Below are 259,086 nucleotides of genomic sequence, written 5' to 3'. Positions count from 1 at the left end.
GGGTTAGATGGATGAAACTGAAAGGTCATGTTCTGAAAGAGATTCTAATCTGATTATAGGTTTCTTCTGAACAAAACTGTTGGGAGTGTTCAGGTCTTTTCCAAGATCAGTCACTTGATTCTGAAAACAGAAGGTAATGCAATTGAGATACCAGAACTCAAACATCTCTGGTATACACTGCTCTCTCAGTCCTAGATATTTGGTTAGCCATGGCTAGTTGGTAGTAAGGAAGATAAACTGACCACACGATAACAGACACTCTGTTGTTCCACTTATTGCTAAACTGAGTGCTGTCATTGAAAGAATGTTGTAGTGGGAAGATCAACTTACGGACAGCTTCTAGGTTTGCTAGATCCAGGCTGAAAGAAGGCTACTGAACTTTTAAAGCCTCACATACAAGGAAATCCTGCAACCACTGAAGCAGTCTGAGGATAAAAGCAAACTCTTTGTTCCTTCTGTGAAATGCACATCGCATGAAATGCATCTAGTCCCATGGAGTTCAATGGGAATTTTATGCTGTCTATGAAGAGTGTTTTGGTTTGTGGCTTTAAAGATTTATGAGTTTTCTCAGGGTCTAACCAGACCCTATTTCATCCTTGCTGCATTTAGATTGTGCACACAGAAAGGTACTGACTTATCCTGCATGAAATCACGAGGTTGTTTCACTTTTCAGAATATTTGATTAAGGCATATCACAGTCTTGTGCAATATAGCATTAAATGTGTTAGTGAAAAGACAAAATTCTACCTTCAGTTAACTGAAGTCACACATTTCCATAAAAAAGAGGATCTCTGTAGTCACCAGATATCCTATGCATGTTTAAAAGATTTTCCCCCATGATTCCATGAAGAAAGGAAAATACTTTAGTTCTGTTTAACAGGTTTACAGGATCAATGGGTGTACTCATAGAGTTGCTTTCAATCTGATTTGCACAGATCTTTCTCTTAGACATGTATTGCAGTAGGCCTGTGTCTTGTAATAGCATTGTGCTATCTTTTGCCACAAAGAAAGGACAGTTCAAGGGGTCAGGCTTAGCACAGTATGCCCCTGGAGTTCAGAAAATGCATTGGGAAAAGCCATTTCTGGAATTCTCTTCACTAAGCTAACAAAATGGACAGAAGTTAGCTTGGTGAAAAACACCTAAATTAGATATAACTACACATACATTTTCTGCTTTGCTCCATTCTTACTGGTCCACAGTCCCAGAACATGTGAAAAGTCTTCTGCATGGACTTTACTGTGAGGAAACTAGAGAAAAAGTAATACAGATGACCCCCCACCCTTTATAGCTGAATCTGCTTTTCTGACTATCAGCAGGCTGACATGCAAGACAGCTGAGGCTTTTCCCACCATTTTTCTCCAAGCCAAGAAAAGCCTAATCTGCCACAGTGCTGTGAAAGACACAGGAGAAGAACTGGAAAATAAATGACAGTCCTGTTGTGTGAGGAGGAGGAGCATTATTCTGTAAATCTGTGTGCTGATATATTTTAAGGTAGACTAAAGGCTGGCAAGTTGTCCTATCTGTTGCAAGGCATTGCCTGAAATCTAGATGTGAAAAGCTACTGTCTAAATAGCGGTGTGAAAGAAATGACTCTGGAGCACTCCTTGTCTGCCAAAGTTGTGGGATCTGAGGCCCACCAGTCAGCCATCAAATGGGCAGTACAATCCAGAGTAACAAGTATATATAACACACTTCCAAAAGTCACCAATCCACTTACGTGATTGTAAAGTCCATAAACTTGGAGGCAAGATACACGGAATCATGCTTTAAGGCAGGCTTTCTCAACTAGGGTTTTATGAACCCCCTGGGGTTTCCTGGCAGCCTTGGAAGGGTTTGCTGAATGAGTGGGAATTAATTTTTTATATTTACAAAAAATGTTAAATATTTGCTGGGTGAGTTTACCAGATATAGATATAGATATAGATATAGATATAGATATAGATATAGATATAGATATAGATATAGATATAGATATAGATATAGATATAGATATAGGTATAACCACCCACCCCTCCCCAAATGGCCAGTGATAAGCCTAAAGGGGTAGGAAGGGTAGGGGCCCTAGTTAGGCATGTACACAGCTATGCTTCCCAGCTATATTCAGCATGATCACACCACTTCTGGGGGTTCTCAAATCCTGAAGAGTGTTCCAGGGGTTTCTCAATGGGTAAAAAGTTGAGAAAGGCTGCCTTAAAGGATAGTGTCTGAAACCAAGGTATTTACAGCTATCAGATACTGGAACTCAGGTACACTGCTAACAACTTCAGTTCTATTACCACCACTACTCATCCTTTAAAACCTTCCAGGATCCTATGAAAATAATTTTGGAGGTCTATTGATTACAAGTTTTGCCTAATGTCAACATGCTGGAGTATCTGACAAAGGGAGCTTTGATTCTAAAAAGGTTGTATCCCAGAAATCTATCAGGCTTTCAGGTCCGCCTGGGCTCAAATTATAATAATGGAGTTCATGTTGTCGGTAAATCCAGTAAGTCAGTGCTTGGGTGACTGAAAATTGTTCATGAATTTTGATCAGTGGACAGTGAAAATAATCTAAACATTGTACATTTTATTAACTTAGAAACCATTTGCTAAACTTATTAGCTGGTTGATTCTTGGTTTTCAATGTCAGGTCCTTGAGGTAAAAACTAAGAAAGATTGTAATTCCCATACTCTAAGTTAATGGCTTGACAGGTTCTTGTTTTCTTTAGCTAAGGGTATAATCCCGCATCTGCTTGAGAGAGAAGTGAACTATAGCCTAACATGAAATAATGATTTCTGATGTTTTCAGTCCCAGGCTGGACAGTATCCAGATTTTAGTGTCTTGTCTGATTTTCATTGTTTAAAATAAATGCTAGTTCTCTTTGGGGAGTATATGTATGTAGAGTCTGGAAATCTAACTGGACATTCAGCAAGGTTTCCAGTTGCCATAACATTTCAATGAGTTGCATAGTTCCTCTGAGCTATGAAACAGTCTCCAGTCTGCCAGTCATCCCTCCCCCCTTCTCCAGTCTGAAATTCTCATGACTGGAAACTCAGCAAATGGTGTTGGGCATATGTCAATTGACTTCATGTAATTAAGTTCTAGTGATTAGATTTTATCACTCTGGTTGAGGAATTAAAGTTTTGTAGGAGTCATTGCACATACATGCATGTTTACTTATAGAAGACTGGACTAAGACTGGGGATTCCCAAGTCCAGACTCCTCCTTGGAGCCAAACAAGCCTGGACATGGAAACTCCATCATTAGGATCCCCCCCGATTCCTTTTTGATCCAAAGTAGCTGTTTATGTGGATTCAGCCAATGGTGCTATTTCATTTTCCTCTCTTCTCCTTCCAGCATTAGCTACTGAGGGGATAACATTCTCCATCCAGAATGTTACAGCCCTCTTCCTCATAGCAGCTTTTCACTAAATTTAGAATAAATTGAGAAGAAATCCAAAAGATTACCCAGAGTCAGGCCTACTTTGGCAGTCAACCAAGGAGCTCACTGGATGGTCTTGGCTCAGTCTCTTGCTCAGCTGTGAAGATACGGGAGAAAAGTATAATCAACCATCCTGGGCTTCTTGGAGGAAGGATGGGATACACACACAGTTCCTATACTTCACTTGTTGGTCCTCAGAAATCATAGAAAAGATTTTAATTTGGGCATGTTTATTCTGATATTTATATGTGGGTGATCTCTTATTTGCTTTGCATTATTGTCAGTGTGTACAGGATATGCATTGTGAGTGGTAGCTTTCTTGTCCATGTGCACCTTTAAGAGCTGCTGGCAGATGGAATGAGCATATGACATCCAGACACCTCAGCATTGACAGGTTAGAATATTCATATAGTCAAATTGGGAATGGATTTCCAGTACATCATGCCTTTTTTCATGCTTTGCTGTTTCTTCACATAGTCTTCCAAGGTGGCACTCTAAGGATTACTTGTATTACTTTTATGAAGTGCTATGGGATTTAAATGGTCAGCTGTCACCATGAATAGTGTTCACTTCCTCTAACTTCTATGAACAAAAAAGAGGAATCTATACATTAAACAGTGTTCATTCCCATGCTTTCTGCTGAGAGAACTACTGTTGCTCTTCTTATGGTTTTCTTCGGAAAATAGTACCTCATCTCCTGTGTAATAATAGAAACTAGTTCAGGAAAAAATGTTGTGGGTTGCTCATCTCATTCCTTGTCGATCACATTCTGGAGCCAGTTTAGTGTCAAATTTCCAAGCTGGGAAAGAATTAAGATGTGAGATCTGGTTAAATGGAGAGATTTAATTCTGGTCAGTATTTTGTAGAATGCTAACATTTAACACTTGGATTTCATAAGCTTTTTGGTTTCTAAGTCAAATGACGCTAACAGCAAATTCAGCTGTTTTGGATGGCTTACTCCAATGTTTTTAATGTGAATACCATTTTTTTTTTCAGTTCATGAGAAACTGGAGACAGCGCATTATGTATACCAGGGGTAGTCAAACTGCGGCCCTCCAGATGTCCATGGACTACAATTCCCAGAAGCCCTTGCCAGCATTCGCTGGCAGGGGCTTCTGGGAATTGTAGTCCATGGACATCTGGAGGGCCGCAGTTTGACTACCCCTGATGTATACTATACATTTTAACCCTGCTGAAACAAGTTTAAATGTACATTCACTTCTGTTAAAGAGAGACAAATGTTAATGAATTCTCACCTCTTGCTGCAGATTTATTTTAAACATGCATATGTTTTTTTTTAAAAAAACATTAAAAACCCAAAGCAAAAAACATCCAGCATTCTGACAGATCTTCATAAAAGTCCTCAGGCTAGAGGCAGATTGGAAAATCAGCCTTTGTTAGAACATCATCATTATTATTATTTCAATTTATTAGTCACCACTTTCAGCCAAGGCCAGCTTTTGGTGACTCACAAGTAAACACAGTATAATCAAATAAAATACAGTATCTGTAAACAGCATTTGCTGTTTGCATAAAAGGCTAAGCCCTTAATGGGCGGAGAGTGGGCAAGGCCGGCCTGGGTGATGGACCAATCGGAAGGAGCGAAGCACCTTATGATTGGCCCCTTACCAAGACAGACAGCAGTTCTAGCCAGTCGAGTGATTTGGGCCCTCACCAGCACAAGCCAGAGCTATACCCATAAGCCGCACCAACCGTCGTGAGTAGGCAGTCGGTCCGGCCGCTGGGCTTGCTGCTGGGAAAGGGGCCTGGGGATGGCTTCCCCGGGGCCCGCCAAGATCACCCGCAGCCTTTCAGAAGTGGTGGGTGTGCCCAGAGGGCCCAGGGGAGGCCACGGCATCGGCGGGGAGGGGAGGTTGGGGATGGCTTCCCCTGGGCCTACTCAGAAGGCCCCACCGAAGCTGTGGCATTGGCAGGGGGGCGGGAATGGCGTCCCCGGGGCCCACCAAGCATGCCCACTACCTCGCTGAGGGCCCCGGGTAAGCTGCGGCGCCAGGTGTGCTGGCTGGCCGTGGAGGGGCGCCTTCAAAGCCCATTCTTAGGAACAGGCTTTGAATCTAGTAATCATATAAAACAGTATCTAATAAAACCCCCAGTTTACAAAACAGTAATACAATATAGTATGTCAGTGAGGAAAATGCACCTGCAAGTCAGCGTCGGAGCCGATTGCCACTGCAGGGGGGAAAGCCCAGAAGTGGATGCTGGTGGGAACACAGGACTCACAGTCCTGGCAGCACCCTGGGCACTACGTGGCAGTCTGCGGTTTGTGGAACATGGAGTGGATCAATTAGGGGTGGCCAAGCTTGCGTGCTGGCCTCCCCTGGGAGTGGGGGCCCCCATATGGGGATGCTGAGTTTGGAGGAGCTTGCATTTCCGGGTGGTGGCCGGCAACCAACAGAGGCCTCCCATGAGTCAGCTGGCCTCTTGGAAGAGGGGCCATTCTGATGTAGAGCTGCCTTGTGGTCTGCTGACCAGAAGAGGGCTTGATTCTTCTCCCATATTTCCTACCACGCTTATCTGTGGAAATAAAAGGCTGTGGCCAATCTTTTGCCAAAATAAAATCATGTCCTTATTGAGGTGCAAAAATATCCCCTTGCAAGGCAAACAGTCTGCTAGTCCCACTATTAACTATGGCTGAGCTACCTTTCCAAAACCCGCCCCCATGTTAGAATGTGAGGGGATGGAAGAGGTACAAGAAAGGGACAGGGCAGCTCATTCCACCAGGTAGGCGCCAGGATCGAAAAGGCCCTGGCCCTGGTTGAGGATCACCAGCTTATTGGTTGCCACCAAGCAAAGGGTCCTATGGGGGGCATATAGAGGAAAGCGATCCCTCAAGTATATTAAGCCCAGACCATGAAGGGCCTCAAAGGTCAAAACCAAAACCTTGAACTTGATCCAGAACACCTCCGGTTTGTAGCATTAAAATGTATTGCTATGATTTATTTCTTGAATCTATCAATTATTCCCCCCCAAGTCTGAAAAAGTCCTCCGGTGGTTCAAGGGAAATAGTGAATAATTATGAAGGAAATTACCTACAAACTTTCTCTATAGACTTGAAGAACATTTATAGTAAAATCCTTTGCATAATTTCCTAGAGATTCCCCTGAATTTAGTGCAGTTTAGGATTACAGCCCTTGTTCTGGATCCTGGATCCTTAAACAATAGAGAAAATAGAAATTATTGGGAGGTGTTAAAATGGCTGGAAGGCAAAGGATTTTATGCAGAAACTGCCCTTGCTAGTCCTCTGGTGAAATGTTCAGGATCTTTTTAGTAATAAAAAGAAAATGAGGGAGAAAAGATGTACACAGCTGCATGCAATGTGAAGTACAGCTTGAAGATAACCTTCCCCCTGACCCTCTTCAATAGATAATTCCATTAGGGGTGGATAAGAATGGGCAATGATAGTAACTGATAGTAGCAAACTGAGTGTTTTACAAGTGATTGTATAGAGGAAAGCTGCTCTGGGGAACAGCAAGCAAAGAACAGAAACTTAAAATCTCATAACAACAGCTGTTCTTGCACCATTCCAGAAAACTTCCTTTGTTAAAATGAACCATAATAATTCCCCCTTGATTCTTATAGGCCTGTTTGAAACGGCAAATTAAAACCCTAAAAATTATTGTCAACACAGCTGTCTTGGGATGGCAATTCTAGATACCAAAGTTTCTGATGTCTTCAATACAAATCCACTAGAAGACCATGAATTGTAGGCCAAACTAGACGTGACGGCATCTGTATGTCTGCTACAGGGACACTGTTACCATTTTAAATTGAATGCTGAGAAGGCCTGATCCTGATTGGGCCAGCAGTATAGTGAACTAAAGTATTTTGTTCCTTCCCATTTTAAGTGCCAAACCAGCCACAGGAGGTATGTATGTGTGTGGCTTTGGCACTTGAAAAGGTTTGACCCTAAGTAAATTTATACCCTAAGCCTTTGAAGGCACAAAACAGCTTGCAAACTAATGTTCATGATGAATTCTGACCAGTTCATGGTTCATGAGCCAAAGTTCATGGCAGGTCAACTGGCATGAACTTTCCACAAAATTTTAAGTCGCTTGTGGCCGTTCATGGCAGTTCATGAATGATTACATTTTCAGACAGTCTCGACTCAATCAAAATGTTTATCGAACTTCAAAGCAATAGGTGGAGTAGATTTCTTCAGCCTTGGATACACAGATGGGGGCCTTCCAAAGCTTCAATGGCATTGCAGGCTGCTAATAAAAGTATTTCCATTCTACTCTATGGGATCAGAATGCTCAGTTCAGCTCCACACAATCTCCTTTGTTGGGTGGCTGTCCAATCTGCACATAAATTGGAAGGGAAGTAGAGGAGCATCAAAAAGAGTTCTCCTGCAAGTTTGATGTCTCTAGGTTGTGCAGCATCTGTACTATACACCAGTGGTCCCCAACCTTTTTATCACCGGGGACTGGTCAATGCTTGACAATTTTACTGAGGCCCAGAGGGGGGATAGTCTTTTGCTGAGGGACGTTGCCGTTGCCGCCGCCTGAGCCCCTGCTCCACTTGTTTTCCCGCCGGCCCCCCTGACTTCCCACCACCCACTGGGGGGCGCTGCCAGCAGTAGCTGCGCAGTGCCATGCCAAGGGGGAGCCCCAGCCATGGCAGCTGCTAGAGAGCAGCTGGGAGGGGAGGGGAGGAACAGAGGAAGAAGCAAAAACTGGCTTGTTCAAGCTCTTGAGATCATATAATATCCCAGAGAAGGTGGTTGAGGTAGGAGGGATAGGTTTCTAAATAATTTACCCCCTTAAGGTTAATATTTTTAATTTAAATTTGTAATTCAGATGTTGTTAACCCCCCCCCCGAGCCTTTGGGTAAGGTAGGCTAGAAATATAATATAAATAACAAGAGCAGCAATTTGTATGTCCTACTGCTAAGTCCTAGACCCAGCCCATAAAACCCCATAGTCCATAGCTCATGCCTCACACCTCCTAATGACCAACATCCTGCATCCTCTCCTCTTATCTTCAGTTACAACGCATTTGAGTCATTTCAGAGAAGCATTCAGTCACCCAAGGCAAAGAGAAAGGAGGGGAGTCTAGGCATCTTTCGTTCTATTTCCCTATGTCAGCTAATCCAGTCCCCAACCTTTCTGAGGCTGGGGACCGGCAGGGCATCAGGCCGCACCTGCGGGCCGCACCCGCGCTTCGGGCCGCGTCCCGCATTGCGCATGCGTGAATGCTCAATGCGCATGTGCAATGCGCGGGCGCGGCCCGGCCCTGATTCCCTCTCCCCGCCCTCCCGCAGTAAGAAGCTTCCCAGGCCGCAAGCTTGCGGCCTGGGAAGTTTTTTACTGCGGGGGGGCAGGGAGAGGGAGCCGTGGCCCGGCGCCATGGCCTTCGCGGCCCGGCACCGGGCTGCGGCCCGCAGGTTGGGGACCACTGCTATACACTGCTGCATCCCCTGAACCTGCTTCTATTACTTTCCTAGAAAACACTTTCCTGGGGGTACCTTCTTTGGAGGGCTGTAACTCAGACTTTGTAAATCCAATCCTCACCAAACATGCAGGGCAGACACAGGAGAGTGAGACAGAGAGTTCTTGCAACTTTGGTGTCTCTATCATTTTGGGAGGCCATTCTACCATATCACAAACTGAATCAATTCATTTGGCACCTAAAAGTTTGTGACAGATTGTGGCTCATGAACTGGGCAGGCCAAAAGCCATGAACTGAAACAAACTGCATTGTCCTGGTTTGTGCCCATCCCTAGGTAGAACTGATTAGGATGTCATTGTAATTTGAAAGTAGTGTAATATTCCCTCATTTTAGCATGTTGTTTTCTAGACTGTCAAAGCAATCTAATTAGTCTTGATTTCCTTGAAGGCTCTTCCTTTTTTGCCAGTACCCTCCATCTTGTGAACTTTTATTAAGAAGTACCTACTGTACTGAGCCTTGAGTCAATTGCCAAACAACAAGGCCCCAGACATTGACATCATACCCGTGGAACTGCTGACATGTATACCAATCAAAACCATTACAGCTTTCTGCCAGAAAATCTGGGAAACTAATAACTGACCAGAGGAATGGAAACGATCTTTGTTCTTCCCACTATAAAAAGGTGACTTAAAAAACTGTTCCAATTACCGTACAATAGCCCTCATTTCTCATGCTAGTAAGATCCTACTCAAAATCATACAACAACACATAGCAACAACCATTGAAAGAGAAATCACAGGCAGGTGGACGACCCCAGCTGTTCTTTGGATTAATGGTGTAACTTGGCCACAGCTTATTTATTAAACTTGGGAATGTTGGTTTGGCATAATAAGGAGCCTGCAGCCATGGCCAGCCGACCATGCCACCCCCTTTGGACTCTAAAGGCATCCCTTCTCACCTCCCACCTGGGAGCCAGAGTTCCTTTGCCACCAGGATCCTTTCCTAGGGAAGTGACAACCCAAGGTACCTCTGGGGGTGCATACCACCATTGGTCCACCTTAAGCTACCCAGCTGTGTGAACTCCTTGCTTGCCCCTTGGGGCAGGCCCCCACACCCAGCCATCTCTTAGGAGACCCCTCAATGTGAGAGTCCAAGATACAGGCTGGACTACCCCCAAAATGTAGGCTCCCCTATGCCAACCCACAAGCCGTGACAATAACATTTCAAACACAATCTTAACTATATAACCATGTCCAATACCATATCCTGCCCCCTCTACTTAAGTCTCCTCAACCTCAGGGCAGGAGAGTGGAGCTGTCGTTAGCAGCAGAAGCGAAAGAGGCTGGGACAGTGCACATGGCACTATTTATGGCCCAGTCTCCACCCTGCCCCAATGCACCTCCTCTTCATGCCTTTCCCACACCAGCACCATCACCCATCAATGAAGCAGCTCTGGGGTAAGTCGGGCTATTTATTACCAGATGTTCAAGCTGGCTTCCAATGGGGGCGTGACACTGGTGATCACATAGGAAACCTGCACTGGATTTTGGAACAGTCAGTAGGATGTCTATATCTGCTTTATTGACTACAAGAAAGCTTTTGTGTGGATCACAACAAATTGTAGGAAGCAAAATTTGGGGGTGCCAATACATTTGATCAAACTAATGCAGTCGCAAACCAAGAAGTCATTGTATGTACACCATTTGGTGATACTGACTGGTTCAAAATAGAGAAAGGAATACTCCAAGGTTGTATTCTTTCCCCCTCCCTGTTTAATTTGTATGATGAGATCATTATGAGAGAGATTGAACTCAACACTGGAATTAAGATTAGAGGAAGGAATATAAATAATCTTCGGCACGCTGATGACACTACCCTCCTGTCAGAAACTAAGGAAGGCCTAGAACAGCTGATTACAAAGGTCAATGAAGTAAGAAAGAAATATTGTCTCTTCTTAACACTAATAAGATAAAAATAATGACCACTGCAAAAAACATAGAGGTCACAATAACAATTGATGGTGAAGAGATTGAATGCAATTCATTTTTCTTGGATCTCAAATTGATATGAGTGGTGATTGCAGTATGGAAATAAAATGTCGAATTGCTCTGGGTCAGTCAGCAATGATGAGCTTGAATCAAACAAGGAAAAACAAGGACATAAGCCAATTACCAAATATAGATTAGTTAGATCAATCATCTTTCAAATAGCCACTTATGGCTGTAAAAGTTGGATGATGAAAAAATCAGATGAGAAGAACCTATTCATTAGAACTCTGTTGCTGGAGAAGGGTTCCATGGACAGCAAAAGTCACAAACAAGGAAATACTGCAGCACATAAAGTCTGGCATATCACTGGCAGGCAAAATCATGAAACTCTGGCTCCTTACTTTGACCATATTTTGCAACCCAGCTCAATGGAGAAAGCAATTATGCTAGGATTGGTTAGTGGGAAAAGGAAACCAGATTAACAAAGAGCATGGTGGTGGACGCGATCAAATTGGACACTGGCCAGAACATTGCATGGCTGAGGGGACTGTCAGGGACTGTGGCATAGCTGTGCCATGGGATTACCAAGAGTTGGACATGACTGAATGACTGACAACAACAACAATAACAACAATCCCACCATGAACTGTAGTCTCTCTTATTAGGGTCATTTACATGTCTCATACTTGAGTAAACTGTGGAAACCAAATAGAAATGAATATTTTACAGTATTCCATTTACCAACAATTAATCTTCCACGTTAGGATTGTCATGAGTTACTTTCCAGTAACCCATTATTTATTATGTTGTAAACTTTATCTAAGTGAGGTCATTCTGACCTGGCCAGGACTTCCATTTTCCCCTGGACTTTTTAAAGAATATATCTTTGACGGCAGGTAGTTTGAGTAGACTACTAAAGCCACCTCCTTATAAACTCTAAAAAAGAAAAGTAAATTAGGATGCAACGTACAGACATACATTGCCAGATTAAACAGCTTTTTTCAGGATTGGAAAGGTGAGCCAAGTTCCAAATTAAATACAATGTAAAACATGCAGCACTAACACACAATTGCCAGCACAGCAACTTCTACTGAGCTGAATGGACATGATTATCACTAGATTCTGCGCAAACAAATGCATGTCTGAGCAGTTGAAGAAAAATAGTGTAATCTTACTTCAGAGTTAGATTAGTAATCAATATTTCTGAAGTGGGATAGGGAGAGAAAAGAAAAAATAGTGAAAGATATCGTTAAAAATACTAAATCGGAGGTGTTGTAGGAAAATTACCTTGAAACAATGTTACAGGGCTCTTCATTTAAAATATACTGATAGATTTATTCTATAGAAACAAACACTGATTTTTTAAATTAAAGAATGGGTGTTTAAAAATGTCAATTTCTGTGATGTTGAAACTTGTAGCCTTGTATATCCAAGGGCCTTGGTGTTACCCAAATTGGAGATCTCCTGAATTATTAGCATTTTAATTTGAGACTCAGAAAAAGGCAGGAAACTATGGGTTCTTTACTCATTGTATATATTACAAACATATTGCCTTAGAAAGGTTCCCTTTCTTTTCTGTAGTCTGTGGATTCAGCAAAATTACCAACACTTCATGGAAGAGAGCCTACATGCAAGTAGGTGGTGTATGTAAGGTGCCCAAAAGAATACACATACACTGAAGTGTGCTGGGTGATGTATTTTTATAGGGGAAATGCAACCTTGGACATTCTAGCTCTAAAACAAAGTGTTGATGAAATTGTCGGTACTTAACAAAGAATCTAGAAGGGTTTGTGCAGGTGTGGACAATGTTCTAGGAAAATCCATGCGTTCCCAGGGAGTTAGACAATAGTTGTGATTGCTCTACTGGGGTAGAACTAAAGATGTTAATGTTTCTTGATGACCCCTTGATTGCTGAACAGGAAACTTTCTCAGTAGGCCACTGTTAGGAATTGCTAATTGAGTTCCATGGGTGTAAGAGGAAGGAGAGATTAAGGAATTGACAAGGTTAGTTACCAGTCTTGGAGAGCCCACTGTCCCAAAGGTATGCATCTCTTTGGGTGGAGAGAGTCAGTCTCTACAATTGCACAGAATCTAACCTACATGTCCAGGCTTGTCCTGGAGATGGGCAGCCAGTTGGTGCCCATGTTTTCTGTACCTGCTTGGGAGTAGCCAGTGTATTTTGACTCTTTGAGACGCAACTTACATCTATTCCAAATGTCCATTTCAGTCAGGCAGTGTGCTGCAAATTAATATCTGAGGCAGGGTTAGAGTGAAGTGTTTATGTGTATGCTGCCTATAAACTACCCCTCAATGTGAGGAGGAGTCTGGCTGCAAACACTGAGGAACAGGCAAAGCTTAAAGACAATCATGTTCAGGTAATGGGGAATCTAAGCAGAATGTCACATATCAGGGGCACATGGCTGCTTTAGATAACTAGAATTTGTGGATTACCAGATTTTAAATATTGCAATAGCACATCTGTTGCAAAATCCTTCCTTTAGTCTTCCACAAAAGATTTTTCCTATAGCAACATATTGTTGCTCCATTCTTCACAAAAGATCCCCATACCCCTTAGATATGATTTCTTTCCTCCAACAATGATGATTGACTGAATGTATGCCTTGACTATTGAAAGTAGTGATATGATAAGCAATGATTCTATATAACAAGTTTCATTTTAGCGGTGCTTTAATGCACGTATTAGTGATACTATATGTTTCTCACGTATATGGCCCTGGAATAAACACATGCACAGTATATACTTGAGAGGTCCTGAGCCTGGGAATGTTCCTGAGGACATGGATCACATTGGTAAAGCTTTACCTTTGAAACAGGGAGTGTAGAACTAGTGGGCAGTGCACCAATGACAATAATTACTTGGATGTGTACCCCCTTCCCCACAGAGGCATGTTTCATGTTAGTTACAGGTTCTACTATTTTTGAACTCACTGTCCGTCCCAGAAAGGGATTCAGAAACACTGAGAGTTTGCTGCCATTCCAAACCAAGGCAGCCATGTACATTGGCTTCCCTGTCCTCCTACCTCTGCTTCTTATCTGTTCATCTTTCATTTGTTGCCCTACAGGCAACTACAGGTCTACCATTGATAACTATGCCCCTGTGTTCTTACTGATGAAGGTTAAGACTAAATTTGCCCTCTCTGTTATAGACTGATATGTGGACTGTGGTTATGAGAAAGGGAAATGAGGGTGGAGTTATGGCTTGGTGAAAGAGCCTCTACTTTGCATGCAGAAGGTTGATGCAATCTCTGCTAAGAGGAACCAGGCAGTAGATGATATTACAGGCCTCTTCCCAATACCCTGGAGAACCACTGCCAGTTTGAGTAGACCATACTGAGTTCAATGGACAAAGGGTCCGATTAACTATATGGCAGCTTCCTGTATTCATATGAAATGGTATCACACATCTCCACTGAGTCCTCTGGAACATTCATACCTCCTGCCTCCTTCTTTATCCTCTACAGACACAGGTTTCAGCAAAATACAGTGTAAGTTGTCGTGATGACCCAATCTGACGAAGCAGGAGTGCACCCAAAAGCTTATACCTTGAAGAAAACATTGTTGGTCTTAAAGGTGTCACTGGACTCAAACTTTGTTATAATGCTATCAGGTAACACATTTGGGTCCTATGATTTCCTCCCACCAAGCTGGATTTGATGAAGGGAGTTCTACCAAATTTTCCTTCAACAAGGAAGAACTTTTCTCCATCCAAGGGAGCCTTTCTCTGTCAAAAAACAAACAAACAAACAAACGTACACTGAAAGAAGATTTCGTGGGAGACTTGAGATCCAACCCGATATATACATTTTCATAAGTTAATGCTAACTCTGTCTAAGGGTCAGAAACGGTAAAAGAGGTGGTGGTGAAAAAGGAGTACAGGACATGATACATGTTCACACTATCACCTAAACTATATTTCTGTACCTAGCCATACTTTAATGGGCAGCAAGTATGTAGGAACGTGTCTAAATCTATACTGCCATTAAAAAGCTATTGAAATTAAATCCTCACTGGGCAATCATGGGGAGAGTGTACAATATTAATGTATTCATAATCATCTTTTGTGTGCACCAAGTATGGGAACATATTGTTTTTGTATAATGTGATCATTTTATGGATATTTCATTATGACTATGGACTCAAAGTGGCTTACAAAAATGTCATTGGTATCTTAGAGTCCCCAATCTGATTGTAAATTAATTCACTGGCAATTTAACAAGCTATTTGATTGAAACAATCACCTTTTTTTAACCTGCTCTGCCACTGTAGCTTAATTCAGAACTTAATAGCTATCCTTACAGCTGTTTGCAATACTTTGGATTTCCCATGTCTCTGACTGGTATGACTTCTGATGTGGTGTTACTGACACAATACTGGTAAAACTGTTAAGTCTGCACTTTCACAGCTTCTTGGGTTTTACTCTGGTACTAAGCATACAGTTAAAGAGCATGTAAAGCAAACTAGTTTTGAGAAAGCCTCCAGGGTTTTTCAAATCGATGAGGTTACCCAGAGCCTTTCCAGACCACAGTCTGGTAGAAAAAGAAAATAAAGAAAAACAAAGCTTGCCCTGTAGCATTAATTGGCACTGTTTAAGATCTTATGATACCCAAGGGATAATAGCTCCATCATGGTCTTGCCACTTACCATTATAGAAAATACTGTCCTGTTGCTTGTTTATCTGGATTTAGAAGATTAGGGAGTTGTGTGCTAGAGAATACTCAGCATCTGTGAAAGCAGTTCAAGTTTAATAAGCTGAAACAGACACCCTATAATCACTTCTGGGAAGACCTTGAAGCAAATGAATTAGGAGCAATTTGTTTCCCCTATATACAGGTTCTTCACTAAATGGGTACAAAATATGCCTCCCTTAATTAATATTTTATGAAATATCCTTTCACCATCAGTGAGTCTAAAATACCTTCCAGTAACCTGCATTGAATTTAAAGGGGGGGAGGGGGAGGTAAGCACACTAAGTCAGTATTTCTAGGCTTGGAGATCATTTTATTTTAGGGAAGAATGTGCCTAGCACTTTAAGCAAATCATCACATTTACAAGCCTTTCTTCACACTGGATCTATGCACTAACTTTTAAAGACAATTCTCCTTTTGGAATTCATTTCCGAGTTCAAAGAAATTCAACATCTGTCATCATGCAAAATGTAGATTTAACAGAAGTGTCAAGTGAGACACTTTGAAATGAATTTTTAGAAATCCACAGTCCTTTTAAAAAACAATTTTCGTTCTTCTTTCCACACTTGCTTATTTCACAGAACAAGCAAAGGGTTTTATGTTTCTTTATTGGCTTTAGCATCTAGCCATATTACCACTGATAATTCATTCTTCCTATTAATAGCTCTGCTTTACAAATAGGACACTGAGATACAAATCCAGGGTAGAAAACAGGTTGTATTTTACATTCCCATCCAGCTTCTGAGCATTAGCATACTTTTGTATGGACTCTCTTTATACTGTGACTTCTTCCAAACTGCCTAGGTAAGCGTAATTCAAAGACCTATTGTGTGTCTTGATCAATAATGAGAAAACTCTGAAACTTTGGACTGCTGTAATGTTTAAAGTAAACTAACTAATTACACAAGTTTACTTTATCCTGTGCTTGTTTACTTGGAAATAAATCCCAGTGCGTTTTGGCTTACTCCCAAACAACTGTATAAGCCCGACACTTTAAACACCTTTGCCAACAAGGGGTGAATACATATATTGAGATGAAATTTGCTTTGGACCCCTGGCCCGGTGTGTAGAAATCTAAATGGCCACTTATTTTACACGCTGCCTTTGATTGGAAGCATGTGCAGGTGAAAAAGATCCCCGAATTCAGCCGATCCCAGAAGAGACTTTCATTAACATGAGAAAGCCCCTGGTGGTGCCAGCCCACATGGCCGCCCTCGCTGCGTCTACCTCTCCCGGAGAGCTCAAGGAGACCGCATGGCCATCCCGGGAAGGTGGGCGGTGAGTCCGGCAAGATGCAAATGCCCCTCTTCGGCGCCAACGAGCCCCATTAACGCTGGCCCCAGTTCTCTCCTTTTGATCTGCGCTGGGAACCGGCTCGCGGAGAAAGCTCTTCCCCTCCCCTCGTTCTCTTTCTTTTTAAGGACACTAAAAAGACAGACTCCGCGCCTCTCCCCTGGCCCATCTCCGCCCGGGTCCTCCGGGAATGCGAGGAGTCGGGCGAGGCCCCGGAGCCCCGACCACCCCCGCGAGAGGCATCCTCCCCCCCCCTCTACCTTCCCCGCTCGCCCCGCCCACTCCCAGCCGCTCGCTCGCTCTTTTTTAATAGCCGCCCTTTCTGCCGGCGACTCTCAGGTTACTTGGCGGAGAAGTGCGGGCTCCGGCCGCCGCCAGCCCGGCTTGGCTCCTCTCGCTCCCTCTCTCGCCTGGCCTCCAGCTCCGCCGGCGCTTGGATTGGGCAGCCCGGCTTGACACAGCTCCGCGCCGGGGGCGTCTTGAGGACGAGTCTCAACAGATGGTTGGGGTTAGTGCGTGTCATCACGTTCGAGTGGGGATTAGGGAAGCCCAGCGCCGCCTCGCCGGAGTGGGCTGGTGGGGTCTTCTGAGCAAAGACACCCCCCCCGCCCGCCCCCCAAAAGTGCCTATCATTGTGGGGACGGGAGAACGGGGTCAATGAGGGTGCCATTGCTTTTCCTCCCGCCAGGAAGCAGCTGTTGGTTCAGGTAAAGGGGTTTCCTCGCGAAGGCTTTCTCCCCCCCCCCCCTTCCCCGCCCTCTCCCTCTCTCTCTCCCCTCGCCCGGCTCTGAATGGAATGCTGCTCCCGCACACTTGTCAAAGCCAGTTGCCGCCGCCGCCGCTGCTGCCTTATCAATGCGGCTATTGTATAGCTGACAGATAGCGGTGGGCATAGCTTGATGCCTGCCTGTCCTCGGAGCGCTAAGGCTCTTGCACGCATTGTGGAGGTCAGGCTTTGCCCAAGGTGCCGATGAGAGAAAGCGCCGGGAGGCGGCGGAGTTTTGCACCGCTCTCCCCCTCCCCAGCTTGCTGGGGCTGCAAACTTTTGGGACTTGACAGGGCTCTGCAGCCGGGTGGCGAGGGGGGGGGGGTTGGGTGGAGTGGAGCTTCCACAAGTTGGCGTGTAGAAGGAGAGATGGGGCTTTTGCTCGCCCAGTTTTACATGGAGTAGACATTGTGGTAAAGTCTGGCTTCTTGGGGGGGGGGGGGGAATGCGGGCTGCTCTGTGCTTCGTTGCAAAACAAGCCAGATGCTTTGGGCAAAAGCGCCTTTGGAGCGGGCTTCGCATTTCGCAGGGCTCCTTCTGCAGCTGCAGCAGCAGCAGCGCGGGGCTTGGCGAAGCTTCCTCGTGTGGCGAGCGAGGCAGGAGCCCAGCGATCTGGGGAGCGGGCTGCCTTTTGCAGCTGCGGCCGAGCAGATGGATGTAATTCATTTGCAGGTCTGTTTGCGAAAGTTTTACGAGTCGCTGAAAACTAAGTAGCATCGCCATAACGGATCATTAAAGTCTGGCTGTATTTATAGCTTCTGAGGAGGCTATCTGAAGTGTTAATTAAGTCGAAACGGATATCTATCTGTATCTAGGTAGCTATTTAATGTCTGGGGAAGGCACAGAAACAGGAGCTTGAGATTGGAAATTGGTCCTTCGGCATTTGGTATGACTAATGATGCTTCTCCTCTGGCAGAAAATCCCTCAGTGGGATGGTGCCCTGAAAAATGGTTTTTGGCTTGTAAAAGGGTCATTGGAGAGCAAGGCCACTCGACTCCATGGGCTAGACTTTGGAGTGCAAGTGAATAGGATGGGGCTAGGTGTTGCTCTCCTCCAAGGATCCAGGAGCACTAATCCCCAATTAAAGAGAGAGGGCTTAATGTTGCCATAGGCATTTTAGAAATGAGTCGTTTCTCTAGTGTTTGGAGATGTACTGAAGTTAACCATCTGCTTTAGCTTTTTGGCTTTGTAATAACTAAATGTACCCAAATAACTGTAATAATAAAAACTGCACCTAAATAATAAAAGAGGAGCTTTAAAAGTGCTCCTCTGTTGTCTCCTGTCAAAGATGAGCACACACAATCATTCTTGCATGCCGTATGGGACACACATGAGAGGTTTTGCCTCTCTTGTGGCTGGGTGGAGGGGGAAACTGGTGGTCCTGTCCTCAGTCTTTGCAGGTGAGGACTTATCTAAGTCAGGGGTAGTCAACCTGTGGTCTCCAGATGTTCATGGACTATAATTCCCATGAGCCCCTGCCAGCAAACACTGGCAGGGCTCATGGGAATTGTAGTCCACGGACATCTGGAAGACCACAGGTTGACCACCCCTGCTCTAAGTGATAGAGTGCATCATCCTCTCTGAAATGAGATGAGAATAGTTAGGGCTCAAAGATTTATGATGGATGTGCTGTGATGCTGACACTGGACCATCCCAAAAATCAGTGCTCATATAACTATGTAGCAGCTTTTGGAATACTTTCTCCACCCTCTCCCTTCACCCAAGCATTCCATTTGGCAGCTTTACAGATTTTGCTCTGCACTAATTCTCAAGCACAACTCTCTGCAAGGAAGGGATCCTTATAAATGATCCTTCCAAGCAATATCAAATAAGAGTATTAGCAGACTCCCTAATTAGTTTGGGAGTTGGGTGAATAAATAGAAGTGTTTTGAGTTTTCAACACTTGCTAAAGAAATGTGGGAAATTTCCCAGATACACTAAGCCCAAAAAGTAGCACTTGCAATTTAGAGCTGATGTTTGGACTAAACGCATTAAGTTGCACTCCTTTGCCTCAGCAGAAACAAAGCAAGGTCCCCACAGCCAGCTTGTCTCTGTGAAGTGATAGGAGTCAGTAACCTTATAACACAGCCAAGGTGCAGCTGTGGTGTCAGGAATGTAAACACCCCGATAGGGCTTCTGCTGCAGCAAGGTGGCAGCTGCATTTCAGCTGACTAACCTAATGATCTGAATGGTCCTGAAAAGTTCAAGCAAAACTAAGCACTCTTTTTTTTTTCTGTTTGTTAAGCTGAGGTAGGACAAGTCAAGCAAAGGTACTTGACCTGATCGGGCTGCCTGGAAAAGCAAAACAGTGCCCTTAAGCTAGTCTAGGGAATTTTTTTGTTACGTTTTTGTCAAAACATAATCTACTGTTCCAGATGGTAAATGTTCAAAGGAAAAATTTATGGCTACTGCTACATACCTCGGGTTGACATTTGGTTTCTTCTTGACAGTGTTTGTCCTGGGTACACACATGCGCCTGCACACACACAAATTTCCCATTAGCTGCACAACAGCTGTAAAACTGTTTAGAGCTCAAAGGATGTTGGGCAGTCAGATTACCTGAAGAACAAAGAAGAAAAGGAAAACACTCTGAGAGCTTGGAGAACCACTGTGGCTTCAGTGGGTTTGCCAGACCGCATAAGTGCCTTACGTTTGTTTTCAAGACGCATTACCTTCTCCTTTGGTTTGCTTTTTTTCTGGCCTTGATGACTTCTTTATGGAAGGCCAGATAAACCAGAGATGGAAACAAGACAGTTCCATGGCTAGCACACTGGAATTCAGCATATACATTCCTGCTGAATAGAGAAGAAGAGTTGGAAGGAGTCCCAAAGTGATTTGCAAGCACCTTTCCCTTCCTCTCCCCACAACAGACACCCTTGAGGCAGGTGAGGCTGAGAGTTCTGAGAGCATTGTGTCTTACCCAAGGTCACCCAGCTGGCTGCATGTGGAAGAGCAGGGAATCAAACCCAGTTCTTCAGATTAGAGGCTATTGCTCTTAACCACACACACAAAGCTGGCTCTTATAGGAATTGCCAGCTTCTAGGTAGTGGCTGGAGATCTCCTGGGATTACAAATTAGGTAGCAGATCGATTCCCTTGGTCACTTTTGGAAGGTGGATTGTGGCATTATACACCACTGATGAAGTCCTTCCTCTCCCCAAATCCTACCTTCTGCAGGCTCCACCTCCAAACTATTCTGGTATTTCTCAACCCAGAGTTGTCAACCCTACTACTGAACTATGACATTTCCTAGGTATTTATTTAAAACATCCTGTCCTTTTATCCAGTTAGGACCCTCAAGGCAGCAAACAGGCAGCTTTGGGGAAATTTTCTCGTAGGGCTGTTGTGATGATGAGCTGATAGTGGTTGCGTCTAGAAAGTGTTGAACTGAAAATTGTGTCTTTGTGTGTTTGCCTCGGTTTGTATGTTGAGGATTACAATTTTATTGAACTGATATTTTTATTGTTATTTTTAGTCCATTTTTTGTCAAACAAATGGCAAGGAGTGCAATAACTTGTTGGGGACGGAATCTGCTTTGATGTAGATTGGCTTTATTGTGTGTTAGTTTATTACTTGGCAGGGCTTCCTCCTTTTGGCCCTTCTAGTCAAGGTGCGTGAGTTCGCTGAAACAGTGACATGTGATGGTTGCTGCTTAGCATTTTGAACTCGCAGTGCTTTGTATAGCTCTTGCAGAACAATGCAATGTATCTTTCGAAACAAAATTGCATTTTTAAAAAGTTGGAATGAATTAATGTCTTAGAAGAAATATAGCAGGTTTTCAAGAGATAACAACTGAAATACTGTGAAACTCATTCTGGAACACCTGAAAGTTACTGGGTTCATCAGTACATTGTCTCATTTGTGGGTATCAGTGTAGTAGACAGATATGCCTCATCACCCTAAGCAGGAACCACTGACAAAAGATTGGAAATGCTGCCTCTACTCAGGCTGTTTCACAAATATGTTAAGTATTATAAACCAAGACTCACAGGAAGTTAGGCATCTGTGGAAAGAATGATTTTTTTAAAAAAATGATTATCAAATACTGTTCTGACTAGGTCATTTATTGCAAAAGCTTATTCTGGAGAGTTTATTATCAAGCTATTGAATCACACACCAGACAGTCGTATGGCTGTCCAGGCATATCAAGCTTTTGTTAAAAACCCTCCGTTTCTGTAAATTGACAGGGCTTATTACAACCATATGATGCTGGATTCCTGGGTTGTGATTATTCATAGCTTTGAGTATGTAAGGATGACTTCTTGACATCCAGGGATTTGCATGTGTAGAGATGGATGGATTTACTGTTAACAGTTTCACAAACCTGAGTGCCATGGGAGCTGTACAATCCAAAAACAAAAAGTCTGGTCTTGTGTTACTGCAGGTTTCCAGCCAAGACCTAAATATTAGTGTGGGGGGAGGGGGGATGGCTCAGAACTATTTCATCACCTCTGAGTTTCCCAGCCATTCTATCATTGGGAGGGGGGGACGGGACAATACACAATATATCTGATTTTTTTTTTAACTAGAATGTTTAAATTCCTTCAAACTTAGCGTAGGTGGATATGGTATTTGATCGTGGTAATTGTAAAATGCCCGCGGTAACCACCATTACTATCCAATTTGCTGTGTCATGCTATTGAGAGCCAGTTTGGTTAAGAGCAGCAACCTCTAATCTAGAGCAGGGGTAGTCAAACCTGTGGTCCTCCAGATGTCCATGGACTATAATTCCCATGAGCCCCTGCCAGCAATTGCTGGCAGGGGCTCATGGGAACTGAAGTCCATGGACATCTGGAGGACCATAGGTTGACTACCCCTGATCTAGAGAACCAAGTTTGATTCCCTACTCTTCCCTATGCAGCCAGCTGGATGAACTTGGGCCAGTCACTTCTCAGGGCTCTCAGCATCACCTGCCTCACAAGTTATTTGTTGTGGGGAGAGGAAAGATTGTAAGCCACTTTGAGACTCCTTAGGGTAGCAAAAAGCAGGATACAAAAACCCAGCTGTTCTTCTATTGGTATAATGGGAGAAACTTCAAGTTTGAATGGGGAGGAAAGAATTATTATGTTTTTGCACTGATAATTCAATAAATGTTCATGTGACACAAGTGACCTTGAGGTCCAGAAGCTTAATGCTGGCAAAGGGTACAACTGTTTCTTCATGTGCATAACATGAGAAACTTTCTGGGGGAGCTACAATGAACCAGTATCATCTTCCTTTACTGATGGTTTCCCAATTAGATCAGTATCTAATATTGCAACTCTGAAAATGATTTTCCTGGGAGTAAGCATCATGGAAAAATTGGATTTCTGAGTAAACATGATTAGGATTGTCCCCTACACTAGCTACCCTCATATCTAGGCACTGACTTTGATTTACAATAACCTTGTCCAGACAGGAAATAACTTCTTTCCCAGCACCATACTTACTGATAAATAGGCAGGTTTCTTCAAATCCCCTCTCCTTATAGGGCTTGGTGATTCTTTTAGTTTATCAGCACATTTCTTTTCTTATCTTATTATGTGAGATGGGGGGATTACTGAGGTTGTTCAAGAGGTGACTGGTTCAGAGTTATAAATCAGATTTGTTACTCAATAGCAAAGTGTATTATGTTTGGTCTTGTTTGGGTCACTGTGTGAAAATACAGTAAGTGCTATGACTTGTCTATTAGCTATCTTGAAATGTGATCTCATTCCCTTTATTTAAAAAAAATTAATGAAAAATGGAATAACCATGTTGTAAATCTGTTCTGTGAATTTCTCAATTAGAACCTCCATTTTACCCATAAGCATTCATTGCTAGTACGAAAGATATATCATATTACTATTCATTTTGCCACTTGGATTGTATGAATAAAAATGGCAAGATGATTTCAGGGTGAATGTCAAGTGATACTGATTGTATCTGAAGTGATTCAGATAAATGGTTACCCATTTAGATTTCCCCAAGATTAAGAACTGTCAGACTGTGGACATGGGGCCATATATCTAGCTAGCATTGATATATTTCCCTCCTCCTTTGTCCTTGCTGTTTCTGAGGGTCTTCTGTACCCTCAGGAACAAGATTTGTGGCAGGAGAGGGAAGTGTAACAGTCCAACCGTTTAAAGATGATTGGACGAACACCAGTATTTCACAAGGAACAAATGGCTGATTATCATGAAACTCTTATGTCAATCTCTGTAAAGGGTTCCAGACAGGAAGTATTGCATTAGTCACAGTATTGTGCCATCCTCTTGTTGGGTTTGTAAAAGGGGATCTCCATGAGTTGACTGTGACATGTTCTTCTTGTGTTGTGTCATGGATTCATCTTGTGGCATTACAAGGAGATCCTTTCTTGGACCTATTATGGGAGCTGCTGATTGGCCTGGTACAGCAGTCAAGCACAATAAGACTGAAGCTGTTTGATTGGCCTAGAAATGAAATGGGACGGGTAAATGCACAGGTTCAGTTCTACTAGTTGCATGGCAAACTTTTATACCTTGCAGAAAGAGTATGTTAACTTTATGTTATCTTAAGTGAAATGTCTCAAAAGTTTAGATCTGATCTGTACTGGCATGCTTTCTTGCTGTACAGTTATCACTTGTTTTGCTTCTATAAAAGGTACAGCCTGAAAAATAGATTTTGTTTACGGTAACTACAGAAATGTTGGAAAGGCCAGATCCGGTCTTTGATGGGACTTTAGGATTCCCTTTCATAAGATGTTGAATGTATTTATTGGAGGTTTCTTAGCCACAACTCCATAAAATATGTCTAGTGTGGCTTATATAGTAATAAAAACAAATTTCAGTAAAACATTAGAATTGCAAAATTTTAGTATGGTATAAACATAAGTGTTTTATGCCTTTTAACTAAACTAACTTCATAGCACTGCAGGATATCATTACTGTTATGTTTCAAGACACTGAATGAAGTCTAAACATATTGAGCTTTTAATTCAGTGAGTTTCTTTTTTAAATAACATCTGCAGACTATAAGGAAACTTCGGCGGTTAGATTTCAATCATTATCACATACCATCATATTAATCTCACAACAATCTACTACTTATGAGCAAGGAACTGCCAAAACCTCATTTCAATGAATGAACTGTCCATGGTATGATTGACTTCAGTGCTTTTGTTATAGTGAATAATTGAACCTATGGCTATAATACCCTGGCGTTTTTATCATTGAATTCTGATGGCCAAGTCTGCCAGCTATCCTAAGAAAGTAGACGTTCCATTTTTTGACAAAGAAGATTTTCACTTTTTTAAAGTACTGCCCTTCCTTCTTTTTTTGAAATGCCATCTTTGCTTGTCCTCACTTAAGGATGTTTCGTACAAATAGTGAAATGTTGTCCTTTATTTTTGGTGCAAATAGGAAGAAAATACAGGGGATCTGTGGGTTGGGTTAGGTAATGCTTGACAGGGCTACAGCAGAAAGACAAACATTGTTGTTGTTAGGTGCGAAGTCGTGTCTGACCCATCACGACCCCATGGACAATGATCCTCCAGGCCTTCCTGTCCTCTACCATTCCCCGGAGTCCATTTAAGTTTGCACCTACTGCTTCAGTGACTCCATCCAGCCACCTCATTCTCTGTCATCCCCTTCTTCTTTTGCCCTCAATCGCTCCCGGCATTAGGCTCTTCTCCAGGGAGTCCTCCCCACCGCCCCGGTCCGTAGCCTTTAAAAGGTTGAGGACCACTGCCATAGGGAACAGGATTCAGAAGAGTCATAGGTGAGTCACTGAGTAAGTAGCAGTATGCTAGGAAGTAGACAAGGAGGCTGTTGACTTCATTTCCTGGTAAGAGTCTCAGAATCTGGTCCACTACTGATAGAAACAGAATGCTAAACTTAAATGAGTTCTTGATCTGATCCACCAGGGCTCCAGTATTGTTTTGAATAACTAGCCCTGCCAGGATTATACAAGTTGTCATAGGCTTGTCTTTCTTCAGAGGCTAACAGTCCTTTTTGTGAGGTTCATCTCTAGACATTTACATGGTAATGAACTTACCATTAGTAGAATTATTAAAAGGGTGTTTGTTTAGCGTAGCATTTCTATGCAGCTTTTCTACTGAAAGGCCTCAAAGCAGCTTATGGAAAATTTCAGATAACAAAACTATATAAACGAATAAAACACAAACATAACTGGATCATCTTGACCTGCTGATCTGCCAAACCTAGGCTGCAAGGAATGGACTAAGAGCAATGGTCCCTTTGGCTTACGTTCAAGGGCTAGTGTCTCTCCCCCTGCCAGAACTAAGTATCTGAAAGGAAAAGGAGATCAAAGTCAACACAGATGGAATTCTGCTGCTGCTAACTTGGCTGCCAGCAGGATCATCCTTGCTTCCTCTTTTGCTTCAGTATAAAATTGATGCTGTCCTTTTAGACAAGAATCAACATGTGACAGGTGTTAATTACTCAAGGATTAGCTAAATGAAAGCTACTTCTTTTGGCATACCTGCTCCTGAGTCCCTGGAAGGATGACATGGACCCATCAAGTTTGGGATTAGACCAATTTACGACAAACTACAACACTGCTGAAAATTTCTGAAAATTTTGAAATTTTTTATTTCAAATGCTGAAAATACTGAAACTTGGAGAAAAGAGGTTGCCTCATTCATGGTAGTGTGACAGCATTCATCTGTAGTTTTCCATGCATTAGGTTCTTCCCCCCTGAGGTTTGCCACATTGTGATTCCCATTGGCCTTGCCACTTTGCATAGAGAAAAGATGGCACTTCAGATGTTTATCACCTACTCCCTGATAAGAGCCTGCATTCAGTGTTCCTTGCATCCCAGGTTTTGAGCAGTTTTATGCCATACTGTCTAGAGCAAATGTGATATTTCAGAGATTTATTTAGCCTACCTTTCTCAATTAGATTCTAGGCCAGAGATTCCCAACCAGGGTTCTTGGGAACCCTGGGGCCAAGAAAAAGATTAACCTTTCCTAGAAGTTTGGATGACAGCGGTCATCACTGGACGTCACAGGTACTCATTTCCCGTGTTGCGCTCCACAATAGGATCGATTGGTTGACTCCCAGATCTTATTCCTTCTCCCAGTTCTCTGAAGAGACATGTCACCATTTCCAGGATTGAAGCCTGAAAAAAAATATTTCAGGAGTTACTCCATGGTCAAAAGGTTGAAAGAGGATGCTCTAGGCAGATTACACAAGGTAATACAGTGCAGTCAAATAGTGCAAGACATCCAATACACCAGCAAGTTGCATCACAAAAATTAGGAAGTGCAATGCAAACAAAAGTAGCATTGCAAAAGCAAAAATGTAGTAAGAGGAAGATAACTCAATAAACACTGGAATAGACTACAATCATGTTCCCATTACAAAACTACCATTTTGGGAGAGTAATTTAACCCGAGGTGGTAGTTTTGGTCTGGTTCATAGAGGCTGGCCTTGAGGAAAACCTTGTGCCATACAATTTTTAAAAGGTCCCTGGGTCAGTGCAGGTGTCATACTTAAAATTCTGTGAGTTATATACTGTAGCAGCTGGCATATGAACTGTTATCCAGGTGTCAGTTCAATTCCTATTATGGCTGCCATCTCTGCTTTGAGAAGTACCTAAGGATTAAAGAGGTGGACCCTGAAGGGGGTGGGACAGGACTTCAGTGGAGCTTAATGCCACAGGCCCATTATGCACGGCCGCCGAAACGGCGATTTCGGGTCACATGGAAAACGCGGAGGGGGAGGACGCGACGCATACCAGTTATGTACGGGGCGGGGCGCGACGGCGGCAAAACCCAGAGTAACCGATTATGCACGCGGCGATCCGGGCGCCGCTTCTGGTTGCGCCCCGGTCACCCGGAAGCTGCGCTTTCTTCCGCGTTTCACGGACGCGGCTTTTTCGGCGGCATGCACCGAAGCTGCGGCCGGTTGCAGCCGGCTCCGTGCGTTATCAGTGATTTTAGTCACCGCCATTCCACCCCGAATGTGCACTAAAACCCCCGTGCATAATGGGTCACATAGAGGCTACCTACCAAGTGGGAATTTTCTTCAAGTGTACTGATTCCTGTTGCCTTGATCATTTGTAGTCCCAGAAGATCTCCATCCACTAAGATGAAGAAAGGGATTGGCAGTAGGCTGTAGTATAATGAAATCTATTTACTGAAAATTCTTTCATAATAAACTTGCCAATATCTTTCATATTCAATAAAGCAAAAAAAAAAAAAAAACCCGTTATCTGCTAGAATGAGGTCCTGGGCTTTACTTTTCTTTTCAACAGCGGCACCTTTCTCCGCTCATGGGGGGTTAACCACTGAGGTACGTGCCACTGTTAAAAAAGAGAGTAAGACTTCAGACTTCATTCTGGTAGTTTATTATGAAGGAAGAAACAGATTTTTGTTTTTTAAATAGACTTTATTATATATCCTACAGGATATCCTTTTCTTCATCTTCTACTTTGTGGGCTCAACAATTTTCTTCTTTGGGTTTTTCTAGTATCTGGAGGCTAGCAACCCAAGTTCTGTGCCAAAGGGTGCAGTAGTATAAAATTTGTGGTAGATGTGACTAATGGGTGTAAGTGGCTGATAAACAGAATTTAGAAGTCCATGAGCCTTAGTGAAAGGATATATAATGTACCTGGAAGTAAAAGCTGGGAAGGAACAGATAAGATTGTAGTATCAACAATGTAAATAATTTCTTTCTACTCGTTGAAGGGAAGGGAAGCTTCAGGAATGTCCAAATAATTCTGGGCCAATCTGCCCCATCAATTTCAATAAAATGAAGTTCAGAGGCTAACCATTTGGGGAGCTTTTTAGTTCTTTCCTGGAAAGTATTAAAGATCAAGAAAAATAGGGCAAAGAATTTTTAGAGTATGGTCATCTTATTGAAAAAATAACTTTCAGTAAGCTTTTAGTCAAATCATTTAATAGACTGCAGTTATTTTACAGTTTATTTCTTAAAGGTGTTATGAAGTTCTTGTCTCGATACAGTCTCAATATGCTCTCTTTTTAAAAGTTATTATCCAAGTTAAGTTATACTTGGCTCATTTCCTGGAAATGTTCTCTGAATGATTTTTGAACATACCATAAGCCAATATATAATGAAGCTTTTGCAGAATATTGAGACATTTATCGTTTAGTTAACTTGCCTATGTAGGTCATTATTCTAAAGAGGAATCTCTTGATTCTTACAAATTTCTGCAATCTGAACTAATATTTTGCTGACTCAAACCTCTTGTCAATCTGTAAATCTTTAGTGATCCTTCAGACTCAAAACTGCAGGACAGTAACATATTTTATTACCTTTTGTGTTGTTAGCTTTGACACATAACATCTCATAAAGAATAAAACATGGTAGTCTAGCTTTGTAGCAAATGGAAAGCTGCTAATAATACTGTAGAAAAAATGTAGATTTAATCCCAGATGAGTAGCCATTTTAATCTGTAATTGAACGGTTATGTTGTTGTCTCTGCTATGTCCTTTCTTACTTGGAGGGCCTAATGAGTGGAAAGTGGCAGTTCACCCACCGTAAGTGCTGCTTTTGATTCTATGGGTATTCTGGGCATTGTGAGTGAAATAATAGTGGGATTGGGGGCCTTACTATACCCCAGCTATGTTTGGGTTGGGGAGACATGCCAAGTTTCAAGCTGAGGAGGAAAAATAAATTATATTGTTGAAGGTTGGATACATTTTGAACATTCCCAGTTGGCCAGCCTGGGTCTAGGTGTGTCATCTTTATTTCATCACTCATAATTCTGAATAGCCACTCAACCTAGGTCAGGAGTAGTCAAACTGCAGACCTCCAGATGTCCATGGACTACAATTCCCATAAGTCCCATGGACATCTGGAGGGCCGCAGTTTGACTACCCCTGACCTAGATCATAGGATAGCTATAGATGGGCAACAAGGTTCTGGTGTAAAGCAGTTAGTTGCTGGTAGCCATCTCATGAGTTTTTGTATGAGATAATAATTAATCCTGATTTGCCTTGTTCACATCCACTATCCTGTTGAACTGCAAAAGTCGGAGCATTCTCTTATTTTTCCAAACTACCTCCCTGCTCTTTCACATTAAAAATAGTTCTAATTGGTGCCAAATGTCATTTAAAAAACAGAATAAAAAAAAAACACAACCATAGTCATTTATTTATAAGCATCTTGCTTTTCCCAACAGCTGTTGATATATTTCAAAGTGTATGTTTAACCTTTTCTTCCTTTCAAATTGCTGGCAAGGAAGGCAAAATAGGTTTTTAAGACACAGCCTTTTCTATGACAGTTTCTTTATTCTCATGTAAGATAAACTATGGACATGTTGTTGGACACCATAAAATTGGTTTTACTTATTTGGAGATAAGGTTTCCATTGATTGAAATTGGAAAATATGTACTGGTATGCATATACATCTTCTCACTTAGTAGAATTTTTTCATCTAGGAAAAACTGGTTGTGAAAAGTAACCAACTTCCCATAATGCTAAGAGGTTGTAATATCTACAGGTCTGTAATAGGCTACAGCCTACATTGAGGGAAACAAACACTTTTCTAAAAAGACTTTGCTACAAACAGATTTCACTAATACTTAATTCTATGCATACAGGAAGGCATATTTGTCTGATCTGTTGCTGTTTGACTTCCTGGTGCACCTGCATTGCCTTGCAGGGGTACACTGGTTGCTCCTCAGTAAGGACACCCAACACCAGTGTAATCTTTTGGCATGCAAATTGGCCACAGCCTTTTATTAACTGAATGAGCGTGTCTTAGCATGGGAATGGATCTTGCCCTCCTGAGGTCAACTGAAGCCCTTGTCAGCAGGCATCCATCAATGAGTTCCACTGGCTAGCCAGTCTGTATTCTCCAGAACAAATGGCCTGCTGACCCCTGGGAGGTGCCAACTGGATGAGAACCCACTGAGCATCTGCCACTGTTAAGTCTTGACTGCCACCCTGAAATGTGAACCAACCTCTGGCTCTGCATTCACACAGCCCCTTATGGGGCCCCCAAATATGCAAGGCCAGCGTGCAAACTTGACCACCCTAAACAGATCCAACCAATGCTTACCACCCACCACATAGCACAGAGGAATATCTTCCTCATGGTCCTGCCACTGCTCTTAAATGTAGCCATTCAAGAATAGCATGCCACACTCCGTGTAGCCATGTGTTTATTCCCCATTCAGATAAATGCACTCCATCCTCCCTAAACAGGGCTCACTGTCGATGACCAATGTCAGGGTGCCTGATGATTCTCCCTCTGCCACCTGCCAAGAACCTGGACACTGCCTTGTCCACTCACCATCTGGCCAGGTCTACTCATTCAGGAGAAATCGCCCCACGCCAAGCTCTCTGTTCCAAGAGGGCCAACTACATAACCGAAACCATTGGTAGCCACCACGGAATGGTTTGCAAATCTCATTATTGTCTTAGATAAGCTCCAACAAGTCATCACGGGCAAATCATCTCCCCCCAGCTGTAGTTCTTGCCAACATGTTCATCAAAGATGCCCAGTGCATCCCTCTTTGTCCTTGTCAGATCAGCTTCACTTGTCTATCCAGGCCCAGGCACTCTCCCCAACTGGAATCAGAAGCATATTGTCTGTCCCAAAACCCATATTGCCAGTACTGCTGGTGCCAAGTCTGCAAAATCAAAAAATTGGAGAAGGAGATCTGGCCACACATATCATCGGAACACAGTTGATCGCCAGCAACCCAAGGACCTGATCCCTTCCACAGACAACCCACTAGCTGCTGCCTATGCTAAATGAGTGTGAACCGTATGGCTCCTTTGGAAGACCCAGACTTGACGATCCAGATCTCAATACGGCCATAGACTGATAGCGGGAAAGGCATTTACCATCTGCATGAATTAAAAGTAGCCCCGCACCAAGGTATGCCCCCATGCATTGAACTGGGCAGGGCAATCCTTCCCCAGTCTCAGCAAGTATTATGTTAGCCCCTTGCCTCATCTGATCCATTTTAAATTGTCTTAAATGGATGTGTAACTCTTGCCCATCACCCTAATTAAATGGTGGACTCTATGGCATTATATCCTCCTCCCTCCACAAACTCTGCCCTTCCCAGGCTCCACTTCCAAAATCTCCAGGTATTTCCCAATCCAAAGCTGACACCCTAATTTTAACCATTGTGTTATCAGATCAGTGTGGCTGTGGATGTTTAGTAGTGAAGAAAACAATGCAGCACATGCAAAGTTATCAGTTGGTAACTATACACATTCTACAATTAATGGCTCTGAGAATGGGTTTGGGGGCTAAATGGCTTTGGTCACTCTGCATTTCCCATGTTGTCATACAGGACCTGAGATTCATCAACATAGCACCCCGCTGTTGTTAGGTCTAAAGTTGTTAGGCTTGCAAAATATTCACCGTATGCTGAAACTGCTATTATAGAATGCCATTGTTGGCTTGCATAATGAATACAGTGGTTGAGTGTCTTCAATCTGAATACTGTTTCTCTTGGTGGCAGTGTGTTATGATAGTTAGATTATTGGAATTAGATATGGGACAACCAGGTTTGAATCCCCACTCTATTTTGGAAGATTACATTGATGTGAGCATGAAAGGTAGGAGAGTGTTGTAATCCACGTTAGGTTCCCACTGAGGAGAATATTATTATTATTATTATTATTATTATTATTATTATTATTATTATTATTATTATTATTATTATTATTAAATTTATTGCCCACCATTCCCAGTGGCTCATGGTGGGTTACATTAGTCTGAATAAAACTCCATTGAAACCGCAGGCATAAAAATATCACCATCCAAATGAACAATGTAAAAGAGTAGAATGACAGAAAAAATATTTTAAAAACTATCCCTTCTCCCAGTAACTCAAATGGGAGGTGGGAAGAGAGGGCAGATAAAAAGCTGCCTTACACACACTGTCCTGGAAGGGGGCCAACAGATCTTTCTTGTCGCACCGGCCTCAACCATAGGCCTGGTGGAAGAGCTCCATTGTGCAGGCCCTGCAGAATGCCAAAGCTCCCGCAGGGACAAGTAAATAAACAAAATCCTAAGCAGTTACGCCCTTCTAAGTCCTTTGAATTAAGCAGGCATAGAGTGATGTGATTATGTTTAGGATGGTATTAGTTATTCAGTAGAATATTACTCTCTTTTTTTCCCTTCCTGCCACAAATGCTTCTGCCAAGATGACCAGTTGTTTAGGCAAAAGTATTGATGACCATATAAAATTTGGTTGCAGGAGGGTTGTGTTTGGTGCCATGGAGGACTAAAGCTTTGTGTGCAGTGTTACCTCAGTTCTGGTGAATATACCAGAAGTAACAAAAGATAACTCTAGGAATTGCAGGAAACCATAGCAAACCATAGAAATTATCTTTGTCACTTTCAGTAATAACTTCCATTATGAATGTAATACGGCTTTAAAAAAATTCTCTTCTGCTCGGAGAGATGACTGGCAACATAACCTGGAGGCAGGGGATCCCCTGTCCCAATGAGGGACGTAGCAGCTTATTTGGTTCTGTCATTAGCTGAACATCAAAAAGTCAAAAGTAATCACTACTGAGGAATTACATAACTTTAAGGTTGAAGGTTCAGTAAAGACACTGAAATTGTTTTTAAAAATTCTATTCCTTGGCTCCATAAACCTAAAAGGGAGAATGCAACTGGGAAATGAGAAGACAAAGTGAAAGATGTAGAAAAGATTATTAAGGTAAGAATGTATCATTGGCAACCCAGATCAAGATAATTCATACCCTTTTTATTATGCATGGTTGTGAAAATAGGACAATGATGGCTGATTAATTTGAAATGTGGTATTGGAGAAAGGTTTCATGGTTACCATGGACTGTCAAAAAGACAAAAAAGTGGGTTCTAGATCAAATCATACTTCAGTCACATTGTAAGAAGACAACACAGGAAAAAACAACCACTCTATGAAAAGTTGTAGGCAGCAGGAAAAAAGGAAGGCACAGCATGAGGGGGATTAACTCAATAAAGGAAGCCGTGGTCATTTGCAAGTCCTGGTCAAGACTATGACAGGAATGTTTGGAGGTCATTAATTCATAAGAATACCAGAAAGTGGAAGCAACAGTAAACACATACATTGTTTCAGACATTGACTGTTAGAACCTAAATGGGGTGATGGCATGTTCTCATCTGAAACTTGGCTTCATGAGAACCAACAATGGTTTGAAGGCTTTTGAGCTGTTAAAACGTTTGAGTCTGACAAAGTATTTCTTGGTCATGATACTCAAGCAAAACACATAGGTTTTTCAAAGCTTGGAATAACACTTCCTAGAGGCTGGTGTAATGCTTGTAATTGAGAGTGAATACAGATGAACAGGGTGTAGAGGAAGAGGACTCTGTTGGTGTGAGGGCTGGTTTGACCATCATTAATGAGGAAAAGAACAAAATGTCTCTAAATAACCTCACTCTTGGGTGGCCTAAGAAACATCTAATTTTTTAAAAAATGAGGATTTATTTCTCCAAGTTAGACAAAATTGTCCCTTGCAAAATAGTGGCTCAGAGGTTTTGTGACATGATGATGAAATGTTATCATGCTGGAACAAATTGTATACCATAGCTATATGTCTGAGTACTTGTGTATTCAATTTGTCATCATTTAGCTTTCAATATCTGTAATAATTAAACTGCTGGGAAAATATTTGTGGGGCAGTTAATTAAATTAAGATTCCTGAGTTCTAAACATGTATCTAATTATCCTCCTAAGCTGCTGCTTCTGTGTCAAATAAGAACTGAGTATTAAGACATTTGCTTATGGCTCCCACCATCGTTGCATGGATTTGTTTCTAACTGTTTAGACCTCAAGAAATATGTTACAAATGTTCCACTATTATTGTGTTAACATAAAAGCAGCACTCTTAATTAATCTAAATGAATGCATGTTAAAGGCAGTTACTTGGAAGTATGTTTTCTATTTCAGATTTTTAAAAACTCATTAAAAATTTTTAAAAAATCAGTTGTTTTGTTCAAATCTGCAGCTTCAAACGAATCATCAGTTTCCAAAGCACCATGGGTTGAATCTGAAAGGTCATTTTTCCACTGGAATAGCCACTTCTGCCAGTGGAAGGAAAGAGATTATTTTTGCAAATTTCTTGCTGCTACCCACAAATGTCCCTGAAACACTGCTTCTGTTGGGCTGCATAAGGTCCAGATGGGGTAATCTACAGGGGCAGAAGAACACTGCTGAAAATCTCTCCCTCCTCATTCTTTTGTTGGTGGAGGACTTTTGGATTCAGGCTTCTGTATCATGAAAGAAATTCATAATCTGTAAAAAACAATCTGGCACATACTTTGTACAACATTTTGCTTGGAATCTTACTAAAATCAAAAGATGCAACAATTTCTTGTCACATGCAATAGATGGTTGTCAGGTCTCCTTGCCTTACAGTCATTGTTCTGCCATGATGCTCACTGAGTGACCACAAGACAGTCTTTTCAAACCCTGTCCTTAGGGGTCTCTACCCTCAAATCTCAAAGAATATCTCAAAGGGTTGGCAAACCTAGAATAGATAAAGTAGTGACTATGCAGCTCTTGCTGTCTTTGTTTTGAGGGTTATATTAAAATCCTAAATTCTTCCTCGGTCATCTCTGTCTTCATTTAGTGCCATTTTATAACATGGATCCTGTTCTTGGGAAGGGGAATTATTTGCCAAAATAAAGGCAATGTCTGGGAGGAAATGCTGATGTGTTAGAACTGAGAAAGTGCATAGGCAAACATCATTTGCTTAACATATAACTAAAGGTGACAACACACCTTTAGTTAGTGTATCATTCTCCATTTTCATACTTCTTGCTTCAATCCTAGTGATGCAAGTCTGCATTATTAAGAGAGGTTCTCTTAAATGCTAATTGTGGCATTTTCTTCCTTGCCTAAAATGACAAAGCACAAACATATGATTTCAGTTTAGCAAAGGGTGCTAACATCTCTCTTTAAGAGAAGGACCCAAATAATATTACTACTTAAAACTGGTAGTAGGATGCAAGCAGTGTGGCATGCTCAGGCTGGGTGGTTGTGTCATGGGTAGATTGTTCTAGAATTTTAAGACACCCTTGGTTCATATTGAAGCTGTTCATCTGGTAAGAGACTATTTCGCAGAAGCCAGCCATATATAAAGCTGTCTTCTGCTGAATCTGGCTATCAGTACATCAGAGTCATTCATGTTTGACCGGCAGCAGTTCTCCAGAGTCTCAGACAGAGGTCTTTCAAGGCATCTCTACTTGGTTATTTTTAACTGAGGATGATTGTGATGGGTTTTGCTGTCATGAGTTGACCCTGACGCTATGCCACCTCCTCTGAAGCTGCTTCTGGCATTTTTGCCACCAACCCACCCAGTGTATAGTGCATGAAAAAACAAGCTAGTTTTTTAATGGGAGAGGGGGAACAAACTCACAATTTTTAAACAGCTATTTTAAAGCAACACCCATGTAACAGGTGGTAAAGATGCCTCAAAATCAGCTGGCTTAGTTGTGGTTGTAAAACTTAAGTCATGGGATGTGATATGCTCTGTAGGGAAGCTTATGTTCAAAATCTGAAGTACAGTCTGGACTTCAGTTCAAAGGAGCCTTTTTTTGAACTCACTGAAACAACTGGAATGACTTCTGTCTGCTCAACCCCTTTAACTTTTCCAGCTGTGGAGTGCTTAATTGTACCTTACAGCTAAATGTTTTTTGGTCACTTCCTCTACAACTTTCTAATTATATGGTGTCATTTTGTATTTGCAGAAATAACAATCTTCATCCTAGAAAAATACTCCAAAACTTCACCTAAGTACATTAAGTACATAAAGTAATATCACTTACCAGAGAAGCTGAAGTATTTTCTGGTAAAGTATTGTGAAGCAGTTGATGCAGCAGAATTCTAAACAGTAGCAAAGTAGTGCAGGTAAAACCTGAAAACATTCATGTTGGTTTTGGGGAACCTCTAATCCTGTTCATGCAACCTTTAAGGAGACAGTCACTGATTCCAGCTATCACAGTATTCTGTAGTTTAGCATATGTAAGCATAAAGTTATTTTTAAAAATTGGCTGTTATGTTGATGTCTTGATGGTTGTCATTTTTGCATATTTACTTTGTAAGGACAGTTTCCAACTGGGGAAAATAATGTTGCTCATCACTATTGTGTCTTTTCATAGTTGTCTGATACACAAAAATTAGTCAGTGAATCTGTTCATAGCATGGGAAAAATACATGTATATACCCCCCCCTCCAGTATTTCTCAGAGAAAAACAGGCATACTTTTTAAAATTTACTTGACATGTTAGCTAGTTTTCAAGAATTTCAAAGCAGTGTACAACAGATGGATTCCATAATCATGACATTTAATTGTTGTTAAAATTACAATCATTAAAAGTTTCCATGGGTCACCTAAAAATTACAGTATAAATCCAAAATATATAGGAACTCTATCAGCAGGTTTTTACTTTTTAGCAGAAGATATGTAAGGAGGGGTAACCACAGAGAAAGTACTGCTACATGTAGAGCTAGCCAACCTCCTTGAAAAATCGAACTTTAAATGGACTTTCCTCAGGTGATCTCTGTGCATGGGGCAAGGGGGGTGTCTGTATGAGAGGATCTGCTGTCTGAGATGTTGGCTAAATGCTGTCTAGGACTTGGAACAAAAACCTAGCCTGGAAACAGGTAGGAATTGGTACAGTTGTTTCAATATTGACTTACTGTGTTCGTGCCTGCTCATTCTAGTAATCTAACCATGGTGTTCTGCACTAGCTGAAGTCTCCAAGTCTTGATTAATGGCAGTCCCACTACAGTACTCTGATCTAAAGGTTAAAAGGTATAGTGTGAGGGTGGCAAGGCCTTGGTCTGCCAGAAGAGAGTATAGTAGGTGAATCAATAGGTGAATCAGTGAAGGTGAAAGAAAACTGACTAGTCTGCCGCTGTTTCCTGAAAGTCCTATTGCTGTTTTCTGGAAGATCCTAGCAGAGGATCCAGAATTGTCCCAGCTGTGAACATGATACTTCAAGAAGGCAGAAATCACTTCCAACTGGTTCCAATGCTATTCATTAGCATTGCTTCAGGTTTTACTTGGATTGATATGGATTAATGTTCATGCACATGGTGATGGTGGAAAGTGCCATCAAGTTGCGGACAATTTATTGTGACTCCATCGGGTTTTCAAAGTGAGAGATGAACAGGGGTAGTTTGTCTTTGACTTGTGCTGTACAGCAACGCTGGATATCCTGGGTGGTCTCTCATCTAAGTACTAACCAGGGTCAACCTTGTTTAGCTTCCAAGATCTGGCTAGACCAGGCCAGCCAGGTTAGGACATTTATATACATGCCAGTTGGATTCAAGTCTAGTAGCACCTTAGAGACCAAAAAGATTTTCTGGGCATAAGCTTTGGAGCTTGTATCTTATACTCTGAAGATCTTTTTGGATTTTAAGTTGCTACTAAACTCAATTCTAACTATCCTACTGCAGTACAATATATACATACCACTATATACATCCCATGTGCTTATATACTCTGTTTAGAAGAATAAATTTATTTTTAAAAATGCCGTGCCTGCATATAGCTGCTTAGAATCAGAGTTGGGAAAGACCTCTAGGGTCATCTAATCCAACTCCCTGCAGAATTCAGGAATGTTTGACTTATTATTCAAATATGTAACTTCCCCTCTGACTCCAGATAAACCTATTGTGAAGGAGGTCCAATATGTCTAAAAATATCAGAACTTAGCACAAAATTCTATATTTACTGAAATGTTAGGGATTGTTTCATGAACCTATTACCACACTACTCAAGGAACTATCCTAATACTTCAATGAATGGAAGGTGTGTATTGGATCTTATTATGGGGGTTGGATAGTTGATTTATACCAACCGGGATCAGGAGCCCAACATTCTTCTGCGGCCCCATCCATGCCCCGGCCTGCCTCTCACAGCCGCTCCAAGCTGTCCCCACCCACTCTGAAGACTTTCCCTCTCGGCAGGGGGGGGGGGGACACGTCTAGCACCCATTTTATTGCTGGATAAAATGGGCTTTTAATCTAGTAATAATAACAATAATATGCATAGGAAAACAGTTTACAGAGCTTTGGCTCGAAAGTATTTGTTATAGATTATTTTCTTTTAAATAAGTGTATTTTCAATAAAATTAATTAAAAAGGCAGTTTACAAAATAAAGTATGAAATAAAAAGAAAATAGGATAAAAGCATAATTAAAATGTCTAATGTCTTATTTAAAATGGAAAGTTCTCACTTGTTTTTTTCTTTTTAAAGCATAGAGTTTGATCCAAAACTCTTAGGCATTGTTCCAATGCACACGTGGCTTTTCCTATTAACTGCAGTATTGGGGACAGTTTCTTGAGTGTCAGGGTGATGTGCACATGGAGCTGTCACCAACATCATCCATGCTCTCTGTCTGGTTGTTTCATATGGTTTTGTGGTCTGGTGAAAATTCTACAGTTGAATTGCAATTTCAAGTTCTAACGCATTTTCCAATATTAAAAGATGAGGAGTCATGGGGCTTTTTTGTCGCATGCTTGCTTTTGTAACAACGTACACTAGACAGCTTGACAATGTCTAGAATTTAAAAAAATATTTTAAAGTTCTTTTAAAATATAAGACTTCTCTCTCATTAACATTGTTTATGAAAACATATTATGTCTTTATGTAGACATAAAAATGGGTTCTAAATTATTATTGCGGTCTTGGCTTTTTGTCTTGTAAGCACATACAACTGATTTACTTGTCTGTTTCTATTACCACTCCTATGTTGCCTTTAATCAATTGTTGGCTTTGTTTTTCATTTTCCATTTTCAGCAATTACTAATCTGGATGGCATGCTCAGATTCCCCACTTAGTCATGATATCCTGGTTTCAGGGCATGTTTAGTTAGGTATGCTGGTGGTATCAAAACTGAAACTGATCTGTGGGATCTTGAGTTGAACTGACTGTGCCATACAACTAAAGTACAGCTCTATAGCAAGACTACCCAATGTGGGGAAAAACATCCTCTGCAGTTCACTGTATTTCTAATGAAATCTTTTGTGTTCTGAATGATTATAAAAAAGGGAGAGAGACTGTTATTACCAAGTAACTTGGAGGCATCTGAGCCAGATCTTTAATTCCAGTATTTCTGATGCTAGTCTCACACTAATGGTGTGGAAGTTAACATAGCTACTTCCTGTGTCTCCGGAATAATGTCATAAGCATCACGAGGGAAGCTCTTAGTGCAGCTCTTAGGAACTGCAATGTGGACTTATTTAATGTACCTGAATTTCATCTTGAAGAGCCAGGCTGCTGTGATAAGGTATGGAACTGAATACCAAGAAATAGCACATGGAATATAGATCTCACTTTGCTCTTGTTAAAGGAAAAGCAGAATGCTAAGAGTAATGATGGGAGGTTATACTTAATGTATAACTGGAACAAACTAGTCAGTAACTTGATCTGGAGATTGCTCATATATTTAATGTTAATGCATTTGTTAGTATTCTTATAAGACTTTGTTATATAGATCATTCTGGAAATGGTCTGTGTTAGAAATGGTGAGCGGTTCTTCAGTGAAACAGGCTTCCTCAAGAGGTGGTGAATTCTTCTTTGGAAGTTTTTAAGTTTTTGGAAGTTTTTTATACTTGTTAATGATGGGTTCTTTCTTTTTTTTTAAAAAATGGTATCCTTCTGTGAAGATACCATATTTAGAATGAAAGCATCAGAAAGCATTTAAGAAAAAGAAACAAAGGGGGGGGGACACTTGCATTATTATTAAGGTGTAGTTTAGCAAAGAAGAAAGGTTTTGGTCAATATTGTTGGCTGAATTAGGAGCCACAGGTGCTTGCTGGATTAGCATCTGAAAGAATGCAGAGGCTGGCTACTAGTACAGCCTTGCTTGCCGTGGAATACATTGTCCAATAGAACTCATTACGTAAATACCTTACTGTTTCTGTTAAGGGGCTACTGGTAGACCGGGGCAGAAAGTATGTAGCAAATAGCTGCTATGCAATAGTAACACTATTTATCTCTCTTTTTGTAGGTCTGTATTTTAGAAATCTCACTGGATACACTGGTTTTTCTCTTTATTGGACAGTTGGCACAGAGATTCTGGGTGTATAAAAACATCAAGGCACAGAATTCTGACTTCGTGTTGGTTGATGAATTGGACCAAGTAAGCCACAGGCATGATTTGCATCACCTGGATAAGAAACTGGGTCAATAATTAAATCATCCAGCAATAAATCTTCTTGAGATGATTCACATCCTGTCAAACATTAAGTTCTCCATGTTCGGCAGACCATCTGTACTCTGGTGAGTCAGTAATAACGGAACTAGTTAAATCTTGACTGCATGAGGTTCAGCACAGTGTTGGGCTGGAAAGGGACAGAAATTTTCACTGCTGTGGCTTTTGTAAGAGGAGTCGATGATTTCTGCTTCTTTCCCCTTTTTACTGCAGCTCTTCCCCTTCCACCAAGTCCACTGTCCCAGGAAACCTCAGGAGCAGCTTTTGGAAGGGGTGGAGCGGGAGGCAGGAGAAATCACTTCCATAAGCCTGTTTCATTTATGGTAGCATAGGTGCTTATCTGTGTGCAGTGCTGGACTGTCTTAGGTGCTCCTATGCAAGGTATAGTTACTCAATGCAGTATTTCAAAAGAAGTTACTGAAAAACAAAAGTTTAACTTGCTATGGCAGTGTTTATTTTTATGTAATAACATTTAATTAATTTAATAAAAAGCTAGTTTTTAGATCACAGAAATTTAAAAAAGAATGTATAGAAAGAGATAATGAAAGGAGTAAAGAAGTACACACTACATCTCAGGTATGGTTCTCCCACTTGGGAACGTTGTTCTGGACATCTAATTTATTCTCTGCAAATTTATCATTTAACATATTATATAAGTAAGCAGGTTTTAAAAACAGAGTGTACATGTGCTGATACTTCTGGTTCTAGCTAATCAGGCTGATGTGATTGAAAATATTTTTTTAATGGGAGTGTCTGTGTTCACTTGGCAGAGCATCTACTTGCTATGCAGAAGGTCCTAGTCTCAATCCTAAGCATTTCTAATTGTTGTTTTTATACCCTGCTTTTCACTTCCCAGAGGAGTCTCAAAGTGGCTTGCAACTGCCTTCTCTTCCTCTCCCCACAATCGAAAAGGTGAGGTAGAATCATAGAATCATAGAGTTGGAAAGGGCCATACAGGCCATCTAGTCCAACCCCCTGCTCAACGCAGGATTAGCCCTAAGCATCCTAAAGCATCCAAGAAAAGTGTGTATCCAATCTTTGCTTGAAGGTAGGTGGGGCTGAGAACTCAGACAGAACTGCTCTGTGAGAACAGCTCTGGCAGGACTGATGAGCCCAAGGTTAGCCAGCTGCCTGCCTGGGAAGGAGTGGAAAATCACACCTGGCTCTCCAGATTAAAGGCTGCTGCTCTTAAGCCCAACACTGGGAGGAACATGTAGTAGGCGATAAGAAAGATCTCTAGTCAAGATTCTGGAAGTTGCTGCCAGTCTGAATAGACATTGTTGGACCAAAGGTCTGATTCAGAATAAGGCCCGTTCATGTGTCTGTGTCGATCATGTTTACTCTAAAATTCTTTCTGTAGGATAAGTTGTAAAGGTAAAGGTATCCCCTGTGTAAGCACCAAGTCATGTCTGACCCTTGGGGTGATGCCCTCTAGCGTTTTCTTGGCAGACTCAATATGGGGTGGTTTGCCATTCCCTTCCCCAGTCATTACCATTTACCCTCCAGCAAGCTGGGTACTCATTTTACCGACCTCGGAAGGATGGAAGGCTGAGTCAACCTTGAGCTGGCTGCTGGGATCGAACTCCCAGCCTCATGGGCAAAGCTTTCAGACGCCTTACCACTCTGCTCCACAAGAGGATAAATTGACTGTCTATCAAATGCTTTCAGGCTCTCTTTGAAATATTTCTCAGAGTTTCCCAGGTGCTTGTCAGTCAAGTGTTGCCTCTCTTCATTCTATCCTCATTGCAGTAGCTCAAGTGGTAGCTACCAGGTGACCTGGAAATATAGGTTAGTTATACAATGGACAATTAACTACCTGCAATGAAAAAACTTTTGCATCGCCTCCAGGCAAGAAGGTCTAATCTTAGATGCATTTAAAAGCATTTTAGAGTGGAGAGCCCTGTGGAGGGCACAAGGAGACAGGCAGTCCCTCAGATATGTGGGGCCCAGACCATGAATGGCCTTGAAAGTTAACACCGGCACCATAAATTTGATCCCAAATCGGCAACCAGTGTGGCTGTCTCAGCACTGGCTGGATATGAGTCCTCCAAGATGACCTAGTGAGGACTCTAGCAGCTGCATTTTGCACTAACTGTAGCTTCCAGGTCAAGGACAAGGGAAGACTGGCAGAGTGAGTTACAGAAGTCTAGCTGGGAAGTGACCGTCACATGGACCACTATGACTAGTGCTCTGGGGACAGGTAGGGAACTAGCAGCCTGGCTTGGAGTAAGTGGGAAAATGCTACTGTAATGATCTGTGCCTCCATTGATAAGGAGGCATCTAAGATCACCCCCAAATTCCTGGCTGTGGGTACAGCCTCAAGCTACATCTCATCCAGGGAAGGGAGGCATGCTTCCTGGGCCAGCCCCCTTCTACCCAGCCACAGAACCACCTTCTTGGAGGGGCGAGTTTCAGGTGACTTTGCTTTAGCCATCCAGATACTGCTTCCAAACTTTCCAAACTGGCAAATATTTCAGGGTGCACATGTGCCTGGCTGGCCATCCATCAGGAGATAGAGCTGGGTGTCATCCACATATTGGTGACAGTCCAGTCCAAAGCTCTGGGCCCACTGTGCCTGAGGACAAATGTGGATATTGAAAAGTGTGGAGGAGAGTATCACCCCCTGTGGCACTCCACATGGGAATTTGTAGAGACATGACAATTCCTTCCGCACAGCCAGTCTCTGTGTCTGGTTGTGAAGAAAGGAGATCAGCACAGTAAGGTTGTCCCCGGAATCCGAGGCCTGGTAAGGTGGTGGGTTAACAGCTCATGGTCAACCACATTAAACACAGCTGACAGATCTAATAACATGAGGATAGCCAAACTGTCCCTGTCCAACTGGCGCCATCTATCCATCATCCATAAAGGCAACCAGCACAATCTCCACTCTGTGGCCAGGACAGAGGCCTGATATAGGTCAAGTGCCAGAGTCTACTCTTAGAATGCCAGGAGCTGATACACAACAGCCCTTTCAACCACTTTCCCCAGAAATGCAAGAAGTGAGTCAGGGTGGTAGTTGGCAGGGTCCCGTGGATCAAGCAAGGGTTTTTTCAGTAGAAAATGAACCATCACCTCCTTCAACTCCCCTGGGAACTTTCCAGATGTCAGAAGATATTTAGGCTGTCAATTCCTTATAAAAGGTAAAGGTATCCCCTGTGCAAGCACCACGTCATGTCTGACCCTTGGGGTGACGCCCTCTAGCGTTTCCATGGCAGACTCAATACGGGGTGGTTTGCCAGTGCCTTCCCGAATCATTACCGTTTACTCCCCAGCAACCGACCTCGGAAGGATGGAAGGCTGAGTCAACCTTGAGCCGTCTGCTGGGATTGAACTCCCAGCCTCATGGGCAGACAGCTTCAGACAGCATTTCTGCTGCCTTACCACCCTGCGCTACAAAAGGCTGATAGCAGAGACTATTGCATCAAGTTTGAACTGGCTGATGGTGAATTGCTTTGGTTAATGAAATGCCAAGGACAACCTTTTCAAAACAGTTGTTTAAGTCAGTTATTCTGAAAAGGTGATCACATTCATTTCTCTGCTTCCTTTTCTCCATTGTATTTGAATTTGTGATCATAAAAAATGTTTTGGTCAACCACATCTTCTCCTACCAGTAATCTGATCTCAGTGGGCACTGTTGTATTTCAAGCTGTCAAATATGAAAGCAACCCTATAGCATCATTAGGATTACAGCTATGTATTCATGGCATGGAAAAAATCCGGAGAATGAAATCTCTTTCCTGGCATAAACCCAGAATGGAAATAATCAGCCACATCAATATCCAGCAAAACAATACAGACCCTACATTAATTCACTGGTGATACTTGGGACTTAAGAATTCAGAATTCAAATAATGCTCATTATTGTAAAGTGGAAGGAAAAGATTATATGTTTATGTTAAACATTTTTGCTTGGAGTTAGAATATACTCCCATTTTCAGGGTATTGCAGAGGCTTATTGTTCACATCCTATGGATACTGATTATGAAAGCACATCCCAGAAGATGTTTGCCTGTGTTTTTAGTTCTTTGGAACTTTAACCTGCTTTTTAAAAGCATTTCACTAAAATTACGTAACAAAAAATGTCGTTCTTCAATAAGAAGCATGGCAGGAAATGATCAGTGGTGAATTGAATTTTCCTAATTGATTCCCTCTGCACCATTAAACAGTAAGCGTTTAATGGAGAGGAAAGATCCCTGATGGTAAGGTAATAGATGGGAGACTAAAAAGAGATTTGTGGACAGGAGATGAAATGAAGGGCAGTGCAGAACACCTGCTAGACCACAAATATCCTGTGTTATCTCATATGTTTTAATTTTTAGAAGGCATTGCATACACTTCAGTACTTATGACTCTTGATGGATGATGGATAAACATGATCAGATCACAGTTTCTGACATTCTGAATTGACGAATGTGCTTTAGGACTGGCTTTGAAGACTGTTCAGAAATTTTGACTAGGAAAGCAAAAGTAACACCGAATCCTGTGGCCATCTATATTTTAGGAGTACAACGAAGAAAGAGTGAAAATAAAGTATCTTTACTGTGTTTTGTTTGAACAGTTATGAGAGTTGATGATGCTGAAAGCTGATCTGAACAAGGTTCCAGCATATCCTTGTTTCAATTGTATTTCAGCAGCAAAAGTTAAAAATGAGATATAAGATAATAAATCATACAAAATATGTCCCGTTTTCAAGAAGGTACAATGAGTAAATGAGACTAATCCCATGCAGCATAGAAAGCAAGTGTAAGAAGGAATCAAGCTCACAGTGGCTGTTTTAGCTTGCCATTCAAAATGGAGGAAAATAATATGACTGGAGATTAACCAAAATAACATAAACTTGTATGTGGCCAATACTTACTGATTACATAGATTGAGGTACTGCAGCCTGTAGTGCACCTGTCCTCTAGATGGTTAATTCATCAAAGAAACAAAACTAAATAGCCATTGAGTTTAGCCTATAATTACCATGATACCCCATTTATTGGGGTGTGCCACCAATAGGGAGGAAGCACTGTTCTAGTGAGGGCCAATTAGTTCAATTTGCATGCAGATTGGGAGAGAGCTAATCAGTTCACTCTCAACTCACTCCCTACTTGATTGGCCCTCCCTGGGGGTATGCTGCAAATAAGGAGAGCACTCTCCCAATTAGGGCTGATTGTGGGGCTTATCTGTTTTCCTCTTCCTGCTGGGTGGAAGAGGTGCTGGCCTCCCTGAATGGCCCTGCTGCTGGTGAGTTGTCACTTCCCACCCTCCACCTCCCCCAGGCAAGGGAGGGAAGCCAGTTGTTTCCTTTGCCTCCTGTGTTGGACTCAAATTTCAGCTCTCTGCTAGAAAGAAGCACAGATGAGCTGACACAGGAAGGCAGAAAGAATCAGTATTAAAAAAACAGAATGCCAAGGGACAGACAGAATGCAATTAATGTCTTAACTCAGTGCAGGGTGTCAAGGGTTCATTCAGGCAGTCCAAGGGCACCAGCAGAAAGTAGCAGGTCCACAACCCAGGCCTCCCAGCCTCAAGTTAGTATAGACTGGCAGCAGCCGCTCAGTCCTTATTCTGTGATTACTCACAGTATTCTGCAGCCAGCAACTGTTTTGCTAAGGTGTGGTACCTTTTAGGCTGGAGAACTCTTCCGGCACATAGCTGGAATTGCTTAATTGGCTGAGGTGAGCCAGGTGGGCTGACAAGATAGAGAGCTGCAGCTGGAGGCTGGGCAGAGGAATGAAGAGCTCATGTAACAATTTTGGAATCTAAGCCTTGGTTTGTCTGCAGCTCCATTCCCTCATACTGGTCAGAGCTCTCTGTCTGTTGAACATCTGGCTGGGCTAAGCTGTCATCCAGCTGAGGCTTGGGTGAAGCTGGGAGCTTCCAGCAAGGTTTTTCCTCTGTGGAGTTCCCTAACAGGAGGACCCACCTACTCCACCCTCCCTTTTCTTTGAGGAGCTGGGGGGATCCAGCAGCCTTACCCACCCAGCCTGGCTCTGGAGGGTGGGGTGGGAAGAAGGCAACCTCCAACAACCCTCCCTGCCCACTTCTCCATGTCCTGCCTGGGCTGGCCTTTGGAAGATATGGGGTTATATGGGAAGTTGGGGGACTGTGGAGAACCTAAGACACTTTGTTTGGGGTGGGGGGTAGGAAGGCCAGTGCCCCTCCAAAGCAACTGTTTTTTCCCCAGGAGAATTGATGCTTTCCTTCCTTTCCTCCTCCCTTCCTTTTCTCCTCTTTCTCTTTCATCCTGTCTTTCTCCCGAAGGTCTCCAGGACCTCACCTGGAAGCTGGCAGCCCAGCTGGCTGCATATGGAAGAAGAGTCAGGAATCAAACACAGCTCTTGAGATTAGAGTCTGCTACTCTTTAACCACTTCCCTACATTGGATCTCAAGACTGAGTAGGGGGAGCAGAGGGGAGGAGGGCAAGAACCCAGGAAGGTCACAATGCAGGTGTATGTGTGTTGTATTTCTGGGTGCAATGGGCTTTGCAAAAAGTAACTATGACCTGTGGGGGTTCCTGACAGTTGTGGTTTTATAAGACATTTGGTTTTGGCGATCTCATAGGGCCCCAGTAAGCCCTACAGTGGCTTGGTGCCCACTAAATACGAATTCACATGTATGGAACTGTGAAACTTTCTATTGCAAAATTTTAAAATTGTCCAGTGTCCTGATCAAGTCTTCCAGTTTAATCATGTCAAAATTTCTTGTTCTTGGATGCAAGCTTTACGACAAGTTAAGATGGTGTGATCTATTATTTTATCTAAAAAGTCAGGACAATACTTCTTCCATTTTAAAGGTTGCTTTTCTGGGAAATGCTGCAGGATTCAAGGAGTTATATGATTCTAGTAAATTAATAAATGGCAGATTAACAGTAGTGTCAAAAGGGATCTAAAGGAAGCTCATTAAATATGCCTCTGGGGCTAGATAGGACTACTCCGCAGCAGGAAAGGTCATGCTGTCCAGGGTAGGCAGTGCAAGTAAGGACAGGCTGCTTCTGAGTCCAAGTCTGTCTCAGGGTCTTTTTAAACATGGATCCAGAGAAGCTGGCATGCGGCTGCGGCTGCTTGAGAGGAGAGCCTGTGTGCCTGTTCAGTGTGCAGCGAAGGGAATTACGAAACCTACAAGCCAGCAGTCTATGGTTTCATTTAGTTTGGATTCCCCCTGCCCCAAAGGAATTCATGAACTTTCAGCTAGACAGTGAGGAATTTTGAGCTTATTTTAACTACCTAAGTAGTTATCTCATTTCATTTTATGATCAATAAGAAAGAAGCACTCTCATTAACACACTCCATAGAAAAGTGTGCTGGGCTTTAAGTGTTTTAATCAGAATAAGTCGCATTAGATGCTTGGTATTCCTGATCATTCTTTCTCTGGTCAAACTGTATGGTTCCTGAAAATGTAGGATTCCTCATAGTCACCTAATTTCCCCCCAATAGGAAGGTAGCTGGGATCCCTAGAGCAGGGGTAGTCAACCTGTGGTCCTCCAGATATCATGGACTACAATTCCCATGGGCCCCCATGGGAATTGTAGTCCACGAACATCTGTCGGACCGCAGGTTGACTAACCTTGCACTAGACTCCCCCTCCCCCTCTTGCATAAGCAAAAATACTAATTCTCGGAAAGTGTTATCCCCTCTGGCAAGTGCCTGGATTCACCAAGTGATGAGTGTGCAGGCCAACTAGAATCTACAGTGCTGGATGCTTGCTGCCAGGCAATAAGAGGCTCCAAATTCTTTTGAGACGTAAGAATATCTTCCTGCCTGTAAGGGCAGCAAATCAGCTATTCATCTACCTTGCTGTGTGATGTGGCTTGACTACAACAGTTTGCCCCAGGGCTTAGGTACAGAAGTTGCTGCTAATCTCCAGATGGTGGCTAGAAATCTCCTGGGATTACAAGTGATCCCTAGATGATAAAGATCAGTTCACCTGGAGAAAATGGCGGCTCAGGCGGACTCAATGACATTAAGTCCCATTGAAGCCCAGCCCACCTAAGGCTTCAACTCCCCCTCCCCCTAAATATCCAAGTATTTTCTGACCCAGAGCTGGAGATCTCCTGGTGTTTTGGCTGAGCGGGTTTCCTGGGGGAAATGGCAGCTTTGGCAGATAGACTCTATGGCATTATTCACCATCAAGGTCTGTCTCCAAACTCTATCCTCCTCACCTCATCCCCTCCAGGTATTTCCCAACCCAGAGTTGGTATTCCTATTTGATTAACAGCTCTGGGGCAAATTGAGAGGAATACTTATTACTTTTCAATAGTGTATGGATCAGAAATAATAGCAAATGGCAAGCATCACAATATAAAGTTGGAAAAGTGGACTGAACAGTTCGTCTATTTTACATATTAATTCATTTCCTTTAGATGGTCATGTTATAATCTAAGGTCTTCAAATGAATATCATATCCTTAAGGTTTGTGACTTCTGTTTCTCACTCAGAAGTGTAGGGGAATCCATTCTGAGAACTTTAAACCTATTGAGGAGAGATTCCAAAAACATACCAATAGAAAAAGGATACTTCTAATTGAGTAACCATGCTGGTCTGCAGCAATGCAATAAAGTGGAAGTCGGTGTCATCTTTGACAATAACAAAAAATTATTGCATAAGTTTCATAGAATTGATCTGAGATAACTTCTGTTATGTTTTCTTGGAACCTGTTGGTCATGTTTTACAGGTAACTACGACTGTGGTCTATGCTAGGTAGACCTAATTTTTAAGCCTATTTTATAAACGTATCCAAAGTAAGTGACTGAAATGGGTAACTGTCAAGAATCTGCCTCTCATTAATGTTATATTGTGGCAGTGTTCATTGCAGCCTCCTAAACATGCTTCCTCCCAAAGCTTTGTAATTTTAGAATCGTAAATATCCGAGACTTTTATTTGTTGAAAACAATTGGTGTTCCCACTGACTTCAGTAGGGGCAGAATGGGACTCATGTGTTTATAATTTAACACTTTCTTCTAAGAGGGTGGACGGTGAAGGGATTATGGCTCTTAAGACTCTCAGACTGGAGCTATTGCACAGCGTGATTAAACGGCTATTCTTTTATTTCCCCTCCGTAAACCAAACAGTGGTTGAGAAACCTTTTTGATGTGAGTATAGTGCATTTCATCATAGGAAAACTAGAGGAGGTCTCTTAAGCTGATTAAATAAAACCAACAAGAGTCACAGGAAGGAAAGAAAATTGTTGGCCCGGCTTTGCAAAGTTTGTAGAAGCTAATATTGGACTGAGGATTGGTGTTTCAGTAGCCAGGTGACCTTTGAGAGGATAATTGCTGGTTTCTCTTTCCCAGGACTCCGAAAGAGGAGTTTGCACATCATGGGCAAAATATTAGCTAAGTAGAAGATAAATATTCATTTTCTTTCATTCAACTGCCTGGGAGGACGAGCAGCTAGATGTCTCTTTTCATTTCCTATACTGTTGAAACACATCACAGAATTTCTTTATGACCAAGAAAATACTCAAGTTGTCCTGCATTAATTGTAACAATTATAATTGAGAGTCAGTGTGATACAGTGGTGGACTCTAATTTGGAGAATCCTGTTTGAGTCCAACTTACAGTGGTTTTGCGAAGATAAAATGGAGGAGGAGATGTAAGCTGCGTTGGGTATCCAGAGTGGAGAAAGGCAAAGTGTAAATGAAGTAAATAAATAATAAATACAGCTAAAGCTGGAGTGGATAGATAAAAAGTAGGATGGTTGTAGTCATCAGGTGGGACCTGGAAATCTCCCGGTTTTATAGCTCATCTCCAGGTGACCGATCGCTTCTCCCTTGGAGAAAATGGCAGTTTTGGAGGTTTGACTCCATTGCATTATACTCAATGGAGGTCCTGCCCTAAGTCCTATTCACTCTTGGATCCAAGACATTTATGTCCCATCCTAATTTATTTCATTTTAATTAAGTTATAACTAATTTTTAAAATGTTTTAATCAGTTAAACATTTGTCAGGTGATATTACCAGAGATACGGGGATATGGAGCACAGCTCTTAGCTCCTCTCTCCATAACTGGACCCAGAGGATTGCCATGGGGGGATGAGTTGTTGCACTCTTACTGACTCCCTTGTGGGATCTCTCAGGGTGTGATTCTCTCCCCCACGGTCTTCTACATCTTTATGCACCCTCTGGCCCAGCTGGTGCAAAGCTTAGCGCTGGGTTGTCATCAATATGCAGATGACACCCAGCTCTATCTCCTCATGGACAGGAGCCTAGACTCCCTCTCCCCCCAGAACCATTTGCCAGATGTTTGTAATCCATGGCTGGATGGCTTGAACAGAGTCATCTGAAACTCAACCCCTCCAAGACGGAGGTCCTGTGGGTGGGAAGTGGGGGGGGGGAAGGTCAGGAAATGCATTTACCCATCCTGGCAGGGATGCAACTTATGACAGTGCCCCAGGCCAGGAATTTGGGAGTGACCATTGATGCCTCACTAACTTTGAAGGCACAGGTCAAAAGGGTAGCTTGCCAGGCATTTTTCTATCTTCACCAGGCATGGCTACTAGTGCTCTATTTGTCCTCAGAACACCTGGCCTGCAAATACCAGCATTCCGCAGGGCCTGCAAAGTGGACCTCTTCCGCCAGGTTTATGGTTGAGGCTGGGGCAGTGATCTGATTTGCCCCCCCCCCGCCCCCCAGTGCTAGGCAGCGGTTAGGCCATGTGTCATCTATGGTTCCCATTTCCTCTCTTGGATGTTTTACTGGGGGGATGGGAGGCTGAGTTACACTGCCATTTTCTGGTATAACTTATATTCATGTAATGTTTTAATGGAGTTTTGATATGGACAATTGAACCCTGCCATGAGCAAGTTCTGGGAGTGGTGGGTAATAAATCTAAATGATAATGATAATGATGATAATATCATGTGGATCTGCCCTCCCTCCCAATATGGCCAATGATGGGCCTGGAAGGGGTGGAAAGGGAAGGGACCCCAGGTGGGCATGTACACAGCCATGCTTCCCAACCATAGTCTGCATGATTGTGCCACTCCCGGGGTTTCTCAAGGCCTGAAGAATGTTTCAGGGGATTTCTCAATAATAAAAAAGTTGAGAAAGGCTGCTCTAACTGCTCCCCCACACTGGAATTAATGACTAAAGCATTTTAATCTTCCTTATTACAATGCTAGATCTCTGTCTACCTCTGCTCAGTCATGTTTGGTGTTTCCTTTTTTCCAGTATAGTTGGCAGTTATGCCTGCAAAATAAATATTCTGTTAAGTGGCATTTTAAAAATTCAGCCTGAAGTTATAGCAATTGAATATTTTGTGGGCCCTAAATAAGGAGGCCCTGATTCTACAGTGCAATTTCCTATTCCTAGTTTTTTTTTTTTAATAGCATGTTTCATTTCCTTGCAGCAATAGTGGCTATATGCAGAAATCTCTGAGATGAGAATCAGGAGCACATGGTTAATGCAGCTTAATAAATCTTAGTGGGAGTACTAAGTAGTGATGAAATGATGTCTAGGGATTTTGTGGCTGCCTCTAGCTAAGTGAGAATGAGACTAATTGTCTGTCTGAAAGACACCTTCATATGGCTGGAGGTTAAACATCAAAGACCTTACATGAAGACGGAAAACCAGTGGACATTTAGATTGCTTTCTTTTGTCCCTTGCTACTGATGTAGTAAAAAAAGAACTCCGGGATTAGGAAGGAAGCAATCTCAAATCTAGGAAACTGTCTTCCTTATTGCCTCAGCACTAGAGTGCATAAGGCAGAAGGCTACCATGGACAGCCTTTCTGTATCATAGTGCATTTCTTATTTCTTAAGGCAGGAAGGTTTCGACCAATCGTGCGATATCCTTTTATCGAGAGAAGGAACATAGGTGACAAATGCCTAATTGCTGTGTTACATAAAAATTGGCCAACTCTTGTTAACCATTTAATTTTTTTAATTGTATGATAGCTGGCAAAGTCCTCAATAAAAGATCGCTTACAAAGAACAGTAGCCAATGAATAGTTCTTAGATAAGACATCAGTGTTCTTATCTTGGAATGAAACAGTAATAAGATTCCGTGGTTCATTCAGAGTGTTTGTTATACTTGGTACAAGGGTAACTGGAAACAAAGGGGGGAAGCAAAGATCTGGGGGAAGTTAACTTTTAAGTTGTAAACCTGTGGATAGCTTGTTTAGCAGTTGTTATGGAATTAATTCACGGGATATTCCTGTGTGCATTTTGCTTTAGCATAAAAATAAAATGTTGGTCAGTGATGCACATTTCATTGTTCAGGTGCAAGTAGCTGTTTGTCCTTTGTGTTCATTCCTGTAGTGATCCTGTGAAGCAGTTCATTATTTCCCTGTTTGTAGTCAAATAATGGAGTGAGAGAGAGAGATCACTTGCCTTGAGATAAGGAATAAAGAGAGCTGATGGCTGCTTTCATACGTTGGGATAATTGCATTCTAGCAATCACTTTCCTGTCCTGACAGCAGAAACCGTGTGAGATAGGTGGGGCTGAGAGAGCTCTGACAGAAATGTTTTGTGAGAACAGGACTTATCGGGACTGTGACTAGCCCAAGGTTACCTCGCTGGTTGCATGTGGAAGAGTGGGAAATCAAACCCTGCTCTCCAGATTAGAGTCCGCCGCTCTTGACCACTACACCAAGCTTCAATTTTGAATTTGCTTTTGACTCATGTTGAACTAACAGAGCCTAGGTAAAGGCAGAGGGAAGGTGATGTAGATATGTCAGGTAACCAAATGATCAGTAGTTTTTAATCTAAAGATGACTTGCTTAAAATTAGATGCTCGATTATATCAAACTCCTCCTGGTTCATTGTGTTAATTACCAACTTCTGAAGACCTAACTACATGGTGCACGTTCTCTGGGCAGGTCTCTGGCCAGCTTGTTTTAGAGTTCTGCATTTTGCAGGAATTCATAGACCTGTTTCAGACTGGGACAGTGGGTCCCCTGAGACCTGTACCAGCACCACCCTGCTGTACTGTTTTCTCAAGATGAAATAGTCCCCAGGTAGCCACTATTTGCCCCATTGGGAAACTCTAAAGTGTAACACAACAGTAAATGTGGAGACCCCAGTGGGGCAAACAGCCTGCTCTAGCTCCCTGTGCACTGTGCTGCTGATCCAAATCACAGAATTCTTCAGCCATTCTGATGGTACTTTAACTCAGGCCAGTGAATCGCTTTTCTGGCAAGATGCCAAGCGAATGCAGAAAATATAGTATCTGAGTCTAGTTTAAAGAATTCTTGATTTGTGAAAACACAACTAAAAATACACACATAGCAACTGTTGAAACCAAACAGGTACATTCTGATGGCAGTTTGATTCTGGTGCCCTTTTGAAGAGTCCAGGAGGGGTCTTAGGTCCATGCACTCCCAAACATAGCCAACCCAGGCTCGATGGGACACGCTGGCTGCCAACTGAAATCTTGAGGGGTTGAACACTCTCGTTTGTTTGTGCCTTCATTCATTCATTCATTCATTCATTCAACTATATTGGCATTCCTGGGTTAAACATGAACATCACCACCAAGCTTATCAGCTACTTTCCACTTGCTCAAGTTTCGGAGGGGACAGAAGTGAGCATGCATAGTGACCAGTGAACTGTCTGGCTGCCATCCACCTGCTAAAGCCCCAGATGGGGAAGAGGTGAGCGTGCAGATCAACCATTGAGCTCTCAGGCTACAATTTGCCTGCTTAAGCTCCAGAGGGGGAAAGCATGCACGTTGACTGCCAAGCTTGGTGAGTTGCCACCTACCTACTCAAGCCTTGAAGGCTCATTTCCCTCTCTGTTAAGGAGGGGTAGGTCCAAAGGTGGTTGGGGGCCTGCTCAGTCCATTTTGAAGGCTGCAGTTGTTCACAACCACACAGCACATTAACTTGCTGTAGCATTCTGATAGTGTAAATACAATCTGGGTATACCGTTTGCATTAAATAGACACTTTGTATTATCTGTGTAGCATATTCAAGTTTTATTTTCAAGTGTGTTTGACAAAAAGCATTTCAGTATTGGCTATCAAAGCGTCCTTAGCCATTCTTCTTATTTGACACAGTCTTTGGCTCTTGTTTGTGTCTGTTTTATATCAGTGACTGACAGGTGGAAAATGCTGGTAGAGCCAACCAAGTTCTGTTCTGGAATGATGAAGAGTGCTTTGCATGAGAACTCCCCCTCCCTCTCTTTCAGACAGACTGGGAACAAAGAGCCAGAATAGTAATAAAAACAAAACACTACTCCAGCAATCTGATATGTTTAGCTTGATTGGTACTGATTTTACAGTTCTTTTGGAGGTCAGTGTTTGTACTTCCTACAGCTGATGTCATGCATAGAAAGCAGTGCCATGGTCCACGTTGCTGCAGCAGTCACTCACATTAAAATACTTTGTAGCGTATAAAAAATAAATGCCCTGGTTTGCAAATTGATGTTCAAACATTCTTAGATCTTAAACTCTTGGCCATCGTGTAATACGTGTAGGCTTCAAATGCCTGGAATAGTGGCAAATGCTGCCAGATGAACAACTGTTGAAAAAAAATGGCATTAGCCAGTGTCCTTCATGAATTTGATAGGAACAGGGCTAATAAGTTCAAATTAAGCGTCTTTCTTTCTTTCTTTCTTTCTTTCTTTCTTTCTTTCTTTCTTTCTTTCTTTCTTTCTTTCTTTCTTTCTTTCTTTCTTTCTTTCTTTCTTTCTTTCTTTCTTTCTTTCTTTCTTTCTTTCTTTCTTTCTTTCTTTCTTTCTTTCTTTCTTTCAGTGAACATAGATAACAGTGACCTGGGAGACATATATTCATTGTGAAGAAAGGTGAGGTGAAGAAATGAATGATTGGTTTACAGTGGGGAGCAATAAAAGGTAGATTAGTTGGTGGGCGGGAATGAGAGAAGGAGAAGGGGGAAGAAGAGTATATGGGGGCTGCCCGGAGAATAGAAAGAGGAAGTTGTATGGGGAAGGTGCTGCAGAGAAAAGTAAGATACCCTTCAGTCCTGGCAGGTATACTATAGGAGGGGTAGTCAACCTGTGGTCATCCAGATGTCCATGGACTACAATTCCCATGCAAATTCTGGTAGGGGCTCATGGGAATTGTAGTCCATGGACATCTGGATGATTGACTACCCTTGAACTATAGCACAACTGGGCCCAAACCTGGTGTCTGGTGTCTGGTGTCTGGCACTGCAGAACTGGGCCAACCACTGTGTAACTTGGCCGGAGTCTTCCTGGCTTCTATAAGGAGGAAAGTAGGGAAAGTCCTTGTAGGTCTGCCACTTTTGCCTAAAACTTAAATTAGCACTCAAGTCAATCTAATTCTGCCTGAGATAGTGGTTCTTGCTATTTCCAGTGCTTGAGATCATTTTAACCAGATGTTCTAGAGGTTGAACCAGACATGATGCAAATGTTGTTATCTTTGGGGGTCAAGTATGCATTATGTTTCTTTTTTACTCATATTCCCCACAGCCACAGAGCAGCTGCAGAGTTCTGCTTCTAAAAGGAGAAAGATAGAGCCCAAATGGGCTGGGAATGTTCCTGTTCCCCCACAGACAGTTTGCTTGTGTGGAAACCGCTGGGGGGGGGGCTTTTTTCACAGATTTTTCTGCTTCACTTGGAGTACCCACATATGTTCCAAGGCCACCTGGGCTCTCTCTCTGTTAGTTAAGTGATTCCCCTATTTTGTTTGTCTGTTTGTCTGTTGCTTGAAATACTGGAAAATACTCTTCTGATTGAAATAGATTTTCAAAATCAGTTTCATTGGTTCTGGGAGTCAACACTGTAGTAACCCTTTATAGAGTGAACTTCAGTTCTGAGATATGTAAAGATAAAGGTATTCACTGTGCAAGCACCGAGTCATGTCTGACCCTTGGGGTGATGCTCTCTAGCATTTACTTGGCAGACTCAGTACAGGGTGGTTTGCCATTCCCTTCCCCAGTCATTACTGTTTTACCCCCCAGCAAGCTAGGTACTCATTTTACCGACCTTGGAAAGATGGAAGGCTGAGTCAACCTTGAGCCAGGTGCTGGAATTGAACTCCCAGCCTCATGGTCAGAGCTTCAGACAGTGTGTCGGCTGCCTTACCAGTCTTCGCCACAAGAAGCACTTCTGACATATGTAGTAAAGATCAAATATATGGGTACCACTGTAGCTCAGTGGTAGAGCTCACACTTTCCCTCCACAAAATTCCCAACTGGATCTGCTTCAGCAACTGAAGGAAGGATCGCAGCCTGAGATTTTTCAAGACTAGTTTAGGTGAGCCAGAAGTCGGACTTGGGCAGCTTCTTGTGTTTTTAAAAAGCCCCCAAGACTTATCTAAGGGGGCCATTGCTGCTGCGGGGGAGGAACGCCGACAGGGACCTGGCTGGTTGGAGAGATTGCCCAGCCCTGGCATTCTCTGAGCAGTATGTGTGTTGGCATAGCAACAGGGTGTGTGGCTGAACTGGGCGTCAGTTAAACGGATGGCCTGATATTCTTTGGCCTCTTTCCCCCCTTCAGGGCGCCCAAAGACGCAGAGCCTGATTGAAGGCTAGCATTTCCGGGGGGCAGGAGAACCCAACAGAGGCTGGTGCCCAGAGGGGTCACTCCATGGTGCCTCCCCCCCTGTTTCAGCCTGCCATTATGTCCGGGTTTTGGAGCTGGATAGCCAAGGCAACCCGTTGAGGGGCAGGCTGTAGTGGGCTTCCTTGTGGTAGGGTAACCACAAGATGGCATGATTCTCTTCCCATGCTTGCCGCGCTCAATGTTGAATAAAGGCTGTGGCCAAATATTTTATGCCAAAATTATGGTTGTCAGTGTCCTCATTAGGCGGTCAATATCCCCCTGCAAGGCAATGGAGTTTTCATTTGAAATACATAACATTTATATAGCTCCTAATGCACAGCATAACTTTGTAGCCTGCATCTGAATACTTGTTTTGCATCACTAACAGTGATAACTTCATTTACCAGCTGTATTTATTTGAGCATTTTAAATGGGGAAATATGCTGTTTTTTCACCTGGCATGATTATTCTGGTATGCAGATTCTGGAATGCTGCTATTTCTCCTGGCATCAGACCATGAATATTTTGGAAACAGCATTCTTCATTTTCTTGTAGCAGGTCAATTATAGGTCACGGAGAGACAGTTTCAGTCATTGGATGGACAATTATGTCAATCATAGGATGGACTAAGAATGTAGCTTGGTATTGGGAACATTTTTGGGACTGGAATATAGGTACACTTTTACAGGTGGAAAAAGAATGTTTGTAAAATAATGGAATATTGTAGGGATGCGGCAGTAAAGATGGCAAATACAATATTGGGCTGTATGAACAGAGGCATTACATCAAAATTGCAAGATGTCCTAGTCCCACAGTATACTGCATTGTCTCTAAGAAATAATCTTGGAAAATGTATTCTGCCAGATTCAATTCTGGTCTCAGAGAATGTTCTGTCCACACCAGAATCTCTTTGAATTGCTGGGATTGTCTTGTCAAAATGAATGGGAATTTTCATTTGTTTAATTTCTTTCCTACTTATTTATACAAATAAATGAAACTAATGTTGTTTGTTTGTTGATTCACTTCCAAAACAAATATGCAGGCTGCTAATGAACACCACCAGCAGTGCACACACTAATACACTTGAAATACAGCTTGCTATATATTGCAACAGCTACTGGTATGACTTCATGGGGTACTTCCCTCTAGAGAGAAGCAGCATATTATGTTCATTTTGTAAGAATATGTTTTGAACATTGGTGGTCCTTATATGTCCTAACCATGCATTCCTGGTTTTAGTCCTCCTTGCACCCTAAGTTCCAGGGATGATACTTGTTTTTAATGGTGTTATACCTTTATTTGTGTCACTCCATAGGGTTTTCAAGGCAAGAGACTAGCAGGTGGTTTATTATTGCCTTTCCCAACCTAGCAACCTTGGAATTGCTTGGTGGTCTCCATTGCAGATATTAACCAGGACCTTCTTTGAAAGCTTCCACTCCCACTCCTATATGTACTAGAATAGTGCAGTGATCAAGCATTCTGCCCCAAGTAAAGATTGCATCAAGTATCACTACAAATCCCTCCACACACACATCTAACATCTTTACCTCTACTGTAGTGGTGGAACTTTTTCCATTTGTGTAAAATGGGCCCCCACCCCACATGTTTACCCCAGATGAAAAGCCATGCAGCAGGGCCATTGTGCTCTCACCCTTCACTTGCACCAAGAGGATCACACTTTCTGCAGAGGCCTCTCTTCTAGCTGGACTGCAGCATATAATACTTAAAGCAGGCTTTCTCAACCAGAGTTTCATAAAACTCTGGGGTTTCTTGACAGTCCTGGAAGGGTTTATCTGAATGGGTAGGAGTTAATTAATTTTTAATATTTTTTAATTTGTTAAACATTTATTAGGTGATATGAACATATATGGCCATGTTGATCGCCCTTCCCCCAAAATGCTCCATGATGGGCCTGGAGGGGAGGGGAGGGCCCCAAAGAAGGCATGTACACAGCTATGCTTACCAACTCTTCTGCACAATTGTGCTACTTCTGGGGTTTCTCAAAGCCTGAGGAATGTTTCAGGGGGTTCTCAATGGTAAAAAGGTTGAGAAGGGCTGCCTTAAACCCTGAGATTGGTGGAAAGTGGAAGAAATTAATCCATACTCTATCTTATGTTGTTAGTGCAGATTGATGTTTCCTTTTCAACCTTGAGTCCATTTGCTTTAAGAGCTATACATCTATTTTCCAGGGTTGCCTTTGCATGAGTTCAGTCAGATTTGGTCTGTCCCACTCTAATTCTATAATACCAAATTCTACTCTACCATCTGAGCTATTGAATGGGAGAATGGGAGAAACTGCATGAGGGAACAGATGGGTTGAAGCTGACAGTCTTGTGAACTGATGGAATTAATCTCTCTCTGTACTCTTCATGATTGTTCAAAGACAGTAGATGCTGGACATTTCTGAAAAGTCAGCATTTAAAGCATTTAGGTACCTCTTGGCCTTTAAAGGTTCCTTGACATTTAGCATTAACTTTCTGAAACTCCAAGAGGTGAAAGATAATCTGCATTATGGCAAACCAGCTGCCCTCCGGCTTTAAAGACTAAGAAGATTAATACTGACCTTCTCCAGAAAACAAGGCAATGTCTATGCTGCTTTCTAGAGTCAATATATTTGAGCTCCTCAACTGTGTTAATGTGGGCATGCTCTTCTTGTGTCCCCACTCTATTTTCTTTTATGAAAAAGGAATTGCCATGGAACTGCTTTAAAAAATTCCTTTCTGCACAGACCTTGAGGTGGTTGAACTGTAAGTCAGCACAGTCAAAAAGGTGGTAGACACACAAATTTTGGAACATGCACAAGATAATCATGTGGCAAAAATGCTGAAAAGTTTTAGAAAATCACAACAGCGATTCAAACTTTCTTTGAATTGAAATAGGGCTTTTGGAAAAGTTAAACCTCTCTTGGTTGCTCCAGCCTGTTCATAAGCAGTATTACAAGAAGTCAGGGCCAGAATGTATAAGGGTGACCCAGGATGTGTTTGATTACTATGCTTTGGATCACCATGGGATGCCACTTTGAAAAGCGGTTGTATTAGGTTGTATGCACAGTTTTTGTGTCTTTGCATTTAGCAACTTTCCTCCCGTTCCTCCTGCTCTTCTTAGCCAGGTCTCTTTCCTTTTTGAGCAGTGGCTAAGACAGATCTCCCTAAGGCATATATACCGATGTGCAGACTTATTCCATCTTAATTCCATTGGTTTAGGATGTTTAAAGGGAAGTACCTTCGTACTAAGGTTTTGAAAACCATAAACCACCTAGGAACCTGACATGAAATTGACCAAGGCTTTCTCAGCCATGAAAGCACTCACCTTTAGGAAATATAAGACATCCACCAGCATCTAAAAGAATAGTTCTTGGCTGTGGAGAGTATCCCTTATAATAAAGTAATAACCTGCATATGTTTTATCCCTTCAGGCAGGAAGTGGCTTCAGAGAAGGACAGCTGTGTCCAAACATTATAAGAATGCACATACCCAAATTATTCATGATCTGGCCAGCTCACCTGCCTTTCATTTTAACAAACACTTGGTTGAACAGCTGTAAGAGCTTGAAAAGAGAGATCTTGTATCTGTTAAGTAATTCACTGCAAAATGTAATTGTTTTATGGCAGGGGTAGTCAACTTGTGGTCCTCCAGATGTCCATGGACTACAATTCCCATGAGCCCCTGCCAGCATTTGCATTTGTATTTGCTGGCAGTAGCTAATGGGAATTGTAGTCCATGGACATCTGGAGGATCACAGGTTGACTACCCTTGTTTTATGGGACAAAGAGCAGACAGGGGAGCGGGTGGTAGCAGTGGGTGGGGGGAAACGTGCACAGTCAGCTTTTATTCACAATCTGTGAAGGCTTACCTGGCACCTGCACTGCGTTCTTTTTGCTGGCAGGACAAAATGTGTACCCAGACTTTTAAATCAAGGGTTGTCTTTGAACCTGAGAACTGTAAAATTCATTTTAAACTTTTCAGTTTTGCTCTGGTTGGGGTTTTAATGCTGAACTTTCAAAGCAACTTTTACTGTTTTTCTTGCTTTTGTAATGTTCTGTTTCATAAATTGCTTCATGAAGATAACCTAAATGTTGTATAAAAGTGCACACGTGCACCCAGATGCATCTCCAGATTGCTTATTTTAAGTTTTGTTTGCAGACTTAAGATTTCTTTAGTGAAACTCAGGCAGGTAATCTTACAGTTCCTTTCCTAATAGGTTTACACTGCTGAGCAGTACGTGGACACAACAGAGGTTTGCAGTTTATAAATGGGGTGTTAAAAAAAGCCTAAATTCCTCTAAACACAAAGGTCATTGTTTATATCTAAGAAGGACCAGGAGAATTTTGCTACTGAAATAACTTATGTTCATCAACTTTTTGGAAATTTTGAAGCTGAAATGGTTCCTATTTTTAAATGAATTAACTGGTGCTCCTGTGGGGTATATCCCCATCCAGCCTCTTCATTTAATATCTAGAAGTGAAATTTTGCTTTGAAGAATCATAGATCCTGAGTTCAATAGTGAGTCCCCTGCTTTATAATCTCCAATATAACATCAGGTTTTAATAAGCCCCCCTGTTTGCTGCACACATGTGCTTAAGACTGCCTGGAAACCAAATCAGCAGAGAGAAGGGATTACTTTAGATTACCCTGAAATATGCATTGTTTGAAATGGCCTCTGGTGACCAGCTTTCATGAATGGTTGGTTTTACTTGTGGGGCACGTCATCTGGCTTAATTATATCAACATCCTTTGTGTGACAAGTGCAATTCTTTGTGAGCTGAAATATGAAGCTTTAAAACAAAGCAAATTAGATGGTGAGAAAACAAAGTTAGGAAAGAGTGCCTGAGTCAGAGTTGTTTGGAAAAGCTCCCCCCCCCCCTTTTTTTTTCTTGCTGAAAGATACAGTATAGCTTTCTCTTCGATTGTTTGCATGTCACATATGGTTAATATAAACCTTTAAACGCTTGCCACATTTTAACTTTTTGATCAGGCCTGTAGCTAACTGGCACATGGGAGCATTCTTCTTCCCCCACCCACCTCCTTTCAACCTTTCTTTGCTTCCACAACTAAATAAGACTCATTTTAGATTTGGCATTTCAATGAGGGTTTAAGTACCATAGCCAGAGACTGTGTTTCTGGATACCTCAGATTTTCCAAAAAGTTAATTGGCACCTTTCATTCAAAACAACTCTTTAAAAACTTCAAATACTACCAGTTTACTGAAGAACCAGAAAAACAGAACTGGTTCTGATTCAAATTCCTACTTTGCTATGAAGCTCATTGGATACCCATGTATCTAGATCTGCCAACTGCCAGGTGAGGGGCTGGAGTTTTCCTGGAACCCCATCTCAGGAGATCAGTTGCCCTGGCAGCTTTGGGGGCAGACTCTGGTACACCATAGGACCTAGGAGAAAGGGACGTCCATCTTGAGGTACTGTTCCCAATGCAGGATGGTTTGGGCGGATCCTGTGTTGAGCAGGGGGTTGGACTAGATGGCCTGTATGGCCCCTTCCAACTCTATGATTCTATGATTCTATCAAACCTCCAGGAATTTTCCAAGCCAGAACTTGGCAATTGTACTTAGGACAACCAGTTCTGGGTTGGGAAATACTTGGAGATTTTGGTGATGGAGCCTGAGGATAGTGGGGTTTGGGTGGGGAGAGACTTCAGTGGAATATAATGTCATAGAGTCCATCTTAGTGGCTCTTTAGTACAGGTCACCCCCTGGCAACCCTATTAATACTTGTACCAGTTGTTTTTTCAAAGAAGGGTCTTAGGATAAAATGGAAGAAGAAGAAGAATCATGTAGCTGTTGGCCTGCTTAAAATTAGTATCAGCTATATTTCTGCTGCAATAATGGAACCACCTGAACAAGGCGCAGATTATCAGGATGAAATCAAAGATCTCTTGAAAGGTGGATTCCTTTTTATAATCATATAAACTGCATTATTGCTAAGTGCACACTCACATGATATAAAGTAACCACATGGTCATGGGCACTGGATACAGCCATTTCCAAGATTATGACAACGAGAATTTCTATTTGCTGTAACCAGAACCGCCACTTCAATATATTGGACTTTTGTATAAAAATAGTATATTTCACTGTGTTACTTTACAGTCCAGATTTCAAAAGAAAAGTGCACCTATGTAACCTATAACCTAAATCCAAATGTTCAGCATCTTGTTGTGGTAGTATGTGAACTCCTGAGGAGCTTGCCAGTTATTATTCTGTAATAATAAGTCTTAGCAAACTTATCTAACTTATAGTTTTTTGATATAGTCATGCTTCCATTTCCTAAGTGCAACTTCTTCATGTAGATTTTAAAAACCCTACAAAATGGGCATCCAGAGTTAGAGTTGGGGTTTTGCACAAAAAATGTGGGGGGCGGGGAACTAGGGCTCCCAGCTCTGGATTGTGAAATTACTTGAAATCCTGGGTGTGGAGCTTGTTGAGGGTAGGTTTTGGGGAAGGGAAAGACCTTGTTTTGGAGCTGCATGTACAATTAATCATTTTTGTATGTGACTGTCCAGAAGAAAGCTTATACATTGAATATTTCTGCAATGCATTGTGTACTAAGTTATACGAAAAGTAGATGAAAACTTCCATCCCCCTGATATAAAGCAATAGTCTTGATTTTATATCGTTGTTGTTATAGTGGATTAAAACATACATGTTATGTTTTCATGTCTATGCAGGAATTCTTATTTTCAAAAGAGTTTGTGTGGCAATTCTCTGTTTGTAGTTGTTTATGAAATCACAATGTAATTGTTAAAGGGTTACAAATCCCTCTGCCTCCAGTTAAATAAAATTATAGTTGGTGGGTATATTTAACCTTAGGTAAAGGTAAAGGTATCCCCTGTGCAAGCACCGAGTCATGTCTGACCCTTGGGGTGACGCCCTCTAGCGTTTTCATGGCAGACTCAATACGGGGTGGTTTGCCAGTGCCTTCCCCAGTCATGACCGTTTACCCCCCAGCAGCAAGCTGGGTACTCATTTTACCGACCTCGGAAGGATGGAAGGCTGAGTCAACCTTGAGCCGGCTGCTGGGATCGAACTCCCAACCTCATGAGCAAAGCTTTCAGGCGGCTGCCTTACCACTCTGCGCCACAAGAGGCTCTTATTTAACCTTAGGCATAGGTTAAACATCATAATTATGGGCAGATTATATTTTGGAGGTGAGAAATAATTATGATTGACTGGTAAATAAGTTGTAGATCAGACAGATAAATGTTAGACCTACTTTTTAAAAACTATGTTCTTTGCATTCAGTATAAATCCAGTGATTTACAACTAAGATTAATGGATTAACCTTTAAGAAGAGGCAGTAGATCCTGCTGATTCTTGATTCGTTGTACTATAAATGCATTTTCCATGGCAAGATATCCCACAGGAAATTGATCTGCGGTTTTATTTGGTTATTCATGATTGCCTGTGTGATTATTATGCTTGCTTTTCAAAGATGCCATGGAAGATTATTGCTTTTCTGTTTAATGCTTACAGCTTTTAATACAACTGAATTTTTTTTGTTCTTGAACAGAACCCTTGGTTACAACAACTCAGTATTCCAAAAAGAAATTAAAATCATCTGTATGTCAGATTTGATTTGACCAAACTTCGGCAGAAAACCTAACTTGACCTTTTATTATGTAATCTTATACATTCTAAATTAGCTAGTTTGTGAAATGGCCAAGCTCCCTGACTGTGCACCTGTTCAAACACTGAGAGGTTCCTTCTTTCCATGATACATTCATTGAAGCCAAGCATGTGAGCAGAGCTGATAAATTAAACTGGTCCCTGCTCACACAAATTCTGAAGATCCAAGGCATTTAAACCATCTGAAGCAGCAGAACAAAGATTGAGTCCAGTGGTACCTTTAAGACCAGCAACATTTTATTCTGGGTATAAGCTTTTGTGTGTGTGCAGACTTTGTCAGATACAGTGAAACAGAAGTTGCCACACATTGGAATGGTCCCCATACATTAAAATCTCCTGCTCAACGCTGTCTTCAATGGCCACCAGCCACATCATCAATAGCGGCTGCGGTGAGTCCCGGACGCTAATGGTTAGAACAGTGAAAGAATAATGAAGATAGCCGTCAGTCACCCTTTAGGAAGCTTAACTGGCAGAAATTGCTCACAGAATGAAGAGCCATGCCTTGTACAATTATTTCTGCAGTAAAAATCAACCAGACTGGTGTTTATTTTAAAAGGTACACCTAAGCACAAGTCAGCATGCTGAACTCAATAGGTCTTGCTTCATAGTCGAATCCCGAGGGACCAGGATGTAAACGGGAAAGGGCAAACTGCCGATTAACAGGCCTTCCGTGACTTCATCTGCTGTGATCGCATCTCTGAGATCTGCTGATATGTATACATGCGTGCACAAAAAACTCTTTATGTTTTCCACACAGCATATTTTTCAGTTGCAGTCAATGTGTTTTCATTTACCTCAGGGAAGAAAGGCAACTTGTAGTCTTGTCTCGGTCCTTGGGCACTGCACAGTGCCATAGGTTCTCTAGCTGGGTGAGAAGAACAAGGCGCTCTTTAATTTTTCCTGCTTTTGACTGTTTCTCAAGACAAATTGCAGTGTCTCTGAGGACATTTGGACGCTAGTGAGAGGTAGCCAAGACAAGCACGATGTTCTTGTCTCCCCTGTGAAGCCCCACATTTTGCAGGGGTGTTTCTTTGGCTTCATTTCCTTTGGGCTATAAAAGCTAGGCAGTGAGGGGACTGCCGGTTTTTAAAATAAGGTCACTTTGGAAAAAAGAAGGACCATGTAAAGAAGAAGATACTGTAATACATGCACACTCGTGTGTGTGTTTTTGAAGGACATGTGTGAGGCTGGGGCTTGTTGCTATAAATTCTCTTGAAACTGAGTTTATTGATAGAGGCTGGAGACAGATGATACATTCCTTGGACTCCCCACAAACAGACACACACACACAGGAGTGATTTAAAAGAAGAATAGCTGTTCATGATGTTCACAGCATCTCACTTCATCTCGAGTAAGCAGTTTGTGCAGATTTTAGCAATTGTTCAAAAACCTGTCAAATGTGACTAAGTGACTGGGGGCAAATGGATTGATGTGTTCTCTATCATGACTGCAGAATCTCTCTGACCACTATCAGCTCTCTTTCACGCTGCCTTTAAGGCTGTCTCCAAACCTTCCTTTGAGATCCTGGTCTTTTAGAGCACCATCCGTCCTTGAAAAGGAAACTGATGCTTTGGAAATCAATTTGTGTTTTTCTTCCAGGAGATGGTGATTTAATGCAGTCATTAAAACGACACGAGTCATTAAAAAAAACAACAGAGTTCCTGCAGAATGGATTCAGCTTGGATGCTCAAAACATGACAAAGGGAAGGGGTCACTAGAAGAGATCTCTTTAATCCGTTTTAGCTCCAGCTTTTGTGTTGCCTGTGCCAGAAACTGGGGTTCTTGATTCCTCTTCATAATCCTTTGCCAGGATTATAATCAGCAGCATGCCTTCTAATTATGGTTACATAGTGGTCCCAAGTGCATCAATCACAACTTTATTTTACTTTGTTGCATGTTGTTGGTTTTATGTTTTTTCTTGGAAGTCTGAAGCATATCATACTGCATTCCTTGTTGAAGATGTCATTGTTTTGCCTTGTGTTTCATTTTGATACTTTGAGGTAGAAAACCTGTCCCAAGACAAATTGGCCTTCTCTGAGTATAATTTGAAAACAAAAATCCATGAGAAGATGGAGATCAGTATTGCAGGTACTGACTCTATCAATTTATCTAGTTCTCTACATGGCCAAATCAGAAGATACTCAAGTCCAGAGATTGAAACCATAAAAGACAAAACAGATCTTTTTAAAACCTGAAAATGCCATGGCTTTGCAGAAAATCATTAGGACCGTTTATGCATTAGTGTTTTCATGCTGGGCTGCAGGCTGGAGTTTTAGTTGTGGCAGGTTGCCCAACCTCTTCCTGCACCCACATGGGGGAACATTTGGCCCAGTGCACCTCATCCGCCCCCGATTTGTCCTCCTGCATGAGACCTGGGGCAGTGAAGTTCCCAGTGTATAAACGGTCTAGGTGGTTATACCCACCCATCCCCAATAACAGAAGCAGTGCCTGTAGTTTTAAGAAATGGATGCATTGGCCTGGGCAGGGGTTGGGGCTGCAAGGCAGCAATCAGGCCTTCATTTCTGTCATGGAACCTCACTGGGAGACCTTGAGTTAGTCACTCAGCCCAATTTACCTCACAGGAATATTGTGAGGATAAAACAGACCCACTTTGGGGTTCCCATTGTAGAAAAAGGTGGGGTATAAATGAAATTAATATAGCTGAAGGGTAGTGGTGATGACGGGTTGGTTATTGGGAAGGAGAGAAAGATGCATAGAAAGGGGAGAGGTGATTGTCAGGAGGAGGTAAAACGGAAATAATGTAGGCAGGAGGTTGGGTTGCTAGACACACGCCCCTTCTCTGGTGATGTCGGGGATCCCCTACCACATGACCCTGTCCTTTGTCTGTCAATCAGCAGGAAAGCCCAGGCCATGTTACGCAAAAAAAGTCTGTGGTAGAAGCCATTTTTACCATAAAGTTGCTTTCTAAGTACCAGATAGTTGTCTGAATGTCACTGGTGTGATGACATCACGTCCTATGCAGCACCAGCAATGTGGCCTGGGCCTTCCTCTTTCTCCTGGTAAGTTCCCCTGCTGTTGTAGTTGGGAAACATATTTCTGTCTTTATAGTGAATACATATGTACTTCATCATAGACAAAAAAGAGCTCCCATTCTTCTCGAATTCACCAGCTAGTTAAAAATAAAAGGCCTGGAAATGTAGCTGAATGATGCTGCAGTAGTGGAAGTAAACAGGCATGGGGAAAGTGTTGGTGGATGAGAACAATATTGCACTTTACTATTGACATTACCAGCTATGCTGCCCCCCCCCCCCATCCACTTCCTTTCCTCAAAGGCAAGATATTCCCTCCATTTTTCTTTTGTTTTTCCAACTGAACTGCCCTAGTAATGTAAAGATTCCTTTTTCATAAGTTTGGGAGTCCCTTTTGGGCATTTGTGACTTGCCATGATGTATTTAACAATGCCTCTAGAACAGGGTTCCCAACCTCCATCTGGAGTGTGGAGATCTCAGAATTATCCCCAGACAACAGAGATCAGTTCCCCTGGGGAAAAATGGCTGCTCTGGAAAGTGGACTCTATTGCATCATACCCTACAGGAGGCCCCTCTCCTTCCTAGACTCCATTCCCAAGTCTACAGGATTTCCTAAGCTAGAGTTGGCAACCCTACTCTGGAATGAAGTGGGAAAGTCACATTAGCTGCTGAATGTGATGAGAGGAAGGGTGGCAGCAGCCTCGATGCTATACCCCTGATCAGCCACCACTGTGTAGTGGCTAAAATGCCGTGTGATGGATAAAATGCTGTGTGGTGGATAAAATGCCGTGTGGTGGATAAAATGCCGTTCAGTTAATTTTGTTATCAAATCAGCTTTAAAACCTTGCCTCGTACAACACTGAGATCAGCAAATAGATTTGAAGGTGTAAGTATAATCTAGCCTTGTTTGGGGACCAACCATCTGGTAGCATAAACTCTATGCCCTCATCCAAAATGTTCAATGTTGTGAGTTATTTCTGAAGAAAGATCCGGGAAAAGCAGAAAGGTAAAGAACTGCTCTGATCTCCCTGAGGAGATTGCTACTGCTGGTGTGATACATTGTGAATGAATGTCATTAGAGTTGGAGCAGTGCAATAGGACATACTCTACAGTCTCAACGTTTCCTATTTGGCAGGGACCACCCATTGTGAATGAGGAATACCCAGGTATCTGTCTTCCAGAAAGGTGCAGGGTAGGGCTGTTGAAGCATGCCAAAGTAAATAATCTTCCGTGTTTAGGAATGTCTAGTGCTGTTAAATAATCTGCCAGCAAGAAGGGTTTTTTTGGAGAGGTATGTTACAATGAAATGCTGTAGCCATGCCCTATTAGACTGAAAGGCCAGGTCCCAAATCTGTTGCTTAAAAGGGCTGTCATATAGAAGATGGAGCAGAGTTGTTTTCTGTTGCCCCAGAGGGTCAGACCAGAACAAATGGGTTGAAATTAAGTCAAAAGAATTGTTGGCGAAACGTCTGGAAGAAGTTCCTGACAGAGCGGTTCCTCAGTGGAACAGGATTCCTCAGGAGGTGGTGATTTCTACTTCTTTGGAAGTTTTTAGGCAGTGGCTAGATAGTCCTTTGATAGAAATGTTGATTTTATGAACTTAGGCAGATTGTGAGTGGGTGGGCAGGAAGGGATGTGCCATTGTTTGTCTCTTGTGGGCCTTTTTTGCATACCTAGGGAATTGCTGATCACCACTGTGGGATTGTAGGTGAATTTCCTCCAGGCCAGGCTGGATTCTGGAGATTTGGGGAGGGGGAATCACTTGGGCATGAAATTGGAGTCACTGTGGGTAGGCAGGTAGTTGTGAGTTCCTGCATTTGGAAGGAGTAAGACTAGGTGACCCTGGAGGTCCCTTCCAACTCTATGATATTATAATTCTTCTTTGGCTTTCTGAAAGCCTAGCCTTAATGAGGCTGAAATGGAGAAACCATACTCTTGCAATTTTCCCTCAACAGTTCTCAGCCAATTTGAGCAATGGCCATCATGGAGAATAAGAGTGGTAAGTCCCTTGGGGTTACAGTGTAACTTTAACCAGTAAGTGGTTATTTGAACCTATATGTATGTCCCAAGTGAGACCATACCTGCCTCCAGCCTGAGGGAATTGTTTGGTTATGCAGTGGTCCCCAACCTTTTTATCATCGGGGACCGGTCAACACTCGACAGTTTTACTGAGGCCCGGGGGGTAGTCTTTTGCTGAGGGACATCGCCACCTCCTGAGCCCCTGCTCCACTTGCTTTTGCGCCGGCACCCCTGACTTTCTGCCACCCGCTGGGGGCCACTGCCAGCAGCAGCTGCACAGTACCACGCCGAGGGGGAGCCCCAGCCACGGCGGCCGCTGCAGAGATATAGGAAGCCCCTTTTCTAAAGAAAAATCTCAGAATGATAATTCTGTGGGCATTGCTCCATGACCCTGTTGACTGGAGGATTACACTTAGATATTTTAAAGATTTAACCTAATATCATGTCCCTCAATCTGCCACCTTTGCCTCTCTTGCCATTTAGTAAAGATGAAGATTTTAATTATTTGCTCACTTATTACCAAAGCAGTATATAGTAAAGCCTACTTGCTAACGGGACAGAATTACTGAATCATCCGCATATAATAAGGTGGGAATTGCTCAACGAATGTCCCAGTCTGCTATTTCATAGCAGGATTGTTCAGCTATGTCTGCCAGTGTTTTGCATAGTGAATTTAGGGCGATTGGCCTTTACTAGAATGACATTGTGTGAAATATTTTTTATGCAGTACCGACTGACCCAGAAAATGTTATTTCTCGCTTCCTCCCCTTCATGTTCCTTCTCTAGGCTTTTGTGTGAGGAATCCAAGGCTGTCTGTTTAGCAAACAATCCTCAGAAAAATTTGTTTCACTTTTTCACTAAGTGCAGGTGGTGGTGGCTGCAGCAGACAGGAAAATATTTACTTGGCCCATAATCTGCTTCTCCAGTGTCTTCTGTCTTTAGCTAGAGCAGAGAGATAAAAACCAAAGTATTCTTTTTAAAAAAGCCTATGGTCTAATTATGGACTTCCAGTCTACTTATCTGAATGTCATGTAGTCAGGGCAATGGTATTTAACGTAAAAGGCTGATTCCTCCGGCATCCTTCCTTTAGGTTTCAGGCATGTCAATCAGGGATTGGAATGTTTGTACACAGACAATGGAGACAGGGTTTCTCAGCTTGCAGACGCTTAGATTTTTGTTCTTGAAATGCCTCTGCACTCTCCCAGTGAAATTATCACCCGAAGAGTGAGGTGAATGGAGCTATTCTATATCATGTTAGGCTTCAAGGAATGGGTGGGTGTGAAAAGAAAATAGAATCCTGTAATTAAAAAAAAATCATATGTAATATAGATTGCTGGTGGGCTGCGTCAAACACGCCCCCCCCCCCTTCTTTGTTGCATTTTTTCGATGAGTGATAGGACCTCTTTTCTTCATTCTCTGCTATGCTTCCACTTAATTATTTCTGCTGATTTATCTCCTACTAGTTAATGTTGCATGTCTAAATGCGAAGTCTCAGGTGTGGGAGTGCTGATCTTCTGATGAGTTGCATTCTATTCTCATTAAGGCTGATGTCACGTCTTTCCCAAGCAGACTTTCCCATGGAAGGAGTCTCCTGTGATTTTGCCTGCCACTCCAACTATTTTTTACAAAATAAAAAGACAGTAAGCTAAACTCTAACTTAAATTAACATCCTCACAAGTTTCTTCCTCAAGAAGGTGTCCTGTCAACATAGAAAAGGAATGCTAAAGCAGAAGAGGCTAACCTTTTAACTGCAAGGCCAATCAATCATTTTGCACAGCCACAGCCCAGAGAGATTCTCTCCAGAGGAGGCATTGGGGTTTAGGATTGTGCAGTTGGTTGACTGACAGACCCCAAAGAAGGGGTCTCATTGGCTCAGAGAACCAAATCTGAAAATAGAGTCTGGGAAACAAGAGCTTGCTTGGGGCTGCTGTACATTATACATGATGCACACCATCTCATTGCTGGCTGACGAGAGTTAGGCAGTTGAGTTTTCACACTGCTGGGTAAAATCATCTGGACTGTCACTTAGGACAAGCTTTCTGTCCAGCTGCAAATAATGCTGTCATGCCAATTGCAACTGACAGCCGTACTTCTGAAGTGCAGGTGAGATTACCTTAAATAGATCAGTGGGGTTTAGGTGTCCTGGAGCTCAAATGAGCACTCATTTGACTTAAATCTCTAGAAATGTAATAAATGTATGGAGGAGAAGGATGGCAAGCACAGGATTGTATTACTATGTGGACTTGTTAATCCTCTTGTCACACAGCAAAGGGAGGTGTGCAAGTTAGATTCTGTATGTAAGCAGAGGGGATGGATGCTTCACAAAAGTGGAGTTTTTACAAAATGTAAATAGAACTGATGGGGTGCTTTTGACCTGGTTTATTTATTTATTGATTTATTTTACTACAAGTTGAGTTTTAAGCTGTGTCTCTTTCTTTCCACAGAGCTTGAAAATATAAAGGCTGGAGACATTTGCACAAAGTGGTTGATTAACTGCAGTATTGGGAAGATTATCATGAATCAGTATTTCATTGCACTTATATGGACTGTGCTTGGCACTGAACTGCTACAGAGTCTCAGTACGACTGTCAAATCCCCAAGGTTCAGAGGACGTGTGCTGCAAGAGCGAAAGAATATCAGACCCAACATCATCCTTGTACTCACAGATGACCAGGATGTGGAACTGGGTGAGTCTTTATGGTGTATTGTGCCATAATTTCATTCAGTTGTTTACAGAAAGATCACATTGAGGCTGGCGAGGAAACGGGGATGCTGAGGCTGCCGTTTGTGCTGATGCTAGAAGATCATGAGCTGGATTGCCCCACTCCCCTTCTGCTCCATAACTGATCATTGGCATATTTGCCATTCCACTGCTGCATCACACTTGACAGATTTAGGAATCCTGTTCGGGTGGGGGAGGTCTGGCATCCACTCTCTCCTTTCACTGGATACATCTTAATTGATTGATATTTGGTTGAAAGATACATAGCTGAATCAATACATGTTAATGTTTAGCTACTTCTAATTCAGTGGAAACGCAGGAAGCTGCTTGTCAGCAGTATTTAATTTTGCAGCTAATGGTCCATTTTCCTGTAAAGTTTAAACATTTTAACAGTTTTTCCTCGCTCTGGACAGGAGAGGAGGAAGGGGGGCAGTAGCTTTCCAGGCTCACATGAGCACACCTTTATACAGACAGTGGAATGGCCATTCCCTCCCTCCCTCCCTCCCTCCCTCCCTCTCACTCCAGGCAGGGATCAGAGATTTGGAGATTTTAGATGCTAGACAGGAAAGAGATTACTGGAGGCTGGCTCTTCAGGACATGTTTCCCTGACCTGGGTGTAAACTGCACGGAGCTTTTATTCCAACCCCAGATCAATTCAGTCCCTGCCCTCTACACAGAATGCAATTTCAGTTTGGATTTGGGGCAATTTAAATTTTCCTTCTGCAGCAAGAAGGATTGATCCGGAGTGACCCTACCTTTATTGTACGATATCTCCGAGTGCTGTTAATCCTCAATATCCAGATTGGGAAAGAAAGCTCCTAGAGAACCTCTGATAGGCTACACCTGGTCATGTGACATGCTTGCCTTAAAGGAGAAGCCCCTAATTTCTCTCAATTTCTGTCAGTCCTGGATTTTTCCTCCCTCCTCTGCCTTTTTCGATCCTCTCCCACTCCCCTCCCACTCCCCTATTGGTACTAACCACTGTAATTTTTATTGTTTATTCATATGGATTTTAGGGGATGGGGTTTATGTGAGCCGCTTTGAGCCTTCGGGGGGAGGCAGGATATTATTATTATTAATAATAATAATAATAATAATAATAATAATAATAATAATAATAATAATAATAATAATAATATGGGATCCATCAGAGGACTGCCTTCCAGAATAGAAGATATTCCCTTATATTAGTCTAGTGCATTAATTTGAAGACCTTTCGTAAGGTCACATGTTCACGAGCCAGCATGATACAGTGGTTAAGAGCAGCAGACTCTACTCCTCCACATTCATTGAGCTGGGTGACCTTGGGTCAGTCACAGTTATCTTAGAGCTGTTCTCACAGAGCTCTCTCAGTCCCACCTTATTCTCAAGGTGTCTGTTGTGGGGTGAGGAAGGGAAAGGTGTTGTTTCTTAGCCACTTCGGGAAAAGCCTAGCTCTTCTCTTCCTATTCTTATGAAAAGCCTAGCATTTCTCTTCTTATTCTAATTGAAACTGTTTAGCATAAACCAGTTTGAATTGCTCCTTAGATTAAAACTGTTTGAAGTACTCCTTGTTCTTCTGTTCTCTATATTGGAACCAATAAATTTTAGAGTTTCCTGGGTCAGACCTTCCCCCCCAACAATAGCACCTCAGGTTTTCAGGATTAATTAACACCTTATTAGCCCTCATCCATTCTGAAACTACCTCTAAAGTACTTGTTCTCATTTCCCACAACTTCCCTTGAATCTGCTGGTAGCGCAAGATAAAGGTGATATATTGGTGACAACTCAGCCCAAATCTCTGGATGGCCTCTCCCAGCAGCTTTAAATAGACATTTAAAAGCATGAGGGACAAGATGGCTGAACCCTGTAGGCCAAAAGTTAAGTATCAGAGCAGCAGTCACCATATGTCTTTTGTGAGGGACCACTTCTTAGACTTGATCTAGATTTGGTGCTATGCTCAATGCAGCTGTTAACTGTGGCTTACTACGTGGATAGCTGATGTTTTATATAACTACCAGTGACTGGCAGAGGCATGGGAGGAGACTCAGCCTTATGAATATGAAATCTCATAAGAAGCTGCTTTGTTTGATTCAGTCACCTTCTCCCCATGGGCTGCAGCTGAAATCCCAGCTGGGCATTGTGCACATGAGAACTGACAAGAACTCGCAAGTCACATGTGACCCTTTCACAGGCCTGATGGACACCTCAATACATTTTACTGAGCCAAGCACTTTCCCCTTATTCCACCCCACTGGGTGCAAGGTGAAATGCAGAAGCAACCATCCTTCACTGAACCAGGTGGAAACGGCATGGGGGCAGGGCATGCACTCCTCCTGCGTCAACTCTGCTGATTAGAATTTCCAAGCACCTACTTGCTTTGTGCGGGCAAAGAAATGACACTTCAAAGACAGTTTTAAGCAGTCTCCCTGTCATCAGCATTGCCTTCATTCACTTTGTTTAGCATTAGTGGACGGGGGGGGGGGGGGTTGTCATCAAGTTGCAACTGACTTACGGTTACCCCCTGTAAGGTTTTCAATGGAAGAGATGTTCAAGGGGGGGGGGGGGGTTGTCATTGCCTGCCTCTGCATAGCGACCCTAGTATTCTGCTGTGGCCTCACTTTCAAATACTAACCAGGGCTGAACCTGCTTAGTTTCTGAGTTTGGATAAAATTGGGCTAGCCTGTGCTATCCATAAAGAATTATACAACTATTTCGCTATATATCTTGGCTCAGAGGGAGGAAAGAGAGAGGCTTCTGGAGTGCTACCTACATTGTATTACGTGGCCCTTTCAGGTGGCACAAGCTGCTCATTCACTAGTGAAGCCGTATAACTCTTCTGAAAGAGTTAATGTTAATATCAGGGATTTATTATGACATCTCTAATCTCTGCTGAAATCATTCAATCAGTCGATTTGCCATCCTAAAAAAATCTCTCTTATGGACAAAAGAATTTTCATATTTTTTGATGCTGGTTCTATTGTAATCCCATAATTCTAGAACTAGATGTATCCAGCATTGTAGAAAGAGTGATCAAAAGCATTCCCACCTCCATCTACAGCATTCACCCCCATTCAAATCTGTTGACTAAATTATTTATTTAATCTTGTTCAAATGAGAACTGAGGAAGTAACAGAGGAGAGATCTGTACTGCTATCTGATTACTAAAGGTACGGTCAATTTAAAGTTCTTGTTCAGTGAGTTCTGACTGAGTTTGCTCAACATTAGCAACTATGTGAGTTTTGATATGGTCCTTGTGTTTCCTCCAGGCTCTTTGCAAGTGATGAATAAAACCAGGAAGATAATGGAGAATGGAGGTGCTACCTTTGTGAATGCATTTGTAACTACCCCAATGTGTTGTCCATCTCGATCTTCAATGTTGACGGGAAAATATGTTCATAACCACAATGTCTACACTAACAATGAGAATTGCTCTTCTCCTTCCTGGCAAGCTTCTCATGAACCACGAACCTTTGCAGTATATCTCAACAGCACTGGGTATAGGACTGGTAAGACATTTTTTTGCATTTTTTTAAAAGTTTATTGAGCCATATAGTTTCTCCAACAAATTATATTTGTTTTCAGAAGAGTGACTCTCCCCATATGCTAGAGGTGGCCAAACTGTGTTTCTCCATGCTGGCCAGGGACACATGGTAATTGAAATCCATGGACATCTGGATAGTTTGGTCATCCCTGCCAATATGCATTGTTACCTCTACTATTTCTAGGAGTTGGCTGAGTCCCAGGGTGTCATTGGGATACAGCAGATAGAAGAAGTATAAAAGTCCTATTCTGTGAAGTCCACAGATTGTTCTTTCATGTCCATATCTATAAGTACCCAACTAAAAAGATGTAACTAGAACTGGATTGTTTGTACCAAATACTAAAGGAAGTACAAGTAAATACCTTATGTTTTAAAATGTATTCGTATTGGGTAGGAATTTCAGTGGCTATTAGCCACCATAACTTACTGGAACTTTCATACTTAAAGGTGATATATCTTAGTATCACATCCTAGGAAGGGTTGCTGCCTTCAGGCCCCATCTAGGAGGCTGCTGTTGGGAGCAGATGGCTGCCTTTTACAGCACAGTTCTTAGAAGGGTGTAACTTTGCACTGAAAATCTGTACTATTAAGGTTTCTTAAATAAGGTGAACAAAAACTGTGATTATGAAGAAGCATTTCTATAGTAAAAAGACATGAAAAAAACATATTTTCATAATACTTTTCTAGCAGTGAATAAGACTCAAGGCTCTGACGCTAATCCCTATATTTGCTTAATTATGATTAGTTTCAAAGAACATCTAGGCTTTTTCACTCCTTTGTCAGGGCTCAGAATTTCTGTCATTGGCCTCATTTTTCCTACCTGTCATATGTGAGTAAATGCTAAAGCTCCCGGATGGATTTGTGTGCATTTGGATTAACACGGTGATTTATGGGTATGCATGAAAGCTTCTTTTTTGTGGTATAGTTATAATGGTGGTGAAAGTATCAATAAGCATGTTCTTCACTTGGACACCAATGTCTGATTTGCTCATTGTACTATCTATCTGGTTGCTGGAAGTCACAAGTTTTCACATAGAAAACCATTTGCAAATTAGCTCTTACATGGCTCAGGCCAGTTTGAAGTATGAGAAAATTCTTCTTTCGGCAGGAGATAATTGCTCTTGTGATTAAAATTGGCTAGGGTTCTAGGCTGGCCTCTCAGGCAAGCCTCATTCTTTGTGAAAAGGCACGCACTCATTGTGGTAGCTGGTGCTACACATGGAACAATCCTGAGTGTAAACAATAGAGAAAACTATTATTGTGCTACTTCAGACCAACATGGCTATCCACTTGAATCAGTCAAGAATACTATTTACCAGTCCAGTACTGAGTTTTGGTTTTGGTTTTAGTTCTGCTGCCAGTAATTTTACTTTTTCGGTTATGAAAACATACATACAGTTATCTGATTTTTCTAAAACTTTTGTCGCAAGAAATAGCCCTGCAAATTTCAGTAGAAAGTTGGGCTACCTTGTTCTGATGTATCAGCGGACCTCTTTATCCTGTAATAATGGTGGTCTTTCCTCCTAATTCATTGCTGTTGAATGTTCTTGGCCTGTTTCAGGTTTGTATACAGTTTCATATTATTAACTTCATCTGATCAATTTGTGGCAGAGTACTATACTTGTCATTGAGCATGAATGTTTCTTTTGAAAATTACATCGCCTGGAATACAACTACAGTTGATTGTCATGTGATTCACTAATTGTGCAAAACAAGAAGTTTTTATTTTGACAGTAGTTTTCAGTTTCTTTTTTCTCTGTCTGCGTTGAATCAAAGAAGTTTATTTTCCCATGACTAAATCTGCAAATTTTTCTCTTGCTTAAAGGCGTCTATTTTGAGTGCATCAGGGGTTCCCAGTGTAGATGCTTTGACCAAATCGTAATAATAGTTTCAGCACATGTGGGCTTCTCAATCTCTTCTTCATCAGTAATGACCACTCACTGATTTGTTGATGGAAAAGTTCTATAGAAATCCACTTCCAGTCATGAAGTTCGGTCTAGTATAACATTGCTGTGAGTGCAAAGATTTCCATTTCTGGAGTGCAACTTTTCCTTCCCTCAAAACAGCTTGAAATACCATACAAAATCCTGTTCCTGGGATTGCCAGGGTCTTGCCTAGAATGAGTTGAAATTCAGAGGGAAAACTTTATCCCACTTTGGACTCCTTCTGCACAGAACCAGGGTACCAGCCACCACCAGAGATATTCCATTACTTGGTATTTTCCCAGTATAAGGCTGGAAAAGAAGGTCTCTGAGCCACCACAGCTACATGTGCATGTATGTGTGAGAGAGGTCAGGCCTCCTTTCCTGTCTGGCATGCATCACCTTAAAACTTCCACCTCTGGCCTTTTAATGCAGCTGGGGATCTGGTTACACATTCCAGCAAAGGAACTTGTATTATTTTCAGCATTAGAGCGACCCTCATTCATAATAGGCTGATTTCTATTATGCCAGCATGAGTAGAGAATGTAACAAAGAATTGTTACATTCAGTAACAGAGCGGTTTCTCGGTGGTCCTGACAGTTTGAGCGGTTTCTCAGTAGAACAGGCTTCCCCGGGAGGTGGTGGGTTCTCTTAAACAGAGACTGGATAGCCATCTGGCGGAGAGGCTGATTCTGTGAAGGCAAAGGAGTGTCAGGTTATAGTAGATGAGCGAGTGTCCTGCATAGTGCAGGGGGTTGGACTAGATGACCCATGATGTGCCTTCCAACTCTATTATTCTATGATTCTATGAATCAAGGTCCATTTGATGGAACCAGTATTAATGTGTAGGTATTGAACATTCATGGATACTGAGGTCCTATCTCATATGTACTCTTCAACATTATAGAGATGAAAATAGGGATATTACAGTTCATGAGTACCTGGGTGAACTTGGTGTATGACATAGTGGACAATAGGAGGTCAAGAATGCATGCACACATAGGGCAAAGAAATTGAGAAGCAATACCCTAGTAGTCCCTTTCACAAAAAATTTGGTATGGCAAACTAACTGGATAGAAATGTTAAGCAAATGACCTCAGGTCTGCTGCTGCCCAAGACCCAACATGGATAGATTGGGCAGAAAGTCTAAGCTGGCTAGTGGGCTGCTCTCCAAGCCTGCTCTCCAAGCCTCCAAGGATGGCTGCTGTATGAGTCCCACAGTGGGGGGAGACCAAGCCAGTCAGCTATTCTACAAGCCCTAGAGGACACAGGCAGTCAAGTATGGTTGCTGCAGAAGACCTAGTGGGCAGAAGCTGACCTGGTTGCCCATTCCTTGAGTCCTGGAGGTGGCTTTATAGGCACACAGTTTCAGGCTACTTGCCCAGCTACCGAGCCAGCCTGTGTAAGTAGGGCTGCATCATATTTGGTTGAACCCCTGCCAAGCCTAGTGCCTGGTAGTAGCTGTCCTGGATGCCCTTGTACCTACTGCATCATTCATGTAAGCTGATAATGATCAGATGTCTTACCTATATTTTATATATGCAAAATATAGAAGAGTGAGTCCTAATTTATTTAAAAAATAAAGAACCCATTGCATTAAGGTGAAACTTAATCCCAACAAACTGGAGGTGCTGCACTCCCTCAAATAACAGGTTGTAGCTTGGAGGGGCTATTAGACCTGGACCTTCTGTGGGATAAACAGGTGGCCAGAGGAGCATTTCATGAGCTTTGGCTGGTGAGCCAGCTGCAGCCCTTCCTAGCCGGGAAAGATCTTGCTACTGTGCTACATGGTCTAGTAACATCCAGATTAGATTACTGCAGTGTTCTCTGGGTGGAGCTGCACTTGATAACTACTTGAAAACCTACAGCTGATACAGAGTCCTGCAGCCAAAGTGTTGACTCAAGTAGTTGCCAGCTCTGGGTTGGGAAACATCTGGAGATTTTGGGGGTGGAGCCTGAGGAGGGCAGGTTTTGGAGTGGGGAGGTACTTTAATGGTATAATGCCATGGAATCAACTATCCAAGTGTCCATTTCTCCAGGTGAAATGATTTGATCAGTTGTAACCCCAAGAGCTCTCCAGACACCCCCCCCCCCCAGAGGCTGGCACCCCTAGTTGTAGGGATCATATCGCTCCGGTCTTGTTGCAGCTGTACTGGCTTACAATTTGCTTCCAGGTTCAATTCAGGGAGCTATTATACACCTTTAAAACTCTGTATGACCTGGGACTAGCATACCTTAAGTACTGCCTTCTTCCATATGAACCTACTGGCTTACTCCAAGCATCTCCAGAGACCCTGTTTCAGTTGCCCCAATTGTCTGAAGCTAGATGCCCAAGAAAGGGCTTTCCCAGTTGTGGTATCAAAACTTTCCAACTGAAGACTTTTTAATTTCTTCTTTCCTACTTCCAATAACTGTTATTAGCCTCTTCTGTGGGTTAGGTGCTGTGTGTTTGTGTTCTTATTGAACTAGTTTATAATTTTAAATATTGTTTTTAATTGTCCAGAGGTCTTAATGTTTCCCACGTTGGAGCCATGACTGAGTGGAAAGGAAGCATAAAATGTTTCAAATAGATAAATTCTTGTCTGTCATGTCCTACAAATATATCTATAGCTACCTATCAGCTTTGAACATTTAAAATGTAGGCATAAAAGGAGGTAGATTGGGAGATTAAATAGATTAGTTGATTTTTTCATTTATTTTTTACTCTGGAGATCAGTAAAGAATATTTGGGGAAGTCAGATGTGTGCCTCCTGTTCATATACAGGAATTCTGCAGTTTATCAGCTGTCGCCAACTCCTGGTTCGGGGACCAGGACCAGTCCGTGGATCAGTTGGTACCGGGCCGCAGCTCCTCCTCGTCCTCCTCCCCGGGTGCTGCCTCGGGAGCTGCCCTGCTACTCTGCCACCGGCTCACCTTTGGTGCTCTCTGGCAGCCGCCATAGCTGGGGCTCTCCCTCGGCGTGGCACTGCGCAGCTGCTGCTGGCAGCGGCCACCAGTGGGTGGCAGGAAGTCAGGGGCGCCGGTAGGAAAGCAAGCGGAGCAGGGGCTCAGACAGTGGCGGCGATGTCCCTCGGCAAAAGACTACCCCCAGGCCTCAGTAAAATTTGTCAAGCATTGACCGGTCTCCAGTGATAAAAAGGTTGGGGACCACTGAGCTGCTTATGGGCAGAACACCTAAGGCAGTCCCTTAGGCTTGGATCTTGTGACTGCATCCCATGTGGACTGGATAGTCTCCACTCTGGAATGTGCTTCCTGTGTTCCCAGGATGTCTACTTGTGCAAGATCAATGCTTTTCTGTCAGCCTGTGCATGGCTTGAAGTGCTAGAGGCAGACAAAGCACATGCCACAGCAGATGCTGTCTGGTGCATGTAGACACAGCAGTTACAGGATCTGAACCTTTGGTTTCAAATGATCAACCAATATTTCCTCAAGTCAAAAATTATAAGAGAGTTTGACTATCATTAGGATTCCAGTAGAAGTACCTGAAGGCATGTTTATTAAAATGTGAGTGTGGAACGGCTTACAATGCAGAAAGACAAATGGCTATGATGTTTGTTCTCATTACTAACCTCCACCCTAGTGAGGTTATTATGATTGCAGCCTTTGAAGGATCCCAACATCTTCAGGCATGCCTAGTTTTGCATGTTAGAAACAGTTTCTTAAAAATATACAAATTGGGTGCCCCTTAAGCTAATTAGCTGGATTTATCTTCCTATCCCTGTGAGCTTAGGAAAAGGGGGAAAGATTTGATACTGAAGCTAATTCTGTTGCAGGTCTTGGTGGCAGTCTGGCATCCCTGTTGAAGGTAGTTTCTAGGGCAGGTACCCTGGCAGAACTGACCAAAGCGATCCCAGTGATTAAAGTGTGACTTGGAGGATGAAGGAAGCGTGCTTTACCTCTGTTTTGGCTTATGGCCAAATGACATTTCTTCCCCTGCTGCTCCCTCCTGTATTCAGCAGTACAGCATATCACCTGTTCCCATCATTGTTAGAGGGAACAATTCCCTTGGCAAGATGCTTATCAGTATCTATTTGGCAGCAGCCTGCCACTATTTCAAGTATGTAGGCATTGTATGGATGTTCTATGGAATATTTTTTGTTCCTCGGTGTCATATTTTATTTGGAGATGAGAACACATTTAAAATAAAGATTCAGGCTTGAATTTAGCCTCAGGTTAGGGAAACGTGATTACCACAAAGTAAAGAGAAATGCCAAACAAAACAAGGAAATGGATATCATAGATCCCCAACAGATATGAAATGATCAGTAGTATTGTTCTGATGGCTGTTTAAGAACATGTAACTGGCAGAAGTCCTTGTTCTATTCTTAAGGAAATCCAGATCTGTTCTTTAATGCTGCAGAGTTTGAGAAAAAGTAGGAAATTATAGGGAAATACAGGGGAATTCCTGGTTATATTAAAGAAATCATAGTGTAACTAGAAAGGGACAGTACCAGGGGACAATCCAGAAGTAAGCTATCTGCAGTCATAATGTTTCATCTGTTACATATAATATATTTCTGGTAAGGCCTTGGAGGAGGAACATGTCTCCTGGCTTAAGTGCCACTCAGCACTCAACACCCACCTAGAGCCCCCACCCCTGACCACCCCTCCTCCTTCCACTTCCCTCTGAGGCTTGGAGGCTGCAGATCCCTGTTGTGTGAGAGCTGTCCCTGCCGGTGAGTTCTATAACAGCTGCCTGCAGCCTTTCCAGCTCCTGGAGAGGGGGAGGCCATCCACAGAGTTTTTCCACCCACCCATCCCCAATCTAACATCATCTTGTGTTGGTCTATAACCATAATAAAACTTTAAAAAGTGTCCGTTGTATGCCTGAATGCAACAGGCTTGGCCCCTAGTGTGAACACATAAGACTAATTAGAGATTAGATTAAAGATTAATTAATCAATTGAAACAGTTGTTTTAGATCCTTGTTTACCATGCTGTAGTGGAGGGGCCTGCAGTGAGATGATTGCACTAACTATAGTTAATTTAATAAATCATGGTTTCTCATGGTATCTGAATAGAACCATTGTTAAAATTGAACTGTGCAGTTCTGGAGGGCTCACTTCAAAAAGAATGTGGACAAAATTGAGAGGCTGCAGAGGAGAAAGACAAGGATGATCCGGGGCCTGGGGACCAAGCCCTACGAGGAAAGGTTGAAGGACTTGGAATTGTTCAGTCTGGAGAAGAGACGATTGAAAGGGGACATGGTTTGCTCTCTTTAAGTATTTGAAATATTGTCATTTGGAGGAGAGTACCTCCTGTTGGCAGTGGATAGAACCCACAGTTATGAGTTTAAACTACATGTAGAATGGTACCAGCTACATAGCAGGAAGAAAATTTCAGAGTAGTCAAGCAGTGGGATTAGCTGCCCAAGGAGGTGCTCTTTAAGCAGTGGGTGGACAGATATTTATCATGGATGCTTTATGCTGATCTTGCAGGGGATTGGGCTAATGGTATGTGTGGCCCTTCCAATTCTGTGATTCTAAAAATTTTATGATGCTATGTTTGAACTGAGCCTATATATTAGACCATTGTTATCCCTCTTCTCCTATTGCCATAGACTACTGCAGATGAGAATAGGCATGAATCTATGTGGCTGTGTGACTGGATTCTCTTTGTCATCATTGTGTGCTTTTGAATCTCCCAATTGGTTGGAGTTTTTTTGGGGGGGGGGATCTACAGTGTTGTTGGTGTATTGATCTGTTCACTGGAAATGCTGTTTGAACCAAAATGAACTGTTGGAAAATCAGCCCTCTGATTAAGAATGAGCATCAACTGGCTCACAAACTAGAGGCTGTGATGAACTTTGGGTGGTTTATTAACTGATGTTCGTGGCAGGTCATCTGACATAAAGATTCCATGAACTTTCAAGCAGGTCATGGAGGTTCGTACCAGTTCATTAATGGATACATTTCCACACAGAGTGTCTCTGCTCAACAAAATGTTTACTAGACTTCAAAGTAATGGGAGTGGATGGGGAGATGGAATTCTCTGGTTCTGGAAACACTGTTGTCAGTTTCAAACACTGTTCTGCTGGGTACAAGTATGTTGCACTGGTTCTGCTGGGCTTACTAGAATGGCCCTCCACCTTCATTACCTACTGCAGAGATTCTCTGGTATGACCTTCATCTTGTTGAGTTTGCACTGCCACAATGGTACTGGTTTTGCTGGGCTTGCAAAAATGCCATCTTCAGTTTCTCCTGCAGAGATTCACTGGGACTTTGATTATGTTCTGCTGAGTTTCTATTGCCCTTGTTTTTTTGCTCTTATTTTCTCAAAGGGTATGTTCAGGCTACCTAAAACTTTACATATAATATATGGAAGTCACTGATATGCAGTATGGACTACGAGTTTTAAATATATATAGTGGATTTGTTAAGACCCCAGGGCTAGGGATCTCATTCTCACCATGGGGATGCCTACAGTTGTCAGCTTCCAGTTGGGGTTCCCAGAATTTCAACTTACCTCCAGATTATAGAGAAAGTTACCCTGAAGAAAATGTCTGATGGGGAGGGTGGACTGGACAGCATTGTAGCCCTCTTATAGTAAGGGAGTCCAGGATAGATGGGACACGGCAACAGTGCAAGGTTGTCTTCCTCCAAGCAGAGGCTGGAGAGCTACCAGAATTACTGCTGAGCTCTAGTAAGCCTTCAGGTGGCACCGGGAAAACTCTTGGTATTACCATTGGTCTTCAGATGTTCAAAATCACCTCCCTTGGAGAAAACAGCTACTTTGGAGAATGGACTCTATAACATTATACCCTGCTGACATCACTCCTCTCCACAAACCTCACTTTCTCCAGGCTTTACCCCAAAATCCCCAGTTATTTCCCAACCCAAAACTGGCAACCCAGAACTGGCAAACGTATTTGGGAGACCGCCTCCCTGCCTATACCCCCCAAAAAGCCTCACACTCCGCCACCTCCAACTGGCTTTAGATCCCTGGCCCCAAAGAATCACGTCAGACCTCAACAAGGGCCAGAGCCTTCTCGGTTCTGGACCCCACTTGGTGGAATGAGCTCCCTGAGGAGGTCAGAGCCCTGCCTGATCTTCCACAATTCCGCAGGGCCTGCAAAAGGGAACTCCTCCACCAGGCATTCGCTTGAGGCCAACCGACTCAGAACATCTACTGGTCCCCCCCCCAGACACCCTCCCATGAACAAAATAACTGACCTCCCAATGTTATTATATATTATTATTATATATATGAACAGTTATAATGTTTTATTGAAGTTTGCTCAATGTTGCAGACTATGTAATGTTCCATGTAAGAGTTATACAATGTTCAGTGTAAACTGCCCAGAGCCGAAAAGAATGAACGGTATAGAAATCCAAATAAATTAATTAATTAAACTATATGCCTGGAGTACCAAGATCATTTGCCCTGGAGAGAATGGCTGCTTTGAGGTGTGGACTATATCTCTCTAACATCTCTCCCCTCCCCAAATTCCACCCTCCCCAGGCTCCACTCACCCCTCAAATCTCCAGGAATTTCCCAAATTGAAGTTGGCAATCCTATGACAGTGTGATGTCACTAGAAGAAATGTTACACCTATGTAGGTATCACCAGATATCCTATGGCAAAACTAGAGGGAAAGTGGCAGCACTGAATCTAGTCCTGGTTGTTTCCTCCTGGCTGCTCCTCCCTTGCTGTTTTTACTGGCTCTTTCCACTACTGTGCAACTGAGTTGCTGCTTCTCCCCCCAAAAACTATGCCTGCTTCTCCCCCAGGGGCAGGTTACTACAGATTGTGCCAGGGCATTAAAAACAGTGAATATTGAGCCACCCTATTCTCTGTTTTGAGACTGAAGAGTCAGTTATCAGAAAAATGAAAATAAACCAGTTAAAGTTTTAGGAAGCATAGTGTTCATATTTGCGTTTTTTAATTGTTCTAGTATCAAGTGTAAGAACTGTTCACCTTGCTAAGGGTTGCTGTTTATGCAAGCTTAATTGAGCGTGTTCAGAGAGACTGCCGCTGTTGTGATCTGACAAAGTATGCTACATGTGTTTAAACAATGGCACTGTGTCTTGGGAACACTTAGCAAAACTGCCAGAATGCAGATAAAATCTGTCTCATTAAAATGCAAAAATCTGCATTTATCTCTGCTCTGTTATCCCCGTGGGCTCCATTAGAGACAATAATAAAAGGATGTTCCCTGAAATGGTATTACTTTTTAATGACATTTTTAATCCACTCAGCTGTGCTTGGTATTTTATTAATTATACAAACAGAAATGACTTCCTAATTCTCCTTGCTTCTGTTTCTAAATATATAAAGTTGCCTGCAGGCCATCATGAATAGTACTCAGACATGAGCATGTCGAAAACTTTAGAGCTGCAGCCAGTTGGAACATGTAGGTAGATTTTATGAGCCAAGTATCAAACAAGTGGAGAGAACTGTTAAAATAGCAGAACTGGAGAAAACTCTTGAAAGCCGATCCAGAATGGTGGTTTGCACCCTAGAAATTGGATGCAGTTCAATATAATATTTCCCATTACGATCATTTTTTGGCATAACTCCTCTTGGCAAAAGGCAACCTCCCCTGCCTTCCAGCTTTGAGGTGGTTTATAAGATAGAAAATGGCTAGCTTTCTCTTATTAGGAGACTGGCCATCTTTGCAACAAGCAGATTAAGATGTAGAGTTCCATATTCTTTCAGGAGCAGCAGGAGTTAACCGGAACGAGGTAATGGTACTAAACAATGCCGTAATGTGGCTAAAAGTGGCTAAAAAGGCGAATGGGATTTTGGGCTGTATCAAACAGAGTATCGTGTCCAGATCACGGGAGTTGATGGTACCACTTTACTCTGCTCTGGTTCGGCCTCACTTGGAATACTGTGTTCAGTTTTGGGCACCCCAACTGAAGAGTAATGTAGACAAACTGGAGCATGTCCAGAGGAGGGCAACAAAGATGGTGAGGGGTTTGGAGACCAAGACATATGAAGAAAGGTTGGGGGAGCTTAGTCTGTTTAGCCTGGAGAGGAGATGACTGAGAGGGAATCTGATAACCATATTCAAGTATTTAAAAGGCTGCCATGTAGACTAGAGGATGAAGCAGAGTTGTTCTCTCTTGCCCCGGAGGGATGGACCAGAACCAATGGGATGAAATTACTTCAAAAGAAATTCCATCGAAACATCCGGAAGAAGTTCCTGACAGTTAGAGCGGTTTCTCAGTGGAACAGGCTTCCTCGGGAGGTGGTCGTTCTCCATCTTTGGACATTTTTAAACAGAGGCTGGATAGCCATCTGACGGAGAGGCTGATTCTGTGAAGGCTTAAGGGGGTGGCAGGTTACAGTAAATGAGCGATAGGGTTGTGAGTGTCCTGCATAGTGCAGGGGGTTGGACTAGAGGACCCATGAAGCCCCTTCCAACTCTATTATTCTATGACTAGTAATCAAGCCTGCTGTAAAAAAACATACAGCAGGCGCTAGGCACGCAGCTGCCAGGGGCTCCCTTGGCCGGCAGCCTGACGCGGCGAGAGGTGCTTCGCGCCTTTTGCTGAGTCAGGCCGCCGGCAAGGGAGCAACTGCGAGCCACGCGGAGCGCAGTTGCTTCCTTCTCGGCAGGGCAGGAATCGGCCGGGCCAATCGGCAGGCGCTTTGCGCCTGCCAATTGGCCCGGTTGATGGTCTGTCCGGAGGAAGGGGCCAATCAGCACCCTTCCTCATCCCGGACAGAGCCCGCCCTAACTCCTCCCACAAAGCCCTTACGGCTTTATTTAGTCCACGGCGCCTGCTTGTAAACACTCAGCATAAACACTCAGAAGGATTTCCTAACAGTTAGACTGATTTCTCAGTGGAATGGGCTTCCTCGGGAGGTGGTGGGTTCTCCATCTTTAGAAATTTTTAAACAGAGGCCAAATAGCCATCTGATGAAGAGGCTGATTCTGTGAAGGCTCAAGGGGGTGGCAAGTTACAGTGGATGAGCGATAGGGTTGTGAGTGTTATGCATAGTGCAAGGTGTTGGACTAGATTTGGGATAGTCAACCTGTGGTCCTCCAGATATTCATGGACTACAATTCCCACGAACCCCTGCCAGGGTTTGCTGGCAGGGGCTCATGGGAATTGTAGTCCATGAACATCTGGAGGACCACAGGTTGACTACCCCTGGACTAGATGACCCCAGAGGTCCCTTCCAACTCTATGATTCTATTAAATACATTTTTAGTTGAACTGCTTTTAAGTACTACTGAGTTCTGTAGTTTTAATCTAGGAACTGGGGCCATGAGGAATTTCAAGTAACCTAAACTGTGCTTCTTTCACAGCTTTTTTTGGAAAATACCTCAATGAATATAATGGCAGCTATGTTCCTCCTGGTTGGCGAGAATGGGTTGGATTAATCAAGAACTCTCGTTTCTACAATTATACAATTTGTCGCAATGGTCTCAAAGAGAAGCATGGATTTGAATATGCAAAGGTACTGTGCAAGAGTATTTCTGGTGGCATCAATTATACAAGGCCTGAATCCCCAAGATGGTCCTGGCCCCTGCCAAGTGTTTTCAGAAAGTGGGTGGGGCCTGGTGGAGCTCCTCTCCAGAATTGCCTCCAATTGGCCGCCAGAGATGTGACTGGCTGCACAAATTTACAAAACGTTTCAGTTGGAGCTAACAACATAGTATCAGTTTTATTCTTTCTCTCACTTCTCTTTCCAAGTGCATCCCCCCAAGTGCATCCATCAGTAGAGGGAGTACTGCTTGTATTTTCCCAGGTTATGTTAAATCATTTTTTCTTAGGAAAATGATCTTAGGTTCATTTTCCTTTCTCAATATGAGTGTACAGAATACAAATTAACATGTGTTATCTCTGTTTGAAGCCATATGGCTAAAGCTCAAAAAGCCAAATAGTTCTTTTATTTATTTAACGTATGACTATGCCATCTTTCCACACAAGCATGATCCCCAGCTATCTCTGCACCTGCCTGCTTGAGGAAAACGTCTATGCACCAGGAAAATCATATTAAGTATTTTCTACCCTTGGCTGCTTGGTGACACTAGCTCTCTTTCTTAGTGACTATTGGGGTGAAACATACTGACATAATGGAGGGGGTCAGCATGGAGGCAGCCATCGAGAGCCATCATGGTATAGTAGTTAAAGAGCAGTGGACACTAATCTGGAGATCCAGGTTTGATTCCCCACTCCTCCACATACAGGCAGCTGGGTGACTTTGAGCTAGTCCCAGTTCTGTTCTCCCAGCCCCACCTAGCTCATAGGGTGTCTGTTGTGGGGAGAGGAAGGGAAAGGGTTTGTAAGCCACTTTGGAACTACTTTAAGTACTAAAAAGCAGGGTATATCAAAAATAGCTCCTCTTCTTCTATTGCAGAACTTTAAATCAACGCAGTAGGAATAAATAGTATCACAAAAATCTAAGGCCTGGGGATGAGATATTTTTCAATTTTTCTTGTTTTTCTTTTTCACTGTCACCCTAAAAGAAGGTTATTTTATATCTTGATTGTATGACCTACCTTATAAGGTGCTGTCAGTCAGGAAGGCATCGTATAAATATTTTAAATCAATATATCACCAACCAAAGAGTGCAAATCCTGAAGTTTTAGACAGGCTTTTTCCTTCAGGGAACCCTGAAGCAATTCTTTAAACTCCCTTTAAATTCCTTGTGCAAGTCCCCAAACAGGTTTTAAAAGATGTTGGAAGAATAGCTTGCCTTGCTCTAACTCACGCAACTCCCCAAACACAGAAGTGAGTAACAAACCCCGTCCTCTTGAAGAATTGCTTTTACAGCTGCTCAGGCCTTGAATCCACAGCATGGTATTGATTAGTTATGCCTGAAAGCATGTTATACTTCACCCGTTGTCTCGGGACTACTCAGTGGAGCTCACACCAGTTCTTTGGGCCAAAAAATTAAAGCAACAAAGTGAAAGGTTGTTTAATTCTGAGTTTTCATCTTTTTGTGTATGTTCTCTTTACTTTATTTTTTCTTGCAGATTTCCATTTGCTCCCCTGGCTCCCCATTAAGCCATTTTGTTGGCCAAGAGTTCACTTGTGCATAGTGATTTAAATTGTTTGTTTTAAGAAGTGCTTAATATGTATATGCCAGAATGTTCATTCTTTACAATAATTGGCAGTCAACCATTTGAAATACCTTCTCATATTTTTTTTTCTTAGCACAAAAATGTAAGTCTTGATTTAGATAAATTACATACAATTAACAAACATTAACAAACCAATAATTCTGGTGCTGGCAGTGTCTTGTGAGTTCAGTCAATAACATTTTACAAAAAGACAGCAGTGACTCCTGGGATGTATATGTGTGAAAGGGAGTGTTGTTATAGATGCATATTATCTGAAGATAATACGTTGGCCTTGAATCCCAAACATGGTTGCCAACTTCTCCAGGCATAGCCTGGAGTTCTCTCATAATTCCAGCTGATCTTCAGGCTACAGAGTTCAGTTGCCCTGGAGAAAATGGCAGCCTCAGAGGTTGGGCTGCATGGGATCTCATCCCTGCTATACTCCTTCCCCAAACTCCACCTTCCCCATGCTCTGCCCCCAAATGTCAAAGAATTTCCCAACCCAGATCTGACAATCCTACCCAAAAAGCTGAAATTCCCATTTCAGCCCTCAAATCACTGCCTCAGGGTATCTTGACATCTTGGACTGGCTTCTTGGTTATTCTAGCAGCGACATTTCCATCTCTGTCATGGTCTTGTTCTGCCTATAGCCTCATTTTTGCTTTGCTGTCCTTTTGTTCATTCTTTCCCAGAACACAGCTGTTCATCTGGGCAGAGAACTGAATTTGGAACAGGATCACCATTCTGGCTCTATCTGGAACTGTGTCTTTGTCCTCAGACCAAACACTACAGCTAGGGCCTGACTGAACTCACAGTAGTTTAGAATTCATCACAGCAGAACAGCGCAATATAATGTGGCCTACTTCATGATATACTTGACAAATGTTGTTTTGTGTTGAATGCTTTGTTTCAGGACTATTTCACCGACTTAATCACTAACGACAGCATTAATTACTTCAAAATGTCTAAGCGGATCTATCCCCATAGACCTATAATGATGGTGATCAGCCATGCTGCTCCTCATGGCCCAGAAGACTCTGCACCACAGTTCTCTGAGTTCTACCCAAATGCATCTCAGCACATGTAAGCTAACCATTTACTACTGATACATAGAAAATTTGTGCTGCTACTTAGTCTTTCTCCACATGGAACATGACATTATTACATCCACTGAGAAAAGTGATGTTTGTTTTATTTTGCTTCTTTCTCTCCAATGGAGATCCAAAACAACTTACTTGTTCCTGTCTCCTGTTTATTCTGACAGTGGGATGTGAGGCAGCTTCTGCTGACAGTGTCACTAGCCCATGGTTGCCCAGCAACCTGCCATTGCAGAGCAGGGATTTGAATCTGAATCTCCCAGTCCTTAGTCTGACAGCCTAAGCACTCTACTACAAGGATTGCAGGCTGTGAGTGGAGGTGGCATCACATTCTTTTGGGGGGAAACCGAAAGTGATAACACATTGCTCTAGGAATCGCTGGATAGAAGTCCATGAATTCTAGGGATTCCCTGGAAGTGGTGTCATGCTGTGCATGATGCCAGCCACTTTATTTCTCATGCCATCTAAAGGAGTGGCAATAAGAAGAGAATGTTGGCAACAGACAGTCCCCTGGCATAGCAGGAAACCTGACCATCCTATATACCACACTGACTTACTAATCTTATACTGCAGCAGTAAATAGGGTCAATGTTTCCTCTTCAGAGATGTTTGCATTCAAAAAATTACAAATAAACTTTAATTTGTTCTTATGGTTGAATGATAATGATTGAATGATAGGTATGCTTCTGTTGCTTATTAGTGTGTGTGTGTGTGTGTGTGTGTGTGTGTGTGTGTCTTCACAGACATTGGGAAAAAGTTTACTTCGATCAAAAGCCTCTAGGCCTGCTAAATGTGTCAACATGCTTGTCACCCTTTCACCTCTGGTCTGATTTTGTATATTTGGTTCTGTGAGAACCCTAAGAAACTCAGGGTGCTTTTACTACTTTCTCTCCTAGAATCCTGCACCAGCCAATTGTCAACTCATCTGCTGTAATATTCAGTAATGGCCACTTGTGTTATCGATACCCAGTTCCATTTGTTGTCACAATCTGCACTCTATATTTGGTGTTTTTTTTGTGCTCAGAGTAGTTCTGAACTACAGGTATCAACATCACTGCAATATCTAGCACTCCTATGAATGGTTTAAGGATTGGCCCAACAGCACAGCTACCTGGTCCTGAGACCAGATAGGCCTTGAGAAATTAAAATATGAGAGGATGTTATTCATCATTGGGTGAAGCCGCTTGTGTGATCATTATGCCTTGGTCTGTGACTTGGATGTTAGTTGTTTTTTGTGACACTGGACGAGAAAGCCTGTGCTGAACTAGAACTGAGCAGACTTAGGTCAATTCGCATTCAGACCTGAAACCTGGTGACCTTTGGCCAGCCATGAACTTTCATCCTAATCTACCTCACATGGCTGTTTGAGGATAAATTGGAGGGAAAGGAAATATTGTGAGCTACTTTGAGCTCCTTGAGGAAGTGCGGATAAAAATACGATATAGCTAGTAGTATAGAAAGAAAGCTAGACCTGCATCACTCTAAAATCATAGTCCCTTCTTATAAAAGCAAGCAAAAACAAAAAGCTCCTTTATTTCAGAAGATAATATTGTACAAGGTTCAAAAAAACATGTGTCAAGTTTATATATGTATGCTTAAGCTCCCCTTAGATCTTGTAGTACCTTAAGCTATTTCTAAAATTTGGGATGGGTTTCTCCACAAAAGCCATTTGGCGTGGTGGTAAAACTGCACTCAGAAGATTTAAAAGGTAGATTCCTATTATTATCATAGCCTTTAAGATTCTACTTCAGGGGTAGTCACCCTGTGGTCCTCCAGATGTCCATGGACCACAATTCCCATGAGCCCCTGCCAGAAAATGCTGGCAGAGGCTCATGGGAATTGTAGTCCATGGACATCTGGAGGACCACGGGTTGACTACCCCTGTTCTACTTAACATCTGTGGCTCTGGGAAGAAGGAACAAAGCCTTATTTTTAAGTGTAGTCCACAGTTCCTCCTCTTTCCCTGTATATCCTTCTGCCTTGGGCCACCTGCTTTTCCTTACTTACTCTCTCAGATTCCCTTTCCTTTTTCAGAACAATAGAGTGTACCAAGCTGAGCATATTTCAAACATAGTTAAACTTAAGACAGAGACTGAAACTCTGGTTTCTTTCAACAGTGCTCATATATTATCAAGTCATAAAATTTTTTTTAAAAAGGGAAATATGGTAAATTGAAGCAAGTGAGAGAAAAAGCAATGATCTTTTGTATTAGGCATGTGTAACATGTTACCTTTTACACTGTATAAAAAAACTTTAATCATTTTGTAGAGACTAAACTTGTTCACTTGAAGATGTGTAAATATGTCTCACACATAAAGGCACCTACTTCCCTGCATGATTGAGAATGTTGAAAGAGCAGGGTTCCTTCATGCCTTTATGCATCATACTTTTGTACACACTTAGCACCACATTGTCAAGTGAGCATGTATAATTTAGGGGTGGAACTTGCCACTGCAGTGTCAATGCTCCTAAATTCCTTTGGTCTCCAACAGATTTTATTTTATGAATATGAAAAGGCCATAAATTCAATAAACATGTATTTACTCTAAAACGTATTCAGACATACATGAAATATTTGAATTTTTACCTTGAACAAGTTAAATAACACACAAGTTGAGTAGATCTCTCCCTACCTATCTAGTGTTTTATTTTCTTGGCTTCCTATTTCAAAGTATTTCTTCAACAGCTGCAAAAGAGAGACCCACGTGGATTATTTTGTTTTATCGGTGAACAGGTTAAGAGTTCTGTTGAAAGAAGTGAGACAAATTGAAGACAAGCTGCCAGCAAATCTGCTAAAAGGCTGCTTTCTGTGGCAAGGAACATTGTCAGCTTGTCTTAAGCAAAGAATGAACAGAAATCCAAGGTCTTATGGAAAATATTTGACATCCCCCGCCCCTCTCAAAACCTCTAGTTCAGACAGCAATGCAGTCCTCATGTGGGGGGAGATGTAACTTGAATGTTTAACCCTTGAATTTTCTCCCTTGGTGGTCAAGTGTCATTTTCCTTCACATGTTAAGTTACAACCATCTGACCCCAGATGTTGTCATTAAAAATACAAAAGTTGTTATAGCAGGGAAGTGGGGCAAGGCTGTTCACTGGCTTTGCAAATTTAGATGGAAAGCTGTTATTAACATTGAAGAATCAGGGTCCTCTAGGAGTAAAATTCATGTTAAATTAGAGGCACTCTTGAGGTAATGATTAATTGTTTGAAATAGCAATGACTGTAGAAAGTCTACCCTTTTGGTGCTGTTGGATCAGGACATTTGTTTACAGGTTTGTCTTGTGGTATTGAAGCACCAGTCTTGTTTAGTAGATCCTTCCTCTTTTTCAATTATTCCAAAGAAAGAACAAATATTAAATCTCCTGCAGACATGCATCATGCAAGGAACTGTAATTTTAAGTTACAAGACACAGCAATAGGAAAACCACAAAAACATTATCATCAAAAATAATATAAATTCTGGCAGCAGTCCTAAGTAAAGTTTTTATTGGCACAATTCTGTTGAAGTCAGTGAGGCTCTGTTCCAGAAGAACAAGTGTTTTTGGATTTCAGCATAGCATCTCAGACCTACAAATTCCCTTCAGTCTTGGGAGATCACTGTACTTTATTTGATGAATTGTTGATGCTGGGGAAATGCATCTTGGATTTTCTCTTCCTTTTTTTAAGGCGGGGGCTCATTTGAGCCTAAAGTTAGTGATATGAATAAGGATTCTTATAGTTTTTTTCTGACCTTGGGAATGGTTCATAGATGAGTAATAGAATGACTTTTTTGAGAGGGGGGCAGAAGGATGGAAAGAATGGGGTGTACAATGGAAAAGAAGCAAATGACCTACTTCTCTGCATGCACTGTCATGCAGGGATCCCTGATGCCTCAGGATAAGCAGCTCCATCTAGTCAGCTGACCTCCATTTTTGGTTTATTGTTAGACGCTATTCCCCCAACTCGGAAACATTTCTTGGGAAATTCCACCCAAAAAATTATCTGCATTAGTACATTCAAGGAAGGCAGGAAGGTGGAGGAAGTACTTGAGGATGTTCTGGACCCTGAGGTTTAACTGCATCCTGTTCACAATAAGGAAGCTGTCTCCTTGTTTGAACAATATCAGACCCAGGAAGACTGCCTTTCTTTTGCTAGTCCAGAGGTGGGGCTGGAGCAGTGGCTGTTTACCACTCTGACAGCATCTGAAGTTTGCAGGAGTGTCATTTTCCTGCTTTTGTGTTTCCACTTTCAAATAGTAAGGAATGTAGTAACACAATGAAATGTTGTGCTTAGTTGGGCATTCTGAAGCAGTCTGTAATACCAGCTAGGCACTTAGTTGAAAGGTAGAAAAAGAAGAGCAAGGATACTGAAACCAGGATTTGCAGAGGCAAGGAAGTTGTGAATGTTGGTCACCAGTTAGTGATTGGAATTGACTTTTTAACATCTAGACTAATGTATTTGGCAAGGCCTGATTGTGGAGGGAAAACTGTTTATTTGCTGCTTCTCACTCAAAAGAAATGTAGTGTAAGCCTCTAAGACCAATCACTTTCAGTCCTTTGAGGGTTTGTAGAACTTTATTAAATTCTACATTGACTGTATTTATGATCCTAATTGAATGTTTTTCACAAGTGATTCTAGAAATGGTTTAAAATCTGGAAACACTTGTCAAGATAGTGATCAATTTTCTTTAAAGAGAAAAAATCAAGGGTTGTACTTAGACTAGATATACAATTATTCCAGTTGAGCTTCTTTTTGTCTGGTTAAAAATTCATGAAAATGTTGTGTGATCTTTTGAATGATTTGTAGATTATGAATCTCAGAATACCACCCCCCCAAATGAAATTTAGTATATAGTATATTGGAACCGTTATAGAAGGATTGAAAGACCAGATCCTGAACAACAGTAGATGCATTGGGTGGTTATTTACTGAATGATAATTTGGTAAAAAGGAAGAGTTATAAAAGTCCTCTTACATTAAACATTTTAAAAGACTCCTATAACGTGTGTTCAGGAACATGTGAGAACTAGAAGTATGCCAAAGAAATTTTAAATTTTTGAATCTTCAATATAATTTTGTTTTCCAGAACTCCAAGCTACAACTATGCACCAAATATGGATAAGCACTGGATTATGCAGTATACAGGCCCTATGCTTCCTATTCACATGGAATTTACAAACGTTTTGCAGCGCAAAAGACTTCAGACTTTACTATCAGTTGATGATTCCATGGAAAGAGTGAGTTAACAGAACATTGGAAACCATTCTTCTACCATTTCTGAATGCAGCTGCAATATAATAGTCCGAATTAGTAGCAGAGTAACTCCTCATCCTGGGGTTGCAATATTTTCTAAACACATGTGGATCTTTTATCTTCTGTTGGAATACTTGCTCCGCTTTTTCCTAAAGAGAATGTTCATAGGGAAGAAACAAGTGTTTTCTGTATCATATGGTCCTGAGACCAGGTAGGCCTTGAGAAATTAAAATATGAGAGGTGTGTACACCGGTTCTAGTAGAACCTCTCTCCTTCAGATCATTTTTACATTGGGAGGAATTTTGGCAAGATGGTCTGCGATGTTTTTCACTCTTCCTGTGCATACTGAGCAAGATGTTCCCCAGTGGTTATATGTATGTGGGCAAACAAAACCACAAGATTTGGGCAAACAAAACCACTGCCAACTTGCCAGTACTGGTGAGGCCTTGAAAGAGTGTGAAAGTCATGCTCTGCTATCAGGAGATTGTCCCAGAGTCCTTGTACCACAAAAGAAGCTTCTGAGTTATCTACTTGCTGATGGGAAGAGTGCCTGGATGCTAAGTAAGCAGCCAGTGGGTGTCTGTGTGGGTATTGACTGTTCTATGCCATTTGCTCCAGTTGTTCTCCTTGATGGGCAGCAGTTCTGTCCTCCCCCACCTTCCTGGCAGTGGTTCTTCAGAGCTACTGCTCATTTCCTAAACTAGGAACCAGCAAAAAAGAGCAGTAACTAATCTTGCCAGCCTGGGCTGACCCTGGTGGCAAAAGAGCCTAGTTTTTCCTTGCTGTGGAATATGTTTACTCACTGAAGAGATGATTCAGGCACACATTCTTAAATTACTTTAAGAGTTTCTCCATCCTACTTGCCGTCCCATGCATGAGACTTTAGCGCAACTATGAGCTCTTGTAATTTTCCAAGCAACCTAAATAGTTGTATGAGATTGTTTATGCATGAATGCTTCTGTATGTACTTGTGTGTCATTATAACTGAAGTATTGTTTTCATATGTTGTGTTTCAGTTATATCACATGCTAGTGGAGACTGGAGAACTGGAGAATACCTACATTATTTACACTGCTGACCATGGTTACCATATTGGGCAATTTGGACTGGTCAAGGGAAAGTCAATGCCATATGACTTTGATATTCGTGTCCCTTTCTTTATTCGTGGTCCAAGTGTAGAGCCGGGATCAGTGTACGTTCTCCTAAGTCCGCAACACAGCTGTTGTACCTAATGTAAAATATTTGTAAGCATATTTGATTGTACTTCTTAGTGGCTGGTTTTATTTCATCAAGATTATTGCAAAGCATTGGTTAAGAGGAACAAAAGATGATTTTTCCCTAGTATAAGTTGATTATTATTTGTTTAAGTTTGTTAAAGCATAAATGAGCATCCACATTTATTATATACCTATTGCAGTTCTGCTTTGTGGGTGCTGCTAAAAAGTTAATGGGGTCATGTGTGGAAATCCTTTATTCATCCAGGATTAATAAGGTGGATATAGATTGTGTTGCAGGTTTGGTGAAAGTAGCACAGCTGGTTTGCCTCCCTGCTTAACATAAAAATTTATCTTTATATCAAGAAAAGTGCTTTGTGTGTTTCTTATAAAGTTGCAGTATCAAAGGGGGAACTTGTAACCTCAGTTCGTTATGCACAACTTTAAACCAAAGTGCTGTTCCAACATTAATTGACATTCAAATTCAACATGGATATGAAATGTTGCATCTAATGCTCCTAATACAACTCTGACCTTTTCTGTTAATTTGCAGAGTATCGCAACTAGTGCTGAACATTGACCTTGCTCCAACTGTTCTGGATATTGCAGGACTTGACACGCCTCCAGATATGGATGGCAAATCTATTCTAAAACTCCTGGACCTTGAAAAACCAGGAAACAGGTGGGTGAAAACTGTTTCTTAAAGCTTGCTGTTGGTTTTCTGTGTGAGTAAATCAGTAGACAGAAAATGTGCTTGGACAAGAACAAGTAGAACTAGCTACTGATCTGCATTTTTCCCAACTTGAAACTGTTTTAAAGAGGACATTTATAAAACTGTGGGAATGCATGAGAAGATGGTTAAGTTGGTTTGAAGGGCAAAAATGAATTCATCACTTTTAATTGCCTGGGCAAACATAACCACTTATATCAACCGTAAATATTATTATTTTGATTTCAGGTTTCGAACAAACAAGAAAACCAAAGTTTGGCGTGATACATTCCTGGTGGAAAGAGGGTAATTATGGGAGCTGAAAGATGTCTGGGAAAATTGCTTCCTTGAGCAACTGCACTCCTTTTCTTCATTTTGAATTAGCAGTAGAGAATCTTGTATCTTGCTTGCAAATTTGTTTGCCTCCTGTATGCAGACTCATCAACCTTTGCTTTTTTTTAAAGTCTATTAAGTTGCCTCAAGAAGCTTCTTGTGGCAATTTTTGAGGCCTTGTTGCTTTCTTGTTCCTAACAACTGCTGTTCAGAACCATCCATTCAAATATGCCTGTGCACCTATAGCCCTGCAATAACCTTTGTTGCATGGTTTAATTTTTGTCCCAGGTTCAAACCCAGAAACTGTTTTCAATGCATGTACTTGACTTGAAATATCTGAAGCAAAGCAGACTACAATGCCTCTGAACATGTGCACAGTACCTTCTCCTTAACAAGTCATCATAGGAACACACTCATTTGTGACTAAGCAAGGGTGCTCGGGGTGGGGGTGGGGGCTCCTTGATCTCTTGGAAGGTGTTGCTTTGATTGAGATCAAGAAAGTTATTTGGGGTTCAGAGCTTTTCCCAGGCTTTATTTTGCCCTGCAGGGCACAATTCTCTAACAAATTATTGGTAGTGCCTGTACTTTTGGTATCATGAGAAGGGTGCTGTGACTCCCTGCTGACCTTCGGGACAGAGTGACTTTTTCCCCGTTTGCTGTCTTAAAAAATCCCAAATATTGTTTCTTTCTCTTTTTAAAGTAAATTTCTGCGCAAGAAGGAAGAACCAACCAAAAATGTCCAGCAGTCTAATCACTTGCCAAAATATGAAAGAGTAAAGGAGTTGTGTCAGCAAGCAAGATACCAGACACCTTGTGAGCAGCCGGGCCAGGTAGCTTTGGATGATAATAGTATTTCATGAGACATTTTCAAAATATGCTACCTTTAGATCTGATGCTGCCTGTGAATGACTAAAGTCCTCTTTAGATGTGCAGTTTTTGTCTTCCAACTATTTGTAACAGAAGTACTCATTATGTGCAGTACTTCTGGTTGTCCCTCAGAAACCTGGGGCTCTATTACCGCATACTGCAGCTGTGCATACATGGAAAATAAACATGGTACCCCCATTCAAACAAAACAGGGGCCATGCAAATTGGAGAACAGCATGTTCCATACAGACCCATAGCACACAGTTTGAAGCAATAGGACAGAAAATGTGCCTTGGCTAGTTTAGTTTCATGTTAGTGGGTGACTAGGTTCTATATCAATGTTTCTTATGAGACCTTGAGTGGCCACTGAGGTGTGATTTACAAATGCAGGGGGAAGCATTCAGAACTTCTCAGGGCAAATGGGGAGACTCTGAAGATTTGGGGCTGCACTTTGGGCTCTGCATTTCCAATCACTTCTGACAGTGAGCGAAGGTCAGTTGTTTTATACTAATATACCATGCACCGGGAGTAAAAAAAAAACCCGATTTCTCCTCCATGCCTTTATTATGGGCACATTGCGGAAAGAAAAGAAAAAAGAGGAATCAAACTTAACAGCTGAAGACTGCCAGGCACAAGGGTCTCATTGAATGCAGCCTGAGTTCTCTTTCATAAGCATAAAGCATAAATATTTATAGGAAGTTCACTGAAGTGCTGTATTTATGTCCCAAGTTTTTCTTGTGGCTTGGGGTGGTTGCTTGATAATAATGTTGCAGACTTGGGGGATGGTAGTGATTAAAGATTAAGAACCATTGCTGGAGAGAATTTTTACCAGGAGACTGGTTTTACTGAGCCACAAGGAAACAAACATGGGATACAAAAAAATTAGTTAATAAGGATATCAGCTTTGAAGAGTAGAGAAATTATTTATTGGCGGTAGTGGTCCCGTGTTGTTTAGATCTTTGTGGTGATGCTTGTTTTAACTAAGAGTTCAAATGAGCCATGTACTAGAATGGTGGTAAAAAGTGCCATCAAGACATGAGTTTGTTCAAACTGCCTTTAATGAGATCTAAGGAGACGAAAGTGCCCTGTTTGAAGCCTGCATTCTGGACACTTGTTGAATTCTGCATGGATGCTTGGAGATATCTTTGAGATGAAGATATTTTTCACACAAAAAAATCTTCAGTTCTTTTGGGGAACTCATCACAACCGCTGGGTTATACTTCACGGTGGTTCTGCTGTGTGAATTGCGCCTTCACAAGAAATATCTTCAATGAGTTAAACCCCTTTAAAACATCTTCCTCAAACTCATATAAATGTCTAAATCAAAACATTTAATTTGGCTCCAAAACCCTGTATAATGGAAATTTAGAGAGTTGGTCTGAAGAAAATATATTACATAGCTGAAGCACTGACACTGAAAAGCATAGCTTCTCCAGGGGATCTAGGGATGTCCACATGGTAACTAAATAAATAATGGCAGCTATTGCTACATATTTGTTTTTGAAGACCTGGTTGCATTGCAGATAAAGTTGAGCGAGTTTCAATCTTACTCAAAAGTATGGGTTTTTATTCTGGATTGGATTTTTTATGACTTGGCAGTCAACATTGGGAAGAAATGTAAGCTGCCAAGTTTTCAGTAACCTCCAAGCACGCCTTCCATTGAGGTGTCTTTTATAGACACTGTAATTAATTTCCTCATTACAGGAACAGCTTTGATGGCTGCTTAAAACTGTTGCGGAATATTAAGCAAACAGAGTTCATTTTACATACTTAAGTGAGGAGTTTATTGCAGCTGCATGATCCTGAATGCAAACCTCTATTTGACAATCTTACTAATTCTGTAATAGGAAAATGTCATGATTTTGTCCCTAGAAGCTTGTTGTAAGTCTGAGGATGGTCTCTCCCACCATTGCTGCTCTTGGTAGCTCCCCAAAAAGACTCCCTGGGCTCTGTTCAGGTGGAAGAGGTCAGCCAGGGGAGACTGGAACAGAGAGCTGGGCTGAAGTTGCTTACTGTTCGACTCCGGGAAGTGCAAGTGAAAGACTCGTTATTAGTTGCAAAGAGAAATGTAAGTGCAGGAGGCAGATGGTACACAGAATTGCCTGCACTGTGGGCTAGCAAGATGCTGAGATTCCCTTTATCCAGGAGCAGGACTGTATGTACAGCTCTGTTGCATTCGACTGTTGGTTCTGGGATAGCTGGTCCTGATCCAATCTTGGCTAATTTCCTGGGCTTGCTAATACAAGGAACTAAACTGTGTGAAACCAGCAACGTTGCTGGCTGTGTCAGAAGGGAAAGCTTAAAATGGTCTTCACTGTAAGTTCTTTTTGGTGTTAGACGTATGTTAATGGTGAAGCTGTAGGCAGCAATGCCAGTTGTTTATAAGGACTGTTATTTTAATGAGTTCTTCCAGTCCATGAAGTCATCATGGGGAAAGGCTTTGAAATGCCTGGACTGGTAAGAGACATCTATCCTATTGGCTTTCCTGCTACAGGTAAAGGTAAAGGTATCCCCTGTGCAAGCACCGAGTCATGTCTGACCCTTGGGGTGACGCCCTCTAGCGTTTTCATGGCAGACTCAATACGGGGTGGTTTGCCAGTGCCTTCCCCAGTCATTACCGTTTACCCCCCAGCAAGCTGGGTACTCATTTTACCGACCTCGGAAGGATGGAAGGCTGAGTCAACCTTTCCTGCTACAGGACCTACTTTATTTGTGCAGTTATTGCTAAAGCTGATGCATTTGATCAGGCTGTTTACAGTTTGGAGGAGGGCCTTAAAATGGTACAATGCCTCAGAGTCCACCCTCCAAAGTAGGCATTTTTTCCTGCAGAGCTGATCATTATAATCTTGAGATGCGCAGCAATAGTAGAGACGATGTTAGAGGTTTGCAGGCTGAGGTTGGGGAGGAGTGGTGCAGGTGTGTCCCACCTGGGTTATGGGCCCTTATTTTGCAGCACAGACAGACAGACAGACCAGCATGGGTCCTGCTAGCCTGGAAAGTGCAAGAAGATCTAAATAAAGAATATTTACTATCTGAAACTGTAAATACTGAACAAGTAAATGGCTGAAGAAACATAGGAAAGTGATTTTTTTCAAGTTTGGCCTGGTAGATTAAAATCAGTATTTGCCAGGAAGGTCCTACAAAATCAAATGCATAAGTGACCCAGAATTTCAAGTGGAGTTAGCGTTGCAGGAAAGTAGACAGTGAGACTTTTTTTTTGGGGGGGGGGGGGTGGAACTAGGTGATCCACTTTTATTAAGCATTAACTCAGGCTTCAGAAGGGCAGACATCACTAGCCAAGGGGTGTCTGTAGCCACGTGTATTCCTTTTGAAGGGGTACACGTGGGGGGGGGAGAGCTTTCCCATCAGCCTAACTGCCTGGAGATGAGCTGTACTTCCAGGGGATCCTCAAACCCTACCTGGAGTCTGGCACCTTAGTGGGGTACAATGCTACATAGTCACCCTTCCAAAGCAGCCATTTTTGCATGGGGAGCTGATCTTTATAGTCTGGAGATGAGTGTGTAATGCCTCCACAGCCACCTAACCAGCCACCTAGCACCCCCTGATGTATTTCAGGTCAAGAAAACATTGTAGAGAGGAGGTAAGGTTGCCAGATTGGTGTAGATTCATGTTCTGGAATTCCACACTACCTAGCTGTCCATAAACCTTACTAAGGTCAAGATTGCTGTGCACAGAGAGATCTCCTCTTAAGGTTGCCAGCTTCCAAGTGAGGCACAAAACCCACACCAAAACATTGCATTATACAATGCAATGGGCTTTCCTGTTAGTTCTTAATAAAACTAGTTTATCTTGTAACCTAAACATGAGCACTTTTCTTGGATCCTTTAGGATGCTTTGGGCTGATCCTGCATTGAGCAGGGGGGTTGGACTAGATGGCCTGTGTGGCCCCTTCCAACTCTATGATTCTGTGATTCTGCAATTCTGCACTTTTGAGGAAAGTGAAATGTATTTGCTATAAAGCCTCTCCCCCTTCAAGGATCGCTGCCTTGTTGTGGCAAGGGGGCTTGCGTAGTTCAGTGAAGCTATGAGCTATGCCGTGCAGGGCCACCCAAGACGGACAGGTCATAGCTGAGAGCTCTGACAAAAGGTGATCCACTGGAGAAGGAAATGGCAAACCACTCCAGTATCTTTGCCATGAAAACTCTATGGACAGTTCCAATAGGCATAACGATATGACGCTGGAAGATGAGCCCCTCAGGTCGGAAGGTGTCCAATATGCTACTGGGGATGAGCAGACGGCTAGTACGAGTAGCGCCAGAATGAATGAAGCGGCTGGGCCAAAGCCGAAAGGACGCTCAGTTGTGGAAGTAACTGGTGGCGAAAAGACAGTCCGATGCTGTAAAGATTTTTATTCCATAGGAACCTGGAACGTCAGATCCATGAATCAAGGCAAGCTGGACGTGGTTAAACAAGAAATGAGAAGACTGAACATCGACATTTTAGGAATCAGTGAACTAAAATGGACAGGAATGGGTGAATTTAATTCAGATGACCATCAGGTATACTACTGTGGACAAGAATCTCGCAGAAGAAATGGAGTAGCCTTCATAATCAATAAGAGAGTAGGAAAAGCAGTCTTGGGATACAATCCCCAAAATGACAGAATGATCTCAGTTCGAATCCAAGGCAAACCATTCAACATCACAGTGATCCAGGTCTACGCCCCAACCACTGCTGCTGAAGAGGATGAAGTTGATCAGTTCTATGAAGCCCTACAACACCTTCTAGAAGCAACGCCCAAAAATGATGTGCTTATCATCATGGGGGATTGGAATGCTAAAGTAGGAAGCCAAAAGATAACCGGGATAACAGGCAAGTTTGGCCTTGGAGTACAAAATGAAGCAGGGCACAGGCTGGTAGAATTTTGTCAAGAGAATACAATGGTCATAGCAAACACTCTTTTCCAGCAACCCAAGAGACGACTCTACACATGGACATCACCAGACGGTCAACACAGAAATCAGATTGACTATGTGCTCTGCAGCCAAAGATGGAAAGGTTCTATCCAGTCAATAAAAACAAGACCAGGAGCTGATTGTGGTTCAGATCATGAGCTTCTTGTTGCAAAATTTAGGCTTAAATTGAAGAAAGTAGGGAAAAGCACTAGGCCACTCAGGTATGAACTAAATCATATCCCTGACGAATACACAGTGGAGGTGACAAATAGATTTAAGGAATTAGATCTGATAGACAGAGTGCCTGAAGAACTATGGACGGAGGTTCGCAACATTGTACAAGAGGTAGCAACTAAAACCATCCCAAAGAAAAAGAAATGCAAGAAATCAAAATGGCTGTCTGAGGAAGCTTTACAAATAGCTAAGGAGAGAAGGGAAGTGAAAGGCAAGGGAGAAAGAGAAAGATACACCCAATTGAATGCAGAATTCCAGAGAAAAGCTAGAAGAGATAAGAATGCCTTCTTAAATGAACAGTGCAAACAAATAGAAGAAAACAATAGAATGGGGAGGACCAGAGATCTTTTCAAGAAAATTGGAGATATGAAGAGAATGTTTCATGCAAAGATGGGTATGATAAGGGACCAAAATGGTAGGGACCTCACAGAAGCAGAAGAGATCAAACAAAGGTGGCAAAATTATACAGAAGAACTATACAAGAGCGAGCTTAACATCCCTGATGACCACAATGGGGTAGTTACTGACCTGGAGCCAGACATCCTGGAATGTGAAGTCAAATGGGCCTTAGGAAGTCTGAGCAACAATAAAGCTAGTGGTAGTGACAGCATTCCAGTTGAACTATTCAAAATCTTAAAGGACGATACAGTAAAAGTGCTACACTCAATATGCCAGCAAATTTGGAAAACTCAACAATGGCCACAGGATTGGAAAAGGTCAGTTTACATTCCAATCCCAAAGAAGGGCAATGCCAAAGAATGTTCAAACTACCGCACCATCGCACTAATTTCTCATGCTAGCAAAGTTATGCTCAAAATCCTACAAGCTAGGCTCCAGCAATACGTGGACCGAGAACTTCCAGAAGTACAGGCAGGATTTCGAAGAGGCAGAGGAACTAGAGATCAAATTGCCAACATACGCTGGATCATGGAGAAAGCTAGGGAGTACCAGAAGAACGTCTACTTCTGCTTCATTGACTATGCTAAAGCCTTTGATTGTGTGGAGCACAACAAATTGTGGCAAGTTCTTAAAGAGATGGGAATACCAGAACATCTTATTTGTCTCTTGAGAAATTTATATGCAGGTCAAGAAGCAACAGTGAGAACTGAACATGGAATCACTGACTGGTTCAAAATTGAGAAAGGAGTTCGGCAAGGCTGTATACTGTCGCCTTGCCTATTTAACTTGTATGCAGAGCACATCATGAGAAATGCGGGATTAGAGGAGTCACAAATTGGGATCAAGATTGCAGGGAGAAATATCAACAACCTCAGATGTGCAGATGATACCACTCTAATGGCAGAAAGTGAAGAGGAACTAAAGAGCCTGTTGATGCGGGTGAAGGAGGAGAGTGCCAAAGTTGGCTTGAAACTCAACATCAAGAAAACAAAGATCATGGCATCCGGCCCTCTCAATTCCTGGCAAATAGAAGGGGAAGAAATTGAGATAGTGACAGATTTTATTTTCCTGGGCTCCAAGATCATTGCAGATGGGGACTGCAGCAAAGAAATTAAAAGACGCTTGCTCCTGGGGAGGAAAGCTATGGCAAATCTAGACAGCATCCTAAAAAGCAGAGACATCACCCTGCCAACAAAAGTGCGTTTAGTCAAGGCTATGGTCTTCCCAGTTGCAATGTATGGCTGCGAAAGTTGGACCATAAAGAAGGCCGAGCGTCAAAGAATTGAGGCTTTTGAACTCTGGTGCTGGAGAAGACTCTTGCGAGTCCCTTGGACTGCAAGGCGAACAAACCAGTCAGTCCTAGAGGAGATCAGCCCTGACTGCTCTTTAGAAGGCCAGATCCTGAAGATGAAACTCAAATATTTTGGCCACCTCATGAGAAGGAAGGACTCCCTGGAAAAGAGCCTAATGCTGGGAGAGATCGAGGGCAAAAGAAGAAGGGGACGACAGAGAATGAGGTGGATGGATGGAGTCACTGAAGCAGTAGGTGCAAACTTAAATGGACTCCGGGGAATGGTAGAGGACAGGAAGGCCTGGAGGATCATTGTCCATGGGGTCGCGATGGGTCGGACACGACTTCGCACATAACAACAACAAAATAAAGCCTCTGCTCTGTAATCCAGCAAACCCATCAACCACCAAACCCCACCCAGAAATGACAAGTTGGTGTGAGACTTTGCATCTCAAAGGAAGCTTCCTCTGGCTTGCCTTGTGGGTGTGCATCTCTCTCTCTCTCTCTCTCTCTGGTCTCTGCCTCTCTCCCCCTCTTTAGTATCAAAGCCAGTGAAGGTACAAATAAATTATCTTTGGGGCTTCAGCTACTGTGCTACACACAAGAGTAAATGATGCTACTCTCATGTAAAGAAGATGGACTAAACCAGGCTGCTGAAATGCTCTGACGCACGTGTACCAGAATCCAACCCAGAACAGATGGAACTCGTGAGGGGAAGTCTGAATGGATGGCATGATCATCAGAAGTGGCTCAACACACAAAATGGAGAAGTCAGAGACAGTCTGAAAAACACCCAGTAGTTGTGTGTTAAGTTTCTTCCCTTTAACTGGATTGCCAAAAGCATGTCAAGTCTGTGTGGAGGGATCACTTTTTGATTAACTGCAGGGTTGTGCTGTGTTTCACTGGCTCTGAGCTGTGATTCATAACACCCGAAAATCCTCCATGGCTTCTCTCCATTATCATGTACTCTCTGTGTGGACTAGTTGACCTATACTGAATGCTTATACCAGGTTTTGGTCCAGCAAGACAGAGCAAGGGTTCTGGCTTGTTTACTGAATCTCTGTCTGAAGTCTTGAAGGTGGTCTTGCATGTAGCTGTGTTACTCTCTAGCACAGGGGTAGTCAAACTGTGGCCCTCCAGATGTCCATGGACTACAATTCCCAGGATCCCCCTGCCAGGATTCGCTGGCAGGGGGCTCCTGGGAATTGTAGTCCATGGACATCTGGAGGGCCGCAGTTTGACTACCCCCGCAGGACTAATACATGTCAGCGCATCAAATTGTTTCCTGTGCTAGATGGTTGACTGGCACTGCATAGGTGAAGATATAATGCAAAGTCCATTGATATGAACAAAAAGGACCTTGCCTGTGCAGCAGCTAGACCTGAATTTTGTTGTTGTTATTAATGGATCACACTGGCTATGCCATGATAGTTTCTTTCAAAAGAAACTTGGGGTGGGAAAAGGAACATTTCCTGGAGTTAAATTGTGGCTAGAGCTATGCTGCCCCCTTTTGGCAACCAGGCGGAAGTGTGGTGATAAACTTTATGTACAAAAGCATCCATCCTCTCATTTAAAAAATAGACTTTTGTAAATAAAGTAAATAAACTTTTTGTATATCTGAAAAAAACGAGTCACCCAAAGATGTGTGCCACAATATAAGTTCGTCATTTACATTTTTGTTTGGATGCTAGAGCATAGTGTATATTCACTGACCCTTTTTGGCTAAACCGATATGTGTTTCAGCCATGCCTAACAGAATCCTTGTGAATAGTTCTTCTGGCTTTGAGTCTCCTGCTTTTTATCTCTGGCCACAGTATATGGCTTTCCTTCTGTGCTCTATGGAATCAGAACACCCTGACATTGCAGGCTATCAATAATGTCTGAATTCATTTCCATTAGGAAGATTTTAAAGTTGCGTGATCTAGCAAGAAAAAATGTATTTCTCCTGACATAAACACATTGCATGTCTGCTTTCCCTCAAAATCCATTTTTCTGGCTGTGGGAAATTGCCTGCTCAAATAATGGCAAAGCAATTTTTTGACTTCATTTTGTCCATTTTTAGAGAACTATTTCATCAAGTACTTTTTTTTTCTTTGTTATTCCATTCTTGGTTCCATTAGGCCTTGGTTGTAGGTTAAGGTGGTCGGGATGAGATTTTGTTATCTTTTATTGGGCAATTTTTAGTACTTTAGTATTTACCCTGTTTGATGTTCTCAGTAATCTGTTATCTGACTACATGTTCTTCTCCATCTGAAGATCCTGAAATACATTTCTGGAGATATGCTTGATTCTATACAAGATAGAAAGAGATGCACAAAATGTGCCACAAATGGAGGCTCTTACTAAAAATCTGTTTAAATTCTCCAGTCTCACAGCAGAATTTTATTTAATATTATGGCTGACCTAATATTAAATCTGTGGGCTCACTAAAACACAGACACTGAGCTCCAACAACCAACAATTTTACTGGAATCAGAAAATACTGAACACAGATAACCAGAACTGGGGAACTTATATACACATTTATGATTTCTGCCAAGATGCGCGATCAGCCATTAATGGAAGCCTGTGATTGGGCCTTAATTCTGTTCACTGATTGGCTGAACATTGGGAACTGGCAAATCTCAGATACAAATTTAGGATTTTAGTCTCTGTCTCCAAGCTCCCAGTCTCTAAATGTCCACAGACACAATACCTAGTAACTAGTGTCTGTTAGTAAATAAACTTTTAAAAACCTTCCATTATGCTTGCAGTGCCTGAGATCATGGCTGTGGTTTAATGGTTCATAGTGAAATGAAGTATTTGATGTGCACTAATTTCTTCCTTCTTCAGGGAGAAAACAGGATTTCAAGTCATCTCTGTGTATTAATCTTAAAGAAGAAGAAGAAGTAGAGTTGGTTCTTATATGCCGCTTTTCCCTACCCGAAGGAGGCTCAAAGCGGCTTACAGTCGCCTTCCCATTCCTCTCCCCACAACAGACACCCTGTGGGGTGGGTGAGGCTGAGAGAGCCCTGGTATCAAGGTCACCCAGCTGGCTGCATGTGGGGGAGCGCAGAATTGAACCCGGCATGCCAGATTAGAAGTCCGCACTGCTAACCACTACACCAAACATTTACATTTGCTTAGAAGCAATGGTTTTCCAGGCCCTCCTCCTAGGCCTTATCAGAAATATTAAGTGGAACAGATATAGTTATTCTTTTCCTAGGGTTTGTAAAACTGAATGTGAAGGTGAAAATTTTAGTATTATCTTCTCTGTTTTCCCCTCAACCAACATTGGAGGTGCATTTGAACAACTGGTTTGTTTTATTTTCCTGCAGAAATGGCAGTGCATTGAAGATGCATCTGGCAAGCTTCGTATTCACAAGTGCAAGGTGCCCAGTGACATTCTTGCCTTAAGAAAAAGAACACGAAGCATACACTCTCGAGGGTACAGCAGCAATGAGAATGAATGTGACTGTGGTGAATCTGAGTACCGGAACAGCAGAGCCCAAAGAAAAAATCAAAGACCCTTTTTGAGAAATCCCAGCTCACAAAGTAGGTGACAGGAGTAGATCATGAGGTTTCAGAAGGTCAAGCAGCATTGCTACACATTTAAAACCTAGAAAGTTTGCTGTGAATAATATTCATAATGCTAATTCATCCCAATTATATTGGTATGTTGTTATGTGTTGTAGGTGCATTGACTGTTTATGCACTGGGAACTTCACTGCCCCAGCTCCCATGCAGGAGCACAAATCAGGGGTGGATGAGGTGCACCAGGCCAAATGCTCCTCCGTGTGGGTGCAGGAAGAGGTGGGGTAACCTGCCACGACTAAAACTCCAGCCTGAAGCCTGGCTTGAAACCTCCAGTGCATAAACGGCCATTACGCTGTATATAGTAATCATGAACTTTAGGCAGCATTGGTCGAATGGTAATGACTGAAGGCATGCATCTGGCTCCATGTCAGGAGGATTTGGAAAGTCCAGTTTTTTCCTAGTCCATTCAACCAAAAAGAACAATATTGCTTTTTGTTTAAAAGCCCTGCTGCAGGAGAAGCTAGCCACAGGATCTGTGTGTCATGGAGACGTCTCTACCTGAAACATGCCGAGCCTGGCTGGGATGTCTTCTCCTGCCGCCAGCCACAAGCTAAGCCAGCGGGATCAGTCTGCTCCCCCTAGCACAGCTGCTCCTCAGTCTATCTTCTGCAGTCCCTTTAAAGTAGAAGCCTGACAAACAGCTGAGAGATGGGAGTATTTTTCATATATAATGTAGGCTTGGGTAGAACTGAATGCACACCCCCCCCTTAATTAAAACCATGAGGACATGGCTATAAGCTAAAATGATGAAAAGGTATCCAGAAACCTATAAATAATAAATACGGGTTAAGTATTTGACTGATATCCTCAATTGAGGCTAGGACACGTACCTATGGAAATTTCAGAGAAAGATAACACCAACTTTCATCAGTAGGACAAGGATTATGGAAAACAGGAAACAATGAAACAGAGAAAGGTCCTAATGCATAACATAAACTATACAGAGAGTGGATTATAAAGATGCGGGGCAGTGCAGAAAGAACAAGATGATACATGCAATAAAGATTGCAATGCTACTGTCCTATTCCATTATCAAAGTCTCCTCCTGGACTGCTTCATTATGCTGCAGTCCAAACCTGTTTATAAAACTGCACTTCTGTTAGCACATTCTGTGGAAATATCAATTATGGGAACCTCAGACAGGTCCTTCCAATAAATGGGAGCCACCACAGGCAATGCACATGTGCAGGCAAGTGCCAATCTTACCTGTTCACAGGGTGGCACACTCAGCAGGCTTTGTTCAGATGAATGAAGCCGTTGTGCTAGAACACAGAGACAGAGGGAGAATACGAGCTGTGATTTCCCAAGGGGCCACTTAGTTTGGCGTGCAGGTAACCGCTTGCTAAGTCTTTAATGTCTTGCCAAATACAGAAGAGAATTTTACAACTTGCATACTTGAATTTTAAAAAATCCAGATGAACAGTGTGTAAAGTTCTCACCCCTTGGCAGAACATCATAGGACCAGTTCTCATTTGGCAGATCATCCTTGTTTGAGTCCCAAGTTTTTGGGGAAGTAGTGTACTAGTGAAGGCATATTGTATCTTTCCCTGTACCTGTTTGAGTCTTTCCCCACTACTATGAGAGGCTTTCAGAAACAACATCAGAAGGCCATGGTGTGGTGGTAGAACACACACTTTGAATATAGAAAGTTGTACATCTGTCAGTAGTTGCTGGGAAAGACCTTGCTGTCATAGACTCAGTGGATGATAGTCAGAACAGGCCATATTGAACTATAACAATTGACGGTCTGGGTCATAAGTCATGTGCTGATAATGGTTTCTGTTTGGGCTGGCTTTTATATGTGACAGATCAGGTGGTTGAGGAATAATCTGTATCAGTGCAGGGAGATAATGTCTGCTTAGATTCTTTGAATGGAGGTGTGTCGAGGTCAGATTGAATTTACTACCACCTGTCATCCTGCATCAGGCCAAGGTCCAAATTTCTGGTCTTTTGAAATAACACACTGTTTAGTTATCTAATGGTATGGCTGTGTTCTTTTTGCAATATAGAATACAAACCCCGATTTGTTCACACTCGCCAGACTCGCTCCTTGTCTGTGGAATTTGAAGGGGAAATATATGATGTTAACCTGGAGGAGGAGGAACTGCATGTTCTTCAGCCCAAAAGCATTGTTAAGCGGCATGGCAGTTACAGTGAGGAAGAGGGGGAACCTTCAGAAGATACTGCTGCCAATGCAGGAATGCTAGCAGATGGAGCCAATGCTGTTGGCCAACCAAACTCTGTCAGAGTGACACACAAGTAGGAATACTTTTGCTGCTCTTATCATGATTGCTCTTTATCTATATGCACATGATTCTTCTTCATACAGGGTCAGACCATTGGTCTGTCAAGGACAGCATTGCCTAGTCTGATTGACTATAGTTCTCCAAGGATTATGTGCATAGCAGTCTTGCACATAATCTACTACCTGATCCCTTGTTAACTGCAGGTGCTAGGTGTTGAATGTGGGTCCTTCTACTGCTGTGCTGTAGCCCTGCTGCAAAGTATATGGAGCTTTACTGCATAACAAAAACAAAGATAGACCTACCCAAGGCATTTACGGTTTTATAATCTAAACATAGACGAAGGAAAAGCAAAGTTAATGGAATATAAATGTAAGCAAATGGGACTCAATAGTCAAATCAAGTTAGTTTATTCAGTCATTTGACATGTAAATGACAGGCTGCATTTTGTTTGGGGATGAAGACTTCAGGGGTTAAGGCAGCGGTTTCACAAGTTCTGTTTAAGGGTTTGAAGGAAAAGAGAAAAGTGGCTCCATGTCACGTAGGTCACTCCATTTTTGGATCCACCCCCATGCTTCACCAATGCTCCTTGGTCTGTAATCAATAAAAAGCTGTGGCCTTATTCCAAAATTGGTGTCATGTAATTTTTTTTACTTACTGCAAGACCTCTCCTTGCTAAGCCCTGGGCCCACAAAAACCTTTATCCCATTCCTGCCCATGTTGAGTTTCTAACAAGAAAAGAATTCATTATTGTATAACGCATATGTTGTGCAATATATGTATGTATACTGTACAACCAATTTTATTGGCAAACCTGAATTCTTTTTATGTAATCACAATTTGTAATCTAATAATTATGCCTAAAAATATGATACTACAGGATCAGAGTCCCATATATCAGTCTGCATTCTGCTTTCTCTTATAAGAGCAGTGGTTGACCAGAGGACAAGGAGGAGCCGTGACCCGGCACCAACTGATCTACGGACCGCTACCGGTCCCCGAACCGGGAGTTGGGGATCACTGCTCCAGATGTTCATGGACTACAATTCCCATGAACCCCTGCCAGCAAATGCTGGTGGGGCTCGTGGGAATTGTAGTCCATTAATATCTGGAGGACCACAGGTTGACTAACCCTGTTTTATAGGATTCTGGAAATGCAGCAATACGTGTTAATGTTTTAGTTCCACCACAGTTGCACATAAGTGGTTCCAAATACTATTATGTCCAAGATTTCCACAGGCCATTTTCTTCTACCTGTTTTGTCTTTGTAGGTGCTTTATTCTTCCAAATGATTCCATTCACTGTGAGAGGGAACTATATCAGTCAGCCAGAGCCTGGAAAGACCACAAAGCCTACATTGACAAAGAGGTGAGAAGATGATTTCCTTCATTATGAACCTGCATTTACACCTTCCTATGCAAAAGAGACTCTTGTGGCACAGAGTGGTAAGCGGCAGAAATGCTGTCTGAAGCTGTCTGTCCATGAGGTTGGGAGTTCGATCCCAGAAGCCGACTCAAAGTTGACTCAGCCTTCCATCCTTCCATCCAAAGTAAAATGAGTGCCCAGCTTGCTGGGGGGTAAATGGTAATGACTGGGGAAGGCACTGGCAAGGCCACCCTCTATGGAGTCTGCCATGAAAATGCTAGAGGGCATCACCCCAAGGGTCAGACATGACTCGGTGCTTGCACAGGGGTTACCTTTACCTTTACCTTTATGCAAAAGGAATCACCTAAATTTTGCACTGGAAAATGAAAGATCTAGATTCAAATTCTTGCTTATCCATAAACACATGGATAAACACATAACACATAACACATAAACACATGGGGTGGCTATGGAACATCTCTTGCCCTGAATTAACAGCTAATGGCCATAAGTGACAGTTTTAATGTGGAGAATACTGCTAGCAGTGCTAAGAGATAAGATTATTATGATAATTATAATTATTCCTGCATCTTGATGCTATTTACAGATTGAGGCTCTCCAAGATAAAATTAAGAATTTGAGAGAAGTGAGAGGACATCTAAAACGCCGAAAACCTGATGAATGTGATTGCAGCAAAAAGAGGTAAATAGAATAAAAGTTGAACAAAATGGTCTTTAGAATCAGGCTACAACACCTTAAACTACATGAATCACATGTATAACAATGGACACTGAGATTATACACATGCCTACGTAAGTATATTGTACAACCAACATGCATGACAAAGACAATTCCTGTTCTTCTTTCCCTTCATTTAATAAATTTCAACAGTATGGAATGCCGTATGCAACAAACTGTATATTTGTGGGAAACACTTGAAAGAAGTCATCCCAATAAATTCAGGATACAGCTTATGGATTTCTAAAAATACTTTTTTATATGATGAGTTTGGACTAGATTAGTTGCTATATTTCCATTGCTTGGATGCTGTGGATCTGTTCCATTGGCAGCAATGCTTCCCTCTGGAGTAAGGAGCCTTCCTTTAATAGAATATCCTCTTATGCTGGGGAAAAGGTACAGTTGGTAGCAGAATCTGTGTGTGGGATCTAATTCCATATTTTGTGGTTGTGTAAATGATAAACCAAATTTTTTTGCATAATAGTATATGTCACAGAGGGTTGAAATAGTTTAGTACCTGATGCTGTCCAAGTTTGTGATTAAGCTACTAGTGACAGCCATTAATTACTAACATAGACAGTTTTAGTTCTCCAATGTTTTTATGTACTACAACTGAACTCAAGGGGACTGATTGGCTGTTTTAGCAGACTTATCATATGGCTGAATTCGGATGTTGTGACAAAGTTTACTAATTCACCATAATTAGCTTTTGCCTTATATTTCCACTGTTATGATGGTTGTTCATTAGTCTGAGGAAGAGAGCCTGCACTCGAAAGCTCACACCTTGAATAAATCTTTGTTGGTCTTAAAGGTTCTATTGGACTCTAATTTTGTTGTGCTACTTCAGACCAACACGGCTACTCACTTGAATCTACTAGTGTAATGGCTTTTATGCAAACATTTAACGAAATTAAAATGTTAATGTTGTGAAAAAAATCTGTTTGTTCTAATGTTTTCCTTTCAGCTATTATAGTAAAGAAAAGGGAGTGAAGGCTCAAGAAAAGCATAAGAGTCATCTTCATCCATTCAAGTAAGCCTCTCTCGTTCTTTTTCTTCTTTACTGCAGTGTGTCACCAGCTTGTTTACAAATTGCAGTGCACACACACGCAGTCTGTTTTCAAGTTACATTCAGTGCACATACAGTTGAATATGTGATGAAACAGCACATATATCCAGGTACTGGTTCCCAGTTCCCTTTGTAAAATGAATCCCCTTTGCCTCTTCCTTTACAAATCAGTGTATGAATGTTTATGCATGTTGTATCAGTGTTCACTGTAAAATGTGAATGGGGCATATGGGCTACGATGGACAAATGAATTTTCATACTGTATATGATTATAAAAATAACAAATATTCATTCAGTGGTGTAAAATGTGTTTACTCTTTAAAATACTGTATTTTGTTACCTCTAAGTCTTAGGACTCCTAGCACAAGATACATCATGTTTATTACCTTTGTGTTCAAGAACAAGTTTTGGAAGTCCAGCCCCCTTCCTTTGAGGGACAATCATATTTATAAACTGAAGGTTAACTATAAACATATGGTGTATTCACTGTAACACATCATTATGGAAAATGGCATTACCTGTTGACTTTTTCCCTCTTCTAAATTACAATACAGTCACCTTCAGTGCCAAGACCACCCAGATCACCAATCCTTGGCTCTTCTGGTGCTCCTGTCATTGAATACTATGCAATATGTGCTATTTCAGCTTTGTTTCAGCACTATTTCGGCTTCTGTCATTGCTTTTACTGCTCTTAGTAGGAAAGCTGTGGATGACCTGGTCATCCTAACAAATAGGAGCCAACATCACTTCGGTGCTGGCCACTGAAAATTTCTTTCGCCTTCTGGCGATATTAGCAGTGGGAAGTAAGACTTTTGCTGCTCACATAGTATGAGATGCCTTAAGTTGATCAGTCATAGTCAGTATTGCATTCTCTGACAGGCAGCAGTTCTCTGGGGTCTCAGTCATAGAACACCAGTCACTTGAGATAATTTAACTGGAAATGCCAGGGATTGAATCTGAGGCGTTCACCATGCAAAGCACATACTCTGTCACTTAACTGTGGTCCCTGCCAATGCATGAAGTGTTCATATACCAGCCTTGCTGGGGTAATATTTACAGTAATGCATCTAGTGGTGGGGAAAAGTACCATCATGTCAAAGCCTACGTATGGTGACGTGGGAAGGTTTTCAAATCAAGAGACATTTAGAGGCGCTTTGCTATTGCCTGCCGCTGTGTAGCAGCCTTGGACTTTCCTGGTGGCCTCCAGTCCAAATACGAACCCAGACCAACCCAACTTAGCTTCTGAGAGGTGACAGGATCAAGGTAGCCTCAGCCATACAGGACAGGGCATGCATCTAGTCTCAGCATTTTAAGTTTTGCTATCTGACAACAGGGATTGCTTGTTCAGGAAATCAAGGGTGGGTGAAACTCAGAAACAAACTAGTTTTGCTCTTTCTCCTGCAATAAAAACTTGCTTTTATGTTTACCATTAGGGTCTAGAGGAGGACTTACTATGATGCCCTTATTCATTATATGTGCTTGCATTTTATTAGGGAAGCAGCCCAAGAGGTGGATGGCAAGCTTCAACTCTTCAAAGAGAACCGCAGGAGAAAGAAAGAACGAAAAAGCAAAAAGCGTCAGAAGAAAGGAGACGAATGCAGCCTTCCTGGACTCACTTGCTTTACTCATGATAACAATCACTGGCAGACAGCTCCGTTCTGGAATTGTGAGGACCATTTCTAGCAGACGCATGTGGGAGGGAATAGGGAAGGGCATAAGCACTTGAGGGCTTGGAAGACAATAGATGCATTTGCTCTGGAGCATGGCTGAATAGGAAAAATACTTTGAGCCAAATATGGTTCGTATTTGAAGAAATATCTGTGATTTACATCGGATGACCCCCCCCCCATATATTTTAAAAACACATTTAAAATCAAATAATATTTTTAAAAATAATTCTATTAAATGAAATCCATGCATACTGTAGTGACATGTAGTCTCAGCCGCTTTACAATGGCTCTGTAAAGTTTTGAGGCAAGGTGATTCGCCATTGCCTGCATAGCAACCCTGGCTTTCTGGATGTAACTCCCTCACCAACTGGGATGAAATTCTCATCCCTTACTCATGGGATCTTCCTACAAAATTACAAGCTGGGGACAGCCTTGCTTAGCTTCAGAGACTGGACAAGATCAGACTTCCCTGGGCCATCCAGGTCAGAGCCCATGTATATTACAAATATGTTAAAGCCCAGAGTGACATATACCATAGATATGCAGTAAACAAAGAGAACGGAGCAAATTCACAAAAATCTCTTCAGTTTGTGTTGGTTTGCAGCCAACCATCAACCAAACCTAGGAGATGTGTTCACAAACCAAACTGGTTCATGGCTTCATAAACAGCAGTCTTTTTATACGTGGTTTCTAGAAATCCTGAAAAACAACTGAGCAACAAGGAGCAGCTTGGTTCCTATGACCCAACTGTTTGGGCTGTCCTCTGCAGTCCCTTTAACCTTTAAAGGGAATGCACAAGAAAGCCAGAAAAGCAGGTGAGTGCTAGGGAAGCACTCCCAGCATTTCAACACCTTCAGCTTTCTTGTGCAGTCCTGTTAAATGGACTGCACAGGAAAGCCCCCCAAACAGCTGCCCCACCCTCCATTGCTCCGCTGGATTTGCAGCTTTCCCAGGAAACAGAAAGCAGATGTTTAAAGGGAGACCTGCTTTCCATTCTAGCGATGAACTAGATTCATCCTCGGTTTTGATAACGAACCACAAATAGGACCAAAATTGTGATCAATTTTGCATCATGGTCCAGTTCATGCCCACCCCTGTTTCTGAACTCTTTCCGGGTCGCAGGAATGCTTGTGAGCATTTGGGAAATGCTATAGGGAAGCTATTGCATGCTGTGTTGCAGAGAGGAAGTGAGCGTTGATTGCTCAGGTTCCCAAGCAGAGGAAGTGACGAGGATGCATACAATAGGGGGCACCTGAGTGCTTGGGAGAAGGGTAGCAGGCAACACAAGTTGTGATGGAACAATACTTTGGGCTCCACCTCAGACACCTGTCCTTGTTCCCCAGTTAAACAGCTGGATATTGCTATTGGGTTGACAGATGTGGAGGAGGCTCCCTAGAACCTGTCCCTCCTGCTCCTGGGACTGGTGAATATCACAGTGAAACCTTAGGCATACATATGAGGGAATTAATGCAGTAGTGTGACTGTGCTTTCAGTTGTACAAGCACTGCCCCCAAAGCATCATATTCTTAACAACACATGAAAGACCAAACTCAGAAGGCTGGTCTGTTTTTTCTTGGCATGCATTACCCTTTCTATATGGGGGTGAATTGGTGTGCACTGTTTGTTTAAAGTTGTCTTCTTCCCTTCCAACAGTGGGATCATTTTGTGCTTGCACGAGTTCAAACAACAACACTTACTGGTGTTTGCGAACCGTTAATGAAACACACAACTTCCTTTTCTGTGAGTTTGCTACAGGATTCCTGGAGTATTTTGACATGAACACTGACCCCTACCAGGTACATTCATTTTGAAAACTATTCAGAAACAAGGTTAGTAAAGTTTGTGCTTGTACACAAGGCCAAGGGTACTTATGAGGCTGCCATTGGTTTGTTGAATTTTAATATTCTCTGCTGACTGCCAGTCATTCTTCAGCATCTTAGACAGACAGAGGACTTTCATGACCTTCTACCTGGCATCCTTTTAGGAGAGACACCAGAGGTAGAACATCTGGTCTCCTTCATTCAAAGCACATTCACTGAGCCATGGCCCCTGTAGTGTAGCATTTTGTACTTTTGTTTTGATGCCAACTGCAGCAGGGAAACAGTAATATATTTGGCATGGAAATACTGTGATGCAAATGTTATCTACCAGGCAGCCATAAATTAGCTTCAGTGCAATTGTGTGGGCTTCTAAATAGCTGGAAGATCATACCCTTTGTATCCAGTGCCATTGTAGACCCTAATACCATTTATTTTCTATTTATATCAAGCTGACAAATACAGTACATACTATAGAAAGAGGCATTTTGAACCAATTACATATTCAACTCATGGAGCTACGAAGCTGCCAAGGTTATAAGCAATGCAATCCAAGACCAAAGGGACTCAATACAGGTAACAAAATGTTCTTTTAAGCTGCTTTGAATTCCTTTAAGGTTCCTTTTCTTTTGCCAGCTACATCAAAGGCATGGTAAAGTGTGCCTTCTTTTAAATCATGCTTTCTGACATACGGTGCTGGTAATACTTTCAGGTAGAAGCTTGGTGAACTTGAAAACCAAAGTACAGCTAACACTTTACTGTCCCTAGAAATGAATGCATAATTGCTAAATCATGACAGAAGCAAGCTGATCTGATTTTACTTACCAAAGAATATTTGGGCACTGTGCTCTGGCTTCCTATAGTAAAATGTTGTGTTTGGAAAAGCTGGGATGTGTGATATCATAACCCAGAACACAGGTTCTCAGAATGATGCAAAGTTCTTTTCTTCACTGATAAATAATTCCATTTGACCCAAGCACCCCTGGAAATGGAGATACAGCCAGAGATTTTTGGGTAGGCTTGAGCTCCTTATCTCTTCCTTCTAAAATGCTGCCAGGCCTTCCTCTTCCGTTAGCTGTTTGTATTCATTTTAAGCTTCTCTGTTGCCACTCACTGTTTTCATGAACTGGGTTTCCAGGACTCTGCTGATCTGGTATTTCCACAAAGCAGAGCAACACCGTGCCATCTTTTTAACATATATTCGTGAGCATCTCAGTCCTCGTTTGGCCTATGATGAAAGTGGAATTTGCTTAGGCAGTAGCCCTAAGTCATCAAGCCTTACTACTGAGCCTCAAGCCAAAGATTGCCAACTTCAAGGTAGCAGCTGGAGAGCTCTCAGTATTGCAAAATGCAATTTGCAATTGATCTTCAGATGGCCCAGACCAGTTTCCCTTGAAAAAATTATACCCTGCTGAGCTCTTTCCACTCCAAACTCTGCCCTCCTCAGGCCCCACTCCACCCCCAAACTGTCTCCAGGTATTTTTCAACCCCGGGCCCTACCCAAGCCTCTTACAGCTGGGTCCTTATTCAGCAACCCCTCCCCAAGGTGGTATTTTAGATTTCATGAGCATGTTAAACTTCACTTCGGTTGACTCAGAGTTTTTAATCTCTTGATTTGTCAAATTTTTTGCTCTGTTTCTTTTATGGGGGGAAATAGTTCCCTCTCTTAAAATTGACCACATTTACTTTTTTCTGCTTTAGAATAATTCTAGAGCATTCCTTACCGGGTATCTCGGTTGGACTTTTGCTTTATCTATTTATAACACAATAAATTTCTTTTTAGAAATTAGACGCTGTGCATGGAAAGCTACGTTGTGAATGATTTTTACCAAATCTAAATACTAACAAAAGTTACTCTTGTATTTTCCTATATCAGGAAATAAAGATGGAGGAAGCTATGATCCACACAGGTATCCAACCCTTTATTATTCTCCTCAGCAGCTTCTTTCCAAATAATTGCATGTCCCAATCCATTTCGACTAATGTCTCCATTCTGCACATTGCACCCTGTGTAGATTTTGCTGAATGTGAGCACCTAACCGTGTTCCTCACCCAGCCATTGGTTTTTACCAATGTTGTTCACCTGGCCACTTAACCACTTGACATTTAGCATTGCTCCGACTACAACCCCATGCAGCTCACTCTGTTTTAATCCTGTTGTGCTATGAAATTCATTCTCCATCTTACACTTGGGGGGGGGGATTATGGCACACCACTCTGAAAGGTATGTTGTTTTGTGTGACTTTTTTATTGCTTGTGAAAGTTGAAGTTCCTGTTTTTGTTACAGTTTACACCCTTTCCCTAGGGTTTTTACATTTTAAAGTACGCTCACAAGCAAGTCTTGGGTTGTAATGGTCACTATTAGCAACTACTCTCATATGGCAGTTAGATAAAATAGCTCTGCATGTTATATGTCACACAATCCAATGCAGAATTGTTGACTAATTGTGTATGAATTGGGCTTTTCAAACCTGTGTTTATACAGGTTCTTACTTCCAAGATTTGGACCTGAGCCAGGATAGTTGGGTCCTATCTTATGGCCTATTTTGACAAGTGATATGTAAACCATATGTTTTGCATGTAACACAAATGGAAAGTTTGTATTGAATGCGTGTTAAGTGTGGTCACATTTCTGACTTATGGCAACCCTTGAAACTCTGTGTGCTTTAAAAGGTTTGTTTTCAGATAATATTTGTTTGGGTGAATCAATGAAGAGGTAAAATCATATCATAGTGTTTTACAAAACTGCTTGCAGCATGATTCTCATGTCAGAAATGAATTCTATAGGTTTCCTGCTGTTCCCTGCAGGTAGCTTGCAATTACTACTCTAATTCCTACCATGGCTTTAACTTTTCTGTCTAGTAGTAGAAGTAGTAGAATCCTATTTCCAAAGACCATAATGGGAGACTTGCCTAGTGCTGGAAGCCGACATATATGCAAAATTTACCTGGAAACCCTCCATATAGAGGAACAAATCACCATTGGTTATGCTCATGCAGCCTGTTTAATGGCCTTGTACATAAGATCTAAAACAGAGGTCTCTAACCCCCGGTCCGCGGCCCAGTACCGGGCCGTTAAGGCCATGGTACCGGGCCGCCAGTGGCCGCGGCTGCCTTCCCCTCCCCCCGCAGCGAGAGGGGGTGAAGAGGTAGGCGCGGCCGCTGACACGCCAGCGACGCAAACGCGCACGCGCGGAGCCGCCGCGCATGCGTGTTGGCCCCCTGCTGGTGAAAACGTGCAAGTGCGGCTGTTCTGCGCATGCGCGTTAGCACCACCTAGTGGCGGAAACGCACATGCACTGCAACTGCGCGTGCGCATTTACGTGCAGCTGCTGTGGCCGGGCCGCCGGCTCTCTCCCACCCTCTGAGGCGGTCCCCGACTACAAGAAGGTTGGGGACCGCTAATCTAGAATATTCTGCAGTATGGTGTAAACAGGCACTAGAAGGAGCCATGATTTTGCAGACCCTTATTTAAGGTCTTATAATATATTATGTAAAGATAAAGGCCATGCAGTGGACTCATAATTGTTAACAGACTGTACTGATTACAAGTAGTTTGATCACTCGGAACTTTTCCTTTCCTACTAACCTCCCCACCTTCACTGAGTCTGATCCCAGTAATATTGTCTCACATATAGATCCCATTATATTCAATAGGGCTTACTTTCAGCTAATAAGAGTATCCATTTGATTGCAGCATCCCTCAAAGAATCCCTCCAGCTAGGCAAGTCATATCTCTCAAGAAATGAATTAACCTTGACCTCCAACTCATATATCTTAGGCATTAGATGATTACTTTAAAATTTTGACAGAAGAGCTCTTGAATGTCAACTCCACAGTGCTTTTAATGTAATGAATGTGACAAAGCTTGATTTCAAGCTCCAAATAAGCAATGTAATAGTGTCTCTGTTTATCCAACTGTGACAATTCATGATGGACATAAAGTATTGAGCTTTGTGCTGTTGAATTCCAACCCAAATTAGGCTGAAAATCAGAACATATTGCTGTTAAACGTGCCACTGAACAAGTGACAAATGTTTCACTACTGGGATACCAGAGTCTGGGCTTTTAAACATGTAAAAAATAATGTGTGTGTTGCCTTCTGTAGCATTTTTGTCTGACAGTGGTGTGCCATGTTAGCAGTACAGGAAACTGAAATCAAGCCCTAGCTAGCAGCAACTGGTATGCTAGGGATATTATTAAGATCCACTAACTAATAAAACTGGAGTAATCTGCCATTTCCTATCCCAATCAGAGAAATCTTCTGGCAGTGGAAGAATCAGGATGTACATTTCTCTACCACCCTCAGGAAATGGGAGCTCACTGTTACCTGAAATAGACCTGTCTCTTGAATAGCAATTCTAGGAGACAAAGCTTTGCAAGAGGCCGTAAAAAGCAGGACTCTCCACCAACTAATATGGGGGGAGGATCTAGCCAGAAATCTCAGGCAGAAGCAGCCTTTAGTAGAATTTAATTTTAAAAGGATTTTTATTCAAAAAGAAAATAAAAATCTCTAACATACAAGCATACACACAGAGGAAATAAAAGAGGTGATTGGGTCCAAAGGGGATTACGATTTGGGCCAGAGAAAGTTATAATTACCATCCAATGTGAAGTGGTCTAGTACTGGAAGGAAAGAAGAAGCAGCCTGGCCTGCAAACTGAGCTTGCATATGGAAAGTCAAAATATGACACAAGAATGACTACCTTCTGTCTTCTTTTTGTAGCCCAATTTGTATCTTGAGGCTAAGATTAGGCATGGCAGCTCTATAATGTGCTTGATGGATTAATGGTGCAAAGCTAAAGAAAATTTTAAAGGTTGATAGTCTGGCCAGGTATCTTGATAATGCCAGCATGATGTCACCAGAAAATTCTCCATCTGTGTGATGATTGAGGAAGCCCCAAGGAGGGATTTCCCAAGCACAGACAAAAGGTGCCAACGATCCACCTGAATAGGTACTTAATTACACATGGGAGCTTGACATTCCTGGGCTAGAAATGGATGGTAATTTGAGTTGGGGGTGCTTGCTTTGTGTAGAGCAGGAAAGATATTTAGCCAAAGATGGGATTAATAAACCTTCTGGGGCAGGCAATGGTCTTGCAGATAATGTATCATTGTTGTGTTGGGACCCACATTGCTGGGTTGGGACCCACATACTTGAGGGACCGCCTACTGCCCTATATCCCCTGCAGGGCTTTACGCTCAGCGGGGGAGAATCTCCTGATCGTTCCTGGCCCTAGAGAAGTGCGCCTGGCCTCGAACCAGGGCCAGGGCCTTTTTGGTCCTGGCCCCTACCTGGTGGAATGAGCTCCCGGGTTACCAGCTTTCCACAGGAACTGCAAGACAGAGCTCTTCCGCCAGGTTTTTGGTTGAGGCTGGGGTCAGCGAATGAGTGCCAGCATCCCCCCCCAGACCTAGTAAGTTAGATCTCCTCCCCACCCTCCCTGCCGCTCTGATAGCAGGGGATAGGAATAATGAGAGCTTCCGCCATGTTGGGATTGTTTTTAAAGTCTTTTAATGGGTATTTTAATGGGGATAAGACTATTGTGACCCGCCACGAGCCTACGGGGAGTGGTGGGAAATAAATCTAATTAATAATAATAATAATAATAAATAATAATAATAATAAAAAGGGAAGAATTAGCAATTCAGCCAAGTCAGCTGCAAAGTTACCTACTGGACATAATGGAGTCTAGCTAGAGTGTACCTTTTCCCATGACTGCTTGCATGCAGATATTGATGTTCAGCCTCTTGGGCTTAAACTGATACATTCCAGTATGTTACCAATCCAGAAAGGTGATGGCTAAGCCATAGCAGGGTGCAGGCATGCTTAACAAAGGGTATTTGTAAATGAGGCAGGGTCTTACCACCAACAATCCCAGAAGCCACTGAGATACCTAGAGTTCAAAGGAATTTTCTCAGCTGCCACTGAGTTATTCCTCCTATTAGGAAATGGGAGATTATCCCAACTTCCCCTGTATTACCACAGAGACCTTATGGGGAAATCTTTTATTTCCAAAATGAGCTGAGCATAATTCTTTTGTACTCTTTATTACTGTACCAGAATCCATTTTCCTTGAAACTTGGTGTTGAGTCCAAAAGGAGAGCACAAGAAGAGTCCACACGATATGCTCCTCTAGTGTCTCAATATCTTGGCCACTTACCTTCAGTGTTTCTTTTCTTTAAAAAAAAGTCCATATGAAAAAATTATGTGTAGTTTGCTCTTAACCTCTTGTATCACTTATGTTTTTTGTGAATATAACACTAATGATTGTTGTGTTCTTATAATATTGGTTGGTGTTCTTATAATTTCCACTTTGGAAGTATCTTGCCGAGTGTTCTCCCTTTCCTTCTATGTTGTGCCATGTACATTAAAAAATATTTTAAGAGATTGTTCCTATTTTCAACATCCTGTGCTGTGAAGGTAAGAATCTGGCCATTCCCTAGGAAGGGGATGGACACAGCCTTCTCACTGGGAGTTGCTATGTTCCTAATGGGCACCACCTATTAAGGTTATTGAAAGCCTCAAACCAGAGTTAGCTGCCAAGTTTATCCTGAAAAATAGTGCCACTGTTGACTTTTTTTTTTGTTAACTGATTAATGGTAGGGGAAAAAATCTGAGTGAACAAAGAGTCTCCCTCTTTAACTCTTAAAATGATTAGAAGGTCTTGGTTGAGTCAGGAAGTAGTGCTTCAACAGATGTTTTCACACACACTTTGATTTTGGTATTATGGGTAGCTTCTGTTATTTTTATCTACTTGCACCTGACTATTTCTTGGTTAAAGTTTTCAAATGTGCACTTTTCCAGTCTACAGCTGAGTCTTCTAGTGTTCATTTCACCTTCATCAGCTGAGATTTCTAAAAGATCACTTTTAATAAGAGCAAAAGTAACCAATGAAAGTGAAATGAACACTACAGAAGACTCAACTGTAGACTGAAAAGGTGCACATTTGAAAACCAAGAAACATAGCATATTATTTTTAAATTATTTCCTTTTTCCATGATGCAATGTGATCAAGTGTGAAGAGGCATTTCCTAGCAACTTGAAAGCATGATAGCAAATGTGTTTGATAGTCAACTTCAGGCTGTTGTCAACAGTTTCTTCATCTTTCCTTACAGAGGACAGTTATGGCATGGATGGGAAGGCTAAGTTGCCAGACTACAGCGAAAATGTCAACTGGCAAGGACTGGAAGATTTGTACAGCATAAATGAAAGCTTATATGAATCCAGGAATGACTACCAACTTAGTCCTGATGACTGGACAAATTACTTGAAGGATGTAGATAGAATCTTTGCACTGCTGAACAGTTATTCTGAGCAAAATGGACGAGCAAAGACTCAGACTGCTCATGCCAGTGGATATTTGGATGAATCATCCACAACTTTGTCCTTGCTGGAAATGAGCTCTGCTGGATCAGACGAAGGTTCGAGTTGGTTGACAGCCCAAGAGGAGCAGCCTATCATGCCAACAGATTTAGAGGCCCTGACTGTGAGAGCAATTACATTTCATCAGGATAGCACACTTGAATTAAGCAATGACATTCCTGAAAAAAGGAATCCACATCCCACACACTGGAATAGTCACCAAGACAAAACGTTGCTAGAGGCCGAAGACCCAGTTAGTTTTGAAATGAATTTCAGTGGGAATGATTTGACAGAGCTGGAGTCTAGAGATAGCTTCATCTTACAACCAGTTAGCATTCTTCAGAAAGATTCTGCCCCAGACAGTAACTCCGCAGAAGACATTTTTGAAGAACAGATCTACCTTCCTACAAACTCAGATGAAGCAGTTATTCGTCAGGCTTTAAACACATTAATTGTGGAGCATAAAACTGAAAGGGTATTGAAAAAAAGGGAACATTTTTCAGAAGAACCTTCACAGCCTGTAGCTATAGAAGGCAGTGCCTCGTTTCCCCTTTCCTCTCATTAAGTCATCAGGCTTATTAAGTCATACATTCTTATTATGGATTTGTTGGCAAATAAAAGTAGCCCTGAGAATTGACACTCCAAATTTTATAATTAGTATATCTCATAGCAAATTAATGAGACCAGAAATGAGTGTTTCACATAAACACACCATGAAACATGCCTTATTGCTTAGCAGTAGTGGAAAGAGAATATGCTTAAGTTGGTTTTGCATTGCAGACTCTCTTTTCTAAACTGCTAGGAAGACTTCCTGAAACAAGACTGGAGTAAAATATTTTCTCAGTTCTGAGAATGGTTCTCCGCCAATGACTGTTTCTGTCTACTTCAGTTCTCTGAAAAATACATTTTTTTATTTGAAAACATTAACCACTGGAATTTCATACCATCAGAGTAAAATGATATTGCACTTTTATGTGTGCCATACCCTTTATTAATCTGGTACTCTGCGTTCTTTCTTTGCTAATGTTGTGTGATAGCAATCCAATCAAATAAGATGGCAGAAAAGCAGTACGTGGCATGAAGTGTGAAGATCAGTTATCCAAATCAGAAATAATTTTTAAATTTAAACTTTTGTGTTCAGATTGATTTATGATAACTGTTTACCTCAGAGATGTAGCTAATGAAAGATTAATACAGGAGTTAAATTGAATCCAGTCTTCACTGTTTGGTATAACGAATTAAGATCCACAATGTTAGTGTTTTGTTTTAAGATATTGGAGAATGATCATCTGATGCTTCTCCCAAGAAGCCCCCGTTCCAAGAAGGGGTCTGAACAAACAGAAATATGCCTGTGTAATTGCTGTGTTCTACAGTGGCAGGCCTGTCTTGCTCTCCTCACCTCCATTTCCTGTTTGCACATCTTAGTGCAAGACTGCAGTCAGCTCCCTTACTTTTTTGCCTGTCGAGAAGCCATGCATCTGTATAGGGGACTCAGATCTCCACGGTACACAGAGTACATGGTATGCTTAATGGCTTTGGGTCATTTGTTTTGTTGAAGAAATGCCTCATGTGCATTGATTACCAGCAAAGAGCAATAAAATGTGGGTGCCATCATATAGGGTATATGTATAAAGCACTAAACATTTTATTTTAGTACAACTATATCTAAAATTCATTGCTCACTTTGCCATACTTTTTCTTTTTTTAACTGCTTGAATACTGTTTGAAAATTTTAGGATATCCATAGGGTTTTCTTTTTTTCAGGGGGGGGGGAAGTAATATCCAAATGACCAAACAATAAAATACAACAAAACAAGTTATCTCAAAATCATGCTTTCCCAGTATCTGAGTGATAAATAGGGATATGTCTTATATATGTTAGTGGGGAAGGGATGTTTTATGAGCATTTTTCAAGAAAGGGCAACAATTTCCTCTAATAACTTGCAGGAAAAACCCGTGATAGACTCCATAAACTTGTTAATATTAACTAGGTGGTTTATCATGTATGTATTGTGGGCTGAATGGCAAAAAAAAATCCCTTATTTATGGTCTTGAATGCTTGTATATAACCTTTTATATTATTAGGCTTCTGTTTTTATAAATATTCTGCAATACATTTATAGAACAATTCTGACTTCAAGAAAGTCTGGAAGCTACTTTTTTAATAGTCACTATACCTGTTACACAGAAATCTGCAAAATTAAAATTTCATAGAAAGATAACATTAAAAAACAAAGGAATTTAAATTACAACCCCCTGCACAAAAATTAGGAGTGGAAACAGACGTTCATGATTATCTAGTACTCAGTGTTTGGATAAACAATATTTATGTATGATACTTTGCGGAGTTTCAACACTTTATTCCAGTAGGTTTTACAGAGGCCGGACGATAGGTAGGTGAATATTATTGCCCTGTGCAGTAAAGATGGCAGTGGGAGTTGAGATCTGAATTGATGTCTCAAAAAGGATTCCGATCAAAATGATTTTTCTTTTAAGAACTAGGACTAAGGGACTCATAGTGACTGCTATATTTTCACTTGGATCTACATTTGAACCAAAATTAACACAGAATCATAGAGTTGGAAGGGGCCATACAGGCCATCTAGTCCAATCCCCTGCTCAACGCAGGATCAGCCCTAAGCATCCTAAAGCAACAATTTAATAACTCTACTTTCAGAAAGTAGAATTGAGTTGTGCAATTATTACTTTTCAAGGATCTGTCCTTTTGTAAAACAGAGTGTTTTGAATAATGAGGCACGGAACTGAGAATATATATATCTCAATTAATCCATATCATGTGAGCCAATATAAAGGTCTGTCTGCGCAAAGGCATGATAAAAAACCCCTACTATTTCTGCAAGTTGTATCAGTACAACAAATTGACTAGGAGCAGCAAGGAACAGTGGTAACGCCCACTGTCATAATTGTGACATATCTGAGACACGTATTCATATTCAATTTACCAGCGTCTCATAAAACTGCTCAGTCGCAGGAACACAAAGTGCTGTTCCTTATCAGCCATTGGATGTCACTGTAACACTGCTCTGATGCAGTCCGTTTAATCCCTGCTGTGACACTGGTACTCACATTTCTATAGAATTTTTTTTTAATTTAGAAAACAAGTTAGAGTATAAAAGGAACACAAAGAGGGGAGGTGCTACATAGCAAATCACAGACATAAAAAACCATTATAGACTTAGACTATCAAATATAAAACAGGATGTGTGTGTGTCCCCCCCCCCCCCAACATCCCTTTCATTATAATCCTCTATATTTTCTACAAAATACAATATTTCTTCAGGGATTTTAAATTTCAAATTTTAGGTTGCTAATTTCATATGTTTTACAGCTATATTTCTTATAGCTCTAAAAGTTAAAATTACATGTTGAAGGCTGTTTTGCTGCTGTACTCAACAACTGGTCCTCAGTCTTCATGAAAGATTAGCTTTCCTTGTCATTAAAGAAACATTTCACTTCACACAGCTAAGATTTGTGCTAAATTATACTGTTCACAGCAGTAAGTTGTTTAAATCCAAGATAGATTCATTTGAGGCAATTTAAAATCAATAGCTTAACTCACCAAGCACAAGAGACCACATTTAAAAAGACCACTGTATTTTATCCCAGTACTCTTATGGCTAGCTTCAGGTAGGGATATGCAAGTTTAAACTGGAATTTCTATTCACTTCCTTATTTGCCACAGTAAAGCATCAGCGGCAATCCATAAAACTTTGTGAGACTATTGTCCAACTCTTCCTTGTAAAGTTTTCTACCACTTTGTTTTTCAACACTACAAGGCAAATACAATGTTCAGAATGATATGGTTCTGCTCAGAGGTGGGATATCACACAATAAAAGCACATTTATTCATTGAGAATTCATTTTTATTTCAAAATATCAAGTGCTTAAGGGCTCACTTGCAAATGCATATTCACAACAAACCCTGTCCATGTTGTTGATTTTACAGTATCTTGCATATTGTTTTTGAACATTTTGCTCCACTGAGAATATTAATTTTAAAAAACCAAAGGTAACTTACTTTACACTAAAGTTCACCAAATGAATATTCTTTATCATCACAGGCACAATTGATACAAATGCCTTCCCTTTATCCACGCTCACATATTTATTCAACAAAGCATTTTAACTGGCTCACCCCTTGATTAATATTAAAACCTTTCCTTTTCAGGTACCACAATTGGTAATAATTTACAGGATGCTGCTGTTTCATTTGAAGTCAATAGCCAAAGTGGCCTTTGCTTACATGGGAGTGTGCAGCAGCAGCAGAATAAAACAACACATTCAAAATTGCATATTTCTTGGAATAGTTCCTTGTAATTCACCCCTGTAATTTTTTTTATTTCGCCCCAGAAGTATTGCATCTTTTCAGCAAGTCTGAAGCATACATTTAGTGACTGCCAATGGCACAAAAGGTTTGTGCTAACCTAATTCTGTTCTAAATTTTACAATTCTAAGAATGTAATTTGTACCTCTATAACTTAGCAGAGCTGTGAAACAATATGTTTGGATCATTAGCTTGCTGAAGTAATATACATTATGTTTGCAGCTTTGGCAAGGGCCAGGAGGACACATAAGCTGTGTTAGAAATAAAATCAGAATTTCAGCCAAGCAATTACACAATGTACCAGTTTTAATTTTTGTTCTCTTACAGCTAAATGACCAACTTGCAGGGCAACACTGTGCTCAACCTAATGATTATGGGCATTTTGTCAGAAAACAACTAGAATGCCATAAGGTAAGCACATGCTGTTACTAAAATTAGTGCTTGTGCTATGGGAGAGATAAACTTTATTAGCACCAGACCAACATCTATGCCTCTTAACTGGCAATGCATTCAATTCCGTGTGTTGACATGGAGGGACAAGTTGTCCTTCCCTACTGCATAAAATGGTGAGATCCTAATGCCAGCAACCCAAGTTTTTCACCCCCTAGCTTACAACCACGTACCTGAGTATAACAATAGTAGTAAGATGCACTATAAATATGTAAACCCACACAATGCTTTTAAATGTCCAGGTAAGCTCAGACTGTTAACACTGGAGGCAACTTTGGAGAATGTTTTAAAGGGTGAGGGTGAAGCCAACACTGAATCAACCAGAGAGAGGCAGAAGAATTGTTTTATTTTAAATGGAGGCAATATTAGGCTTGTATAGTATTATTAGTTCTTTATACTAGTATTTACATTACTACTTATGGCTGTCTACTTCCCTGTACATTATATATACATATCTGAAATAGCAAAACATTAAGACTTGAATGTTGGTGATATAGGGGAAAACAACACTTTGATGCATCGTTTCCTGCTCCATAGACTGTTTCAAGTCCTTCTCTCACAGTGAAGACTGATGCCATCAGTGGACCAGTGAATGAGTACCATCAGCCCAGTGGAAACAATTAAAGGCAGCTGCTGTTTTGGCAATCTCAGTAACTGACATGCCCAAGAAATATGGCTCTGAGCTGACACAAGCCCTGAGCCCCGCGGTGATTGGACAGAAGATAATGTTGCCACTTGTTTAGTTCAGAAATTGGCAATTTGTAGGCTTGCACAAGGGTGACTCAGTGCAGAACCTTCCCAAACTGGCCTGATGCATGCGCCCTGCCCCAGTGGTTTTCAAAACTGACAGCCAGTCCCTAAAAGCTACAGCTTTTTTCTCTCCCACTTTCCAGCATGAACTAAGGCCTCATATTGCTTATGCCTATAGCAAAACCCAGTGGTATGGGATGCCGTGCAGACTTGAGTTCTGATTGTACCCACTGAGTAATGTACTTCCACCTATGAGATAGTGCCTAACAATTTTCCTCCAGTCCACAGATAAACCATTTCTCCCTGAACTGGTTTCTGGCTGTTGCAACCCACAAAACTCTGTGAAGGGAATACATAAATGAATATGTACACGAGATCAATTTGTTTCCAACAGAGACGTTATATCAAAGACCATGTGAATATCCCCTGAGTTTCAGGAACTGCATGGCCAGCGGCCCCAGAGGCTGCCTCTGGAAAATAGGTCACAGAAGGCCTCACTGCATGTGTTGAGTTCATTTGGAAGCTTTTACTAGCAAGAAGGAAAAACTATATCACAATGGAACTCCCTTCTCCATTCAAAAGAACATGAAGCAGTACACCAATGAGCTGGCAGAGGTAACAGCACAGCAATTTAGCACCTAAAGAACTTCTAAGAAATAAGAGACCATTTTATACTGGTCAAAAGGACTTGTGGGAATATTCTCATTGATAAATATGATCTCTATATTGCACCCTTAAAAGCCAGTCAGAAATTGTTATTCTGCAGTGGGAACTGAGGAAACAATAAATTGAACCATATAATGAAAGCTGGCTTCTTAGTGGTTTCAGATGGATCCATACTCAGTTGTTCAATGCTGTCCTCCTATGAGGTCTTCTAAAAATGAAAAGTCGCTGTTCAAGAAACTGTAATACTCTGATTTCAAAAGTGAAAATGGCATTCCTTTGACGATAGGATCCATGATATGGTGGCTCCGTCTCACTTGCCTGGGAAAATATCCACTGTTATTTTGCTAGTTCTTTCACCGAAGCTTTGTTTTCAATTGAGAGCTTAAGTGTGGATTTGGAAAGAGAGGCAGAATAATCTCCACGGATAGTTGCACGAATAAGCAAAGTTAAAAGCTGTCTTAAAGCATCATTTTGTTATGCCTTGCCATTCGTTTTGTAACCTGGATGCTAACTAGTTAGTAACCAAGTACTAAAATGAGATGCAGCATTGAAAAGTTAAATTCATATTGTGAGGCTAAGGTCATGAACATTTAAATTAAAAGTTAAATTAATATTGTGAGGCTATTTCCTGAACATTTCCGACTTTCCCTCTACATACACATGTACTATTCTATAGCTTCTAGTCATGCTGTGGGATGATAGGACAAACTGGAGATAATTGTACGTGTTATGACTCAACGCAGCCCACTTTCCAATGCTATGGAATCAAAGATTTGGGAAAAATAAACAGCAGACAGAAGAAAAGTCACTCCGAGATGCATAGGTGGCAGAGACCAATTGTGCTTGAAGACAAAATGATCATTAATCCTCAAGGAACTGCACTGCTGCCAGTCGTCTTTTCTGAACATATTTAGCAGACGCAACAGAAGCCTTCACAAGTATACTTTAAAACTCAATTTTCAGAGGGAAGAGCAACCAGGGTTGGTCTAAGGGAGCCAGCCCTCAGATAAGTCACAGTTCTGTCTGTGCATTACGCCATGTTGGTTTATTATCTTTTGCAGATTAGGAAAGAGAAGGCACAGGTGTTTCAAAAGGCGCCATACATAAATCGCCTACAAAGTAATTGGAGGTTGCCAAAAACTGCGGTTTATATCTCAGCAGCAGCTTCTTCTGCAGTCTTTTCAACACAGATATTTATTGCTTCTGAAAGGGTTCCAGAATATGTCTGTGCTCCGCACTGTAGTCCACTGCTCAGACTGAGATCTTCCGTGCGCTCACCACGAGAGCTAAAAGTGGGGCAGGATCTAGTCCTTGCACAGTTCTGAGTTCCAGAATTAGCCACTAACTCGCTCACTGTGTGGATAGGTGAAGCCCTCCACCTAGGCCTTGGCAGCTTCTCCTCTTTATACTTCAGCGAATACCAGGCAAGGGAAATGAAAAAGAATCCCAAGCATTTGAGACCAGCTGCTAGTCCAAAATAAACAAAACGAAATGATGTCACATCGTACTCCCAACACGATCCTTGCACTCCACACTCCTGCTGCCACAACATGCAGGTTGTATCAATGACTGCTCCAAAGTAAATTGGTGTAGGAATGTATGCTGAAATAAATTGGAATCGGAGAAGAGTTAGCAGGGGATGGTTCAAGGTACAGCACTGTAAACTGAATCTATCTGTTTTGACTAAGGGAGCTTTGGCTCCCAAAAGCTTGGATACTCTTGCTGGTCACTAAGGCATTACTGGACCCTGCTTTAACCAGACTGTTAATTTCTGTGCTGTAAAAACTAAAATGCTCTAAATAAAAGAAGCAAGCAATGCTGTGAGTAAGAAGTTCATGAACACCTTGGCACAGACGTCAAGTAGATATTCAAATGTTAACTAAACAATTGACCCGAAAGGGCACTAAATGAAATACTGCATCGAATTGTGCTCTTTCCTCATATACGTTGGTATCTTCAATACTGCTTAAAGTGGCCTCTGCACTTACCAAGGGTTCTTAACAAGACAAACTGCATCCCAAGAGCAAAAGGCCGTTCGCCATCTTCTACTGACCTGAAAAGGCCACAAGAAAGAAAGAGTCAAAACTAAGATAACAAAACAGCAAAGTATCTGTCTTGAGTTTTTAAAAAAAAATCATCAGCCTAACTTGAATAAGCTAATAGGATGAATGCATTTGCCCAAATGCTGCAGATATTGCAAAAGCAGGCACCAAAACAGCTCAACAGAAAATCAGGTTCTGAACTGACAGAAATGTATCTGCAGCTGAGGAACCACGATGAAAAATGCCTTGTATGATCTGGCTTGTATGGCTTGTATGGCTTGTATGACCAGACCAAGGTATCTTGCTTCTATTCCTATTAATTTGTTTCCCCATCTTCAAAGAATTCAGAGCAGGCAAATAAATCCACATACTAGCACCCTGTCCAATGAAATTCACAAGACTGAGCCTCTCTCTCCGTTTCTGAGGTTTAAAACCCCTTCATGAACACCATGATTAGTACAAATACCAAAAGAGGTGAGTATAGGCAAGCCCCTCTATGTAACATACAAGCAAAAAGATAATTTGTCAGCTTATGGTGCAGCCATGAGCAGAATGCTTAGGGCTTCTGCATGATATGTAAGATTTCTCCTGGAGAAAGGCATTGGGAAATGTGAACGCCTTTTTAAAAAAAAGCAATTTGTGATATACACGGCGAAGTACAGCAGTCAAATTGAACAGTCCGGTAGTCACTGATCATATCAATACTTAAGAGGTCTTCCAGACAAATTGTTCAATGGGGTCACATACTGTGAAGTTTTCCCACTGTACTCCCTTTTCCTTCTTGCCTCTAAGCATCCCTGTAAAATGGGTGCCAATCACCCCCCCCCCTAACTACACATGACTTGCCCGATGACTGGGGATGATTTGGACACTGGCTGTGTAGCAGGTGATTCAGACACAATTCAGACACCTCTCACCTGAGTGTTACTATGATTGCCGATGGCTGAGCACATGCTGTGATAAGCGTAACTATGAAGAGAAAAACAAGGAATGGGATGAGCGTATTGCAGTTTCGATCACACTTTCCAGACACAGCATAACCATTCTCATTGAGATACGTTTTGACAATCACCACTCTTAGCTGGCTGCGCTGTCCCACCGTAGGTGGTGTGATAACTTGTCGGCTTTGAACGCAGGCACATTCAGTATAATTCCTTATCTGTGAAATGCAAGAGAAGGAGCATTAAACACCAACATTTCTTGGTTGCTTTCTTACTAGGAAGTGACACAGACGATAGGCAAGTTTACATGGGGTTCCACCATTCTGTGTGCCTCTTAAAATGCTAATGCAGAGGGAATTGGGAGAAAGGCCACCTCCTCCCTCCCACTGATTGTGTCCTACATAAGTCTGTCTCCTATTCGATTACCCCTCACCTCATATTTGAGAACAGCTAGATTTAAGTCCCTCAGCACCTTAGAAACCAACAATATTTTCAAAGTATAAGCTTTCAAAAATCAAAGCTCCTTCATAAGATACTTGAAAGATACCCCCAAAATTATACTGGTGCTGCTGGAGTCGAATCTAGCCATTCTACTGCAGACCAACACTGCTACACAATGTTTCAAATTTGGTATGTGAGGTTCAAAGGAAGGCATTGGGTTAGATCAGGGCCCTATGACCTTTTTGATGTTGTGGACACCAGCATACTGACAAGGGATCACGGTAATTGTAGTCCATGGATATCTGAAGAGCCACAGTTTGGCCACCCCTGCATTCGAATCTACTGAAGGCAATGTGGAGTAAGAGTTTTCCATCAACTGAGGAGACTCAGAACTTGCTCCCTATTGTACAGTTCAGGGTTTGGCCAGGTTGGAGACAAAGTATACTGTTTCCAACAGATTGGATCCAGTGCCAGAGAGAAAGATACAAGTAATGGGCTAAATTGTAAATAATAAAGTATGGATCTAAACTACTGCCCTACTAATCCAGCTACCACTACCGTCCATGGCAACAGGAACCAGCTATAACTACTTGCATCTGATTAAGGAAGCTTGACTTGAAAAGTTCACCATTATGTGCATGACTCAAAAAATCCCAATGTACTTTACTATGAGGGAGAGACAAAAGTGATGAACTGTCAAGCTGGCCCTCTTTGCACACACAGCATAACACACAATATGTGTAAGCAGTTGCATGACAAACTCACCCCTGCAGTATGATTTCCACTGCTGATGCAGCCAGCCAGGCAAGGGTTGAAATATGTGATTCCATCTGACCCACAGACAGGTTCATATTCATGGATTTTACAGCCGCAGTTGACATTACAGCTACCAGTCAGATTCCTATGTGCCATGGTGAGAGTAGGGCTACACAAAGACAAGGGCAGTATGTATTAATAGCAGAAAATGATAAAACATGTGACCACATTCCCAACTAACACAGAGACATATAGATTGAAACTGGATATAAGGGAAATAAGGAATTTACATGCTGCCATTAGAAAATCTAGTCTGGAACAACCTAGGGCAGGGGTAGTCAAACTGCGGCCCTCCAGATGTCCATGAACTACAATTCCCAGAAGCCCCTGCCAGCGAATGCTGGCAGGGGCTTCTGGGAATTGTAGTTCATGGACATCTGGAGGGCCGCAGTTTGACTACCCCTGACCTAGGGGGTTTTGTGAGTTTGCACCTTTTGTAGCTGTGGAACCATTAAACAATTCTGATTGTGCTGACACTATTAATTGCTGATTACTCATACACAGAAGCCTCATGACTTTCATTATTTAAAAAATCAAAAAAGCTTCTACAAACAAAAACATTCAGAAATTAACCAGTGGGCATTACTTCCTTGAATTAAACACACACACGCACACACACATACAACAATAGCCCTGTCAAAATTTCTACCAAATTCCTGAATAAGTTTTGCAGAGCATTTCTAGTCTTCAGTCTAAAGTCCTCAATAGTCGTGCTGAGATATAATACAGATGCTCTGCAAAACTTACACAGAATGTCCTTGTGTTTTCTGATGACATAGGAGAATTATAGCACATCAGCAAATACAAGGCTGAATATGTCAACTTAAATTTGCAGAATATCTTTTTAACTTGAAGCTTCCAGTAGTTTTCCATTTTTTGCAGCCAACTGTGAACACTCAGAGTAAGCACAAAATACTCAGAGAAAGGGAGGTCGGCCATTACCCACAGCTGAAAGCTGCATTTTATACTGAACCATTCTGTCATAGCTATTCTTCACCCCTCTTCCCACTGTACTGGCACTCCATGGTGCCTTGGGATGCATTTTCGTCAAAAAGCCAAGCTATTTATTGTACTCTGCTTAGATGATAGGTAACAGCTTTTTTAAAATAAAGAATCTGCATTTGCTCCCACACACAAGTCAAACCCATTTGGTATTTATAGAACACCTATTTATTTAGGGAGCCTCTTGTGGCGCAGACTGGTAAGGCAGCAGAAATGCTGTCTGAAGCTGTCTGCCCATGAGGTTGGGAGTTCAATCCCAGCAGCCGGCTCAAGGTTGACTCAGCCTTCCATCCTTCCGAGGTCGGTAAAATGAGTACCCAGCTTGCTGGGGGGTAAACGGTAATGACTGGGGAAGGCACTGGCAAACTACCCCATATTGAGTCTGCCATGAAAACGCTAGAGGGCGTCGCCCCAAGGGTCAGACATGACTCGGTGCTTGCACAGGGGATACCTTTACCTTTACCTTATTTATTTAGGGAATGTAGGTGCTAGCTTTCTAGACACCTGCTCCACAGACTTACCTGAGCATTAGGTACCTAGCCACCATAAGAAGGAAAATCAGCCTTTTTGCTCAGGGCTTCACTGCCCCAAACACAAGGAGGTGTTTGGTACAGCGTTTCCCTAAGCTATCTGCCATTATCCCAAGGTCTGCTTCCTGAATAATCATAGTTTCTTCTGACTTCAGAGGCAGTATGATATGTATATTCACTTTTAAAATACAATTTTAATATCATACTATTTCCCAGTAGTGATGTTTTGTGTGACCGTAAAAGGAGATTTTAAATTTTATTTCATTTATACCCCACCTTTTCTCTCCCAAAGCAGTTTACATTTGTTCTTATCTCCTCCAAGTTTATCCTTACAACAACCACGTGAAGTTGGCCAGGCTATGTCAGTCCCAAGGTCACTCAGCAAACTTCAAATCAGGGTGGGGATTTGAACCTGAGTCTTCCAGATCGTAGTTTTAGATTCCAACCACAACACCTTGGCTATACATTTCTTTCTAGAATTTTAATTCTTTGTTTTACGTATTAACTTGTTACAGTCATGTCCCTTCTGTCCCTTCCAGCCAAATGACAGTCTCCCAGTATGTAGATAAGAGCATTTAAATGGCATTCTGTGCTTATGGTACTTAAATGGCATTCTTAATATTGCAATTTTGAAGCAAGTTACAATTTTCATGTGACCGAAGGGGGGGAAATGGGATCATCAGTGGTTCTGCACCTCTGGCTCGCAGCTTGTGGCCCTGTATGCACCATGCCACTGGAATCATCTCCAGCTTGGGATGTCCGTATGTTTCACTACCTGCTTGATGTTTTGGAAATGGGGATCTGTTAGGGTTGTGCATTGTTCCATATTTTTAATGTTAATTTCATTTTATAAGCTGTTAAATCCTGAAAAAATAAGCTAAAATATTCTAAGGCTAGGGGCCAAGCCCACTGTATTTCGAAATACAATGGGCGCTAGATTGGGCGGGTGAAGTAGAAGAACTCTGGATGGCCTCTCCCTCCTCCCAGGACCTGGAAAGGCTGGAGGCTGGAGGCCCCCAGGAAGGGAACTCACTGGCAGGGGCAGCTCTCACACAGCAGGGATCTGCAGCCTCTGAGCCTCAGAAGGAAGTGGAAGGAGAAGGAGGTGGTAAGGGATGGGGGATGGAAGGCAATTGACTGGCTGCTGGACAGACAGGCAAGCCAGTTGGAGGAGGAGGAGGCACTCAGAGGTGGGACAACCGCCCTGAGTGGGTGTTAAGCCATGCGACACGCTCCTCCTCCAAGGTCTTACCAAAAATGTATTATGTGGAACAGATTAAACTGAATAGTGATACATTTACAATAATTTCCAGATACCATGACATGTATTCAGATAACCAGTTTTAACCATTTCATTTTACTGTAGCATTAGGATGTAGCTGGTATTTTAACTAATAAGTCCTGACTCCTGAAACCATCTCTGGCTATAAACTTTGACCATTTCAATTGGCAGCTTCCAAATACATTTATAGTAGGAATTTAACAAAGTTAGCTGTGGCAGGTAAGAGAAAACTCCAGGAAAGAGAATCTTGTATTTAGAATGTGGCCAGAAAAGCCCGATAACACACAGTAAAATAAAAAACAGAGACAAGATTAATCCACAGAGTAAAATGAGAAACCTAGGGATAAACAGAGTTTGGAATGCTGATGTATTCCTCGGATCAGGAGGCAGGCAGTATGCAAAGTAACTACTATAATCTTCTCTGGCATTCCTATTCCCTGTGCTGCAAAGTTCTGTGAAGTAGTAGTACTAACCACAGAACATTCAGAAAACCCAGCTTAGCAAAATTGCTCTGTTCAAGGAGTCAGAAGCCCAAACTAATATTACCCCTGTGCATGTCAAAACTAGAAAGGTCCATATATCCAAGTTATGAATGCTTATTTTATTTATTATGAATTTTAAGTGGTTTTGTTTACTGCATGTGATTAGGCATGTTTGAACTGTATAAGAATAAGCCAAATTTGACAGTTTGCCTTACAATGTTTCTATACACCTAAAGCAAACAAAACCAATAGGCAAAACATTGTGTCTTCTTGAAATTTATTAAACGCAATCCTAAAAAATTTTGCAACCAGAACGGGGTCCCATGTATTCAATCCCGCTTTCTATTGCTTCTTCAGTGGTTGCAATTATAGTCTTAAATATAACATCACCAGTATTACAGGTACAGGATATCACATAGGCAATAGACTCTTCAATAAAGGAGTCACTTCTTCAATTGTACAATGTTTCTAAGCAGCTGTGAAATGATGCTATCAATCTGTCTTAAAATAAAATACTTATGTGTCAAACCATTTAACATGTGATCTAGATTCCAGCTGCTCGTGGGGCACTAATAGCTGTACAATGATTTCTATAACTTCTTTTCAGTCTGAACCAGATAGAGATTTATTTTATCTTATTTACTTATTCAATGCTGATATGTAGGCTGCTCCTCTCTGCAAGACAGATATGTTACCAAAACCCCACAAACATTTGACCATGTTATAACTTCCTTCCTAAAGGCAAGTTTCTTGCTAGAACAAGAGTCCCCAATGTGGTGCCCGTGAGCAGCATGGCACCCACCAACACCTTTCAAGGCATCCGGGTGTTTTTTGAAAGTGGATAAGGCTAGGTGGGGGGCTTTTGCCCCACAGGGCTACTGATTGGCAGTGTACTTCTGCCTGAAACATTGAAGAATTGCAACAAAAGTGAAATATAACCTCAATCTTGAGATTGTGATTGGCTCAGTTTCCTATAGCAGTCATTTTGTGATGGCATCCATTTATTGGTTGAGCCAACTACCCTGCATAAGAATTCAAAAGGTGTGTGCAGACTTGAAAAGGTGAGGAATCCCTGTGCTGGATTGTCAGAGTGCTACTGTAAAGCACTTTGATTCCCTAATGTTCTTATTGGAAGGGAAAAAATCATTTTTGGCTGTCTGAAATTATATGACATAAAAAAGGCAAAAGACACTTACCCTGTGGTGTATGGTATATTAATGCCCCCTAAATTAATACTTTCACATCCAACAATGAAAAGTGTTGAAAAACACAGCAAGGACACGCCGCTGCAGATCATCGCCAGTTTTGCAGACTCTCTGGCACCAAGTTTGAGTTTTTTAATAATGTAGCCTCCAATGACAATACCAACACCAGCACTTGGGACAATGATCACACCTAGTTTAGATGGTGAAACGACAAGATAAAAATATTTACTGTGAACACTGAAAAAGACTTTCAACGTTAGTGATGCTATAACATTTCCACACTAACTATGTTGATTAAAGCTCAATTTTCACAAACAGTGCTCAATGCCACAAGCAGAAAATTTCAAATAATTGTAAAACCTTACATGCACACAACAAAAAGGAGAAAATATCCTGACCCCAGTCAAGATTCCTCCCCCCCCCCAAAAAAGGGTCAAAATAAGAAAATATGCTCACGCCGCTATAGGGTAGAATGTAATGTAAAACTGAATGATTGTTTATTTATTTACTATATTTATATACTGCCCTACCCAAAGGTTTACATCAGGATAGTGTTTACATCCTCTGTTTACATCAAACAGGAACAATACAGATAACTCAGTTTATAGGAATACAATAATAATAAACAACATTATGGAATGATAGAACACTGCGGAGAACAATAAATCAATGCGTACTAATGACCCAGTGGGATGGGCGGGTCTGCAGTGATAGTTGTAGGAGGCTCAGAGAAGGCGATGGGAAGCAGTGGTTCGAGTCAACCTCAACCAAATGCCTTTTGAAGACCCTGTGGAACTGTTCACACCAACCTTGACTCCTACAGGACACTCACTGGACACTGGAAGTGCTCATCTGGACCCGGGTTTGCTTTAGAAACATAAGAGACCTCAAAGAATTTCATCTGGCCTTCTGGTCCAGAGAATCAATTAAGGTCCTTAGTGTCCTAAATATTAAACATTTTATAACATTGTATGGAAGGGAGCCTACTGTATATTTAATATTTCTTTTCCTGTATTTTATGTATGCTGTTCAACTTATGCCTGACCATTGATATATCAGCCATGCTGAAACAAGTCTGGTCAGTGGAGGCATTAGTATGAATGTACACATGGATTTTAATGAGGCTATACTTTAAGCCTTGGGTTTATAATTTAATAAATATTAATATTCAGTTCTACATTATGTTCTACCCTATAGAGGCTTGAGCACATTTTACTTATTTTGACCCTTTGGGGATGGACTTTATATGCATACATAAAAATTCTCTATACATAAAATTTGATTTTTTTAGGGAAAGGATTCTACTCCAGGCTTCTCCCTGACATGCCTAGGAATGTTTTTGCTATGGGGAAAGCATCCCATCCTATGAACTCCTACTTGCAAAATTAAAGTGGTACAGTACAAGGCACAAGTTTATCATCTCATCTACTATCTAAGAACTAGGCGTAATTCTCTCCAGGCAAACAAGTGTCAGAATTTTAAGTATCCTGCAATGATGTCAAAGGATTAATAAAAGACTCCTTATGATTTTCCCAGAGATGGCAGAAACACTATAAATAGAAGCATTGTTAGGCACAAACAGAAATATTGCTTTGTTTTTATGCACGCCTGAGAATGAAACAAGCCCAAAGTGTTGTAGAAAAATGTATGAAATTCAGATGCAAAATAATACAGTTTAGAGTCAAATTGGATGAATTAATCTATATGACTGATAATTATCTAAAAATCTGTTACTAACTTTTTAATTAATTCACTTTTGTCAGTAAAAGATCTTAATAATATAAGTTCTACTATTGTGTTTGTTTTTCTTCAAACCAAATTGTTTCCTTTAAAGAAACTCATTAAGAGTGTTTTGCTAAGTATCAGATCTATTAACTGAATATATCAGGAATAAATCTTAAGCTTATTGTGAAGTCTTACTTTATGAATCACTTTAAGAACAGCAAAATAGCTAACTCAGATATGCACTTTAAAGAAAAGTACTGTGTGAGATCAAAGTTAACAGTAAGTAGAGGTAGGGGGTAAGGGACGGGTCAGTAAAGATCCCTATATCTGAATCTACTTCCTAGGAAGAATTAGGAGTCGCAGTGCTGCTGTCTGTTTTGCCACAGGACAATTTTCCACAACTTAGTGATTTGCTATTTGGGCATATCCTAAGGCCAATTCAACTACCCATGGCATGCTTCCATTGGTTTTGGGCTTTATCAGAAAAAAATGGCTCATGTGCCTTTCTTAATTATTTTCCTGATCAGTAGTATTAGCTGAATCAGATATTACTTCTATAGTATGCTCTCAAAATGGGGTTATGTTTCAGCATAAAGTGACAGCTGCTATAACTGAAGCCCACAGTATATCTAACTATGATAGCAAGACTTGTGAATTATGTTGATAAAAGCAGCATTAGAACTGACACTAAGTGGCTGGTTTTCATAAGGAATGCCACCAATAATTCAGGAATGACAAACTGTCCTGCTGCCAAATGTCACTAAACCCTGACTGTGGTCAATGGCCATGGCTAGAAACCAAATAAGAGGTGGAAGAATGTTTGCCTGGGATTGACCTTAACAAGAATTTACTAGTATAATGTTTTCTCTACCCTGACTCTTACATTTTAAAATATACACATAATGGCAGGTAATGCTGCCATCACGGCTCTTGGGTAAGCCACAAACATAGCAACAGCATTCATAGGATTGGGGAAGCTGCTGTACTAATGAAATGGAATTACTGATCTGTTAATCAAAAAGCCTTTATCTTATAGAACATACAACCCTATAGAGATGTGCTCATGCTTTTAAGAGGTGCTTCAATTCTCATTTCCTTTTATATAATTTATACAAGACTTTTCTCCTTTTCCAATACCCCACATGGATACATCAAGACATGCACGGTGCCTGCTATTTACTTCTCTTCCTGCTACCACACCATGTAAAATTGCTTCCATTGTCACTCTGTGCAGGGGAAGCATCTCCCTAACATTATGGAATGACCAAGCATGTGACTGTCCAAGGGCATTTGAACCATCACTGCTGAAGTCAGAGGACTGGATTAGATGGCCTGATGCAGATCAGCAGTTATGTTCCTATGATCTTCAGTTTAAGTAACCTTAACAACAGCACCAATAAGAATAGCAACAATCATGGCTGATATGCATGGACCATTTGACTACTGAGTCAGATTGCTGATAGGCTAGAATGGCAAAAAATGGCTTTTAAGCTGTTAGTAATCAGTTAACAAACCAATGTTGAATAGTGTTGGCATTGCCTACACATTCTCTTCCTCATCCCCTCTCCACCCCCCAGAAAGTAAGTCTTGGCATACTATAGACACCACAAAGGGTTATGAAAAATTATTCCAGGATTGCAAACTTGAAATGAAAAGATAGCAACAGTGCTGCTGAAAGCATTTCCTATGGGTACAGAGAACTAACCCTGCTTAATAGGGAAAGCCTTACCAGTGTAGATGCTGGCGTTGGAAGCTGGGATGCCAAACTGTGACTCGATGAACTTGGGAATGAAGGTAATGAAAGCAGTAACAATGGCACACTCAGCTGTGTATGACAAACTCACAAAAAGGAATGTCACGTTGCTTAAGATCCTGACAGCTGCTCTTGGAAGTTCTACAAAATGACAACAACAACAAAAAATGCCACATGAATGTTATACATAATGAATGGGAAATGAACCAATCTGGCTTGCTTTGAAATGAACTATTAAGAATGTTACCTACACAAGTATAAGATGATTCTTTCTCTGGGTTCCAGTATCTGGATACAAAAAAGATCATTGCTTTTGTATGCAGTGCTTCCAACATTCCAGTGTTCTAACACAAATGTGGCAAGTAAGGTTTTCAAGTGTGAAGTTGGAGTTATGGGAGCCACTTGAGATCAGTTCATCTGGAGAAAATGGCTTCCTTGGCAGGTGGACTCTATGGTATTATACCCAATTAAAGTCTCTCCCCTTCCCAAACCTCACCCTCCTCAGGCTCCAATACCAAAATATCCAGATATTTCCCTACCAGATCTGGCAACCCTAGGGCCACTATAATGCAACTCCTTCTTTGGCAACCTGGTTTGCTTCTTTGACCAATCGTCAAAACTCAGTTGATATTGTTTACCTGGATTCACTAAGGGTTTTCCCAAGGCTTCCCTTGAGGTTCTAATGTAGCGATCCCAAACCTGTGGGCCGCGGACCACATGTGGTCCTTCGACTAATTGGAGGTGGGCCCCGAAGGACGCCTTCTCCCCCCCCCCCCGGCCCTTTACTTCATCCCCTCCGGCCCTTTACAACACACTTTGGGTGTCATTGTCTCCCATCACTCCCAGATGGGACTATCTCATTGCAGAGAAACAAGCTCAGGGTTCCCATTGATTTGTCATTGTCATGAGTTAAAATTTCCATGAAAATAAAATGTTCCTTATGCTCATTGTTGTGGTGTGTCTGTATCTTATTTTGAAGGGATGTTTAAACATTACTATAGCAATCAGAGAGCGTTAGGGCAGTGGTTGAGAGTAGAGGAGTAAACTACCCCCCCCACCGGGCCTCAGTAAAAGGTGTTGGGTGGTCCCCGGTGATAAAAAGGCTGGGGACCACTGTTCTAATGGGTAGACTAGAGGATCGTGCACTGGATTTTCAGATGGTTAGAAAACCAGACCCAGAGTGGTTGTCAATGGTATTTCATCAGATTGGAAGGAGATGAGCAGTGGAGTACTTTTCAACATTTTTACCAGTGATCTGGATGAGTAGGTAGAGGGACTGGATGAGGGGGTAGAGGTTGGGTGCCCCAACCATGGCGGCTGTTGGAGAGCACCAAAGGTGAGCCGGCAGCAGAGTGGCAGGGCAGCCCCCGAGGCAGCAGCTGGGGAGGAGGATGAGGAGGAGCCGTGGCCCTGTACCAACTGATCCGCAGACCGAGACTGGTCCATAGACCGGGAGTTGGGACCACTGATATAGAGGATGGAGCAGAGTTGTTCTCTTTTGCCCCAGAGGGATGGACCAGATCAAATGGGATGAAATTAATTCAAAAGAAATTCCGTCTAAACATCCGGAAGAGGTTCCTGACAGAGTGGTTTCTCAGTGGAACAGGCTTCCTTGGGAGGTGGTGGGTTCTCCATCTTTGGAAATTTTTAAACAGAGGCTGGACAGCCATCTGATGGTGGAATGAGATCCTGGAAGAGCTGAGGGTCCTGCAGGAGTTTTCTCAGTTCCACGGGGCTTGCAAGATGGGAGCACTTCTGCCTGGCATTTGGTTGAGGCCAGAGTGATTAAGAGCTGGATCCTCCTTGGCATAACTACAATACCATATTATCTCCCTACTTATTTCCCACAAGTCACAGGTTTTAAAAAGAGTTCCAGGAGTCTGGGGCAGAGTCTGCATTTACTTTCTTTATTCCATTGTCAATCCTGTTGAATTCAGATCACTTTGAACTCGGATCTTCCTCTGCCCCCCCTCCCCATTGAAACAGGAAAGTCTTCTGCACATGGTTAGGGTAGTTCAGAAGGGGGGGGAGCCAAGCCTCTTTCTTTTCTTGAAGGGGGGGGGAAGAGAAGCCAGGCAGGGAGCCTCTTTCTTTTCTTGGAGGGGGGGGGGAGAAGATCGAAAAAGGCAGAGGAGAGAGGAAAAATCTAGGACCGACAGAAGTTGAGAGAAATTAGGGGCTTCTCCTTTAAGGCAAGCATGTCACATGACCAGGTGTAGCCTATCAGAGGTTCTCTACCATGGAGCTTTCTTTCCCAATCTGGATATTGAGGGGCTTTTTGCACGCCTTCAAAATCGCACAATGGTTGCCAATTGGAAACGCTATTGATTTGCCATAACGCACGACATCGTAGACAATCTGCCACACACCTGAAACCAATCTGCAAAAAGCGCTTCCTTGTAGCGCTTTCAGGGGAATCCCAAAAAGTGGATTCACCCTCCAGAAAACGCTACACTCTTGCAACCAATCTGCAACACTAGCGAAAAAGACCTGTGTGTTAACATTGTTGCGGTTTCTTCAAAGTCCCTCCTCCTGAGCCTGTCCTCCAAACTTTCGGCGAAGCGATCGCCATTTTTTTTTCTCCGAGAGAGCGGGGATAAACGCACCAGCGAGCCTCTTTCTGTTTAGAGGCTTCCCTGGCTTCAGTCCTTCACCTTTAGTCACTAAGCACAAACCACAGAAAAGCCCGTTTGCTGAAATAAAGTCCCTTTATTTTTTACACATTAATTCAGCCGAAAATCGGGCCCATGAGAGGGGGGGGGGATTTTTTTTTTTCACTCGAGGCAGCGTGGCAACGATCATACGATCAAACGACAGCTCACATTAGGCAGCTGGATGGGTCTCTCCGTTGCAACGAATCTACAAAGATTCGTTACAATGGGTCTGTTTTTTTTTAAAAAAAACCTTTCTTAAAGGGAAAGGGGCTGTTTGGGAGCATGCTAACGGCTGCCCATTGGCTGCTTGACGGCCAGGGGCGGGACGAGCTTGGCAATAGCACTTCCTTTCTAGCGATTTCTGCCGAGACCGGAAGCTGTGGGAAACGCTACAAAACGCAACTGGATTCCACTACAAAGGCAGGTATGCATAACGACGAATTCCACTATTTTAAATGGCGATTTTTCATTCAGTGACCAATTTGCAACAAAGATCCCGGTGCGTAAAGCCCCTGAGTATTAAAAGCACTCTAAGATATCGCACAATAAAGGTAGGGTCACTCCGGATCAATCCTTCTTGCTGCAGAATGAAAATTTAAATCGCTCAAAATCCAAACGGAAATCGCATTCTGTATAGAGGCCAGGGACTGAATCGATCTGGGGTTGGAATAAAAGTTCCGTGCAGTTTACACCTGGAACTAGGGAAGGTCTGGGGAATGGCATTGCTGCCATCTATTCATATGCTCTGTATTTTAAGGGTTGGAGTTTCTATGCTTTTATTGTGAGGATATTTTATTGTAACCCGTGAGCCATTTTTCCAAGAATGGCAAGTAATAAAATACATCATCATAAGATATGCAAGAAGCACTTCCTGTGATACTCTGGAGGGGATCAGGACCTACTTCAATACATACTGAAATACCATCTTGAGAAAAGCTTACCAGCTCAGTAGTAAGCACACGGGAATGTCTTCAGTATCAAAGAACAAATGTTCACTTCAGTAGCAGGCCCAAGAGGACAAATCCTCACTGAAGGCAAGGGAGGCAGCAACATAGTTTCAGCAAAGGGTCAGTCACAAGGATGGAATAGGGATCAAAGAAGCAGGACATGAAGGTTTAAATAATGAATCCCTGGATCCGGAGGACACCACCATTTTCTGGATCATAACATATCCATGCAAAGACACAGGCTCATGATTGGAATATTTCATTGTAAATGCTGGTTTTGCTTTTAAAATATGAGCTGCTATGACACTCTGGGAACAGCTGAGTAGAACTGCAATCTGCAAATAGTTAGGAAAGCATCGTTATGTTTTTTACAAATCACTCTTGCTCTGTCCAGAAATGGTGGGGTTGGCTTGGGTATGCAGGTGAAGCCTGGAACAATTTTTGGCCACTACCACCAGAAGACGAGAAGAAGAATTGCTTTTTATACCCCTGAAGGCGGGTTATAATCGCCACTCCCCACTACCACTACCACTACCACCTTGCAAGGTAAATGCTTGCTTCATCTTTCTTGAATTTTTCTGGAACCATCCATAATTTCTTCAAGGTTTAGTAGCAGCCACAGTCCTATCCTATATGTCCTTCAATAAACTGTCTTGCCAGAAGGCTATAACCTACATATATACATGTCACCCTTTTTCTTAATAATGACTGATATTACAACACCTTTTACTGCAATAAGAGGGTGGGGGACTTCGCATTCGGTAAACTTTTAGCATTATATAGAAAAAAAAGTATACATTGCTCTGCAGTTCTTAGAGCTCCCAGAGCATTTTTATGAAGGTTCAGCAGTTGCCTTCAAGAAATATGTTAGCTGAACAAACTTTAGAAAGACAAACACAGAATTAAAGGGGCAAGCAGCATGGTGGGGGGAACCTAATGAGATGTAAACAACCTCTATTCTTTTTCTTTCCCCCATCATACATATAAACATATGTCTTTGTAATAGATATGAATTATTTTAAGTCAGCTAAGGAACCAAATTGCTCTGAAAAGTGGAATTAAAGTTAATAATGCAAGTTATACTGTTCTCCCAGTATAGCTTTTTCACCTGCAAGCAGCCAGACATCAGCTAAAGAAACATGGGTGACTGTTCCAGTAGGGTTTGCAGCAGAGACTTCTTCAGAGAAATGAAAACAAATGTTCTTCTATGGCAGGCTTTCTCAACCCTAGGGTTTCTTGACAGCCCAGTAAGAGGTTCCCAAATGGGTGGGAGTTAATTATTTTCAATATATATTTAAAATTTGTTGACCCCCCCCTCCCAAAATGGCCAGTGATGGGCTTGGAAACAGTGGGAAGGGGAGGAGCCGCAGATACGTGTATACACAGCTATGCTTCCCAACCATATTTAGCACGATCGCACCACTTCTGGGAGTTTTCAAAGCCTGAACATTATTTCAGGGGTTTTGCAATGATTAAAAAAAGTTGACAAAAGATGTTCTAAGGCTATGGGGGGAGGATTGTTTAGTATAAAATAATGGATATATGCTGCAGACCATAAGTCACCACAAAATGCAAGCTGCCCTCAGTTTCAAAAATATCTATGCAAGGTCAAAATCAAAACCTTTATTCTAAACTTCCATTGCTCAAAGGTTTTATACTAAAAGCCTAAACTAGGTCTGAACTACTGATAAGGAAACAGTTTGGTATACTGATTAAGAATGGTGGCTTCTAATTTGGAAAGCCCTGCTCCTCCACATACAGACAGCTGAGTAGGCTTGTGTGCAGCGGCGCCCGAATTGGCCGTTCCAGGCCGATGCAGCCAGCACCGTGCGGCAGGGGGGGGAGGGGAGGCACGGGGGCTCGGCGCCGGCGTATGTGCACACATTGGTACCCATGCCTCCCCTCCCACCCCATCCATGGCGCTGGCTGCATCGGCCTGGAACAGCTGATTCAGATGCCGCCGCACACAACCCTACAGCTGAGTGACCTTGGCCTAGTCATAGTCCTGTTACAGCTGCTCTCACTGAGCAGTTCTGTCAGAGCTCTCAGCCTCACCTACCTCACAGGGTGTCCTGTTGTGGGGAGAAGAACGGAAGGCGATTGGCAGCTGCTTTGAGACTCCTTTGGGTAGTGAAAAGTGGGGTATAAAAACCAACTCTTTCTTCTTCTTTTTCTTCTTCTTCTTCTTCTTAAGTAAATGACTTAAAAATTGTATTTCTAAGGTGATACAGGGAGAAAGACCAAGAAATTGATTTTTTTAGCCAGCTAAATCTGCAGAATTGCTAAATGAACAATTATGATGCTGCAATGTCAAAACAAGAAAAGGTGACATTGTGAGGTAAAGCTGAAACTGCACCAATATCCCTTCAAAACAATGATGTAGTTTCATGCTGATGCCAACACTAGGATTACAAACGGTACAGGAATTATAATTATCAAGGTTGAAAGGAAAATTGTTTATGCTGCAGGACAGTCACCTTGGAAAAATTTCTACCTAAAGGAGCACTACTTGCATTCTCCATTATACACAGATAAAGCTGTATATTTCGTATTTCCAAGCCAAAAAAATACCTTATAAGCATTGTCTAGCTAGTATTTCAATGGGATATAAAATTGGGGCTGAATTTTGGTTATCCCAAAAATATTCAGGATCTGTTGGGATGGTGAGATAGTCAAATTTAAAGAACATCTAATGCAGTCCCTTTAAATGTCTTTCAGGAGAACTCACTACTTGCAAAAAGCATTTAAAGAGATGGAGCCTTTTAAACAACTGCAGAATTCATTTGTGGCTTGCAAAAGGCATTTAAAGAGACTATGCTCCCTTTAAATGCCTTTAAATGCATCTTCTTTGGGGGCCCACAGAATCAGATCCACTGTTCCAATCTTTTTGAAATTTGGAGGGATTTCTGAGGAAAGAAACCAACAGTTATGCTGCAAATTTTGGGACTCTTATTCAAAAAACACCCACCCCCCAGCCACATATATCCCTGGATATATTATAATGGTCACACCATAGGGTATAATGGAGACAGAAGAAAAAAAAATCAAGATTCCCAATTATTTACTTAATCTGAATACCACACCAGTATTGGGATTCAGTAATAGTAGGAAATATCAATATTTGGGGGATCAATATATTTGAACCCACAAAATTGTTTGTTTTTGCACACCCCTGTACACAATGAAGGCTGTGGCCTATAGTTGCAGGTATGAGCAATTGAAGCAAAATCAGTGGCTTCCTCTCTGCTTGCTCCTTATCTTTGGTATTTGATCTCCAGGGAGACTTGCCTATCAATTCCTATTTGACACTCAGCAGCTTTGTGAACTTTCCTGTTCAGGAGATCATCGGAGAACTCTAGATAGACGATAGAGCGGTTTACACTACTGCAGTTTGTAATAGTTGATTTTAGGTTTTTGTTGCAAAAGAGTGCAAAAGTTTTTTTGGGGCGGGGGCATCTAATTTTCCACTCCCTTATTTCTTCTTTTTACTTTTTGATGGCCTCAATAACATCTCCCCTTTTCCTGTTTCCTTCTCTCTCTCCCATCCATCAGCCAACCCACATTTATTTGCCCCTCATTTTCAGCTTTCCCTCGTCTGTCCCCTCACAGTTTCTCCCTAGGAAAAGCTTGGCTCAGTTCTACTGTGGGGAACCTGCATGGATCTTCAGGAACATCGTCTTTACCTTTGCATCCTCCTCCCTTAACTTAATTTACAGAGACTGTCAATTTCAGGACTACATCTTTCTAGAATCAGAAAAGCCCTGAGTCGCATTGTGCTGCTGAATTTCTATTTATGTTCTAATAACCATCCATGGCCCCCATCAATAGACATCTACATTCACAGATCGGGATCACATGAAGATGAAATAGACTTGTCAGCAAACTTGGGGCACTCCCTGTGTTTGCAAAAAAATCTGAATTAAAAAAAAAAATCCTCAAGGAGGTTAAATCCCCCCAAAGCATGAAAGAGCACACGTGCAGAAAATATTCTTTCTTTCTCACTTCAGTGTGTTAGAACCTGGGAGCAGCCATCAGTGATGAAGCATCCCAGGGGCCTCGCCAGGAGGAAGTTGCCAAGAAGCCCAGGAAATGTGGCAGCGGTGGAGCAGCCCAAGAGCCAAGCTGGGCAGCAGCCACTGCAGTTTGGGGGCTGTGACAGCGGCAAAGCATAATAGAGCTCCACTGGACCAGTCTGCAGCTTCTGGAGAGCCCAGGGAGCATGCTGGGAACTGGGAGGGGCTGCCAGAAAACTCAGGGGCTGCAACAGCAACAAAGCTGCTAGATAACCAGAAAGCCGGGGGGGGGGGGAGAGGGAGATGGGACTCCCCTCCTATGAGGCTCACAAGCCCTCACTTTGTTTATTAGTAACAATAATCAAGGGCTCACGATATATTCACTAATATCTATTAATAAAGGTGATAGCAACCACACTGCGGCTAATAACTTCTGTACTTCTCATGCTGAGTAAGCTAACCCAGTGGTCCCCAACCTGCGGGCCGCGGCCCGGCGCCGGGCCGCAAAGGCCATGGCGCCGGGCCGCGGCTCCCTCTCCCCGCCCCCCCCCCGCGCGCAGTAAAAAACTTCCCGGGCCGCAAGCTTGCGGCCCGGGAAGCTACTTACTGCGGGAGGGCGGGCAGGGAATCAGGGCCGGGCCGCGCCCGTGCAGGCCGCGCCCGCTCGGCCCGATCCGCGGGCGCGGCCCGATCCGCGGGTGCGGCCGGGCGTGGCTCGCGGGTGCGGCCCGCGGACGCGGCCGGGCGTGGCTCGCGGGCGCGGCCCGCGGGCGCGGCCCGATCCGCGGGCGCGGCTCGCGGGCGCGGCCCGAAGCATGGGCGTGGCCCGCGCGGGCGCGGTCCCTGCGGGCGCAACCCGATGCCCTGCCGGTCCCCAGCCTAATAAAGGTTGGGGACCACTGAGCTAACCTATTAAAGCCAACTAGAATTACAGTGTAATTTCCACCTGGACCTCCAGCTAGAAGGAACTTGGCAGTTTCTTAACACTCAGTGTCTGGATGCTAGCCATGATACCAGCTGAACCAGACATCATTTAACTAACTAAGCTTTATCAAAAATCTTCTTTCCCCTTTTTAATGCAAGAAAGCGTTCACATGAAGAAAGGTATACTGGTGCTAATGTGATTGGGAAGAGTGCCAAAGACAGTGAGAATGGTGATGCCTAAACTGGTCTTATGCTTGAGTAGACAGCATATGCAGTGATTATCCAATAACACTCAATGTGAAGAACTGCTGAATTGGCCAGATATTACTAAACGCCCAGAGACATAATTGCATATGGACTGAAAGACAGGAATAATCAGTTCTCCCATCAACACTATCCTCAGTGTTATAACCAAATTTCCACAGTCTTAGAAATTTCATCACAAGCAAACTGCATTATCTTAAATCTTGCTCCAATAAATTACTAATTATTATACACATAAACAAATTTATTTTAGCTAGAAGCCTTAGAAACAGCAGCAACTGCATGGACCCTCAATACAGTAACCATCACAAATGTTGTTCAAACAGTGTTTGATAACCAAGGCACACTTTTTCTCAGTTAAAATTGCAGAAACATTCTATTTGTATCCCAAATGGATCACTTTTAGCATAGATGACTCATCCATAGGGGAGACTGATGCCTTTGTAGCTGCAAGAGAAATTGTTCGGGGTGTGTCCCCAACCAGAAGTAATGAAATAAGGAAATAAAAAGGAGTATGATGTTTCCACTATGTAAATATTGTGTGTGTGTTTCATTTCTGTGTTTTAAAGTGTTTTATATGTGTATTGCTGTGATTTAAAATGCAGGCGTGCGGGAGGGGGGAGGGGAGACTGAAGCGTATTATGATTGGATGGTAGCTATACCCTAGGGAGCCAAGTGTTTTGTTCAGAGAAAGGCTTTGTATGAGAGCTAGTGCTGAGCGTGCACGTGTTTGTGTGTGTGTGCGCACGCCTGCACATATAGAAAGGGGCTTGAGTAAAGTCCCATACAGTATGATAGAAATCTGTTTTCTGATGGGGAGGTTATTAGTTTAAGTGGCAAGTGAGAAAATATGTGGCTATGTCTGTTTGAGAATTTTTAGAGAATCGACCTTTAACCATTAAGCTTCTTAAAAATTACAGACACTATTACCGTATTTTACTTATAAATAAACTGTAGTCGTATTTAAGATTAAAATCAGTTTATTTTAGAGTTAAGGATTCCCTTTTACCTGGGAGCCACCCCTACATGCTGACCACTCTGTCAATCTACCATGCACGACTAAGCCACCCTGTTCTTTGGGTCCAACGAAGAATTCTAAGGTAAGAGCCTTTAATGATAGCAGAAATAAGTAGGGAACACTAAGGAAGGCAAGGAGGCAGCATAACAAACATCACCTCAGAACACTACTGAGATTTGCCTTTGCAGAGGTCTCAAAGCAAGCATGAAAACATCACAGTCAGTTTCTTCTGAGAAGAGGGGTTTTTTTTTACTAAATCTCCTTGCCAAGTGCTTGGCAGCGAAATCACTAGCCTCAAACTGGAGTAACTCTGCACAGGATTGCAGTATGAATTAGCTAATTACGCAGACAAAGGGCCAAAGCGCTCCCTTAGAAGGAGGCAAGCAGTCAATCATGCAGACTCAGACAACAGCTTCCTGTGTGGGCAGGTATTTGGATGAATGAGTAACCACAGTGGCAATTTACTCACAGCATGCACTTCTGTATCATTTTGGAAGTGCTGGACTGTCCTATTTTTCAAGGAGAACAAACAGTTCTACACCAATGCTTCTTAAACACCAGCATGGGTGTATATCACATACCTTGCGGCTACCCCTCAAAAGTCTTCTCAGCTAAAGGTCATGTGCTGCATTGGCTCTTTCTTTGTCCCTATGATTCAAATAAACTATAACCCGCTGCACATGACCCCTCTCCACATTCAATCCCTGCAGGAAGAGGGAGGGGGGAAATGAGAATGCTGACTCTGTCTCCCACCTAAATGTGATAGGGGGTGTGCTTTTCTAAACACTGCTAATCATGGGGTAGGAGTGTATACATGCACGGGGGACGGGACAGGAGTGCTCATGCACAGGTACCTTATTCACAACTCAGCAACTGTGTTGAGGTAGGAGTGAGATCTTGACGACTTTCCTTTTTGGTGTGTTGATTGGGCATGAGGAAGGGGTGTGTGAAGGATAGTCGCACACAAGAACTCTTCACACAGCTGAGCAGCTATAGAGAACATAATATACAGCTACATCTAGCCTGGCGGTTGGCGCTCTACCTTGACTAGCCGATATTGCCAAATGGATACATGCCAAGATTACCTCAAGGCTAAACTACTGTAAAGCACTCTTACACATGTTTCCTCTTGAAATCTACTCAGAAACTCATATTAGTAGCAGGTATCAGGTAGCCATGTACAACACACTCATACTACAGTCACTCCGTCAGCTACAGAGCAGCAACCAGGCTCAAAGGTACTGGTAGATGTGAGCAGGAACCATCAGATGAACTAAAGTTTGTCACAAATTTTTGAGCGTTCATGGTTCCTGAAGCAACGTTTACAAATTGAAGAAACACCATGAACCTCCATAAATTTTGATGATGTTTGTAGTGATTCATGAAGAGCAAAAAACAAGGTTTTAAATGGCTCGGAGTCATTTAAATCATTGCTTTCTGCTCCTTATCACTTTAAGTGGGAAGCACAGGGCAGAGATTTAAAGGCTCCAAGCCATTTCACCCCCAGCTTTCAACCGACTCCAGATTTTGATGGCAAGCAAAAAGCAGAAGGTGAAATTGCTGGGAGGCATTTTACCCCCTACTTGCTGTTTGCCCAAAAAGCCACAGCCAACAAAACTAGGGAGTGAAATGCTTCTCAGCCATTTCACCCTCTACTTTTTGCTCACCACCAAAAGGTGTAGGGAGTAGAAGCTGGGAGTGAAATGGCTTGCAGCCATTTAAAACCCTGCTTTCTGCTCCCTGCAGAAAGCAATAGAGCAGAAAACAGTAATTTAAATAGCTCTGAACCATTTAAACCAAACAGCTGAGCAGTGGGTCAGCTCAGTTGTTTGGTTTAAGTGGCTCGGAAACATTTAAACCAGCGGTCCGCAACCTTTCGGCTGCCACGGACCGCTGCTCCGGTGACTGGGGAGAGGGCGGCCCGGGGGCCCACGCACGCACGGCAGCCCCAGCGCAAACGTGCGCGCGCGGACTGCTGCGCACACGCGTTTGCACCTGGCAGGGGCGCAAACACGCATGCGCGGCAGTCCGCGCATGCACATTTGCGCTGCCACCACCATTGAAGCCACCATACCGGCGGCCGCGGCTTCGCCTCCCGGCCCCTCCGGGCCGCCAGCAAAGCTCGGCAAGCTTCTCTTCCCTCCCCCGCCCGAAACAAGAAGCTTGCAGGCCGCGAGCTAATTGGCCGCTTCGACAGCCGATTTGCTCGCGGCCTGGTGAGCTTCTCACTTCGGGCGGGGGACGGAAGAAGCCGCGGCCCCGCACCAAGGCCTTCGCGGCCCAGTACCGGGCCGCGGACCGCAGGTTGGGGACCACTGATTTAAACCCTTGCTTTCTGCTACATGATACTTTTTGCAGGGAGCAGAAAATAGGGGGTTAAACTTTAAGTAGCCCACAAATTGATATGAACTGGTTAATTTCACAAACCAATCTATCATCTCATGGTTCAGCCATGAATTTAGTTCATACGGGGTAGTGGGGTACCTCAGGGTTCGGTGCTCGGCCCGGTACTTTTTAACATATTTATTAATGATCTAGATGAGGGGGTGGAGGGACTACTCATCAAGTTTGCAGATGACACCAAATTGGGAGGATTGGCAAATACTCCGGAAGATAGAGACAGAGTTCAACGAGATCTGAACACAATGGAAAAATGGGCAAATGAGAACAAGATGCAATTTAATAAAGATAAGTGTAAAGTTCTGCATCTGGGTCAGAAAAATGAAAAGCATGCCTACTGGATGGGGGATACGCTTCTAGGTAGCACTGTGTGTGAACGAGACCTTGGGGTACTTGTGGATTGTAAACTAAACATGAGCAGGCAGTGTGATGCAGCGGTAAAAAAGGCAAATGCCATTTTGGGCTGTATCAACAGAGGCATCACATCAAAATCACAAGATGTCATAGTCCCATTGTATATGGCACTGGTCAGACCACACCTGGAGTACTGTGTGCAGTTCTGGAGGCCTCACTTCAAGAAGGACATCGATAAAATTGAAAGGGTACAGAGGAGAGCGACGAAGATGATCTGGGGCCAAGGGACCAAGCCCTATGAAGATAGGTTGAGGGACTTGGGAATGTTCAGCCTGGAGAAAAGGAGGTTGAGAGGGGACATGATAGCCCTCTTTAAGTATTTGAAAGGTTGTCACTTGGAGGAGGGCAGGATGCTGTTTCTGCTGGCTGCAGAGGAGAGGACACGCAGTAATGGGTTTAAACTTCAAGTACAACGATATAGGCTAGATATCAGGAAAAAGTTTTTCACAGTCAGAGTAGTTCAGCAGTGGAATAGGCTGCCTAAGGAGGTGGTGAGCTCCCCCTCACTGGCAGTCTTCAAGCAAAGGTTGGATACACACTTTTCTTGGATGCTTTAGGATGCTTAGGGCTAATCCTGCGTTGAGCAGGGGGTTGGACTAGATGGCCTGTAGGCCCCTTCCAACTCTATGATTCTATGATTCTATACCCATCTCTAGGTATATGGATTATAGCTGTAAGTAATGTTTTTACTGTATTTTTGTCATTTTATCACTGTAAACCACCATGAGCGAGTGGCCCGGAAGTGGTGGTAAATAAATAAAATATATAATAGGCACTGGTTATAATCTTCAAGACCATCTCTCATGGCCTGCCTCTGAATGCCTGACTCTCTTACTATGCTCCACCATGGGAGTTTCAGTCATCTGAACAGAATATTTTAAAGTTTACATGAAGCAAACTGAGGAGATTGGAAACCAACTCCTTGTATACATGCCCTGTGGTAGTTTCTACCTTGTGGAATGGCCTGCCTGAGAAAGTCAGGAAGGCTCCTACATGTCTATCATTTGGCAAGATGCAATGAAATCAAACATTCAGGAGATCATTCTTAAAATGGAATTGAACTGCAGTGGGACAGAATGGTCCAGAGCAGCACCTTCATATGGGAGTGAATTCCGTGTTGCTTGCATATTTACAATCACAAATCCAGCATTGCTCACATGATGCTGGTCTGCCCAGTTGGCTGACATTTAATTTTGTATATGTACTTCTAGTGTATATATTACATATATTTCACTGCATGATCACCTTGATGCTCACTTTATTCCATTTTGTCCTACAGCTAACCACTCAGTGTCCTATGTTTTAAAAAAATAATTGCCTTAAAAAAATTCTGTTTGTGTATGCGTACTATGTAATTCATCTTGAGTGTCAGCAAGAAAAGTAGGCTATAAATAAAATAATGCCATTCAAAACATATTTTACCTTTAACATTCTTTCCAAATCCCATTGAAGCAGGAACTTCATTATCTATATGGCTTTTGCTATTTGCCTTCTCTTTCACAATTTCATCATCACTTGAAACATCAGAGTTCTTCATCTTTTTCTTCTTCTTTTTCTTATGGCGAGGTGGAAGTTTTTTGGGGAAAGTAAACATTGGGAGTATCACAAAGAGCATTGCAATGGCACAAAGAAGGAATCCACTCCACCTAAAGTAAGGAGATAATTGTTTTAAGGTGCTTTTGCATTGTATAAGGCTAACAGCCAGGGAATAAAACAAAATGTCTATCATACTCTGTAAAGGTACAAAGAACTTGCATTTATTTTAAAACATTTCGATTATGTAGCGCTCGACAGTGATTAAAACACAGCTCATAAAGATTTCAAAATGTTAAAAAATATAAAAAATACAATAAAAACAAATACATATGCTGTAAAATCAAATCAAATGATCACATAAATTAGAATGTTAAAATCTTACAGCCAGAGGAAAATGATGTAATAGATTTTAAAACAATGTTATAAAATACTTAAAACCAGCAAGGGTTTCATCATTAATAACACCAGATAATATTAACAAATAAAAGCCTGTACCAAAAGACTGAATGACACAAAATCTAGCTACACAAAGCTAAAAATGATTTAAATGCCTTAGGAAACAGGCATTATTTGATTCATAAGCTATTCAATATCAAGAAGAAAGTCCTTTCGGGTAAAAAAAAATCCTTGGTGTATTGGATCCTTGGGACATATCTTCAAATCCTTTGGACCTATCTTCAACTCTAGTAATCTGCTCAGTATTATGTTTTTTTTTAATGTAGTGAGATTGGCAGCTTAGTCAACATATTCTAACATGATACCAGAAAGATGGGGATGGAAGATTCCCACATTCTTCAGTCACCAGCTGCTGCCAAATTTCATCCTGCTGGCAGAGCTATCACAAGCTATTCCACCCGCAGAGCACCAATTAAAGAGCATCTGGTAGAATTAAGAAACCATAAGCTTTATGGCTACTCAGTCCCTTGTAAATGTTCCTAATTATAGCACTACTTAGTTATTTCTATCTGGCAGATGTTTGGAAATGATTGTCTGAAAAATCATTCATATTAAGACATCCACTATTATTGTCATAGTTAAATTGGTATCTCCTTTTCCTGTGACTCTTGTATAATTACTGCTACTCCTTTATGTAGCTGCAGCTGTCATCTCACTTTCAGTTAGGACAGGCAATGCTTTTGCACTTGACAAGCTTCTGAATGGTCCAGGGCCCATGAGGCTATTAAACTGTTAAAGCTAAACAAGCTACATGTGCCTGGATGAAAAGACTGCCTGAAAGCTCCAAGTATGCAACTGAATGCTTTCCAAAAGATTAATAAGAATGATTAACCAAGAATCCAAGACCACTAACATAGCAGTATCAAATTCTTGGTGGGTGAACCTTTCTAAAAGATAGTGAGAATTATCTAACTTCATCTGGCACCATATGCAATTTCTAACAGTTTCCAGCAAATACTTTTGGAGGCTTATTAGCAGGGCATGAAGGTGATGGTGATGGTCATTCTTGCTAGTGTCTAGCATCTGGTCCTCTGAAGCATTTTGCCTCTGAACACAAAAGTCCCACTTAATTATCATGGCAAAAAGCTATCAATAGAACTATCTTCCATTAATTTTTCCAGCCTTTTTCAAAGAATCCATTACCACTGATCCCTGGTTGCTCAAATGCCCTTCCAATCATGGCAAATGCAATCATCATGGTTCACAACATTAATTGACAATGCTTTATTCACTTTCAACATGAATCCTATGTCAACGGTCACTCTCATGCATTGAAAAATGTTGCAACTTACCAGTTACCAATGAACCGAGGGTCACTCTGGTCAATTTGAACAGTACTTCTAGGATCAACATAAAATCCAATAAGAACTCCTCCTAACAAATATCCTGCTGCAGGGCCAAGCGCTCCCATTACATACATTAGCGCTGTAAAAACAAAAGAGGAAAGTATGCCCAGAACACATCAACAGTATCGTATCACAAACCCAGTAAGATCAGAGAAGCAGCCTGGAACACTATAACATATCACACAACAGAAGGAAACTGAGTGATACACTGTCATGGTGTACATCACCAAAAAGAGCAATTATTGCCTTTATATGGTGCCCAGCTTTTCCCATTGTTACAGAACTTTGGAAAAGACTGAGTTGCTGAAATACTGTTTGTAAAACGGCCGCAGCACATAGGGTACTAATTACTATTACAAATCGAAGTCAATAGAGTCGTACATATACATAGGGTTGTACATCAAAGTGCATTAGGTATTACAAGACTGGCTTTGTACATCTAATAGTTGCTTGATAGAGTTAATAGTTGAATGGGGAGGGGGAGAAGCACATAAGGCATCTTTAATTGACAGTGTTCCTATCCCTAAAACCTTTGGGCAGATATAAGCAAAACAAGGAAGAAGTGCTTTAGGGTTTACTGAGACCTCATGAAGTTGTCTGTATTGAAGCATGTAGCATGCAACCTCCAGGAAAGGAAATGATGAGTCACAAGGGATGAATTAGTCCCAACTTAGGAAACCACTTAATATGTGAGACACAGCTCCCCATCCCCCAAGGTAAAAGTGGAATCAAGGCTATTACTTGTTTCCTAAAAGTCTCTCCTGATAGTCTATCTCAGGGGTAGTCAAACTGTGGCCCTCCAGATGTCCATGGACTACAATTCCCAGGAGCCCCTGCCAGCAATTCCCAGGGGCTCCTGGGAATTGTAGTTCATGGACATCTGGAGGGCCGCAGTTTGACTACCCCTGGTCTATCTGGCTGGGGAAAAACATGCTATTTGGAAGACTCACTTCTTCAGCCATCACCCTTTCCTCTTATCCCATAAGCCGCACACTCAAATCATATAACTTAGATGCACAGAGTCTGTGAGATGGTAGCATCATACTGATTACTTATTTCATGAACTCATAAGCCTTGAACTCTGCATAGCAACACAAAGTCAAGTCTGGATAGTGGACAATGCTGTCAACATGTCCAGAGGGACCAGAATCTTCCAACAAGATTGGCAGACAACTCCACGATGCATGAAAACCAAATCACTTGGGCAAGCATGGAGCAACTCCAATTCCTTTCATCTGATAGTAAAGATGTCTAAGAACACTATGTGGCCACAGGATCATCAAGATCTGTTTCTGAGCCATTGGGGGGGGGAATATCCTCTCAAAACAAAGCTTCACAAATAGCAAGAAAGACCCTTGAGTATTGACCAAAATGCTGCATTGGTTTCTGTAAAATCTGATTGTGCCCATTCCCCTTGGTCTTGTTTGCTAAACACTTATCAAATTCCATAACTACTCTGGGACACATGAAAATGATTTATTTCAGTTAAGACATGTATGTTTCTGGCTAATGGGAAAAAATCACTGCTGCCTGTTGAAAGGCTTCAGATTTATTCTTCCCTTTGATGGCAGCATTGCCCTTCCTGATAACAATATTCAAATGTTGAAGGTTATTCTAGAAATGAAATAGGACTAAAGGAATCACTCTAAATGCTGGGAGCAGCTTTGATGGGACTCTGAATTGCCTGGACACAATTTGCCTGAATTGCCTAGACATTTCCCTTTTGGAAATGCTAGCATTCATCTCTGGAATCTGAAATTGGCAACGTTTTTAAAATATTTATGTATTTGTTTGTTTGTTTATTTATTTATTATTTCAATTTATATACCGCCGCATTTCCTAGGAACCCGCAGCAATTCACAAAATAAAACATTAAAATACAAAAAAAACCATAAAACCCCTATTTACAATAAAACAAGCAAGTGGTCAGAAACATTTGATATTTTTAAAAGTCAACATAAACAGGAACTAATAAAATTAACTAAATCTACAATGACAAACAATGCCAGTGTTAATATGAAGTGGATGGTGGAGCGAGGAAGCCTTCATCAATACATTTCTGAAAGATAACTAAGGAGCGAGGTATTCTGTTCCCAGAGAAGACATTCATTGCATTCCGTGGAGCCACTGAAGAACAAACTGCTTCCTAAACATTTACTTGAAGCTATGCCTTGTTGATTCCAGCAGAGTTTAATTCCAAATAAAAAATAAAACTCAGATCAACTATTAGTTCTTACAAAGTTGCTTCTATAAGCCGCCTGCATTTAAGTTCAGAACGTGCAGCAGCTGCTCAGCTCATGTAGACATAATGCAGCATATATTTGATGTATGCTTAGTGACTTTGAAGACTAGTTTCACCGTAAGCAGAATTACTGCACTGTGGAGATAAAAATAACAAATGCAGGCTCCTTTCCATTAGAGATGGGAATGCTGCCTAAAATCTTAAAATATTTTAAAGGTATTGTATGCTTTCGAGGTTCCAAGTTTCTGTAAATATATCTTACTGGCAATATCAATATTAAAAACTGTAACACTTAAAAAAAAAGACTTCAGGCTTAACTCTTTAGGGCATAAACTGGGACTAGGAAAAACACACAGGTTACACATGGGCGTAAGGACTAGAATTGCCAGTTCTGGGTTGGAAAATACCTGAAGATTTTTAAGGGCCCAGCTGGAGGAGAAGAAAAAGAATAGTTGGTTTTTATAACTCCCCCCCCCCCCTTTCACTCACTGAAGGAGTCTCAAAGCTGCTTACAGTCGCCTTCCCTTTCCTCTCCCCACAACAGACACCCTGTGAGGTAGGTGAGGCTAAGAGAGCCCTGATATTTCTGCTCGGTCAGAGCAGTACTTTCAAAGCTGAAAAGCCCAAGGTCACACAGCTGACTGCATGTGGAGGGGCAGGGAATCAAGCTAGATTAGAAGCCACCATTCCTAACCACTACATCATGCTGGTGGGGGGAGGTTGATGAAGGGAGGGGACTCAGTATGGCAGTGGTCCCCAACCTTTTTATCACCAGGGACTGGTCAATGCTTGACAATTTTACTGTGGCCCGGGGGGGAGGTAGTCTTTTGCCGAGGGACATTACCGCCGCCTGAGCACCTGCTCCTCTTGCTTTTCTGTCAGCGCCCCTGACTTCCCACCGCCAGCTGGTGGCGCTGCCAGCAGCAGCTGCGCAGTGCCATGCCGAGGGGGAGCCCCAGCTATGGTGGCTGCTGGAGAGCCGGTGGCAGAGTGGCAGGGCAGCCCCCGAGGCAGCAGCTGGGGAAGAGGACAAGGGGGAGCCGCGGCCCAGTACCGACTGATCCACGGACTAATGCCGTCCCTGGACCTGGGGTTGGGGACCACTGCAGTAGGGTATATCACCATAGACTAGTAGGGGTGGCCAAACCGTGGCTTTCCATGTAGCCATTCCTGTACCCAGTAGTGTAGTCCACAATTCCTATTCCTTTAACAGGGCATGAACAATTCCACTACAGTATAGCCCTATTACCTGCATTTAAAAGCCCACCTGAATAATTCAGCTTTGCACAGTTTGTTAAAAGCCAGGAAAGTGGGAGACTTCCTAACTGCTACCCAGAATGCATGCGTACCAGCAGCTGGGTGATTTTGCCTGTTCGCATGGTGGCACCTGCAGCAGGTCCTGTTCATCTGAAAAGCACAGTTTTTGCATACACTCAAACAGAGGTCATCAGCTAAAGCCACCCAAGAGCTGTCTTTGTCCCATAGGCTAGAATGAACCCAGAATGAAAAGGATCCAGATAAGACAAGTGTTCCAAATTCTGCAGTTCATTTGCTACTGCGCTCTCAATCACTTTGCTAAGATCAGGCAGATTAGAGATTTCACAATAATTGTCCACATCATTTTTGTGGAGAAATAGTTTTTAAGAAGTGGATAGCCACTTCTTTGAGTGGCTGAGGGAAGGTGCCCTGGGTAAATGATAGACATCAAGGGACCATTAATATGATCATTGCATGATTTTAGCAGCCATGGTAGGCAAAGTTTTCATGGCTTTCATATATCCCAGGATCATATTGATATCATATCATATAACTAGGTCATAATGGTCGATAAACAGACCAGATAATGTACTCACCATTTCTTCTGCCTGGCCTATATTATAGCCGCCATCCAGATCAAAACGTATTCATGTTATTTTAACATCGAAAAACTTTGCAGAAGCATTTTAACTGTCTCTTCTTGAGATTGTAAAGATTCAAAGTCAACAAATATCCAGATACCATAAACAACTGGGATGGTCATGAACTAGCGCTGATGCAACGGTTGCAGATAAATAGCATTTCTATCGCTACCATTTTACAATGAGCCCCATAACATGCTCTGATGGATTCAGTGTGAGTTCCCCAACATGTCTTTCTAGAACTCTTCCAACCCTCTTTATGTCACAAAGCTCTGCAGTATATTAAGAGGCTGGTTTCTACCCCAACAGTAGCATAAGTAGATTAAGAACAATCTTGTAGATAGCTTCAAGGAGCTTAACATTCCAAGATCCTATTGCAGCCCAAGAGAACATGTGTTTGGAATTCTAACCTCCCTCAGAGTACAGCAGTTTGGAATCCAGAATGATCCATGCACCTCTATATAAGTGCACCATTTTAGGAGGCTCTTTTGTGGGCTGTCAATTTCATATTCACCCTTACCTTCAGTAGTTAATGATCAGACCATGGTTCAAGGCAAATGCCCAACCCCAAATCAAGACTTCCCCCTCAAAGGCTCACTGCAAGATGTGGTCTTTTTCATGTGTTAGACCCTGAGCCAGTCTGAATGATGGAGCAATCTGAGCTATCAGCCTAGGAGTCTCCAACACCCCTGCCAACTCAGAGGGGGTAGAACTAGATGAGCAGTAAACAAGCAGAATGCCCAATCCGGACTTTCACAACTTTTTTACCATTAGAAACCTCTGAAACATTGTTTATTTATTCTTTTATCTCTACACCACACCATTCAGGAGGCTGGCATCAAGAAACCTCAGAAAAGGCGCAATCATGCAGACTATGGGAAGCACAGCTGTGTACATGCCCACCCTCTCCACCCCCTCCAGGCCCATGAATGGCCATTTGGGAGGGGGTCAACATGACCATATATGGTCATATCACCTGATTTAACAGATTTTAAAAATATATAAGTAGATATAGGCAACGTGCATCTTTGCTAGGTGGTGGCAACCTTTGAAAAATTCCACACCTGCAGCCACTAGCTTCAATCTGCACTGAAACAGTACATTCATAAAACATATTGCTCTAGGTGAAGGTTGCTCTTAAAACCCCTAAACTGCCCAACCATCAACCTGCTAGTATCTACAGAGAAGCCATGCAGCAGTCCAGGGCTACATCAGTGAGATGTTAACGTTACTACAGTCCAATAGGTGTTGCTCTATATCACTACAGCTCCTGGTTTCTGGTATAGCTCTTTCTCACCAATAGTGGGGCACCTTCTAACATGCCTGCACATTCTTAAGAATCTCACCACTGATAATCATCACTAGTTTAAATTACTGAGGAATAAAGATGTAAATATGCCAAGCATCACTGATGGCAAAAGGCCACTGGGTAAATAAAAAAATCAGAACATCCTACTCAAATGTATTCTTGGCAATTATGATACCCATATGTTATCTTTGAATGTTTTAAATCAATCCCAATCTCTATGTAATAAATTAATCATATTTCCTTTCTTGTTGCGACAGTACTATTTTGGAAACTTCAGACTTACATTAGTATAAATGAAAGTCTTTCCATAGGAAGAGACTGCTTTTAAAAGGAGGAGCAATCTATTTTCCAATTCAATCTATGTTAGCTTGCCAAAATTAATGTCCTTGGGTCATTTAAGGAATCTGCACAGACTTCACTCAAATCACTGTTCTGTTACTCCAGAGATTAGACAAACTTCTGTGTGGAAGGGTGGGCAATAATTCGTGACACATACAGGACAACAGAGTACCTTCTAGAACACGAGCGGCCAAACTGGGTCTTCAGAGGTCCATGTACTACAAATCCCATGAGACGATGGACCTCTGAAGAGCCAGTTTGGTCACCCCTGTTCTAGAATATACAACCTAACCATTAGTTTAAATGGGCTTCATGTATTAACAAGTGGCTGCTCACGACACAGTTTTGAGGGAAGATTGCTCACCACATCATGGAGCCCAGTAAAAACTACAAGAAAAAAGGCACAGGCTTTTGGTTGCAAATTGGCACACAGGAACAACTGCCCTTTAAATATGTATTTAACTGATATTGAAGAAGGTAAAATGAATGCCCTGCCTAGCAAAAGGGTCTGGGGACAGGGACAACATAACCAGAATCACACTGAGACCACAACAGCATGTCTAGCACAAACCCAGAAGTGACATCTTTGCACTTTGGGATTCATACAAGAAATGATGTTGTGGCACTGCCCCCCACCCGGCATACTCATTTTGCCTCAACTGGTGAGCCAGTTCTGGCTTTTCTTCAACAAAATGGACCTTTCTAGTATAGCATATGCCCCAATAATATGGGGCTGTACTTGAAGTATTTAGAAGCTACAGCTGGTCCAGAAAACTGACTGAAGAGGATTGTAAAGGTAAAGGTAAAGGTATCCCCTGTGCAAGCACTGAGTCATGTCTGACCCTTGGGGTGACGCCCTCTAGCGTTTTCATGGCAGACTCAATACGGGGTGGTTTGCCAGTGCCTTCCCCAGTCATGACCGTTTACCCCCCAGCAAGCTGGGTACTCATTTTACCGACCTCGGAAGGATGGAAGGCTGAGTCGACCTTGAGCCGGCTGCTGGGATTGAACTCCCAGCCTCATGGGCAAAGCTTTCAGACGGCTGCCTTACCACTCTGCGCCACAAGAGGCTCATGAAGAGGATTGTAGAACTATGTAATTCCAGTCCTGTTCAATTTTTACTGACTCCCAATTAGTTACCGGTATCAAATCAAGGTGCTAGTATTGAACTTTAAAGTCCTCTACAGTTTGGAACCAACATATCTTAAGGACCACCTACTCACATATGAAACTATCAAACCACTGCAGTCATCTTCAAGACTGCTTCTTTGGGTTGCCCTCACTGTTTAAGGCTTGAAGGATGGTGACCCAAGAAGACATCTGGCATGGCACCAAAATTATGGAATACCTCACCATGGAGATTCATCTATCCCCCTTTATCATTGTCTTCCTCCAGTGCATGAAGATTTGTTTTGTTTGGCAGTTCCTTTCCTAGGTATATGTTTTGTATGTTTTGTTAAAGGTAAAGGTATCCCCTGTGCAAGCACCGAGTCATGTCTGACCCTTGGGGTGACGCCCTCTAGAGTTTTCATGGCAGACTCAATACAAGGTGGTTTGCCAGTGCCTTCCCCAGTCATGACTGTTTACCCCCCAGCAAGCTGTTTAATTATTCAAAAGCTTGTTTTCAAGTATTTGTCCCATTTTCATCCTTAGGGAACCTAAGATGGGTATATAAGTTATTTTACCTTTACCTAGAGCAAATTATATATTTTTTCATACAAGGGGGGGGGCAATTCTTGCTGTTCCTGTTTTCATTTCAACACCCCCCCCCAAAAAAAAATAAAAGCACTATGCCATTTGTACTGTAGAGTCAAGCAAACTTCAGCAGCATTTTAAAAGGCTATGGGGGAAGGGGAAAGTGGTTTTAAAAATCCCTTTATGCTCTAGCCAGCATAAAAGCCCACTGTAGACAAAATACAGCGGGCTCTAGCAGGCCCCCCCGGGCAGAGTTGGCAGCACCGAGAGTGTGCAGGCAGCCTCAAGGCTTGCGGGGAGGTGGTGAGCATTCCCACCTCCCCCCAGAGGACCTTGGAGCCCACTGTGGGGGTTTGTAGCAAGGCGCAGAGCACTCCTGCCTCCCTTTTCACCTCTGTCTGGAGCCCTGAGGAGGGCCTTGCAGGACAGCACAGGGCTTCAAAGCAAGGGGCGGAGCACTCTGTCCTCCCTCCCTGCTCCCTCCCAGAGCCACATGGAGGGCCTTGGAGTCCAGTGTGGGGCTTCGGGGTGAGGCACAGAGCACACCACCTTCCTTCCCCTGGACCCCGCAGAGGGGCACACACCTAGGGCAGAGCCCCATGATGTCCCAGAGCTCCCTCCTCTCCTCCTCTCCACCAGTCACACAAACCTTGTGTGCCAGCAGTGGTCGGGATGAGTGGTGGGCAGGCAGGGTGCTGCAGGTGCACCCTCCTTCAGGACGAGGTAGTGTCCAGCCACAAGACCATGTGAGTGCCTCACGGCCAGCTGCTAGGGGCGGGTGCTGCAGGGGCCAGCCCAATCTGGGCACATGCAGCTTTGCTGGGCATGCCTGTATTGGACTGCACAGGTGGAAGCAGAGTCTGGACAGCCAGACGTGTGCCGGACAGGGTCCAGACCCTACTCTGCCCATAGGAGCTTTTTACAAATATAAAGAGCCACCATGTGGTACAGATACATGGTACAATATGCATCAACTGATGCATCAATTAATTTCCAGGCTATCTGTACAACAAAGCTTACTATTACTGCAAACTTAGACTCTTTGTAAGCACTGATGCGGCATTCAGAATGTTGTTTCAACCTGGTTCAAATGTGCCTCCTCCTAGTAGATTATTACTCTGTGAAGCAGCATACACACACAACTGTATTGCAAGCAACCATCAACATGGGTAATGAAATCTACCTACCTTGCCAAAGATCTCTAATAGGTCTAACTTTGGGGGAAGTTGCTGTTACCAAAAATTATTTACTCCTTTCTCCAACAAGCTCAAGGTAGCATCCATGGTTTGCTGCTCCTCCATTTTATCCTCACAAATAGGTTAGGATGAAAGATTTATTACTATTGATGACTATTGTTTACAAAAGTTATGCCCTGCCTTTCTGCCTAAGCAGGGCCATTAAATTGGCTAACCAATTAAACAAAGCATTCTAGGGATACATCATCATAAAACCAATACAAACCAAAATCAAATTCAATACAGTGACAGTAATTAAAACTTAAGGCAGGATGGAGAGATCACTGCGGGAACACCAGACAAAGGTAAAAAGTCTTTTCCTGCTGATGGAAGACAGGGAAAGGCAGGTTATGTATAAAGAAAGTGAATACATCATCACATTGGCTCTCTTATTAAGCAGTACTACAGAAGTCTTTGTAGACTCCTGGAAAAGGCAGGTAGTAATGCACAACAGTGCTTCTAGTAAATCAAAAGATATTTCATTCAGACTACTGAATTTAAATGAATGTTAAAGCAGCAATTAAAAACCACCAGAAAGCCTTCAGCCAAGCTAGTTACTTTACATGTATTCCATAAACGTTCTCAAATGCCAGTACTAATTAAAAACTATGTATATTTGTAATTTAAAAGTCATCAAGGAAGCTCTAGGGTGCATTTGTAGAAGCAATAATTACTTTGATTTTCAATTTACAAAGCAATCCACCTAACTGTGCTAACATCCTACTTTCCCCCAGTAATTACAATTGTACATTTATAACAAAGTTGTTTTTGCCTCCAGAAAGAAAGAAAAATCACATGAACTTGAATAAATTGTGAAATACTAAATTCCGTTATCCAAGAACACATAAGTATGTTCAAGTAAAGGCTGTGGATTCACTCACTTTAACTCTTTGTGGTCAGGCCAAATAAATGATACTAGCTATCTTCTTATAGTCAGTTTTTCAAAATATATTTTTTAGCCATCATAAGAGATACTGCAATGGCAAACCAGTGATTCAAAGTGGGCAGAGCTGTTAGACGGGCACATCACCACAATCGGTAGGGCTATACTGAACAGTAGACTGTTATACTAAGATAACTAAGGGAAGACATGAGGTTTATAAAAATTTTATTTATTTGATTTATACCCCACCACCCACAGCAAGACATCTCATGGCAGGTTACATGATAAAAAACCCACATAAAAATACAATCCCCATTAAAACTACCTGCTGTCCAGGGGGATTTTAACATGGGATTAGACAAATTAATGGATAACTATGATGACTAAAGCGAAATTTCACATTCAGAAGAAACAAACCTCCAAATACAAGGACCAGGAGCAATATAAGGAGAAATTTGGCCTGTATGCCCTGTTATTGGCCCTCCAGAGTTAACTGGTTGTTCACTGTAGAAGGCAGGGTGCTGGACTAAATGGACTACTGGTCTGATCTAGCAGGGCTCTTGAGTTTTTCAAGTTTTGTCTCCATATAAATTATTTTCTTTTATCCAAAACAATTACTTACGACATATATTTCCACATTCAGGAATACTTCCCAACCTATTCAGTATCAATATTTTAGGGAATGCAAGAGTTCAGTCCCACGGTTCTGCAGATCTAAGCACAAAAGGGTATGCAGCAGTTTATGTCCCTGCTGTATGTAGCAAGAATGAGAGCCAGCATCAAGTTATTGTGAAGAGCAGCAGACTCTGATCTGGGGAACTGGGTTTGATTCATCACTCTTCCACATGCAGCCAGCTGGGTGACCTTGTGCTAGTCACAGTTCTCTTATGAATGTTCTTGCAAAGCAGTTCTGTTAGAACTCTCCCAGCCCCACCTACCTCGCAGGGTGTCCATTGTGGGACGAGTAAGGATAAGGTGTTTGTAAGCCATTCTGAGACCCTTCAGGTAGGGAAAATGGTGGAGGAAGCTCTTGCATTAGAAGAATGTAGCTTGTGAAAGGAATAAATAGGAATAAAGTAATTTCCAGGCTGCATTCTTTGGATCGTGAGTGGGTCCCAAACACACACCAGAAATTAATTTCATTTTATAGAGCGAGCAGCTACATTGTGAAATAGAATCTATGATTCAAAAGGGGTTTTTTATACCTAGTAAAATTACCTCTATTATTTGCAGAAATATTACTATTACTATTATTATTATTAATATTACTTATTTCCTGCCTTCTCCCAGAGGCTGGGGGCAGGTTACAATTCGGATAAAAACCCTAATTTTGTCTCTTGGTGTAGTGGTTAGAAGTGTAGACTTCTAAGCTGGCAAGCCAGGTTTGATTCTGCGCTCCCCCACATGCAGCCAGCTGGTTGACCTTGGGCTCGAGACAGCACTGATAAAGCTGTTCTGACCGAGCAGTAATATCAGGGCTCTCTCAGCCTCACCCACCTCACAGGGTGTCTGTTGTGGGGAGAGGAAAGGGAAGGCGACTATAAGCTGCTTTGAGACTCCTTTGGGTAGAGCAAAGTGGCATATAAGAACCAAATCTTCTTTCATGCATGGGAGACGCCTCATCAAAAAGAAATATGACAAAAACATGGAACACCTATAAATCCTGTCTTGCATTTCTACATTATTTATTTATTATTATTAAATTTCTAGACTGCCTCTCTCCCAACATGAGCTTACTTCCTTCTAGGGAGGAATGTCACAGGGCATTCTTAAAAGGTCAGTTTCCCTGTGAGGGCAGGACTTGTGAATATTTGTAATATCTATTTCTAAATATACTTGCTGGAACCAAGCAGACATACAGTAAGGCACAGCTAGGCACAGTCCCCCCAAAGTAACATCCCTGTAATCTACCCTTCAACAACGGATTTCTGTCCATCTCTTTTTCTCTGACTGCCTCCAAACCTACACAAATTGTGCCTTTAAGCCCCTACCTTGAAGGTCAGCGTGGGTTAAGTTGGCTTGCACCATAGATTTTAAAGCTTTCCTTCATAAATCAATAATAGGCATTAACAAAACACAATATTCAACAAAAAGCAGGCTAAGATAGTTAAAATTCGAAGTTTCACTTCTCACTAGAAAATAGCATAGCCTATAAAAAGATCCAACAATATATCTTAGCACTCCATATCACCACTGCCTTTCAATCCTACTATAAAACGGGAGAGGGGGGGAATTTAGCATTGATGTTTATTTTCTTACTATTATTCACACATGCGTATGTGATGACAGACCTTTTATAGAAGTTGTGCGTCATGCAGTTCCAGCACTCTGTTACCATATGATTGCCAACAGTAGCTGAGTGGATATGACAATCCCATGCATTGATGGAGTATGCGGGGTGAGAGAGAAAAAGAGAGCATGGGGGCCCCACGCCCTTCACATGATTAGTTCATCTCTGCTTTCTGCCATTAGAGTGGTATCATCTGTATATCTGAGGTTGTTGATATTTCTCCCTGCTATCTTGATCCCAATTTGTGACTCCTCTAACCCCACCTTTCTCATAATGTGATCCACATACAAGTTAAAGAGGCAAGGTGACAGTATACAGCCTTGCCTAACTCCTTTCTCAATTTTGAACTGATCAGTCATTCCATGCCCAATTCTCACTGTTGCTTCTTGACCTGCATATAGGATTCTCAAGAGACAGATAAGATGCTCTGGTATTCCCATCTCTTTAAGAACTTGCCACAATTTGTTGTGCTCCACACAAACAAAGGCTTTAGCATAGTCAATGAAGCAGATGTTTTTCTGGAACTCCCTAGCTTTCTCCATGATCCAGCATATATTGGCAATTTGATCTCTAGTTTCTCTGCCTCTTCTAAATCCTGCCTGTACTTCTGGAAGTTCTCGGTCCACATATTGCTGGAACCTAGCTTGTAGGATTTTGTCTACACATAGATTTTCTAAATAAATAAGGAAAAATGTTTCTGTGAAATACCTAAAAATATATGCTGAACAAAGCAAGGGAAAAACAATGATCAATATAGAACCTAGTCATTAATCTAGGTTAGAATCATATAGCATGATGCAGTGGGCAGAATGCCAGACTAGAACTGGGGAGCATCTGGGTATGAAATCAAATCTGCCATTAAATTCACTGGGTGATATTTGACATTCTCTTTACCTTATGGGGTTGCCGGGATAAAATGATGAAGAGCAGACTAATATGTCATCTTGAAAAAAGGGCAAGATAAAAATGTAAAAAATATATAGAAAATGCAATAGATAATCTTGCCTAACCCAAATAAAGCTTGTTTTTGTCACTACACTTGGTAAAACAGATGTCTAGTTTTTCTTCCTTTCCTTGCTTGGCTGTTGCCTCTGATCATCTTTCCATTACCCTACTTCTGCTGCCTCCTCAACTGGTAAAATTCATAATAAATCTTCTTGGAGCAGTTCTATCTTTACTTTAAAGTTAATGTAGTAACACGTACCACAAATTTTAGTGTTTCTCTATAGAACATTTTTGTTGTTAAGTTCCATCAAGTTATTTCTGGCTCACGGAAACTTTATGAACAAAGGCCTGGCCCACCATCCAACTGTCTGCAGTCAATTCTTTACATTTTAGTAAGATCAATCCACATACCCCAATTATTCTATCCATCCATCTTGTTCTTTGTCTGCGTCTTTTTCTGCTGCCTTCAATCTTACCAAGCATAATCATTTTTTTCTAATGCATCCGTTGCACACATTATGTGACCCAAGTATGAGGGCTTTTGTTTACATCTTTTCAAGTCAAAGGAAACCACATTACTGTAATTATTATAGTTTAATATTACTCATGTGTTTGGAGCCTCCATGAGACACAAGTAGCAAATCAAGTAGCAATTCAAGTTCTAGTTCATACACTTATATGATCACAGAAGTCAAGGGCAATTGCAATGTTAACAAAAGTGAGCCCAGTAAAAGCTCACATTTTGACTGGGAGCAATATATGAAAAGCCTATTTAACAGCATACTGTATATTGTGATGAAAACTTGTCTGCCTAATGATCCAAACTGCTCATTGGGAATGCCTTGTACTGAATCATGCAAAAATACCCTTTAATAGCCACTCAAACCACCACCAGATAATTTTTGACTGTTTTAACCAGTAGTTGGCAATTCATTACAGCATTATAATTCTATAGCAATCTGTCAACTTTTCTTAAAAACTGAAACCCTCTCCCCAGTAGCATAGAGGGGATGGCCATTGTGGATGGTATTAGAAAAAGTCCAGACTTTCCCATCCACATGACAGCCACCTCAGCTCTTCTGTGATCTTTCCAGAAATACTATAGTAATGCAGGTTTAGGGAAGGTCACAGGAAGGCCAAGAAAATGCCTGAAGTTTCACAAAATTGCTATAATCCTGTGTTGAAGGAGGAAGAAGGAACCACTACCCATAAACATCAAACACCAGGTGTGGAAGTCACTTTGAAGGAAAACAATGGTACATGCAGACTGAAGAAGCAGACACCATTCCAACTCAGTTTAGACAATAGAACCATAAATCTTCAAGAAATATACACCTTTCATTCAGCAGGTACAAACATTTGAGAATGCTCTATGACTTTCTCTGTCCTCAGTGCCATCAGCTTGTTTTTTCTCTCCTGTCTTAGAATATAGTCATTATTCCGTTTCTTAAGGTGGGTGCTGAAATACAGACCTCTTATATATATTATATCTTCATTTCTTCAATTGCTTGAAATCCTGACAGGATTACTTTATGTACAGAAAGCTAAATTAAGACTACCTCATCAGAAGTCAGACTCAGACATGCAAGGCTGTGTAAAATATTGCTGAACTGATTGTGTCTGCTACATTTGAAAACTCTGCATTGCCAATATTTTGCTCATTACTTTAATTTTTGCAAAATGCCTTTGAGATATTTTGAGCTAGACAAATGCATAAAGTACTGCGTCCTGTTTGTTAAACCAGATTTGTTAAGGTTGCCATCTGCTTAAGTGAAGAAATAAATAACTTAAAATGATGTTCTTTTATGGAACCTAATGACTACAGAGACTGCTGAATATTGAGAGAAATGGGAAGGCGACTGTAAGCCGCTTTGAGCCTTCTTCCGGTAGGGAAAAGCGGCATATAAGAACCAACTCTTCTTCTTCTTCTTCTACTGTGCATTTCTGAGAGAAGACCCAGATATTTTGCTTCCATAATAATACGCTTGCACTTTAAGAAGTCTTATGTAGCATTTTTTTAGTATTTAGACAAGACCTTCTAGAACTACTAAAGCTGCATACTGTAAAACTGTCTTGGTGGCTATACAGCAAATTCTACTCAGGGTTTTATTTGTTACTTGGATTACAGTTGGCTACAATCCCACTGACTACATAACATTCAGAATAGCGAACAAAGAAGCAACACATCTGAAATAGAGGGATTCTCGCAAACCTATAGAACCACCATCAGAATTCATAGCCCACTTCCAAATGTTTTTCACAAAACTTCACCTTTTGCCAGCCTTGTTTTACTTGCCTTTGGCCATGCAGACCCCTTTACACCAGGTTTAGCCTCTTTTGGTGGTAAGAGGAAAGCTGCTCCTCCCTTTTCTCATCATTGGAAAAATTGCTTATATGCAGGCCTGCATTCCCAACGTTCCTTAAAGGTAAAGGTAAAGGTATCCCCTGTGCAAGCACCGAGTCATGTCTGACCCTTGGGGTGACGCCCTCTAGCGTTTTCATGGCAGACTCAATACGGGGTGGTTTGCCAGTGCCTTCCCCAGTCATCACCGTTTACCCCCCAGCAAGCTGGGTACTCATTTTACCGACCTCGGAAGGATGGAAGGCTGAGTCAACCTTGAGCCGGCTGCTGGAATTGAACTCCCAACCTTATGGGCAAAGCTTTCAGACAGCTGCCTTACCACTCTGCGCCACAAGAGGCTCCAACGTTCCTTACAAAACCTAAAATAGATTCAGGTGGGTAGTCGTGTTGGTCTGAAGCAGCACAAAGTTTGAGTCCAGTGGCAGTTTTAAGCCCAACAAAGTTTTCTTCTGGGTATAAATTTCATGTGCATGCACACTTCTGCACACTTCATGTGCATGCACACTTCTGCAGATATGCTGAAACAGAGTCACCAACCATTACATATATGGTAGAGAGGGCCAATTAAAGCTAAGGTTGGATCAAGGCAATTGGTAAGACCTATGAAGAGCAGCAAATATAGAATTTTATACATAGTGCTAAATTTGTTATGTTGAGCTTAGCTTCGCAGCATAACCATCTACTGACATAAGATCATCATAAGAGCCCTTCTGGATCAGACCAGCAGTTCATCTAATTCAGCATCCTGTCTCACACAGCGATCGATCAGTTCTTCCAGAGAACCGAAACTGGGGCATAAAGGTCAAGGCCTTCCTCTGATGTTGCTTCCCGGCACTGGTATTTAGAGATTTACTGCCTCTGAATGTGGAGGTTTCTTTTAATCATGTGGCTATTAGCCACTGGTAGACTCTGTCCTCTGTGGCTTCAGAGTATGATTTAACAGTGCACTGAACCATTAAATGGGACAAAAAAGTTCTATAGTCAAGCAACCTTTCTCAAACCTTGGCTTGGTTGTTAATTGTAGACTAGTCATTTACTCTGATCACTTCCAGAATAGAATGGTATCATCCATGCAACTCTAACTCAATTAAAAATTAAAATTGTGTCCATTCCTTTTTGCTAGTATAACCCATATGGTCCTAGGCTTAAATACACATTATCTTTTAAATGTTAACACTCAAAGCAGGTTTCACTTTTTTTAATGCTGTCTAGACACAACTCACATTGAAAACCCAGTTTTCAAGGAAAAACATTCAGCCTGCCTCTGCATAGCAGCCCTGGATTTCATTGGTGTTCAATCCAAATACTGAGCAGGGCCAATCCTGCTTAGTTTCCAAGATCTGGTGACATCATGCTAGTCTGAGCTACCCAAGTCAGGGCAGGTTTTGCTACAAGAGGTTTAAATAAGGTCCCTGTCAATATCTTGCTAAGGTCCAACAACCAGTTAACCTAAATGTTATGGAAAGCACAGGAAAATCAGTAGGGAAGAGTAGACTATCACCTATTAAGTGAACAGCTGACAACTTAAAAGACAAGGCTTCTGTTTTAGGGAAATTAACATGTTTTTTTTTTCAATTTTAAAAGGCTGGCAATAGGTCACAGCCTGATTCTTCAAAGCATTTCCAACACATAATTAATAAAGAACCATTTACCAAGCTGGAACACATTGCAGGGTGCATACACTCAAGACAGAAGAATGCAGACTTTAATGTTATTCCACAATTGGGGGGGGGGGGTCAACAAACCCTGGCAGATGGACAGCTGGCATGCCAGAGACAAAGGAAGAAGCAACTCTCTAAGCAAATATGTGAAAACTTTATATGGAAAGGATAACATTTATTTTGAAACAGGATTCACAGCCTTCATAACCAGAATTGCCTATACTTCATTGTGGGAGGCCAACTCTAATCTTTCATACCTATTTTGTTATTTATTCTGGAGAAACTGGCACTATGGGTCAAAAGCTTTTCTCCTTTCAGCTGCCCGGGTTGCTCATTTGGGAATTAAAACTTTCGCAAGACGATAGGTGGGGCCACTAAACACCACTTATGGTCTGGAAGTGCAATGTACTGGGCACAGCTCCACAAAAAGATGCCAGTCCCCAGCTGCAAAATAGGCAATAGTTCATTGTTTCCTCAGGATTCTCAGTCACACCAATAACTCAAATATGGACCAAGAAAGAACAGCACACACATCCACTGTAGCTCCACTGCACAAGCAAAGATGGCTCTCCTGGATCTTATGTGATCCTCTAAAATTAGTTAAGAGTTTTACCCTGTACACATCCCCTTCTCTCAGAAGCAGACACACAAAGCAAACATACCCCACATTTTTAAGGAAAGGGGCCATAAAACAGGTCACAAGATGTCTGCTTATTGGCTTTTTTGTGAGGATTAATACCACACAATAAAACTAATCTAATTAAGTACTGACTAGGATTTAAGAATGTATTTCATTTTAACTCACACTGCATTTATACCCATTTGGAAACATCAGTGTATGCAGCTGTAAACATCAGCAGTGCCCTGACACATTTTCCATATTAGCTGTGTTTTCTTAAGGTAGGGTCCCTCAAGACATAAAAGAAACCTATTACAGAATGGAAAACAAACCTGACAAATTATACACATCATATTTACCTTATCGCATACCATCCTTCCCATCTGTTTCATGGGTTTAATCATCCTACTTTTGTAGTATAATTAGGTATAATCTTGGCACTAACCTGTAAAGATACTTTGCTTCAGCCTTTACACAATTACTGTTCCATTGACATCATTAGCTTTTTTCCTTGTATCAAGCATTCCTACTGCATAACTACCAGATAATTTTATGAGAACTGGAGAGAGATGCATCTATAGTAACATATTGCAGATATCAAGATCATGTTATTATCTACATTCCCCTTGGATAACATATTTCCCACAGGGATACTGCCAAGCTTCCGTTGCTGTGCTAAATCAAGATGATCTAACTGATGAAGACAGAAACTGATTGTTTCTGCATTGTTTCTGTTCTGTTTTATGTAAACCGCCCTGAGCCTTCGGGGAATGGGTGGATGGATGGATCCAAGGTGGGCAGGACACAAGTGTGGCACAGAGGGATCGTGAAGGGGTGCTTCGGTCAAAGTGATGGATGTACAGGATGGCCCATCAACTGAGCCATCCTGCTTCTCCTTTTGGGGTTTGTGGGAGCAAAAAGTCATCCAAAACACTTTTGCCCGACTCTGGCCTTTCTTCACATGGCAATCAAACCAGAAGCCCTAGCCATGCGATCCCAAGTGCCTACCCATATTGGTCTTTGACTATTCTCTTCTTGGCCTCATGCTGCTAGTGGTGATATCAGGATTGACATGGACTGCCTAATGTTTGATGGCTCTTGGGCACCTGCCTTCATGCTAAGCTCCAGGGGCACTGCTTGCATCAGCAGGCAGTAACTGGCCAGTGTTTAGTACTCAGAGGAGTGGCATAGGGCTCTGCTACCTGACTGGTGGGTATTGCTAGGATTGCTATGTAATCCCAAGTACTATCTATATCAGTGGTCCCCAACCTTTTTATCACCGCGGACCAGTCAACGCTTGACAATTTTACTGAGGCCCGGGGGGGGGGATAGTCTTTTGCTTAGGGACGTCACCGCTTGAGCCCCTACTACACTTGCTTTCCCATCGGAGCCCCTGACTTCCTGCCACCCACTGGGGGGCACTGCCAGCAGCAGCTGTGCAATGCTACGCTAAGGGGGAGCCCCACCCATGGCAGCCGCTGGAGAGCACCAAAGGTGAGCCAGCAGCAGAGTGGCAGGGCAGCCCCCGAGGCAGCAGCTGAGGAGGAGGACGAAGAGGAGCCACAGCCCAGTACCAACTGATCCACGGGCCGGTACCGGTGTCTGGATCGGGGGTTGGGCACCACTGATCTATATGGCTTGCACGTAGCAGAGGGGCATGCATTGTTGTTTTCTTCCCACCTGTAGCCTAGCCACAGGGATCCAACCAGCACTGGTTGGCCACCACCACCACAGCAGCACTCAGATTTGGGCTGTAAGTATATAAAACAAGTATTGCAGCCCTGAGAAATGACTCATATTTTTCCTTTAGAAAACATATCTAACTATTGTTCCAAAGAGCTCAGTTCAGCTTACATATGACTCCTAGACATCCCCTATCTAAGCAGCTTATAGGGCCGGACTCGCCTAGCTCCAGCAGTGCCTTCAGACAATTCTCTGAATCCCAAGTAATGGACACAGTCAAGTGCACACAGTTCATACCCCTGTGGGTCATTCAGGTTGACAGTAGACAAGTTCATTACATCCTGGTCTCACTAACACCTGAATAGGAGACTGCCACTTATCTACTACCACTGGTGCCTGTGTAAATAGCAAAGCCTAGCCTTATATATAATTTAAACTGCAAATAAAATTACAGTGAAGAGTACCAAAATCTTAATTGTGACTTTTCTGCATGCACAGGCACCAGGAAAATTGGGCCAACACTGTGTGTTACCACAACAGCCAAAATACTTGCCAAGGCACCCATGTGGAGTTTTGGTGCAAGGCCTTGTAAGTTGTCAGGAAGAGAAGGAGGACAGCGCAAGAGCATTAAAGCAAACAAAATGAAGACAAGGGCAACAGTGTACAAGAAGAGTATGAGGAAATGGATTTTCTCTTCCTTGTGATTTCTCTCAGGCCTCCCCCTTGTAATAAATAAGGAAGTGCTTATAAAGCAGACTTGTTCTGCTAATTATATAATTGCTTGATAACTCAACCTGAAAAAAAAAATGATACTCCACCTTGTAAACTTGTACAACGCCATCCTGACAGATGGACTGGGGTAACAGCAGCCAAGAGATTATGTATAAGCATCAAACGCATTTTCTGAGAGCAAGACATCCAGCCAGGAATGTCAAAACAGCTGTCCTGCCTGAGCATGCATGCCTACATTTTAGAGGACATGCCACTGGCACTCAGTCCTGAGCTGGATTAAACTTGGAAAATAAATAAAATAGCTTTCACAGCTACAATAAGGTGAATTTTATAAAATCAGAATTAGTGATCTCTAGATCTTATAAAATTGCCATTAGTTAACAATTGAAAAGCACTCTTGGAGACAGAGTTCTAAGAAGCCATAAAACTTTGCCATCACTTTATATCAAGACATCTATTTGTTTTCAGAAACAGCAGTATACATCATAGACAAAATGGCACAACACAACTGCGTTACATTCTGCAAAAATGCATCTCCTTCTCATTTGATCACCCTTGCATTCCAAAACCTGAACTTTATTTTTCAAGATCCTAACCTTCCTTTCCAGCTTCATGCTCTTTACACTTTGGCTCACTCGTGTGATTTTCTTCTGGATGTTTCTGTATTTGCATCTTGAATCAAATTATTTTAATCCCACAAACTGGATCTCAAAAATATGTTATATATATAATGCAAAGGTTTGGAGAGAAATGCTCTCTCTGTGACTGATAACCTAGGTGATATGGCAAATGTGGCAACAATTTCCACGTGACTGAGTGGCACAGCCATGTGATAAATGGCATTTATCAGGTGCCCTTGGCTGCCTTGGCTGCCCTCTGCTCACTTGACTAATCCATTTACAGCGAGGCTTATTCTCACGTTCCATCTGCCTGAGCAGCTTTGGACAGCCAGGCCTGCTGAAATCAATCTGTCAGAGAGAGGCTTCTTTCAGATATGGAAACTATCTGTCCATCATCAGAAGTGGAGGGGGATCATCACTCCTGGCTTTCAAGTCACGACCTTAAAGAATCGTTTACTCCAAAAGTTGAAAAAGGCAGTCTCGAAAGCCTGCAGCCACAGAACTGAAAGATCTCTAACTCTCTCATCTCTCATTAAATACAAACGCAAGGAACTCTTTCCCTGTAAACTCACAGAACTCTCAAGTATGTGTGACAAAAACCGTAAAGACCTTTATTTGAGCTGGGTGCTGGTGTCTGAAACAAAAGGTGAGAATGGTGAGAAACAATGGTGAGAAACGAACTTGGGCCACTGTTGATGGGCCAGCGGGAGTCAAACCGCGGCCCTCCAGATGTCCATGGACTACAATTCCCATGAGCCCCAGCAAATGCTGGCAGGGGCTCATGGGAATTGTAGTCCATGGACATCTGGAGGGCCGCAGTTTGACTACCCCTGGAGGGTAGAGGAACCTGTCAGTGAACTGAAGGGCAGAGACAGGATTTCGACTAAATCTACTGAGCTAGCCCATTCTACAGGTTTATCCTGCTGCAGCAGCCTACATGTTTTATTTGTTCAAAAAATTATATCCCAGTCTTTCATAAGCTCTATGAGGGTAACAACAATAGTTTAAAAATAGTACTTCAAACAAAATCTAATAAGTAACTATGAAAGCCTTTTGATCCAAACCTCTTACAACCAGACTGCAACCACAAGTCATAAACAATCACTCCCTCGTAATACTGACATCTTGCATCACTACCCAAAGACCTGTGTTACAAGCCTTTTTAAAAACTAAAGAGCTGGGTGCTGTTTGGCCTCTTCTATTGTTATGGAGTTCTTGTTTCTCTTCCCACCTCCAAAATAAATCTTAAAATAATCAATAACCTTCTACACACTCCCCCGCCCAGAATTTTTCAGTGCAAAACAGCCATGGGGGGAGGGGGGGAGGCACAACTGTTCTGGCATCTGATAAGGTATGAAGGGTGACAAGAACAACATGCAACGGGCCTAATCAAGACTGGGCCCTCCCAGCATTTTAAAACAGCAGAGTTGTCCTCATGGCGACCTCAAAGTCACTGTCACATCTGGTTCGGCCTTAAGAGAACTAGGTAAGGTTCTGGAGATGTTATTGATTTCCAAATGCACATGAAGTGGGGGTTGTCTAAGTTGTCAGGGGATGTTAACCCTTTCTCCCCTCCAAAACTGCAACTAGCTCCTGTAGAGGGGAAAACTACACACAACTCTCTTTTTTCCTACCAGACCTGACAGCAGCTAAAGGGAAGTCTATTGCCCTCAGAAAAAATGGGGGGTGGTACACATACGTTCAATAAAAATTAAAGAGATCTAGTGATCCAGATGTGATTCTTCACATCTGCACATTCTATTAAAATTTGAATTGGAAATAGATGAGGCAGTAGATTCTTATCATCATACTATATAAAATGTGAAGGGTGCCTCCAATGATGTACTGGACCTTTGATGGCTCTTGGAGGGGAGGGGCCTCTCCCAAGGGCCACTCAGAGGAGCTGGCATGACACTGAGAAGCACCAGAAGGCCTCTGAATGGCCCTCGCTGGAAGATATCCCCCAACAGGGAGATGGTCCTCCCCAGTGAGGGCCAATCAGAAGGCTGCCACATCATCCAAAAGCTCTTCGGCCTGAGGAGGGCAAGCTGCTACCAGGTGAGGCTGGGAGATGGGTATGTCCATCCAGCTATACTCTGCCGCATCCAGCTCCCCAGCTCCCCTGCTCCCCAACCTTTTGGCTGGCCTCTGGGCCATGAAGGGGGATGTGTTGCCAAGCCACGCTTTGCAGAGCCCATGCTACTTCCCCTGGCCTCCTAGCTCCTGAGAGGCCATGTAAGGGTGGGGGGTCACGCTCCACACCACTCACAATAGACTCCTGGGCACCACAAAACACTATCCCACCATCCTGCGCTATAGGCCAGTCTGCTACCAAGGCATCCACACCACCTCACTCTCCCATGTGCGAACTTTCCAGCAGGGCGAGGAATGGCCTGGGCACATACCTCCTTGCTGCCGCCCACATTCCTACCTCCCACAAGGGATGGTGGCTAGGTGTCCTCCATCACACTGTCCTAACCAGCCTGCCTTCCTGCCTCACCCACCCTCCTTGGCAGGAGCCCTCCCAATTTGCCACCTCCCTCACCCTTTCTACTGCCCATTTCCTAGTAGCTTATTATGGGGCAAAATGACATATGCTGTTTTGGGGAGAAAACTGGCCTACAAATGAAGTAAAATAAAACACACAACAACAGCTATCAATTTAGCACAATAGTTCTCAAAAGGCCCTATAGTGGCACAGCAAGAAAAAGTGTTTGTGAAATATGCGGGGAGTGGAATCCAGAACAGGTTCAAAGTGGGAACATGAAGCCAAAAAAGATCAGAGTGGAGCAGATTTGTAAAAGAGCACATTGAGAATGGGGAAAACCCAGAAACAGGATTATTTCAGGCTGACCTTGCTTAGTGTATGGATAGGAGATCTGCAAGGATTTGGATGGAGTTCTCCAAGAAACACTAGGAGTCATGGCACTGAGGCCAGAAATGGCAAAACCAAAGTTCCTTGCCTAGCTGCCAGACAATCCTTGGATCTCCTGCTATGGGACACACACCTTGCATAAATAATAATAATATAGCATGCCATTTTGAACATGCTCCCCCAAAAGTGGCCCAGTTTGTAAGCCAAAGTGCTGAAAAACTGTCATGGCCACATATTTAGATGGTTTTAACAGGGCTAGACACATTCATGGACTATAAGTTCCTTAGTGGTTATTAGCTGCAAATGCTAATTGGAATTTCCATGTTCAGAGGTTCCCCTGAGTATCAGCTTGGGTGAGAGACATACCATCAGGGAGACGCTTTGGCTTCCATGTCCAGCTTGTATGTTTATGGAGGCACCTGACTGACCAGTATGTGAATGAGGATATTGGACCACTGGCCTGATCTTACACATTTGCTGTTAAATTCTAAGATCTTCAACAAATCTTTGTCAACTTACAAGGATTTAACTCCCACATTTGGTCATTTTTGGAGGCAAGGTCAAGAATGACCATAAAATACTGAGCATTTGCCTAAAGACATGGTCAGCACTCCTAAAATTTATACACTTTAATTCTCTCCTAGAGTATCAGTTTTAAACAAAATTAGCCTAACTTAAGCCACAATATTATTACTTTCAGAAACTCATTGATTTTTCATTGCAATTTAATGATCTTCTTAGTGCCTGCAATGTCACACCACTACCCATTTAGTTGTCAAAATCACTAGGAATTACATACTCCTAAATTACAATTATACCAACTGTGCATGTACAAACAAAAAGAAGGTATGCTTCTTCACTTTTCTGGAAAAAACGAAGTGAACAGATATATCCACAAACTTTTCATCCTGAAGATTCTAGCTTCTTTTGATCCTCCATACTGATGAGTACACATTATGGTTTCCCCGGCCTTCACTATCACTATATGCATTTTAAGGGTAAAGCTGCCAGTCTCATTAGAATAAGGTAACAAAGATAATATTACAGAGAAATAAGAGAAGTGCAGCCTTGGAGAGGGGGGATAAAGGAAAAAGTGCCATTCTACTCCAACTTACTGTAACTTATCTATGTGTAAGAAGTTATCACAGTTCATGATATATTAGTATCAAAGCCCATTCTAAAAATGGACTTTGAAAGGGGTGGCAGGCAGGAGGGCGTGAGAGGGTGGCTGTGGCTCCCTTTGGCCCGCAAAGTGGGCTAAAGTGAGTGGAAAGCAGCCCCCCCCCCCGCCGGCAGCGGTGACAGGGCTTTGCGGCCCGCAGGGAGGCTGCAAACTCCCCCCCCCAGCTCCCTCCAAGCAGGAGCATACCTGCAGGCTGCAAAGCCCTGTCGCTGTCTCCTTGTGGGTGACAATGGAGGCTGCAGCCACAAGGCTTCTAGCAGGCAAGGAGGGAGGGTGGGAGCTGGAGGGGAGAGCCAATCAGAGTGGACCTGGACGGACAGGGCCCTGGACAGTCTCCTCCCAGAAGGCTGTTTCCCAAATATATAAGGGAGCAAAATAGTGTTAAGGATAAGTTATCACACATATATATAATGAACTTCCTTAATGCAGATATTGATATAAGGTCTGAAAATATTGTAGTTCAAAGTTTCTTTCTCACTTTCCCTATGGTATGGTGGTCACAAAGCAATTATTATATTACTAGTATCAAAGCCCATTTTTAAAATGAGCTTTGAAAGTGGTGGCAGGCAGAAGGGCGTGAGAGGGTGTCAGTGGCTCCCTTTGGTCGGCAAAGTGGGCTAAAGCGAGTGGAAAGCCCTCCCCCCGCCGGCGGTGACAAGGCTTTGCGGCCCTGCAGGGAGGCTGCAAACTTCCTTCCTCCCAGCAGGAGCGTACCTGCGAGCCACAAAGCTCTGTCGCTGCTTCTCTCCTCATGGGCAACAATGGAGGCCTCAGCAACAAGGCTTCTAGCAGGCAAGGAGGGAGGGTGGGAGCTGGAGGAGGAGAGCCAATCAGGGTGGACCTGAACTGAAAGGTCCCTGGACAGTCTCCTCCCAGGAGGCTGTTTCCCAAATATATAAGGGAACAAAATAGTGTTAAGGATATATATTTATCTGCACTATCTTCAGAAACTCCTGCCCTTTTTAAAGCAACATAAACAAATGTCTATCTTACAACAACATTAATGTTAGAAACATATGTTCAATTTAGCTATTATATTATAGTGTTCTGCTTCCAAATGTTCATTAAGTAAACAGAAAAGCTCGCTGAAAATGACAATGATGAACAAACAGCCCATACCACTAAACTGATTTCATGAATCAAGAATGGTGAATTCTATTGAAGCTTCCTGGAAGCAGCAGCTTATAGTAAATTGATTTAGTATTAGTTAAGCCGAACAGATTGATCCACTGCAAGAATGATACAATTCTTTCAACTCTAAGCACACATGCCAGACTGAGAATCTTAAGATAGTTTACTTACCATGCTTATTGCATAGCCATACAGAAGTGCCATAGAGGTCTCAGAATCAAATGGTTCTTACTACTCCCAATAATTTCACACCAATACAAACTGTATATCCACTGGTGCAGGAATGTAGCCTAATGATTCTCAAGTCTAATAACCCACATGTCTGGTTCCGTTTTGGCTCTCTGAGATGTGTAAGTACTCAAAGGTTGTCCTGAGTCTCCACCTGGTGAAACATCTCTCTAAAGTCTTCCCAAATCTTGCACTTTTTCTTCTGCCACCAGCTGGTCAATTTGAGAGATTCCCACCAAGACCAGAACTTGTTTCCATTCCACATTGCCATTTACAGGTTCTACCAAGTGCCCACATCTCCAGCTATCAAATGACTGGTTACCACTTGGACAACTTACTGAATTTAAGCATTCACAGGGAACGATCAGTCTAGCAGCCAACAGTCTCACTTCCCCTGGTGCCTATTTTGGATAGTGCACTTGGATGGTGGAGGACTACATGGGATGCATAAAGCATTTTAAAAAGGATTTATTGGGGGGGGGGGGAGTCCATGCACATACTAAGTACAGAAACAAGATCAAGAAAGAAATACAAAGAAAAGGTACAAACCCACAGTCTACTCTCCCTCGCCTTACACATGACTTAACTGGTCTTGTTCTAAGGCAGGCTCTTTCAACTTCAACGTTATGCCATTTTCATAGCTTCCCATTACCTCTGAGTCTCGTCTGGGCTTCCTGTCCTTTGTGCAAATGGCCATGGCTCCCATCCAAGATGGAACCCAGTATGAGAGCATCTTCCTGCAAATTATCACCAGTTGGAATCAGCCCATATGGGTCCTGTTCCCTCTATGCCAAGGGAATTTAATTTCGCTGTCTGCTTACAACTTTGTGTGTCTATAATCTTCCCTTTCCAAGGTCTCCAGGAAGACACAATCTACCCTCCCACATCCAAAATCTCAGTTGTCATAAGTCAGATTCCAGCCTAGGCAAGAGCTAGCCATTTCACTGCCTTCCTCTGGGAAATCTACTTGTGTTTAAAGAGTGCTGATGGTTGGATATTCATCAGAGTAGTTGACAGGACAAGTGATACTTGGGATCAACCAACTTCCCCCTTATTGCCTGTCTTTTGACAACAGGGGGAAAGATCCTTTCAAACGTACTGTTGCAGGTCTGTGAGCACCACACCTTGACATATTGGGATGTGTCTCCAAAGTAAAAGGCATTTCTCCACACACCCACTGTTTGCATTTAATCCCATTTAGGAAGTACATCAGTCTATGCTGCAACAGTCAAAGCTGTACTTTTGGTCAAGCTCTGTTCTAGTAACTATCAGCCTGATAGCTTTAGCGTAGAAACTGCAACATTTTATTGTATACATACAAGATCTACACTTAGTTCTATGCATGCAATAAAATGTCAACTTTTTTCCAGCTCTCTGGAGCAATGGCCACGAGGCACAACACTTTTATAGCAATTAGCATGCACAAGAGACTTCACTGACATTATCATCCAATACCCTAGATAAGTACTGCTCAGACATCATTAAAGTGTGATGGCTGAAATAATAGGATTCTTTACAGTCTTGAGGTCAGGTAATTAAAGAGACTGAAGTTTGCAACCTCAAGACAGTCAAGAGCATGAATAACCCAGCAACCAAATTTTGAAAATTAAAGACATATAAGCCATGGGACCATCCAACTAAACAGAAGCATTTTAAGTTCCGTTCATTTCAGCAGGAAAGTTAAATACTTCCAAACCTGTTTGAAACTGCTTAACTTTAGATAGATTGTATGTGTATTTCATTTGAAACGTTCAGTGGGCTAATAACAACTGCTAAACATTTTTAAAGGACCATGGTCCCTTCCAAACTTGTATCCAAAGATTTTTACACATAGCCACCTTACCTAAGTAGAGTGAAGAGTTTTCTTTCTTGACATTGTCATCCAAGTAGGTTGGTCCCAAGGTATAGATGGGTGTGGAGCCCATGCCAATAAGAATTTGGGCACAAATAAATAAAGCTACATAGAGTGAATGGTCTTTCCCCCCAGAATCTAAGGCACAGACTGGGGGCTCCATTTGGTCTCTGACTGTTGTATTGCCAGTAATGCACAAGCCATCATTAGAGACAGAGGAGTTCAGTTCCTGGATCTGATATGGTGGAGAGATGAAATGAGGTAAAGAAAATATGGCAGCCCCAAGAGCAATAAAAAACCCGCCTACAGCAAGCCAGAGCGGCCTTCGACCTCGCCCCCCAAAGTAACTGATGAACACCACTACTATCAGGCTGCCAATATCAAAGCAGCTGACCAGCAGCCCAGACTCAGAGCTTTTCAGACTGTACCTCCTCTCAATGGTGGTGATGACACTGCTCAGATAGCCAGACACCATTAGGGACTGAATAAATGTCAGTAAACACATGCAAACCAAGAAGAACCGGGAGTCTATCAATACTCTGCTGAGAAATTTTCTGCCAGGGATCACTAGGAGTGTGGAAGCTGGGGAAACCCCTTGGCTCCTGCTAGCATAGTTATTGCCCTCTGTTCTTTCAGTTAAACTTCCAATTCTTGAAATGCTAGAGTCTGTACAAGACATCATAGGCCTGGGAACAGCAGCGTCAAGGTCAGGGTCAAGGCAACCTTTCTGATCAGAGCACCCCTGGAAACTCTGTAAGGTCTTCTTGGTTGTCGCGAGAGCACTTGGTGTGATGTTAATCCGGAAAGAAGATCCATTCAGGACTGGCAAACTCTTAGACCTTAAACTCTCGTCTTGCTTTTCTGGTTTTCGTCTTTCAAGAGAATATGGACGCTGGTGCTTTGTTATTCCTGTCAGAAACATACTGAAAGCAAGGCCAATTTCAGCTGAACTACCAGTTCCTAATCAGACACATGGCTGTGTTCAAAACCAATGCCGATGCTGCCTCTCCATCCAAACATCATGGCAGCATTCCTTCTGGCTTTCAGAGCTAGTCACAGCCTCCCTGGAATAAGGAGCCTACAATCCCAGGAGTGTTACATCAAAGCTTCCAAGGACATGTCCAGCAGCTTCTTTGGCAGCTCCAGCAATCTTAGTGCCCGTCCACTCATCCAATGGCAAGGTTTATAAGCAGACTGGGCTGGGCTTCTCCCCCTTTACAGAAACATTCCCACGTGGATTAGTCAGCTACGTTTGGCAACAGAGAAGTGCCAAAGCTCATACAGAAGTCCAGCCACCTTGGGGGAGAGTCCTTCACTGCTTATATCACTGGCAATCCCCGCTGCAGACAGGAAGAGAATGTCCTCCAGCCTCTGGGTTAAAGCCTCCTGATGGCAAATCTACCAATCTGTAATGCAGGGTGAGAGAGAGAGAGATCAAGCAAAGAAGGTCAGCATACTGCTTTTGTCCTGCTTCACCCAGCAGCTGCTGCTGCTGCCTAGGGCTTGAAAAGAAAGCAGGCACTCTATTATAAGGCTCTCTGTCTTGAACAATGAAAGCAGAGTGCTTGGAGCCCACTCTCCCTTCACTACAAGCCTCCCCCTCCCCTTTCTGTGTAATGTAAAGCAGAAGTAATTGTCTTAACCCTAACCCATCAGATATGGCACTTCTTTTCAGACAAAGGAAACCATCATAGCACTTCCACAATTTTAATTTCTCCTATAAAGAGAAACAAGACATCTGAAGACAAGAACAGGCCTTTCTTAGCTATCCCCCCACTTCCCATTTTTCCTTTGTGCAAACACGAATGCCAAAAAAGAGCATGTGCATAATGCATACATCCTGTATGCAGACATCCCCTTGTGCAATAGTAAAAGGTCAGCATACCAACTCCTTTATTTTCATGGCTAAAAATAAATAGGCATAAATATTCATCTACAAATAGCAAAGATATTGCATACAGTCTGGACCCCATGCAGTTTACTTCCCAGATAACAAAGAGTAGTGTTTCATAGGAATCTTCCCCCAAAAGAATAGAAACAAACAGGAAACCAACAGTCACTCAACACACATCTTGATAGGCACGTGCCAGCTGACAGCACCGCCGCATAGAAGACACAATATCATTACTTAAATGAGCTTGGTGTATACTACCAGCAGCAGGCAAATATTAATTCATTCATGTTCTCACTACACTTGGGGCAACCACATGTGGGACACACATAGGGAACCACTATCGGACAACATCCCTGTTTAGCCAAATTAGGATGCCCGTCTGTTTCTCCATTTGGAAGAGTAACTAGACTGAGCATTGCTTTGGGAGCATTCGGCTTTGTGAGTGTCTGCCTGGTCTTTGTGCAAACTGATAAAAGCATCACCACACACTGACCGGGAGTGGGGGGGGGAGGCAGGGGGGAATCAGATTAACGAGACAGCTGCCAGGAGCAGGCAGCAGCCTGCATAATAAGTTTCACATACTCAGCATGTGCAATGCCTCCCCGAAGAGCTAAAAGCATCGCAGTAGGTGGTTGTCGAACAGCTTGCACACGTTAGCCTGCGCATACAACCGCTGATTCCCAGGCATCTGATGCTTCCAGTAGTATCCCTAAGCATCTTTACCATGAGTTAAGCCCCGCTGAATCCACCGGCAGGAAAGGCTTCCAGGACCGCAGCCCCAGAGAACATCCAGAAGACTTCTCTCGATTCCACCTCTCTGGGCGAACTGCGGTCAACGATTCCAAGAAGCTGGCCGCTTCACGATCAGCAATGAGAAACTGCCTCCCTTTTGCTTTTGTCGCCTTCAGAGCCTGGCCCGCGGGGAGGGGGGGGGGGGGAGATTTGCCTCGTGCGACGCCAATGCCAGAACTTTTAGGCGGGGAAGGCCAGTCAATGGGGAACCAACCCGGGGAGGGGGGGGGAGGAGGAAAGGAAGGACCTCAGCACCTTCCCAGGCTGAAGACACAGCCTCTTACTCACTCTGCTTGCAGGAAGGCGGGCCACGGAAGGCAGGCAGGCAGGCAGTCTCAGTTCTGGCCGGGTGGCTCCCCGACGGAGGTAAGCGAGCCCTGCCCGGTCTCTCCCCTTGAATTCTGCCTTCCTCACCCGGCCTGACTCTCGACGCGGAATCCCCGCGGCCCTCCCCCGGCTCCTGGAGACTGAGCGGGGCGCGCAGGCGTACTCCTCTCTCTCTCCTTTGTGAGGGGAAGCGACGCTGATCACACAGCCCAGCGGCTGCTCAGGGTGTCCACCTGCTCCTGTCTTTCCAGCCGCCGCTTCTCCGAGACAGAAAGGAGGCTGCTGCTGGCTGGGAACAGAAGAGAAGAGAAGCGGGCAGCTCCTCACCGAGCAGCAGAATTCCTTCACGGGGTCTCGGAGCTCTTCATTGGAAGCCTAAACGCTTCACGCTCAAGTTGGGTTCCGCCACCGACGACGATGATAATAAAAAAGTTGGCAAACGCGCGCTTGCTTTCCTAGGCATAACACACACACACATCCAATTCGGTGTAGAGAGACTGACTAGTGAGGAAACAGGCCTTAGTCGGTGGTGGTAAAAGCGCAAATAGTCAACCAAGAAGAGCCCTCCAGCCCGGTAGCCCTTGGGACGCCTCGCAGAGCATAATGAAACGCTACTTTTGCTCGGGGAACAACAAATGGCACCTTTAAGACCAACAAAGTTTTATCTTCAAGACAAATATTTTGACTGTGGAAGTGTGCCTTGAATAAATTTTTGTTGGCCTTAAAAGGTGCTATTGGACTCTATTTTTGTTGTGCTACTTCAGACCAACACGGCTATCTATCGTTGCTAGGGGAAGACAATAAACAATCCGATAGCAAAAAGAGAGTTGGGGTAAAGGGGACAACAGTTTTCTGTAAACGCTCCTGGAAAATGAACTGCTCTTCAGCAAGGGGAGGAGAAGATTATCTGGAAAGAACTGGTTCTACCACAACAAAAAACAAACCCAGATTGTGATTATGGGAACTGACCTGATATCATTTCAAATCCCTCTGCACTGGCCACTTTTTCAGTGATGCCTTTAGCCAAATTCCTTAGTCCTCCTACCCTACAGAAGCTACACTTATAGGTGTAATAGGCTGCATAGTCCCTATGTATTCCTAGCTTCACCTCCCTCATTTCCCATTATGGTCTCCCTATTGTTAAATTTTAGAATATAAGCAGGAATCTGTCTTGTATATATATTCTATATAAACAGGGACCTATCTTCTTGAACTCTACCATTCACAATTTCAGACATTGTTAATATTATTGTCAGTAAGAAACAAACATATGCGTATTTATAATCAGACTGTCGCCTTGCCTTGTATACTGTCGCCTTGCCTATTTAACTTGTATGCGGAGCACATCATGAGAAAGGCGGGGTTAGATGAGTCACAAATTGGGATCAAGATTGCAGGGAGAAAAATCAACAACCCCACATATGCAGATGATACCACTCCAATGGCAGAAAGTGAAGAGGAACTAAAGAGCCTCTTGATGCAGGTGAAGGAGGAGAGTGCAAAAGTTGGCTTGAAACTCAACATCAAGAAAACGAAGATCATGGCATCCGGCCCTCTCAATTCCTGGCAAATAGATGGGGAAGAAATGGAGGTAGTGACAGATTTTATTTTCGTGGGTTCCAAGATCACTGGCAATGGGGACTGCAGCAAAGAAATTAAAAGACGCTCCTGGGGAGGAAAGCTATGGCAAATCTAGACAGCATCCTAAAAGGCAGAGACATCACCCTGCCAAAAAAAGTGTCTAGTCAAGGTTATGGTCTTCCCAGTTGCAATGTATGGCTGTGAAAGTTGAACCATAAGGAAGGCCGAGCGTCAAAGAATTGAGGCTTTTGAACTCTGGTGCTGGAGAAGACCTTGGACTGCAAGGCGAACAAACTGGTCAATCCTAGAGGAGATCAGCCCTGCCTGCTCCTTAGAAGGCCAGATCCTGAAGATGAAACTAAAATACTTTGGCCACATCATGAGAAGAAAGGACTCCCTGGAGAAGAGCCTAATGCTGGGAGCGATCGAGGGCAAATGAAGAAGGGGACGACAGAGAATGAGGTGGCTGGATGGAGTCACTGAAGCAGTTGGTGCATATTTAAATGGACTCCGGGAATGGTAGAAGACAGGAAGGCCTGGAGGATCATTGTCCATGGGGTCGCGATGGGTCGGACACGACTTCACACCTAACAACAACAACAACAATTAGACATTTCTGTATTTATTTTAAAATTCTAGCAACCCATTCTGGGGACTTGCAGGTAATTTGCAAGTGGAGCAGGGGCTCAGGCGGCAGCGACGGCGACGTCCCTCGGCAAAAGTCTACCAGGCCTCAGTAAATTGTCAAGTGTTGACCAGTCCCCAGTGATAAAAAGGTTGGGGACCACTGCCTTAATGAACCCACAACCAACCTATAGATCAATATATTCCTTGAAAGATTATCTGGTCAATTACTAAGAAATTCCATGTTTTTAGATCAGATATTAGTTTGACAAGAAAGAAGGTCTGGTATACCACGGTCTATTTTGGCCTGGAAGGACATGGATGTCAGTCTCCCCAAAAGTTGTCATAATATTATTATATTTGCATTGCATACTCATGTATCCCGATTTTTTAAAAAATATATTGGGTAAATACTTGGGTAATGGTGATTTCACATACTGCCAACTTGGTGTAGTGGTTAGGAGTGCAGACTTCTAGTCTGGCGAGCCAGGTTTAAATCTGACTCCCCCACATGCAGCCAGCTGGGTGACGGTGGGCTCGCCACATCACTGATAAAACTGCTCTGACGGAGCAGGAATATCAGTGCTCTCTCAGCCTCACCTACCCCACAAGGTGTCTGTTGTGGGGAGAGGAAAGGGAAGGTGACCGTAAGCCGCTTTGAGCCTCCTTTGGGTAGAGAAAAGCTGCATATAAGAACCAACTCTTCCTCCTCCACTTCCTCAATAGTCTCAATAAGCATCATTAGAAAAGTTGCATTCGGTGCAATAAATTATATCTCTGAGAAATTTCACTAAAGAATATCTGGTTTGATTTGTAGCCACTATGTTATAATTTTATTACAGTTCATTACTAAGAGTTAATTCACAAAGATGATGACTTTTGAAGGTCTGATAAACTGCAGCTATAGTCTCAGGGCTAAAGCCATACCTATCTTATCAAGATTGTTCTACTACTTTTGATTGTCTCTAACAAAACCCAACCCTTTTACCCAGCATAGAACCTGTGGCACTACATATCCAACCACCAGTAGTGGCATGATAACTTGGCTAGGAAATGCTGAACAAAAACAGTGTTCTGTCTCTAAGAAACAATTATAAAGGTAAAGGTAAAGGTATCCCCTGTGCAAGCACCGAGTCATGTCTGACCCTTGGGGTGACGCCCTCCAGAGTTTTCATGGCAGACTCAATACGGGGTGGTTTGCCAGTGCCTTCCCCAGTCATTACCGTTTACCCCCCAGCAAGCTGGGTACTCATTTTACCGACCTCGGAAGGATGGAAGGCTGAGTCAACCTTGAGCCGGCTGCTGGGATTGAACTCCCAGCCTCATGGGCAAAGCTTACAGACAGCTGCCTTACCACTCTGCGCCACAATAGGCTCTTAAAGAAACAATTATATGACACCATTTATGTAAATATAAGTTTATTGAGGCTATTTCCTGGTATGCTGGGAACAGACCTGTTGTTATTAGTTGCTGCAACCCAAATGTGCTTCCAAGAGAGCTTTAATCAGGAAATAAAATTCTCTCACTACTTTAAGTAAATGTTTCTGGTCAACTGTTTATTAATTCTTTAGTCAATTTTACACATTAACTATTAGCAAAAGTCTGCATATTCTAAATATGGATCTATTTTCTTATAATAATTTGATAATGTCTGAAATACAACTTAAGAATGTATGCAGAATCTGATATGCATCCAAGTGCTTATGCTGTGGATACATGTTCCCATTTGCTTTCCATTGATTCTTAATCAAGCTTTATGCTTTTATTTATATCGAGTATTTCTAGCAGTATGATTATACCTGGATCTGTGCCAGTGTGACCATACACTATTTATTTGTCTAAAACAAAAGCTCCTATGAAGAGTTCTATTTCAAAGAATTCAGTACATATATACCAGCCATATATTGAAATTGGGAAATTTGTTGAAGCAATAAATAGTATTTGAAACATTTTAAGTTGTAAGTACATGGGCGTATCCCCCTATCTGGATATGGGATAAACTTCTTTTAACTTTTGCCCTTGTCTCTTCTACTATAACTACCCTGCTATTTCCTTTGCCATTTCTACAGGGAAGACTTTATCCATACCAAGTCTCATTTACCTTGCAAACTGGCCATCGTAAGAGTTATCAAGTATATCTCTACTTGTGGACAAGTGTCCACTGAGCTTTCTACTCCATCACACTCCACAAAGAGAACAGGAACTTCTGCCAGCATGCTTCAGCCTTGTTGAGATAACACTGTATATGGTATTGCTCCACATCATAGGTTAGGTAGAGATGCAGACATCTTCAAAAGCACAATACATTAGGCTGAGTTTGTGGTACAGCCTTAGGTACAAGTAAGCAAAGTGATAGTAGATACAATAAATATCCAAGAAAAGTAGCATAGCTGTATTGGTTTAGGTATATAGTGTCTATATATTTAAATGTACCTACTGTTTATTTATTTAAATATACCTAAAGTACTGTTAGTACTTTAAAGTTATTATGACATCAGATAGAACTTGGCAGATCATCGGTTCTCTCTTTCTAGGTTTGAATTCCACAGAAATGGCAAAGTTCTTTCGAAATGTACAGAGAATTACAGCCTTGGTGGAAGTGAGATTGTCAGAAACTCATTAGAGGGCTGCCACTCCCAGAATGTGGAACACCAGCCCTCAAGAGGTGAAAGGGGCACCATCTTTGGAGGTCTTCAGGAGTTTTCTGAGGACATTTTTATTCCAGAAGTCTTTTAATGGGTGGATTAAATAAGGGAGAGATGACAATGCTATCTTAGACTGTTTAGGAACTTTATAGCTTAATACCAATATTCTGAATCACACCCAGGGGAGTGGAAGGAATAGAAATTTTTTTAAACTAAAATAAACAGTATTTATTGTGCTGTATATTGATGTGGACAAATGTGATGACATACCAAAGAAAGGGAACAGAGCTGTAGTTTCTGGCTTTATCATATATAATATCTTATTTTCCATTGTAGCCCCCACTCTGTGAAAAGGACTGAGAAGGTAAAAGCATCATCATCAGGAGAAATCATCAGGAGAAACTACAAGTCAATTTGCCAGGGTTTTTGGTGGAGGCATTCTTGGGAGGGGGAATAACTTTTTTTTTATTCTGTTGGCTTTAAATTGTAATATCTTGAGCTGCCTTGAGAACAAGAATAGATGAGATATAAATATTTAAATAAAGTTGTACATTCTTATTTTTGTTTTTTTGTGATCCAGTTGCTGCATTGTACTGTTTTCTTTATTATACTGTTTTTCTGACTTGGTAATCCATGTTGAGTCTCAGTGAGAAAGGCAGCCAATATGTACAGCAAAATAAATGTGCAAACATGGGTGTGCCAAAAAGTGCCCAAAAGAAGATGGGCAAGAGCCAACAATGGAAAAGGCACAACAAGTTGCCGCTTCCTAGATGCTAAGTGGGTTTCTCCAAAGGAAAAAAGGTCCTCAAGGAACCAGTGTTAACAGGTACTGGAAGCCTAGGAACATCTATGCTGGGAAAGAAGCCAGCATGTGCTTCCTCTGTGCTGTCCTACATGCCCTCCAATGTTAAATAAAGGTAGTTACAAGGGAGTCAATATTATTTCACTAGGGTGCAATAGGAGACAATGGTTAAGCACCTTCACGGCATATTATAAATATCTGGGCTGCTGAGAAAGTGAGTTCCTTTGAATACCTGGGTGCCTGTTATACACAGACAAAGTGGGAAGTTGACAAGTACTGTGAGCTTCCTCCCCCCCAGCTAAAGAACATCCTTGTGGGGCACCCCAATAATTGTGCCTTGTATCCAACCGTCAGTGGGAAGTGCATGGATATCTCCCATATTCCTCTGCAATGTTGTAGCTTCAAATCTTGGAAAGATTATTTCTGGGCATGCAAGATCTGAATGGATGTTCAAGTCAGGGGGATGAAGTGAGAGGGTTTTTTTTTCTTCCCCACTGCAACCCTCCCCCATTTGAGTGGGTCCATGGTTCTACAGCCTCAGAAATAACCTTTATGGGAGTCAAAAGGGGCCAAGAGTGAAGAAGAATATGGGTTATTGGTCTGATATATATTTTTATTTTTTTCTTTCTAAAACTTTTGACTGATACTATCTTTTTTTACATCAGAGGACCCAACACTTTGTGAAATCCATTCCACTTTACTGAAATGCCATTTTCTTACCTGCAGTCATATTCTTGCATTTGAAATGAGCCGTCAACTAAAGTAAGTGCCGAAACCAATAAGTTAAAAAAGAAGGCTCCCCCTCACCAAAAAATTATTTTGGGGGAAGCAAAAGGTATTAACTTCCTTAATAAATCAAACAAGGAGAGAGAAAAACATTTTACATAGTTTTGATACAAAAAGAGAAAAAAGATATAAGCCCCAATATCTGCTTGTAGACAGAGGAACAATAATAAGTGGGTGTGCAACTTGCCTATGATAATTTCACTGAAAAAGGAAGATGGGAGAAAAAGGAGCTGTTTCCATTGCTGATTTTGGTTGGAGTCACTTCCACTTTTGCATTCATTTCCTCCACACCTGCTATGCCTTTGCATATGTGGTTCATCACAAGGAATAAATGAGACAGAAAGAACATAAAATATTAGGTATGCTTTAATATTAGGTATGCTTTCTGCGCTCCCCCACATGAAAACAGGTGGGTGACCTTGGGCTCGCCACAGCACTGATAGAACTGTTCTGACCGAGCAGTGATATCAGGGCTCTCCAGCCTCACCCACCTCACAGGGTGTCTGTTGTGGGGAGAGGAAAGGGAAGGCGACATAAACCACTTTGAGCCTCCTTTGGGTAGAGAAAAGCAGCATATAAGAACAAACTCTTCTTTAAAAAAAAAACACTGCCAGGTGTTTGTTATATTTAGTAAATTGTCTTTTGGCTCCTCTTCCAGATATGTTGACAACAAAGGAATAGGAGAAAATTTTCACCATTATTGCTAATTATGCTAGATTGCCCCCATAGTGCCAAAATTCAAGAAAAGAACCAGTCTTACATTTTAAAATAAAAAATAAAACCAGACAGCATTAAATGTTTTCAGTGCTTTATGCCTGACACTTAGGCATCATATCCTAAACCAGTTGAACACTTTGGAATATATTACCTAATTAACGTTATGAATGCTAATATATGACTGTATTAGCCTAAAATATTGATGTCACTCAAAACTAAAAGCTCCCACGTGTAGCTTCATCATTTTAATGGGAAATGGTTTCTGCTGTTTCCATGGTTTCACTGAAATGCACCCTGGGCCTTTATTGTTTAAGAGGCTTGAAACTCACTGAGGGGGTAGCATTTAAACAGTCTGATTGTCTCTCTAAAATGATTATATAATTCCACATCATAATCACAAACACAGTTTAAATTACCCCCGTCTTCCTTTAAATATGTTAGACGGGTTTTCAAGTTTCGTGCCTAATTTCTTCTGCTGTAGAAAGATGTCTGTCTGTTCATTCTCTAGCAGTGTTTAAAGTAACAAATTATCCCCTAAACTACATTGAAGTCTTTCGGTATAATGATTAAAGCTATTTTTAAATAACTAAAACACTCTCTTTTCTTTAAAATGTTCATTGTCTCAGTTAGAGATTCTCAACTCTGTTACACTGAATTCGCGCAAATAAAACCCAAATGGCTTTGTTCATCTAATGCATACTGGTCAACTGTCAATTTCAGTTGCTGGCAAGGTTAACAAACTAAGGGTATAAGAGGAGTAGAATTATGTGAACCTGTGGCACAGTGTGCAATCTTTTAAGTCCAGCACCTCAACCATCTTCCCTAACATCTTTTTCAGGCATATCAAAAAAGTGAAAGCTGCGTTAGCAGCTTTTTCTGTACAGAAAGGAAATCAGGTAATGGTCCACATTACATTGAGCTGGCACTTTGTAGCCTGGTCTAGTCAGAAAAATCTGAAGAAGCACCAATGAGTTAAGTAAATGCCTGTCTCATGCATTGGGAACACTGTTTCAAAGCAGTCCAGAAAGTAGAAGTGTTCACTTACTGTTCCTTAGGACTATTTGTGTTTCACTGCGAAAAAAGGACACAAACATGGATAAGGAAATGATGGAGATAGTTTTAGGCCAAGGCTAAAAATGGAATGTTGAAAGAATGAAGACTAGACATTGCCCACCTCATGGTGATTTTCCCCAAGCTTTTAGGTGAACAGCTTTTAGTTATCCAATTGCATCAACAGTTGCCAATGCCTACTGCTAGTCACTTTTGCAGGCTATTGCCCCCCAACTGTATGTTGTTACAAATAGTTAAACAAGCTGAACAGGGGGGGTAGGGTCAGTGGAGCTCCTGCTGACACAAATGATTTAAGGAGAAAGGCAACTAGTCTCCAAGCAAGATACTAGCTATTATAAATGCCACCTGTGTCAATTTTCATTAGCTGACAACTTGGCCCTGGTAAATATAAATATTGCTTGGAGAAATGTAGAACATCCAGATGCATCATGGTAGCAGCTCTTACTACTTGAACAAAAGGAAAAAAGCAAGAACTACATGCTCCAATGATTCTTCCAGTCGGTAAAAGAAGCCCCTGCATGCATTAAGAGGTATCTAAGGAAAACTACTAATTCAATTAGGAGAGCCAATCAGGGAATCAAACAATAAGGCATCTTAGGGTAGAAATAACACTAGAACTTTTCTGAAGAGAAAACAATGGACTTAAAACCATTTTTCATCCTTTGCACATTTAATAAGTAAGAGAGGTAACAGTATGGCTTGTATGCTTCCCGAATCTCAAATGCTTAAATAAAGATGGAAATACCCAGGCAAATTCAGTTCCTGATTGTGGGCAGAAGCAATTGTCTCTTCTGAAGCATCCACCAAACACTTCCCATAGTTAATACAGTATATATATTTTTTCATTGGGTTGGATTCTACCAATAAGGAGAAAGAATTAGATTGAGTAAAACAGCTGGCTGGATTCAACCCATTGGCTTTGGAAGCAAACCTGTTGCTGAAATACTAATCCACTGATTTAAAAAATGAAATTTAAAGGGGGAAATTATCCCATCATACTATCCTGCAAGATGAGGGTAGGGGAATAGTGATTCCAGGTACTTTAGTGGTCATTGGTTCTGCCAAAACTAATACTACAGATAAGCTCTTCTGTGAAGGATATTTTGTATACTGTGAGCGTTACAGTTCAGTACGACATGTAAAAATATTTGGAGTCATATCCTATCTTTTCCTCTACTACTACAAACTTTAGGTCCTGCATAGCACTTGGAAGCCAAGATGTCAGGTACCTCTAATCCCCAGAAAAGGGTGTTTGAAATGCACACAGGCCATAATGAAGTGACTCTGCTGATGAGTTCTACTGAACTAATACCGAGGATGGTTACACTGAACCCGAGGATTTGCTGCATCCTTTAAGCAATGTACAGGAACCTGGTGAAATAAAAATATTATTACATGTACATGTACACACGTTCATTAGACACATATTAATGAGTCTAATTTACCACTGTAGACTGTTTAATCTGTTAAATGTTTTGACATGTTTTTGTAGAGCACACATAATCAGTCTGGGCCCAGTTTACTTGAAGGACCATCTTTCTGCCTACACCCCTCAAAGAGCTTTACGCTCTGCTATCTCCAACTGCCTGGTGATCCCTGGCCCCAAGGACACTCACTTGACCTCAACCAGGGCCAGAGCTTTCTCCATCCTGGCCCCCACTTAGTGGAACAAGCTCCCAGAGGAGATCAGGGCCCTAATGGAACTGCAGAGCCTGAAAAAGGGAGCTCCTCCACCAGGTATTTGGTTGAAATTGACCTGAACCAATCACCTTCCATTGGCCCCCGAGCCTCCCTCCCATGAAAATCACTGCCAATTCGTCTAACCCACTAGGCCCTCAGTATGGTATAGTCTGAATTACTGTTCTCAACATCGTCCTACTGTTCTATCATATTGTTCTACTAGAAACAAAGCCCATTTTATTTTTTAATAAAATGGGCGCTAGGGGCCATTTCCCAGGGAAGCCCTCACAGGGCGAAGGCTTCCTGGGGGTCTGGGATGCGGGGGCGACAGTGGGCGGTAGCACCGGTAGACTGTGCTTGCGGGCGGCTGGTCGGGCGGGCCTGGCTCGCAGGGCTGGTGGCTGTTGCTCAGGGGCACGGGTCGGCATGGGGTAGACTTACCGGGGCTCGGGCATGCGGCAGGGGGACGGCGGTGTCCCATAGGCGAGATGAGCATCGGGAGGTGATGCGGCTTGGTGCGGGCCGCAAGGAGTCGGCGTGTCGGCAGAGTGGCCCTGTGGCGTCGAGCCGTTGTCGGGGGCCATTTTGGGGCCTGGAGCGGCTCCGCGGTGCGCAGTCGTTGGCGGCCATTTTGGGGGCGGGCCACAATCCGTCGGGGCGGCGGTGGCTGTGGAGCGGCTCGGCGGCATCCTCGTGGTCTGCGGCGGGATGTTTTGTCTCGGGGCTGGGAAGGATGCCGCTGGCTTCGGGCAGTGTAGGCGGATGACGTGGGAGCTGCATTCGCCGGGAAGGGCTGCCGGTGGTCGGAGGGGAAGTAGTTTTCCCCGAGGACAGCAGCGTGGGGCGAGCCTCCTCCCTGGCCGCCATCCAGTGAGGATGGCGGCTCGGGAGGGGTGGAGTGTGTGGCGTGGCGTTCGGGAGACGGGCCAAGTGTCCAAAAGGGAGGCGCGTGATTGGACACTTGGCCCTGGAGTGCCACTCGGAGGAGCGAATTCACTCCTCCGAGTTTTTATCCCGCCCTAACTCCTCTCCAACAGCCCTTACTCCTTTATTTAATCCACTCCACAGGAACAGATTAAAGATTATCACTGTATTGTTACCGTTTATAACTATTGAGTTATCTGTACTGTTCCTTGTTCTACCAAGTTTTAGGTAAACCACCCTGAGCCTCAGGGGAGGGCAGTCTATAAATAAACAAACAAATAAGCAAGCTTTGCAACAGTCTTGTCTTAGCAAGGATCTCTTAGCCTCATATTAGTAAGTAGCAAGTGGTTGGTTGTGGTCTCCCTGCCCAACTCCTACACCTCTAATCTGAGGGCTGACCTTGTTTCTGCTTCTAGATGTACATGTCCCAATGTAAATTGAAAGCAGCGGAAAGGGAGAGGTTTGAAGATTCCCGGAAAACAAATTTAGTTGAAAAAGAGATTAACACCTTTACAAATACACTTTGGCCTATTTTATTTATTTTTATTTATTATGCACACATTGGATAATGTACTTTCAACGTGCTTCCGAAGCTGGATACCCCTGTGCAGAACAGGATAATCTACTTCTAAAGTGCACTGAAAGTGCATTATCCAATGTGTGCATAATGGGCCCTGGTGTGACTCTGGGTGTGCAGTTTCATGAGCTTTTTAACATTACCCTGAATATAGACTCTCTTAACAGCCGCCTCGAGCCTTCGGTGGGAGGCGTGGTATAAATATAAATATAATAATAATAATAATAATAATAATAATAATAATAATAATAATAATAATAATAATAATAATAATACAAATATAAAGTAACAATTTCAATGCTATTTTTAGATTAAAAATATTCCTTACTTTATTCAAATCCAAGTGATGCTAGATAATACTTTTTCCTCATCCAGAGAGAGAGAGATTCACTACAGCAGGTAACAGAAAATCATGTATAAAAAAGCAAGATAAATCTATTTTAAAAGTGTGTAATCCCAAACCTGAGTTATTTGAAGGTTTAGGTGCACAGAATTTTCAGAAAGGATGAAATTATATTTTAAAAGCTCAAGCATGATCGTTTTGGCATGCATAGGAATAATGTGTATTTAAGAGTCCCAACCCTCAACAGGCATTCTTCGGGGGGGGGGGGGTCTACGATATTTATGGACAGAACAAAATTGCAACTAGCCATTTGGAAACATTTTGGGGGGACAAAAAACAGCAGTTTTAATTGTGTGTGTGTAAAAGTCCTGCCAACTCACAGCTGCTATGGCAACCCCAGAAAGGGGATTTCAAGGCAAGCGTGAATCAGGGGTGGTTTGGCTATTGCCTGCTTAGCTTCCAAGATCGGGCTATGCTATGTCATCTTCTCCCACTTTTTTATTAACAACAACCAAATTGTGACAAAGTACCATGCAAGTATTATAGTTATAAATGCATTTGCACATCACTATGTAGCTATTTATTTATTTAATGGCCATTTTTAATTGGTGTGCAATAGGAGAATGAAATTATCCTATCAAGGGAAACTTTATACATTTCACTATAAATCTTGTTCTGTAGAAGGCTTTTTAATGCAAGGCTACATTATAAATTGCTGCCACTTGGAAAGGATACATGGATACCAGTGACAATAATAGGATTTGTAAATAACACTTGTAAATAACACTATTTGTAAATACACACAATATTGGAGCTCTTTGCAAATCATCTTCTGCCTTGTGACTAGTGAAACAGGCAGATGTAAACAAATAATGCTACAGCCAGATTGTACAACTGAGGCAAATAATGCCTACAATTCTCTCTCATCTCTCAAAGGGAAGGAACAGGTTACATGCATCCATCTACAGGGCAATTATGCTGTTTGATAAAATTAAAAGTATACCACTTAATTCCTCTGGGTCATAATGCTGTATATCTCCTTACAATGCTTTAAAAAGGCACATCCGATGTATTAAAATATAAACAATATGACTAAAATAATCCCAGAGTAAACTGGGTGCATCTAAACAATAATGCCTTCCACTGTATCCAGGAGGCACTCAAGTTCTGACCACAGCTGACCTTCAGTGGAAAGAGACTGAAGAGAAAAGCTAATGATGCTGTCAAATGCCATTTTATAACTAAAGTAATCGAAGCATGGATTTATATCACTTTTCCTTAAAATCTATTTTCAGTGTTTGTGGACCGGACAAAAAAGAACCATGGTTCATTTCAGCTAACAAAGCTACTTGAGAAGCTTTTTTTTTTCTAGGAAGCAAGATATAAATATTATATTACAAGGGCTTAGACTATAATGGCTATGGGAGGTCTCCAGTTCAAATCTTGCCTCTGAACTGGAAACCAGGACTAGTTGGAGAAGGATCTTTGATGAGGATCTAAAGTAGACAAGCAGATTCATATAGGAGCAGTGTATTTCCAGATATGTACATCCAAGCTTTTATGATGGTACATACCAGTACAGAAATTTGGCACTTTTGTGGGAGGCCAGATAATCAACAACAGAAGCGTTTCATGCACATTAGGACAGGCAACTAGAAATAAAATCAGAATGTTCCTAAGATCCACCTTCACCACTGCTGGGAACTCACACTCTTAGACAGGGTGACCTGACCCCCAGATGGAAGCAGGAGTCCCACACCGCCAGGCCCTGCCCCTCAGTTGCCAATCTGCTGGCCAGCAGGGGGATTAACATGGAGAAAGAGAAATGCCTAAGTTTCATAGCTGGTGTGCACAGGAAGTGACATCATCACATAGGCAAAAACTCTAAGATAGAAACTAGTTTTACCATAGAATTCTTGCCCAAATACCATGTTGCAGTGTGATGATGCCACTTCCTGTGCAACACTGGCCATGAGGCATGGACAGTTCTCTTTCTCCAGGTAAGCACTTACCCATCTTCTGTCAGTTGCCAGGAGAGATCTGGCAACCTTAGATGAGGTAAGATAAAACTTCTCAGTCTGTCTAGGAATTCACAGGTAAACACTTGAATGCAGGTATAATTGCAGCATTAACATTTTTGAGAATGTATTTTAAGTCATCTAAAATATCTTGGTAGTTTTCAAAGGCAGCCACACACAGCACACATTACAGAAATCTCACATTGCTGTGACAAGACAATAGCTAATCGTGGCAATATCATTGCTTTCCTAGAAGAAGCATGAATCAAAGTGGGTATATAGTGCTTTGAGCCAAAGAAACTATTTGAGCATCCCAAGATAAGGGAATATCTAAAAGTATGACTGAGCTATGTACTCGATCCTTTAGGGGGACTACAACCATCTAGCATTCACTTACCACCCTTTGAGCAGGGGAATTCTAATGAAAACCAGAGTAGTGGTTACAACTAGGGTTGTTCTCTGCTCACGTTAAACATAAAGAACTGATGAATGCCCTTTTCCAAACTAATGTGGAAAACATGCCTTATAAATGCATTTGTTCCCTGCAGTTTAATATAATGGTCAAGAGCAGTGGCTTCTAATCTGGCAAGCCGGGTTTGATTCCCTGCTCCCCCACATGCAGCCAGCTGAGTGACCTTAGGCTCGCCAGAACCCTGATCAAGCTGTTCTGACTGAGCAGTAATATCAGGGCTCTCTCAGCCTTACTTACCTCATAGGCCATCTGTTGTGGGGGAGAGGAAAGGGAAGGCGATTGTAAGCTGCTTTGAGACTCCTGGTAGAGAAAAGCGGCATATAAAAGCCAAACCTACTTATTTTTCCTGTTCTTCTACAAGAGCATGAAAATATCCTTGCAACTTCATAACTTTTATTTGATGTCAACATAATTGACCAGTCAGCTTTATGCGATAGCTTTGCTGAAACCAAATAGGTCTGGATCCAGTGCACGCAGACTTAAGGTCAATAATGGAAGAGCGAGAGGATATAAATGTAATAATAGATACACAGTATTTGCATGCATATAAGACTACTTTCCCCCCCTGAAAAACATGCCTCCAAGTGGGGGGGGGGTCGTCCTATACGCCAGGTGCACTTCAGTTGGGATAGACATAGCTGCCCATAGTGGCCCATAGTACCGTAATGTAATGTAACAAACTCTATATTTTGAGTGGAAATGTTGGGGGGTCGTCTTATACGCCCAGTCATCTTATATGCTTGCAAATACGGTAATTATCTTAACTAACTTCTGCCTTCTCTGGGGAACAATTCCATATTTAGATGACTGCTATATTTAGTTTGCCTTTTATCTGCCTATCCACAAAAATGCTTTTATCATCCAAGGGAACAATACTCTGCATCGTCACTCCTTATATAATCTGCTATAAATAAGCACATGAAAATATCTTGTCTAGCAATATATACAGACATTGCTACTTAGAAAGACTGACCCTGCAAGTGATCACTGCCACTAAGTTTCATTGGTTTTGAATGTACAGGAATTTGTAGGATCAAACCTCAAAGTCAATATCCACACACAAAAAAGCAAGGCCATAGAGTACAGGAAGGTGAAATCTAACCCCTTCCCCCCAAAAAATGGCCTTCTCCCCAAGCTGGGGTAGGGGAAATCTTTCAACTTGTATATTTTTCCTGATTGGAGGATGTTACAACTAACCTCCTACCCCTATGACACCATGCCTTTCCAAACTAAAGCTGCTTCTAAAGAAAGATAGAAATATCAGGTGATACAATCACAGATCTGCCATGTGCTGTGAATTCTGGTCCCATGGTGATGAAATACTCCAGAAACACAGAATGAAGGATTCTTTGTCCCAGTCCCACAAGCCTTTTGTCCATGTGGGTCCTATGATTCACAGAATAGCCTTGTCAGTTGTCAAAAAGTGCCCCTCCTTCCTTTCTTTCACAGTGAAAAAGCTAGCCAGATTTGCTGTTGTTGTTGTTTTCGTTCTAAACAGTGAAACATCTGACATTTGCAAATATTTCACAAATGCGTTTGGTCATTCAGGCAGTTTGAGCACATAAAGAAGAGAATGAAATCAGCCAGATAATTTGCCCATCATATTTTCCCCCCGTCTTTCTTCTGAAGTGCCTCTGAGTTAGAGACTGTTTATACATTTGGCATCGACTGCCAGTACTCTGCTAGATGGGAGGGGGAAAGTGTTTTAATGGGATCCCACCACTTTGCTCTTCCCTGTAAAGTGGGTTGTCATTGTTTCTTATCACTCAGCAAAAATATGATAAAATGCCCATCATGGCCTTCTGAACTAGAGCAGAAAATCAGTTCCCCATACCCCTGGGGGAAATTTTTTAAAACCTCTGCAACAGATTTCACCAGATAGATAGATATGATCGGGGCCAATTCACAATATTCTGTTAACTCAAGCAAATTAACCTTTTGTTACTCCTGTTGCTACCTTTATCATTATAAAATTATTAAATGCTAATTATAGTCAATCCATCAGTCAGATTCAGAGTTAGATAGCAAGGAGCCCCTGACTCAGTTTTTCATGCAGGGCAATTGCTGGCATCTCTAAGGGCCCAACTAGACACGAGGGCAGAATTGACCATGAGACACCATTGCTGTTTCAAAGCTGAATGCAGGTGGTTGAAAAATACTGTGAGGGCCTGATCCTAATTAGGCCCACAACAAGACAAAAGGCTCTTGTTTCCTCACCCTGCACCTTTCTGAGTGCTAAAACAGCCACAGGAGCTACAGGAAACAGATGTGCCAGATCCCACTGCACTGCAGGCCCAATCAGGATAAGACCCTTATGGCATTTTTTAATCATCCTCATTAGGCCTTCAAAAGGAGGCAGCATCCCCAGAGATACCATCTCAACTGGTTTGGCACTCAGGCAAAGAGTCCCAAGTAACAGACTAGGAAAGGCCTGTTGCCTTGGACAGTTGCTGGCAGTTCAAATAGACTGTGTTGGCTGTGTGGCCAAAAGTCTAAGTCAGCATTTTAAAAAGCTTTATGTATTCATACAAGCCTAAGCAGCAGCTTTCTAGCATTAAAACTCTTGCTTAGGAACGTATTGCTAACTGAAATCTGTGGGTGTGAAGGGAAGGAGACTGAGAAACTGACAGTATTCGTTACCACTTCTCTGAGAACCTATTGCCCTAGAGGTATGAATCTCTTTGGATGAGGAGGAACCCATTAGTGAATCAGCCCCTACATTACCACAGAATCTAAGTTAAACATCCACATGTGCCCTGAAGGTAGATAACTGGCTGGTGTCCATGTTTCTCTTCCTACTTCGAGGTTTGAGATATAGCTGACATCTGTTTCAATGGCAATTTCAGCCAGGCAGTGCACTGAAAATTGGCATTAATTCAATTTTTGCCTGCTGCTCCAAGCAAGGTGGCTCGCAGCAGGTTACAACAGTAAATATCCCACAATGAAATATGAAAACTCTCCCTACACTCTTCCTTTCTTCCTTTGATGGCACATTAAAAACCTACCTCTCCCCATCTGCTCTGAAATCTCCCCCAACCCCTGGCACCTCGGGGACACGAGATATTAGAGCGGAAAGTCAGATATCCCAGTCAGCCTGAGGCGGGGTCCCTGGTCTTAGCTATCACCCAGCCTTAACCAAATGCCTGGTGGAAGGGTTCCATCTTGCAGGCCCTGCAAAACTGTGCAAGCTCCATCAGGGCCCATAGCTCTTCCAGGAGCTCATTCCATCAAGCCAGGGTCAGGTCCGAAAAGGCCCTGGCCCTAGACAAGGCCAGGTGCACTTCTTGTGCATTTCTCGTGCGCTGGGAAGCACCAGCAGATTCATACCTGCTGAGCGTAAGGCCCTGCAAGGGGCATAGGCCCATAGGCAGTCCCTCAGATATGTCGTGCTATGCAGGGCAAGGCCAGAGCCAGTTGCATAGTGGGGAACCTGCCAGGACTTGCAGGGGGTACCCCATTACCCCCGCATTCCCTTCCCCACATGATGTCCTCTTTCCCACCAACCACCAGACCAATTTTTTATCTATCCGTCATCTTCAACTACATTATTTATTTAGTTCATTTATACCATGCCTTCTTTTACAATCAAAACAGCTTACATCATTCTCCTATTCTCCATTTTAGCCTTATAACAAAACTGTGAGGTAGCTACGGGTGACGATTTGCAACTGTCTCAGGGTTACTCAGTGAGCACCCATGCCAGAGTGGTGATTCAGTCCTGATTCCCCAAGATCTTAGTCTGAAACTCTAGCCCAGGAGTGGGCAAACTGTGGCCCTCCAGATGTCCATGGACTACAATTCCCATGAGCGAATGCTGGCAGGAGCTCATGGGAATTGTAGTCCATGGACATCTGGAGGGCCACAGTTTGCCCACACCTGCTCTAGCCACTACACCACACAGGCTTTCATGGGCTGCCTGAGCAACAGCAAGCAGCAAGTTGCATGCTATCAACTCACCCATTAGTTGCTGCCCAACTGAACTCCAATGTGCCCTCCTTCAAAAGTAAAAAAATCCTTACAAGGGATCTCCCTCCACCTTTTATTGACTAGGTTGAAGTCTAGCAATACTGTTGCGGTTGCCTAGCAACCCCCACAATGGTCAGTACAGAAAGCATTTGTTTCTTAAAGGTATGAGTACTGATTCTATGTTTTGTGGGGGGTTAACTCACCAATGTGTTTATTAATATATTTCAGATTTTTTCCCCTGTAAAACTGGAGATTTTTGTTCAAGTTTGTACTATCTTGTTTCTTCATAGCTTCAATCTCTGGATTTAAATAGCCATGCTGAAAATTAGATATAGTGAATCTGGTCTCTACTACTGCTGATTTACGTTGCTTTACCTCCATAGTTACACCCACACATGTGAAGAGGACACTGGATAATGCACTTTAATCCAGATAAATATGAATTCACAAGTGAAAATGTGGTATGTTTCCTGAGAAAATTACTTAAAGTTAAGGATAAGGAACTAAAATCTACACTCTATACCAGGGGTAGTCAAACTGCGGCCCTCCAGATGTCCATGGACTACAATTCCCAAGAGCCCCTGCCAGCATTCGCTCATGGGAATTGTAGTCCATGGACATCTGGAGGGCCGCAGTTTGACTACCCCTGCTCTATACAAGGGGTGTCATATATATGGCCCAGGACTCAGAACTGGCCAGTCCAGGGTTCTTACCTGCCCCACAAGCAACTGGTGCAAGAGAGGGAAGGCAGGAGGCTGCTTGAGAGGGGGCGGTGAGCAGACAACTGCAGTGAGAGGTGTGTGTGGTCAAAACTGTCAAGAAGTAGAAAGGAAATTGCTAGGGGGTCGGACTTTGAGGATGAGATAAATTAGTGAGGGGGCAGGGATACCAGCAGAGAAAGAGGAGACATGGTGTTTTTTTCCCTCCTGCCCCCTCTAGTCACAGCTCAGTAAGGATTGGCAAGGCCTCCACACAGAGAGGCAGAGCCAAAGAGCCAGTGCTGCCACCGCTGCCCCCAAATTATCATGCAGGGGGGTGGGCAAGATTGGGTGAGCGAAGCAGCAATTTGCTGATGAAGAGATGGGGTTGGCTGAGAAGAGAGAAGGAAGAGGGCTGTCACATGGCCTGAGAGGCAATTGGGCTGTTTTGTGTAGGAAAGACGTGCCAGCCTCAGAAGCGAGTGGAGGACTGAAGGGGGGAAAGGGCACCACTGCCACCTCCACATATCCAAACAGCCATAGAACTGGGGGGCAGAGTGAATGTTGGGAAGGGTGGGGGACGACAGCCTCCCTTCTCCCCCATATCAGTTCTCAGCCCATGAAGGAAAAGGGGTGGTGGGAGGACAAAAGGCACCCCTTGAAGGTTTTGGAAATAACCCCTCCATCAACCTTCCTTTCGGCCCCACCTCTTCTGTGGGAAATGAAGAAGGGATAAGAACTGGTGAGAGGGATCCGGGAGAGCCAGGTTCAGAGCTCACCCAGCTCCTCCTGAGCCAGGAATCTGTTGCCTGGGTTGCCCAGGGTGAGTTGCTCAGCCTGGAGCCACCTCACAGGGTTGGTGGTGGTGGTGGAGGGGGAAGACTGGTATGTCTCCTTGAGATCCTCAGAGATAGGCTGGGCGAAGAGAGGAAACAAAGGCCAAGATACAGATTGTAGCCATGCTCAGCTCCTGAGACTAGGCATTTGGGGGTGGCTGAAAAACTACCTTATTTACTTGTAAAAGAACATGACATCTCCTAAAAGTGCTTTATATGCAAAAGATAACTAATTTGTATGGAAATATAAGATACCCTCCCCCATTTCATGGCATTCCTTGGGGGGAAAAACCTAGACTTGCAGATGATTAAATACTTTTATTGGGGGGGGGGAATGGATTCCCTAATAAATCAATTGCTTTCACTCCTAGGAATCAATTTATTTTGTTTGTATTTTGAGTAAAAATAATATTGCTAATTAGATATGCAACTAGTAATCACTGGCTTTTCTCACTACAGTTCACTTGAAGCATTGGCAGTCCAAGTTCATGACAGAGCTTACAGTCAGCGTGTCAAGTCAAGCATAAGGCAGCTGGCAGCTGTAACCGTCTGACTTTGCGGGTTCAAATCCCGTGCTGGATTTTTACGTTTTCAACTTCAACAAGAAATTCCCATGGCAGCACACAGCCTTTTGAATGCCAGCCTGTACCTCTGGAACCATTACCACCTTTACCCCTCTGAAGTACAGTGTTCTTCTTTGAGAGTGGATTAAATGCCTCTGAGGGAATGACAGTTTAGGATGAGGATATGTCCACGTGCAACAATGAAAAAAGAGAATGAAGACTGTGTAAAAAAATACGGGGTTTTATTGTTGTATGTATTTCTTTTTCTTAAAGGGATCTTGTTATGACATTTCATGATCATGCACAGCTCCAATGGAAGTCCTCAGAATTAAAGCAACACCTTTAAAAAATAAGCAAATTTACGTAATCAATCCTGTGCTGTGCTGTATTTCCATACATTCACTATGGTAGAGTTAGTGGTCTCCTGGGCCCAACGTTGCACTCCCTGCTGGTGTAATGTTGTAATAACAGAGGAGGGAGGGGTGGTGTCGAACAAGGGTGCCGACCTCCTATTGGTTGACAAGGGACTTCAAACAGAAAGGGGCTGCTCATTCACCTACTGGTGGACGATAGCACAGAGGAGGAGTAAAAAAACATTTATGCATGCAAAAAAGGCGCCCATAGAACCAGCGTAAAGAAAAAGGTGCTGCAAAGCAAGTTTAAAACACTGCAAGGAAATGATGCAGAAAAGGAGCACTCACCGCCAGTAGGCATGAATACCCTGCAGAATTGAAAATACAATGGTGGGGCTTCCGTGGAGGAAATGGTGCCACATGCAGAAACTGGGGAGGGGGTGTTTTGAGGAGTTTTTATGAGGTTTTCCCCAGTGCATAATTTCCCCAGATTCTAATCCCTAATCAAATTGTGATTTAAAATCTTTTATGTGGGAGAATCCCAAACCACCATACAATTAATTGTTTTACCTAATCTGGAAAAAAACTGCTGTTTGCTCTATCTTCACAATTTAAGAGGAATAAGAGCATGAAATTAAGGGTTTCTTGTCTTATTCCTGTCATGAAAATGAAAGTTCATTTGTCATGTCTCCATAACTTTTAAAAAATGGATCCCGAAATGGAAGACTATATGGGAGTGTGTATAACGGCTGAAGTACTGGGCTAATGTTGGAGGCAGCGGGGTCCAAACATCATAAAGATTACTTGATGGTTTTAGGCCAGTTACTGTTTCACATTCTAAACCTGTTTTATAGTCATGTTATACATGTAGGGGAAGGGCATGTTGCCTTGAGCTCCTTGAAGAAAGATCATGATAATGGTCAAACAAGTAAGTCTGAACTGATTCAATTCTGTAAAAATAGCAGAGATAAATGAAGGATATTTTTCAGAAGATTGAAATTTCTGGACTATTTTAGTTTATCCAGAAGAGGGCAGTATTACTGAGAACGTTCTAAAATGTAGGCTAAGTCTGATAGTGACTATTTATGGTTGAAAGAAGCAATCAAAAACTGAAAGATAAAATGTTGTATAAAACCAGAGTAAAGCAAATCCATTAAGCTGTTTCCTGCAATGAAGAAGAGTTGGTTTTGTACCCCACTTTTCACTACCCAAAGGAGTCTCAAAGTGGCTTATGATTGTCTTCTCTCCCTCTCCTCACAATAGATGCCTGAGAGAGCTCTGAGAGAACTGTGACTGGCCCAAGAGCACCCAGCTGGCTGCATATTATTATTATTATTATTATTATTATTATTATTATTATTATTATTATTATTATTATATTGAGATTTTTATTCCCGCCATTCCCAGAGCCGACTCGTGGTGGGTTACAACAGTCCATTAAAAAAACCCAATAAAATCCCATTAAAAATTAAAACAGGACATAAAATTACAACATGAGGAAGAAACATGGCAGTATAAAAGCAACTATCCATCTCCCCCACGTGGGGGAGTGGGGAATCAAACACAGCTCACTAGTTTAAAGGCCACCACTCTTAACCACTACACCAAGCTGATTCTTGCACTGCATTGGAGCCCCATGTTGCATACATTCATTAAAAACATACATTTACAAATAAAAGTATGCAGTTTTTAAGACTAAAGGTAACATTTTCCAGTGCAGAGAGTCTAGGAACAATGAGCTTCCCTTCTTCTTAGGGCCTCTTTCCAAAATTATATTTTGTGGTGTGGCAGCTGCTTTCCCACAGTGCTTGGTAATGGAAGAAATAGTCACTGCCCTCTATTATATGGGACCCCTCTGTGCAACATTTTTTTTATATCAGCATAACAAGTTTTCCAGACAGCCACAGCATAGACTTGCATGTGATCTTGGATTCCTAATATTACCTGGTAGCTCCCACACCATGAAAGGTAACATTGGAATCAGATTTCAGATGTCTGTGAGGGGAGATGGATTTCCCGTTTGATATAGCTCCTCAGAAAGGGATTCCAGACTTCCTTGAAAGTTGCCTTTTCTCTGCAGCACTGTGACATTGTGCCATATATAGAAGCACAGGTTCATGTGTTGGCAGTTAATAATGTGCCCCTGCCACAATAATGTAATGTGCCCCTACTACCAGTGTTCATTGACGAGAAATAATATAATCTCTCCATTCCCAGTTGCAGTTCAGGTTCATGTGACTTTACAGTTTTGTCAGTTATCTTTCTTTTGACCAGCAGGTGGCAACCATATATCACCTTTATGAGGAAACTTCAAGCTCTGGTGGAAGATTAAGCCATCTCTAGGCAGTGGCAAGGTAAAAGACAGTCCAATTTAACTTAAAATTATAGCTCTTTATTTTTAAAGGATACTATATTTGAAAACTTTAGTGTTGTGTCAGTGATGCTGATGGAATGTTTTGCTATAATATAATTATTCAGACCAATAAAGATCCGTTTTAACAGAAAAAAACTTTCTGCTTGTAAATACATACATATTGTCTTTTATTTTGGCATAATTCTGTAATTATCATTTACAAAGTAACATATTATTAAGCTCTGTTGGAAGGTTGCCCTTGTAAATGCGGAAAGGTAAGACACAAATTCTGTTACTGATTAATTAATTAATTGCTGCAAAATTCAGAACTCAGGTAAAGTCTGTCTATATACATTGGCAAAACTAAATTTTGCATATTTATAGTATACGTTAGTAGCACATTTCCTTCTCTGGTTTCCAATTTCCTCTGAATCTTGGGCACTTCCTAAACCTTTTAAACCCATGAGTTTTATGAAATTAGATAGTATTAGCATTCTTTGTCTGGGTTTTCTGATGCACTTTGGTAAGCTTGTTTTTTCAAAGTCCATTAATTGAACAGATATAGTGTTTCTCAGCAAGGACATTATCACTCAGATATCTAAAGGCCAGGAAGATGAGAATATCTGGTAGAGTGAAGTTGCTAACCAGAATCATAATTAAGGGAGCTCAGGCTGTTTTGGCAAATAAAATACAAGTCAGTGATCAGACAGGAAAAAAGCATAAAGCCAATAATAAAAATGTCTTCAAATACATTACTAGCAGGGAGGCAGTGGGGCCATTGGATGACCAAGTAGTAAAAGGACTATTAAAGGATAATAGGGAAATGGCAGAGAGGCTGAATGCATTTTTTTGTCTCTTTCCTCACTGTGGAAGGTAGAATTACTTGCCCTTTCCAAAACTGTTGAATTCAGGAGGGGTGTTGAAAGACCTGAGTAAGACTGAGGGGACAAGAATGGAGGCCCTATGACTGATGGACAAATTCAACTCTGACAAATTACCAGGCCCAGTTCTGAAAGAACTGAAATGATCTCCTTACAATCTATCACTAAAATCTACCCCTATTCCCAAGTTCTGAAAGGTAGTAAAAGTAATATCCATTTTTTAAAAAATGTTCCAGAGTAAAACTGGGAAATTGCAGGCCCATCACTCTAACACTGATGGTGGAATCCATTGGTGGAATTTGGTGGACTGGTAGTAAGTTGGTAGAATCCATTATCAAAGTTAGAATTGGTACATGGATGAACAAAGCTATTGAGGAAGTATTAACATAGGTTCTGTAATCTTGTCTCACTAGCCTTGCAGTTCTTTGAGGGAGTAAACAAATACAGAAGCGAAAACACGGAGAAGGGGTCAGTAGAGCTACAGAGCCCCCTGAGGAGTGATCCGGAGCCCTGGGCCTTGATTCCTCCAACATGGCAGCAGTCCAGAGATGTCTGGCCTTTCCCCTCCAGTGCTCGCAAGGTGGACCAGAAGATGAAGCAGGCTAGGGCTGAGAAAAGGTGCTGAGTGAGTTGAGAGAGAGAAAGCGAACAAGCTATACATGACAAATTGGTTTTAGACCATTTTGCTCTGGTATTTTCCCTTCTAACCAGCTCACGTATTTTCAGGGCTGAAGATCACAGTCCTCTGTGAATGCCAAGCAGTTCTTTTCATTTAGGTATCAAGTAGTAAATAGACATGCTAATCCACTGGATTTTCTCCAGATGGAAAAGAGCTCCCTTATTTGCTGAGAGTAAGAGAGATAGATCCCTTTCTGCAGAGCAAGTAGGCAGTTGGATAAGAGAACAACGGGATCCCCAGCAGCATTTCTTTTGGAAAAGACCGAAGGGATTATGCTGAGGAGGATGTCAGTTAACCCCGAAAGAAAGGGAGCCTATGGAGAGGAGTTAGAATATAGACAGATATTGGAATATGAAGGAACTTTTTTTGCATGGCTCAAAATACCAAGGTAAACCTTTGAGTTTGCTACTTGGCTATCTAAACTGTACTCCGTTTTGGACATGAAAGAAATTTGATTTCTTTACAAGATTATTCTTAGGTACTGTTACTTAGCAGTAAGAATTTCAGAATATAAATCTGGGAGACCCGTGTTCGAATCATCACTGTCATGGAAGCTTTGGCCCGTCACACTTGCTCAGCCTAACCTTCCTCACAGGGTTGTTGTAATGATAAAATGGATAGTGAACTAAGAAGAAATAAATGCTTAAATATCTCAGCACACTTCTTTCTAAACTGGCAACAGCAACTTAGCTACAGCGGTTTCTAATAATTTTGTTGCATGTAGGTGTAAAGCACAAGCCAGCATGATAGACTAGATAGAAACTTGGACTGGGAAGAATGGAGGAGGTCTGAATATCCTTTCTCAACTACGGTATAACCATGAAAGTCAGTTTGATGCCGTGATTACAGTGTTGGACTAGGATCTAGATATCCACAATCAAATCCCCACTCTGCCAAGAAAAGCTTGCTAGGTGACCTTGGGCCAGTCTCACACTCTCAGCTTAACCTACCTCACAAGGTTGTTGTGAGGATACACTAGAAGGGAGTGACTGATATATTCTGCCATAAACTCCTTGAAATAAATATACAAAATGGAAGCCTTATTTCCCACAGGAATCTTGAAACCTTAGAATGTGAGCAACATGTGCATACAGCAACTCCATGTCATCCCAATGCTCAGAATGAAGAAGTATCCCAAAAGAAAGGAGGTGAAGAAGTCGTAGTGGAACATATCATGAAGGCAAAGAATGAAGGGGGATGGAAGACGTCAGACTTAAAACACTGACAAACCTGACATAGGTGGGTAGCTGTGTTGGTTTGAAGCAATGGGACAACATTTGAGTCCAGCAGCACCTTTAAGACCAAGGAAGTTTACTTCTGGGTATAGCTTCCATGTGCAGGCACACAAGCTTCTACCCAGAAAGAAACACTGCTGATGCCACTGGACTCAAACTTGACACAGATTTTAATCGTATATTGTATAAACCAGGAATGCAAAAGTGGAGGTTGTAGGAGGTTTTTTTTGTATGGTAATGAACTCCTTTGTGAGTGATGAGCTTCTTTAGATCCCCCAATTTACTTAACAAAAAGGTTTGGAGGCTACATTTGCATAGCTCTATCAATAATGGCAGAGGTAGATACAGGAGGTACTTGAAACTAGACAATAGCTCAGCAGGGTTAAGGTATGGGGCACAACCTACAGTGTTTTGTTTGAAAGATATGACAGGTATGTAGACTTTTTGCTATAATTAGAACCTGGATAACAGCAGGTGCTAAATAGGCTAGTCACCAAACTTCTCTGAGCAACTGAAATTGATTCCAGGTTAAGTACTCTGTAAAAACAACTAATTTCTGACTGGCAAACTCAGACTTACTCTAAGTCATCAGATACCAATCTCCGTGTATATTCTGGGCAGTATTTTCACTCTGTGAACAGAGCCCAATGTTCACAGAGGTATTATAGACAACACACTCTGAGGACTAGATTTATTAAAGGAGTTGTAGGTCATAGCAAGGGGCTAAGCCTCATGAGACATCTCCCAAGGAATAAATGAAGATCAGTCATCCAGTTAACAGGATGACTTATACCCAATACTAAACTCATTTACATGGAAGTAAATCCCAATGATTTCAGTGAAATGTACACCTGGGTAAGTGCGCCTAAGAATGTAGCTTAAAGGAAGCTTTAAAAGTTTATATCTACATGAATTTCTTTCAGTGCTGGCAGTATGAGATGAAGAGACTGAACAGTTTTGGCTGTATGAGCAACAATAGTTATAGTGCAGAAAGAATATCAAAGAAATAATTGTAAAGTCCAGGAATTTAGGGTGAGGCCAGGATATGAATCTATTGGTTGCCTGGCTCTGATGGAGTTGTGGAGGGAGGGCTTTCCAGAAGGGTAATAAAAGGTGATTGCATCCAGGCAGGGTGGAGAAAATGGCTGGCAGTATGGAAGGCTTCACTCACATTCAATAAAAGTAATCAAACTAATCTAGCTACTTGATAGTGATTAGATTTTACACTTAGCAAGAATTGCAGCTTCTGATCAGGTTACTTTAACAGACTAAGGTGGGTGCCTAGATTTGCAAGCCCCTTGCAGATGTCCATGGGTGAAATAATCTCCAACCCAAGGTTTTGGCCGCTTGTTAGCGTAGTCTAAGGAGAGTTTTGACCTTATAGTTTCAAAACCAAGGCACTTCTAGCTCCTAAAATTGCTTCCAATGTGAATTTACCAAAACAGAATTAGGCAGACAGCACAATTCTAGGAAGGGAATGGTCATTGGTAACAGTAACCAAAAAACCTTAGGTTGGGCAAAAGTGGACACATCTCTCTGACAAACAAAGCGTGAACTTAAATGAGGAATACAGTTGCCCCATGATTCATATAGGGTTCTTCTAATAAAGAGCTTTTGTAAGATGTTTCCCTATTATGTGACGTCAGCATACATTCGTTTCTTATGTTCTGAATGTGAAGTGGAATTGCGGTTTTATACTCCCCATCTCTTACTCCCCAGAAGTTGCACAACAAAACAAAATCAGAGTCCAGTGGCATCTTTAAGGCCAACAAAGATTTATTCAAGACATGAGCTTTCGAGTGCAAGCGCTCTTCCTCAGACTTGCACTCGAAAGCTCACGCCTTGAATAAATCTTTGTTGGTCTTAAAGGTGCCACTGGACTCTTGATTTTGTTTTGTTGTGCTGCTTCAGACCAACACGACTACCCACTTGAATCTATCCCCAGAAGTTAAATGACTGCTAGAAATTGAAAATTTGTCTACTAGTTTCCCAGTGGGCACTTCTATGTGTTGACTAGAGTATTGTTGGATGTGGGGTCAGAGACTTTTAAACTAATCATGATGGGGGACTTCAAGATAGAATCGAATACGATAAAATATTTTTCTATACCGCCTCTCCCCATATGGGCTCAAGGCAGTTCACACAATAAAACATTCAATAAAAACAGTTACAATAATAAAATACAGTAAAATACAAATTAAAACCCCCCATTCCTGTCTCCCACCCCCTTCGTGCCCTTCACCAGCTACCCCATATTGAAGGTAACGCCAATAAATAACAAGTAGGGGCAGCCAAAGAGGAGATGGAGGGAGGCCTGTAAAACTTAGATCTGGCCTCATCTCAACTGTAGACTGGATGGAAGAGTGCTGTTTTATAGACCCTGTGGAACTTTGATAGTTCCATCAGGGTCCAGGTCTCAACTGTTAACTCATTCCAGCAGGTTGGAGACAGGGTCATAAAGGTCCTAGCTCTGGTCAAGGTCAGGTTCACATCCTTGGGGCTAGGGATCACCAGCAGATTGGTGTTTGCGTCCTACAAGACGGAGCTCTTCCAGCAGGCATTTGGTTGAAGCTAGGTGGCAATAAGATCAAGGGCCCCTCACTTTGGCCAGGACATCAGGCTTTCCTTCTATTACATCTTCTCCCTTCAGGCACCAGGTGGGGGAGTTGCCAAACAGATGGGGGTGGGAGAGGGTTTAGTCTGTCATCAGATGTAGAATGGCTAAGTTGGGGTGGTTTATTTTATTGTGAGGTTTTTAATATTGTAACCCACCATGAGCCAGCTTGTTGGGAGTGGTGGGTAATAAATCTAATAAATAATAATAATAAAACCAAAGTGAATGCGGCCTCAACACTACATATGAGAGAAGACACAGTTAAAATGGTCTGCCTACAGAGGCTCATGAATCCTTCTGGATTTCAAAATGTTCTGGGGAATTTGAGGATTCCAAACATGTGTTCTGTTGAGGCCACAGTGGAAATATGGAACATGAAGACTCTTGAAGCTATCATCAAGGTTGCCTCTTGCTAACCTCTCCTACCCATGGGATGAAGCCAAGATCCATGGATTACCATGGAGCCAGGTTATCTGAAAAAGGCTAGAAGACCTCTAGAACAGTGCTGGAGAAGAACTGTTTCTAAATCTGACAGATCTTGTTATATAGCTCAAAGACCTATAAAGTGGCAGTAATGGCAGCAAAGAAAGGTTACATCTCTACTGTTAAACTATCAGGAAGTTCACTTGTATATAAGTAGTTCAAGATAGATCAGCAATTGCTGCTATCTAAATCTGAGCCTCTGTTCCAGGAACACACAGCCTCTCTGTTGCTCTTATTGGGTCTGTCTGAAGCCTTTGAGCCTCCGAAGGTAAGGCCTTCTTGCTGAGGCAGGTAAGGACTGTGTTCTATACCACTGTATTTAACTTATTTTAAGTAGGATCTTGCTTGTTATTTCTGTACTGCTTAATGTGTCATGTGAATACTTATGCTATGCTTTAATTATTTCTGGTGGTTCCAAACTTCTAAAACACTAATGCTTTGGTTACTTAATATCACATTCTCAGCCTTTTGGCTAAGTTCAAGTGTGGTGTGTAGTGTGTGATAGTACTGGCTCACTATATGTAAACAGCAGCCTACAAATATCACCTTTCTAGTTGGGGTGGCTTCAGTATTCTGTAGTCTGTTTAATGGCTATGCTATTTGACACTAGTGTTTTGTGAGCCATAGAAGCAGGAGAATTTTAAACAAAATTAATTTCCACTAAATGAGCATTAAATCCATAGTTATATGAAGATGAAATAACCGGAAATAACAGAAATAACCGAAAACTATCCATAACCCATAAATCACTTTGAATCACTTTGAATCATCTTAGTTTGAAATTTAAATGTTGTTTGAGAGTAAAATCATGGGCTATATCATGTATTCTTCTAAGTTTTGTGGATATTTGTACAATTGACATAGACCACAGTAAGAGACTGTTAATTACAAGAATTCCACAATGGTAAATTAACACCCTCTTTGTAGCCAGAAGGAAACTTAAAGGCTGAAAGATAATGAGGTTTATTAGCTTCTCATAATGTCAGCCAAGCTGAGTTACCATGAAGTATTGAATCGTTTAGATATTTGCTCCCCAAAGAGCTCCTTATAAGACTAACTGGATCAATGGCTAATTGATCCATGTTTCCCGTTACTGGCTCAACTAATAACTACCAGCTGATGAAATACTTCTAGAACCAAACAGCTTGATCACTAACATCCCCTCTTGAAAAGCAGGCCATTTTGGAGCTTCCAATATTAACACCCTTTTCTTTTACACCACAAATGGTAAGAATTATTTGAATGGTCTACTATAAACCTGTAATAAAGGCAAGAATCTGACTATGTGAATATTATGGAACTATATAACGTGAATGTTCAGAACTCACTTCTACATGGCAGCAGCTCCCCATGCGTTTCTAATGTTCACATAGAGCCTCTCTATCACAGTGATTCTCTGAGGCAGCAATGTATACTCCTGGCAGCAAGCAATGTTTGGAGGATCTTGCCATAGTACAAAGAATCACACAGACAAGTTTTTGATGCTTTGCATCCTGGTGCCATCATCAGTTCAAAACATGGCCTCATCTGTGAATACCTCAATGCAGATACTAGAGGTATAAATAGACAGACCTTTCTACAAATTTAAAGAAGTTCCAGGCTTGCTGAAAAATCAGAAAAATATATTTAAAAATTGGCAGTTAACCCCACCCCCCATTATAGAAGCAATACTTCTACCTTTAAGAAATAGATGACCTCTGATATCTCAGCAACCAAGCATTCTTGCCAGCCTTCAAACCTTGGCTTCTGTCAGCAAAGGGTAAAGGGCCTTTCCACAGCTATTTTGGCTACCAGTCCACACTTGCTTACCTCCCTTCTGCCCCACAGAAAGAATGCACTGGGATCCATGCTACCATGCAATTTCACTATTCACCCAGGTGTAGCAGTGGCAACCAGTTGACTTGATGTCACAGAAATCACTTGGGCCCAGCAGTAGCCTCCACACAGTGTGTGAGACTTGCTACCAATCTTGGCCAGTCCTGGGAAAAGACTGCCAGGAAGGAGGGAAATCTGAGTGCCAATGTAGTATAATGATTAGACTGTCAGACTACAATATCACAGGATAACATATATATGTAAGTAAAATGTCCTTGAGCAAACACTACATGTAGTCAGGATGAGGTCAGCATCCAGAGAATGGATAAGGGTGTAGCTTACAAAGGATGTAGCTTACAGAGCCATCACCCCTCTGCTCACATTGTGGCATCAATGTGTGAGATTCTCCTTTCCCTCCAACCCCATTCTACCTATTATTCAGTCAACTGTAATAATACTAACTAAATACTAACTAAAGGAATGGGGCTGAACACAGTGGGAAGCTGCAGTTTCTCTTTGGGTTCTTCATTGCAATGTTGTTGTTGTTATGTGCGAAGTCGTGTCCGACCCATCGCGACCCCATGGACAATGATCCTCCAGGCCTTCCTGTCCTCTACCATTCCCCGGAGTCCATTTAAGTTTGCACCTACTGCTTCAGTGACTCCATCCATCCACCTCATTCTCTGTCGTCCCCTTCTTCTTTTGCCCTCGATCTCTCCCAGCATTAGGCTCTTCTCCAGGGAGTCCTTCCTTCTCATGAGGTGGCCAAAATATTTGAGTTTCATCTTCAGGATCTGGCCTTCTAAAGAGCAGTCAGGGCTGATCTCCTCTAGGACTGACTGGTTTGTTCGCCTTGCAGTCCAAGGGACTCGCAAGAGTCTTCTCCAGCACCAGAGTTCAAAAGCCTCAATTCTTTGACGCTCGGCCTTCCTTATGGTCCAACTTTCGCAGCCATACATTGCAACTGGGAAGACCATAGCCTTGACTAAACGCACTTTTGTTGGCAGGGTGATGTCTCTGCTTTTTAGGATGCTGTCTAGATTTGCCATAGCTTTCCTCCCCAGGAGCAAGCGTCTTTTAATTTCTTTGCTGCAGTCCCCATCTGCAGTGATCTTGGAGCCCAGGAAAATAAAATCTGTCACTATCTCCATTTCTTCCCCTTCTATTTGCCAGGAATTGAGAGGGCCGGATGCCATGATCTTTGTTTTCTTGATGTTGAGTTTCAAGCCAACTTTGGCACTCTCCTCCTTCACCCGCATCAACAGGCTCTTTAGTTCCTCTTCACTTTCTGCCATTAGAGTGGTATCATCTGCATATCTGAGGTTGTTGATATTTCTCCCTGCAATCTTGATCCCAATTTGTGACTCCTCTAATCCCGCATTTCTCATGATGTGCTCTGCATACAAGTTAAATAGGCAAGGCGACAGTATACAGCCTTGCCGAACTCCTTTCTCAATTTTGAACCAGTCAGTGATTCCATGTTCAGTTCTCACTGTTGCTTCTTGACCTGCATATAAATTTCTCAAGAGACAAATAAGATGCTCTGGTATTCCCATCTCTTTAAGAACTTGCCACAATTTGTTGTGCTCCACACAATCAAAGGCTTTAGCATAGTCAATGAAGCAGAAGTAGACGTTCTTCTGGTACTCCCTAGCTTTCTCCATGATCCAGCGTATGTTGGCAATTTGATCTCTAGTTCCTCTGCCTCTTCGAAATCCTGCCTGTACTTCTGGAAGTTCTCGGTCCACATATTGCTGGAGCCTAGCTTGTAGGATTTTGAGCATAACTTTGCTAGCATGAGAAATTAGTGCGATGGTGCGGTAGTTTGAACATTCTTTGGCATTGCCCTTCTTTGGGATTGGAATGTAAACTGACCTTTTCCAATCCTGTGGCCATTGTTGAGTTTTCCAAATTTGCTGGCATATTGAGTGTAGCACTTTTACTGCATCGTCCTTTAAGATTTTGAATAGTTCAACTGGAATGCTGTCACTACCACTAGCTTTATTGTTGCTCAGACTTCCTAAGGCCCATTTGACTTCACATTCCAGGATGTCTGGCTCCAGGTCAGTAACTACCCCATTGTGGTCATCAGGGATGTTAAGCTCGCTCTTGTATAGTTCTTCTGTATAATTTTGCCACCTTTGTTTGATCTCTTCTGCTTCTGTGAGGTCCCTACCATTTTGGTCCCTTATCATACCCATCTTTGCATGAAACATTCTCTTCATATCTCCAATTTTCTTGAAAAGATCTCTGGTCCTCCCCATTCTATTGTTTTCTTCTATTTGTTTGCACTGTTCATTTAAGAAGGCATTCTTATCTCTTCTAGCTTTTCTCTGGAATTCTGCATTCAATTGGGTGTATCTTTCTCTTTCTCCCTTGCCTTTCATTTCCCTTCTCTCCTTAGCTATTTGTAAAGCTTCCTCAGACAGCCATTTTGATTTCTTGCATTTCTTTTTCTTTGGGATGGTTTTAGTTGCTACCTCTTGTACAATGTTGCGAACCTCCGTCCATAGTTCTTCAGGCACTCTGTCTATCAGATCTAATTCCTTAAATCTATTTGTCACCTCCACTGTGTATTCGTCAGGGATATGATTTAGTTCATACCTGAGTGGCCTAGTGCTTTTCCCTACTTTCTTCAATTTAAGCCTAAATTTTGCAACAAGAAGCTCATGATCTGAACCACAATCAGCTCCTGGTCTTGTTTTTATTGACTGGATAGAACTTTTCCATCTTTGGCTGCAGAGCACATAGTCAATCTGATTTCTGTGTTGACCGTCTGGTGATGTCCATGTGTAGAGTCGTCTCTTGGGTTGCTGGAAAAGAGTGTTTGCTATGACCATTGTATTCTCTTGACAAAATTCTACCAGCCTGTGCCCTGCTTCATTTTGTACTCCAAGGCCAAACTTGCCTGTTATCCCGGTTATCTTTTGGCTTCCTACTTTAGCATTCCAATCCCCCATGATGATAAGCACATCATTTTTGGGCGTTGCTTCTAGAAGGTGTTGTAGGGCTTCATAGAACTGATCAACTTCATCCTCTTCAGCAGCAGTGGTTGGGGCGTAGACCTGGATCACTGTGATGTTGAATGGTTTGCCTTGGATTCGAACTGAGATCATTCTGTCATTTTGGGGATTGTATCCCAAGACTGCTTTTCCTACTCTCTTATTGATTATGAAGGCTACTCCATTTCTTCTGCGAGATTCTTGTCCACAGTAGTATACCTGATGGTCATCTGAATTAAATTCACCCATTCCTGTCCATTTTAGTTCACTGATTCCTAAAATGTCGATGTTCAGTCTTCTCATTTCTTGTTTAACCACGTCCAGCTTGCCTTGATTCATGGATCTGACGTTCCAGGTTCCTATGGAATAAAAATCTTTACAGCATCGGACTGTCTTTTCGCCACCAGTTACTTCCACAACTGAGCGTCCTTTCGGCTTTGGCCCAGCCGCTTCATTCATTCTGGCGCTACTCGTACTAGCCGTCTGCTCATCCCCAGTAGCATATTGGACACCTTCCGACCTGAGGGGCTCATCTTCCAGCGTCATATCGTTATGCCTATTGGAACTGTCCATAGAGTTTTCATGGCAAAGATACTGGAGTGGTTTGCCATTGCCTTCTCCAGTGGATCACCTTTTGTCAGAGCTCTCAGCTATGACCTGTCCGTCTTGGGTGGCCCTGCACGGCATAGCTCATAGCTTCACTGAACTACGCAAGCCCCCTTGCCACAACAAGGCAGCGATCCTTGAAGGGGGACATTGCAATAGACACACACTATTGAGAGTAGATAGTAAAGGAGAAAGGCTGTATCTTTCTGTCAGCCATATTAACAACACTGGAAGATACAAGCGTTCACCTGCTCCCCTCCATTCTGTATTGCTGTCTATATAGCAGTATGTACATGCAAAAAGCTTGTCTAAGACTAGGGGCACAGCAAACGGAAAAAGGATAAATTGACCAAATTGCAACATGAAAGCCCTACACACAACAGTGAACAAGCAATATGATTAGCAGAACACCTTGGAAAGAATTTAGAGTAGCAAAATCTGTATAACTTATCTATAACTCTGTTGATTGGTACACATACCTATCAGTTCTCTCCTTCTGCATCTGGCCTCTGTGAACTCTAAACCAGACAACCAAGTGCCAAAATATTAGGCACATTTCCAAACAGGATTATTCTTTTTTTCCCCAGTTCAAGTTAGTTAAAAGAACTAATTTGTGATAATTAATGTCAGCCAAAATTGTGAAGACAAAGTAAAGACCTGGTACTCACATGAAGAAGTTGACTGAATTTCTCAAAAGTCTGTTATAGATCAATTTTAGCCAACACTGTAGAAGTAGAAAACAGACAGACATTTCCTAACTTGCTTTCTCAGAGAGTCACATGTGGTTGTTTCAAAAGTAAAGGGCGGTTTTACATGATGTTGTTTTATTTCACAGACCCAATCATGAGTAGCAGAGAGGGTACCAGATTTGAATTTTTTTGAGAAACACTCAGACCTACGATAGGCCTATGATATTGCCTCCAGTTTTTTTATTGCTGTGTTTCAAATGGAAATGTTCCCAGAACAGTCCAATGGACTGAAGTAGCCTTGCTCATTTGGAAAAATTCATTGTCTTTAGACCACAGAGAATTTTGAAAGGAGGACTCATTTTGTTGAAATGGATAGAGAACTAGGTTAGAGGGTATGGCAATAAATAATAAATGAATGACAGCTCAAGAGCACAATTAGAACAAGGTTAATAAGCATCAAATCCTGAGGGCAAAGGGATATCTTTTTGAAAGTAGCCATCATAGAATAAATGTATCTCACTGGACTCAAATACCTGCTTAATAACATTTAATTATATATTAATGCACACAGGAAAGACCAAGCAAAAATTCACAAACTGCTCTTGGATTTGTCGTGCCAAGAACTGTTTCCCATCAATCATTTAATATCATACAAGTGTGGATCTTCAAAACAAATCTAGCAATGGTAAGATTTTAAGAGGGGAGAAATAAGCAAGAGTTCAATTTACATCAAAGGATTTTAGACTTGCTTTGATTTGGCCTAAGTATTGCCTCTTGTTTGACACCCCACCACGTTTATTGCATCTATGGACCATTTTATCTGCCAGTCTCTTTTTAAAGTTTCATTCATAATCAGACATTCTCCAGCATTCCATTATGTTAGTCATCAGATAACCTGAAGAAACAGAGCTGGTTTTTAAACCTCGCTTTTCACAACCCAAAAAAGTCTCAAAATGGCTTACAATTGCCTTCCCTTCCTCTCTCTACAACAGACACCCTATGAAGTAAATAGTGGGGTTGAGAGAGCTCTTACAGAACTGCTCTGCAAGAACAGGTCTAACAATACATGTGGAGGAGTAGAAAATCAAGCCCGGCTTACCAGATTGGAAGCTGCTGCTCTTGGACTCCATCAACATATATTTATGGTTAGGATTTTTGCCTCCAATGTCCATCAGTTTGTACTTGCCCACATTGAACCTCATTTGCCATGTTGACACCCACTTGTCCAGCATTCACAGATTCCTCATAGTCCTCCCTAGTTATCATAAACCTGAACAACCTAAGTGTCATCAGCAAACTCAGTTACTTCACTGCTTATTCCTAGGGCAAGCAGCTTGCCCGGGGGGGGGGGTGCCATCCGCACAACAGCCTTGCGAGGTAGATTGAGATAGAGTCTGTCTGGAGCAGTGGAAAACAGTGAGATCAGCATGGTGGGACAAGAGGCAGAACTGAACTGAGAAACCCCAGGAAAAAAAACAATTTATATACAATCATGAACAATGGATCTTCATGCTATTGTTCACAGTTTTGTGAAAGAACACTTGCATATTTTTATGGTTGGGAGTCACCACAACATGAGGAACTGTATTAAAGGGTCCCGGCATTAGGAAGGTTGAGAATCACTGTTCTAGATGTTGCTTAAAAGTCAGTTAAAAGGCTCTGAGTTAGAATTGTGAGGTGAGTAAGGGAATCAAAGATGACTTTCCCCCCAGTACTTCAGTTGTACCCTCCCTCCCCTCCCACCTCTAACATTAGATTTGCCAAATCCAGACTTGGAAACTCATGGATATTTGGTGGTGGAGCCCGAGAGGATGGAGTTTGTGGAGGGGAGGGCCTCAGCAGGGTTTAATATTATTTTGTTGGGTCATCAGCATAATTATCACAGGTCTTATGTACCAAAAATTATTTTTCCATAGGAAATACTGAAGGAGCCTCATTAGGTCATTTGGTCTCTCATGTATTGTATTCACCTCTAAAGAAAGAAATGTCAGGAATATTAGCTAGTTGGTTAGGTAGTAATTGTTACTTTGTTTTCATAAATAATTGAGGCACTTGGTTTTCTCAAGACACATAGTGTCTGTGTGTGTTTAATGACAGCAACATTCATGAGCTTTCAACAGTTTTTTAAGTAGGAAGTTGCTCCCATCAAGCACATTGTGGAATATGTGGGATACTGCTATTGGAGCAGAAAATAATTCCCACTAAAAGATTAAAACCTCTAAGACATCATTGGTGTAGCCTCCAAAGAAATAATTATTTTGCAGAATGTTTATCATTAAAAGCCTAAGTTAAACAGGATATGAGAAGGAAAGCAGTCCCTTCATTTATCTCTTCTTCTGAATCCAACCAACATGTCATGCCCGGCTGCAGAAGCAGGGCTGCCATAATGATCTCTGTGATAAACCCATCGTTATGTATAAAACATGTCAGATTCTTCCTAATGCTAATGCATCACTTAGGCAAACATACTGCACATGTCAAACACTGATGATGATTAAATCCATGATTTATGGGCTGTGAGTTTACACTTCTATCGACTGAATAACACAAAACAGTCATCTTCTACTTCTATTAGAAGCACTCATTTGACTAATTATAACATTTGGTGAAAACGCTAATGACTTTCACAGGGACAATATTAATGATTTCCAGGTCTGTGGGACGTGAGCGCTGTACATTCAACTTCTTGGCTTACATCAATGAGCTGGTTCTGCTGACTGAATAAAAGTAATATTGGAGTCAAAATAAATCACACGCACATAGGGAAAGATCCAGTGACTTTCACTTATTCTCAGTTCCTTTCTGCCTTCCACACTCTGTGAATGAAACTTTCCTGACATTAGCCCTAACCATCTTAGACAGCTGACCTACAAGTCCTACCTGTATTATGTGACTTTTTTCCCCTTTCCAGTGTTTAAAGAAGCCCAGGGCTCCATTTTCATTTGGGAAAAGGTACAGGAGCAAGATATTAGCCACTGCAACCATCATCCAGAACCCTGGCTCCAACCTATATCACCAAAACCTGTTTTTTGAGGCTGAACTACAAAATCAGGGATCCAATCATGGGTTACATATAATTTGACCAATGGCTGGTCTGAAAAGGAAATGTAACAATCCTTAGATAAAATATACTGTCCAAGGATTTTCTTGGCTTGATTTTGAATCTTTTGTATATTTCCTATGTCATATTTAATTTCTTTACATGAAACTAACAGGGAACCTTAGCATTTTGCCCACACACTAATTGATCTATTGTTTTAACAAATAACGTTTCTTGATTAGGTTTATTAGAAGCACATCAGTAAATCAAATTACCTTGGGGTTAAGAGGCACAAGCAGAAGTAGCTTCTGCTGAAGGCCTCAATAGTACCAAAATAAATCTATCTCAAATAAACATAACTTCATTGTCAGTTCGACAAGCTGGACTAAATGACTTCTGTGGACTGATTTACACATTTGTTCCAGCATCATTTGTTGATAGGAAGCTGGAAACTGTACCTTGGTCATTGGAGTGATTTATATCAGAAAATGGTAGAAAAGAAAATGGAGGTTCTCTATCTTGCTCTTGTCCTTTCCTAGACTCCTGTTACTATATAACTGGCATCCTTTTTCTTTAATTACCTTTGCCATGGTTTGGAGAGCTTGATGACTTGATTAAGCCTTGCAGTGCAGTTCCAGTCCCTACCCATCTGATTAATTAGCCTGAAGCTTATTAACTTCCTAATTTCAATCAATAAAGCACCGATGCTTAACAGTGCAAGGGCAAACTAAGGATAGTGGTTTTATTTCAATACATGGACCATCTAATGTTGCTTTCTTAGGAACTTTTAAACACTGCGCTTTTGCATGCAGACTCAAGAATATAAAAGGAAAATGATCATACCCAGCTGGATTCAGAAACTGGATTGCTAACTTTTATTAATTGAGCTGTATAATTTTATATTGTATATTGTTTTTATGACACTGTTGTAAAGCACCGCAAGCCAGTTCACTGGGAGTGGCGGTATAAAAATCCCACAAATAAATTAAAAAAAAATAAAGGACGTCTGAATTTTATCAGGCTTAAGGATACAAGGAGATGAACAGGTCCAGCAAGCCAGCTACTGGCTCTAAAGCACAATGACCAATTCTAATATTTAATATTTTATCATTTTAATATGTAAGATTTTAATGTATTATATAATTGATGATTTTAATTGTTATTAACCTTGAGTTTTATACAGGGATTTTGTGTACTGTGCAAATATGTAATCTGCCCTGAGTTTCTGAAGACAGGACAGAATATAAATCCCAAAATAAACAAGAGACCTCTCTGTGTACTGTTTTCATGCCTTTCACTGCATAAATGAGCCTTAAATGTTGTTCAAAGGCTTGTTCAAATTCATGGTTCAAAATAGCTTTCAAGATGTGTAGTTTTTTAATTGTTACTTTTACGCAATACCTGGTTAGAATAATAGGATAAATTATAGATACGTACATGCACACTTTCCAGAAGTATAACCAAAGTATTAAAAAACAAACAAAACAAACAAATCAGAGTTTTTTGCATTTGAGTAAACACTTTCCTATTTAGAAAATCCTGCTTTTTATGCCCCAAGATTAAAACCATGAAATGTGCATTTCCTGTTAGATAAAAGCTTCTCAAATACCCTGAGGGATGAGAATATCATCACCTCTTCATTTCCAGACTACGGCCATTTCTAAACAAATAGTTGGAAATACCACCAGAGCTATATCTGAATGGCTAGGTAAGAAAGAAGAATTCTGCAGGTTTGATAAGCATCTAGGTAGCCCTAGAGAAATTATAGTCATCAGCCCAACCTTAAATGCTTACATCTTTCTTTGCCCATTTAGGTCAAGAGGCTTGGAAGGATGTAACTGCTAAGGATGCCAATGCAAATCTGGCTGGCTACTTCTTTAACATTCACCCAAGTCAGATCTTAATCTCCTTTAACATTTGCAAAGTGACTCCTGAAGAGATACACACATGAAAATAAATCCTGTTCATAGTCTTTTCCTTACAACTTACTGGGGGGGGACCCAAAGTTCTTCTAACAGAAGTACAAGAAATGCATTTTTTTTTCTACTGCAGACCCCCGCATTATACTCCACAGGAGCCTACACTCTTCCAGAGGGTCTCTTGGCTCCAGAAGCTACTTTTCAAAGAATCTTTGGGTAGACTTGGAAAGAAAAGGGTAGTATGAAAAATTTGGCAGAGATCCCTTCATAGTCTTTTAGATGCAACCAAGGTAGATTGGCTATTAAGGCCACCTAAAAAGCCCCAGTGGGCTTATAGCTTGAGGGACTTTTCTCCCCACCCTGCCTACTCAGGCAGAGTCCATGGTTCAGTGGTAGAGCATCTGATTTGCATGCAGAGGGTTCCCGCTTCAATCCTGGGAGGCAGAGCTATAAGAAATTAAATCTAGCTAAGACTGAAATCCTGTGGCTAGGAAAGACTGAGTCACAGGGGGGAGGGAGTTGCAGCTCCCTACTAGTTTACATATAAAGAGCTTGGGAGTCTGGCTAGACACTTAATTTACCTTAGACAAACAAGTATCCTCTGGCATTTTTCACTCTCTGGCAGGCTTGTCAGGTGTCTATTAGAATAGGTCAGACCTGGCCACAGTGATCCACTGGAGTAGAATAGATACTGATCTTGATGGATCATTTGATTCATTATAAGTCAGCATTAGACTTCTATGGTAAGGATTTATTGACAGAGATACGGACATCATAAAAGCGATATTTATTAAACAAATAAAGCCCTCAGTACTAAATATAAATTGAACAAGCACTGTACTGAGGGCAAGGTATATATGCTTACCAGCATTCTTTAGAGCAGTGGTCCCCAACCTGCGGGCCGCAGCCCGGTGCTGGGCCGCGAAGGCCATGGCGCCGGGCCGCGGCTCCCTCTCCCCGCCCCCCCCGCAGTAAAAAACTTCCCCGGCCGCAAGCTTGCAGCCCGGGAAGCTTCTTACTGCGGCAGGGCGGGGAGAGAGAATCGGGGCCGGGCCGCGCCCATGTGGGCGCGGCCGATGTGCGGGCGCGGCTCGCGGGGTGCAGCCCGATGCGGGGGCGCGGCCCGATGTGCGGGCACGGCTTGCAGGCGCGGCCCGATGCGGGGGCGCGGCGCGATGTGCGGGCGTGTCTCGCGGGCGCGGCCCGACGCAAGGGCGCGGCCCGCAGGCGCGGCCCGACGCAGGGGCGCGGCCTGCGGGCGCGGCCAGATGTGCAGGTGCGGCCCGCGGATGCGGCCGATGCATGGGCGTGGCCCGCGCGGGCGCGGGCCGCGGGCCGCACCCCAATGCCCTGCCGGTCCCCAACCTCAGAAAGGTTGGGGACCACTGCTTTAGAGTTCTCATCCCTAATTGCTACTTTGAGCTACAGTATTTGCTGGCGTATAAGACTACTTTCCCCCCCTGAAAAACATGCCTCCAAGTGGGGGGGGTTGTCCTAATACGTCGGGTGCACTTCAGTTGGGATAGACATAGCTGCCCATAGTGGCCCATAGTACTGTAATGTAATGTAACAAACACTATATTTTGAGTGGAAATGTTGGGGGGTCGTCTTATATGCCCAGGCATCTTATACGCCGGCAAATACGGTATTCAAAAGACCTAAGGATCCCCCATTATAGAAGAGCATTTATACTCTCTTGGTTAAATTCTTTTCTCTCAGTCATATGAGAAGGCAGATTGACAGTGGTCAAAATTATAATAATACACTATATAGCACTCTCTATAATGTGTAGCTGAATGGCTGAGTGGGATCTGTGAATTATGGCTCCAACCGATATGTATAAATTATATCCTTTTTGGAGACCAATTCCTATGTTATGTCATTAAGTTCTGTACTCAGAGTGTATTCTCATGTGCGTATTATCATAATTTTGACCACTGAGGAAGACCCAGAAGGGTCGAAACACGTTTGGTCCTATGTGTTGTTAGTTCAGTATAGTTTTTAAGAAGTTTTTATTCTATTTTTAACTGTGCACTGTGCACTATAATAAATAATTAATAAGTTTTACATTATTTTTATTGTTCAGCTCAACTTTTGAGTTCCTACCTGTTAAGGTTGGGTTTTGTTCCTTTTTTGGTTTAGCAAGGCAGATTGTCAAGCATGGACAGATAGTTTGTATAGGATTGGTGAATGTGGATCTGGTCAGCTTGAGATAGAACGTATTTTATTGAAGTGTGAAATCTGGTCTCATTTAAGAGAATGGTATTTGCCTTCCTCTTAATAGGTTATATGAATTTACCTTTTCCAAAGATCATCCAATTTTTCCTTGTAGATAAGGATCGAAAAACTACCTCAGTGGTCACTTCATATTTAGCTGTGTTGATTGCCTGTAAGAGGGTTGGATCTCAATCTGTTCAAGATCTTTCAGTCAAAAGACCAGTAAGATAAGGAACTGTAAGCTAACTTGGTGTAGTGGTTAGGAGCATGGATTTTTAATCTGGCAAACCGTGTTTAATTTCCCGCTCCCCCACATGCAGCCAGCTGGGTAACATGGGCTCGCCACAATACTGATAAAGCTGTTCTGACTGAGCAGTAATATCAGGGCTCTCTCAGCCTCACCTACCTCACATGGTGTCTGTTGTGGGGAGAGGAAAGGGAAGGCAATTTTAAGACGCTTCGGGTAGAGAAAAGCAGCATATAAGAACCAACTCTTCTTCTTCTTCTTCTTCTTCTTCTTCTTCTTCTTCTTCTTCTTCTTCTTCTTCTTCTTCTTCTTCTTCTTCTTCTTCTTCTTCTTCTTCTTCTTCTTCTTCATGTAAACCCTGACTCCAAGCAAAGTGAGCATCACATCATATATAGTGGCTTCATGGGAAGAGGGTAGGAATTACTGCAAGCAAGCAGCCCTTACCCTCATACAAAGTGTGTCTCAGGGGAAGACGGTATATAAATATAATTAATTAATTAATTAAGTGGGCAAGGGTCACCGCTGACATGAGCCAACAGCCAAGACTCCACATAAGGCACATACATTCCCATGGCAAATAAAACTGCATGCAGGAACAAGTCCAGCCACCAACACAAGCTAGCTGCCCTGTTCTCTCCACTGTGACTCCCCACTGAACACCAGTGGCTCCCTGTGATATGCAAAGCATGCTTGCCTGTGCTTCATCCCTCCCTCCACTCTCCTCTTCATTGGTAGCCAGGACCTTTTTCCAGGGCCATTTTTGCCTCCCAATCTACCCCTGGATACAACCCGCCCAAAATTTAAGCTCTGGATCACTGCAGTTCTGTCGAATACCTATGCTCTATGTACTACCAGCTACAGATCCTTCTTTTTAACATATTGAAACAAATCAAAAGAATTAACAGATGACCCGTGTTTACTGTGCACTATTTTTCCTGGTCTTCACAGTAAAAGTCTCACTAAAATCACTGGGGTGAAGCAATGGCCATGAATCATTCAGAGTTAAGCATCTTTAATCTTCTGGGTTTCAGGAGAAGAATTAATCAAATGCTTTTGTGTAAACTTCTGCAGCTTTCCTCTAGAATAATATATTTATGGAAGTTATTTCGCTTTCATTTTTACCATTTAGAACTGTTCCATGTTCCATGAAACTGTTCATAAAAATTCCAAAACGATGTGGATAGCTGTAAAACTGATAGGCCCATATTAAATGCACAATTTTAAAGAAGTGCTTCAGCAGTAAAATAGTACACTTTCAGAAGAGTTTTTGTCTGGTCCAGAAAAAATAGAATCTTATGGGTCTATAGACAAACAGGCTTATTCAGCTTTCATGGGCCAGAGTCCTCTTCATCAGGGGCATGAAATTAACACTCCACTGGCAAATTTTGTACATAATTACTAAGAAAGATTTTAGGGGGCTGAGGCTAAAGGAGTTTTCTCATCATTATCACACCTACTACGATTATTTAGATCTCAGATTTTGACCACATTGTTTACCATTTTCTCTTTATCTGTTTCATTGTTTGTATTAATGTCCCAACTGAGGATTAACAGTTCATTCACATGACAAAGTGGGAGTAGTCCATGAAATCTCAAGCCATAATAAACCTCTTTGTCTTGAAGGAGGGGAAGTCTCTGGTCTTTTTACATCCTAGTTTTGTTTTCATGCACAGTGGTTTGGAAATTGTGCTAATTAATACTAAATTGACTTCAGAAAAGAAAGTAGAAACAGGGGCTGTATTAGTGATTCAAGGGCCTTGGGAACAATTCCAGCATGGGGACCCAGAATCATTGCCAACCCCTTGCTAGGGTCAAACAAGGGGCATGTGGGGTAGGCAGGAACTATTGGCATTGCCAGAGAATTTCTGACCAAACAGGGAGAGCTCTCCCCCTCCCTCAGAGAGTGACCCCATGGGTTGTCAGGGCCCCTTTTAGAGTAAGGCCTAGGGCAGCTGCTCCTGTTGCCCACTGGCTACAACCACCCCTGCAGGGGGTAAGGGCAGAAGAAAAACTGGTTGACTATTATTTTGACTTTGTTATTTTATTTATTTTTAGACTTCTATGTCACCATTCCCTAAAAGGGCTCAGAGCGGCTTTACCATCAGGGAATTCCTTATCTGGTTGTAAGAATGTCATGTTGATCTTTCTTCTACATTTCATATTCTATTAAGCCATTTCTTAAAAGAGAAGATAGATATCACATCCAAAACATGTAGAGTTAGTGTCAATGATAGACTAATAAGTGCAGAGCTACTGTTTAGACCATTGTGGTCCCGCAAGGGAATTAAGTAACTGCATGTTATTCCCCATCACACTTAGCATATGTTTTGACAAATGGATTTTAATGTCAGGAGGACAGTAAAATTCCTCTATCCCTGGCATGCCGCCTGGGGATGTGGCTGTAGCTTTCATTTGAGGACATTAATGGAAGCATCCTAACCATTGTGAGTTTTCTAAAACAATGATAACTCAAGGTCATTCCTCTTAAAATGAAATGTATTCAATATCGTAGCTGAAAAAGACAGAGATACAGCACAGAGACATACTTGAGGATGTCAATCAAATTTGCTGGTACTTCTTCAAATCTGAAATTTAATGGGAGCATTTATGCTAAAAGGCATTAACAAAATCAAGAAATCAATTCCTAGTAAGAAGTGTTCAGTATGAAGAAGAGCAAATGTTTTTTCCCATCTCTCTGGATCTTTTTTTTTTCTTACAAGACATTGCAGGAAAATGCAGGAGACTTGCACCAGGTTATTGATGAAAAATAGCCAAGGACATCTATATTCTTGGAAGCTTAGACTAAGACAAATTCCAGAGTGCTGCCCACTGAAAGTTTGTTTGAAGTCAGCAGTAAAATACAATCTTAGCATGGGTCAGGAACAATCTCACTAATGCAAATCAAGAGGAGAGTGAGATAAAAATATAATTAGGAAAATAAAACACTGTGCACAGAAAGTCTTATAAATATATTTACTAGATTAATGTGTAATTCTATGCAGAGCTCTTCTAGTCTAAAACTATTGAAATAAATCTGGTGAAGATTGCATTTTCATTGTGCCTAATATTTAACCTGTTTTTCATCAAAGAATGTATAAAAATTGAGCAAATATTAGATCCAAGAAAACTAATGTTTTACCAATAATTCTCCTATTTTGCTGAATTATCCATAATTTCAGAAGCAGTATTTTACTCTTAATGTATGGCCATAAACCTTCATAAACCCTGAAAGAAATCACAGCTTGGGGTTGCTCTTAGATCAAGTCCTAAAACTGATAAATCAGGGTGTCATGGTCAAGAGTGCATTATTAGCTTTGAGTGGTCTACCAGGTTTAAAAATTACGTAGCTATAGTACTCATGCCTAAGTGGCATCTAAACTCTATGTCTATAGTGCCCCCTTGGATGCACACCTTAACGTGGTGAGGGATATATACATGTCAGCAATACTGAGAGTAATACCTTGAGGAGTTTAGGATCTGTCAAAAGGCTAAACTCCTAGCAGCCTCAGTTGTGATAGAATGGTCACAGCTGAGATACCAGTTTAAGATGCATCCTCCCCCTTCAGGGATCCGAGGCCACATCAGCAGAACAGGTAGTTTTGGAGGCCTCACTTCAAAAAGGATGTGGATAAAATTCAGAGGGTGCAGAGGTGAGCAACAAGGATGATCCAGGGCCTGGGGACCAAGCTCTATGAGGAAAGCCTGAGAGACTTGGGAATGTTCAGCTTGGAGAAGAGGAGGTTGAGAGGGGACATGATTGCTGTCTTTTAAGTATTTGAAAGGTTGTCACTTAGAGGAGGACAGGGAAAGGTTCCTGCTGACAGCAGAGGATAGGGCCTGCAGTAATGGGTTTAAACTACATGTAAACAACACTAGCTTGTTGGGGGGTGAGGGGGGAATTCACAGTCAAAGTAGTTCAGCAGGGGAATCAACTGCCTAAGGAGGTGGTAAACTCCCCCGCCCCCTTCACTGGCAGTCTTCAAGCAGCAGCTGCACAGATACTTTTCATGAATGCTTTAGGCTGATCCTGCATTGAGCAACGGGCTTCTTCCAACTCTATGAGCAAGACTGTTAACAATAGGACATTTTGCAGGACACTAACTAATAAGGTAATCATAAGTCCAAAGTGACTTGACAGCACCTAACACATTACTGCATTCAAAATAGCATACGTACAAGTAAGCATTTTTAGGTTTAGGCTTTAAAGTAGCTATGAAGATCTTTGGATTGCAAGCCTGCTATACATTTTTCTGTGTGCAGGGCTGGTCTGTGGTTTCAGAAGAATCATGATATTTCTGGGACTGTACCTCTTCAGAATGTAGGTGGAGGATTATATTATTTATAGATTTATACCCTGCTTTTTCCCCCAATGGGGTACTTAGATCAACTTCTAGCATCATTCTCTCCATTCCATTCTATCTTCACAAAGAACACTGTGAGGTAGATTAGAATGAGAGAGGTTGATTGGCCTGAGGTCACTGAGTGAGCTTCCATGGGGCATAGTGAGGATTTTTGAATCTGGTTCTGCCTAAACTTCCGTATGAAGCACACATACACACAATTTAATCAGTAGGTCAAATCCTCACTCAAGCTTGAATGTCCCTGTTTGACTATAGGTATGTCACTCTTGCTCAGCCTAACCTGCCCCACAGTAGATTGAACATGGAATCCTGAATAATAATAATAATAATAATAATAATAATAATAATAATAATAATAATAATAGCAGCAGCAGCAGCAGCAGCAGCTGGTTTTTATACCCAATTTTTCACTTCCCAAAGGTAGTGAAATGGCTTACAACCACCAGTCTTTCCTCTCCCCACTACAGACACCCTATGAGGTAGATGAAGCTGAGAGAGCTCTGAGAGAACTGTTACTGTCCTAAAATCACCCAGCAGGCTGCATGTGGGGAATCAAACCAGGTTCTACTGATCAGAGTCCACCATTCTTAACCACTATACCAAGCTGACTCTCAGGGCTCTTTGTTAGAAAATAAGATGGATGGATGTGGAGGAGAAGGCTGGACTTAACTTTTTCTCCAGTATGCTACATTCCTATGTATAAAGAATATTTGATTTTAAGGGGCTCCAGTAACAGCCTACTTGCATTCCACCGTTATTCAGTGTCAATGTGTGGAAACTCTCAAATTGGAGCAACTGAAAAGTAGCTCATGCTTGACAGAATGAAGACTGTCCCTGAGTTTCTTTGCTATGATTACATATCAATGCATGCATAGATTCTATTTTTTTATTTATACACGTAATTTTCACTACATCTTTAAATACAAAATTCTTAAGACAGGAGACTAATATCTAAAGATAATGCAACAGAATAGCAAGCATTTTAAAAATGAATGAGTAAAAATGCAGCTGTAAAAATGTATTTATTTACTTTATGTATGGGATTTATAGTCCACCCAATCTTTAGGAAATCTGACACAATGAGCTTTGACTCTTAAAAACTTATACCCTGTCAATCTTGTTGGACTTTAAAGTGCTACTGGACTTGTATCTTGCTCAACAAAACCCAAAAAGCACATCAGGAAGAATAACCTGCTTAAAAGGTTCAAGATCCTCTAATCCGGCAAATTTCAGAGGGAACTACGATTGAAATTGTGGCTGCCACTAGCCTAATAGATAGTGAGCTGACCCAAAGATGCTCAGCAAGTGGAATGCAAACAGATATTCCCACAAATATATTGAGCCTGAATTGGAAAAGGCTTTCAAGGTAAGTATGAGTGCCTTGCATTTAGCTCATAACTTAAAGGTAATCATTAGATCATGCAAAACTGATGTTATATAATCCCTGCAAGTAAATGCCAGAAATCTCTCTGCCACTTTCAAAAGCACTTCAGGCTTAGGAATCCAGGTAGTAGGGTACCAGGCATGTACTACAGTGGCCTACTTCTTCTCTTCCAGGAAGAGGGGATTCTAGTTGGCACATCACCAGCCCTATATCAAACTAATGTATTTTCCTTCAAAAGCAGAATTAAGGAATCAAGCTGATTTTTAAAAAATCTTCAGGACCCTGATATTTTTCTTTTCCCTGCTGCACTTAAGTCAATATATACTGCTGAAGGCTAACAGACCCATTACACATTTGGGAGCTATCATAAGCCAAGACAATGACACAATTTGTGATGGAATTGCACCTGCCTAATGATTTCATTGCCAGAGGAACCCTGAATGTTCCTTGGAGCTTGGCAGGTGGGCAATTGTTTCCCTGGGCATCTACTATGCTGGAGCCAATAGAGAAAACTTAAGATGCTTTTACATGTCAATTCTTCCCCGCCAGGATGGATCTGGTTGAGGGAGGTTTGACCCTCATGAAAAGTTAAACTCCTGAAAAGTGTAGACAACCTCTCAGCAGGGAAGGGGTTGCTTGGTGACTTGGGCTGTTTTTCAGGTAGGCCCATCACGTTTCATGCTGAGGAGCCAACCATTATCACAGTCATTGTCATGATTATCTCAAAATCTATTGCCTCTCATTCCAGGCATTTATCAAGAAAAGACCCAAGACCTTATTAGTGCAGGCAATAAAACCTGACGGAGAAAGCAGGGGAGGAAGCTAATGCATTGATAAATGAACCATCCTTCTGCCTACACCCCTATCAGCTTTGTTAATTCTGAGTGACATTTATTGATAAGCTGGATTTTACCACCCCTGTCATCAATCAGATGGACCGTCTTCTACCCCAGATTGACTATAATGTGATGGACAATGTGGAGCTGTACATGCAGCCTCTACCCCTCCTATAGCACCCATGAGGATTTGGCTATTGTTCCTTCCTGTTCATGCTTGACTATTTGGGAAATGGCAAACCAGGAATATAGTGTTCTCCAGTCATATTTTAAATGTTTAACTTTTCAACGACTGGGGTCGCGATGAGTCAGACACAACTTCACACCAAACAACAACAATAACAACAACACATATTTGGCTTCTACAAAGGCATTTTTCTTTGCATTTCAAAAGAAAACAGCTCTTGGACATATTGTCACTACCATTCCTTCCTGAAATAATTTCATCTAATTTGTTGTTGTTGTTAGGTGCGGTGTCCAACCCATCGCGACCCCATGGACAATGATCCTCCAGGCCTTCCTGTGCTCTATCATTACCCGGAGTCCATTTAAGTTTGCACCAACTGCTTCAGTGACTCCATCCAGCCACCTCATTCTCTGTCGTCCCCTTCTTCTTTTGCCCTCGATCGCTCCCAGCATTAGGCTCTTCTCCAGGGAGTCCTTCCTCTCATGAGGTGGCCAAAGTATCTGAGTTTCATATTCAGGATCTGGCCTTCTAAGGAGCAGTCAGGGCTGATCTCCTCTAGGACTGACCGATTTGTTCGCCTTGCAGTCCAAGGGACTCGTAAGAGTCTTCTGCAACACCAGAGTTCAAAAGCCTCAATTCTTTGACGCTCGGCCTTAATTATGGTTCAACTTTCACAGTCATACATTGCAACTGGGAAGACTATAGCCTTGACTAGATGCACTTTAGTTGGCAGGGTGATGTCTCTGCTTTTTAGGATGCTGTCTAGATTTGCCATAGCTTTCCTCCCCAGGAGCAAGCGTCTTTTAATTTCTTTGCTGTGATCTTTAGAGCCCAGGAAAATAAAATCTGTCACTACCTCCATTTCTTCCCCATCTATTTGCTAGGAATTGAGAGGGCCGGATGCCATGATCTTACTTTTCTTGATGTTGAGTTTCAAGCCAACTTTTGCACTCTCCTCCTTCACCCGCATCAACAGGCTCTTTAGTTCCTCTTTACTTTCTGCCATTGGAGTGGTATCATCTGCATATCTGAGGTTGTTGATATTTCTCCCTGCAATCTTGATCCCAATTTGTAACTCATCTAACTCTGCCTTTCTCATGATGTGCTCCGTATACAAGTTAAATAGGCAAGGTGACAGTATACAGCCTTGCCGAACCCCTTTCTCAATTTTGAACCAATCAGTGATTCCATGCCCGGTTCTCACTGTTGCTTCTTGACCTGCATATAGGTTTCTCGAGACAGATAAAATGCTCTGGTATTCCCATCTCTTTAAGAACTTGTCACAATTTGTTGTGTTCCACACAATCAAAGGTATGCTAAAGCTAGTCAATGAAGCAGAAGTAGAAGTTTTTCTGGAACTCCCTAGCTTTCTCCAGCGTATGTTGGCAATTTGATCTCTAGTTCCTTTGCCTCTTCGAAATCCTCCCTGTACTTCTGGAAGTTCTTGGTCTACATAGTGCTGGAGCCTAGCTTGTAGGATTTTGAGCATAACTTTGCTAGCGTGAGAAATGAGTGTAATGGTAAGGTAGTTTGAACATTTTTTGGCATTGCCCTTCTTTGGGATTGTAATGTAAACTGACCTTTTCCAATCCTGAGGCCACTGTTGAGTTTTCCAAATTTGTTGGCATACTGAGTGTAGCTGTCTAATAGTTGCTCATTATTTTGTAAATGTGATTTAATTATTAAATATGAATTAATTAATTAATTAATTAATGAAATTTCACTAGTCAAGGATAGGTTAGCTATGGAAGATTGGCTTTGGCTATATTGTAGTAAAAGTCAGAGTTAATGTGAGTAAGAAATACATGAGAATAGGATGGATCACTGTAGGGCAGATTAAGAGGGGCTTTTGCCTAAAGGCACTTGGGAACTGATATGCATATAGTCAACACTTAGGCCCTATTGATTTGCTTTCTTAAAGGAGAGACCTGTCTGAATGTGAAATGTATACCTATCATGTGCTATGCTGGAATAATAAAAAGGAATAGTTCACTCTGGCCACATTGACCACACTTTAACTGTATGGGGGAGTTGTCTTCTAACCATACCACCAACTAAATAAGCATTTAATCTATAGTGATTTGTTTTTAATGACTGTACACATTCACCTTTGACCTCAGGTTTAGAACTATTTGCCCATTGACCTTTTGTATCGCTCCTTGTAGAAATCTCTGAAACTATGACTGGAAGTCTGTGTGTGATCAATACTAATATGTTAAACTAATGCATTAATGAGGCTTCTGTATAGATTAAGATTTTGCACTGTGTTTTGGCAAGTGACCCTACAAGGCAGGAGCAATGTTATTCAGAGGCCTGTTCCTTAATGGTCAACTACAATATGAAAATTATCTCACAAATACTGAGATGGATGCTGGGGACATGGTAAACAGCAGCTTCCAAAGGGGAATCTTTGCAAACCACAATTCCATTGGGATCAAGAGGAAAACATACCACCTTAATCAGCAGTCCCACCATCTGCCATTGTGTTAAAGTCATCTGCTCAGCATCCTTTCAAGTTGTTCATGGAAAAAAAGGCTATAAAGCACCTGTTTCCTAGTCAACAACAAACACAAATCAAACCTCCAGGAAACCAGATAATCTGTGTAAAAAAAGCATTACCAATCACAGATCAACCTCACACTGCTGTTTCACATGCAATACTGTACATATTCTGCAATAACTGCCCACATCAACATAGTGTAAAATCAAGAAGCTATGTTTTTCTTGTCTTTAATAGCTCCTTTACCTACTTTCATTTGCTCCTTAGAATCTAGAAAGGATAGGTTGGCTTGAGAGGGAAAGACCGCAGACATATAAAAAAGGGGCAACCTCTACAAAGCTGATTGTTTGGTCTGAGTAAGATAATTCCAAAGGGTTATTATTCATGTTGAGTGGTTTAAGGAATCCCAAGGCCCATAGGACCAGAGCTTGTTTACGGACTCCCGTGACCCAGCAGACTACACTTGTGGCAAAAGCAGCTAGACTGGGAGCGAAGACCCCCCCCCCCAGCAGTGAAAAGGGGTGTCACTCTGAGTATCCTTAAACAGGGAAAAGAGGGGAAGAGAGAAGCTATGGCCCTGATCCATGGGGGAGGCACCGTGCAAGGCCCTGGAAAGTGCAGGGCCCATATCATGTGCTACATGTGCAACATGGATAAACCAGTCCTGCATGTTCACCTGAAGCAGCAAATAACACAGCCCAGTAGCATTCTAAAAGACAATCTACATTTCTTCCAGCATACATCTCTGTGAATCAGAGCTCACTTAGTGGAGTTCTAACTCAAAAATGTTGGGATACATTTTGCTAGTCTTTTTAAATTGCCATTGGAGGCCTATTTTATTTTGCTGCTCTGATCAAGTGCTCTCTTTTCTGAAGTAAATGATGCGTGCACAGCCAAATGAGAGACCCAACAGATATGTTAGCATCTCTGTTTCAAGAAAGGCATTCTACAGGTAGGAGATCAACTGGCAGAAAATGAAATCACAAAATACAATGTTGATAGTTCCCATATTTTTTAAAATTATTTTTTTTTAATAATTATAACCCAAGCTTCTATGGAGATTTACTGAGTATGTTATTTCTGAGGTAAGTTAAACGTAAAACAATTGGGAGACTGGATTTCTTCACCCAGTTCTGCTTCCAGACTTTGAATAGGGTTCTAAGTAGGAACTCTGTGGAGTAAATTTTCCCCAAGTCAGTCACCCTATTTGATGCAGCCCCATGCCATTTAAGAATCTGGTCCTGAAGACATTCCTGAATGAGAAGGAATGGAAACACCCCAATATGCACATGGACACAGCAGAAATCTTCTGCCCTCATTATGTCTGCATTGTGCCTCTTCCATCTGTGTTACCTTCTTCTTTTTGCCATTAAGTTGCAGCCAACCTCAAAAGGTTTTCAAAGCAAGAGACATTCCGAGGTGGTTTGCCATTACTTGTCTCTGAATAGCAACCCCAGAAAACTCCCTCCCTCCCTCCTTGGATTTATATAACTGCCCCTCCAGGATAGTGGCTCGAGATGGTTTACAACATACAAATAACATTAAAACAGTCAAAACAATTAAAATTTTTAAGTGCATAGGATTTCGAGAGTGCAAGTATAAGCTTACTAGCACATATTTGTTGTATACCCATTATTCCATTTATTCAGGGGGGGGCTCTTTTGGGCTCTTGTGGGAGGCAGCCAGTTCAATATTGTTCTGTAAAGCATTGGCCCAAATCAAATGCTTGGTGCAAGACCTCCATTTTACAGGCCAGTCAGAACTATGAAAGATGCTAAAGGGCACAGAGATCTTCCGGGAGCTCATTCAACCATGCTGGAGCCAAAACCAAAAAGTCCCTGTCCCTAGTTAAGGCCAAACATAAGTCACAGGGGCCAGAGACTCCCAGCCGGTTAGAATTGGTGGAGCACAGAGCTCTATAGGGAACATAGTCAGCCAGGTGGTCCCTCAGGAATGTGGGACCTAAGTCATAAATGACCTTAAAGATTAATACCAGAACCTTGAACCTAAACTGGAATTCAATTGGGTGCCAAAGCAGCTGGCCTGGGTTCAGACTGGATGTGGGCTCTCCATGGTATTCAAGTAAGAACCCCCGCTGCTGCAGTTTGTTTCAGGATCGGGGTCAAGGGTAGGCCTGGGTAGAACAAGTTATAGTAATCCAGCCTGAAGATGACTGTTGTATGGACTACTATGGCTAGGCACTCCAGGAATAGGTAGGGTAGTAGTAGCTTAGCTTAATGAACATGGAAAAATACCAGCTGCGCTTCTCTGAGGACTTGAGCCTCCATACATAGGGAGTCATAAAAAATCACACGCAAATTCCTAGCAGATTGTGCCACCATCAGTTGCACTCCATCTAGGGTATGAAAATGCACTTCTTCTCCTGGCCCCTTCCACCCAACCAGCAGACCTCTGTCTTTGAAGGATTGAGTTTCAGGCAACTCTTCCTTAGTAGTCTCCCTTCCAAATACTGACCAGGTCCAACTCTATTTTGCTTCCAATATCTGACGAGATTGGGCTACCCTGGGCTATCCAGTTCAGGGCCTGTTTTGACTACCATAGTACAAACATTTACCAAAAGCAACTAGGTGACTGCTCGGTAAAAATTAAATAATAAAAATTACAGAGTTGTTTTTTTTTCTTTCCAGATGTTATTATAAATCTTACAGGACAATTCTAGATAACTAAGGGGATACATTTGTCATTTTATGGCCCTAAGGGGAGGGGGGGAGAATCAGCTTTTCATTAAAGAGTTCACTAGAAAACCTCACTGAAACTGATACGGCAGCCAGAAGCCTTCACTAGCACTGCCTCTCTTTTTTCTAATGGCCTTTGCATTAGGCAAGCTTGTTGGAGAGGCCACTGATGTCCATTTACTTTAGTAAAGATTGTTATTGAATGAAACCTTTAATGGGGGGTGTTTATGATCCTACTCAGCTAAGAGCTCCGAGCCTTGTCTTAGAATAGTCTTTCTCTCCACCTTGACAGCTATTAGAGAATCAATACAGGTAATATGTCAGCCAGTGGTCAGCACTCATGTAAATAGTAAGGTAGGGCTGAAATGGAAACTGACAGGTAGTCACTTAGAGAGAGTCTGTGGGTCAAACATGTTGAAAAGTGAAGCTCCTCCAGGGAACAGCAGCACAATGCCCTAGCTGGCCAAAGGATCATACAGATGGTGCAAAGGCCAGACACCCTAAAAACCACACCAACCACCACCAATATTGTCCGAAAGGGGGAAAACGGCATTATGGCAACAAAAGCCTGCTGGAGAAATCAGTTATGTAACTCCCTGAACTACAGAGAGGCTACTTTTAGATTATCCCTTCTTCCAGGGAGATATCTTCGCTAACTGTAGAAATTGTTTTTTTCACTGTTGTGCTTGACTGTTTCACTTTAGTTTTGAGAATATTACTTCCAGAATACTTCTTTGTGTTTATCAGGGTTGCCAGCATTGCATTGGGGAAAGCTGAGAGATTTTGAGGGTGGTGCCTGGGAAGAGCGGAGCTCAGGGAGGATGTGATGTTGCTTCCAGGTGACATTCTAGGACAGGGTTCTCCAACGGTTTTGAATGTTTCAGAGGTCTCAATCAAACTGAGGTAGATAGGGTGCTGGCTTGAGTAAGACTTAGATCCTTGTTTCTCATGGTTTGTCAAGGCCAAAAGATTATAAATCTGTCACTGTCTTCAGGGACTTTCCTGAGGGGACTAAAAGAGGCATGGTGTGGCTCCTACTGAAGAAGCCATCACTTGATCCACAAGACCCCACCAACTACTGCCAGTTTTTCACCTGCCATTTCTGGGTAAGGTGGTTGAATGAGCAGCAGAGGATCAACTGAAAACAAGAGGAAGCTTGAGTCCTGAACCCATTCCAGTCCAGTTTCCAGCCAGGCCATGGGATAGAACATTACTGGTTTCCATTGTAGATGCAGCTGGATCAAAGGCAAGTCAGCACTGCTGGTGTCATTGTATCTCACATCAGCATTTGATCCTGTAGATCAGGGGTAGTCAATCTGTAGTCCTCCAGATGTTCATGGACTATAATTCCCATGAGCCCCTGCCAGCGTTTACTGGCAGGGGATCATGGGAATTGTAGTCCATGGACATCTGGTTGACTACCCATGCTGTAGATCATGAGCTACTAGCTCAACACCTCACCAACGTGGAGATACAAGAATCAACTCCACAGTGACTGATATCCTTTGTCCAAGACTGGGGATGGAGGATAGCCACTGTGAAAGAACAATCACACCGTCCACACTGTCCACTCCCATGTGGGGTGTACCAGGGTATGATCCTTTCCCCAATGTTATTCAACACCTACCCTCTTGGCCACTTCTTCTGAAAGTTTGGACTGGGTGCCATCAGTGCACCAATGTCACTTAGCTCTGTCTGACAGATAGTCAACTAAATACACCCTCAGTTGTATTGGCCAGGTATCTGGATTCCATGACTGGATGCTCTGACAGAGCCACCTGATGCTAAGTCCCTCAATGACAGAAGTCCTGTGTCTGAAAGGAGGGTCCAGGAGAAGAAGCATATCTCCTCTAGTAAGACAGTGTGCAACGGACAACTTTGCACACTGTCAGGAAATTAAGAATGATATTTGATTCCTCCCATTCAATGAAGGCTCAGATCACAAAGGTGGCACAACAGGCAATTTTCCACCTATGCCAGGTGAAACTACTATCACTCTACCTGTCCCCGGAAGAACTTACCACAGTAATCCATGTGACAACCACCTCCAGGTTGGATTGCTATAACTCACTCTATGCGAGGTTATCCATGACTCTAACCCAGAAATTACAGTTTGTGCAGAACGTAGCTGCTGGTCCTTCTCTCCCTGTGTCTTTGGTTTGGGGCAAAAGGCAGGAAGGACTACCAGCTGTTCAAGGTGAAAGCATGAAGAAACCTTAGGGATAAAGCTAGCAACCATTCTTATGAAGACAGCATCCCTCCTGAAGGAGCAGAGTTCTTTCCTGGAGGATAAGGTGGCCAGTTCAGAAACCCACCTGGCCAAGGTGATGGCCACCATGTCATGTATAGTTGTAGATGCAGCAGGTAGATGGTCTCAATCTCTGTGGAAAAACCTAGATTCAGGAGAGATTGCCACTCAACTTCCACACCATCAACTGCAGCGGAGTGCCACAATGATCATGATTGCTTTTTCCCATCAGAACCTGTGCCAGGTTGCCAACCAGGGGGCGTAGCAGAAAAGTGTACAGAAGTCCTGGAGGCCACAGGCAACTGAGAGCATCTGCCCCTTCTCACGCTGGGTGGTAACAGCATGTCAGGAATCTTAATGCTGAACTCTATACTGAACCGTCTTTTCTTTACCAATTGGTTTAGGCCTCTGAGATTGAGGACTGCTTGCCAGTCCCAATTTCTTTGGAACAACGAAAAGAACGTAGTAGACTCCTGAGAATCTTTGGTGTGGGGGAACCTCCTCAATGGCCCCAATGCCAGGGGTGGAGGATCTGCTGCCACCTCTCCTGTATCCAATGAGGGTCTGGTGGAAGAGTTGTGGCCTTGAGCTCCAAGCTGATCCTCGGGGTCTCTGGCAGCCACCCTTGACCCCTCCCACGGGTTCTCTGTATTCAGTGGAACTGCAGTTGAGATGAAGTTGCTTCTAATGGGAAAAATAATACTCCTTTTGCTGCTTTTAGTTTTGTAAATCCAATGGATTTTAATTGATCAAGAGCAGAGTTTGGGATCTCCTACCTAGGCAGTAGGGCAATCTAAACTGAAAGGTCAGGCTCTGATCACCAGCTAGGTGGTTGAAAGAAATTTGCATTACAATTGCCCTACCTAGATGAGTAGAGGTGTGATCTAACCACTCTGGATGACTTCAGTCACACTGTAGGAGAACTCCAACAATTTAAATTCAGGCTTACCCCATTCATTTTAAACAGGCAACCAATATGAACACAGGAAAAGGAAATGTACACTAGCCCAGAAAGAAAATGCAACACCAGAGCATAAGTATCAGTTCCTATATATGGAAAGCTGACTATGTATGAACCAGAAAAACTGTTTCTCTAGTCTGCACTTCATCTAGCTGCCCCATTCACAAAGTTTCAAGCTCCATCATATTATATATATTGTTTTGTTTCTCTGTGCAGTGCAGTTTTCCCTTGCCATGAAGTTATTGTGCAGATCAGCCCTTAGAAATCTGCAATTTAAGACTACCCATCCCTTCAGCATTGGACTGGGGAGGCTTACAAGGCAGAATGATTTTCCTTGTTTAATGAGCAGTTTGGCTTAATCAATATGTGTTTGCTGCATTATCTGCAGCTCACTAATCTCTTGGTTGCTTTCTTTCCTTTCAGAGGAAGAAACAACTGTCTCCTTACACTCTCCCCCCTTTCCATTAAGTACAGTAAGACGGGGGGGGGGGGGGGAGAGACAGTTGGACATTTGGTGGCATGGGGCACTCAGTGAAAGGGCAGCAGATGTCACTAGGCTGGCTTTTGTTGTGTTGACTGGCCAGCCAGAGCTTTAGGGCCATATTGCTCCATTGTCATTCATTTATTTCGGGTGGGGGAGGTCCTTTACTCTCCCTTTACAGCTCAACAAAACATCTCAGATTGCCATCAGCCTCTGGTTTGTATTTAGATCACCTTCCATTTACTCTTACACACCCCATGCAAAGCAGTTAAATCAATGCTTTCTCTGTTTTAGATTTATTCAGATGACCTTCTGCTGAAGCGATCATGTGATTCTGTCACTCCTAAAAGGACAATACTTAGGATCTCAAACTGAGAACTTTCTTCATACGAGGAAAAAAAAAGAACAAGGTGCAAGGTATTAAAGTTTATTTCATCAAGGTATCTTATATAGAAACTTCATGGAAAAAAGATACATTTCTGCACATAGATTAATCAGATAAGGAGATAGGCCACAAACTTAGAGAGCTATAGAAGAGAATTAGACAGATTAATGGAGATTGCATCTATTATTGGCTACTAGCCATAGTGACTAAGGAGAACCTCTGCATATAGAGGCAGAAACCTTTGGATACCAGAGCTAGGAGGTATTCTATGCCATGTTGTTGGCACTCCATAGCAATTGGTCAGCCACTCTGTGAAGCAGCTTGCTGGACTAAATGGACCACTGGTCTGATCCAAAAGACTCTTCTGATGTTCTTCTGATGTTCCTATATTCCAAGCTCTTTGCTCAATATGTATTATTTATTTATCACATATGTGTGTGTTGTGTGTAATATGCGTGTAGTGCAGCCAGGAAATCCTTTGACAAAGAGATGTTTAGTGGTGGTTTGCCATTGCCTGCTTTCATGTCAAGACCCTAGTTTTCCTTGGAGGTCTCCCATCCAAATACTAATCAAGGCTGAACCTGTTTAGCTTCTGAGATCTGATGAGATTGGGCATGCCTGGGCTAGCCAAGTCAGGGCTTTGCTAAACACCAAAAATTATGGTCTTTACCAGCACAATGTGTAGAGATAGCTTCTTGATTAAAAGAAGATGAGAATGAATGGAAATTCCATGTTGCTGGGAGAGATAACAAGGGAAGGCTTTGGTCTTTGCATCCTGCGTCTGAGTGTTCAGGCGCACCTGGTAGGCTACTATGAGGAAACACTACTGGTCTAGATAGACCACTGGTTTGACCCAGCAGGGCTCCTCTTATATTCTGACAGAGAAAAGACTGCTGCTTGGTGGCAGAATAGCAGACATGGCTTGGTGAACTAGATTTGAGATCTTAAGAGACAAACAGGATAATTTGGCCAGAGTCGAGAGTCAAAAATGCACTTCATCGGGTAGCAAGTAAAACAGAAGATGCTGACTATACATACCATAAATACATATAACGACATATATAGCATTTGGAACAACTGTCAGTCAACACTAATCTGGAATTATGATTAAGGGTCTCTGGGGCTAGCCAAAGTAATTTATAGCAAATTCCAATTCTGGTACATCTCATTGCAAATGGCCTGAAACACACAAAACTCCAGTACCTTCTTTTGTTTTGCAGGATGTGAGACTTCAGTTTACTGGTATATGTCTTTCCAACATAGACAAAAATTACATCAGCTAAAAAAAATAGTTAGGAACTCTCAAAACTTCTACTATATGTAGAACAGATAGGAGCACAAATTATGACTTCAGGTGCTGCTGCACTACCTAATGCTAGATATAGCTGCAAGCTGATATGCCAAGAAAGAAGTGTTTATTTATTTGATTTCTATATGGCTCAGGGCGGTTTACATACAACCTCATAACGGGATACATGGAACGACTCAACATATAACATAGTCGAATACAACAATAACAATCCAACAGTGGTTCTAAACAACACAACTTCAGTGATCCCAACAACAATATAGCAATTACCAAATACCAAATATTACCAACAAATTAATACCAGAGACTGCAAAATCACAAAGAATACTGAGAACATGGGTCATGAATACCACCTTGCCAACATAACAATATTCAGGCATTCTTCAAAGTCACCAGTTTCTAATTTGTAGTATATCTGGAGAGCCTCCAGCCAGGACTCAGAAGCATCTTTTTTTCCTTTCCTTCCGGGTCACTAAGCCGTATGCAACCTCCATGATCTTCCCTTCCATAAAAGATTCTTCTATGAAGCATGGTAGTTTCCTAGCAAAAGTGGAAGAAGCTAGCCTGAGCCTGCTATCTGAGTGAAGGGGCTATGCAAAACTAGAGAGGCCAGGACTGAATCTGCACTTACTTTGTTTATTCCATTGTCAGTCCTGTTGAATTCTGATTGATCTGAACTCAGGTCTTCCTCTTTCCCCCTCCCTCCCCATTGAAAAAGAAAAGTGTTCTGCACATGCTTAGGGAGGCAAACAGAGCCTCTTTCCTTGTTTTCTTGAAGGGAGAGGGAGAGAATTGGAGGAGCCAAGCACAGACAGGAGCCTCTTTCTTTTTTGAAGGGGGGGGGAGGGTTGCAGGCAGCAGACAACAGAGGAGGGAGAAAAAACTCCAAGACGCAAATCTCCACCGACAGAAGGCTTCTGCGGAGAAATTGGGGGCTTTCCCTTTAAAGCAAGCTTGTCACCTGGGCAGCCTTGGCCAATCAGGGCTTCTCTACCACAGAACTCCAGCGATCTGCATGATTTCTCATTGGATTCAATCTGATTCCAAAAATATTTAGGGTTATTTCCACTCTTAAATATCGCGAGGAAAAGGTAGGATCACTCAGGATCAATCAAGCTTGTTACAGAGGGGAAATTAAAATCGGACAAAATCAAAATGGAAATCACATTCAGTGGAGATGGCAGGGACTGACTTGACCTGGGATTGGAATAAAAGCTCCGTGCAGCCTACACCCAGGACTCAGTCACCCAAATAAGGCCACCAAATTCATCTGAATTTGAAGAGCCCTACCTGAGTGAGGAGAGGCATGACCTAACCAGCCCACTTCCCCCATTGAACTAGAAGAGACTGTATGTATAACATACACACATCTTCCAGGCATGTATATATGCAGATTCAAAAAGCATATGAAATCTTGTTTCCAAGCAAACAGGGCATCAAGCTAATTCACTCTTCCCACTGGTATTTCACAAGAAAAAACATTCTCTATTTAAAACCCTAAGTAAAGATAAAGGACTTTTTAAAGCGTCCTATAACTAAACTCTACCCTAATACAGACTACAAGCAAGAGCTAATTTGAGCCTTGAACCTGCTTATATTGCCAGTGTTCAGCAGGCAGGGCTGAGGAAAGCCACAATTATACCTAGACGCAAGTGGATGTTATTTCCAGAAAGGCAGGGAGGACTCTCTTCACACCATACCAGAATTCTACAGAATTCTACAGCCCTGCTCACTCTCCCATTCAGTCTGGATTGCTAAAGAGGACTCTTTGCTCCCCTAGTGCCTGGTCGCAAATTGAAGCATAATGGAAGCATAAGAAGGGCAAATATAAAGAAAACAAACATCTTGCCACACGGAAAGGTATATTTCACTTTGTACATGTGGTTATTTAGACATAGTGTTCTTTTCACTGTATAACCATCATACTCAAAATGACCCTGGTTCCCCATTTTCAGCAAAATCTCTTCTGTAAGAATTAAATTATAGACTCTTCTTTCTCCAGGTTATAAAGCATCCTCTTGTTAGATATCAGTTGGATGAACCTAACTGGCTAATTAAAGCTCATCACTAATGATGAGTCTCAGCTCCTTACATTTGGCTGGGCTGTTTCGTTTATACCTGGGAAAGACAATCATGTGGGTTCTGCAGGATTGGCAATCGAATGAAATCACTTACCACAGCGACATTATGTAAAGTAAGACGTAAAATAGCGGTAAGACGACTTGACATGGCACCTTTTTTCATGCTGCAGTCAGACTCGTTTTTTGTTTTCCCCGTCCAGTCGCAGCTGAGTTATAGTGACCCTATAGGCAAGAGTCATTCAGAGGTTGCTTGCCATTGCCTGCCTCTGTTTAGCAAACTTGGCATTCCTTAGTGGTCTCTCATCCGGATACTGACCAGGGCCAACCCTGTTTTGCTTCCACAATCTGATGAGACTGGTCTAGCCTGGGCCATCCCGATCCCAGCAGTCTTCAGGTGCATGGGTTTAATATTTATACCTCTCAAGGATGCTTGACTGACATCTCCTCGTCTTTTATGAGGAAAGTTTGAAAGCTCCCAGGTTTGGACTTTCCCATATTCATAATCAAATGAAACAAATATTTTGGTTGTGTATCAGTTGCTATGTTAGCAATGCCTTTATATTTTTTTAAAGGTAAACAAATCCTATTTACTTAATGTATAGCCTGCCTTCCTCACATCAAGTGGGGAGAAAAATGCTCTGACACACATCTAGACAAGAGAATTTCATATCATTTATTAGAAGACAGGAATATAATCTGCATTCATCTCAAAGCAGCATTCAAAGTAACTCAGATAACAGATTTACAGACAGCAGCTCCAAAAGTAATGTAGGTACAGTATTTTCTTAAAGCACATGCAAAAACCTTTATATTTTTATTCTGTTTTAAAGGGTTGACTTTGTAATACATTTCACAGAGCAACTTACATCAGTTCTATTTAATTTTATCCATCCATAGGTATTTCAATAGAACACAGCTAAAATCATTTTGGTCTTTATACAGAAATGAGTATCATCCTTGCAGTACTCCTAGACATGTTTTGAACTGTACAAGGCATATTTGTACTCTCTTTATATTCCTAAATTTAAGAGTTTAAAATTTCTTAATGCTCTATGGCCTATGGGTTCTCACTCATTCACATACTCATTCACATAATTTTACTCCTAGGTGGAAGTACTAAATGATACCAGTGGGAGCACTGATCTCAGTGGATAAACCAGAGTCCAGTAGCACCTTAAAGACCAACAAGGTTTCTGTCCCGCTTACAGACACGACATGTAGAGTAAGGGAGTAACTAGCTGTCAGAATGCTAGTCCAGACACCAGTTAGTCCAAACTCACAGCATCAAGTCCAAGAAGAGATCCAAAAGAAGGGTTCCAAAATGCAGGTAGAGGTCCCAAGATTGGAGAATCAATTCAAGATATAGGCTGCAAAGTCAGTAACTAATGGGCCAAGGCTTCCACACAGCCACTCCCCTGCTGGCTGCTTTTAACAACACACTCAGCACCTGCCAGCAACCTCAGCCCTGCTCCTTGCAACACTCATCCTCCTTGCAGCCAATCTGGCACTGTGCCTTCTCTCCTGCAGCCCCCTTATCTTCCTCCAACATGGTGCCTGAGGCTCTGTTGACAGGGGAGATAAACTGCCCAGCAGATGACTGTTGCTAACTCAGGGGCTTAGAGGCCATTGTACTGGGACCTGGTTGTGGATCTTTGTCTGGCTCCTCAGAGACCACCTCATCCTGCAGTGTCCCTGTTACTGGCTGTGAATTTGGATCTGGTCTGCTGGTTGCCCCTTCCTCTTAGGAGTCCCCTTCATCACTTGACTCTGCTGCGGCTGGCTGGTCCACAATAGTTTCCAAGGTATGAGGTTTTGAGAGTTAAAGCTCCCTCTATCAGAAGAAGGAACTTAGATTTTTGAAAACTTATACCCCAGAAATCTTGCTGGCCTCTGAGAAGCTACTAGACTTGAATCTTGCTCTTCAGCTGCTAACATGCCTACACACAAGGAAAAAAACCCCTGCATTAGGAGCTAAATGTTGATGACAGCTGTCTAAATCCTATATGGTGTTTCTACTGAAGTTCCAGGGCTATTGCACAAAATAAAAATTAACAAGGGGTTCTTCTTTTGTTTTTAATTTATTTTTGTATATGAAACCCACCACTCCCATACAAGTGACTTGAAGCGGGTAACATTCATGCTCCCAATAAAATACAGTAAAACAGTTTAAAGGTAAAGGTACCCCCTATGCAAGCACTGGGTCATGTCTGACCCTTGGGGTGACGCCCTCCAGCGTTTTCATGGCAGACTCAATACGGCGTGGTTTGCCAGTACCTTCCCCAGTCATTACCGTTTACCCCTCAGCAAGCTGGGTACTCATTTTACCGACCTCGTAAGGATGGAAGGCTGAGTCAACCTTGAGCCGGCTGCTGGGATTGAACTCCCAGCCTCACGGGCAAAGCTTTCAGACTGCATGTCTGCTGCCTTACCACTCTGTGCCACAAGAGGCTCATAAAAAGTTTAAACCGCCCTTTAAAACATACCAGGTGGCAACAAATCCTCCCCTACTCAACAGCCTCCTTACAATGCTGGGGGCAGGGGAGGAGAAGAGACCCAGGGTTGCCTGACAGTAGGCTGATTCCAGGAGGGCCCAGATCTTCCCTGCTCTGGCCTCAACCAAATACCTGGAGGAAAAACTCTCTCACAGGCCCTGCAGAACTGGGCTAGTTCCGTCATGGCCCTCAGCTATCCCAGGAACTCATTCCACCAGGCTAGCCTTGGTCAAACCAGGTAAACCTCCTGTAGGCCAGGGATCTCCAACAGATTTGCACCTGCAGAGTGCAGTACCCTGGAGGAGGCATAAGGAAATAGGTGGTCCTGCAGATATGGAGCGCAGGCTGCGGATGATCTTAAAGGTTAACACCAGAACCTTGAACCAGATCCGGGCTGCAACTGGCAACCAAATGCAGCCACCCTAAGCACAGGCAGGATATGGTCCGTCCAAGCTGCTTCCTAGCAGCTGCATCAAGTTAACTTCTGAGGTGGTTTGCCATTGCCTGCCCCTGTGTAAAGTGACCCTAGTGGTCCCCCCACCAAAATACTGACCACGACAACCCTGCTTTAGCTTCTGAAATTCAATAAGAATGAGCTTCTCTGGGCTAACCAAGTCAGGACCCAGAAGTTCTTAAGAAACAGGTATTGGGACTAGTTCTATTGAATTTGTTCATGAATCATCTGGAATTGGGAGTGAGCAGCTTAACAGTCAAATTGTGAATACCACCAGATAATTTAGGGTGGTCAAAATCATAGTTGATTATGAAAAGCTCTAGGAAGTCATTGTGCAACGAAGAGTATTACTTTAAATATTATTAGAATCTTGGAAAAATATAGAATAGAGCAACCAAGGTGATTAAGGGGTTGGAGCACCTTTACTAAGAGGAAAGGTTGAAGAGTAAGACTTTTCAATCTAGAAAAATGAGGAGACATGATAAGGCTTACACAGTTATACGTGAGGTGGAAAATGTGAATCTACAAAGCTGCCAGAGGACATAATGATGGCCAGGATGGATAAAAAAGGGGACTAGATACATTCATGTAAGATAGGTCCAACAATGTTTAGTACCCCTGGTGACTCCACATTCAGAGACAGCAGACCAGTGCAGGGAGAAAAAAATCAGGAGAAGACCTACCCATCAGTCTATGGCCTGTTCACTGGCTCTCAAGGGCAACTGGTTTGCTGTTATCTGAAACAAGATACTGGACTAAATGGACCACATGTCTGATCAAGCACAGCTCTTCATTACATTCTTAAATAGCTATACAGAATGAAAAATTCTAAAGCAAACCAATCTCTTTTGTTTTTACGTCCCAGAATTCTTTTTACATCCTAGAAACAAGCAAGCAGCTTTATCAGAAAGTTTCCATATCCTGAGAATTTCATAGACCATACAGTATTTTCACCATCAAAGCTATTGCCTCAGTACATATAATAGGAAGTTTAGTGCAAGTAATTGGAAAAGCATGCCAACTATATAAAGAAATATACAAAACACACACTGCATGTCATGGCCACTAAGTCATGCCATTTGCAAAAAACTACCTACAAAACCTCCATAACAAAAGTTCTAACCTATATTCCTTTTCCTTGTGCATAAAAGTTCTTAAAGGTAGAGGTATCCTCTGTGCAAGCATCGGGTCATGTCTGACCCTTGGGGTGATGCCCTCAAGCGTTTTCATGGCAGACTCAATACGGGGTGGTTTGCCAGTGCCTTCCCCAGTCATTACTGTTTACCCCCCAGCAAGCTGGGTACTCATTTTACCGACCTCAGAAGGATGGAAGGCTGAGTCAACCTTGAGCCGGCTACTTACTTAAAAAAAAAAATTGATTGAACATTTCATATACTTCATTCTTTCCCCACTCCTCTTACAAAGTGCAATAATTGGATAGAATTCATTTTAGGACATTTGACCAGTACAACTTTCTATTCATTCTAAGCAGTCACAACACTCCCACATCAAAACACATTCATCAGAAATATCAGTAAAAACAAACATAATCAAAAACATCTCAGATAAATGGGTCCCAGACCACAAAGGGCCTTAAAGGTCAAAAACAAAACTTTGAAACCAATACAGGCTGCAACCAGTAACCAGTACAGCTGCCACAGGCTGGATATGGGCACTCCAAGCTGTTCCTGTAAGGACCCTAGCTGCTGCATTTTGCACCAGCTGCAATTTGCAAGTCAGAAACAAGGGTAAGCCCATGTAGAGCGAGTTAAAAGTCAATTCTGGAGGCAACCAGTCACATAGATCAGTGGTCCCCAACCTTTTTATCACCGGGGACCGGTCAACACTTGACAATTTTACTGAGGGGGGGGGAGGGTAGTCTTTTCCCGAGGGACGTTGCCGCTGCCTGAGCCCCTGCTGCACTTGCTTTCCTGCGGGCGCCCCTGATTTCCCGCCACCCATTGGGTGGCGCTGCCAGCATCAGCTGCGCAGTGTCATGCTGAGAGGGAGCCCCAGCCATGGTGGCCGCCGGAGAGCACCAAAGGTGAGCCAGTGGCAGAGTGGTAGGGCAGCCCCCGAGGCAGCAGCCGGGGAGGAGGACATGGAGGAGCCGCGGCCCAGTACCAATTGATCCAGGGACCGGGGATTGGAGACCACTGACATAGATCACCATGGCCAGGTGTTCTCAAGAAAGGTAGGGTGCTAGTAGCCTCGCCTGACGTAGATGGATAAATGCCTGGCGAGCTACCCTCATGACCTGTGCCTCCACAGAAAGGGGGGTGTCAAAGGTCACCCCCAAATTTCTGGCATGGGCGTGATGTTAAATTGCATCCCATCCTTACAGGGCAGAGGAAAGGGGAGGTGATTGTAAGCCACTTTGAGACTCTTTCTGGTAGAGAAAAGTGGCATATAAGAACTCTTCTTCTTCACCACTGTGATCCTGACCTAGTGGAACACTTTGTCTGAGGAGACTTATGCCCTGCAAGACTTGTCTGTATTCTGAAAGGCATATAAGACAGTGTTATTCCCCCAAGCATTCCACTAATGTAATTTTGGTGAACATCAACCCAGTTAGTTTTCTATGTGGATATTTTAATTGGATTTTATTGCAATTTAGTTTTTTGTTTTTTTTTTACTTTATTGCTATTTTGTTAGCTGCCTGAACCCCATCCTGGGGTCGGGTCACGATAAAAATCTAATATAACAAAATAAAAAATAAATAATCCTATTGGCATAGACAAAGTATAAATCTGACCTCTTAGAATTGGTCATCGTCCTTAGCTGTCTCCCTGTGCATCACGTCCAGAGAGCTGTACATATCCAACCATAAAACAAAAAATAAATAATCCTATTGGTACAAAGCATAAATCTGACCTCTCAGAATTGGTCATCATCCTTAGCTGTCTTCCTTTGCATCACACCCTGAGAGCTGTACATATCCAACCAT

At 42.2% G+C, this 259,086-nt stretch overlaps 3 protein-coding genes across 20 annotated transcripts in view; 1 reads left to right on the top strand and 2 right to left on the bottom strand.

The window, feature by feature from the left end:
• The first annotated feature begins 16,710 nt into the window (after positions 1 to 16,710).
• Positions 16,711 to 130,008, top strand: SULF1 (sulfatase 1). Of its 8 annotated transcripts, none has more exons than XM_077352194.1 (21): positions 17,113 to 17,327; positions 40,508 to 40,779; positions 71,354 to 71,450; positions 72,255 to 72,497; positions 75,781 to 76,020; positions 88,239 to 88,390; positions 90,913 to 91,082; positions 96,162 to 96,312; positions 97,345 to 97,520; positions 98,096 to 98,224; positions 98,501 to 98,557; positions 99,285 to 99,414; positions 109,609 to 109,825; positions 111,877 to 112,126; positions 113,382 to 113,478; positions 114,083 to 114,177; positions 115,178 to 115,243; positions 116,773 to 116,945; positions 118,603 to 118,745; positions 119,219 to 119,342; positions 125,885 to 130,008. In XM_077352194.1, exons 4-21 carry the CDS (start codon positions 72,326 to 72,328, stop codon positions 126,694 to 126,696), a joined length of 3,354 nt encoding a protein of 1,117 aa, XP_077208309.1. In that variant the 5' UTR covers positions 17,113 to 17,327; positions 40,508 to 40,779; positions 71,354 to 71,450; positions 72,255 to 72,325; the 3' UTR covers positions 126,697 to 130,008. The 8 variants fall into 8 exon arrangements, with proteins under 8 accessions (XP_077208308.1, XP_077208309.1, XP_077208306.1 ...); XM_077352198.1 differs by lacking the exon at positions 71,354 to 71,450 and adding an exon at positions 120,643 to 120,676 and having other exon boundaries at positions 17,114 to 17,327; positions 125,885 to 126,153; XM_077352193.1 differs by lacking the exons at positions 17,113 to 17,327; positions 71,354 to 71,450 and adding an exon at positions 16,711 to 16,804.
• A 2-nt stretch (positions 130,009 to 130,010) lies between these two features.
• On the bottom strand, positions 130,011 to 191,517 carry SLCO5A1 (solute carrier organic anion transporter family member 5A1). 4 transcript variants are annotated; one of them, XM_077352199.1, is made up of 10 exons: positions 191,290 to 191,511; positions 188,307 to 189,721; positions 160,480 to 160,612; positions 158,618 to 158,841; positions 144,538 to 144,702; positions 141,075 to 141,273; positions 136,532 to 136,691; positions 135,302 to 135,543; positions 134,331 to 134,395; positions 130,012 to 133,944 (listed from the first exon to the last, which is right to left on the bottom strand). In XM_077352199.1, the coding sequence occupies exons 2-10, from the start codon at positions 189,235 to 189,237 to the stop codon at positions 133,490 to 133,492; spliced, it is 2,574 nt and encodes an 857-aa protein (XP_077208314.1). In that variant the 5' UTR covers positions 189,238 to 189,721; positions 191,290 to 191,511; the 3' UTR covers positions 130,012 to 133,489. The 4 variants fall into 4 exon arrangements, with proteins under 4 accessions (XP_077208316.1, XP_077208317.1, XP_077208314.1 ...); XM_077352200.1 differs by lacking the exon at positions 191,290 to 191,511 and adding an exon at positions 190,933 to 191,110; XM_077352201.1 differs by lacking the exon at positions 144,538 to 144,702 and having other exon boundaries at positions 130,011 to 133,944; positions 191,290 to 191,517.
• A 62,326-nt stretch (positions 191,518 to 253,843) lies between these two features.
• The window catches only part of PRDM14 (PR/SET domain 14), a 13,564-nt gene continuing 8,321 nt past the window's right edge, over positions 253,844 to 259,086 (bottom strand). For 2 of the 8 annotated variants that reach the window (XM_077352203.1, XM_077352204.1), the window contains one exon: positions 253,844 to 259,086. This exon is cut by the window's right edge and continues 349 nt beyond it. Coding sequence is in view for 3 of the 8 variants with exons in the window: in XM_077352206.1 (XP_077208321.1) it covers positions 258,917 to 258,949 (33 nt within the window). In the remaining 5 variants the exon portion in view is untranslated. The other 6 variants (XR_013234102.1, XR_013234100.1, XR_013234101.1 and 3 more) reach the window with 6 other exon arrangements.

Source organism: Paroedura picta, chromosome 9 (assembly GCF_049243985.1).
Source record: "Paroedura picta isolate Pp20150507F chromosome 9, Ppicta_v3.0, whole genome shotgun sequence".
Classification (NCBI taxonomy): domain Eukaryota; kingdom Metazoa; phylum Chordata; class Lepidosauria; order Squamata; family Gekkonidae; genus Paroedura; species Paroedura picta.
Note: the sequence above shows the minus strand (reverse complement) of the source record. Positions and strands in the feature narration are given on the sequence as shown.

Bases quoted from the DNA above. Each gene is read 5' to 3' on its own strand.
- SULF1 (XM_077352193.1), top strand. From the start codon at position 72,326: ATGAATCAGTATTTCATTGCACTTATATGGACTGTGCTTGGCACTGAA. The intron at 72,498-75,780 runs GTGAGTCTTTAT...TGTTTCCTCCAG, and splicing joins TGACCAGGATGTGGAACTGG to GCTCTTTGCAAGTGATGAAT. The intron at 98,225-98,500 runs GTGGGTGAAAAC...TTTTGATTTCAG, and splicing joins CTTGAAAAACCAGGAAACAG to GTTTCGAACAAACAAGAAAA.
- SLCO5A1 (XM_077352199.1), bottom strand. From the start codon at position 189,237: ATGTTTCTGACAGGAATAACAAAGCACCAGCGTCCATATTCTCTTGAA. The intron at 160,613-188,306 runs GTAAGGTGGCTA...TTGTTTTTACAG, and splicing joins AAACTCTTCACTCTACTTAG to CGCTAATGTATGTAATGGGA. The intron at 144,703-158,617 runs GTAAAATATGTT...GTCATTTTGTAG, and splicing joins ATTTGGAAAGAATGTTAAAG to AACTTCCAAGAGCAGCTGTC.